Raw genomic sequence first — 246,269 nt, forward strand, 5'->3', positions numbered from 1 at the left:
AATTTTTGATTTAGGAATTGATTCAGCCGTATATCAGAGGGACATCTTTTTGGGACGCGCTGAACAGTGGTAGGCTATGTTTATCTGTAAATACCAGCGACCCATTTTGATCGTTTTACGTATCTTGAATTCTAAATGATTCCTAATGATTTACAAGGCTCCATGCATAATTTGCCATTTAATCATGTCATCAAGTGGCCGATTTCTTAAATAACACATCAATGATAATGTGGATTTTAGAGGTGGGTTATTCTTAGATTGTAGAAATAAAAAATAAACTGATACTTTGGTATCATTGTCAATTTGTTAATCAATAAAGTATATTACAATGAAAAGCTTCTCAAATCTCAAAGAAAGACAAACTAAGCCAATCTGGATTGTTAGGAATCGAGATGAAGTCCAGGTCTAGGGAACCACTGAATCCATACAACGGGACCGAAGGTAAAAACTGGTGCATTTAGTGACCAAAGAGAAAAGGATAAGGATAAAGAACTTATACTTTACATGAAATAGACAGCTCCATTGGTCTCAGGAGGTGTCCAATTGAATGAAATAGTAGCTGATTTGTCGTAATTATTAGCATGAGTTATAGCTGAATTAGCACCCTCACAGGCCAGATATTCAAAATTAGTGGCGTCCCCATGCGACCATGTACCAATGATTGGGTCTCGTTCGCTAGACGTTTCTCGACGAGCTTGGATCAGAATACCCTTCAAAGCTGCAGAAGCGTTGTCCTTCGAAATTGTGACTGAAGAGAGTGAGAGGGTAGGGTGGGAGAGAGAGGGGGAATAGATGGCCCAGACAGCGAAAGGGAAGAAGAAAGAGACCGAAATGTTAAAAAATATGCAAGTGAAGAACTTAGAACTTAGTCACTAACCGATAACATGAAATAAGAAAAAATGATATTGGTTTTTGTAGGCCCAATGATTTATTTTTCAAAGTTTTCCCCTCTACAGTTATCTCGTTAATTTCTCGAGGTAACAATAAGCCAACATTTTTTCAGTGAAGATTATTTTTTATAATATAACATACACCGCAATAGAAAATAACAGCAAGAAGAAATATATTTTGAACTATCAACTTTACATAGTAATGACTAACACATAAATATACAAATGTTAATGTAAGTTTCGTTAAGTTTTATTCAATACAAATGGTAAATTTACTTTCTGCAAAAAAAGACAAGCAACAAAAAAACAAAATTGATATAATATGAATATTTACGTAGATGCGGATGGATGACTCTTTTCAGAGCAATTGATGTAATGGCTTTATTCGTAGCATCTATTCGACTAGGCGCTAAAAGAATTGTAATTACGTTTAACAAATTTTCATAATCCCAAGTGCAGTTTTATTTAGCCCTACACAAGGAATAATCTATACATACTGACTGAAGTATTCAGTCTAATAGTTTTACATCTCGGTGTTATTCAGTTGAAACTTTCGATCCAATTGTCGATTGGTCCCTGACCACAATCTACGGAATTGATTTGATTTTATTTGATTTCAGCATTATTCCAACAGAAATTATTAACAAAAATAATGTAAAACATAAACAAAAATAGTGATACATTTCTTTTTACAAAAGTAAATACAAATAATAACTCATTGGCAAAAATGTATATAGATAGTATTAGTTTGCAATATTATATGTTGTACTTTGTTGAGTAGACAGCAAAAAAAAATGCTGGAGACCGCTACCATAAGCAGTGCTTGACTAGGGTAGCGGCCTCAAACGTAATAGCGAAATAACCAAAAAAGAAAACGAAGTCAATTACAAATCGGGCATTGACTTAAATAAATTATAAACAGATATTATTAATACGATATTTGAATGCAAGGACCTTGTATGCCTGATATTATGTGCACAATTTAAGGGTATTCTGTCTGTTTGCGCTATTTCAATAACATGCAAAATATTTAAATTGGCAAGAAAAGAACTGCTGCATTTTCATAATTATAGCAGGACCAAAGTTGATATAGTCCTGCATAGATGGATCGTGAAAACATGCAATATATGTACACTAGTTTTTATCATACCCCTATCTTTATGATTACATCCAGCTGTCTTCCTTATGTCACAAGCATGCAGCTATCACACAGCAAAAGCTGTGGTGTTAACCGATGTACATAGAGGACTACACCAGTTGTTTTACACCGGTGTTAAATTGGTGGTGTTAGTTTTACACCCATAGGTGTTATTACAACACATTTGGTTGTTACATTTACACTCTTTGGTGTTATGTTCAATCTCTAGGGTATTATTTTAACACCCCAGGGTGTGATCTTCTATTAACACCAATTAGTGTCAGTTTTAACACCACAGTTTTTACAGTGCATTATGAAAACAAATATGTAATCATAAAAGTGTGTACGTATTTAGCCATGTTACAATATTTAAATAAATCATAGTGCCCACTCGTTGACCGTATTTCTACTTTTTGTCATCAAAATTTGAACAGTCCCAGCACGTATTATGATATATCATTAGCTATGAAATGAGACTTCAAAATTTGAAACAGTTAACGCAAATAACAAGTATTACTTATCTATATCTTTCGTATGGATGTTTCATTGGCTAGACTAGTGATTGTTGTCATATGGCCACCGAATGACAAAGAGTTGCGACAATACAAACTGGCATTGAGATTTACAGTATATCGTAATCAAGTGCATTTACATGTAAATCAATAACTATTTTAATCTATTGCAACTCTTCGTAAATAACAACATGGTCCTGGTTTTAGATCACGTTAACTATCTGTTGGTATTATGTAGGATGGTGGTACGACCAATAAACCGTGGAGGAGCCGTGGTGTAGTGGTTCTGACTCTCGCCTTGTAAACAGAGGGTCGTGTGTTCGAATCCCACCGCGGTCTGGCGTCCTTTGGCAAGGCGTTAATCCACACTTTGCCACTCTCGACCCAGGTGCTAAATGGGTACCGGTAGGATGTGAAAGTCATTGTAGCTTGTCCAGTATTGTGTGCGCCTCACAGGCGACTGACTGGAATACTCCCCAGGGAGTGGAGGATGTGCACACATTGTGTGCGGGAATGACTGATTGAATCCGATGACCGGGGTAATAATATATCTGTAAAGCGCTTAGAAACGTCGTTCCGATGGATTAAGCGCTATATAAAAGCGGATTATTATTATTATTAAACCAGTCGCAAAGCAATAGCCTGTATAGCTGCAAAGAAAGATCATTGTCACAAAACACCACAAAACCTCATATTAAAACTATAGATATATATATATTATGATAATGGAGGGTTTTGTCTTACCAGTATTTCACAAAAATGTTAAAAAAATGCGGGTTTCCCTTTTGAATGAATGTTTTTTTTTCTTATTTCACAAAAAATTCAACACCAGGAGGATGGATGTGTACTTATTGGGTTATTGGTTCATTAAAAATTGGAGAGGAGAACGCATCTTTCTTCGCATAGATTACTTCCTCCCGACAGGTCATATGACCAGGTTAACCCTCCAAGATTTCACAGTCATGTTTTGAAACCTCTCCCCCTCCTGACACATGAGATTAGATGACAAATGTATAGGGAACGCACCCCAGGAAATACTTGCCATGGAGTCCCGGTAGCAAAATTATGTTTCCCACCGCATTTCCTGGCGCAAATATGAATATTCATGACTTGCTTATTTAGAATAAGTGTACGCATGCGCGTAGTGGCCACGTTAACGATGCCATGAATGAATCAGCGCAATTAAATTACCCGCGATTCCCTTACATCATGTACATAGGCCTCAGGCTTAGATCTATATCTAGATCCAATCCTTAAAGGGGAAGTTCACCCTGAAGAAAACTTTGTTGTAAAAATACCAGAAAAATTAGTAAAAAATATTGGTGAAGGTTTCAGGAAAATCCGTTAAAAAGTAAGAAAGTTATTAGAGTTCAAAGTTTTGGATTTGTGACGTCATAGACGAGCAGCTGCCCCATGTGTTATGTAATATAAAATGCATGAATTTTAAATTTTGTATGGTTCCTGATGACTTAATTTTGTTTTCTATTCACGATCGGGTATGAAATGATTTGTCTATTGATATACAAGGGTTCAGTGAAAACCATTTTCATATTTTCTGAGAAAATGACATTTATTTGATTTTTTACCATTCGTTATGTATGAATGCTGCTCGCATAAGACGTCACAAATCAAATACAGTAATTGAAATTCTAATAACTTTTTTATTATTTGATGAATTTTTCTCAAACCTTCGGCAATATTTTTTCTGCTATTTTTACAATAAACTTTTTGTCAGGGTGAACTTCCCCTTTAAACACTTATCGAATTACTAGACTAGGGCTAGCCTAAGCTAGTGCATTAACTTTATCTCAAATATGGACCTGTCTATTAAATGCTTAATGCCGACAAATGCCATGGTTATTGGGAATTGTTAATTCCGAACTTTACGTTTACTTAATATGTTTGACCAATGAGCTTAGTAGCATTGGTTTAATACCATGGGTTTAATAGGTCTAGTCCGTTTATAAAACTAGTCGGAGATCTAAATATATTTAGTTTAGATCTAGTCTATAGTCTCTAGATCTTGATAGACTAGACTCCGATCTACACTGTATCAGAATCGTCACGTCAGTGTACAGAACATGCACATAAAGTTTGTAAACTGCTTATGTAAACGCGCGGCTAGCATTTCAATCGCAGAGTAAATCTCTTAAGAAAATTTAGAACGATACATGCATTTTCTTTGCTAATCAAGTTTTTAATATCCCGTGCTCAAAATCGGCAATTGTTTGTGCTACTAGTTCTATACACTGCGTATAAAAAAAACGGGACAGTTTTGAAAAGACTATACAAAAATTGTTTCAAATTATTATATCTATATTTTGATGTTAATAGATGCCCTGAGATCTTATCCTTGAAATGCCATTTTAAAAAATAAATTTTTATCATGCTTGAACAAACACGGGACGTTTTTGTTGGGGGTTCAAAAAGAGGCTTGCGCCAAAATGGTAGAAATAAGAATTTTGATGATTCGACTTTTGGCTAATCAGCAGACTTCCTGTTAATGTTTTCATTATGTTTGCCATAATTTACGAATTATGCTTTGCCATAATTTACAAATTTATTTATTTACCTGAATTATTTTGTTTTTCATTTAAACTTCTTTTACCTTTGATTTTTTTTTTCATAAGAAAAGAAAACTGTTTGTCATCCCAAGTAAGAAGATTTGCATTATTAACTGGGAAATGTTGTAATTATTCAAATCTTTTTCTCATGTGAAACAAATTATGTTATGGTTCCTATAAAAGACATGAATCCTATTTTCAAGGGGTTATTGAATCCTTCACCAAGTTTAATTATGTGCTTGACAGGACAAACAGGAAATGATTCATGTCTTTCAATGGCAAGGGTGTATTGAGTCCTAATTAAGGAGCAAGATATGGCAGATAGGGTACAATGTATCAAAAAGTTGCGAAGCGAGCAAGCAAAAATTTTCACTTTTTTTATTAAAATATACAATTTTGTGATTTTGTCGTAATATTCAGAAAATGATATCATATTTCATTTTATATGTTTTCTGTTATTTTTCTTTCCACTTTTTTTCTTGGTCATGATTTTTTTTTTTTGGGGGGGGGGGGCACCGCGAGCCCCCACCCATCAGTATGCCACTGTTCAAAGGCACCATAACCTTTGTAGCACGCAATGAAAGGATGTGAAAAAACACGATCTCCCATACTTCGGTTAAAAAATAATTGTTCTTGCCTAAAGAAGGAATATTCAAATAGCCAAAAGAGAATATATTAAAAAGGAACAACAACAGAAATATTCAAGCAAATAAGTAAATTGGAAATCAATTTTGACCGCATAATTCGAAAATTATGGCAAAGATAATGAAAAGGTTAAGAGGAAGTCTGCTGATTAGCAAGAAGTCCGATTATCATATTTACCATTTTTTTGCCATTTTGGCGCAAGCCTCCTTTTAACCCCATACAAAATATTCCGTGTTCGCTCAAGCATGAACGAAACGAAATCATTTTAATGGCATTTGAATGATAAGACCTCAGAGCATCTATTGACACCAAAATATAGAGATCATGATTTGAAACAAAATTTTTGTAGACTTTTCAAATCTGTCCCGGTTTTTTTTTTGATACGCACTGTATACGAACTAGACCTATTAAATCAAGCCAGGCTACCAAGCTCATTGGTCTAACGTAAGCAAACGTAAAGTTCGGAATTTTAGCCAGTTAACTATGGTCCATGCATGAAATTAGACAGGTCCAGATTTGAGATAAAGTTAACGCAGTAGCCTAGGCTAGCCCTATAGTCTAGCCTAGCACTTTGTCTTGTCATTAATGGCAATTTGATAAGTGTTCACGAATTGAATCTAGATATAAATCTAAGCCTGAGGCTTATGTACATGATGTAAGGGTACTGATAATTTGAGGGTGCTGATTCATTCGTGGAAACGTTAACGTGAACGGCTAGACAATAAAATGAAATCAAGCCTGGATATAGCCCTCGGAGACTTTTGATGACTAGTATATGTTCTTTAGTTTGGGTGAAAATGACTCCATACAGTCCAATTTCTTCGAATAAAATATAAAGCACTTCACCCTATTGTTGTTATAATGTTGTGGTCTCGAACCTTGTTAGTCGAGCGGGCCAATAACTGAATTAAAATCACCACCCACAATTTAAAATTCAGCTACTTATTATTTTTTTTTAATTCATTCATTCAATTCTTTATTTCATTTCCATTCAAAACATAATACAAAGTAATATAAAGCAATACAAATCGAGTACAATTTTATAGGGCATTCTTACTTCGTAAAACAAAAAAAAAAACATATAATAATAGAGCATAAATGGAAATGAGGGGGGTCTAATAAAAAGCAAAGCTTGTAAAGTGTGGATCCCCTGATTCAACGAAAACTTTAAGAAAAATGTAGGGATCTTCCTCATTGGGGGCATAAATATTAACTAATGTACAATGTAAATCATTTTATGGCCTTTAAGATAATAAATCTACATTCGGGGTCACTTTAAACAGAAAGGGTTTGAAAAGAAATAAGATTTTCCAATGAAGGATCGCTACCCCCTACTTGCGGAGTTAAAAATGAAAAAAAAGGGCTTGTTCACCCCACTGAGTCTTCCACAATACCTCATATTCTTGGCTGAATGGGTTTCTTGTAAAAAAAATAATATCATTAATCCAATTTTCCATATAAAGAAATATCCTTTTTTTTCGTGGAAGTCTTGTAATCACTGGCAACTAAAAGTATGAAGCTTCATACCCATATTGGGAAAATACAAAATTTGTTTTTTTAAATACATTTCCCAGATTATTTGCTGTGCCCCATCAAAATACTCAATACGCATTGAATACGCAACGATGCAACATATATACATATATATATATATATATAATTACTTTGGCCCATAAAAAAGAAAGGAAAAATAATTTAAAAGAAGATTAAAACTAAGAATTAAAAAATAGAGACATGATTCCCATATATTTGAATAATAAAGAGAGAAAATAAAAGAGGAGCCAAACATATGCAAAATTGTTGTTAATAAGTCTGAGAGGTAGAAAAAAGGATATCCAAAATGCCATACAAAAACAAACAAAATATTACCAACACGGGCGAAACTAGTTTTTAAGCTATAACCTGTGATTTAAGGTAGAGTCCTGGAGATTTGTAACGAACGTCAAAGTTTATGGAACAAAGATAAATTTTCTATCCCTTCCATGATATGCCAGACGAGCAGGTTAATGGAAAATGGTCATTTGTTTTCTTCGCTCCTTGAACTTAGTCATTCTTTCCTTGCTTGACTGTAGAACCCTTTTGGAGAAATCGTTTGTTTTCTGCTTCTGGAATTCAGGTACCGTACACCATGGAATACCAACATGACAAAATTACATCTGCGGCTCCTGTCATTCTAAGTCATCTAGCTTCAATTGAAGGGTAGACTTCTCCTTTTTTTCGATTCTTGGATTTCCTTTTCCAAGCTATCCAATAGCATGCAGCAACAAACTCATCATGTTCTTTTATTTCAACGCCCACTTCATTCACCCTACACTTGATTTACTTATTAAGACGTTTTTCCAAGCCTTCGAAAAAGCGTAGGAAACCAACTAGGACAGGATCATTTTTTTTCCCGCACCCTGGTCTGTCTTCGTGAAATCGAGCGAGCGCGAGACATGAGACTCATCCGACCCGCGAGCGACACCAGCGCTCTCGATTGCCACACGTTTCGGGCTAGGTTTGGACGGGGTATTTACACTGTCCATAGAGCTTGAGTGCCTTTTATATCAATACTGTTCTTTCTCTCTCTCTCTCTCTCTCCCTCTCTGTGTGTATCTGTATATATATATATATATATATATATATATACATATATATGAAAAGTTCGGAATTTAACATGTCAAAGTTTTTTAGCCAAATAGACAAAACTAGCTCATCAGAAATCGTCAAGTGTGCCTTCCTTTATAAAAGTTGGATTTAATCTTATCTACATATAGATGTTTAAAATTTATTTCATAGTGAAAAAGATGGCAAGATGGGTGCTTACCGGTCATCTGCTGTCCTGGTGTATAGGATGCATGACTTATTGACATGGTATAGGGGCTACTTGATGTCTGGGGACTTGAAAGATTATGCTGAGGAGTCATATGGCTGCAGGCTTGTATCGGAGCTCCACCTGGGTAGGCTTCGCTGTTATGAACTTGGCACACGATCACGACAACAATTTTCAAAACGACAAGGAAGTTAGAAGGTTTCAAGCTTCCAGCCATTTTCCCGTCTCTTCCTATCCTCAAATTGCGAATTGATTTTATACCTGTCTCGTAAGCCCTGTTAACGTTTATTATGGTCTCTCCAAAATACTTCTCTGAATCACCCCCACCCCTGCAAAATCAACTCGATAAAGAATATATCACTACAGTCTCTATTTTATTGTACACACACAAAAAAAGACTCTGCAGGTATTGTTTGTACCTTGGTCACATTTGCTCAACGACGGCCGTACAGCGAGTCGAAAACAGCCGTTTTATTCGTATTTATTCAAACCCCACTATATGCAACTGGTAACAAACAAAAAATAACGGCTGTTTTCGACTCGCCGTACGGCCGCCGTAGAGCAAATGTAACCGGGTATTAGACAGTTTCTACGTGACTCGTCTCCCTAAGTCAAGCATTAACGTTCAAAGCCTTGATTTGTATAGAGAAGTGTGCGCAGGGTAAAGAACTCACTGTTGTACTTTTGTACCTTTGCGATTCTTATTCTGTGCATTAATCATCATGACACAGTGCCACTGTATTCACTGTACAAGTATGCCATACCTTATTAAAGTCTACAGAGAAAAAAGTGATCGTACACATTACTTAACAATTGTCAAAGTGTTAATAGACATTGAAACTCAGATCGACATTATTTCTTCATTCCATTGATGCAATTCATGAATTTCATTTTCTTAATGAAAAAAAATAAATGAAATAAATTACACAGAATTCATCCTCTTAATATCCCTTCCCCTCACCCCCCATCATGCAACCCTTTCCCCTCACGCTTCAAAAACGCACCAAGTTCCACACACCCACACCCATACACGCATCAGAACAAGGACTTGAGAGGGGCTAGTACATAGGCCTGCATATATCATTATTCATAGTTATTTATTTATTCGTATATACACGGAAATATTGACAGCAGCACAGGATGAAAGGATTATTCTTTAAGCATGTTATATAGAATTGCAGGGCCTAATGATTGAATTGTAGTGATTTTCGATGTAATGATATTAATAAAGTTTCTATCCTGCATGTTAATTCGAGAAGTCTTCTTAAGAATTATGAACATATTGTGGTATTCTTATCAAGTATAAATCACAAATTTTCAGTTATTGGTATTTCAGAAACCTGGTTCAAGCAAACAACAAATACATGTATGTTTGGCATTCCTGGTTACTCTCTTCTACAAGTATGTAGATCCAATAAACGAGGGGATGGGGTATTATCATACATCAGAGATGGTATTGATTACCAGTTGCGTACTGACTTATCAGGATAATTTTCTGGTTTTGAAAGTGTTTTTGTAGAAACAATAATGAATAACGTGAAATCCCTTGTTGGTTGTATATAGAGCTCCTGATAACAACATTCCATCCTTTATTCAATCATTTGATCATCATATGCAAATCAATGGACGAGAAAAGAAAGTTGTCTATCTTATGGGTGATTCTAAAACAAATTTGATAATTTTTTTAACCTGATGGCAAAGTAAAGGACTTTGTAGATTTCTTATCATCTTTTGGATTATTTGCTTTGATAACAAAACCGACTCGAATTACTTCTTTGACTTCAACACGAATAGATAACATTTTCACCAATTGTATCCGAGATGATTTTAATAATGGAATCTTTTGCTCAGATTTTTCTGATCATATGCCCATTTTCACGATCAATAAAGGTAAGTCTTTTTCAAAGGAAAAAGTAAATGATATATCATATAGACGTGTGATTACAAGTAGAAGACTTCAAAAATTTAAGCAAGATCTTCTTGTGACTGATTGGTCTTTACTTTATAATCCTGATATTGCAGATGATAGTTACAACCATTTCTTAAGCATATTCAGTAACCTGTATGAATTTCATTTTCCTCAAGTTGAATTGAATAGGAAAAGGAAATGCAAGAAACCATGGATCACCTAAGGTCTCCTAAAGTCTATAAATCATAAAAACTTTACTTCACATATATTCGACATGAAAAAGAGGAGAATAGAAGGACATATGTAGACTATAAAAACACTTTTAATCCGCAATAATTAAAAAAAATATGATGATGTCTTTAGAAATACACAGAGGGAAATTTAGGAAGACCTGGAATCATATTAATGATTTACTTGGTAGGGGTAAACATGATCCCATGCCAGATGAAATGTACCATGGAAATATACACTGATGAACCAAAAGATGAACAAGTATTGGTTCATCTTTAATTACCTCTCCGTTCCTGCTTTCGTATTGGCTCAAACTTAATTACTTCTTTATAGCCAACTTGGTTATAAACTCAAGTTTTTTCAAGTGGATCTTCATTCCTGATGACGACCAGAACACGCTGGTCGAAACGTCGATAACAGTTCTTTTCAGAGCTAACATACAATCAAGAAAGAATAACAGTCCTTTTCAGGACTACATACATGGTGTTTACCGTAAAACCTTCAATATTCTCTCAACCATGGCAACCTTCAGAGATCATCTTCTATGATGTTGTACTTTGTACCGATGGGTGTCGATCGGTATTCTTGGTTGGGGGGATGATTGACACAAATGTTCTTGTGGATGGGGATCTTTCAACATTACCCCCACTAAAATCACAAGTTAGGACATTTGGGAGTGGTTGATATGCATGGTGTTCTTGGAAATTCCTTCATTGTTGTAGTGTACTATACTTGTATAATTTTTTTGAAAATTCAATTTGTGTTACAAGTAAGCATATTCTAAACTCATACCGAGAAAAAAAATGACAAAAATTGACTGGACCATGTACATAGTGATCTGTTTATTGAGCATGATGTATACACAGGGGCGTCCGTCCATTTTTCAGATGGGGGGGTGGCAAAATTATGAATCAACGTTCCAAAGGCGCTCGATCACAAAAAAACGAACAAACTCACCCACACACCCCCACACACACATATATATATATATATATGAATGTGAATATATATATATATATATATATATATATATATATATATATATATATATATATATATATATATATATATATATATATATAAATCATGAGAAAGAGACACATATCTCACCTCCACCAACAATGCGAGCGCGAAGCGCGAGCTAAATTTCTTTAGTATGTCATGAAAACAGGAAAAATGTACCTGTTTAGGTTTGTTTGTAGTTACTCATGAGGAGGGTCGATACATGTATCTCACTAGAGAGCGAGCTGAAATTTCTTTATATTCTGACCTGAAAGCTTGATATTCTAAGCATTTTTGGTACCAATGATTAAGATGGGTATCTAGAAGAACAATAGATGCGAGCGCGAGCTGAAAATTTTGATCTGGAAAAAAAGACACTTTAATGGAAGATATATATCCAACAAAAGATTATTGCAAATCAAAGTTCTTTTGAGGTTTAGAATTGAAAACGGGCCATTCTATTCACCTATATAATCATGAAAAGTATGGGTTTTTGGTACATGATGCGAGCGCGAAGCGCGAGCTGAAAATTTTTATATTTTAATCTGAAAAGCAGACATTTTGAGCACGATTTTAAATCAAAATCGAGTTGGTATCTCAATCTCGCTTGCTGATTTCAGTGTAGCATTACAATCTTATTTTATTTTTAGTTGCACATGCGGAATTATTGGGGGGGGGGCAAAACGATATGTTTGCCCCCCAATATTTTCATTGATGGGGCGATCGCCCCTTCAATTCAATTCAATTTTATTTATTTCATTTTCAACAGAACAAAGTAAGGTCAAAATAATTACATAAAGACAAAATAAATTCAGGTATGTACAGTATATGATATGTATCTAAATTAGAAGTAAAACAAAACATAGTAATATAATATATATAAGCAAAATGTCATAACCATTATAAAATAAAATTCTGAGAAAATGGAGGGATCCTTGCCCCCCCCCAGGATCGACGCCTCTGTGTATACAACTTCTCTCTTAAATCTAACCTGACTGGCAATATCTTTATTCTTCTTAATGCATGATGATAAAATGCAGATTCGGACCAATTAAGACTAGCACAAATTACAACCTGTGTGGCTTCTCGTGCGCCATGCCATCGGGCTTACCGTCATTCCTTATAAGATTTATCTTGCCACCCTTTTACTCCCGTTTATTTTTCCACCCTTTTGAATTAATGATTTATTTAAATTAATTTATTCACCACTGGTGGGATGGAACACCCTATCAACAAAAGTTGATTTTCGTTGGGGTCCTTTTATGTCATGTGTTAAAAAATATCAGATACATAAACATTTCATTCTTTTTCATCTTGAACCTCCACCCATCTGTTTAATAGTTTTGAAAAAGAATGTTTTTATTTAATAACAATATACACAAATTGCGAGGGAAACAAACTGATTGATGGCAAACTATAATCATCATGATCAAACTTTTCATTTTTCATCATCATTATTATAATTTTTCTACCCTAAATTATTGGGGGGATGATAATACAGGCCATCCCCCCACTTGAAATATTGGGGGGGGGGGATATATCCCCCCCATCCCCCCCGTGATCGACACCCATGTTTGTACCGCTGTTTGTGTTTGATATGGTTTGAATAAATACTATACTATACTACTAATTGCATCTATAATAGACACCAACCTGCAATATAATGACAAAGAGCCGGGATACAGTGAGGGGGACGTGGGAGGGAGGGATAGATGAGAGAGAGAGGGGGGAGAAAGAGTGAGTGAATTTCATAATGCTGTTTAAGAAGTAAGAAGTTTTCTTTTTCATTTAAAAATTCACATGGATCGAAGATTTGAAGCGCCGAGTATGTATAAGTTTACAAATGGCTAACAACATGTAGTGTACAAAAATATGTCAAAAAGCCTGGGTTTATTGCCTACAAACATCAACAAAGCCTGCTATTCTTAAGCAAAAAGTCAATTTGGGTATGTAAAATGAGAAATTTGAATTTAGCAGTATAGCAATATAATACATTAACAGTGTAACAGTATTCACAATGTTTCATTGGATTTGATGATTTATTTCCCAATTACTTCTTTATATTCTTATTCTGTACTCTGCTAGAGGATTTAATTCCGATTCTAAGACATAACCGCACATAATCATTTGCTGATATGTTAATTCTCATGATTATAGAAAGAAACTAAATACTACTGTAACTGCATCAGTATACACTAAATACACAGAATACACTAAAATGGAAAACGCGATGATTAAGATTATTGTTATGATTTCTCTTCATATTCAACGGAAATGTAATATTTCGGAGTATATCGTGACAGTACCGAAATGATGACGTCACAATTCCCTTTTCCCCGCATTTCAGTGTTTTTATACCATATTTTGGTAGAGCATTATGGAATACCTTCATAACCCAAATATATTGGGAATCGGTCCATGGGGGCCTTCGATATGACTTTATGAATACAAATTTAGCCTCATTGAAGTCAAAGCAATATCGACCAGGGGGCCGTTTCATAAAGCTGTTCGTAAGATAAGAGCGACTTTAAGAACGACTGGTGAACCTTTCTTACGCACTAAATCATCGCCAATGAATATACCATTTCCTACAAGAAAGGATCACCAGTCGTTCTTAAAGTCGCTCTTAACTTACGAACAGATTTATGAAACACCCACCTGGTTCCTAAACCTTAGAACCAGTCCAATAATACATTGATTCAAGTGGGGTTAATAATGCATTCATGAGGTCATATCTAAGATCCTCATGGACCGGACCCCACTAAATATGAGTTGTGGAAGTATTTCACCATGCTCTACCAAAATATGGTATAAAAAACGCTGACATGCAAAAAGTGAAAATTGATGAAGTCACACGTCAGTACTCTATAGCATAAATTAATTGTGTTCTTTGTTACACATTTACTTTAAAAAAAAAACGTTTGATTCTGCAACAAAAATATCAACATGGTTATTCAACTTAAACGGCCGCTATAAGGAGATATTGCACAAATCTGAGACTTAAATGTACAATGTTCAGTGAAAGTTGAATAGATTTTGAAAATGCATTAGAAAATGCATAAGAAAATGAATTTGATAATATTAATGTATCAACAGATTGATCTTAAAAATTAACTGGTTTAATTGTACAATCACATTCAATCATTTCAACGTTTAGATTGATGTTTTGTTTTTTTTACTGGAAAACATGTTGGCCCATGCCCATGTTGAGTGTTACTGAAATTAAAGATCCCAATATAAGGAAAACATTTGAAGACATCTGTCTCCCTGTGCCCGTTGTATTTGTACCGACTGTCGATGATGATAACGTCACATTCATTGATTCTGTAGTGAGTGGAACATCTACACGTGGAAACGAGACGAGAATAATTAACCAGATACGTTTAGTGACTTCTAGCTCACACTTCAGCCCCCCCCCCCCCTCAAAAAAAAACCAACAGGGCATCATTGTAATTCCATTTTTATTTCGATACAGTATAGAACAGATTTAAACCAATTAGAACACACATGAAATGTGGCATATCGATTAATTGGTCAAAAAAGGTTTTGTGTTTCAAAATTCAAGTAGCCGAAGCGGATGTCCCAATTGGAAGAGTAAGACAACGGATGACATTTCGCCATATCTATGACAAGCAATTTTATCATTGAATCATATTTTTTATTGACAACTGCAAATCTATATATCAAGAAATATGATTTTATAATAAAACGACTTATCATACGTACGTCAACGTTACGTTAGCAAAATTGTAAAGATGTGACGCGAATGCTTACCTTTTTCATCTTCACATCGTATCCCTTTAAATCCAGACGCACATGCGCAGTAGAATTCTGTTCTTAAGTTGATATCATAGCATGTTCCTCCGTTGGTGCAAGGGTCAGGATGACACGGAGACACTGTAAAGTTATACGGAACTATTTAGAAATTATCATCTTTACTAGAGCATTTAATCTGAATATTCATGACAAGATTTTGAACTCAATACCTCCAAGTTTTTTTGGATGAAAGAAAACATGGAAAAGTTATACATTTATAATACAGTTATGGTAAGCCGCCAATTTTGAGAAATATGATCTTCATTCAAAATAGGCCATATATCGTATACTATATTCAATTGTAGGCCCTATGCCATGAAATAATCAAATATGAAAATAAATGGTAATTGCATACTAATTTTGATAGTATGTCTTTATGAAAATAAGAGTATTAGAAATTTAAGTTTTATTTATTTTTAGTCTATTTTAATCAAAACTTCCATTGAAATATAACGAAAAATGTTTACTAATAAAAATTTATGTATGTGTGTGTGAAGTTATACACGTACTACAGCTTTGTCAACTCTTTTTATTTTAAATATTGTGTGACAGAAATGGATGAAGAGAACAAAGGTAGGCGTAGCTTAAGTCAAGGTTCCCTAGCTCTGGGGAACCTTGATTTAAGCTACGCCTGCCTTTGTTCTCTTCATCCATTTCTGTCACACAATATATATATATATATATATATATATATGAGATATCTGGGGAGCGTTTCGTCAAAACTTTCCTCGATTATGATTGGCTGAGAGGCACTGTTGCCATAGTAACTGACAGATAAAACGTCTGACAAGTCCTTTCAATAAACACTCCCCTGAAATAACCCTGGTATATAACATCCAATTCTTGCCACTGTGAGTGGTACGGCTTTAATTAACTTCGGTATCTGACATTAACCAGATTTACATTATGTGAGTTTAACGGTGCAATATCACCACAAATTGTTCGTTACATATTTTGGTATAGGCGCCCTACATTGAGCATGTGCATTCTGAATAAAAACCAGGGGAGCGTTTCATCAACATTTTTTGTCCAACGAGTTGTCAGATCTGACAACTTTCCTTGATTTTGATTGGCTATGAACCACCATTACTATGGTAACTGTCAGATAAAACTGGACTTGTCGGACATTTGGTCCAACACGTCCTATCATGGAAAGCTCCCCCGGAATGACATCAAAGTGAAATCAATATGAACTCCATTTTACATTTCTAGTTTGCAAGGAACTGATGTCGCAGGTTTGTAGTTATCTTTTCTTGAAACATAATTATATGGTATTTAGCCTAACCTAAGTTGTCGCAGGTCTTGCCCCCATACGAAGGTGGACAATCACACACAAAGTCCCCTCCATTAGGCGTAGGTGAGCAAATCCCTTCTCGGAGGCATGGATTTGGATAACAGGGATCGTCTGAAATAGAGGTATGAATAGAAATAATGAAATAAGATATACGGAGATCAAAATTGTGTTTCATGCACAAGACATAATCATGCATTTAGCATCACTTCTTCTTTTACATTTGTCTAATCTTAGTAACCTAAGCAAGTCCTCCTCTTAAAGATCATTGATATGATTAAGAGTCTTTATGACTGATCGAAATTTTTTAAAACATAAATACTTCAATTATTCATCAACTGTTATATTCTGCTCATAAAAAGAATATTTTCTCAAAAGTGACGCACCTTGGTCCCGTAACACAAAGGTTAACGATCAATCGTATGCTTGATATTCACGACTGATTGTACATTGTAGTCTATGCAATCAACCGTAGAAATGTTCTACGATCATTGCTAAGTTTTTTGTTACGGGTCCCTGGTGGGAGTTTCATACAGCTGTTCTTAAGTTACGAGCGACTTAAGAAACGACTGGTGATCCTTTCTGGTATATTTTGCCAAACTAATTTTCATTGATTTAATGCCTAAAACGGATCACCAGTCGTTCGTAAAGTCACTCGTAACTTATAAACAGCTCTATGAAACACCCACCTGCTTGAAAGAAAAAGAGTGTATTGTATCCCAGAGTGTTTTCAGTGTGCTTATAGTTAAGAACTAAATTGAAATCATCCTCACACTGTTATATTCGAGCCCTCTAACAGGGTGAATCAAATCTTTCTTCACATAGTGTAAATTGTGAACACACTGCGAACACAATGTTTAACACTGTATTCCCAGCATGGATGTTTTGAATGGCAAACTGTTATCTACCTCTATGCTATTTAAAGTGTTGACGCCCTCTGCGTTCGTTGCCTCTTACCTATTTCACATACTGTTCCGGAGAATCCCATCTGACAAGCACAAACGAATTCTGTTTGCATGTTAACATCTTGGCATAAACCTCCATTTTGGCAAGGACTTGCGTCACAGGGTAGAACTAGTAGAGCGCCAAAGTTTCATCAACATTATTCCAGCACAATGAATAAAAAAGATACCAATAGCAAAAGAAATGTAGAAGTATTAACGACTGTGGTAATGATGATCAATAGGGGTGGTGGAATTTTAGTAACAATTAGATATATTTCGAATTCGATTTAAAGTCCTTTATCTTCAACGTAAAACCCTCATGACGCACCAAGTATTATTTCCTAACTACGGTAGTACAGACGTTTTCTTGGATGTTAGAATCTGAAAAGCTGAAATTACTATAACCGGGGTGAACGCCCATTTTAAAAGTTGATTTAACGTCATAATTTTTACTGAGGAAGTGGTTATACTGCAGCTGATGATAACAAAGTAATTTTGACTTCCAAAAAACTCTTATCCATATATACCTAACTACCTCATCATTCGTTCTGCCAATAGAAGAAGATGACAGACAAAAGAAGGCGTTCAAAGCAGTTCCTTGTTTTAAACAAGGATTGGGGATAAATGGATTGCTACGTAGTACTGGAATGTTAAAAAAGAACAACAACACGCAGGGATATAAACCAATTAAATGGTAAAGTGAGGTCAATTGATTCAACCCAGCTTAGATCAGATATTGAAGAGTCGAGTTTGCTTGCTGATGTATCCAGCTCTGCTGAAGAATAAGGTCACTAGTATGAGTTATTATAAGAGAATCACTGCATAAAAATGCTCCACATCGTATATGTTTCATTGTGGAACAGCCTGTGGTACCTTGGGACAACGAATGCCAAACGGAGACAACTTGAACGACGATGAAGGCGAGCAAAGCTAACAGTTAATAAACAATTGACCGGAGAAACGTGGACAAAACATTGTTTGAAGACGCGAAGGCTAAGTACTACAATGAACATTATAATCGATTGTGGAAATGATCATAAAGCACTCTATGGAATCGTCAACAAACTGATGCATCGTAAGACTAATTCAGTTGCTGGGCTTTCATTTCACTCTTCACTTGTTGAGTTAGCTAGTGACTTCTCAATTTAATTTACTGGAAAGATTGAATTTATTAGACATGTTAGATGTAACCTACAGCCGAACGCATCCACATCTGATAAAGAAGAGTCAGAAAGAGAGTTGGACAAAACTGTACCTTTCTCGTGTGATGATCATTTAACTTCATTTCATGCCATCATCTCCTTTAGAAATACAGAGAACCATAAGTCTGACTCCCTCAAAGTCATGCTCCCTAAATCCTATTCCAACTACAGTTGTGAAGGAAAACGATGACTTGATGGCTTTGCTGTTTTGTAGCTTCTGTTGCTTGTCAATGCTTCCCTGCAGGAGGTAAATAGGAAGGAAAGCTTACTGGACAATTGAAACTCGCACATGTTCCTCTTGTGCTGAAGAAGTTGATCAGAAGCTGATCAGTTACCGTCCCATATCGCACCTACCTTTTCTTGCCAAAGTTGTTGAGAAAGATGTTGCGAAGAGACTGACGACACATCTGCAGGACAATGACCTTCACGAGACCATGCAGTCCGCCTACAAACAGCTCCACAATGTCGAGAAAGATTTTCTTAGGATATCCGATGATATATTAAAATCAGTTGACAAGAAATGGATGGTAATGAATTTTGTGAAGCTAAATGATGACAAGACTGAATCTTTCGCCTTTTCTTCACCACTCGTGCGAAACAAGATTGTCCCACAAAATCTTTATATTGGCAGTGTGTCTGTCCCTCCTTCAGAGAATGCTCGTCATCCGGGTGTCTTCTTCGACCAGTGTATGAAGATGGACAAGCATATTTCCAAGGTATGCCAAAGCGACCTACTACCAGCTACGAAATATATCGCCTATAAGATCGCTAATAGTAATACTCATTCGTTTTGCAGCAGAAAGCCTAATTCATTCCTCATCACCTGTCGGACTGACATCTGTAACAGTCTGCTGGCTGGTCTTCTTTCCACTATGCTGAACAGACTTCAGAGCGTACAGAATGCTGCTGCTCGCCTGCTAACAGGTACGGAAAAATATGACCACATTAACCCTGTTCTCACGGAGTTCCACTGGCTACTAATTAAGTGCAGGATCGAATTCAAAATCCTTCTCCTGACTTTCAAGGCTGTCCATCGTTAAGCTCTAGGTTGTGACTTCCCTAGTAGAACAACGTCGTCTACAACCTGACTTGCGCTCATCTGGTTCTGGTGTCACCCTTCATGTACACATCACACACCTAAACGGATATAGAGACCGTGCTTATTCATCTATTGCTCCACGTCTCTGGAACTCCCTCTTTTCTTCTTTGCGTGAAATACACAACACAGAACTCTTGAAATCGTCTCTCAAAACTCACTTATTTCGCCAGATGTGCAATAATGAGCTTAACTGGATATGCCTGCGCCTATGAATGTTTTTAACAGAAATATTGCGCAGTATAAATGTTGTGGATCATCATAAGTACAAACAGTCATATATCATCGGCTCAATTCTTCATCTACACATACTGACTCACGGGATGCAAGGAAGAAAGACAATCACTCTACTGCCATATGATTGTATGAAATGGAATTTGTGGAAGAATTAGAGGGACATAATGCGATCGAACTTATAACATTATAACATATAACTTGTGAATTAGATACTGTCGGAAACATAATGACATCTCTGATCTTTGAATTTTGTAGCCCAAAACTATTTAGATCATGGTCACCATAATCCAAGTTTGATGTTGATCCAGTGAACGGTTCTTTCATTATCGCAAGAGCTGGTCCGACGGACGGATGACAGAGGTTAAAAACTGTTTCTCTCTGCCAACTTATGAATATCTTATTTCTATTATTGACATTTTATTTCAGGAAATATTCACCTGGCAGTGCACATCTTGTTCCACTGAAACCAGGAAGACAAGAACACATAAAAGCAGACTGTTGATTTACATTCACACAAGTTCCTCCGTTAAAACAGGGATTGGAATTGCACGGAGTGGCTAAAAGGAAAGAAAAAAAAAGATATCTATAGCGAAACAGAATCATTGTAAGATTTATTTTCTCCTAATTCAAATTACGAACTAGATCGATTTTCTACCGTAGACAGTAAAAATCAATGTCTCCATCATTCAAGGACCAAGAATATACTACACACGCCTAGCTTCCTTTTTTTATAATGCCCTTTTTGTGATTTTGGAATTTGTCACTCCAAATCTCTCCCACATACGCATGACCTAAGTTTGAAAATAATCCCGCAAAAGGTTCTTTTATCATTGCGTGTAAGATAATTATATCTAAAAGTATATACTGACATTGGGGACATTTGACATCATGAACCCCGATTCTGATAAGATTCTCATTGTCTCTCCGATATGCATACATGAACCAACATTAACGGTGATCCTCAGACGGTTTGTCAGTTATCTCGAGAACCATGTTATCAAATTTATTTCGTTAAAATTACATTAGGATATTCACCTGAGAGTTCACATCTTGTTCCAATGAAACCAGGAAGACAAGAACACATAAAAGCAGACTGTTGATTTACATTCACACAAATTCCTCCGTTAAAACAGGGATTGGAATTGCATGGACTGGCTAAAAGGAAAGAAAAAAAATATCTTCAGCGAAAGAGAATCATTGTAAGATTTCTTTTCTCCTAATTCAAATTACGAACTAGATCGATTTTCTACCGTAGACAGTAAAAATCAATGTCTCCATCATTCAAGGACCAAGAATATACTACACACGCCTAGCTTCCTTTCTTTTATAATGCCCTTTTGTGATCTTGGAATTTGTCACCCCAAATATCTCTCACATATGCATGAGCTAAGTTTGAAAATGATTCCCCAAAAGGTTCTATTATCATTGCGTGGAAGATAATTATATATAAAAGTATATACTGACATTGGGGACATTTGACATGAACGCCGAATCTGATTAGATTCTCATTGTCTCTCCGATATGCATACATGAACCAATATTAACGATGATCCTCAGACGGTTTGTCAGTTATCTCGAGAACCATGTTGTCATATGTATTTCGTTAAAATTATATTTGAATTTTCACCTGAGAGTTCACATCTTGTTCCAGTGAAACCAGGAAGACAAGAACACATAAAAGCAGACTGTTGATTTACATTCACACAAGTTCCTCCGTTAAAACAGGGATTGGAATTACATGGAGAGGCTAAAAGGAAAGGAAAAAAAAGATTTCTTCAGCGAAACAGAATCATTGTAAGATTTCTTTTCTCCTTATTCAAATTACGAACTAGATCGATTTTCTACCGTAGACAGTAAAAATCAATGTCTCCATCATTCAAGGACCAAGAATATACTACACACGCCTAGCTTCCTTTTTTTTCATAATGCCCTTTTTGTGATCTTGGAATTTGTCACCCCAAATATCTCTCACATATGCATGAGCTAAGTTTGAAAATGATCCCCCAAAAGGTTCGATTGTCATTGCGTGCAAGATAATTATATCTAAAAGTATATACTGACATTGGGGACATTTGACATCATGAACGCCGAATCTGATTAGATTCTCATTGTCTCTCCGATATGCATACATGAACCAATATTAACGATGATCCTCAGACGGTTTGTCAGTTATCTCGAGAACCATGTTGTCATATGTATTTCGTTAAAATTATATTTGAATTTTCACCTGAGAGTTCACATCTTGTTCCAATGAAACCAGGAAGACAAGAACACATAAAAGCAGACTGTTGATTTACATTCACACAAGTTCCTCCGTTAAAACAGGGATTGGAATTACATGGAGAGGCTAAAAGGAAAGAAAAAAAAGATTTCTTCAGCGAGACAAAATCATTCAAATTACGAACTAGATCGATTTTCTACCAAAGGCAGTAAAAATCAATGTCTCCATCATTCAAGTACCAAGAATATACTACAGACACCTAACTTCATTTTTTATGAGATCTTTGAATTTGTCACTCCAAATCTTACTCATATATGCACACATGATCTAAGCTTGAAAATGATCCCCAAAATGTTCTATTATCTTCGCGATCAAGATATATTTTCAAGTGTATATACTGACATTCATGACATTTGACATCATGAACCCCAAAGTCTTATCAGATCATCTAATCACTGTCTCTCCGATATGCATACATGAACCAAGATTAAAGATGATCTTCAAAACTGTTTGTCAGTTATCTCGAGAATCCGGTATTAAAATTTATTCTTTAATATCATATTTTAATAAATTTACCTGACGCTTCACATCTTGTTCCCATGAAGCCAGGAAGACAAGAACACATAAAAGCAGACTGTTGATTTAAATTCACACAAGTTCCTCCGTTAAAACAGGATTGGAATTACACGGAGAGGCTAAAAGGAAAGAAGAAAATAAAAGAATCATGGTAAGATATTTCTCCGAAAGTAAATTACGAACTAGATGGATTTTCCACCATAGGCAGTAAAAATCAATGTCTCCATCATTCCTAGAACAAAAATATAATACAGACATCTAGCTTCATTTTTTATAATGCCCTTTTGTGATTTGGAATTTGTCACCCCAAATCTCACTCATATATGCACACATTATCTAAGTTTGAAAATGATCCCCTAAATTTTCTATTATCATCGCGATCAAGATATATTTTCAAGTGTATATACTGACATTCGTGACATTTGACATCATGAACCCCAAAGTCTTATCAGATCATCTAATCACTGTCTCTCCGATATGCATACATGAACCAAGATTAAAGATGATCCTTAAAACGGTTTGTCAGTTATCTCGAGAACCAGGTATTTAAATCTATCCCTTTATTTTTATATTTGCATACTTACCTGACAGTTCACATCTTGTTCCAATAAATCCAGAAAGACAAGAACACATGAATGCAGGTTGCTGATTTATATTCTCACATGTTCCTCCATTCAAACAGGGATTGGAATTACATGGGGAGACTGAAAGGAAAACGAATATCATCATCATAATCATGTGCTGTCATGATGGCTATACATCAGGCACCATCAGACGCCATGGCAGAATTATAGATCTACTTAATTTGTAACTGAGTGATATATTGCTTTTTCATGATCAACACATCGACCAACCAAACATAAAACAGGCACTAAATTGTTTTAATTGCAATTCTATAAGTCACGGTGTAAATCAAATAATAATAAAGGCAATGTTGGAGAGTCTGACAGAGAACTTGATAGAAATTCAGTTTTACAACACGATGTAACAGTTCAGATTCATTTATTGGTCCATGCATATAATAAACAAAGACATCTGTCTTCCACATGCAGTATACATACAATACTAATATAAAGTATATAAATAATTATACTGTGTGAAGTACAATCCTATACACCTGAAATTGAAAATTTGTTTAAAGGTCATATTTCTATTTCTTAACGTGGGCGGGGAGTTTTATTCCTTTTTAATATGAAGTAAGTCATACTTACCGGTTGTAGTTTGACATGTTTGACCGGTGTACGGAGATGGGCAAGTACAGGTAAACGAGTTCCCATTCTGTTTGCACGATCCGCCGTTCTGGCATGGATTCGGGTTACATGGACCCGATACTTTTTAGAGGAAGGGGAAAAGATTAACCGACATCCAGTAGTTTTTATCCAATCTCAGACAAAAGTGGAGAAGACCCAATAGTAGCCAGGGACCACTCCCCAAATGTATGCAATCAAACATGCTTATGTTGAATGTTTATTCTCGTTCAATATCATAGCTTCTTGAATCTACTCAATGATTTAATCAATAAATTAATCAATCAATAAATCAAATCAAATAAATAATCAACATTAATCGATTAATTTAAATGGTTCATTGACTGATTAATTGTAGATTTACGGGTTTAGACAATAACAAATGCAGGTTATCTGTTTAATCATGTCATTGCAAATTCTGATTGGTTCCAAATGTTCAACATTGCTTTCAATATTCCGCTATGTCATGTTGGTTATGGATTCGAGATTCGTGATTATTATCCGACCTATCATTTTTTTAGCTCTGCCAAACAGGTCATCTGCATTATTCCCAGATAAAATTTGTCAGTGAACATCATGTCCCGACCAGATTCGGCTTTACATTTGCATGGTTACTTGAACATAACACCCCATTAATATATCTAATGACTATCTGATCAGGTTTAACGTAAATGACATTTGCAAAAAGTAACAATAGCTAGAAGACAAACAGTCATGCTTAATTCTATCAAGTTTTTATTTCAAGTATATATTGTTCATGGAATATCTTTTTTAAGACTCTTCGTTGTATAGTCATCAACGCGCATGATTGTTTTTTATGTTATTTTTTATAAATTCTATCGATTTCGCCTTTGGGACTGCTAGTTTTCGGCACGGGTTTGGATAACTGACTCGAAATCATTACCAACTTATAGGCACTCCTCCTAGGCTAACTAGACGGTCGAGGACAAGTTCAAGGTCACACTACTAACATCAAGACTATTCTCGGGAAGTACAATACTGCTTGAATAAATTAAAAATACCGATGTGGTAGGATGAGATTGGGTCACCGTGCCCGGTGTGGTCATGTTACACTGCTGTAAGGTGGATTAAATAGAAATTACTAAATGAAGATGAAGAAGTTCAGTAGAGGACAAATGACCCTGGAGGACAGTGAAGACATTCAGCGTTGATAACAGACTTTGTTTACGTACCTGAACTTGAGATGGTTAGGCCAATTTCTTTCACCCAAAATATGCTGGTTTGATCGACGTACGTCGCTCTACGAACATAAAATGATTTCAGTAAAACATGTATTGTTAGTTATCTTCGAGCACTTTGCCAAATGATGGCGCGATGTTGAATAACATCATTGGATAATCATTGTGTTTGCAATGACAAGTTTGCGGTACGAATCTCATTATGAGCAGGAACTTCATCTGCAAATTTTCCCTCCTTTTGTTTCAAAATGGGCTACATTGTGGTACTAGACGAAATAGTACTAAAAACTCGAAAAAGGTTTTCAAAATCATATTTGAATTTTAATTACGATCTAGGAATCAGGGAGGTTTAAGCTTGTAAATTCGAAATTCACGATGTAAGACGCCGAACATAATATAAATATGTGCAAACTAAAGACACAGTAAAATAGAAAGGAATTTTTCTTTCGAACTTTCATGTACACGCCCCGGCCAGCCACGCACACTGAAAATTCGGTTGATGTAGCTGACCGGAAGATTGTTTTTATGATTGTGGGTAGCCTAGCTGCTGATGGCGCAAAGTCAATTTGACAACGATCGGCTACATTCACAATGTCACATACGTCTTACGCAATATAAGCAATAAATCATTTTTTAAAAGATTTTATTTTCATTTTTTTCCATCAGCATCCTGGTGCTCGAAGAGATTTCAATAAGAACATTTTTTTTCCAAAAGGAAATTAGATGTTTAGCCAGCGGCGTAAACGTGTTCTTTAACTTCTGCGTCATTTTAAGAAAATAATACAACCTCCTGATCGACCTTAAAGAGTTGTGATCAAACGCAACTTCTAAAATCAAACATAGCCAGACTTTCTATCAATGAAATACGTGTAGTAAAGACTTATCCTTTAATATGTGAGTTGCATATCCCAATTTGAAACGGGCCTCATCTGAGCGCATGACCTATATTGTTAAAACAGTATGCAAGCGGTTAGATTTATACAAGGACAAAATGACCGAATTTGCCCTAGCCGTTAATAACTTCGCTGTTGGGCTTCATTTTCTATTTGTTGTTCAGTATACACAGGTTTGAAGAGTTTTGCTTTTGGAACTTTTTAATCCATTATAACTATGACGATTTAAAACATTTAATGTAGGTATATTTCACAATTAATTCTTTTGCGCCAAGAAAAGGGGTGTGGGAGTTATGATTCTTTTTCGCCCAGCAAAGGGGTGCGGGAGTTATACTCACACAACATTCACATCTGCAGACTCACTCAAGGGGGCGTTCCACGTGAACGTATTCAGGAAAACCTTTGGGGAGTTGTTCTGATGCGTCACAGCATTGTTGCTTCCCCCTGGGCAAGAGACAGTTTTGAAGTTTGTTTGATCGGTGACCGACCATGTACCGGTGATTTGTTCTGTTCCTGTCCTTCTCATCTGCATGAAGATACCTCTAAACCCTAAGGTGGATGGATCGAATGTACTCTTTGTAACGGTAACTGCAAAGGTGGAATTACATATTAGACCGTTCATCTCTATTTTTTCCACATGATTTAAATAATATTTCAAGGTGATTTTCATGAAGATATTTTAAATAATAGTGCTAAATTAGACACAATTAAATATCATCCCTTTCTTTTTATACAATAGGAGAGAATCTATTTATCCTATGAATCTAATCATACTTTGACAAACGAAGCATTCATACACTGTCTTGTAAACAACAGTTTGACCAACCAAAGATCAGATTTCTATTATGATTGATGTTATCAAAAATTGTTGAGAATATTATATGCATCCAAGAACTGGGCCCAGTTTCATAAAAGGTTGCGAAAATAGCAACTCTTGCGGGAGCGAATCAAAAATGAGAATCTCCACCGTTGCCATGGTAGTTGACATTCCAGCCAGACTTGCTGTCATAGCAAAGTTTTAAGAAATGGGACCCTATAGGATTCAGTCTTTTATAGCGTCATAACTAACTTACAAACGCCAATTTAGAACACCAACCAGGTTTTACTCCAGCTTCCTACTCCTCTTATGAATGATGAATTTTAAAGGCAGACGTGTCATTATATGTTTTAAATAGATCCCAAGTCAAAAAGGTAACCCAAAAGTGTTGTCATTCTTTTAATATCGTAATTGAATAACAAGTGTAACATTAATGAGTAACATGACCTAGACCCCTCTTTTGTGATGGCTCTTTTTCCCCTGTATACATCTTTAAAAGGTCATTGAGGTAGAGACCGCTCCTCACAAAACATATACTACTTACTGGTTAATGGTTGGCCAGGAGTGTACCGAATACTGCCTACCGATATGAAGTATGGACTTGAATCAGTTTGTGGCTCCACCTGATGGTTGGGTGTCATGGTATTGCATATATCGGGTTTTGACTGGTTGGTGCGCCACTAGGAAAGGCTTCGACGGTGAGGAAATACCATGACAACGAAGACAGTATATGTATTGCTGTCAACAACCTGCTCCTTGCCATCCTATTTGGAGTTATGTGGTAAGTTAAGTAAATGAAATGAAGAAAAAACAAGCTTATTCTACATACTCGAATTGAGCTAGAATTTAGTCAAAACAAGGAATTTTAACACTTCAATCTATTTTGCAATATTGTTTTTCTTCATTTTCCTAACTATTAGATAATTTCATATGAATATACAAGGTTCCTTGAAGGGTATGGATGGTTGTAATAGGGAAGTTAACAATTGTCATCAATAAGCAACAATAGGGTTATTGAAATACTGTAAAAATAAATACAATATACTCACAGATCATGTTCATTTCTTTTAGTTCAGACAACCATAAAGGTATTCTTTTTAATCGCACTGATAACTTATGAATACAGTAAAGACGACATGAAAATGTGTGACAATGCAATGACAACAAAATGATTGTTATTTTTTATTGTGGGATCCTGAGTTACAAATAAGTAAGATATATTTCAGAAATTTTCGACATATCACTTTAGATAATTGCTCATATGTTATGTAATTTATCGAATTAAACTATATTTGCAATTATGAAAAAAAATCGTACATACTGTACCTCTCAAGAGATGCTAGGTGCTCCTGGTGGAAAACAACAGATCCAGTCACATTTATTAGTAAATCTCCCACTTTCTTATTTAACAGATTTTAAGCAATCAATTCAAATGGGAGTGGTGGTACCCCTTTGCAGTTATACTAGATTAACAATCAATTGTTTTTATACCATGGATCATGACGGCTCGATCGTCGTACACGTCTCATGGACATGCATTTTTGTTCGCACTTGCAATTAGCATATTGTAGTCTGGATTCAACAAATAAAAAAAACATTTGTCGGGAATCTGAAATCACAAGTCCATCCTTGACCCTGTCAATGAGGGCAAGAGAGGGAGAAAGTGATGGGCAAACATTCGAAACTTAAATACGTTTGTGTAATATTAAAAGAAATGCATTTCTGAAATTTTATATTGTGTATCATATCCATCCTGTCTACTATTTATAAATGTCGCGTGGATGGAAGACTAGAGAATATTGATCGTCATAAAAACTTTTAACACGTGCGCGCCTCGCCTGTGAATATATATATTCTATGTATCTATTTTCTCATTAGGATAACAAGGGGAGATTCAATGACTAACGCAGAAAAGAGTCTTAAAACACACTGAGATACACATTTTATGGAGTATATGCTACTGGTGATAACATAGTGTTATTTGAACTTTAAATAAAATTTAACGTGAAATTATGGCGATATAAGCAAGAAAGAAAATGTATATAATATACTTGAGTGTATCCATGGATCTATTAAATCCACAACGAATAGATTTGTGACAAATTTAAATTACCGGTTTATTTATATTTAGAAAATAATTACGTCCAGATTTAGACCTGAGTTTACAACCACACTTTGATTACTGCTCTATAGTATGGTTCAATGCAGGGAAAGTTTTACTTAAAGAATTAAGTGTTCTTCAAAATCGAGCACTGCGTATGGTCTTAAGAGTTGATTATAGATACAGTTCCAATCTTTTGTATTCTACTCTGAACATTGATAAGTTAGAATTGCGATGGAAAAAACAGGCAGTTTCCTTTATATTTAAATTACTTCATGGACTACTTCCATCTTTCTTGTGCTCCAAAATAAGCATCAAGAAAAGTAATTATTCTCTTCGAAATTACCAGTGTAGGATTAATCTCGAAAAACCCAAAACTAATTTTATAAGGGACGGTGCTCTCTATGTAGGTATTCAATTATTTAATTCCTTACCAAATAATACCCGGCAACTGGATCAGTTCTCTTTATTTATGAAATCAGTTAATTCCATCGACTTCTAACTCATCTGCGGGGGGGGGGGGGGCTAGAGAATTTCTATGATTTCTCTTCGCACTGCGGTTTTATGTAGTTTTACTTATTGTTTTTCATTTTAATTATGTATGTCTTATATTATGTGTTACTGTAATATTTAAAATATTTTTCGTATTGTCTCACTTTTACATGTTTTTTAATGTTCACGGACTTGCTGAAAAGCAGTCTGTTATGACTGAATGTAAGTTTTACCGTGATTAAATAAATACAATACAATACAATACAATACATACATGCGTATATAGCGCATTTTCTTCGATATTTTGCGTTACATTGTGTTTTATTCACTTTCATGTTATTGTATTAATAAATGATTTCACAGTTTGTATATTTATGATTTTATTCATAATTGTAAAGCACATAGAGGGCTACAAAAAATTACGGTGTTGACTTACCGCCAACCTGTAATCATATATACATGTATGTCCACATCAGAGAAGTGCTAAACAGCACCTGTTTGGTTTCGGTCTAACACCAGATAGGTTTTATAAAACACCAATTAGTATCAAAACAGTATCGCTTTGATTCCAAACTAGTGCTAGTGTTGTTTCAATACTTCTCTGGTTTGGACAAAATTTAGGCCTATATATTCCGGGCTGGTGTTAAATTAACATTAATTACTGTGTGGATGTGTATTCAATTAGATAATTAAATTCTGTGTGACCCTGTGAAGAGTCACACAATCCTTTACATTTAATTTCCTTACTTTGTATTTTAAGGAGTATAAACGAGAATCTAACACAAATTAAGATTGAAATCGAATTATCATAGCTTAAAATTTCCTGATCATCATTTTTATATGTGTATTTGTCTTTCTTATTCTTTTGATATAATTCCTAATATTGGGAATTTAGAGCACATCAGAACAAAACGTATTTAAAAAAGGAGAAGAAAAAAAACATGAAAGGGAAATTAATTATCAAGTTGAAACAAAAGTTTCGGAAATTTCATTATAGATTTTTCTTTCCATACTTATTTGGCGTTCTGAAAAGACCATATCATGCAGCAGCCATATTGTTATCCAAGTCAGAAATCCAGCCGGCGATTTTTTAAAAATATTTAAGCCGCCCGAAGAGTGAGTTTAAATTATATAAGCTATTAATTTATGTGGTGTTGTGACCTTAATTCGCGCGTTACCTAATTTTGCACACGGTGGAATATCTCTTTATCTAATTAATATCTTGAAAAACTGATACCACCTGCAGGAAAAGTGACCCGGAATTACTCAGTATGGTAATTTTCTTGAAGGTAATGTCTAAAATTGTGAAAATATTGGCAAAACATCGGCGAATTTTGTTAACTTTGGCGTCCGCTCCGAGAAAATCTGATCTTCTCGACACGCACACTCGTCGATTGCCATAGAATTTTGAGATCGCGATCCGAGCAAAACCCTTGACCTACTTTATAATTTCGTTAAGCGAATTTGACTTTGGGATCTTGGCTTCGTCTGGTATTTATGATTTTGATTAATTTTGTGTGAACTGTGATTTTTTTTTTGATTGAGTATCAACTTCATGATAATTTTTAAAAATGTGCGCAAATTATGCTCACCCCTCATAGATATGGATATGAGTGCAAAACTTTGTGTCATGTGTGATAAGTGTTTTTGAATTGACCGCAATTTGATATATTACATAAAGCAACATAGAGGGAATTGCAAAGAATTTTTCTATCATGTTGCAAGTGTTGCATTGCAGGTAGCATTTTTAAGGAAAGAGAGGCCACAATTCCAGCTGAATTTGTAACGCATACTCGAAGATACATATTATTTCATTGATGTAAAACGAAATGATTAGCGATCAATCTAGTCTTCCCTTGTTATGCACATCTTTTACCCAAAAAGTTAGGGTTAGGGTTGGCTCTAGACCAAAAGCTTCGATCTATGTTATTTTAGTTGTTCCACTGAACTCAGATGATGTTTAAAAACTACTCGAAACAGACGGCTGTCAGCTCCATCGGATTGGCTGTCGCAAAAGGAAATCTTTCCCAAAACCGGACCACCGGTTTTACGGCCATGACAAATCAATCCGGCTTTATGCAAAATTCTACATGTATACATTCAGTATACAGTATATATTTATGTAGTTGAAGGAAGTGTTTTGTTATCAGAAAATGAATTATGTTGAGTTGAAATAAAAAGAAAACTATGTTTGGTTGGAACAGATAAAGCCATCCTTTTTCATATAAGTTCATAATAGACACAAAAATTGTCAGAATTAAAAACACCTATTAAAAAAAGCCGTGTCAGTTTTTGTCGATTTATCATTGAATATTGAAATACTGGCACAGTGTTTTGACTTAAATCTTGCAGCATTGAATTGCTTTAATTGGTGGAATATTAGTTGAAGTAGATCACTACAGTTGAAAACAAAGGAAACAGGAGGCTGGTTATTTTGATTTGATATAATCACTCAATATTTTAATGTTTGTTAACCTCATCTTCATCCATAGATCTCAAGATTGAATGTTTACACCTGTTTATTAGCATCGATGTTCATTAAGTTATCAACATCGACGCAAAATAAGTAACAAATCTCATATGGATTTTATAGTTCTGAAAATGACTGTTTATTAAATCGATAAACGACTGTCATCAATTTGAAAAGCCTTTCTGAGATTTTGTTTAGTTGTCTTTATTATGTAAATTCAAGTGAATACAATGATTATACAATATCATTATTTTACGAGTAATATGATGCAAATATAATAGGCACAATTTTCCAATATTAATAAATGACTTTATCAAAACACATACTTATATATATGTATAGTAAGTTAGTAAACTTACCATCACTATTAAATATTTTTATATTAAATCTTCTATTTTTTAAACTATGGAACCCATGTTAATTTTGTACTATTCTGTACTGGATAAATAAATGAGAAGTAAAGAAGACACACAGTAGTACGATACTAGAAGTAACATGGTACTCCTTCCAATGATTCTAACTCGTTGATCCGTTACAATGATAATGCAAGCAAGGTGTTTCAAGGGGAATGAAACCTTTGGAACAAGTAGGCGTGTGACGTAAAAGAAAACTCAAAGAATAAGAACAAAGTTTGAGAAAAATCGGACAAATAATGAAAAAGTTATGAGCATTTGAATATTGCAATCACTTATGCTATTGAGATCCATCAAAATATCTCTTTATGTTTTTTCGTTTTGCGATACAAATTCCGATCCATCATGTATCCTCTAAAAATCTGTATTACATGCCCTCCTCTAGAAAGAACCCATAATCTGCTGATAGATGTGATAAAAGAGGCAATTTTAGTGAAATATATTCTAAAGTAATGGGGAGGGTTGTTCACAAGTGACATCACACATCTTTGTCGCATTGTCAATTTGAGGATCTCCATAACATAGGTGATCTCAATATTCAGATGTTCATAACTTTCTCATTATTTTTCCCATTTTTCTCAATCTTTCGTTGATCTGTTTCTTTGATTTTTCTGTTTTCACACAAGCTATCTTGAATCAAATGTTTCATTCTCCTTTAATTAAAGCTAGCGGGCTACTTTGTGTTGTAGAATATAAATCACAACAATAAACAATGTATTCCTGATAAAGCTGACCTTTGAACGTAGCTAACCTTCTCAGGAACGGGAAAATTTAACAATTCAATTATTGAATATATATATGTCTTTTAAGATGGCGCTTTTCCTTTTTATAACACGTTCGGTTGAAGTAAATAACATCTAATAATGCCCTATAAAGAACATGCAAATATCAGCTAAGAAATAAAGCGATTCTGGACTTGGTTCATTTGCAGTTGAATGCCCTGTTTCCTTTTTAATACTACAGATAAATGTATTTTTATTGAATAGAATCATTTTAGCAATAAATAAACACATGTCAAGAGTCATTAGAAATTATGAACATAATCAGCATACAAATAGCATAAAAATCATGCGATGTTCTCCTCAACACACCAGCCAAACATGATTCTCATTTAAAAAGCAAGTTAAAAGTAAATGTTTCTAGTCTAATTCTTCTTTCCACACTGCTCCTGAAATACTGCCTGATTCAATTATTTTTTCTGCTTTATTACATAATCAAAGAACATAGAGGGGGATTGAAAGAGTGGCAACCAAGGTGCAGATGTTGTAGGTAATCTTGGTTCCATGTCCTGTCGTTGATGCTGAAGTAGAAGCTTGTGTAGTGGCAAGTGCTGTTTAAGAAATATTAAAACTGTAAAGGTAAGAAAATTGCGTATTCTGATGTGAAAAATCTCATATCAGCATAAGCATGTAAAACAATATTCGTGATTGGTTTTATTTCATTACACTCTGCAATCTTTGGCATCTCAAGTCTAGTAATAAACAAAATACATCTCATTTAAGCGTCACAAGTTCCTGACTAAGATTCAAGTAATAAATAAATGTAATCCACATGAATTTTATACGAGGTTGGCAAATAATTATAAGGAAGGAAGGGTCAAATCCTTTCCACATTTGATATTGAGCAACTGCTCTAATGACACTTCGATCAGAAAATTATGGATTTTTTTCAAACAAAAAGCCTCATGTTGTAATTTCGATTTAAATTGCATTGACATCTAATAAGAAAGTCTTCAATCATATTGAACTCGTCATGTTGTAACGATAGCTACATGTAGGTCTATTGACATGTAGATATTTCATCAAAAAATTACATGGCAGTGAATTATCATTCCAATGGAGTTGGGTCTTATGGAATAAAGATATCTTACATGTTTCACATAGGGTACCAGTGTATTCGGGAAGACAGGTGCAGGTGTACGCCTCACCACCAGTAATCCCATTGCAGGTTGCCCCGTTCTCGCAAGAGTTTTCCTCGCATGGACTGACAGCTACAGTTAAAATGTATAAAAATAAAAAGATATGTTCGAAATAACAGCGTCATGATAGTATTGATTGAATGTTGACAGCCTTACCGCTATTCGAAATTGAAATGAATAAAATGGTAAAGCAATGGTAATTGTATGCACCGCTTAGAAACACTGTATTCAGCGATATATGAATCATTATCATTATTCTCATCATCATTATTATTATCATTGTTATTATTATTATCAACATTATTATTATCAAGAGCCCAGACCTCACAGACATGCAAAAAAAAGTGCACGATCAATCAAGAATTGAAATGACGCGAAGGACCTAAGACGGGAAAATTTATTTTGGTGGTGTCATTTCGAAATGTCAGGACCCATCTTTTATCTCATCTGAAAAGCTAAAAACTTTACTCGAGCTCTGTGCAAGCTTCTAAAATCAAATTTATATTTTACTGACATTAGGAGTCAGGGATCATTTATTCGAATGCATCTTTTCCATTTGTGTTCAATTCATATTTTGTTAAACGGTTTATTCTTTAACCATGCGAACGCTTTAACGGGGATGCTATGCTAGAGATTGACTATAAACTTACCTGTTCCACATCGTGTGCCAGCATATCCCACGGGGCAGTTACATGTATACTCAGAATCCTGGTTACTGCCAATACAAGTTCCTCCGTTCATGCAGGGGTTAGAACTACAGGCAACGACTTTTCAGAAGTGAGGAGAAGAAAATACTTCTGATCAATATATATTTTGAATTATTTTCAAACGGACTATCTTTATTCGAGTGAATCGCTTGGTATATATTTCTTGTTGACTAACTAGCACTTACTATATTATTGCCAGAAAAAAAAAGTCCTATTACCACTTTGGCTATAAACTGAATATCACTCTGATTATTATTTTTATTTATTTATTTATTATTTTATTATTAACAATATTATTATTCATTCATTCATTTAATTCATCATTATTATTTTTTTTGTTGGGGGAGGCCTAATTTTCATTTTCAGTTATTCGATGTGACATTAGCCATATAAGCTCCACTCATATATTAGGTATTTTGTTATTTGGCTAGAGGAAACGAAATTAGATATTTTAGTCGCTTATTTGGTTATAGACGAACTAAAGTCAGATTATGAGGCTACAATAGACCAAGAGAGTATTCCTGTGTGTCGTAAAAAAAGACAGGCAAATTTAATTGATCATACTAATTGCATTCATAAATTTATTTCGTCATCTATAATCACAGAGTGAACTCTATTACGTTTTGGTTCAAAACATCGTTCTGTAGCCTTTTTCTAGAAAAATGATCGTGTCTGAAACTGAATAGACACTTTTAGCATTTTACTGGGTTACACGGCCAATTTGGCTTTTAAAAAAATCTTCTCCAACCCCCTGCATCCGCGTTTGATAAAAATAAAGTTATAAACGTCATTGATCATAAACTGCTGTCACATTACAGTACTATTCTACATTTTTTTTTATGAATATCAAAACGTTACATTTTTCTTCTTTTCTCCATTTCATATCCATCATTCAATAGTGATTTTCAATGAGGATAATTCATTTAAGCTTATTTTGAATCTGATTTTGCTGAAAAGTAATATGTATGATATATCAAAATTCAGTCAGGATTAAAAATATTAATGAAAAATTTATCGTATATAAGTATACTATCATAGTAGAAGTTTTTCTTGCTATTTTCGAATTATAAAAAAGGCAATAACTTGATTACGTTGACCTCAATCCATTGGCCCGTATTCTTAAGTCGGGTTTAATTTAAGCTCTGGTATAAAGTTAAGGTTTAACTATGGATAATCAATTGTGACATAAATCTCTAACATTAGAGGTTCATTATATCAGCTCATTTGACTCTCAAATCATCCTTAATTGCATGGAAATGATGAACAAGATAAATGTTTTCACCATTAAAGAATAAGGAAAGAGCACAGTAAACATTAGAAACATACCATGTGACCAGATTTTCACACATCTGGCTTCCCGTAATTTTAGCACAGAGTTAGACCACGGTCTAAGTTAAACCCGAGCTCATGATACGGGCCATAGACTTTTTTTCCAATTATATTTTATTTACCGTCTGCACATGTACGTCCCGTGTAGCCAGTTCCACTACATTCGCACAAGAACTCTGTGTTTTGATCTACATTCTGGCACACCCCTCCGTTTAAGCAAGGCGAGGAATCGCAGGGGAAAACTTCACATGCAAGGAAATAACATTTAGACGGGGTATAATAATTTGGAAAAGAATTTTGACATGCAAAGAAGAACTGTGGCAGAATAAATTGTTTGTATTATCCTACTGCAACCAGACAACTGCGATTCTTCCAACGACAATACTGCTACTGACCCCACCATGTTACTTTTACAAGTTTTACTGCTTTTCTACTACTACTACTACTACTTATGTGAAATAATGTTGAAATTTTATAACGGTAATGAATTGTACCATAATCTGTTTATTCAATATTAACCTAATCTTATTTGAATAAATATCATAACCACATGAAAACATAACACACCCACACATTAGTACATCTACCAATAAAATCCTTGTCATCAACTTTTCTGCAAAAAGCAGTGATGTTTTAATTGTAATTGTCATCATAGTCATCAGCACCAGCTACATTTTGTATTTACATTTGTTGAATTATCTTACCCCTTAGTTCACAAAACCTCCCAGCTTGCCAAGGAGGACAGATACAATAGAAATTAAGCGAGTCTAACGCACCGCATGTTCCTCCATTAAAGCAAGGGTTGGGGGTGCAAACATCCGCCTCTGTCATTTCTGTCGATATAAACCAAAATTGTTTTGGGAAATGCTAATTCTGCCGTGTTTTTTTCTAGTGCTAAAATAGCGTTAGGTATATTTTGTTGCTGGAGGCTGTGACATTTTGATTAACCCTATTGGGTCAATTGGATTTGACCACAGACATGTGTTCATATCATGACATTGTGTCGGAAATGAATGTCAACAATGGGCGCTCAGGTTTTGGTCCCTACTAGACCCCGTCAAAATACCCCCTTGTTCTATATAATATTTTTAACCCCAAGTATAGCCCATGACCAGAGTATGTTAATATGATAATCTGGGTGTAAATTACAGAAATAACTATAAAAGCTAACGGGCTAGGCGGTCGGAAAGGGGGCAACTGACAACCCGCCCACCCCTCGAAAATGCATCTGGTTCGTTATGATTAACCACATGGAGCCCCTGAAGTGAACTTGATATGAAATGTAAACTTGACATGAAATATAATAGGTATACGTAAAAAATTAGAAGCATAATAAGTTTGCGTATGATTTACAAATACTCTCCCTCTTTCCGTATTAAAGTTCCCTAAATGTTTGTTTCCAAGGCTTACAGCCTGTAACGAAACTCCTTATTGAATTCTTTAGCCCCTGCCAGACTGGAAAGATGAGCTCCCCCCGGGGGGGGGGGTCTACTGTGTATGTATTTTTGATGATTCTGTCGACAATAACTGCTGAAGAGATTTATCAATGATGAAAAAAGAAGTGTTATGACGATAAACAACTATATTCTTCATCATCACCAGCCCATTACCTTGAATGTCACATGTAGTACCGGCGTAGCCAGGCGCACAGGAACAGACAAATTCTGATTCTTGATTCACATCTTCACACGTCCCACCATTTTGACATGGATTGGAGTCACAAGGAAACTCTAAGATGAATATGTGAAGAAAAAAGAATGACAGTTTTGAAATTTACATTTCACTAAAACAATGGAAGCATGACATTTATTCGTGTAGACTAGAAGAACAAAAAAATCTAATAGTTTGCGAACGATAAACCTTTTTTTCAATTGAATTCCGATTTGTAGACTATTTTCGGCCAGTTTCTCAATATTTAAAATCTGTATTCATGACAACCTGAACTATCAAATCCAAAGGAGTCTACCCTTAACAGTCAATATCGAACACGAAATCTATTGTATTTTGTTTGTTAAATTACCATGTAAACGTCAAATTTGCCAAATATCTGTAGCTAAAATGACTGTATTATAAATGAATACGAGTATTATCATAATCACGGTCATCACATACGATTCAAAGTAATATGCAAAAATGGTCTAGAAATATTTTTCTAATCGTACTTAAAGAGCTATGACTACATAAGTCTCGACATTAACATAATGATTTAGATAACACCACATCATTATTTTTTTTAAAAAAGCCTGCCTACGCAACATAATCATAATCAAAATCAAATATCGTTATTATATCGGAAACTATTTTCCACTAAGATGATAACAGGTTGGTGGTATAAATCACCAAGATCAAAATAATAAATTGTCCTCAGCGTGATCATCACCTTTATCAATCTTCTTTACCACAGTCATTATTCTTACCAAGGTAATGACAAGTTGGTCCAGCGTATGGAGGTATGCAGTTACACATGAAGCTCCCACCTGATAGTTCGCATGTACCACCAGCTAGGCACGGATTCGGATTGCAGGCATTAGAAACTGATAAATAATATATGCATATTATTATCATTAATAGTAGTAGAAGTAGTAGTAGTAGTAGTAGTAGTAGTCGTAGTCGTAGCAACAGAAGTAGTTGTAAAAAAGTAGTAACAGTATATATTATACATGTAGTAATAGTAGTAGTAGTAGTAATAGTAGAAGTAGTAGTAGTAGTAGTAGTAGTAGCAGCAGCAGCAATAGTAGTAGTAGCAGTAGTATTAGTATTAGTAGTAGTAGCAGTAAAAGTAGTAGTGGGAGTAGTAGTAGTAGTAGTAGTAGTAATAGTAATAGTAGTAGGGTCACTGTAGAAGTCGAAGCAGCAGAAGAAGTAGTAAAAGAAGTAAATAGTACATGTAGTAAAAGAAGTAGAAGTAATAGTAGTAGTAGTAGTAGTAGTAGAAGTAGTAGTAGAAGTAGTAGAAGTAGTAGAAGTAGTAGTAGTAGTAGTAGTAGTAGTAGTAGTAGTAGTAGTAGTAGTAGTAGTAGTAGTAGTAATAGTATAAAACACAGTAGATCCCTCCAGGGGGAGGGGGGGAGTTTCCGTGTATGTAATTTTGATGATTTTGTTGACAATAACTGGTGAAGAGATTTATCAATGATGAAAAAAGAGGTGTTATGACGATAAACAACTACATTCTTTATAGTATAAATACATGGATATTAGCATTCACAAAATAGAGATACCCATTTTCTTCCTTACCTTGGACAAATGCTCACGACCATTTAAGGCATATAAGAAATTAACTATTAAATCAATTCTTTATTCTTTGTTGATCTTCTTGCGTATTTGAGGGTGGGTATGGGTGAGGGTATTCTGTGTGTGCGAAAAAAGATCATGCTCGTGACAAACACACTCTTAAAAGCATTGGTCAAAATCAACCAATGAATTGGTTAGAATCTATCAGAATTTTGTTTGATATTGATCATTTTTATCAGTCGGACATATATTCAGCAAAATATTCGTTACTTTGACCAATATTTTTTAAGAGTGTTAACTTTATCTGTAAATTGATTTCCATTGTAATGCGATGAGCAAGAAATTCTTATTTGACTAGCATGCATAAAAGGGAAACTAGTTCCTCCAGGGAAAGACTTCGAAAACACATCATCATCATCATCGTTTTCAACTTCATCATCACCAGCCCATTACCTTGATTGTCACATGTAATACCGGCGTAACCAGGCGCACATGAACAGACAAACTCTGATTCTTGATTTACATCTTCACACGTCCCACCATTTTGACATGGATTGGAGTCACAAGGAAACACTGAGATGAATATTAAAAGAAATAGAATGGCACTTTTGAAGTAACTTCTCATTTCAATAGAATAGTGTAAGTATGAAATTTATTCGTGTACACTAGAAGAAACCACGAATACATTAACCTTTTCACAAAAAATCTAATAGTTTGCAAACGATAAACCCTTTTTTCAATTGAATTCCGATTTGTAGACTATTTTCGGCCAGTTCTCATTATTTAAAATCTGTATTCATGACAACCTGAACTATCACATCCAAAGGAGTCTATCTTTAAGAGTAAATATCGAACACCAAGTCCATTGTATTTTGTTTGTTAAATTACCACGTAAACGTCAAATTTACTGTAGCAAATGACAAATATGTATTATTCAATTCAAATTTATTTTCATTCTTCAAAATAATACAAATAAGTACAAGATAGATTGATTCAATTTGAATAATAGCATGAGCAAAATTCAATATTGAAAAAAAAGATGATATACATATTCGACAGTGATTGAAATATAAATTAACATACATGTCAAGTTTAAAGTTTATAGTTGAATACGAGTATTATCATCATAATTGCGGTCATCTCATACGATTCAAAGTAATATGCAAGTTTGGTCTAGAAGTACTTTTCTAATCATAATTAAGAGCTACATCTGCAATGATTTAGATAACACCATTCATTACTTTGTAACAAAAGACTGCCTACACTGTTAAAACACACCTGATTTTTACAGAAAAAGAGAAGATTTTGCAGAAAGCAATAACAGAATCATTCTGTAAATTCATAAAACATGAATTTTTTCTGCAATTTAACAGAACAGGTCTGTTTAAAAAGGAAAAAAGTGTGTTTTTTTAAAGGAAATTCATAAGGTTCCATACACCAACTACAAATTTCCTGTAAGATTACGCAATCTGGTGAGATTATAGGTGTTCTCGAGACTCTGCTGCAGGAACTTCTTTTTATTTTAAGGATAAATTTTCTAACAGTGTACGAATCATAATCAAAATCAAATATCGTTATCATATCGCAAACTCTTTCCACTAAGATAATGACAGGTTGGTGGTATAAATCACCAAGATCAAAATAATCAATCGTCCTCAGCGTGATCATCACCTTTATCAATCTTCTTTACCACAGTCATTATTCTTACCAAGGTAATGACAAGTTGGTCCAGCGTATGGAGGTATGCAGTTACACATGAAGCTCCCACCTGATAGTTCGCATGTACCACCAGCTAAGCACGGATTCGGATTGCAGGCATTAGAAACTGATAAATAATATATGCATATTATTATTATTATTAGTAGTAGTAGTAGTAGTAGTAGTAGTAGAAGAAGTAGTAGTAGTTGTAGTAGTAGTAATATTATTAGTAGCAGTAGTAGTAATAGTAGTAGGGATCACTGTAGTAGTCGTAGCAGCAGAAGTAGTAGTAGTAGTAGTAAAAGAAGTAGAAGCAGTATATAGTACATGTAGTAAAAATAGTAGTAGTAGGAGTACCAGTAGTAGTAGTAGTACAATTGTAGTAGTTGTAGTAGTAGTAGTAGTAGTAGTAGTAGTAATAGTAGTAGTAGTAGTAGTAGTAGTAGTAGTAGTAGTAGTAGTAGTAGTAGTAGTAGTAGTAGAAGTAGTAGTAGTAGTCGTAAAGTAGTCGTAGTAGTAGTAGTATAATTATTATCACTGGAAAAAGATTGCAAATTGTTTGACAATTGACAATATCAAGGATAAAGATAATGCAACCCTTTCAACGCCCGGGATTGACAGAGTTAACTTAAAAACTATTACAAACTAAGTATAATATTGAGATCATATCAACGATAAGCAAGGAACCCACATATCGATGTTCAACTTAAACAATGAATACATGCAATTTAAACAGTTCTTGATCAGATCATATAATAACAATACTGCAAGCCGATGATCAATGATTACCCTAAAATTGTTTTATTATTATAGTTTTGGGAAGTAGGTCCAAATCCTTGCACTTTTGAAAAATAGGATGACATTTCAAAAATGTAACCATGTGGAAGGCCTATATACACACACACGCACACACCCATATACATCATACAAGGGCGCCGGAAGCGGGGGGGCAGGGGGGCACTTGCCCCCCCAAAGAAAATTTTTTGGGGGCAAAACGAGATTTTGCCCCCCAATTTTCCCCCTAAAAGTAGAAAAATGATATTATTTAAGGACAAAAGTAAACGATGAAGGCACTTTTCTGCCTAAGAATTGTCATTTCTTTTGTCAAAAATGAAAAAAAAAAATCGCCCCTGACGGGGCAATTACACATCATAGTAAGCCTTGCGTCTTTTGACGAACATGTCTCTCTGTGAAACATACCTTTGATAAGCCCTTTTCCATCTTATTACAGTGTGATAAACAAGACCGCTGAAAGACCTTTGAAAGACCATGAATTTTGGTTGATCTTTCAGAGGTCTCTCAATGAACCTACAATGGTCTTTGAGGTCTTACGCGACTCCTGACCAATCTTTCAGTGGTCTTCGTGGTCTTCATGGGCTCCAAAACTTCTTGAAACGGTTCAAAACAGTCTTACAACGGTCTTACAGGAAAATTGTCTTTCAGTGGTCTTTCAGCAGTCTCTCAAGATTTTTGCGGAGATCACTGTAAGACTCATGAGAGATCATTGAAAGATCATTGAAAGACCATTGAAAGACCAGGCAAAGTCCATGGAAAAAATTCTGAAAGATCACTTATTGCATAAAAAATCTCTGAAAGACCATTGAAAGATCTCGAGAGGACAAGTCTAAGACCAGTACGACAAGAAATATCCAACTAGTCTTTCAGAGTTCTTTGAGGGGTCTTTCTGAGCCATTCCACAGAGTCGACAAATTTCATTGATCTTGAAGACCGCTGTAAGACCTCACCAATCTTTCAATGGTCTCCGTTCTGTGGAATGGGGGCCTATTAGTATTAATGAATACATTTCAGACTAAAACCGAATGGCAAATTTGCATGCTGTGTCGGCTAACAAACGCGCGGTCGCCCAGAAACGCTCAGACCGGGGTGGTGTTTCATAAATATTTTCGTCCGACAAGTTGTAAGATCTGACAACTTTCCTGTATTCTGATTGGTTGAGAAGCATTGTTACCATAGTAACTGTCGGATAAAACGTCCTACAAGTCCTTTCATGAAACGCTCCCGGACCTGGGGAGTGTTTCATCCGACAAGTTGTCAGATCTGACATCTTTCTCTGATGTTGATTGGCTGAGAGGTACTGTTACTATGGTAACTGTCGGATGAAATGGGACTTTTCGGATAAAACGTCCGACAAGTCCTTTCATGAAACGCCCCCCCCCCCGATATCACCAACGCGCGTGAACGCTAGTTACTCGAGCAACATATGGAATCTGAAAATAGCTGTAAAACCGAAAAGTTTAAAGAGTTATAGAGGATTGAGTAGTTGCTTATTGGATAAATGAGAAGATGCTATGATTCGGCGAATGGAGTGCAGAGCAGGAGTACTCATCTATCAACTAATCAAGCCTCTTCTTCAACCTTTTCTGGTTTACTGTCTTTATCAGGATTACGCTCATTTGAACAAAACATTACTCGACTTTCACTGTCTACTTCCTCCTATCAATTTCAATTCTTCCTCTATCCACTTTTTCTCTTTTTTTTCGAAAACTCCACATGGTGTACCGTCAACCACATCCGCTGTTGGAATGTAATTGTTTTCTTCTAAATAATATTACATAATGTACAATATGAACTGCCGTAGTTTGTTAGTTCATGATTATTTACCAATGAATATTTCCAGGAATTCGATATTCATCATTTCCTAGTTATGGTCACATTTTCCCCAGAAAATATGTAAAGAAAAAAGAAGATTTTGAAGGGGTCATCCAAAAGTGCTTCCCAGCCATACAAAACATGCCAAAGGAAACACATAAATCGAGTAATGTTTTAAATTTTCAGAAAAAGTTTTAAATTGTTAGACAATAATTAAGCAGGTCATATTTCTTTTTCCTCCAGTTACAAAATATGAAACGTTTTGCCTATGTATGTATAATCAGGGACTCTCTCCAATGCTGAGGTCAGAAATGATTTAAATAGAATGGGTATTTAAGCGCTTATCGTCGTCTGCCACGTCAGAACACCCGCCATTTTGAATTTAAAAAGACATTCATTGGAATGTATTTTGTTTCTGTTGTTACGCTTCTTCTGCTTCTTCTTCTTCTCGCGTCGTCCGTGTATGTAAATGTACATAAATAAATATTTCTGAAAGGATATTGCATGAAAAATGTAATTTCTGGTATTTTGAGTCAATATAAGCGTGTTACGTAATTTAATTGATCAGACACGAAAACCACATTCCGAATTAAGCGATCGTTTTGCGCGTAGATTTCATAGGTTCTCATAAGCTCTGAGTATAGTCTTTCGTAGTGAATTCTATGTTTAGTTCTCAAGAAATTTATTTTTGAATTCTCTTAGAAACGTAACTTTTAAACTCCATTTTTACACAAAGTCCTTACCGTGGGGGGGGGGGGTCTGTTACACCCACAAATGTAATAATCGCCCACAAATGTAATAACGCCCACAAATGTAATAACACTTTACCCACAAATGTAATAATGCACTTTACCCACAAATGTAATAATGACTTTATTTACAAATGTAATAAATTTGAAGTGATTTTTGGTGAATTCGTTCTAAACTAATATCCTATAGTAATGCGTTCATATAGCACAAAAGTTCAAAGTCTTTTTTCCAGACCCGGTTAATGAAATATTACAGTACAAGTCCAAGTCTTTTTCCAGACCCGGTTTTTCAAAATTATAATATACGTCCAAAGTCTTTTTTCCAGACCCGGTTAATTCAAAAATTATAATGCAAGTCCAAAGTCTTTTTTTCAGACCCGGTCGTTTCAAAAGTTATAATATACGTCGGTGAGGGGTAAAGACAACACTCTAAGCCCAAGCATTTTAAGTGGGTTTAATTTTGAAGATTGGTCTCAGCTGTCATTTTTTTCAATATTTCTTTATCTTTTAAATAACCGGGTCCAGACGAAAGACTAAGCATAATACTCGTGTTATTCCACAAGAATAAGAATATGAGTCTTTTGTTTTTAGGATTGTTTAAATCATTTTTAAATCACCGGGTCTGGAATAAAGACAACGCTCTAAACTGGGCGTTGTGGCGTGCGCCTGTAATCCAAGCTGTGGGGAAGTTACAAATTGATGCAGAGGTTCGAGGTTCGAGCCCTGGTCACGTCTTTCGGATGGTGACGTTAAAGGTCGGTCCCAGACGTAAATAATCATATCTGATTGATACACGTCTGACAAAACTCAAATCACACACACACGCTTTTCTACATGCATGGTCTTAATTTGGAGGATTATTGGTTCTTAGATTCGTTGTTGGGGGTTGAGTTTTAGTGATTTTTTATTCCTGAAATAATTGTGTCTGGAGGAAAGTCGATCTTCGACAATCGGTCTTCATGTTGTTCCACAGTAATTAGATTATTGGGTATTCGTTTTAGAATATTTGTAAAAACTATTTTATTTTTCAAATAGTAACCAAGTCTGGAGAAAGGATGTCTGCTTTACCCACGCGTTATTACAATGTTTTGTAGGGGTAGTAGCCGGGGTAGTAGTATTATTAAAAAAAGACATTTTTACTGGGTGAAACTTTGGAAATTTGGTCTTAGATTCGAAGTTTTTCAGTTACTTTTTTTAATAGCGGGTCTGGAGGAAAGAGTACGTTTAAAATTTCGTGTTATTCCACGAGAATAAGAATATAAGATCTTATGTTAGAAGATTTTTTTCGTAACTGTTTTAGGTCTGGAATAAAGACAACACTCTAAACCTCTTTTAAAACAGGTTCTTAGGTTGAAGGTTTGTTTGGTCTTAAACTTTGATTTTTTAATTCTTACTATTAGCGTTTTTTTTAAGAAAAAATGGTCAGGCTGAAAGACTACGCTATATATCCCAGCATTAATAAGATTATGGGGTCTTTATACTGCTTTTAAACTGTTATTCATAATGTTTAAATAACAGGTAACCGGGTCTGGAGAAAAGACTACGCTTGATTCTCAATTTACTCTTAGTGCATATATTCACAATATACACCGTATAAGTTGAAACAACAACAAAGACATTGATTCCACCAGTTTTAATTAACTGGGTCTGGAGAAAAGACAAAGCTCGATTCCCATTTTTTCCACAGGAATATCATTATCGTATCTTAGTTTGGACTTATATTATAAATTTTGAAATAACTGGGTCAGGAAAAAGACTTTGGATTTATATTATAATTTTTGAAACAACCGGGTCTGGAAAAAAGACTTTGGATTTATATTATAATTTTTGAAACAACCGGGTCTGGAAAAAAAGACTGGACTTATATCACAATTTTTTAAACAACCGGGTCTGGAAAAAAAGACTTTGGACTTTTATTATATTTTTTTAAACAACCGGGTCTGGAAAAAAGACTTTGGATTTATATTATAATTTTTGAAACAACCGGGTCTGGAAGAAAGACTTTGGACTTGTACGTTGATGTTTTATTAACCCGGTCTGAAAAAAAGACTTTGCACTTTTGTGCTATATGAACGCATTACTATAGGATTTTAGTTTAGAACGGATTCGCCAAAAATCCCTTCAAATTTATTACATTTGTGGGTAAAGTCATTATTACATTTGTGGGCGATCAAAAATTATTACATTTGTGGGTAAAGTGTTATTACATTTGTGGGCGTTATTACATTTGTGGGTAAAGTGTTATAACATTTGTGGGTGCAACAGGGTCCCACGCCCTCTACCGCTCGATCGCTTCGGTATCTCACGCTGTCAAAAATATTGTGTCCCCTTCGGGATTTTGCCCCCCCAAAACTGAAAGTGTTCCGGCGCGCCTGACATCATATATATATATATATATATATATATATATATATATATTATATATATAATATATATATATATATATATATATATATATATATATATATATATAATATATATATATATATATGGTTACATGGTTACATTTTTTAATTGTCATCCTATTTTTCAAAAGTGCAAGGATTTGGACCTACTTCCCAAAACTATAATAATAAAACAATTTTAGGGTAATCATTGATCATCGGCTTGCCTTATTGCAAGTAAAAATGAAGTGCTAATTTAGCTCTTAAAGAGCGTGTATAGTGACTGCACTTGGGAGTGCTGATTTGTCTAGTTCAAATTTGAACTAGACAAATCAGCACTCCGAAATGCAGTCACTATACACGCTCTTTAAGAGCTAAATTAGCACTTCATTTTTTAGAGTGTATATATATATGTAACGATATGTAACGATATTACATTCTGCGTTACATAGATGATATTAATGAGACAAAGTGGTAATGCATTGTACTTAGTTCCAACAGTTTCAGTTCTTGTCACTGCGAGCTTTATTGTCTTTTATGATGGAAAGAAATGCAACATTCAAAATCGAAATAAAACATGCATTTTTGACGAGATTGTCTTACTGTTTGGGTGAAAACTTTTTTTTGTCAAATTTTCCAGCCCCTGGTCCCCCTACCTTCGGGGAGAGATTTCCGCCCTTGGAAAATTAAAGCTGGGATTGTGTTGGGTTTTTTTATCCCATATTAAAAAGAATCTTACTCCCTGTCACAGCTATGTGGAAAGAAAGTTACCGAACTCCCCCCTAGATTTAGGGTCGTTCGTTAATCAATTGCCCCTTCATAAAATATATCTGGGGAAATGCTAAAAGACCCCTATTTCAATAATTTCTAGGATTTTTTTTTTCTCAGAACTGTGCCCTCTGAATAGTGGCAGTGACCTTTATAAACCTTGAGCATTATCAGTTACGGATAATATGAAAATATTACCATGGCTCAAGCGACATTATCAACGATTTCACATTTTCTTAATAATAAAATTACTCACTTTGAACATGTTGAATCGTGGGTCCTTGAACCATAACCCAAAATTGTTGGTATTCTTGTACAAGTGTAGCGCTGTATTAGGGATGGAAAACACACCATGTTATCAATGTTTTGACATTGCAAAAAAAAAACACAATTTAATGACGATGCAATTTGACATTTATTTAACATGTGACAAAGATAATGGAATTCAAGGACTGAGCAACTTCAATGTACATGGAGCAGATGGAACAGCCATGCGTGACCCGACACGCAGAGCCGTTGGACTGACGTCTGTCGGCGCCGACAGTTTGTCGGGTTAGTCCAACAGCCCGGTGCTTGCGTAACAGACAATTTATATTTTTTCCCAACATCTCAGACTCCGCAACTTTATATACACCGACACACAGGTTTGCCTATTCATAACCTCTTCGACCCCGTCCCCTACTCTCTCCCTGACTTACTCGTTATATTTTTCTTTTTTTCGCTTCCTTCCTTGCTTCCTTCCTTCCCTCATTTCTTTCTTTCTTTTTTTCTCTATCTCTCTTTCTCTTTCTCTTCTTTCTATTTTCTTTCCTCTTTCTCCTTTTTTGAAAACCCTTTACTTCATTTTTCCCCCGACGGCAGCGCAGATTTACCGACGATATCCAAAGTAGTGAGGTGCGACACCCCCCCCCCCCCCCTATAGCGACGCTCCCGCTTCGACTGCGATCAATTGAAATGAAATGTGTTCACATTTCTATAAACATTAACCATGAATATTAAGTACGGAATTTATAAAACCACAGGAAAGTTTATATATAAAGATATTATAGGTAAACTATTTTTACAATGAATGTAGACCTGATCGTGTGATAGACCGAGCTTCATTCAATTTAATCAAATGAAACATTTATTTATGTTTATAAAAATTGTAAAAAATAATGATACATCACAAAACAATGAATACAGTATGTAAATTATGTACAGTATAATATGGAAGAAGGCGTACAACCCAGAGAGCAGGTGCTTGTGTAGGGATACGCGTGTAAAAATATTGACTAAACAACAACAGGAAGAGCTAGTATAAGAGAAGAGAGTAGAAAAAGAATATAGAGGCGAACTTATGCACATATCAGGTCTTGAAAACGGGTTTCATTTATGATTCGAAGCAAATTCGATAACAATTCTTATCTGTAGTCAGTAGCTAAAGTATAAATTCGATTTTAGTATTTCTTCATTTATTTCGAACTTGACATTATTTTGCTTTGCAGTAAGATCATGTACTCTCTCTTTCTCTCATTCACAGTAACATGGATTTTCTCTCTTTCTGTTTTTTTTTGTAAGTACTAGTACAAGTTAAATTATACATTTCTAACTCACACGACCTTGACATCAGACAGTTTGGTTGCAGGTGCATTCCACTTAAACGTGTTGGTCAGACCTTTGGGGTTAGAGTTTTTATGTGTAAGCGCATTGTTTGATGCCCCATCGCATGACACAGCCTGGAAGTTGGTGGTATCCTCCACGTTCCAAGTCCCCACAATAGCGTCGTCATCTACGTTCCTCATTTGCAAGAAGATTCCTTTAAAAGGATCCGACATAGCATCTGTGGAAATGGAAACTGCAAGAAGAAAAACCAGGAAACGAGGATTTATCATCAATCTTACAACGAGTTTACACCAAATTGCAACGCCGAAGTAGTTTCGGTCCTAATTGATTATATGTAGCTTTAAATAAAATAGACCTAGCTCTGATCTGAAATACGGAAAGGGAATTCTAATTTGTTGACCCCGGGTTGTAAAAAGAAATAGAAATATCTCAAATGAAGTCATTTTAGTGGAACCCGCTTATTTACTGTCTCAGCAAGAAACGGTATTCACCTCAGCCTTTTATAATTTTAGTAAACATATTAAGTCGTTACATTGTATTTTAATTTAATCATAATTGTGTAACGATGTCAGATTCCAAGTTTTCGATTTTGAATGAAAATGTTATTGCCATTGACCTGTTAATAAATGTACAAACTACTATACAAAATGTTTTTCAAATACAAGTTAATGTGATACCTGTGACTTGTTGACTGGCTGAGAAGGTGTTGACATCTGTCGTTATAGTATACGGAATAGGATCACTCGAAGAGCTGATATAATGACCAACAGGGATCATTGAGGAGCATATACCAGGGGACTCGGAGACAGGAGCGCCTGTTGACTTTGCCTCACAGACTCGCAGTGAAGAAGCTGTCAGTATCGCAATTACAACCAGGATATTCAAACCACTCTGCGCTAAATTAGCACTCTCCTTCATGGTTATGGTGGCCACTTTACTTCTTTCTTTATAGGGCAGAAAATAAGATCAATTTGGGGTTATTTCCTTAGAAAAACATCTCATTTGTTAAACCCACACCTGAAGCCGACCGAATACACGTCTTTGAACATGACGTAATAATTTTGATTGGTCTGGAACATTCTGTTGATGCGACCGCGGAATGCATTACACGATGTGTAACTGCAGAATTTAATATGCCGTTTGGAGGAAAGTCTTCTCTTAGCTTATAATATCATACAGGGGCTTTATTGGCCAACTAATTTTGAAAAGCACATCATGGTGCATGGCAAAATTTCTAAAATTTTGCGAGCAAACGATTTTATTCCCATTTCCCCCTCCCCTGTCCCCCCCCCCATCTGGACGCCAGTAATATAGTGCTCGTTAAATCATTTTTGTTGCTGTTTTCATATAATAAAATAGAAAGGAAAATGGGAGTGGATTACGTCATCGTTCCCCCAATTTGCATACCGACCAGGATGTGCATATATATATGTTTTTGTCAAATTAATGAAACTCTCAAAACAAAGTAACTTTGTTTTCTTAAATAAGATTTTGAAATTGTCAGTGTAACGTTTATTTGATTTTCCACCCTGTGGCTTGCCTTTGAGGGAAAATACTAGCTTTCTAAGGTTTATAAACTTCGCATCCCTTATATACCTGAGGCACAGATCATAAAATGCAATTGGAATCACGGGCGGATCCAGGATTTTCCATCAAAAGGGGTGGGGCACATTTCACATCTACCCTAACCCGAGAAAAAAAAATTGACCGGCCGGTTGCCCCCCCCCCCGGATCCGCCAGTGATTGGAATAATAAAGTGTAGCGAATATCAAAGACTTTCAAAAATCATTTTATAAATCGGTCACTTAGTGAAAGGTGCCAGAAATGTTTTTTTCATTGTTAATCAAGAATAGACAAAATTAATTTTGATTACTTGGGTAGATAATCTTCTAGGTTATCGTTGATTAAGTAATGTAAAAAAGCTTAACCACCTTATCGACAACTAACCTTTATTATGCGATTCCTTCCCGGTAATCACGGAAGTGAAGACTTATATGCCAATGGAGATATGAATTGTGCAGCAGAAAATTGATACATTTTATATAAATAACATATTCATAAATACCAAACCCAATATGCTGCAGATACTGCGATGAGTAATAGTGTTGAAGATATTTCTACGTACAAGACCATTTCATTATTTTTTCTTATTTATCAGATTCTGTATAAATGCGATCAAGATAAAATAAATGAGATGATTAATTTTTATTCCAGACTACTCAAACATTCTCTGTTTGACTAAAAATAACAACGCATTAATGCGAAAAGATGATAAATTTATGATATTTGATAATTCAAAATAAAAAAAATAAACACTAGTGGCTTGAAAAAGAGAGAATGACTAGCCGCGTCGTCTCCGAAACCTGTGAAATTTGTTACCTACTTTTTCTGGCTACCTCATCGTGCAAGGTCATTGTTTCTATGCTTTTTCTGTTATTTTACTGAATATATTGTTATTTCATTTCTGGGTCATTGGCTTGGAGATTTGTTATTCTCATTTAAATGGCCATTATAAGCTTCCACTTACAGACTTGGAGACTAGATTATATAGAGCGCCCAATTTACGAAATAACATTCGCAATGCATATTCTTAATAAATTCTAAACCTAATAAAGATATTTTTGACATAAAGAAAACTATTCACCATATTGAATAAAGAGAAGTGGTTTCTAACATGTCTAAGCTTTGATGAACAGATTATGCCTCAAGATTGTACACAATGTCAATGAATCAAACTTTTAACGAAATTTAATGTTTAAAGTTTTATGGACGGTTTTGGTTAATTCTGCTTCACACATGGCTCCAGAGTTACACAAAAAGTACAGGAAACACGCCAAAATAATCATAATATTAACACACGCCAAAACGATTAGAAGATTTTATAAAACGGGTTCATGGATGTAGCCAATGGTGAGTGCGTATTCAAGTCACGTGTTCATGCTTTAATTATGCGCAACCTTCCAGTCGTGCATTTTTCGTGCAGCACTGTGCATTTTTTGTGCAGCACTATGCAATTTTTGTGCAGCATTAGTTCCAATAGCACGTAAAAACTGATACGCGTTCAGTAAAAGAGGCTGGCTATAGCTAGGATTTTGATGCGCTTACTTAAGCGCGCATAATAGATACGCCTGTGATGTCATAATTGATAGTCTTGTGATCTCTTCGTCTGTGCGATCGTACACAAGTTGGAGGGATTTGAACAAGATTTCCATGAAAAATTCTTTTTGCCGACCCGTTTTATAAAACAATTAATGCACATTTTAAGATTCGTGATGTTAGTGACGATGCGAGCAACTCTCGGGCATTCACAATATTATGCAAAAGCACTCGGCGCAAGCGCCTCTTGCTTTCGCATAATTGTAAATACCCTCGAGTGTGCTGCATCGTCATAACACACTCATAAATGTGCATTAATTGTATAATATCAGCAAATTTTGCTTCGTGCTCATTTAACGGGAAATTTAAGCGAGGGTTGTTTCGCATTTTAGAAAGTTCATTTTCTAAGCCCTCTGAACGTGTCTCATATTTGAAAAATCTGAAATTCGTTCCTATATGTAAAATGGAACCAAAGTCTTGATTTTATGCTTGTGACTTTGCCTTCTGACTGTGCTCACTGTAGTTTCCCATGATATTCACATAGAAGGTAGCTTATAAATTACCTTCACGCACATGCAGCCAATTTCAGTACAAGATTCATTCATAAGAAAGATCTGAAAAAAAGTGAAGTTTAAAGCGAACGTGGTATAGGGATATGTTGGATTTGTTTCCATTTCTTCATTTTCTAATTCAATCATTAATTATTCATGTTTATTTTGTTTGTATGTATTTGTTCATGTCAATCTTCAATCTCGTGATTTGATGTATTTTTTAAAGAATTTCCATTTAAACATCCTTCCCTTAATCTTTAACAAAACGTTCATGAATAAACCTATAGTCGTGGTAATTGTGTACCATCCCCTAAAATATAGACTTTCGATGAAGCTTCGTGCTATCAACCGGTAAAAGGGGATTGCCAATTTAACGTACATGTAGGACGCAGGCATTTCCAGCTTAAAACGGCATAATTTACTCGTTATTAAAAAATTCCCATCAGAAAACATGATCATAAAAAGGCCTATAGTTGTGTACAATCTCCTATATTTTGGATGAAGCTTTGTGCTATATTAACCGATAAAAGGGAGTGCCAATTCAACCTAGGACGCAGGCATTTCTAGTTTTGTTACTGAACTTAAAACGGCATAATTCACTCGTTGATGAATAATTCTCATCAGAAAACATGCTCATGAAAAGGCCTATAGTTGTGTACAATCCCCTATTGTGCTATTAACAGGTAAATTGAGAGCGCCAATTCTTCGTTAAACACACACATTTCCATGCACCTTATGTAATTATAGGCCTACTTAAAACGGTATAAATCACTTTTTTTAATTACTTCTCATAAAAAAAAATTCTGAGATATATGACACATAGTCTTCACAAACGATATCCAGCCATTTGACATGGCGAACTCCAAAAGAGGGAGCGTAAATATACTTCTAAACGTAAAAAAAACTAATCTACTCCCTTATCATATATACGAGGGACCTTTGGGGTGAACTGTACATCCTTGCATTATAGCTCCTTCCGGAGTGAACTCTTCATTTTAAAGACATATCAACTCCCCAAAGGGCTACAAATATGAAGACAATTTGACACCCCCGGTTTTTTTTTTTTTTTTAATTCATTAAAAATAATGATATGCCATTATAACCGATTTCAGCTAACAACTTCTTATTTAAGCCTTTCTTAAAGTCGTATGTATAGGCTTAACTTTAACGAAAGTGTCTGTGAAACACCCTCCTCAATTTGGACCATTATATCTTTTCTGTGTCTCTTTGTTTTGGTTCCACACCTCGACTAGGAAGAAATGACATTGGTGGACGTGCACGAAGTGTCATCTTCCCATCGTTAGTTTAAATGTTGATAGCATATTTGAGAGCGATAACAATTGCAAAGAAAAACAAATTGGTCAGTCTACCCATTGTGACAATATCAACAATGATTTCTACAGAAAAGGTCATTATAACAAAGGAGTCTCTTTTGTATTATAGGCCTACGTCAGGTCGAGTTTCTTTTTTAGAGGCATAGTCTACGTATTGATTTTCATTTTCATTGACACGTGATCTATCTAAACACATAACGCACATACAAAGAAAACATGAGTCTATTTTTATTTGAAGGTGGGGGGGGGGGCGGGGCGTGATTGTATCGACGATAAATTCGTATTCCCTGTAATAGCCTGATAAACTGTTAATAAGAAAAGTTTTACTCTGGAAAATAGCGCTCTGGAATTGAATAGAAGTTGCTCGTAAAAACTTTGTGCTCACTCGCATGTGTGAACAGCTGAAATCGTCCAGGATAGAAGAGGCATAACCTTGTTTTTACATATATAAAAAAAATATTTATGGTTACTTGTCAATTCGAGGGTGCTGATTACTAATCTGAATGATGTCACTCGTGTAACCTTGAGCATTTTTCGCAAATTGGCAAAATCCAATATGGCCGCCAAAATATGCATATTACTCATGAAAGTAATAAATTCGCCAGTACATATTGGCTATAAAATGTATGTTGTTGTGCGCATACATTCGTAATTCCGAAGTTTCGTTTTTCTCAAGGTTCGGATGTTCCGAAGATTCGTTATTCCGAAGGTTCGTATGTCCGAAAACGAAATGAGGTTCGTAATTCCGAAGGTTCGTTAGTCCGAAAACAAAGTGAGGTTCGTAATTAATTTTTTACAAAAATGATCACTAAACTACAAGTAATTGTGATCTATGGACGAATTAATATATGAAAATCAGCAATGCTAACATGATATATCATTTATTATGTCATGTATGGGAATATTTTTGCATTTAATATTCAAAATAGCTGCCACTGGCCCAAATGGTATTATTTTCAATGGCAAAGGGGCCAACAAAAATAGCAAGAGTTAGCACTAAAATACATATTATCAAGAGAAATGAGTCGATACTGACTAAAACACAATTGCTAACGAAATATATTATTCAATATGCCATGTATGTGATGAATGCTGTATTTGATATTCAGAATGGCTGCCGAAGGCCCTAACAGTATTATATACAATGAGACAGAAGATCAAAGAAATCACAAGAGTGGGCACTGAAATGCATTTATTTGTGGTAAAAAACATAATTTTTAACGAAAAGTATCATTCAGTTTTAAAGTTTGTGTCTAATACTGTATCTTGACTTTCAAAATGGCCGACATAGACATTGATTGTATTATGTACAATGCGAACTGGGAAATACATTTTCACACGAGTGAGCACTATAAATGTACGTAATTGAGATCTATGATTAAAATATTGTCTGAAAGCATAATTTCTAACAAGATGTGTCAGTTCTCCTGCCAAGTAGGTGATAAATACTGTATTTTGAATGTAAAAATGGCCACTACAGTCCCCAAAAGTATTATGTACAATGTGAATGGTGGCAAATGATTTTAACAGATTTGGCTTTGCTTGACTAAATGGAGTTGTATGAGTGAAATATTGTATGAAAAAATGATTACTAGCGAGATATATCAAATCATCTAAAATTTAGGTGATAAATGTTATATTTCCAAAATCAAAATGGCCGCTATATGCCCTTTTGTGAAAATTACATGTCCTCATTCAAATTGTACATAATACAATAAGGGCACATGGCGGCCATTTTCCATTTCAGAATGCAGCATTTATCTCCTTAAATGCACCAAATATGATATACCTCGTTAGGAACCATGGTTGTAGACAATATTTCACTCTTACATCACAATTATATGCAATTTAGTCAAGCAAAGCCAAATTCTGTCAAAATTATATGTCCTAAAATACAATGTACATACTTCTTTTAGGACCTATGGCAGCCATTTTGAATTTCAAAGTACAGCATTTATTACCTTCATGACTAATATGTGATGTATTTATTCAGAAATCATGTTTAAAACAATATTTTTACTCATACATCACAGCTACATGCATTTTGTGATTCTCACTCTTGTGAAAAGGATCAGCTATTTTGAATGTCAAAATACAATATTTGTCACTTACATGGCAGGGGAAATCGCCATATTTCATACAAATCATGCTTTCAGATGATGTTTTATCATAGAACAGGATTATATGGACTCAAGTAAATCCAAATTCTTACAAAATGACATGTCCTCATTCACATTGTAGATAATATTGTTAGGACCTATAGGGGCCATTTTGAATTTCACAATACAGCATTTACCTCATGCATGACAAAAGAAATGATATGTTTTGCTAGAAAACATCTTTTCAGACATTGTTTTACTCGGTGATCACACATTATATGCATTTCATAGTTCTTACTCAATTCAATTTCTACAATCGCATCGTACATATAATGTATGTACAATGGCCTCCTATGGCGGCCAATTTGATTGTCAAAATGCAGCATTTATCACATAAATTGCATTTATATTTCGTAAAAAAATATGTTTTTAGCCAGTATTCCACTCGCTTATCTTAATACTAGTAATATGCATTCTGTACATAATACTGTCTGGGCATTTGGTGGCTTTTTGAATGTTAAAATGCTTCATTTATTGCATACATGACATAACAAATGATACATTTCGTTAGCAATCATGTTTTTCATTATTTTACTAAAAATCACAATTACTTGCATTTAGTGCTCACTTTTGTGAAATTTAGTATTCCCCATTCATATTGTACATAATATAGAATACAGGGGTCTATGGCGGCCATTTTCAATGTAAAGAATTTAATTTGTAAAAAAAACGTTTTCAGAGAGTATCTCACTCCTGCAGCACAAATACATACATTTTATAACAAATATGCGGGCTATGTTATGATTTTCATGGGTAATTTGCATATTTTTGCATCACTTTTGTTGGGGGCCTATACTAGACTAAAAAGCTGGGAAACAACACACATAATTGCTAAATTTGTTTCCCTCATTGCGAAACGAAATCGCAGGCCATGGCGGATATACATTTAGATGAAACAGTTTCTAAAATAAAAACTTGTCGGATATTCAGATAGTGTGCTTTATTTCCGCATGGATTCAAAGCTCTCTTGCATGTTTAAGCTATGCTTTCAGGGGGCAAGGGTCGGGAAGTCGAGCTGATATAATGTATACACCGTCCTCAGCTGCCTAGTGATTAGACTCCCATTTTCACGCTGCCCTCGATATGCCATTTCAGTGTATCGAATCTACCATCCTCACATATTTTTTCAGCCCAAAGAGGCCCCATTATATGCATGTAGGAGCCTTTTTGGGTTTGAAAAACTATGTGTATTTCAAAAGTGGCTGAAATATAGAAATATTATTAAAAGAAACATGAACACTAGTAATTCCCTTTCTTCCAAGAGGCCTTGTCATGTTGATGTTATTACTTCTGGGGAGCATTTCATGAAAGGACTTGTCAGACGTTTTATCCGACAAGTCCTGTTTATCGACAATTACCATAGTACCAGTGCTTCTCAGCCAATCAGAATCAAGGAAATTTGTCAAATCTGACAACTTGTCAGACAAAAATGTTGATGAAACACTCCCCAGAGTTCATGAGCATTACGTATTAAGATGGCGGGGAATCAGAGCTTTCTCGTGTATAATACATCTATGCCCACATTATCTGGTGGAACTAGCATTACATGCACTGCTGGAGTTAACAAGTATTATTTTTACAATCATACTGTTCAGCACGGATAATTATCTTTTTTCTATTCCACAAAAATATTCCAGGCGATTGTTCATCCTCTCGACTTCTAGTTCTGATTGAAAAGGTATATTTTTAGCTTTGTCCTTTTTCACGCAAGAATAATCCGTTTGAAACCGATTTTCTACGTCAGCGCTGGTAATTAATCAAGAAGTCATTACAAAATGATAAAAGGATGTTTTTGCTCCAAGACTCATCACGAATTCAGGAACATGGAAAATGTATTGTCAAATTCCCTTCATGACAATGAGCAACCAAGAAATCTTTGTCGAAAATTGGTAAATCAAATCAGCAGGATGATACTACTGTTCCGGTCCACCAGTTTTCGACAAAAACTTCCAAGCTGTTCTTTGTCATTTGACTGTCATTTTCAATGCATTTACTCTCCTCTTGAATCCGTTGTGCGTCGGTGCGAAAAGTACCTAATGCCCCGACTGACTTGGGCCAGCCATCCGATGTGCACAATATATGCAAAAGCTTTGCTTATTATGTACGGATATACTCCAAAATAACTAACTGTTGGGTGTGTCATTGAGCTGTTCGTACGTTAAGAGCGACTTGAAGAAAGGCAAGTGATCCTAATTACGCGCTAAACCATCTCCAATGAATATACCAGTTACCAAAAGAAAGGATCACCAGTCGTTCTTAAAGTCGCTCTTAACTTACGAACAGCTTTATGAAACACCCACCTGTTCTCTTTAATGCAATATATGTTTTTCTGTTACAGATGAGGAAATGATTGTGCACATGCACAGGTCCCGCCATCATATTCACGCTCCAATGGAGGAGAAACACATAAATACATGTAGGTTTTGTTGGCTCCAAAAGTCTCCGAGCAAAAATGCTGCAAAAACATTGGACATACCAGTACAAAATTCAATTATTTGATTCAATGTACAATGACTGCTTGATCTTCATCAGACTTCCTCCCTTTGAAAATATTCTTTAAACATACCTTTTCATTTTGAAGCATTTATCAAAGGTTTTACATCAAATTTTATGAGATTATTATTCATTTGCCTTTTAGAATTATAGTACATTAACAGTTCAACTCAAACAAAGCCATGCCATTTTTACTGTATTGCCTGAGGGTATGCGAGCTTCACTCTACCAAATTCGTAAACAATAGGCACAATGAGCGGTACCTGATGGTACAATTGTCTTCGTCGTCGATATTACTCTGACTTGTATACTTCTCAGATTGCCGTCAGCTATAGCTTGAATACTTCAGGGTGGTCCAGCAATATAATATTATGATAAAAAAAATTGATCTTCGACCCTCAACATTAGAGAGATATTTCATTCCCTCATTATCATAATCTTCATCGTCATCCACATCATCTTCATCATGATCATCGTAGTCGTCATCATAATCAGACTCGTAATGATCATCTTTATCGTGGAGCGTTGTGGCCCAGTGGATGAGTCTTCTGACTTTGAAAAAGAGGGTCGTGGGTTCGAATCCCAGCCATGGCGTGTTTTTCATCAGCAAGAACTTTATCCGCATTGAGCTGCACTCAATCCAGGTGAGGTGAATGGGTACCCGGCAGGATTAATTCCTTGAATGCATGGGCGCTGAAAGGCAGCTCGAGCTAAAGCAGGGGTGTTGTAATAATAAAAACGCGCCTCGGAATAGAATATTTCTAGATACATGGCGCTATATAGATACCTACTATTATTCTCATTATTATTATTATTATTGATATTATTACTATCATTATTATTATTATTATTGTCATTATTATTATTAATGTTATTATAATTATTACCACCCCGTCACGGTCGTCGCGACTACCACTATGCCATCATATTGAGAAAACAATATTCAAGGGGATGGGGAATTCGAATATCCTACTAATTATTCAATACATACAATGCTGAATGTAGACATCATTGCAATAATTTCTTCACCTCGTCATCAAAATAATCCCCATCATCATCATCATCACATTCATCATCATCATCTACATCATCATCATCTACATCATCATCATCTTCATCATCTACATCATCATCACCATCTTCATCATCTACATCATCATCATCATCTTTATCATCTACATCATCATCATCATCATCATCATCATCAATCTCATCATCATCATCTACATCATCATCTTCTTCTTCTTCATCATGTACATCATCATCAATCTCATCATCATCATCATCATCATAATCCCCATCATCATCATAATCCCCATTATAATCAATATAACATCATCATCATCCCCATCATCATCTACATCATCATCATCATCTACATCATCATCATCATTTACATCATCATCATCTTCATCATCTTCATCAGCTACATCATCATCATCATCTACATCATCAATCTCATCATCATTATCCCCATCATCATCATCTACATCATCATTTTCTTCTTCTTCATCATCATCGTCATCATCATCATCATCTACATCATCAATATCACCGTCATCATCATCATCGATGTCGTGACCTCGCCCACATCTTGTTTGTTCTCATATTTTCCTAGTTACCTGTATCAACTTATTCCTGAATCTTTCATTTCTTGTTAATTAATCTCTCCTCTTTCCCATCCATGGATCTATCTAATTTTGCTTTCCTTCACTCTAGTAACAACTCACTCAAATTGAGTAGATATGTTGAGAGCCCGGGGTTGAGAGATTATTTTTTACACTATTATTTATGACTGTAATTCTGTCCGATTATTTGGCTGGAAAAAATAACTTTTGATTAAACATATAAATGTTCACAAGCATCTTTCCTTTTTCAGATTCATATATTTCACATCTCTTTTAGAATACACAAATATGCATAAATAAAAATAAAATGCTTATACAAGAGAACAGGTATTGACAAGTTTATATTATAAGTAATCAGAAACAGATAAGATGGAACAATGATAATCGCTGTACGGCGGATGTGAAGGAAATGCAGAAAGCCATATAAACCTATCAATTTCCTTTTTAATTGTATTCAAAATTTAGTACATTTTTAAAAGTGCAAATACGAAATACGAAATCCATACTTTATTGTTGTTCGAAATAGAAAACTGGAAGAGAAATACTCACAATATTCGTTTTGCTCAATTGATCTCTATCTCTCTCTCGTTTGAGTTCCTCCGTTGTTCGGAGATTGGCAAGTATCACTTACATGACTTAAAAAGTTGATCGTGGGCCCGGCAGCCACTGTGCAGATCCAGATCTACGTAGGCCGATCTCTTGCACGCCAAACAGCGTACATTTCTGACATGGCTGGGGCTTGAACTCCCGACCTCCCGGCAGTGTTGTAGTGCCTTGATGCTCGGCCTTGGCATTACGTCGCCTTAAGGCCTACTTTTTCAAAGTCTTGGCCTTGAACATTCAAGCCTTTGCCTTGAGAGGGACTTGGCCATGGCCTTGAGGATTATGAGCCTTGAAATTTGAAGGCATTTTCAAGGCTTTTTGTATTTTGTACTTTTATTTGCTTTCATAAAAGTAATTATAAATATTTCCATTGTTCTGAATATCTAATGACACAAATGATCAATACTACCAATAAGCAGTAGTAGCAGCTATATAGTAGTAAATGTACTAGCAGAGTCATCAAAATGTGATTATCACCATTAAGAAGTATCATTATCATCACATAATTATGTAGCAAAGAGAAGTGATGAAAATAGCATTATTTATTAGTAATATCATGACAAATGATAATGACAATATCAATAATGAAAAGTGATTATGATAAAGATTATAGTGATTTTCTGACAGATCTGCATGACTGCAATTTTGACTTTTGATTTCTATTCCATATAGGGTTTTCCTTGTATTATTTTCTTTTACCAACAAGAATGTTTTAAATCTTAATGATATTCTGAAAAGATTTGGTAAACTTGAACACAATCTTCAATTTTGTCATTTCGAAATGGGCTATGTCAATGGCATGATTGAAGCGAGCACAATTTTAGAAAAGCTAATTTTATGATATATTGTGACAATTAGTTCAGAAAATGATATCACATTTAAATCATTTACTTTTATACGTATATTCTTGGTGATGGAACTTCTTGTCTCCCTCTTCTTTTTTCTGGGAGGGGGGGGTCCTGATATCTATTAAACAGGCGAGAAAGAGGAATGGGAAGAGAGATAGAGAGGAGAAGGGGGACTCGCTGGTTAGGCAGAAAATACTGCAAAATTAGTTAATATGTTGATTGGCAGTGCATCTAATTGCATTGTATATATTTTGCTTTGGGTTTAGTGTCTCAGATTGACAAAAAAAAAGCTACTTATTTTAATCATATGGTTTGACAGTGAATTTCATTTCACTAGTTTCAAGGAAATAAACAAACAAAAGTGACAAGAGTCATAAAATGACTCAGCATTTGAAAACTTCAACTTGTGCTTTGTGCTCTCTTGCCCCCCCCCCCCCAGAATAATTCTATATAGGAAAAAATGCCCTTTTTCCAAAAGAAATACCGTTTTCATAGTAAAACATAATACATTTTAGGTTCCAAAATCACCAAATTTTAGATCGCGCTCGCATAAATTATTGTTAAGTAAGGTTCTCATTCTGTTCCCATTCACACAAAAGAATTCTTAGAATGTCCAGTTTTCAGGTTGGAATTATCAATATCACAAATTTTGGAGCTCGCGCTTTGCGCTTGCATCATTTGATTAGTGAATTAAGTATCATGTTTATGAGTCACTGAATGCAGTCAAGAACAGCTTCCTTTCTGGTCAGGAAAAATTTCAGCTCGCGCTTAAATTTTTAGTAAGATGCACATCTTTTTCATGATTACAATAACAGCTCGGAATATTTAATTTTCATTTCTTATTACACGAAATGTCCAGAAGTTTGAGCTTGTGATTTGTGCTGGCAACATCTCGCAAGGCTGCCCTTTTGTGATTAGCGCCATAATTGACCAAAAATCAAGTTTTACAACTTCAGAATTGATTTTTTTTTTCAAAACCGCTTCTTCGCTATGCTTTCTTGCAGAAAAGTAAAACCTGTAAGTCAAATTTCTGTCCTATCAATTAGAAATCACTTAAAAAGGCTTTGCTGAACTGAAATTCGACAAAACACACAACTTCTTAATTCATGCAGTTGATAATCTCATTTGAAAATATCTTTTTGCACCAAAATGCTTATTTTTTGTAGCTTTGACCCCCTCCCCCCCCCGAACAAAAATATGTTCTGCCTCCCCTGTCTCAGGGAGTAGAGAAAGAAATTTGTTGAGATTGGGCATGCCAGGATCAGATCACCTTGGTAATACTAATTAGTGCAATGTAAATCGCCTAGAAAAATAATGTATTAAATGAGCAAAGGTAACTTTATCATTATTTTAATAATATGTCTAAATCTATCATGAAATTATTTTTTATTTATGTACAAGGGTCAAAATTTTCGCTCGCTCACACCTTTATACTTTTTGTCTCGTGTGTCATGTCTACTGCCTAAGAATTGTTGTCTCATTGTTCCATATATTGAAAGTTTGAAAATGCCTTGACCTTGGCCTTGAGGTTTTCAGGCCTTGGCCTTGGCCTTGGGTTTCCATGCCTTGGCCTCGGCCTTGGTTAATTAAGCCTTGGCCTTGGGTATTAAAGCCTTGGCCTTGGAGGTTTGAGCCTTGACTACAACACTGCCTCCCGGTAGTGAGATGTACCTTGTACGCTCTATCCAACACACCGGTTATACGTCACGTTAAGTTTTTAAGAGCTTTCTACTCTCCGAGATCTCCTTGTTCAATACTCGTATAATGCTATCCATACTAACTGAATCTTGAGAAAAGCTAGTGACTGAAGCAAAATGTGACCTTAAAGAACTATTTATTTCGATTTCTTTCCTGTTTTATCTGTTGAGTAAATCAGATTGAAGAGGCAGCCTACTTTTTTGAGTTGTATCTTTCCATTATCACAGTATAATATACCGTGAAAAATTATATCGTCATATTTCGCGAAAGCTGCTATTAAATAATTTAAACTCTGAGTTGAATTTCACGGTGAGTTTTTAATTTGAAATAATAAAAAAAAGTGTGAACTTTAATTTCATCAGTTGCTAATAAATGAAGATTCTAAGTTGAGGCATCATGAAATTACTCAGGTGTGATCAATTTAGTATTAATGCTTGAATTCCTTGACATATGTTTCTTTCAGATTATTTCTTTTTCTACATTACTCCGAAAATATTAGAAGAAATATATTGTTACAAAAACTTTTCTTATTCTCTCTGATCAAAATCAATATTTTGTTGCGCTTTCCTCCTTTCCGTTTTTTATATGTGAATGAGGGTGTGTTATGGTTAGTGTGGTGCGTGTCCTAGTGTGTGTGTGAGGATGAATGTGCGTGCTTGAAGACACTCCGACTTACGTTATTTATTCTTATTTTATGTCTATTTGTATTTAATATATGTGAATATTCAATATGTACCATAGAGTGGACCATTTTCCAAGGGCGTACTCCAACCGTTAATATTTACTTTGTGATATTCAGGTAAAAACATATTTCTATGTACTGCAATTTTCCTGTTTCATGGTCAACATTCGAAATAAATCGGTTTGAACTTTGAACTAGAACTTAAAAAAGTTTTAAAATCTCACCCTTGTTATTTCTATTGTAGTTATTTCCCGAGAATGAAAGATGTGGCATGATTTGATGGGATTTTTCATGTATGAGACATATCCTGACTAATGTCCAGGGGAGCATTTCCTGAGAAGACTTGATCCGACAAGTTCTCCAATAGTTACCATAGTAACAGTGCTTCTAAGCCAATCAGAATCGAGGAAAATTGTCAGATCTGACGTGTCAGATGAAAATGTTGATGAAACGCTCCCCAAGTTATTGAGAGGATGAACTAGATACATGTGCCTTGTTATGTTTTCTTCCCCTGGAAATAATCATTAAGGTTTTTTTCATTCCTGACGTTGCAGTAGTTGCACTATATTTATAAAATATTAATCTTTACAATTTTCTCGGTTGCCAATAAATCATAACAATCATGACAAACATAAAAACACTAACTATCTTTGTGGTGAATAAAAGACTATTTGTATAAACTTGTTTTGCTTTAAATCACATACATTTAAACCAAAATTAAGAAGAGGGTATATTCCAGAGCATTATATCGTACTCGCTATATAATACTCGTTTGTAAACCCAAAGTAAAAATTACCTTAATACATATCTTGGTTATGTTACTTACTTATGTTGGTTAAATGCAAGAAAACTGGTCTAAATGCTAATATCTGATCATGCTGATAGTGGCCTATGATATGGTAAAATGACAGTTTTAATGTTTACCATGCAAAGATGCATCTCTATCGGATCTACGAGGCGCAGTGGGTGACATCATGTTCGTAGGTGTCCCCCACAATTCATCCCAAAATGGTATCAGTCTAAATCAAATTGATTATTACACTTAATTGATCACTTGATGTTACACTTAATTTATCACCTGATGATCGTCTCCGCCGTTTTCATACTAATCGCGGCCAGACTGATGAATATAATGGGATATATTAACATAAAAGCTTTAAAAAAAGCTAAGAAGCAAACTTTTCTAGTACCAATATGGCGCACCCCTTCCCCTCCCTTCCCTCTCTATCTTTCTCTATGATTCGAGTTCTTCATATTCTGAATGAATGTTTGGTTATGTGCATAATCTCCCATTTCGTAACTCGTTGTTATGGCGGACATACTGACACGCCTCCCCTTTAGTAATCTGGGGGGTTTTTTTCTCCATTTTTATTTCCCTCTTTAAATCTAACCTTTTTATCACAGACTTGCAAGCAGTCGGTAGTGTGTGTTACTCGCACTTTTGACTTTGGTGGTGCGGTTGTTGACTGCATGTGTGTGTGTGTGTGTCTTTATCTTCTGCATGGCCCATTCGTACTATATGTTGATTCATATCTGAATAAATATGATCAATGCACAAAATATGAGGTAGACAATACAAAAGGGGTGAGAACGAAAAAAATAGTTCGATGCCAAGCCCATCCCATAGATCAAGGTTTCAGTTAGTAATGGTCGCTCAAGCATAAAGGCGTGTACACCCATGTATTTGCGAAAGCCACGGAATGAGCAAACAGTATTAGAAAGGCGGGTCACAAGATTTCCCGGTATCAGTGTTGTTGGAATCTTTCCTACTCATTTGGATTATTTAGTGGATTTTATAATATTAATCGCTATATATTGTTTCAAATATATCTCGGGTACAATTCGCAGCTTTATACTGGCGCATCTCTAAGAAGACTTGGATGTTTCTTCCAAATAACAGACGTTAGAACGTAAACCGGAGTTCAGGAGGAAGTGCTATTCCAGAAGCTGGCGTACCCGAATAGGAGGGTAGAGTGAAGGCGGTTTAAAGATGGAAAGACACATGAGGACCTCTGCTCTTTATATCACCAGCTTACTCTATTTCTTGACATGCCTGGTTAGAAACAGCGAAGGTTTACCCGGTGGAGCTCCAACATCGGCTTGCGAAAATTTGACACCAAATCATGGTGTATCCGCCCAAACATCAACCAGTCCCTATACCATATCAGTGAGTGCTAACGTTTATACACCGGGAGGGCAGATGAACGGTAAGCACTCCTCTTGTCACATATTGATATCAATAAATTGATAAGTCAACTTTGTCTCACGTGGTATACACCACACTCACAATTAATTAATCCAAACCTCTTTGCCAGATTTGATTACCCGGCGCAATTTTCATGGCTAAATCTGAGATGATTTGGCTGAATCCAATGTTTCTAATATAGAAATAAATCAGTGATCCAACGACCTGGTACGGTCCGACAAGATGGACTATCTTGTAACACAACGTGGATAAGAATTGTTTCCAATTAGGAGCAGTGGTGTTTAGGTTGGTAGGTTCACCAACGTTGATTTAACAAGTTACCAAACCCTTCTCCAGGCTGAAACCAGAAGTTAGATTGTATGACAGATTTTTATAAGCAGGTATTTCTGCATTTATTAATAATAATAAATCATAATTACAAATCTATAACAAAGATATAGCATCAAACATAGATAATGATCAAATTACAAAGGTGGAAATTGTATAGGTATAGACATAATTCATGTAAACAATATCAAAAAAATTAAAATGCAGAGGCCATCGTAAGCTGAAAGCTTGAAATGAAAGCAACCAGGGGAAAAGAGAAGGCTACATGAAAACCATAATAGAAATACCGGGTCTTTACTATTTAAAAGTGATGCCACTTAATGAAATGATGTCATTTTAATGAAAAAGCATATTTTGTTAGTGGTGATGGTAATGCTGACACTTATCATCATGATAATACAATAATTTTATTGCAATTCAACTGATTGCAAAAAAAGAAGAAATGTAAAGAGCGCCATAATGATTCAGCCCGATGTTAAATTGTTGATAAATTTGTAATGTATATTTCGACAAGCACCTTGGCATTTCTTGTAGTATTGTGCAAATCGATAAGAGCTAGCCACAATGGCCAAGGCAAAGCTTATTGCTCTATCCAACTCACCACTGTGCTTTATGTCTTAATGTAGATGTACAGTACATATATAGACGTCTTTTGGTTTAATGTAGTTAATGTTAATGGTATTCGTGTTGCATCCATGTGCAGTTTATACCTCGGTCACATTTGCTCTACGCCGCCGTACGTCGAGTCGAAAACAGTCGTTTTAACATGTTTTGCACCAGCTATTATAGGTGGCGTGAATGAAAATGAAAAAAAAAACCCGGCTGTTTTCGACTTACTGTACGGCCGCCGTAGAGCAAATGAGACTGAGGTATTACTCTTTTTAATGCTCATTTAATCTCTATATACTGGATATATTTTAACGTTGTATATTTCAAACGAGCGGGATAAATATTGCATTTTAAAAAATCTTAATATAATCTTATCGAGCTCATGGGAGAAGTGCAGTATACAATGCGTTTCAGGAAAAAGATAATCCAAATATAGCGGGCCGATATTTAAAGCACATTCAGTTCTGCAAATTATTTTGCTTGGGTATGAAAGAACAGCTCTTCAGCATTTCATTGATACCCTATTTGTACCAGTTGTGTCACATAATTATGACCGAAATAATTAATGTTGAAGACAACACTTGCAAGTACCACTTTTTCCAGGTTTTTTAAAAAACCTGAATCATGATGAAAGGGCAGGGGCTGATGTAAATACTTTCGTCCATGCCTGAGTTGGCAACAATCTTTTGATTGGACCCTTTTCCTTCCAAAGGAGTGTAAATGTGTAAATGTACTTGCAGATAAACGAGGAGATCGTACCACGGTTAGACCAAGATTTTGAGAGATAGTTTCGAGGAGTGTACATGCATCTTTGTTGGATTCTGGCCTTTGGGTGGCGCTCCTGCCAATCCTTCCAACATTATTTGAGATAAAATCAGAGAACTCTTTGGACATCGAGTTGTTGCCCTCAACTATGACGTAGAATGGCCATAAAGTTAGCATGACCTCATGCCCTGTGATTATTTCCTTTGGGGACACTTACAAACAATGTATCTGTAAATCCCCCCCGAGATCTTGATGATTTGCAGGGCCGAATTCAACATTGAGGTGGATGCTTTGCGCAATGATCCAGCAATGGTGAGACTAGCTGTGCAAGATATCTTTCCACGCTGCCGGCTTTGTGTGCAAAGGAGAGGAGGACATGTTGAAGGTGTGGGTGAACAAGACATTAACCTTCAGTCATCATTTCAAAGGAATGCCTTGACTCTTCATTCCAAAAATTACTTTGAACTACATCTTATTCTATCAAGCCCACATTTTACCCACTTTATCAAAACTTGGAAAAAGTGGTATCTGCATCTGTTGTCTTCAACATGAATAAATTCGATCATGAGTGACACAAACTGGTACAAATATGATATCAATGGAAAGCATATCCATGCAGTACAATTTAACAAAATTGAATTTGATTCGAATATCACTCCTTTAGATTTGGATTCCATTTTTTCTGAATCACAGTGTATGACTTTTCACGTTAACAATATTGTTGTTGTATAGCAAAGACATTTTGTCAAATGGTTGGTGATTTTTTTACTTGATTTGCTAAGAAAGCATGCGCGCTTTCCGAGGAGTGAAGACTTAAGTTCCTCTCCGAAGGACATGGTTAATGAGGATTAATGCCTTTATTTTAATACCAAAGGGCACTAGCGCACAAAATGGGAATTGAACCCAGGTCACCGGAATCTGGAACCCCTGCTCTACCGACTGAGCTATCGCGCCTTCGCCCGAACATTATGAAACATTTAAAAACTTATAACACAAAAAATTAAAATCATGCAAAAAAGTTAATTGTTTTCAAAGTTACATATAAAAAACGCTTGATTTCCATTATTGACCAAGGTTGTCCTTTCAGTGATAGAAATGACTTACTAAGGAGTCTTTCGTAACAAAAAGAACTAGAAACATTTCCATGTTAATGTGTATAAGTATCGAAAAGAGAATAATATAAAGCAATATATAAGAACATAATACAGCAAATTTCAAGGGTTTTTTTAATATATAGGCTCTATAAATAACAGGATTAAAAGGCTACGGATCTGGGATTGTATGATTGTTTTCATATATGCATATGTTCAAGGAACTGAAACTAAGTTCTCAGATTTTGATTTGGATATAATGAGGGAAGTTAGAGGCATATCCTAATGAGATTTGAGGGATTCTAACCAATACCGTGTTTTTATAAGTCAAACCATTGGATATTTTAACAGAAGCAATAATTTGATTCCAAATCCCTGAATGGAGGCATCAATTTAAAGATTACAAATCATGCAAACCAACATTTAATAGAATTATTTTGTATTTTCCTGTTTCAACATTGCCTCGAGACATCAAAAAGTTTTATTTTTAACAGAATTATAAGGAATAATTTTTGGAGGGCCAAGTAATTCCACTTTTTAATAGCAATTATAGTCAATACTCGTGAGAAACACGGTGAGATGACCTTTGAGCGATCAGTGTCACACCTATTTCTTCGATCGCACATTGCATACGACCACACACATTTGAGAACACACATGCATATAGGATCCCGTAGGTCAAAATCATTAACCCGAATTTATACAATGGTAGTGGTATTGTGATAGTGAGAAGTTAATCCTTAGCTTACAATGCTAATTAAGTAAGTGGGTTCGAATCCCAGTATGGGTAAGGACCTAATTTTCAAATATTCTCTCATAAAAGTGGTATGGAAAAAAGTCGGTCGGGGGGGGTATTACATTGCCCCTTTCCCAAGATCTAAATTTCACTTAATCTGTTTTACTTTTTTATATGAATCAAATATGCCAATTTAGGCATTCAAATAAAATGAATAATTGGACTTTATTGTTGTTTATTTTATTGTTTGTTTATTTAGTAGATATGTTTTGGCAATGATATATTTTTGCAATCATAAAAAGGCATGAAAGCAAAAGGAATTTAATCAGTAAAAAAAAAATAATGATGCATTTATGAATATTTTTTTTACCAAAATTTTTTAACCACTTGAACATTTCATGGACGAATTTTGGCATGTTGCAATAATTATACCTCAGTCACATTTGCTCTATGGCGACCATAAGGCGAGTCGAAAACAGCTGTTTTAACATTTTTTATACCAGGTACAGGTGGTTTGAATAAAAATGAATAAAACGGCTGTTTACGACTCGCCATACGGCCGTAGTATAGAGCAAATGTGAATGAGGTATTAGGGGACATACATTGTGCTGACATTATTTTCCATTCTCAGTAGATTGACGATAGGTTATCTGAGATATCATATACCGCCTTCATATTTCATATACATGTGATCTACCGTCTGAAAAACAAGGTAAACATGATTCACATATTAGAATCGAATATGTCAATTTACAAGAACAAAAAATGTAATTTTGATTACTTACGCGGTGGCACGTAATTAAAGTTAAAGGTCACCTTGAATATTTTTGCTTAACAAAAGGCATTGTTATTCAGTCATCTGAATACAAGCCTGTTGTATGCTTTCACGGTCTCTGCAGTCGTTCAATCGTTTGTTAATCATAAATTGAGCCGTTGAGAAATTTGTGAGATATTTATATTCCTTTCTAAAAGATCAAAAAAACTTGGTCCATTGCATTAAATCATGAGCCACATAAATTCCGTCTTTCATTCAATTATAATCCTTTCAAATCGATGATCTTTATAAGATAGTCACGCTTCACTCTCGTACTTGAATTGTACTTTAATTAGTAAAAAAATCTGCATTTGCATTTACTTATATAAGCTCAAAATAAACCCTTTCGTTCTTAAACATGGTAACTAACTTCAATGTGGTTATTTTCTTGGACATATTTTACCTTTGTTGGATTCAGAAAGTATTGAACACTGATAACAATTATGATGACAATGATAACGATCATAATGTTAGTAATAATGATGATGAGAAATCGATTATCTATTCCATTAGAGGTGCCGTGGCCGAGTGGTCTAAGGCGCCTTGCTATACATGGAAAGTCCGGAGTTCGATCCCGGCCGCGGCACCTATGCCCGTGAGCAAGGCATTCAATCTGCAATGCTCTTTTATCCTGCTTTCAAATAAATGAAAATGCTATATGCATTATTGGCAACTAGGTGTGCACTTGTTTTAAAAAAAAAAAAAAAAAAAAAAATATATCATTTTAAAAGCTCTTCCGAAATAATGATTTCAAAAATCAGACAAAAATGTGTTTAAATTACAAAACAAAACCCTCTTGGTTTTGATTTTTTTTTGCAAACACAAGTAAACAACCCACTGGCGCTTAAACTTATCTCATTAGCTATCTCCATTTCAAATTTCACATTTTGATTTTTGCCCAAACTTTCACCAGTCTCTTACTCTCATCAATTTCTTATATCAAACAAACGTGACGTCATTTTCTACTTATCTCCCTATGATTGTTCGTGATGAGCGTGCAAAATGAAATTAAAAAAATATCTTTCGTAATGCTGATTTTTTTCATATACGTTTTTAACCTTTTAAGGCCACCGCACACCTAGTAATTGTTCTGCGACCCGATTTTGAAATAAACGTAGTAACGAAAGACATAGCACACCTTACTGTGCAAAGTTCTAAATCATCTTACGAATATATGAACTTCTGTTCGAGTCCGTGAATATGCTACCATACTTATAAGAATTAAAAAGAAATCTGATCATGACGTCATAGCACTCGTACGATCGGCTATTTTCCTCTACTCCAAAATTAGGGCTTGCAATTATCCAAACTATTTATTGTTATAGTATTTGTATTCTTTACAAAACATTTATCGAGAAAAAATTACAAGAGATGATTGTAATAGGAATACATAAATATATCAATAAATTATTTATTCAATTATTCTAGAAATAGTACATGTATGTGGGGATGCATGCATTATAATTTGTGTTTGGTCTTTATATTGCACGTTTTTGAAATGTTTTCAAATCTACCTAAACAGCAATCGGAACAACTTTAACCATAATCTAAAGTTGTGGTTTAAATATGGGAAACCAATAGTGACATCAATTTCTATAATTAGATAGTCAATATATCATCACATTTGAATTCAAATCGTGAAGAAATTCTTGAAATGATAATTACAATACCCCTTTTCACCACGAAACAAAAGGAAGCAACCATTTTTTTTTACACTCATTGCTTTCCATAATTTTAGACCTGATTTAGACCATGGTTTTAAGTTAAACCGGAGTTTAAAAATACGGGCCAGTGAGTTTAATAAGACTGTGTAAATCGTTAAATATAATATCTAGGCCTTGGTGTCTGATCTGATTGTTAAGTGAATGTCTGAAGAGCGACGTGCAGGATATACGAATGGATATGAAACTAAATCCAAATAAATGCAATGTAATCAGAGTTACTTTTTCTAAAAATCCACCATTACCTAATCTTTTGCATATTGGTGACACTTCTCTGCAATATTCAGAAACTGTTAAAATACTTGGTGTTTATATTCAGTCAAACTTAAAATGGGATAAACAAATTTCAGATATTATAAAAAGGTGTGACAGAAAATTGTACATGTTCAGACTTGTCAAACAATATAAACTCCCTATGTCAGACCTTGTTCAAATTTACATTGGATATATTCGTCCAATTTTGGAGTATTGTGTACCGGTTTTTAATGGAGCACTAACTGCTAAACAGGTTAAAGACTTAGAAAAAATACAAAAAAGAGTTTGCAAAATAATTCTTGGCTCAGATTTATAGACTATGAAAATGCATTAACAAAATGTGGATTAGAATGTCTTGAAATAAGACGAAAAAGACTGTGTTTGGAGTTTGCTAATTCTCTTTTAAAAAACCCCTCGCTGTAATAACTGGCTACCAAAAAGGAAAAATGTCTCAATCTCATTAAGGAGTGTTCCAAACTTTGCTCAGTTAAAATGCAAAACAGATCGCTTTAGAAAAAGTGCAATACCATATTTCATTGACTTACTAAATTCTAAATATTATTTTCTTTTCATATCTTGAAACCAACTCAAATGTTTGCCATTGTTTTAGTCTCCATTTCAATCCAATTGATAATTTAATTTTTAATTGTCTAATATTCCTCACTTTTTAATATTGTATTTCCTTTTTCGTTCTATTTTATTATATTTAATGAATTTTTATGTACACTTGCTCTTTGAAATTTATTTATTATCTTTGTACATTGTAAATTTTAATTGTTTGCTTTTATCCGTGACCTTTGAACGTTTTATTGAAAGATGTTAATTTCAGCCTTCTGGCTTTGTAACATGTATTGTTTTTATACGAAATAAACCATGATTGAATTGAATTGAATTGGATGTCGTAATCGATTTGGAGGAGAATTTGTACATGAAAATGTCAGTTTGGAAATTATGAATCTCATCAATTTTCAATGCTTTAGTAAACATGGTTAAAGATGATAAATTGCAATTCAAGTATAACACAGAAAAATGTTTTGTTTAATAATGATTCATGGGGTACACTTTAGAAAATGGAAGAAAATCATGTATCGATTAAATAATAAACTTCTATCAATCTTTGATACTTCATTTGACAAAAGCAAGGCACTTCATAATTACCCACACGCCAATCCGACCATCCATCTACCACTATACACCGGACCATTCTTGATATATCAATTACTGCTTTCGAATGCCCTAGGTTGTTGGACACTCTTATAATACAACAAAGAATCCCCAACCCAAATTCGTTTAAGTCCTAGTTTAAAAGGGTTTTTCAGACATAATTATCAATTTATCAAACTCTTTATCAAAAACACACACCTATTTTGGATACAGCATTGATATCATTGCGTTATGCTGTTGATCAGCGAGATAATTCGTTGTGAGTGCCGCATCAAGATTCTGGAGACCTTTTTTTTATCTCCCTCTTTCTCATTCTCTCTTTCTTTTGTAAATGCTCAAGTTGTTATCTTGTGGTACGGTTTTTTTTTTTTTGGGGGGGGGGTTGTAAACTATTTTTAAGAACATTTTAAAAAACAGATGATGTACCTCTAATTTATTATAATAATCTTAACTATACATATTTTTGGAATGTAGAAATTTGTTATAGGCTTTTTTATGATTATCAAGATACACGAAAATAAATCATTGTGATCGTTGGAATTATGAATAAATGAAATTAAATGTGAATTTTTTTCAGTAGATACATTATCGACTAAAACATGAATTATTCATGCTGTTTACCAAAATAACATAAGGAGCAGTCAAAGCAAAAACCTCTATTTCCATATGGTATTTTTTTTTGGTTAAAACATTGTGATTTATATTCAAATTTCCTGGTTTCTTCGTCACTTTTTTGTTCCCTCCCTTTCGAGTTCATTTTCTCTCTACTCAATAAGTCACCCCTGTCACTTCCTTTTTTGTAGCGACACTCCGCACCCGTAATAAGTACACTGTGACGCATTTTAGGCAATGTGTTGACTAAAATGATACACCATGTACCCTGTAGACATATTGTGAGCACGGAACATATATATATAAGTTTTAAAGCTACGAGAGACAAAACTCTCATTAGGAAAAAACCCAACTTTGATGCATGTTGTATACAGTATTCTTCGTTATGGAAAAAAAAACACTAAGGAAAAAAGAAAACAAAATTGTGCAGAAACTTTCAAAATATCTGTGACTGAGAATCATCATTTAATTTGATCTCATGGGGAGACACTACACTTTAACATATATTTTAACGTAAACAATGAAATCAGCGTGGTGTTTCAAGTCACTTTCTATTTTACCTTTTGATGTACCACATAACGATTTCGGTGTGAATTTTTCTGGGTTTGATTTTGCCAAACATCCCAGACATAGGTGGCGAATGTGATCTTGCAACCAAGATTTTTTTTGAAGGCAAATAAAATGAATGTTAGTAACGATCTCTAATTTCGATCATTATCCTACTTAACTTTCTTTTGTTGGTTTATTTGCTTCGATCATTCGTGTACTTTGCCATATCGAAAAGATTAATATGAGCACATACCGAATTGGAATGTTTTCTTTATGTAAACGAATTATTTTACACGCATAATGGCATTTCACGAATTGATGCCATTCAGTTACGAGTTATATAAATACAAATTTCAATAGATCGTTGAAAAGAAGAAAGCAAATAGTTCTTTTGTGGAAAGGGTTGGGGAGTTATTGATATGTGCTTATGGTTAAACCAAATCAGGGCAAATATGTCTAAGCAATGGAGATTAATACGCTCTGATTGTCTGATACACGATAATAAAGCGTGATAGTACTGCTAGCGCATGTACAGTATACCGTACAAGTTACTATATATATATATATATATATATATATATATATATATATATATATATATATATATATATATATATATATATATATATATAGTAAACCCATGTAAAACAGGATTGGTTTAGTAAGACTTGATATTTTAAAATAAGAGTAGTCTATGTCACGTAGGTCCATGCCACATAATGGTACTGATCTGGTGTTCGTAAGCATCTATAATGGGTAAAGTAGCCATCCATTGACATCTTCCCTGAAATTCTTGAATCTGGTTACCTAGTACTTAGCATCATTATAACCTTGGTATCATACCAATGGATGACAAAGTATATTATTACTTGAACGCAACAGACCTAGGGGCCCGTTGCAGAAAGAATTGCGATCAAACACGCCTAAAAGAATCTTACGTAAGTTGACTTTCAGCCAATGAAGCACCCGCATTTGGGACCAGCGATTGGTATTTTGACTTGCGTTTAAACGCAACTCTTTCTGCAACAGGCCCCTGAACATGCTCTGGTAAATCATAATACTTTCATGGCTATAGGTGAGGTAAGTTTGTGGGTATGTTATTGTATACTTATCACTATAACTATCTGGGCCAACACGTGGTTTGATAGTCCAGCTTGCTTTTTGAATCATAACCTTTGAGGTTATTTTGTTGATAGAATTGGTTTACAGTTAATCTCGGCTTACGTGAATAATTACATATGACTGTCTATAAAGGATACAGTCAAATAACCCATTGTCTTCCATTGGAACTTCCCAGCCAAGCCGTTCACAAAATTACAAGGTGGTTTTAGGAAACCAACTGTATTGGTAATTTGTAATTATAAACACGTATACTATTTCTCGATTTTGATGATTAACTTTTATTTTGATACTGGATATTATGTTATTATGTTTTATATATGTCATGTTATGCTTGATAGTAGCGATATACATGTATGGTTAAATCTGTAGGTGGAAATACATGTAAATAATTCCATTTCTGATTCTAAAGAAAGCCGGGGGTCCCGTTTCATAAGACTTGTTATAATTACAAATTTGCAATAAAAGTTAAAAGTTACTGAAATCTTTCGTTCTGATAGTTTAATTGGAATATAAATTATGCATTTGTTATTATAAAAAGTCTTTATGAGACCGAACCTAGATCAGCACGATTGATATTTCTGGTATGCAAATTGAGTTGTAATACATAAATAAACATGTAGGTGTTTTTTTTTTTTTGGTTTTCTTTGACACGTGAAAATTGACAATGTCTTCATTGTGTACTGTACGAAAATAGGTCACCAGAATTGAATAAGCCCCCGCCCACCCTTCGATAATATAAAGCCATTCGTAATTTTGGTGATAGCAAATGGTCATTAGTCTGCCTTTTCATGTAGGCGGTGTCGTTTCGATGACACGACATTTGCTCCGACGACAATTACTCCGGCCTTTATTTCGTCTAAGATAAGGGTTAGGGTTGCTATAGAGTTTCATGTCAGGCTTAGGGTTAGGTTTAGGAGTATCTTGTCTTGTCTTTCTGTTAATGCCCACAATCATATTTATCATTATGGCATAATGAAATCGATTGACTTGACCTGAATTTTGCCGGGACCGGCAGGTGCAATAATACACCAGGTGAACACCCTACTCTTTGACGAATAGTGTATTGGTTTTAACGTGCATAGGTTGTGACTCTCCTATACACGGGACCAACATTTGCGTCCTTTCCGATGCACGGAGTGTTTTCCAACTGCATACACACCTGCACTGAATAAAGCGGTGATGCACGCTAACACACAACGTTATAGTGTAGGGCTGAAGTTGGTAATTCTGTTAGTGTGTGGAATTTACAGCGGAGCTATTGTTGCCGGAGCAAATGTCTGGAACCATTGTCTCATTATATCAGATGTATATCAATCTGTCTTTTCAGTACAATAATTTGAAATTAGAAAGAAAATCCTTAATAAAATGGGGGAATAAAAACAAACTATCCATATAGGAACAAGAGTTAAAATTCCCTTCACTTTGTTTAATCTATGTAAAATGAATGTTCCTTATTGACATAAATGCCATCAATTCAAAACGAAGCTTAAGAGATTAAACGACATTCTACGATTTTTTAACAATACAGTAGGTTCTGATTCCCCTGAAGCAGCTTGTATTTTAGGTAAGACTTGAGCATTATGACGGGCTAAATACAATTCTTTATGGTCAATTTAAACTTAAGTTTTATAATGTTACAAAGGATTTATTTGGAATCCTATTGTATTCTTTTGAATGTACTTCTGATTCATTTAAGTTTTCCCTTCTTTGTTGTACATACCGTAATTATGGTTGAACACATTGACATTTTCGATTGATTTAAAAAAGAAAATTATTTCCAAAACATATTGTGTATTTTTTTTTAACTAACTGTAGGATGTTCTTTTAAAAGGTATCATTTAATGCAATATCAAAAGCCTGCTCTTGACGAGAAATTGAAGTTCAATTTGCCAAAATCCAATTTTCAGAATGGTCATCAAATCTTATTTTCAAGATGTTTTCAATTTTAATCTAATAATGAGATTTCTCATCTTTTAATAAAGAGCCATTTTCCCCTGACCTTACACATGGGCCTGTAAGAAAATTAAAACGTTGAATTATTTTAGAAAAGAAAACATTTACTTTAAGTGCTAATTTCATTAGTTAAAAGGAGTGTGTTTGAACTGGTTAAATAATATTAAAGGTACAGAAAGCAGTATGTGGTGGTCGATAGTTTCATATTAAACTTAACAAGAACTAACGTGTGCAGTTCCTCAAGGTTTTGTTTTGGGGCCTCTCTTGTTCTTGATATCGTCAATGATATCACAAAATGCCCAAAAATATTTTGTATTTCCTCTTTACTATTTCCTCTGACGATACGATTGTTACATTATCACACAAAACCATTAATACACTTATATCATCAGCTAATATTGAATTACGTAAATTGATATCTCGGTTCCATAGCAATAAATTACTTATCAATTCTAAGTATATTCTATTTCATTCACGGAACAGAAGAGTCCCTGAAAATCTCGAAACTATATCTATTCTGTATACTACCCTTTACTATGTTCCACCGATATAATTTCTTGGTATTACTGTGGATGGGTTCCTGAACTGGAAGGCTCATATTAATAAGTTCTCTTTAAAAGTATAGAGTGTTGGCAACTTTGCATATTACAGTGCCGGCCGCGGGAAACGTCACAGTGCCCCCTAGGGCGGACGCGGTAGCCCGTAGCGGGCATTTGAGGGGAGCGGACGCGGGAAGACGCCCGCGTCTACTCCCCTAGAAAATTATTGCCCTAGGGAACCGCACGCGTCTATCCCCGGGGCACTGTGACGTTTCCCGCGGCCGGCACTGTAACACTAAAACTTTTCGAAAACTATCTTTCAAATCGGAAGCAAAATGTAATAAGAGGCTGATAAAAGAAATAGAAAACTGGGAGCCCGGACTGAGAGAAGGGGAAAGGGGAGAAAGAGAATAGAGGGGGGGGTGAAGAAGAGAAGGAGGGAAAAGGTAAAATGGAGAAGGGATAAGGAAGGGGAAATTAAAACAAAAAGAAGAACCTAGAGAGAAAGAAAACAGAGGTGATGAAAAAAGCGAAGGTGAGATAGAAAGAAAAGAGGGAAGGTGGAAGGCAAATAAAAGAAAGAAGGATAAAGAGAAGGAATAAGGGGTGAGAAATTAAAAAGGAAGGGAAAATTGAGAAAGATGAAATAGCAGGGATAAAAGTTACTGAAGGCGAGAAAGAGAGAGGGAAAGGGACTAAGAAAAGAAACAAGGAAAGGGAAAAAAAGGATACGACTATTCTTATCAAAATACTGGAACCCCTCTCTAATTTTCATAATTTTTTATCCCCTTCCTGATTTACCTTTATCTATCTCAACCACTAGCTCTCATCTTTTCCCGATGTTTATCTGTGGACATCATTTTCATATGCACCTCTCATCATCAAATTTATTTTCATTTACCGTTTAGTTATAAAACTACTCATTCTCTCTTCCCAACATATAATGCTATGTTAAATTAAGCTACTTATACATACTATAGAATACAAGAAACTGTTGTTTCGCAATATAACGGAGGGGGTATTACAAAAGAAGGGGAAGGGAAAGCAGTAGAAAATAAAGGGGAGAAACAAATCAAGGAGTGAAAGGGGGCACAGAAAAGGAAGGGGGAAGGGAACAGAAGGGATAAAGGAAAGGGAAAAAAGAAGGAAAGGGAAAAAAATATATACAGGGACAGCAGAAGGAGGGAAAAGGAGAAAAATATGAAGGGGAGCAAGAAGGAAAAGAGTGAATAAATGGGGGGGGGGGGGGGGGGTAAAAGGAGGGGAAAGGGAGAGAAAGAGAAAATATAGCGGGGGATATCGAGCGTGATGATTAAAGGGATTTTCGACTATATTGTATAGAGGTGAACCCGGACGGGCTTTTATTCTTCAACTTGGCTCGACTAACTCCTTTGTTCCCCGAAAAGAAGTTAGGTTTGATAGTTAGCGTTTGCGTGAGCACCCGCTAAAATTCTTAATAAAAGAAAAGAAGGGTTTGTATAGCTCCATTCTTGCTTTGTCGGCAAGTGATAATTAACTCGCTAAGTACCCATTCCATACAACACGTCAGTAGCTTTCAAAAACATACTTTTGCTTGGGTTTAAGCATTTAAGCTAAATGCGTTAGGAAAGTTTTTCATAGTTACATATATGCAAATAGTTTTGTTGTTCTGCTCTGGAGCACATTGAGCATCTAATCAAGATGGAAAGTGCGATTTACAAATCTCATGTATTATTATTATTTTTATCTTCCATATAACACTGAATTATGTATTGTACCAAGCTGTGGTTTGGTTTTGTGATTTCGTTTTATCATTTCCAATTCATATAACAAAATATATTCGAAGGAAAATATTGTTTTACTGAAATGAAATAATTGAAACAATGTCTAGACCATAAATGATATCCAACTAATCTATCAATATAAAACTGCAGTTCGTAAAAATGATAGGTTAATCTTTACTTCGACGATCATCATATAAGTGTATCAAGGATATTAATATTCGTTTTAAACCCATCTATGACTTTTTATAAAATTGCGCGTAATAAATGCGTTGGACAAGTAATCTTTACTTTGATTATGTTAATTATTATTATCTTCCCAATCCGAATATCTACCGATGTAACTAACACCGCAATCGAGAGCAGATAATGTAATCAGATGTTTTAGCAAAAGACAAACTTGTTAAATCTGCAACATTGGGGTAAATTTATACTTTTTTACAGGGTGGGGTTTTAAAGACCCGATTTGAACCGAATTGAAAAGAATATCCTTATTCATTGTTGTTGACGCATCAGATAATTAATACCCCCCCCCATTTCTAAGAACATCCTGTCATAAATTGGGAAGCGGATGTGATCAAAGGAGAGGGGTCGGCGTGGACGGGGAGCAAGACTCTCCCAGACTGCACAATAACAAAAGAACCACCCCAAAAAATCGATGAGCACAACCAGTTTTGCTGGGGTTCGCTTTTTGCGCGTCTACTTTTTATGATGTGAGAAAGAACAATTTTCCCCGATATGAGAGGGGTTTTTTTGCTCCCCCCCGGCCCCCTATATACCCCGCTTATTATGATAAAGGTTTATAAAATATCAATACCGAAATGAGATAAAATGACAATAAGTGGGGCTCTTGCCTTCCGTGCATGATGTGATGTCGAAAGAACACACCAACGTCGGATCGTAATCGACAACCCCCTTTAAAGAAATCAAAGAAAGATCGTGGCACAAAAAGGAGGCGGTGAAATATCATGAGTCGACCTCGCGCATGACCGATGTCATAAACACGTCGTAACGTTGTATCGTAATCAACGATCATTGTGACTATTCCAGCGAAAAGAAATGATAAATGAGCACTGAAAAATGTCAAGACTCGGAGAAGGCCTTCGTCCGAGAGTATATGCATGTATCTATTTGTCGAAAAGTTTAGATTCATTGCGATAATAGCTTCGACGTTCCAGCCGAGGTGAAAAGAAAGAAAAATAATTCCTTCATTATTTGAAAGAAACAAAGACAGAAGAAAAACGGAAAGGAAACAGGGAAGGAAAGAAGGGAAAGAAATAATAAGGGAAAAGAATTAAAAGGGAAACAGAAATTAAAGAATAAAAGAAAAGAAAACAAATAACATCTTAAATCAAAAATTCAACCTACAATAGATCCCGATCACGCTAGTTTAAAAACATAATGGTCTATCACAAGATAATCGAAGTACATGTACATGTAAACATAGTGCAATGTACGTACCCTCGGATTTCCGAGGGTAAGTGCGGGCACGGCCAATATTATATAGCACGCGGGAAACCGCGGGCCCGTCTAAACGCCCTAGACTGCTCCCCTTGAATACCCTCGGTTAGACGCGAAAGCCCCCTAGGCTGTTTGCGTGCTCGGGCGTGACGTTTCCCGCGGCCGGCACTGTATATGAATTTAATTGTTTTTTTTTCTACTCTTGTATATAAACTATTAATGTTGCTATATAACTCAATCATATTAAATTTATCGAACTCCAATGTCATTTGGCGTAATTCACATTCATTTCATTTCAGCAATTTATCAACGCTTCAAAGTGAAGCTATTCGAATGATAAATCATTCAGAATACAACGCTCAGAGTAATCCTTTATTTGCAGAAATGATAATACTTCCGGTTCAGGAGCTTGTAGTACTAAACGCGCCTATATTCATGTTTATTTTCATATTGGTTATATTCCTCAAATCTTAGAAAAATGTATTTGTAACCAATTCTTTCATCCTTTCATGAAAAAAAGGCAGAGCATTTTATTACATCAACCTCTGATACGCACCACCCAAAACATTAGTAGCAAATGGATGTTGTGTGAAATAGGATGTGTGGAGTTGTGAGGGTGCGTGTGTGTGTGTATTAAAAGATGGCAAGCCAAATTTAGTTTTCCCCTTATTTTGGTTTTTATTACTGTATATACACACTAAGAAATAAAGGTTCAAAATTGAACCCCGAAAGGCTGATGCAAAATCAGCACCCTATGGGTTCAAACATTGAACCCCTGATTTGGGGTTCATTTTTGCACCCTGTGGGTTCAAAACTGCACCCTAAATTTTAAATTGAACCCTTAAGGGTGCAGTTTTGAACTCGCAGGGTGCAAAAATGAACCCCAACAGCAGGGTTCAATTCAGGGGTTCAATCTTTTAATCCATGGGGTGCTGATTTTGCATCAACCTTTCGGAGTACATTATTACACTTGTATAAATAAACTGATGTAAAGATTGATTCATCCAGGAAAAGTCAAATTACGACGGAAAATCTGGACTTACTTTGATTGAAACAGAGAACAGTTTCACGTCCGATCCGGGACGCTTCTTCAGCTCTTGATATGTTACTGTTATTTTTTTTATTCACATTCATTACATTTTTATGATTGGTCAAATAAAATGTAACTTAAAACTTGAATGATTCGTTGTCAATGAATTTACTAAGCATAGACAGCTGGCATTTACTTTTATTGTAATAATTAAAATGAAGCCATACAGTCGGAAAGTTTGATGAACCTTTTTGGAACTCAATATTGGAATTGGCCTTTAGACAATTTTGGCATACACATGGAATTTAATAGATACCTAATAGCGTATCAAACTAAGCATCTTCAGTGTTTTAATTAAGTTTGGTATTTTCCAAAGTTCCGTTCTTCTAGTTCCATATATTTTCATTCATTTCATAAGTTTCATATATCCGATATTGTTTGAATGACAATATTAAAGTAGCTTCTGCGGGGTTTTTTAATGGTGAATGGGACGTGACTGTCTGAATGATTTGCTTTCATTTCTTTAGTATTATACGTCATGGGACCTCCCGAAGAAGAGACAATTCGCGAATTGGTTCCAAAATAGATGTCTGCATTAAAGGTATTGTTTAACTTTGTGACCAGCCGATTAAAAAAAATCTCAAACCAAGATGAAACGTGTGTACAAGTGCATGTATTAGAACTAATAAACCCTGAAAACAACCATTATTGAGAATGAAAAGCTAAAACTACAAGGCAAGCCCCGATTTTGTAAATAGGCGTCTTATAGACGCCTGAATAGTACACATAAGTGTATGGGATGAAATTAAGATGGTGTTTCCGGTCACTTTTTATTTCGATTTTTGAAGCACTAAATAATCATTTTCGAACGCAATTTTTTCTGGGCTTCATTTTTGTAACATATCACAGACACAGGTGACAAGTGTGACCTTCTAGCTCAGATTTTTTTAAAGTCAAACCAATGTTAACCAATCACTTTAAGTCCTCAATTTCTTTTCTTTTTAAAAAAAGATGTTTTATTGTTTTTTCTCTCAAATTAAATTCATACAATGCAGTTCACAAAGTAACAATTATAAACAATTCGAACAAATTACTTAAACTCTTATATATTATATAAATAATGCACATCGTGTAATATCATTCTAAGACACTGCATCGTACCAGATGAGTGTGACAAACAGAGAAAAAAGTCATAAAAGTATATGCGGTTGTACCTTGTGTTTGTGTTTGTGGTAACTCCCGCAGGAACTCGGCAGGACAGCATTTTTGCTGGTAAACGCAAAGCTGGTATTTAACCAATTACCTATGAAACATTTTCAGTCAAAGTGGCTGACGTTATAGACGACAGATATCACTCTCGGGCCTTTATATTAAAGTGGAGACAATGGCAGAGTTGGGATTCGAACTCACAACCTTGCGATTATGAGTCCAATGCTCCAACTACTGGAACACACGACCCGCCCCCTCCTTACGTACCCTGCCCCCTTCTCTCCACAAACGCCCACACTTCACACCCTCAAACACTCACACAATTCATACGCCCTTGCATACGGCGCCCGCGTTCCGTTTGAAACAAGAAAAACACCATAATTAACGAAGATAATCTCGTGAGCTCTGTCGCCTCTATACTCTTGTAGGAAATGTTCCCATTTCCTTATATGGTTTGATAATTTACCCCGCGTTACTGCTAAAAAATTTTAATATCTTTTCTCTAATTTCACTGGGACTTGGTGGTATTTTTTTAATCCTGCTGTAAGCAAAGATCAGATATTTTATTTAAAGAATAATGTTATTAATTACCTGCTCCTCCCCTATTTTTCCCCATGCTTAACACCAATGTGTATATCTACCCACCTGGCATTTTTTTTCATACATATTGAATAAGTTACCACAATCTATCCATAAGTCTCTCGTCTTTTCACATGTAAAGCAGATGCTTGTAAGTTTCTTCAGTATTCCCACAAAATGAACATTCACTATCTGAGGAAATCTTGAATAAATGTAGATGTTTCTTCGTGTATATAAATCCATAAATCATTTTAAAGTGAAACTCTCTAAGCCTACTGCTTAGAGTACATTTTCTGGGTCTTGAAAACATAGCACGGATATCTTTTTCGGAGTAATTATGTTTTCTCTATATTATTCAACGCATACGATTTGTCAAATTTAATACTTAAGAATGCCGTGTATTTTATCTTGGATGTCACGTTTGGTACATGTAAACTGTTAGTCTTACCATTAAATATAAATTCTAGATTTAGACCAGTGTCTTCACAGTTGTCTTTTTTCTTCAAAAGGTGTTTCCATGTTGCTGGAATATTTTCAAAAACTTTATAGGCCTAAACTTTATTTCATTTCCATCTCAATACGATTGCACAAAAAAATCAAATTCATTTTTGATAGTTTGGGAATGTCTGGCTAATTTCCACCAAGCTTTTGTGTTGAATTGGATAGACGTATGTTAATTAAATTGTCATTTTTTCTTGTTTATCTTTATTATATATTCAGTCGAGATTGTGACGAATAACAACGCTCCGGCATTGAAGGGTATTCTGTTGCAAGCTCGTCATGCACTTACCGGCGGTAGTCATCCAATCATCGGTACATGGTCGCTGGGGGACACCTCGAATTATCAGTATCTGGATTGTAATGGCGCTACTTCGGCTGTAACCCATTCTAATAATAACGACAAGCCAGCTTCCATTCAGTTTAGTTGGACAACTCCTAGCGATGTCGTCACAGGCAATATCTATTTCACGTGAGTATCACTGCTAATATAAGCTCCATGATTTTACAGCTTCAAATGTCAATGCAATACTTGGAAAATTATTAATTTAAAAAAAAGGCACTAAATCTAGCTTGGTGATAATGATCTATATATTAATGAAAGTCCTTTTCTATACCTCATTACCGTTTTTTTTTCGTTTCGATACCAAAATAATTATGAACCTTTTTAATGATTTTTCGTCAATGGTTACAATGTAACACCGTGAGCCCGTTGCAGGTGAAACTGTGTTCAAAAGCAACTCTTCTATTGTTGAAAACCAAAGTTATTTTTATTCATTTACACTCTAAACACTGAGTAAAATTTTACCCAATATTTGGTAGAAATGGAACATGCGTGTTTGCTGGGTAGTTTTTTTTTATCCCATATTGGGCTATTTCAACGCAACATTGCGTAACATTTACAAAATTTGGTATATATTTTACCCGACCAACATGCATGTTCCCATTTTACCCAATATTTGGTAAACCTTTTATTAGAGATTGTATTAATAAATTGCGTTCGATTTTTTTTCAGCAGTCCAATTTGATAAATCACTTCGCAAAATGCGCATGGCTTCGAACAAAAGGGGTATATGGTAGGCTTCATTATTCTTGTAGATTATTTCTGACCTCATCAGTTACTGTTCAAAAGGGGGTTAAAATGATAGAGTTGCTGAAACGTTGATAAACGATTAATTTGCATCGGCTCTCGGTGCAGAATCGGCAATTTTGCACCACCAAAAATTGATAGTAGGTTCTTTGTCTACGTGTAAACAGAAAGCCGATTCTGCATCGGCAATTGATGCGCATTTTCTTTTCCATTATGACGTACGGATCCAGCGTTGTCTTTTTAATGACCTATATTATTGGTGTGCGGATCATTTCAGGTTTTTCCACGCGAGCTTTGACACCGAGTAAACGAAGTGCAAGATAAACCGCGAGCCGAAGCACATGTAGACACGGTGCATATCGCATGCGCGCACGAGCTCCATCTGGCTTATGGATATACACACTAAGAAATAAAGGTTCAAAATTGAACCACGAAAGGTTGATGCAAAATCAGCACCCTATGGGTTCAAAAATTGAACCCTGCGGTTGGGGTTAATTTTTGCACCCTGCAAGTTCAAAACTGCACCCTAGGGGTTCAATTTGAAATTCAGGGGTGCAGTTTTGAACCCGCAGGGTGCAAAAATAAACCCCAACAATTTTGAACCCCATATCAGGGGTTCAATTTTTGAACCCATAGGGTGCTAATTTCGCATCAACCTATCGGGGTTCAATTTTGAACCTTTATTTCTTAGTGTGTAGGCCGGGGCAAACATCCGGGCATTTTTTTAATCTCGAGCCCCATCATCTGGCCGAGGTTGACGTCATAATGAATACACGAAGTCATTCTGAACCAAATCCGCCGAGGAACCAAATCTGCAAACATCAAACTGCGTCAAACCCGACGGATATGGTTCCAAGAATGAACGATATCTGCCGGAGGATACCGGATTCCATCGGTGGAACCAAAGCCGCCGCTACACCTGCCGGTAAAAATAATGCACTAGCGACCCGTACAGCAGTGTGGCGTTTTAGCATGCCTACAATGCATATTTCACAAACATCACATTGATACTTTGTGCTGAACTTAACGTCATAATAACCGAGTTTACCCATTTTGTTATCTGGAAGTTAACGAATCTTTCAAAAAATTTCAGTTCTCTTTCTCAATTTATTTTATTGTGTTTCTCATACTTTTTTTTATTGCACTATGGTCAGTGCGGTCGTCGTTAAGCGGATGTGACGTCACTCCCCCATCCCCCCCCCCCCCCCCCGCTATACATGATTTCATAAACCTAATCGCAACAGGAATGCACAAGTTATTCATTCGATCAATCCCATTCCGAAGATTTTTGATTTGATAAAGCTGATTTACAAAAAGTGTATGTGACCTTCCTTTCCCCAAATACGGACGAAGTATTAACTTTTGGAACTATTAGACTGGTGGGAGAATTAGGGCTATTTTACTGTTTCAAGTGATGAATTTGATCCAGTCATGATATTTCTTTTTACCCTTTTACGGTAAGATATGGAATGTCAGATTTATATATGAAAGAATAATAGATGCGAAGCTTCACTCAAGGTCTTCAGAGCTAGCTGTCATCCATTATCAATCAAAGGTTGAGAAAATGCCTCCGCTGGGAATTGAAGCCGGGTCCCTGGCTCAGAGCGCCAATGCCTTAACCACTAGACCAAGGAGGCGGGTCAGTAGTTAGTCGAGACCGAGTTCAATTAACCGACAGACAAATATCCAACTTTTTTATTGATTCTTTGTTCTTTGGTGCAGATGAAAAATGAACAGTGAGTAGCCGCGTGCCGAAGTTGAATCACAGCTAATACAAGCTTAAAGACAGGCATTCATCAGAAAAAGGACAATACATTGAAATAAATTAGATAAATGCAAACAACTTGTGGCAACGCTCTTATGAATAATAAACAGTGGAAGACATAAATATGAGAGAATAATAGATGCGTAGCTTCACTGAAGGTCCCTCAGAGCTGTCATCCATTCTGAATCAAAGGTTAAAAAAATGCCTCCGCCGGGAATCGAATTAGGGTCCCTGGCTCTGAACGCCAATGCCTTGACAACTAGACCACGGAGGCGGGCCAGCAGTTAGCCGAGACCGAGTTCAATTAACCGGCAGGCAGATTTCAAGGAAATAACATACATAGCAGATTACAAACAATAAATACTGAGGCTTATCAGAAACGATTTGCGCAGAAACTCACGTGTGTTTTAATCTGAATTCACTCTCATTTCAAGGATCAGTGTGATAATCTTAACCAGGAATAAAACAGAAATGCTAATGAGCCAACCGTCAAATAAGCGCTGTCGTCGTATCACGAATGAATCATGCAATTCAATTCAATTCTTTTTTATTTCATTTCCATTCAAAACATAATACAAAGTAATATAAAACAATACAAATCAAATACAATTTTACAGAAGGGCATTCTTACTTCGTAAAAAAAAAACAGTATAATATAGAGCATAAATGGATATGGAAATGAGGGGGATCCACTAAAAAGCAAAGCTTGTAAAATTGTGGATCCCCTTGGAAAAGAAGAAATTATAGTCGACTTACTATATGCGTACATGCATGTATTACAGGAAAGAAAAAGAGAAAAAGAAATCATATTGACGGAAACATAAAAACTGAACAAATGCAAAGCTATTCACACAAAGAGGTCTTCGTTGCAAAGGATATGTTGCGCAAGACAGGAAAAAAAACAGAGAGAGGTGATGACAAGACGTAGAAGACAAGACAAAACAAGAGACAGGACAGTACAAGACAACTAGTTTTTAAAAAGGAGTAAAACTAAGAATGGGAAAGGGCTGACCATGAACCAGCTTGATCTGGTGAAATAACAAAGGATATGACTGGACAATATAGATGAAAAAAGATAAAATAAAAGTGAAAAATGTAAGGATTATAATCAAGATAATGAAGTGTTAGTTCCGTTGAGAAGAATTATAGGAATTAAGCAGGATACGTTTGAGTTTACGTTTGAATGAATTCAAGGAGACACTGTCTTTAACATTATTAGCGAGTGAGTTCCAGAATTTAGGACCGTTGAATAGGAATGTATTTTTGGCCAGTAAAGTTCTGTAAAGTGGGATGTGAAGTTCGTCAGAGTGTCTCGTGGGGTATTTATGATAAAATTGATTTTTAGGGAACATGGCATCACAAAATATGGGGAAGTGCATTATTATTATAACTATACATGAAGTGCCCTAACTGTAGTAAATATAGGTCTTTGACTTTCAACAGTTTACTTTCTAGAAAAAGTGGGTCCGTATGAGAACGGAAACATGTACTATGAATAATACGAAGTGCTTTCTTTTGCAATAGCAACAATTTATCTAATAAATATTGATGGGTATCACCCCAAATAAGAATCCCATAGTTCAAATAAGGCAAGATTAAGGATGAGTAGAGCATGATTAATGATGTGGAGGGAATGCAAAATTTTAGCCTATTAATAATACCAATATTTCGTGAAATTATTTTGGATATATTTTCAATATGATTTTTCCAAGAAAGTTTACTGTCAACTGTTATTCCAAGAAATTTGGTGTAAGGTACCATTTCTAATGGGGTATTATCAAATATAATGTTCATCGGTAACTTGTCTATGGAATTACTAAATAACATGTTTTGTTAAGGTTCAAAGATAATCGATTGGCTCTTATCCACTCAGTAACATTAATAAGTTCAGAATTAATAACATCAACTAAAGTTTGTGGATTCTGATGAGAAAAAAATAAGGTCGAATCATCTGCAAACAAGATAAGGGATAATATTTTGGATGATCTACAGAAATCATTTATATAAATTGTGAAAAGAAGTGGGCCCAATAAGCTACCCTGGGGGACTCCACAGTTAACATATTTCAAATTGGAGTTATGATCTTTAACAAACACGTATTGTTGTCTGTTAAGTAGGTAGCTCCTGAACCACTCCAAGGCCTTCCCTCGCACACCATAGTGAGATATTTTTTTAAGTAGGATTTCATGATTAATGGTATCGAAGGCCTTGGAGTAGTCCAGGAAAATACCCACAAGGTGACTAGATTTGTCTAGAGCATTGACTACTTTGCTGACAAAATTCATCAGGGCATGAGTGGTGTTGTGCTTGTCGCGAAACCCAAATTGAACATCAGATAAAATATTATGCATTGACAAAAATTTTTCTGTTCTGACGTATACTATTCTTTCAAGGATCTTAGAAAATGTGGACAAAAGAGAAATAGGTCGGTAATTACCGACATCCAACTTATCACCTTTTTTTAAATAAAGGAATTACCTTGGCTATCTTCATTTGATTTGGTACTGTACCATTTTCTAAGGAAAGGTTGAATATATGCACCAGCGGGGAAACAATAGAATTTATTACGGATTTTAAAATAAAATTATTAATTTCATCAAAGCCAGGGTTTTTTTTTATTTTTCAAACCAGATACTATATCAATAACTTCTTGATTATATGTTGGAGCAAAAAATATTGAATTTGGATTAGGCGGGCCGAGAAAGTCCGAAAAACTTTTCGTCGCGGGAGGAATATCTTTAGCTAGATTTACGCCAATGGAAGAGAAATGGTTATTAAAAATATTTGAAAGGTTGTCACCATCATCAACAATGACATTATTAAATCTAATTTGGAAATACTTGATTTATTATTGGAGAGATTCATTGTCTGTTTTAGAACCTTCCATGTGTTTTGCATGTCGTGTTTATATAGAGCCAACTGCCTCGCAAAGTAATTTTTCTTTTCAATGCGTAATATTTTAGTAAGTGTATTCTTATAAGATGTGTATTTTATTTTTGATTGTTCTGTACCTTTCATTTTGAATTTATAAAATAAGTTATTTTTTCTATTAATCGAACGTAAGATAGATGGCGATATCCATGGTGACTTAGAAATCGTTTTGTATGTATTACGCTTATCTTTTTTAAGGGTATATGCAGGTCAAATTTCTCATTTATTATATTCATAAAAAGGTTAAAGGACGCATTAACATCTACAGAATTGTATACAACTGACCAGTCGACATTATCCAAAGAAGCACCTAGACTGGCTGTATTTTCGTGCGTAGGTCTACGTCTTCGTTGTTGGGAGTGTATCGGTCTAATTGGTCGTCTTAATGAAAAATGAGTAAAAATCGGGAAATGGTCCGTCATGTCAGAAAGTATTATAAAAAATCGGGAGGAGGGAGAATGTTGCAGAAAATATTGTCAATACGTGTAGCAGTTTCATTAACTACACGAGTTGGTTTAGAAATCAGAGGCAAGAAGGAGGCCGAAAAAAAAGTTTCAAGAAAATCTTGAGATATATTGTTGTGTTTCAATAAATCAATGTTAAAATCACCTATAAATATTACATCCTTATTAACGAGAGCTGGATTATTTGTTGTTTGGGAAAGGTAAGTTAGAAAGTCATTTGTATTTGAGTTTGGGGGTCTATAAACTACACCAATAATCATATTTTTACTACCAGGAATATTAATTTCAATAAATAGAGATTCTACAGTGGCGTTCATGGAGTTAAGATAATCACAAACCGTATACTCGTAGTCATGTGAAATATAGAACGCTACCCCACCCCCAGGTCTGTCTTCTCGGTTATTCATTACGAAATCATATCCGTTAAGAGAAAATTGATGGTTAGAATCACACGATATCCATGTCTCAGTAAGGCCAATTAAAGAAAAGGGGCATTTTTTAGAATTTGAAGTGTTATTCAAAAGTAACTGAAGTTCATCAAAATGTTTATTCAAACTTCTTATATTAGCATGCATTATGCTGAATGTATCGTCGTTAAAATTTTTTGTAAGATTATTTACCTGATGTTGCGTAATATACTCAGAAGAAGGATTTTGCAATATGTTATGATCCTGTTCAAAATCGAGATCTAATTCTTCCGAAGCTAAATTTATATTATTAGTAACAAAATTATCATAAAATGAAGGATTCATTGGGTTGTTAAGTACAGTATCCTGAGGTCTCAATTCGCTGAAGAGGTCATCATTATCCAATGATGTAAATGGAAACTGAGGTGTATTGTCTATGCTAAGAAGTCAGTACATATCCGAAAGTGTTGTGTTATGTCCAATAAAGTGTCGGTCAAGGTCATATAAGAGGCAGTAAAGCAAAGTAACAAAGTGAGGGGAGAAGGCAAAGAACACAAAACACATATAGAACATGAAGAAGGACGAGGAGGCGCAACACAAAGGATTCTTACGCAAAAACGAGAACGTAGGGCAAAGACCTCTAAGTGTGAACGATGCAAAGTCAGTGAGAACGGAACGATTACCGAAACAAACATTGGCGGAGGAGATAAAGTGAGAAGCTCCAAAATAAAATAAAATGTAGTGAGATACACCTATAAAATAGTACATTCAAATATCAAGATATAATTTCAAATATGTATAGTGAGTAAAGAATAAAGGAATACGACATACATGGCATGATAATTGAACATATTTGAGCACAAGTCTTCTAATAATCTTTGCATTCTAATAATTGAACAAGAGTACCAATCACCAAATACTCAGAAATTATTTCATAGTTGTGGCAAGAGCGAACAAAAACAAAGTCAATGAGTTGAAAGAAGGGGACATGCCCAACATGTTGAAATGTCAAATGGATAATAGAAAAGGAAGATTGTCATTTAATGTTAATAAAAGTAATTATTAACAAGAGGCAGACATTTCCTTTTCAAGTATTGTGTAAACAAAATGTGGATTATTCAACTTGTAATCCATAGTAAAACTGACAACAAAAAGTGATGCAAGCATGCCTGGCATGATCAAGAGCAAGTAAACACAGATTATTATTTTTTTTATATATATATAATTGGGTAATGCTAATGTTACAAAAATATAGAAGTCAAAATTGGCATTAATCGAGACTAAAGACATTGTAGTTCATGATTTGCATAACTCAGACGCTGTTTTATGATCTTGCAAGAGGGGGGGGGGGGGCGCTGAGACAATGCTAAGCAAAAACAGTCCAAAAAAAAAATCATGTCCAATTGTTCTGAGCAACCTGGTTTTGACATTAAAATTTCAAACTAGTCTTGCTCAGTAATGCGTGAAATGTTTGTCTCATATTAATATATGAGACGATAATAATATATTATTAAAATAAAATAAATAAATGAATTATATAAATTATGTAGATGAAACATTACAATTCAATTCCATTTGAACGAAAAATACATGGGAATCCCGGTTTCTTTTTTGGGGGGACGCACTGTATATATATCCTATATATAAGTATATTTATAAATATATCCTACCCACAGGTAGTTAACAACCTACCTTTTGATCTTTATTTCGTAATGATATTTATAATTGTCATGCTAACACACGAGTATATGGGGAAATGTTACACGCGCACGGCACCTTTGGGCATTATTGGAAGTAGGTCTGGGCCTGGTCGTAGCGGGCTCTTCGCGATTGTTTTCTTCGAATGCTAATGGACACAATCATCCTTCTTAACTTGCTTTATAAAAATGTTTTTTACATGTTATTACGAGCCAAGTAATATAAGCAATCAACGTCCGCTTAAAAAAATCGAATGAGATTTTTATGTTGAACACGTGATCTTTTTTTTTCTTTTTTTACTCTAATAGGGCAACCTTTGTTCAGTCAAGGAATGTATTTTGGGTCGGAGAGACATCAAGCAACATTCCAAACCGTAAGTTATTTTCTGTATCATTCAAGAATGTATCGCAGTAAAATAGAAAAAAAGTAGTTTGCAGTGTTTAGATTAACATTAGAATTTCAATTATGATCTAGGATTATAAGTCGCCAAGGTCTTTTTAAAATAATGTTAGGAACGTTTCTATCAAATGTGTAACTGCGAATAAAAGGCGTTGTTATATAACTTCTAATATGCGTCTGACTTTCTTCGAATTTTTTTTTTGAATAGTTGAGTATTCTTTGCTTTTTTATAACAATGCCTTGAGCATAAGTTCCTGGCATGCTTTTGCAAAATAATCAATATGCGTCCGTGAAACATGGTTTTAACATATGCACAAATTAATATTTAGTTTGTAGGAAACAATAAGATTGTTTTGAATGATTGCATGATTATGCAGTAGTTGAATTATTAGTTTATGGACGTAGTTCTGTTTCTGTATTAATATTGATATTAATATTGTCATCGTTGATTTATCTCCCCCCCCCCCTCCCCCTCTCTCCTTTTCTCTTTCCCTCTTTTCCTTTATCTATTTCTCTTACACTCCCTCTCTCCATTCATCTATTTCCCTCTCTCCCTTCCTCTTATCGTATCTCTCTCTTTCTTTTTGTCTGTCTTTATTTATCTCTTGTCTGTTGCATATTCTTGTCTTGATCTCTCTTTGTGCCTTTGATTATGCCCATCGTACAATTTCTAACTAATGGCTTTATATGAACAGAATGCAACAACGGAGATATATGTGGTGATAATGGCATTTGTTCGGTTGTCAATGGAGGTGTCAGGTGTACTTGCACAGACGGATACACAGGGACCCTTTGCACCAGTAATTCTTTATTTTGTTCTTTAAAATTCAATCCGTGGACCCCATAGCAGAAAAAATCACTAAAACTCAACTCTAAAAAAAAAGATATTCGACCAATCAGGAGTGTTCATTGCCACTGATCTTTTTTTAGTTGTGTTTAATCGCAAATCTTTCTGCAAAGGGCCCAAGGAATGATTCACCTCATCACCAAAGTTTTAAAATTTGTATCATTCAAAATAATGTTTTAATCTGTATCACTATTGATTGCCAAACGTGAACCAACGCATACACTTGTAATGGGATAGGCTTTTCCACGAGTTACATGATAACAAAACGCCGGAGTGACGTATAATGCATGTCAAAAAAATCAAACATTTTGAAAAAGAGTCCGTTTATAGAGTTTACCTCTTTATAATAATACGAGTCTTCTTTTAAGGAAATGAGAATGTGACAGTCAACAAAAGTTTGCATGAGGAGTAGGTTTTACATCGTCGACACTGCGTTTTATTTTTATTCGGTGATACGCTGTAAGGCTAGTTCTTTACCCAAATTAGTAAATCGACACGTTGTAAGACATTCACTTGTCATACACAAACATATCTTTGTAGTTATTCAAGACATTTAATTAAAATATCTGCATGATAATTTGAATATTCATTTCAGTAGGGAATCGGTAGAAACGATAAAAGTGATACATGTAAAGATGCAATTGCATCTCTGTACCGACCTTTTTAAATGTAATCAAACAAACTGAATATGATGGATATTTTACATACATTACTTGTGTCTTTTTCGCACCCCTTTACTAATTTGGTATTGCAGAATATGAAATAGGTATAATCCTAAACCTTATGTGATTATTTCAATGGAATGTTGTGTATGTTATAATTACTCAATATAATACCAACCAAGAATCTAAGTATTTAAAGAAACGGTCTACTAATCAATGGTAAAATTTTACTGATAGTCAACTGTCAAAAATTACTCAAACTTATTATTTGTTTTTAATCGGAAGCTCCGCCAGCGTCTGACCCCTGTAACCCTAATCCCTGTCTGTCTGGTGGGAATTGTACCCCAAATGGAAGCACGTTCACGTGCACCTGCCCAGACCTCACTACTGGATCAACATGTGAAATAACATGTAAGTGAGAAACAAAGTAATTTAACAAAATATTATTTCACTGCTTAGTTTCTTACACGCCAGAGTTCTATATGTTACAGAAAACACGAATTCCTTGAATAAATGAATTAATTAAAACGGAAGATATATAGATGAAATCAGGAAACACAATATGGAAATTTCCGGTCTGCAAATGAGCCTGGATATATATTCAGTCAGTATAATCAAAAGCTATTTTAACGTGAATTATCTTCGTATTCGATTATACAGTCAGTGGACCTCACCAGGACCTGTGACGTAATTCATTCGACTGAAGACGATTATTTATGTTCTCAATATCCAAAGGAGTCTTTATGTGCTAACCTCGCCTTTCAAAAATGTAGTTCATGAGCTTATTCAAATTGCACATCGGACAACACAATCTTTAAAGTTTTTAATGAGCGATGTTGAAGAGTCCGATATCACTTGAATTAGAGTCCTTATCCCTGTAAATACCATCTATTGTTTATTGTACATAACTGTCTGTGTAGTGACTCCTTGCGATTCGGATCCGTGTCTAAACGGAGCGACCTGTACGAACTCGGCGGATAATACAACGTTTATGTGCGACTGTCCTTCCGATTTTACTGGAACCACGTGTGAGACAGGTAAATTCATGACTGCCTGTACCATGTACATACCTCAGTAACATCAATTCAGTGGGCACCAAATCGAAGAGTAAAAACGTGATACCCGTATAGGTCGGTTTACTCTCGATATGGCGTCGGCTTAAATCAAAGCGTGACTGATGTATATTTTCCACCTGTCATTTGTTTTCATCCCCTAAATCCCATCATACATTAAAGTTCAGAAATGTGATAAAATTTCATGTAAAAGGAGCAACAAAAATCATCAAGCAAACAAACGCAAGTTTATGTGTAAGCAAAATAAAATAACAGTAAATAAGCAAAGAAGTGCGCGTAAAAACATTTGACTACATATTTACCAAAACAAATGTATAGACTGTCATAAAATTCCATCTACACCGCTGATTCATTTCACTTTAGTAACAAGTAAAATCCTATCTCACTTTGGATCCATACTATAGGTCAAATCATTTTCCTATAGATGTCATAGCAATAGCATAAAAGAAGTAAAGACCGGATGTGTACGCAGAGTACTATTAGATTCATGTATACCAGCGTCCAACGGTTTATTGAAATAATTAACATATCATATCTATCTGTGCTACCTCCTATGACCCTTTGAAATTTATGCATTTTTCTGAAATCTGTGCCATAGGCAAGATAGGTAAATAATCTGCTCATAGTTTACAAAGATGTGTCTGCAACCAATGTATCTCTTTGCTTTGCATATTCATAGAAATAAATCTGTGTGCAAATAATTCGTGTGCAAATGGAGCTACTTGTGTTCCTGATCCTAATTCTATGAGCTACACTTGTGATTGCGTGGATGGATTCACTGGGGAACGTTGTGAAACAGGTTGGTATTACCACAGAAACACAGGCATCATGTTACCTCATTCATCTAGCTTCCTTTTCAGTTATATGTGTAAAATCTTGTCAATCACATGAACGTATAGAAAGCATAACCTTTATTATTAATTACCATTATTATATCTATCCCCAATTCAGGTAAATATCATATGCTGATGCACATGTAGCCTATAATAAATGTATATGTCTATGGCGCTGAATGTTGGTCAAGCTGATATTATGAGATTAGTATAGAATGAGAACTAGCATATCTTTTAGTGGAATTTTGTGAATGAAAACAAAATCTAATCAAATAAATCCTTACTGAATTCAAACTACTCATGTACTTGACAGTGTTTAATAATGATTAATAATAAATTTGTTTTGCCTCATCATTTTTTTATCGTCTCATACACTTTCTGATGCATGATAATATAAATAGATTAGTTATCTTTCAACTATTGCAAAGTTCTTCGGTGGCAAATTTTCACAAATGTTTCTCATTCGACCTATCATTAAGTTTGCATTACTTTTGCTGATTTCTTCCCACTATCTTGTCTATCTAATAACCATAAAATGTAATTTCAAACTTTCTAGATAAAAACCCATGTGATAACAATAGCTGTCAAAACGGCGCTACTTGTAACCCTGTAGCCGGTTCTACTACTAACTACACGTGTCAATGTACCAATGGATATACTGGAGACTATTGCCAAACAGGTTTGTATATAGAATTTGTGATTATTTTTAAAATTAGTTATTTTGTTTAATAAAAAGGTTCTAGTTTCCATGTAGGCGACTCATTACTTAATGTGCTTCCCAAAAATGATTTTTCTTAACCTTTTGATTTGCCTTTTCCCGTCATCATTAAAGTGTTTATGTTGTGATAGTTAGAAGTCTTGCTTTTGGTATATATGTTGATATCCTTACTAACAAATATATCTAATCTACCCAGCAAATTAATAAATAGCATACGTAACTATTGATATGTAAACGGTTCTTATAATAACTACACATGTCAATGTCCTAATGGATTTACCGGAGAATATTGCCAAACAGGTTGGTATCTTTTTTGTGTGTTTTGGATTTATTTTTGTGTGTACATGTTTGTGTTGTCGCGCCATATCGTAGTTATTATAAGTCTTAACATTACAATATTTGACTTTGGCGGATTTTATGTTTAACCCATATGTAAACATTTTATTTTCAATGCATATATTGTGTTACAAACCTTCCATCTATCCTGACACACGTGGCTGGCATACGTAACTATTGATACCGTGGCTGGCCGTATTATCACTTTGTTGTACCTTTATGATCTATAAAAATAGATCCTTGTGATAGTAATAGCTGTCTAAATGGCGCTAAGTGTAACCATGTAAACGGTTCTTATACTAAATACACATGTCAATGTCCTAATGGATTTACCGGAGAATATTGCCAAACAGGTTGGTATCTTTTTTGTGTGTTTTGGATTTATTTATGTGTGTACATGTTTGTGTTGTCGTAGTTATTATAAGTCTTAACATTACAATATTTAACTTTGGCGGATTTTATGTTTAACCCATATGTATACATTTTATTTTCAATGCATATATTGTGGGGGGGGGGGGTGTTTCATGAAAGGACTTGTCGGACGTTTTATCCGACATCTATCCTGACACACAAATATTTGTATTTGAAATTACACTTTACTTTTGGTGGTCATTTTGCTTGTCTTGTAAAACTCATTTATGTTTACTTCGATCCTTTCAAACATACCCTATGTAGAAACTATTATACATTAGATTAGAAATATATATATATATATATATATATACATATGTATATCTTGCATGTGCATGTGTGTTATGTATTAATGCGGAATTAAATTTATGTGCCAATAACTTATGTGAGAACGGGGGCAGCATGCCTTCCAATGCCTAACTGTATCAACTACTCATGTGACTGTGTCGCTGCATTCGACGGAGAACATTGTTAAATAGGTGGGTATTTCAGAGTTGTTTTTTTTGTAAAACGATAAGATTGAAATATCAATAAAATTCTGCAGTTATATAATCTATTCAATCAATAATATCAATCACAGAATCTGATTTTCAATGAACGGTTAAAGCTAAAATTAGTTAAAGGTTATGACGATGTATTAATATGCATTATGTGCTACCATTATATTCACTTGAATAACGATTTCGTGTAAATACCTAGTGTAGTGGTTCGCTCCCCAGATCAGTTTATTCGGGAGGAGAAACCTGCTGGTCACAGTAATTCAGTTCCGAGGAATAGGTGACGCAAAACAAATTATGAATAAATAAATACTGAAAACGCTTATACTTTAAATGAATAAATGAGTAATACCCGTATAACTTCTCTTATAGATATCTATATCACTCATTAATGTAGAAATAGATTCATGTGCCAATAACACGTGAGAATGGAGCAACATGTGTTGCTATGCCTAACTAAACCCCTCAAAAAAAATTTTGCAACTCAATTTTTTGGGATGATATCTTTTTGGTTAATTAAGTATAAAATGTGAAACTGGTATCATTAGAAAGCTGAATTATTCCTCTTTACAATGACATGCCATTCGCTGTGATTATGTAATCATGGAATATGCAATCACCCTGAACATTGAGAAAAGTCAGAAGTGAAATGTTGCAAAATGCATTGATTTCTAACAAGAGTCTCAATTTCTATAGAATTTCCACCATGCAGGTGACAGTGAATGCACTCGGTCCATCCTCGAAACAATTGGAAATTCACTATTGGAAACGACGCATTTTGCAACATTTCATTTCTAACATTGCTGCGTATTATCATGTCTGTGTATTTCATGATAACACTAGCATTACAAATGACACATGATTGTAAAGAAGAATAATCATGCTTTCTAAAGATATCACTTTTACACATGATGATGGCACATTAAGAAATTTATTAGCACTCAAACTTGCAGTTTGAGTTGCAGAACTCAAACATGACATGGCAACGAATTTTGCAACATTTCATTTTTTACATTGCTGCATATTTATCATGTCTGTGTATTTCATGATAACACTAGCATTACAAATGACACATGATCGTAAAGAAGAATAATCATACTTTCCAATGATACCACTTTTACATATGATGATGGCACACTAAGAAATTTATTAGCACTCAAACTTGAGTTGCAGAACTTTTTTTGAGGGGTTTATATTATACAAATAATGAATGTTTATGAGTGCAATGGACAGAATACCTCATGAGGTGAAAGATGAAATGATCCATTCAACGAGGCGTGGCCGAGTTGAATGGATCATTCATTTCATCTTACACCCAATGAAAATAACATTCATTATTTGGCTTATACGACACCTAAAAATATTTCATATGAAATTAATCAACTTCTTTGCAAAATATGCTCATTCAGTGCGAGCTCGGTCTGCTGATTGTCGCGTAATACAACATACGCGCTGTAAACACGAGTGGTGCCTGCAGCATGCAGTCCAGCTGCGCGCGTGCAATGGACAAAATCGTATGGCTTGAAACTTGTACGATGTACAAATCCAAAATTGAACGGTTGATGACGTCATCGTACATAGGCTAAACGATTGATATCACACTAGCAATTAAATGACAAGGTTCTATCTAGTTGTCGTATAACAACTACTCGTGTATTTGCATGGATGGATTCGCTGGGGAACAATGTGAAATAAGTTGGTGTCTCAAGATTCAATTATTTTTAAAAATGTGTACAAAATCTCACTGTTTTTGTGTTATTAGATTTTGAATTCCATCACCACCGACCACTGATCATTTAATCGTAACGATATTTGGAAATACCCTCAATGTTTCATGAAATGATTGGGGAAAGTCATGTAAAATTTGTTTAAGTACTGTACTATAGTAGAAATAAGAATGCTTTAGTACTGGCTCATTCTATAGCAATCCTTCGATTTCAAGTTTATATCAGTCTCTGTGGATAACTCTTGTTATTTTTTCTGGTGATATTATAATTAAAGACTTATTACTCGATGGATGCTATAAACATACGGTAAATTATTACTCACTACCTTATTAACACATCCCTTCATCGGGTATTTTTATAACACCTGTTTTGATTATTGTAAATCTTATAAATATATATATACATTGATTTAGGGAAATAAGAGCATTTATTTCATTAGATATTTATGTCCGATCGTCACATTTTACATATTATTTCAAAATTTCTAGAATAGATCCTTGTGATACTATAGCTGTTAATATGGCGATACATGTAACCCTGTAAATGGTTCCCTATTAATTACACAATTATGTCAAAGTCACGTTCTTTGTCATTAACGAATGAATTCCAGTAAAATATAAATTTGCACCTCATAGACACCTCTGAAGAAGAAAAACTTGTTTTTCAGTGTTTAGATTTGGATTAAAATTTCAAATATGTCTAGGATTATACAGTGGACAATATCATTTGAAATAATATTAGTAAGGTTTCTATCAAATTTGTAACTGCGAATAAAAGATATTCTCATAATAATTCTAATATCCGTCTGACTTTCTTGACTTATTTTTTTTGTTTCAATAGTTACATATTCTTTGCTTTTTGATAGCAAAGCCTTAAGCGTAAGTTCCTGGCATGTTTTTGCAGAAAAATAATCAAAATGTGTCCTTGAAACATTGTCTTAACATATTTGCTTGCACAAATTAATATTCGATTTTTTTTAGAGCAAAGAGATTTATATTGAATCATAAGTTTTATAGACCTAGTTCTGTTTCTGTATTCATATTACTATTGATATTGTCATCGTTGATGTATTTCCCCTCTATCTCTCTCTCTCTCTCTCTTTCTTTCTCTCACTCATTCTCTCCATTTATCTATTTCTCTTACCCTGTCTCTCTCCCTCTCTCCTCATCTATCTCTTCTCTCTCTTTCCCTTTCTATCTTTATTTATCTATGTATGTTGTTATCGCTTTCTGTTTTATCTCATTAATATCCTTAATTACGACCACCATACAAATTCTAGCTAATTGCTCTATATGTACAGAGAACGAATGCAGCTCTGGAAATGTGTGTGGTGATTATGGCATTTGTTCGGTTGTCACTGGAGGTGTCAGGTGTACTTGCACAGACGGATACTCAGGCACCCTTTGCAACAGTAATTCTTTATTTTGTTCTTTAAAATTCAGTCCAGGGACCCCATTGCAGGAAAAAAACTCATCTCTAATATATATATATATACATATATTTATATTCGACCGATCAGAAGTGTTCATTGCCACTGATTTTTTTTTATTTGTGTTTAATCGCATATCTTTCTGCAAAGGGCCCACGGGAATGATTCAAGTCGTCACCAAAGTTTTAGAATTTGTATCATTCAACATAATGATCTAATCTGTATCACTATTGACTGCCAACGTGCACCACAGCATACACTTGTACTGTGATAGACTATTACATGTGTTACATGATAACAAAAGTCGGGAGTGGCGTACAAACACAATGTGTATCAAAGAAGCAAACACTTTGAAAAGTGTCCGTTTAAACTTTTCTCCTCTTTATAGTAATACAAGTTTTTTAAGGGAATGAGAATGTTACTTCATCGACACTTCGATTTATTTTTATTTGGTGATACTCTCTAAGGCTCTGTTCTTTACCCAACTTAGTAATTTGATGCGTCGTAAAACATTCCTTGTCATACACAAACATGTCTTGGTAGTTATTTAAGACATTTAATCAAAATATCTGCACGCTAATTTGAATATTTATTTAAGGGAATCAGTAGAGACGATAAAAGTAATACATGTAAAGATACAATTGCATCTCTGTACCGACCTTTCTGAATATAATTAAACACCCTGAATATGATGGATATTTTACATACATTACTTTGTCTCTTTTCGCACCCTCTTTACTAATTTGGTATTGTAGAATATGAAATGGGTATAATCCGAAATCTTGAATAATCATTTTAATGGTATGATGTTTGTGTTATAATTACACAGTGTAATACAAACCAAGAATCTGAGTACAGGGGCGTCGATCCATTTTTCAGATGGGGGGGGGGGGGCAAAATCATTAACGTTCCAACGGCGCTGGATCGTACAAGACACCCACACATACACACAAATATATATATATATATATATATGACTCATGAGACACAGACACGTATCTCACCAACAAATTAATGCGAGCGCGAAGCGCGAGCTGATTTTTTTTAAAGTATACTGACAGGAAAAGCGTGCCTGTTTAGAACTGTTTGTAGTAACTCATGAGGAGGATACATGTACATATCTCACTACACAGATAGTACGAGTGCCGAGAGTAAGCTAAAATTTCTTCATATTCTGACCTGAAAGCTTGATATTCTAAGCATTTTTGGTACCAATGATTAAGATTGGTATCTAAAAGAAGAATAGATGCGAGCGCGAAGCGCGAGATGAAAATTTTGATTTTTTGATCTGAAAAAATGACAGTTTTAATGGACGGTTTTTTATAAAGAATAAGATATATATCCAAGAAAAGATGATTGCAAATCGAAGCAGGAGTTCTTTTGAGGCTTTAAAGTGAAAACGGGACATTTGCATTCACCTATTTAATCATGAAAAGTATGGACTTTTGCTACAGAAATGATGAGAGCGCGAAGCGCGAGCTGAAAGTTTTTATATTCCAATCAGAAAAGCGGGCATTTTGAGCACGATTTTAAATAAAGAACGAGTTGTGTATCTCGTTCTCTCTTGCTGAACATTACAATCTTGTTTTTTTTTGCCATATCAGGAATTATTGGGGGGCAAAATGATATGTTCCCCCCCCCCATATTTTCATTGGTGGGGCGATCTCCCCTCCCCCTGCCCCCCCCCCCCAGGATCGACGCCTCTGTCTGAGTATTAAAAAAAAACAACTACTGCTTATTGTGAAAATATAACTTTATATTCTTCTGTCAAAAATCAATCAAACTTATTATTTGTTTTAGATCGGAAGTGCCGCCAGGGTCTGACCCCTGTAACCCTAATCCCTGTCTGTCCGGAGGGAATTGTACTTCAAATGGAAGCACGTTCACGTGTACCTGTCCAGACCTCACTTCTGGATCAACATGTGAAATAACATGTAAGTGAGAAAAAAATAACAAATTATCATTACTCTCCTTATTTTCTTCCACGCCACAGTTCTAAATGTTACAGAAAAACACAGTAATTAAAACGGCGGATATAGCTGAAATCAGGAAACCCAATTTTTTGGTCTGCAAATCAGCCAGGATATGTACTCAATCAGTGTTGTGAAAAGATATTAAAATTGCACTTCGGTAAACATGATCGATAAAGTTTATATTGAGTGATGTTGAAGTGTCTTATTTCACTTGAATCAGAGCCCCTATCCCTGTAAATGCCATAAATGCCATTCATTATTTATTATACTCAACTGTCTGTGTAGTGACTCCTTGTGATTCGGATCCGTGTCTTAACGGAGGGACCTGCACGAACTCCGCTGACAATACAACGTTTATGTGTGACTGTCCTTCCGATTATACTGGAACCACGTGCGAGACAGGTAAATTCATTACTGTCTCTACCATCAGTCACATCAATTCAGTTGGCACCAAATCGAAGAGTAAAGACGTGATACCCGTATAGGTCGGTTTACTCTCTATGGCGTCGGCTTAAATCACATTGGGATTGATGTATATTTTCCACCGGTCATTAATTTTCATCCCTAAAGTTCCATATGTTTTAGTTTTAAAAATGTGATGAAACTCCATCTAAAAGTAGCTAAAAACAATTATTGAGCAAACATCGCAAATTTATGCGTAAAAACTTAAAACAACGGCTTGAGAAGCAAATAGGCGCGCGCAAAAACATTTCAATATAAAATATTTACCAAAACAATCTTCACTGCTGATGCATTTTACTTTAGTATTAAACAAACTCATATCTCACTATCAATTTAAAAACTCATATTATTAATCAAACCATTTTGATATCGATGTCTTGGCAATCTTACAAAAGAAGTAAAGGCGACACAGCTTATATTTTTCTCCCTGCCGACGGATGTGTACACAGAGTAGTATATTCATTTTGTCCCTCTTATGAATATTTATCGGTATTCTAGATAAGCGATTGGTCGATTCACGATCATATGACTTTCAATAGGAAGGCACATCGATGCAAATAGCTCCGTATAGTTTTCTTCTAGCTCCGTATATATTTCGATATAATTTCATGGGGAGAACTGCGCATGCTATGCTCGATATGTTCTCTCAACATTGAAGTGTGCATGCTCCCTGAATTGAACAGATGCAGATCCTCACCGATATCTGCGAAATAAATAAATGAATAAAATAAAATACAAGCTCTTGCTCAAATACTTACCAACAATCTGAAAAAACACAGAAAACAGTGTAGAATTGGGTCTAGTTTGTCATGCAGAAAATATAATTCCATCACGGCCATTCACAGACGACACTTGAATTATGAGTTAGCATACCTAACAAGGTGAGTCGAGATCCGATACTCTCGAGTCATTTACGTTAGCCTGCGGCGCTTACAAAATTATCTTGTGTGCCACTGCACCGGCGAAGCACAGCGGACCTATCATTAACTGCAGTGGGCTAGAAGCCGCGCGCAGCCTACCCAGGAAGTGGTTAGCATTATCTCGAGAAGGGCTATTGAACTAGATCCGGCAAGGTTAGAATTGGTCCAGATTGGTTACACATCAGCAAGGACTAAGTTAGATCTGCAAATTAAAGAGGGATATAAAACAAATATTCCGGGCGTTTCCTTCGAAAGCACAGTGCGAATATTGATCCTCGGTTCGGGTTGGACTGGCAATATCAAAATATTTTCCCTCGGGGAAAATAGCAATTGCCAACCCAAATAAATTTTCCCAATATACTTTCTCAAAGCCTGATATATTTGTAAAATATACCAGCGTGCGATTGATTACAACAATTAACATATCAGTATCTATGGTACCTCATGTGACACTTTGAACTTCATTCATTTTTTTGACGTCTGTGACATAGGCAGGATAGGTAAATAATCTGCTCATAGTTTACAAAGATGTGTCTGCAGCCAATGTATCTCTTTGCTTTGCATGTTCATAGAAATAGATCTGTGTGCAAATAATTCGTGTGCAAATGGAGCTACTTGTGTACCTGATTCCATGAGCTACACTTGTGATTGCGTGGATGGATTCACATCAGGACGATGTGAAACAGGTTGGTATTGAAAGGGGTAGAATACCTGAACAAGAACCAGACTTCAGACAGGATAGTTTTAGAGTCACACAATAACATTAAAAGGCTTTATTCTACAGATAACTCCTAACCAAGACCATAGCTTTAGCAGCTTTCCCAAAAGTCGCACTCCCCTTCCTTACATGTATCAAGCAGTCCTCAGTAATATATATGAAAGCTTCTAGTGCAAACAATACTGTGTATGCCTGTAAACCCTTACACTATTACCATAGAAAATAGAAACATAGCCTCCATGTTACTTCGTTCATCCAGCTTCCTTTTCAGTTTTATGTGCACAATTTGTCAATCACATGAACTTATAGTAGCATAACCTATGACATTATATGCATCTTCCAATTCAGGTAAATATCATATGCTGATGTACATGTAGCCTATACTAAATGTATATGTCTATGGCGCTGAATGTTGGCCAAGTTATGAGATTAGTATAGAAGTAGGATTTGCATATCTTTTAGTGGGATTTACTAAATAAAAAAAAATCTAATCAAATAAAGCCTTACTGAATTCAAAATACTCATGTACGTGACAGTGTTTAATAATGGCATGTATGAGTAAATGATTGTGGTCTCATCATTTTTTCATCGTCTCATACACTTTCTGATGCATGATAGTATAAATAAATTAGTAATCTTTCATCTATTTCAAAGTTCTTTTGTGGCAAATTTTCACAAATGTCTCTCATTCGACCCATCTTTAAGTTTACATTACTTTTGCTGATTTCTTACCACTATCTTGTCTGTCTAATAACCATAAAATATAATTTCAAATTTTCTAGAAATAAACCCATGTGATAACAATAGCTGTCAAAACGGCGCTACTTGTAACCCTGTAGCCGGTTCTACTACTAACTACACGTGTCAGTGTCCCAATGGATATACTGGAGACTATTGCCAAACGGGTTTGTATATTCAATTCATTTTTGTTAATAAAGGTGATAGTTTCCATGTAGGCAACTCATTACTCAATGTGCTTTCCTAGTATGATTTCTCTAAAACCTTTTGTTGTATTCTTTGCCCGTCATGCTTTAAGTGTTTATTTCATGAAAGTTTGTAGTCATGATCGCAGTATAAATATCCTTACTATCAAACACATCTAATCTGAGCTTTGAGCAAATAAATAAATAGCTTACCTAACTACAGATATTTTTAAAATCATTTTTTTTTAATAAAGTGTAAATTCATACATAAAATGTAAACATCTAATCTGAGCTTTGAGCAAATAATCAAATAGCTTACCTAACTACAAATATTTTTAAAATCATTTTTATAATAAAGTGTAAATTCCATGTAGGCAACTCATTATTCAATGTGCTTTCATAGTATGATTTTTGTCCCTTTGATGTGTTCTTTGTCCGTCATGCTTTATTAAAGTGTTTATTTCATGATAGTTTGTAGTCATGATCGTAGTATAGATATCCTTACTATCAAACATATCTAATGTAACCTTTGAGCAAATCACTAAATAGCATACCAAACTATGGATGCCGTGTCCGTATAATAACTGCTTCTGTACCTTTTCTAGATCCTTGCGAAAGCAATAATTGTCAAAATGGCGCTACCTGTAACCCGGTAGCCGGCTCTACTACTAACTACACATGTCAATGTCCTGCTGGTTTCACCGGAGATTATTGCCAAATAGGTTTGATATATTCTTTGTTTATTTTCAAAATCATTTTTTCATATAAGTGTAAATATCCATGTAGGCAAGTCATTACTCAATGTGCTTTCATAGTATGATTTTTGCCCTTTTTGATGCGTTCTTTGTCCGTCATGCTTTAAGTGTTTTTTAATGAAAGTTTGTAGTCATGGTCGCAGCATAGATATCTTTACTATTAAACACATCTAATCTGAGCTTTGAGCAAATAATCAAATAGCTTACCTAACTACAGATATTTTTAAAATCATTTTTTTAATAAAGTGTAAATTCCATGTAGGCAACTCATTATTCAATGTGCTTTCATAGTATGATTTTTGTCCCTTTGATATGTTCTTTGTCCGTCATGCTTTAAGTGTTTATTTCATGATAGTTTGTAGTCATGATCGCACTATAAATATCCTTACTATCAAACATATCTAATGTAACATTTGAGCAAATCACTAAATAGCATACCTAACTATGGATGCCGTGTCCGTATAATAACTGCTTCTGTACCTTTTCTAGATCCTTGCGAAAGCAATAATTGTCAAAATGGCGCTACCTGTAACCCGGTAGCCGGCTCTACTACTAACTACACATGTCAATGTCCTGCTGGTTTCACCGGAGATTATTGCCAAATAGGTTTGATATATTCTTTGTTTATTTTCAAAATCATTTTTTCATATAAGTGTAAATATCCATGTAGGCAAGTCATTACTCAATGTGCTTTCATAGTATGATTTTTGCCCTTTTTGATATGTTCTTTGTCCGTCATGCTCTAAGTGTTCTTTCATGATAGTTTGTAGTCATGGTCGCAGTATAGATATCTTTACTATTAAACACATCTAATCTGAGCTTTGAGCAAATAATTAAATAGCTTACCTAACTACAGATATTTTTAAAATCATTTTTTAATAAAGTGTAAATTCCATGTAGGCAACTCATTATTCAATGTGCTTTCATAGTATGATTTTTGTCCCTTTGATGTGTTCTTTGTCCGTCATGCTTTATTAAAGTGTTTATTTCATGATAGTTTGTAGTCATGATCGTAGTATAGATATCCTTACTATCAAACATATCTAATGTAACCTTTGAGCAAATCACTAAATAGCATACCTAACTATGGATGCCGTGTCCGTATAATAACTGCTTCTGTACCTTTTTTAGATCCTTGCGAAAGCAATAATTGTCAAAATGGCGCTACCTGTAACCCGGTAGCCGACTCTACTACTAACTACACATGTCAATGTCCTGCTGGTTTCACCGGAGATTATTGCCAAATAGGTTTGATATATTCTTTGTTTATTTTTTTCATATAAGTGTAGATATCCATGTAGGCAAGTCATTACTCAATGTGCTTTCATAGTATGATTTTTGCCCTTTTTGATATGTTCTTTGTCCGTCATGCTCTAAGTGTTCTTTCATGATAGTTTGTAGTCATGGTCGCAGTATAGATATCTTTACTATTAAACACATCTAATCTGAGCTTTGAGCAAATAATTAAATAGCTTACCTAACTACAGATATTTTTAAAATCATTTTTTTTAATAAAGTGTAAATTCCATGTAGGCAACTCATTATTCAATGTGCTTTCATAGTATGATTTTTGTCCCTTTGATGTGTTCTTTGTCCGTCATGCTTTATTAAAGTGTTTATTTCATGATAGTTTGTAGTCATGATCGTAGTATAGATATCCTTACTATCAAACATATCTAATGTAACCTTTGAGCAAATCACTAAATAGCATACCTAACTATGGATGCCGTGTCCGTATAATAACTGCTTCTGTACCTTTTCTAGATCCTTGCGAAAGCAATAATTGTCAAAATGGCGCTACCTGTAACCCGGTAGCCGACTCTACTACTAACTACACATGTCAATGTCCTGCTGGTTTCACCGGAGATTATTGCCAAATAGGTTTGATATATTCTTTGTTTATTTTCAAAATCTTTTTTTTTTTATATAAGTGTAAATATCCATGTAGGCAAGTCATTACTCAATGTGCTTTCATAGTATGATTTTTCCCTTTTTGATATGTTCTTTGTCCGTCATGCTTTAAGTGTTTATTTTTTAATGAAAGTTTGTAGTGATGGTCGCACCATAGATACCTTACTATAAAACACATGTAATCTGAGCTTTGAGCAAATCATTAAATAGCATACCTAACTATGGATATTTTTAAAATCATTTTTTAATATAAGTGTAAATATCCATGTAGGCAACTCATTATTCAATGTGCTTTCATAGTATGATTTTCCCCCTTTTGATGTGTTCTTTGTCCGTCATGCTTTAAGTGTTTATTTCATGATAGTTTGTAGTCATGATCGCACTATAGATATCCTTACTATCAAACATATCTAATGTAACATTTGAGCAAATCACTAAATAGCATACCTAACTATGGATGCCGTGTCCGTATAATAACTGCTTCTGTACCTTTTTAGATCCTTGCGAAAGCAATAATTGTCAAAATGGCGCTACCTGTAACCCGGTATTCGGCTCTACTACTAACTACACGTGTCAATGTCCGATAGGATTCACCGGAGATTATTGCCAAATAGGTTTGATATACTGTTTCTGTTTATTTTTAAAATCGTTTTTTTAAATAGACGTGTAAATATTCATGTAGGCAACTCATTATTCAACGTGCTTTCATAATATGATTTTTCCCCTTTTGATGCGTTCTTTGTCCGTCATGCTTTAAGTGTTTATTTTTTAATGAAAGTTTGTAGTCATGATCGCATCATAGATATCCTTACTATCAAACACATCTAATCTGAGCTTTGAGCAAATCATTAAATAGCATACCTAACTATGGATATTTTTAAAATCATTTTTTAATACAAGTGTAAATATCCATGTAGGCAACTCATTATTCAATGTGCTTTCATAGTATGATTTTCCCCCTTTTGATATGTTCTTTGTCCGTCATGCTTTAAGTGTTTATTTCATGATAGTTTGTAGTCATGATCGCACTATAGATATCCTTACTATCAAACATATCTAATGTAACATTTGAGCAAATCACTAAATAGCATACCTAACTATGGATGCCGTGTCCGTATAATAACTGCTTCTGTACCTTTTTAGATCCTTGCGAAAGCAATAGCTGTCAAAATGACGCTACCTGTAACCCGGTATTCGGCTCTACTACTAACTACACGTGTCAATGTCCGATAGGATTCACCGGAGATTATTGCCAAATAGGTTTGATATACTGTTTCTGTTTATTTTTAAAATCGTTTTTTTTTAAATAGACGTGTAAATATTCATGTAGGCAACTCATTATTCAATGTGCTTTCATAATATGATTTTCCCCCTTTTGATGCCTTCTTTGTCCGTCATGCTTTAAGTGTTTATTTTTTAATGAAAGTTTGTAGTGATGGTCGCACCATAGATACCTTACTATAAAACACATGTAATCTGAGCTTTGAGCAAATCATTAAATAGCATACCTAACTATGGATATTTTTAAAATCATTTTTTTAATAGAAGTGTAAATATCCATGTAGGCAACTCATTATTCAATGTGCTTTCATAGTATGATTTTCCCCTTTTTGATGTGTTCTTTGTCCGTCATGCTTTAAGTGTTTATTTCATGATAGTTTGTAGTCATGATCGCACTATAGATATCCTTATCAAACATATCTAATGTAACCTTTGAGCAAATCACTAAATAGCATACCTAACTATGGATGCCGTGTCCGTATAATAACTGCTTCTGTACCTTTTTAGATCCTTGCGAAAGCAATAGCTGTCAAAATGGCGCTACCTGTAACCCGGTAGCCGGCTCTACTACTAACTACACGTGTCAATGTCCTGCTGGTTTCACCGGAGATTATTGCCAAATAGGTTTGATATACTGTTTCTGTTTATTTTTAAAATCGTTTTTTTTAAATAGACGTGTAAATATTCATGTAGGCAACTCATTATTCAACGTGCTTTCATAATATGATTTTTCCCCTTTTGATGCGTTCTTTGTCCGTCATGCTTTAAGTGTTTATTTTTTAATGAAAGTTTGTAGTCATGATCGCATCATAGATATCCTTACTATCAAACACATCTAATCTGAGCTTTGAGCAAATCATTAAATAGCATACCTATCTATGGATGCCGTGTCCGTATAATAACTGCTTCTCTGCCTTTTTATGACCTCTAGAAATAGATCCTTGCGAAAGCAATAGCTGTCAAAATGGCGCTACCTGTAACCCGGTAGCCAGTTCTACTACTAACTACACTTGTCAATGTCCTACTGGTTTCACCGGAGATAACTATAATGATTTCAGTAGCTTATAACTGTTACTGTAATTTGCTATTACAGGTTTTATGAAACAGGATCCAGATATGATGATGTCCTCGAAGTAACTGCCAGCTTATATATATAAATTTCCACTATTCTGGCAGCTTCTAGTATTGCATTTAAAAGAACACTCTCTTACAGGTCTAAAGTGCTATGATTCTCACTTTTTAGTTTGGTTGCGAGAGGATCCGGTTCGTTTCCCGTACAAGCCCCCCAAATTATTTGTTACGACACTGCAACAAATAACTAATTAAACTAATTCTAATTTTGAATCCTTTCTTTATTTACAGGAAATAGATAATACATTAAACAAAATTAAAAAAATATTCTCACATATCTTGAAGATTCAGTTCCGGATAATCCTCAAATAAGTCCTGTATTAAGTCCGAATAGTGTTCAACCTGGCTGGCAATTATTTCTTTGATTAAAGTCCACAATGCTGGTGATGATGGAAGCGATGCTGAAAGGCGATGGATAACTAAACTCACTTTATTTTGATATGTCCGTGAAGAAGAAGTGGATGATGATAAACAGTCGATTTCAGCAATCCATGGTTGACAAATGTTTTTTAGAGCAGGTTGATGATCTCGATGAGAACTGAGACTTCCTCTCTCAATATAACTACAAATATTGATGATGTGCAAATTATTCCACAGAAATTAATGTTGTATTCCAGGTGGAGATAAACTATGCTCTGACAAAGACTGACATGAAGTCTAGCCTGAAACTCTGAGTTCTGATTCTTTGAAGAAACTGCCAGCTTATACTGTATATATATATATAAATTTCCACTATTCTGGAAGCATCTACTATTGCATTTGAAAAGATCATTCTCCTTCTCTCTAGGGCAGTCCCACTCTAAAAGACTCTTGAATGACCTCAGTGAAATGAACAATGTAGACAACATAACTAATCATATTGTCCTTTTTTACTGCTGGCAGTCACTATTGTAAATTACAGAAATACCAGACATTGCAGTGCCTCATTAAATATGCGTGTACAAAACAATGCTAAACGGACATTCTGATATATTCTTATAAATGCAATGAACTTCCTTAGAGAAAAAACCTAAATTGATGAATGTAATTTCTCTTACGACCCTTCTTATACATAACACAGGTTTTTTAAACAATTTTTATTCATTTTTTAAATCCTTGATTTTTTTTAAACAAAGGTGCTAGTTTTCGTGTAGGCAACTCGTTCCTTAATTTGCTTCACAAGATTTTTTGTATAGCCTTTTGATGTGTTCTTTGCTCGTCATGCTTTAAGTGATTATTTCATAATAGTTGGAAGCCTTGCTTTTAGTATGTAATTATGTAGCTATCCTTACTAACAAATATATCTAATTTACCCAGCAAAATGATAAATAGCATAGATACCATGGCCATATTATCACTTTTTTGTACCTTTATGACCTTTAGAAATTGGCCCATGTAATAACAACAGCTGTCAAAATGGCGCTACATGTAACCCTATAAACGGTTCTACTACTAACTACACTTGTCAATGTCCTAATGGATTTACCGGAGAATATTGTCAAACAGGTTGGTATTTTTTGTGTGTTTTGAATTTATTTGTGTGTGCACATGTTTTTGTTGTCGCGCAATATCGTAGTTATTGTAATAGTCTTAACATCTCAATATTCTACTTTAGTGGATTTTATGTTTAACTCATTAAGTACATTTTATTTTCAACGAATATATTTTGTTACAAACCTTCCATCTGTCCTGACACACAAATATCTATATTTGTAACTACATTTTAGTTTTGGTGGTCATTTTGCTTGTCCTGTTAAACTCATTTATGTTCACTTGTGAGTTTATCATACCGAATCCTTTCAAACAAACCCTATGTAGAAACGATTATACATTAGATTAGAAAAAATGATATCATATCATTTTGCATATACAAGTGTGTTATGTAATAATGTGGAATTACATCTGTGTGCTAATAACCTATGTGAGAACGGGGCAGCATGCCTTCCAATGCCTATCTCTATGAACTACTCGTGTGAAAAAGTCGCTGGAGAACGTTGTGAAATCGGTGGGTATTTCATAATTTTTTTGTTTAAAAAAGATAAGATTGAAATATTGATTGGAATTGTGACTGGAGGGTCTATAACCTATTCAATCGATAGTATCAATTATAGAATCTGATTGTCAACGACAAGTTAAAGCTAGAATAAGTTACAATTTATGATGATGTATAGCTGCCAAGTATGATTAGAGATTTTCGGCATATGTAGATATCCTTACTAACAAATAAATCTAATCTACCCAGCGTAGCTATGGATATCGTGCCCGTATAATCACTTTTTGTACCTTTATCATGTTTATGACCTTTAGAAATATACCCATGTAATAACAACAGCTGTCAAAACGGTGCTACATGTATCCCCGTTAACGGTTCTACTACTAACTACACATGTCAATGTCCAACTGGATATACCGGAGAATATTGCCAAACGGGTCTGTATCATTTTCGTTCATGATTATTTACAATATATCCTAATTTTTGTTAGTTTTTAGTAAAATTGTACAATAGCATGATGAATGTATACGCTTAAAGGCCACCGTACACTTTTATTTAGAAATAGACCCCATCCCTTTTACAATAATACATGTATAACGTCTACAAGAGAGTTGGCAGAGTGGGCGATATGAGAAGGAGTATGTTGATAGAAAGTGAATATGTGGATAGTAAGAGGATGAAAGCAAAAAAAAAAAATATATATATATATATATATATAATCTTCATTCATCTTCGTTAGAGCTAAAAAGTGTATGACTTTGTATCTAAGTGTGTTTTGTTTTCTGTGTCAGAAACAACACCCAAAACTTCTAATGAATTTGGCGATATGGCCATGGAACACGAAGTTACAGCAGTTGAACCTAGATTTTTTTTTCAAGTGCACATTTAGCTACCCAAAAAAGCACATAGCATTTCCATTTATTTGAAAGCAGGATAAAAGAGCATTGTAGATATAATGCCTTGCTCACGGGCATAGGTGCCGCGGCCGGATCGAACCCTGGACTTTCCAAGTATAGCCAGGCGCCTTAGACCACGCGGCCACGGCTCCTCCGTGGCCGAATGGCCGAATTCATTGTTTAAAATAATTACATCTGTCACTATCTAATACATCAACGTTTTGTATGAATATTTGCCAACCTTTGTGTGAGAAGGTGCGCGGGAGTCTGGAATGAAATCTATCTTTATTTGCTCTCTCTACACCTAGCTGACTTACATACCTTATAAAATTATAACCATTATATTTCTTAACGTTATCACTAGTAAGGCTTATTTAATTTGGTTCCATATATGCGGATAAAGATTTGAGACTAAACAGTGGCAAGGGTTATGTAAAAAAAGAGGGGGAAATAAAAATGAAAATTGAAATGCCAAGGTGAAGGGAAAATAAGCAAAGAAACTGGTATAAAAGACAGCATAAAACAATAAAATGCAACCTAAACAAAAGAGAAAATAAAACTGGCTTGTGACATAGTGAAGCTTTCCCGTCAAACTAAAGATAGAAATTATTGATGATAATCATCACAATAAGCTTTGCTCTCCCCTTAATGCTCCAAGATTACCAGGTGAAGGAAATTCGTAACTTCAAATTTAATCAAAAGTGATAAAAAGCGACAGGATATGATCGCACTATTTTTGTAAAGTTCTTTGGAAAACACGATCACCGAGAAATTAGGGTCGGTGGTTAAATATTTCCCGGTCATATTATGATGTGAACGGGATTTATTACGATTCTGTGCGAGTTTAAGCGCGAAGCTTTTTACAGCAGTCGTGTGATAGGTAATCTTTTTTACAAAAAATGAGCGGAGACAGCATAACTTCTGAAAGTCACGAGCGAGCGAGATGAGAATCCAACTTTGTAATCGATTGTATATCATATTCAGAAAACAAAATAATATCTTAACCTTTTCCGATTCTTTTTTATTAGTTTTGTTCTTTGTTGTAGAATATTTTGAGGCCATGGTCATAAACCATTCCATCTGTTCGCCACACTGCAACAACTCTGGTGTTGATTTAACACCAGCCCGGAATCTATATTATGTCCACACCAGAGAAGTATAGAAACAACACCAGTTTGGAATCAAACCGATACTGTTTTAATACTGATTGGTGTTATATAGACACCTATCTGGTGTTAGACCAAAACAACTGGTGTTGTTTAACACTTCTCTGGTGTGGACATATATAGATTCCAGGCTGATGTTAAATCAACACCGGAGTTTTTGCAGTGATGTTGCATGCTGTTGGGGACGAGGGGAGCCCCTGGAACCTCTCGAGAATCAGCCATTTTAAACTCTAAAGATTGTCGCTATTTTTTACCAAATCGCGGGTATTGGTGAAAAACAGTGGTGTAATGAACCAAATATTTTGCGGGGATAAACATTGCGGAAGTGGGGAAAATTCTGAAAAGTCGCGAGCGAGAGAAATGTTTCTTATGTGAAAATGGGACTCTAATTATGTGATAGATGTTGACATTATAGTCCGCAAACAACATTGTATTTTACCTTTCATTTCGTTTCGTTGCCTCCTTTATTTTTTTTTCCGCTCGGCTGTGGAATCTCCCCCCCCTCCCCCTCCGCGCCAGTACTTCAACCTAAAACTTAATGAAGGAAGGGTCCAAACAGGGGCCCTGTAATAGAACCCATTGAAGCTTAGAGTCCTTATACTGCATACGGTCTGGGGCAGAGCCCCAGGTAGCTTTGGAGATCATGCCACCGCTCATTAAGATGATTTCCACAGTACCTCATCCCAGTGTTAAGCTTTCCGAAGTTAGGGTCATATTCCATACATGTAATTATAAAGAGGCATGTCTAAACCTTTGGATAGGAACAAAAGGGTGATTCCGTGCCAGAAAATGAGCAATTTTTACAACATTTTTCAACCTACTGTCCAAACAAACAAGGAACTTCAATGTATTTTTTGCTTATGAATTTTGCGCTATACAAAAACGTTTCATTATTATTATCATTATTTGGTAATACTGGTTAGTCATGTAAAAAAAATGACAACACACAAAAATATGTTGTCCATGAGTGAATTAGAGGTAAAAATGTTGCGTGTCGTACGGGACATTTCCGAGTCCCGTACGACACACAACATTTTCACCTGTAATTCACCCATAATCAAACATTTTTTGTTGGTAATCGGTTTTTCACTTGACTATATACTTTTATTTCTGACAAAACATAAATTGATAATGCTCAAGCAATCAGCTTAGAGATTAAATATTTTTGTTGAAATATCCCGTACGACACGTATGGAATCGCCCAAAAGCAATGCTCCTTTGGGGATCTGTGCAGTAACTCCGTAACCTCTCGTTTTTTTTTAAACTCATTCATTCTACCCACAATCCCCACTTCTTTTTACCTTTCCCCTTTCCAACCATCCTTTCCTGTTCCATTTTCCCATATTTTAATTTCCCCTACCTCGCCCATTAGTATTTTAAGATGATCTGTTCTTTGTCGCATATTCTGTTTTCCTTCCCCTTCGATCCGTTTTCCTTTCTCTTTCTTCATGTTCTATCGTTTTTCCTTTCTCCCCCCCTCCTCTCCACTTTTTTCCCTTTCTTTTTTAATAAAAATATATACACGCTCTCATGTCTCGTGGGTATTGAATATTAAACACTGCACGTATTATCAAAAAGAGAATTTCATGCTCGCTCGCAATCATGGAATGAATAATCTCATATATCATTTTATTACTCGGGAGAGACTGCAAAATGCTGTCACGACTATGATGATAATCCATGAATGCTCCATAAATTAAACCGCAGTATAGGTCTATTTACTTACTTTTTGTTTTCCTCCCGAACAAAAATCAAAATATTTATCAGCCATGTTAGTTTTTTCCTTCTGAATTTAGTAACGAGCGTAGACGTCTGTTTCTTCCGCAATGGCACGTGTAACTGCACTTCTTCTCCCCCTGCGTTACCAGATAAACCAGAATTTTGCAAGCCCAATGGTGAGTATAGCCTTTGGCCAATAATCAATCGATCCCTTGGAAATTTCAATTGCGACCATGCACGGTCCAGATAAATTGCAAAGTTGGATTTTCATTACCAAAATATTCAGTCAGAACTTGAACATCAAGACATTTCAAATTTAACACCTCTTGCCGCATGCACTTGTCCTTTAAATTTTGGTAACCTTGCTATCTAAATCTACTTCCAACTCAATTCAAATAAAACATTTATTTTCTTCCATTTCAGTACATTTTTTATAACATAAATTCATACATAAATCAATTTGTTTAAAAAAAATATAAATATGTACATATTAGGTTTAAGGAAGAAGGCGTATACCCTAAAAGCTGAGGCTTGTGGCGGGATACGCCTGTAACGTAGTATCCATTCTGAATCTAATTATTTAGGAGAGAGCACGGTGACCGAGGTGAAATATGTCATATTTTTCATGCAACATCATGACATCCCCTGCTTATGGTGTAACACGTTATTTAAGGAAATGCTTGGATTTATCGCAAACTTTAAAGATCGGGTTTCGTTCCTTTTTACCGATTAAGTTTTTATTGGAGTAATCGTGTCGCTATAATTATTCTCTCTTACCATCATTTCTTATTATTCTTACATCATTTTATTTCTCAACCTTCTAGAAATAGATCCTTGCAGTAACAATAGTTGTCAAAGTGGCCTACATGTAACCCTGCAAAAGGTTCTTCTACTAACTACACAGATGCACAGGCCGAAAACATTTCCCAAAGACTCTTGTGTTAAACTTAAAGTGGCATTTGAAAGAAAATCATGAAAAATAAGAATTCAAGGGTCGAATGTTTATTACCAGTGGATAGGAAAGATATCTGACATTCCATATCTGACAAGAAAAGGGTACCTCGACCGGCTCATTTAAAAAAAACGGCATTTTTTAAAGACTGCGATTGACATGATCAAATTTAACGCTTGAGACAGTAAAATGGCCCTTATTCTTCCGCCTGTCAATAGTTCCAAACTTGGTGATATATCTTCCCAATTTGGGAAAAGGAAGTTCAGTAGTTACCAAAAATAGAATCAGTGTTAGATGGACCATGCATGGAAGGAGAAACAAAAATGGACAATCATACTCAATCGCTTTTGTCAATCAGCAATATCAAATTTAAAAATTGAGAACACACCACTGGAAGGTTTAGAGTCGGTTTCACTGGACTGCCTAAAATAATGATTTGGTGCTACTAAACGCGCACGTTTTAATACGTCACCTCATTGATGACTACGTACGCAGTATATGCACGCTCATTTAGCTGAGCATGAGCCGGCAAGAGCCCCCCCCCAAAAAAAAAAAAAAAAAAAACATAGCGCATGTAACTTGGAGATTAAGAGCGATGTAACAGCTGAAATCGTCTGTCCGACGAAAAGGTGCTCCATTCCATGCTGCGCATCCAAAAATGATCGCCCTAATAATGAAGCAATGTGCAAATCTTTCGCTGCTCCACGGTGGTTGAGCTGTCTGCATGAGTCGCAATGACTATAGTAAGAGCGTGCAGCTTTTATTTTCTTTTAGTCTTTCTATATAGCGCAAGGAAGGGAGGAAGGGCAAGATGACTCCTGCCATAGGCTGCTGTGCAGTTGTTATATTTCGAGGGGTACGTCCCCGCCCCTCGCCGTCCATGAATCGACATGGGATCGACGCTCAGTGCCAGCTACACATGACTGTACCACCTCCGCACGATTTGGTACTGAGGCTCTTATTAGATCCACTCTGATGAAGCAACTTATGATAACTGCGCAAGTAGGACAAGAAGTTGATACCTACTGCTCCAGCGGCCGAAGTCGCACTTGGCGTTCTGGCGGAGGGACTACCTCCTCTGATTTTCCAAGAATGAAAAAAAAATTGAATAGGTATTTTTTCAATCCACTTATTATGAGCATAAGAGCATATGATGAGCATTATGGTTGGCATCATCTTTTAGATCGTCTTGCGCCACCCATTTATCAAATTGTCCTTGTGCTGCCCGTGATTACGCAATCAACACATATACTCACAGCCAACCATACCCAAATTTGTCGACGTGTTTTATCCGAGAATGATTATATTTTGTATACTAGATCTGTGTGCTAATAACACATGTGAGAATGGAGCAACATGTGTTCCAATGCCTAAGTCTATGAACTACTCGTGTGAATGTGCGATCGGATTCTTGGGAGAGAGATGTGAAGCAGGTTGGTAAATCATGTATATTTCGCTCCTAGAAAATCCTCAGTCGTTCAAAACACGGTCATGCTTGTAATCTTCACATATTAGTTATAGGATTTTGTAATTATCAGTAAAGCCATTTGAGATGGATTTAGTCGATAATAATGTGCAATAGATTGTGGTAGACCATACTATAACTGTAATAACATAAGATAATACTATATTGAACGTAAACATTGTACGTTGTCTTTCTGAATTTAATAACTCTTGTTGTCTTTAGCGTCTGTTTTTTTTTAAGAATTAAAAAAAAGTTTGAAATAGGATATAGATCTAGATTTTGGTGTCATCCTTTAGATCGTCTTGCCACCCGTTTGTCAACGTGTCCTTGCGCCACCCGTGATCAACAACACACGGACAACACACATTCCCAACCACACTTACATTTATTCTATGTAAATAGATTTATCTCAGAATAATGATCATTTTTTGTATACTTAAATATAGGAATAGATCTGTATGCTAATAGCACGCGTGAGAATGGAACAGCATGTGTTCTAATGCCTAACTCTATAAACTACTCGTGTGAGTGTGTGATCGAATTCTGGGTAGAGAGATGTGAAACATGTTGGCGTTTTAAGTAGTTATCCTTCTTAGAAAATCCTCATTAGTTTTCTACTTTTTTCTGAAATTTCTAACGCACGTTATTAGAAGTATATTTGCATTGACTTATATACTATAACTATAATAACATAAAAATAGATTAAACATAATACACACAATTGAATGTTATCTTACTAGATTTCATAACTCCTATTCCCTTTAACGCTTTGCCACGCATAATTATTTCTGCCTACATATAGATCAATGTGTTAACAACAACTGTGAAAACGGGGCTACCTGCATTCCCGTCCCAGACACGTTCAACTTCACCTGTGATTGCGCGGATGGATTTTCTGGAGAGAGATGTCGAATAGGTCTGTTTATAATGCCTCGTTTACATTTGTTACGGCCATCGTACGATGGAATATTTTACGATTTATTGAATGCATCGTAGGTGGCTACACTTGTGCTTACAATACGGACGAACATCGTACGATTTCATGTGTTGGATAATTAGAGAGCAAAAGACGAGTCATACGTGTCCCAATCATACAAGGAGTTCAGTTCAATATACCTTGTCCCCCTACTGTTAATAAGCTTGTTTGAAGTCATTGCTAATGTCTCGGTATGCTTTCTTACATTTGTTCTTACTTATTTTTATAACGTACTAGTAATAGACCCTTGTGATGGTAATACCTGTCAAAATGGCGCTACATGTAACCCTGTAAACGGTTCTACTACTAACTACACGTGTCAGTGTCCTACTGGTTTCACCGGAGATGATTGTGATACTATGGGTTTGTATAGTCGTTCTTATATTCACTTTCCACATTTATACAAATTGTTATGTCACTGACACACTGGTGAGACTGACTCCAGGCCGCGGACCAAATATAAGGTTCTTTTCAATGACACACCATCGGTAGTTTTGGAGTCGGTTTCACTGGACTGCGTACTAATTAAGGATTGATTTAGCCAAGTCGTTTAAGAATTCCAGGAATTAACACCTTTTGTTTCATTGCATTTGCTAGTCACATGCCTACATTTCATCACTCTCTATATTTAATTTCTAATACATTCTGTCCATTTGGCTTAGGTTATTTACTGCATATAGTGCATGTATTTAGAAGGAGTTAGGGCTTATTTGGATAACGACATGAATACTAAACGAATTTAATTTTGTACTGCTCTAGTATAATATGTACATTATTTTAACAGTTCCCATTGCATAACTTATCATGCTTCTACATTTTTGTCATATGCTCATGTAGAAATAGATCTGTGTGCTAATAACACATGTGAAAACGGAGCAACATGTGTTCCAATGCCTAACTCTATGAACTACTCGTGCGATTGTGTGCTGGGATTTTCTGGAGAGCGATGTGAAACAGGTTGGTATTTCTAATGCGAAACGTTTAGGCAATTGGGTTCTTTCAGGAGGTAGAGAGTTGGAGAGGATTATTTTGTGGATTAAAAAGCCTTGTACCTGGTACTAAATTTAGTTTATTCCCGACTCGGGGTTGATGAGAGTGGTGGTATTATTTTTAAATTTTGGCCTTTGGATTAAGGAGGCCTTTTGAATGTACTTTTGAAGACTTCAGTGCTGTTTAAATTGGCACTTTCCCTTGTGAGTTTGTTCCAGTGGGCAATTTTGTCAGTTAAGTACGAGTCTGCAAACTGCGTTGTGTAGATTAAGGTAGATTAAACCTGTATTGCTTGCCGTGAGAGTGTCACAATCTTGTTGCTTTCTTTGAGACGTATTCAGACAGGTAAATCATGGGTTGGTCATTTAATCACTGAATTATGATTTGCTTTTGGAATCAGGTACTCATGATCCTATGAACAAATATTTGAGGTATTCACAAGGTTGACGATTGAATATATTTACGTGCATTTAGCTCATGTGACCGTCCACGAATGCTAAGTGAACGTGGTGTTGTTTTTTTTATTCATCATAATTATATACTAATTAGTTAGCCTAAACAGTGGGTCAGATGCATAAAAAGTAGCAGTTGATTCAAGCACAAGCAATTGCTAGCCAAGCAACTGCTAGCGATTTGAACAATAGCAACGTCACACTGGTGCGAAAACGACTCACATGCCAAAGACGAGACTCGAATTGGAAAGGTGTCGCAGTGCAAAATACCGTTTCTCTTCTTTTCATTTAATATACGTGGTGTCAAACTTTTATTTCTAATTAATAACTTTATAATAGACATTCAGTTTTTCATTTACTAGGAAGAAAAAATGTACACGCAGGCTACTTCACACCTTGGGGTTCTCTCTCACAGTGGCGTAACTAGGGGGGTAGGGGCATGGGGGCACGTGCCCCTCCCCCCCCCCCATCGGCTGACAAAAAACGGGGAAAAGTTATTGTTCATTAATTAAATTCATATCATAATAACAATATTTTGTTACATTACATAAGAAACATTTTTTCATACCTTATGAAACGTAACTTGCTCCGCATACATTCGTAATTCCGAAGCTTCGTTATTCCGAGGGTTCGTATTTCCGAAGGTTCGTAATTCCGAAGGTTCGTTAGTCCGAAAACAAAGTGAGGTTCGTAATTCCGAAGGTTCGTTAGTCCGAAAACGTAATGATTAACAAACCTTATTTCGTTTTCGGACTAACGAACCTTTGGAACACCGAACCTTATTTCGTTTTCGGATTAACGAACCTTCTGAATAATGAACCTTTGGAATAGCGCCACAAATGTTCGGATTAACGAACCCTTTTACGTTTTCGGATTAACGAACATCGAGGTATAGGCAATTTACGTGTTTCGGAATTGCGAACCTTCCGAATTACAAAGTGTTACCATTTGCTCAGGGCCTATGTCTATATCGTTTCGGGTGCTCGCATTGCCTGTTTAACGAGATATATAATCCTGCTGTACGAAAACCTGTTTTTAAGTCAATATACACCAAAGATATTTACTCGCACTTCCAGTTATTGTTATATTAGATAGCCGAGAGCCTAGCCAAGGGCGATTGGTCCATAGCGCGTCACGTGATATGATCGAAATCAATATATTTTCCCAGCCGGTCCACCTTCGATGAATATATTGACCAGCCGGTCCATGAACATATTTTTCTACGTGTTTGGCACCCTCTTGTGGATTAGATGTTACAATTACACGGAAATAAACGTGGGACTAAAGTAGCGATCGTTTGCAATCGATCAACACTCTTCAAACGTACCAGACCAAGGAATTTAAGTGATATAATGTAGTGACGTATGCTTCTTTTTCATGACTACTTGAAGTGATTGCCCCATTTTAAGGTCTTACATTTCCCGTCCGTACTTACGTTCGCATTACTGGATTGGTGAGATATGTCTGCTCTTCATGAATCCCTAGAATCAGTCCTTAAAATGTCCTTTTTTCTGATCTGAATATGAAAAATGTTCAGCTCGCGGTCGCATCATTTGGTAAGTGAAATACGTATGGTCTTAGTGCATTCCTACAAACAAACCTTAGAATTTCCTAATCACATCTGAATGTCCAAATTTTCAGCTCGCGCTTCGCACTCGCAATATTTGATTAATTAGATGCGTATGATAATCATGATTAAAATGACTAAAAAAGTGCTTCATGTGTTTAGATGTAATTCTAACAGAATCAGCAAGCGCTTAGCACTTGCATTAGATGACTAGGGTAAGATATGTATACTCTTAATGGATTCCTAAAATATAGTCCTTAAAATATCCTTGTTTGGGATCAATGTATACACAAATTTCTGTTCGCGTTTCGCGCTCGCATTCTTTGTTTTGAGAAACAGGTACGTATCATGATTACAAAAATGTCCCTTTTAGGTCTGAATATCAACAATTTTCCACTCGCGCTTCGCGCTCGCATTATTTGATCAGTGAGATACATATTTGTTCAATGGCACTGTCCTTAAAATGTTTCTATTAGATCAGTATACCTGACAACTGAGCGCGCTCACTATGCCATGACCCACGGTACGCCACTGCTCTCTGCATAAACATTAAAAACGTGGAGGCCCTGATCGGGCAAACGCTCCTGAAAGTTGCTCTAACGGATTTTGAGAAAAAAGAGCATGAACGCACAAGCAAAAGTTACGCCTTATTTTTACGCTTTCTTTCGATAGATTAATCGTCAATCAAGTGCTAGCAGACAGTTATCAGCTTGAGCTTACTAGCAAAAGCACTTGCATACGTAATCAAGCTAAATCTAAGCAAAAGCCTAGCAAAAACAATTGCTACTTTTTATGCATTTGACCCAGTATCAGAAAGGAAGAATCACCTTAAAACTTATCGGCGCATTTCAGTTTTTAATGTTCACAAATGATGTTAATCATAGTAATATACTAAACATGTCAACATGACGAAGACGATGGTGATAATGATAACTATTACCACTATCATTATGAATAGGATTTTGCCGTCACCATTATCATCTTTGCCATAATAAAGACTTTAATGATTTTTTATTCTTCTTGATAGATATGTGTGTAAATCTTGCGGACCTTTGTAACAATGGAACCTGTGAAGTTATTCCGGATGGTTCCGGTTCAGTCCGATGTAACTGTTTCGAAGGTTTTTCTGGGACCTTATGCAACAGTAATTAGAATTCCTCTTATTTTCGACTTGATTAGATTTTATACGAATAGCGAATAGACATTAGTGCGATGGTGCGAGATTTCGCATGAGGTGAAAGAAAGATGCTATATTCAACGAGGCGTTAGCTGAGTTGAATAGACATGATAGAGCGTCTCTTTCACCGAATGCGAAATCTCGCACCATTGCACGAATAAGAATATTCGCTGTTTGTGCTGTACAACGCCTCGGAATCTAGCGAAAATATGAAAAACAAGAGTTTTTCCCTGCAGTAATCTATGAAAAGGGAGCAAAAAATATTAAAAGCGCAAAGCAAAATCCCATAAGCGCACATGACCTTGGGCAGTACTGCGCATTTAGCCAACAGGCGATACTCCCTGAATTGAATCGTATTGTGACGTCACCTCCTGTAGCCGTGCAACGGTACATTTTGGATGGTACGTCGTGAGTGCAACGGTACAAAGTCTCCCATTTGCTCGCGTACAAAGTAGGCGTTGTACAATTTTCCGCACAATAACGAAATACTTCACAATAATTTGTTGTTATTCTTGATGTTTATGTTGCTGTTTGAGCAAAACATTTTTAGGCTATGGTAATGTGAGAGAGAATAAAACCTAGTTTAATTTCACATTGCATATTTATAAAAGATATCAAAATAATAAACGTGCTTAAGGGAATAGTTCTAAATAATTGTTCGGCAATGGAAAAAATAAAATGATACACGTACTTGAGAGAACAGTTGTAAATGATTGTTCGGTAATGGAATAGTCCTATTCACATTATAAACGGAATAGGCCAAAATACGATCTAAATGGGCCGAAATAATAATTCGTTACATAATTCGCCATGATGGAGTTACAACAGTGAAATTCTTGACTGAATTCCGAGAATGTGTAAAACATTCCAGTCTATTTTTAGTTGTGAAACTGTTGTCACGATCGTGAATTATTAGTATAGGTGTATATTTTACAAGTGTAAAAGCTTGTGTATATTAGTTTTATGAATAACAATAAAAACAGTGTGAAAATACCATTCTCAGTTGCATTAGTGTTCTGCTGGACTCAAACCCATGTCTTTTCCGTCTCTCGACAAATGCTTAAGACCACTGATCACAACCACTTATCATTGCCGCTTGAAATACCATGTCGAAAAGGATTGAACAGTATTCGATCTGAGATGTATGACTTCTAAATACTTTTTGAGAATTACGGAAAATTCGAAATATTCTGTTTGTGTTTAAGGGAGAGTTGAAGCGACTTTTTCAACATAGCAAATCGTCCCAGTTCCATTGGTCAAGGCTATTACCTTAGTGATAATAAAGGCGGGATATGGTCAGAATGAATAAGCTTTGGCAATTACTGTACATATCCACGTGCATTCTATTCGCATGAAAGGTCCTTGCTAAAGTTCTACTCAGTTGTCTCACGGTGAACCTTGGGCAAGACCTTCTACCTGAGAGTCAGTGTAGTTTTTGGAAAGTACATTGGACTGTTGACTTGGTATTTGCTATTAGACATCTACAAGAGGAGTGTCAGGAACAGAATGCTGATCTCTACTCCTTAAACGTCGATCTCATCAAGGCTTTTGAGAGGTTATCCAGAGAACATGCATGGCGAAGTATTGATGCCCTAGAAAGTTCATCGCCATCTTACAACAACTTTATGATAGCATGATGGCATAACTTGAGGACAACGGCTATAAAGTTGTGTCCTTGCTCAGAACTTTTCAACATCATGTTCTTAGCCATGCTAACAGATGCATTCAGGAATGTAAACACAGGCATCGTCATCAGGAGTAGGACTAATTGCTCTGTCTTCAACCTTGGAAGGCTTCAAGAAAAAACCCAAGTCTCAATTGACACTATCAACGACTTCCTATGCCTCCAACTGACATGCATCATAGTGTTGACAAGTTGAGGCCTGCGGTATCTTTTGCCTTACCACAAGCACATAAAAGACCCAGGTATTGCATCAACCAGTTCTCGGAAGGCCATAATGTTGAACCCAACCGAACGTTAAATGGACAACACCAAAACGTGGTAGACAAGTCACCTACCTCGGCAGCACACTCTCCATACATTTCATTGACGATGAAGTCAACGCCAGACTTGCTAAGGCAAGTGCTTACTTCGACAGACTGAAGGACTTTTGGATCAGGAGAGGAATCACGACAGTGACAAGATGCAGTTATAGTATACTATACATGGCCATTGTTATCTCTACATTGTTTAATGGCTACTGTGAAACATTCCGTATTCCAGGAAGTAATATGTTCTCATCCAGCAATCATGATAATGATCTTATTCAGTTGGATTTTGCTCCATGCATTCCTATCCCTATCCAGTCCAATATTATAAAATTTATCCGACAAAGTATGCAGTATCCAACAGTTGCCATCATGACCATAGGAACTATGCTTCGGAGCTTATCGGAATCAGGGAAAATTTTCCAGCTAATCAGACCACTTGCTAGAAGACAAATATTGATGAAACTCTCTCCAGTTTTGAGTTTAATCAGCAAAGTCCAACAAGGTTTAGTCCTTTATTACAGATGGTGAGAAAAGGTATATTTAGGGGACTTACCGTTTGAACTGATAAACGTTCAAATCCCTCGCGAATTCGCGAGACGAATATTTGACCAGACCTCGTGCACCATTCATACCGGCATTGAAGAGACATTGTCAATGGTTTCTCACAGGCATGACAGGATCAAAGTCATATTTTGAATGTTCCCAAAATATGATTATATCGATGTGCATATAATGCTCAGAACTGATCTAACACATTATGAGTTCATGTGAAAACGAATATTTACGCTGTAAATGTCAATTCACACCAAACTATATAGATCTTCCGTTCGGCTCATTGTGATTGGTATAGGCTGATTCCGAATAAATATGAAAGGGCTATACATGTAGATATACCATTAAACACCTTACGTCAGAACATAGGCTATGATATGTCATAATTGGTAAATTAGAAGAGTGAATCAATACCTACTGAGTGAACATGCATCTTACAAACGAAAAGGAAACGTCACCTTCCTTAAACCTTGCAAATTACCCTTTTTCACATGATTATAAAACAATCGGTGACGTATGTTAATCTTCTCTTGCGAAATATAGTGTCAGCATCCTGTGAAGAGAATAATTGTTCAAATGGAGCAACATGTAACGCTGGTACATTCCCTGAGTACTCCTGTATTTGTCCACCTGGATTCATGGGAGATTTCTGTGATCGAGGTATGTTTCTTCTAAATAAAAACAAACAACATTTATTTTCGGCAAGCAAAACAGACTTATCAATTAGTTTGTGACTTTGAGTTTCTCGATGTACATTATCACTCAAAACATAAGCTACTATGTGCTTAAAGAAACAAATCTATGTGTAAATAGCACATGCGAGAATGGAGCAACATGCGTCCCAATTAATAATTTTATGAACTACTCGTGTGCTTGTTTGGATGGATTCGATGTGAGATGGGATGGTATTTTCGTTGAAAAGCTATTCTCTTGATATAATTTCTGATAGCGATGTTAATAGAGCCAAGTTCTTTTGAGGTCATCATAACTGTGAACATGTTATTTTTGACAATGCAGTGTTGGCCTGGTCACTTTATAACTTTTTGCAACGGTGCCCTGGCCTGCAGTATAATGAACATTCCATATGGAGATACAGAATATATAACAATAAGGAAACTTTATAAACAATCAACTACAATAATTTATTAACGATGTAGGGACTTCATCCAAATATGAAATCAGAAAGTTCAATGCAATCATTGACAGAATGTAATGACTATGGCGTCCTTTCTTATGTTGACTTTTCTTTTAAGTTATAGGCTATACCAATTACATCGCTTAATGCCATTGACTTCTGTTACATACAATAATTACAATTCAAATGGCTAGGTTGTTGATGACCTGCCATGATAACCTACATTACTATATTTTATTTGCATACTAAGAAAAATAAATTATAGAGACAGTTGCTAATGTGTGAGTGTAATTGTTTTTGGCCCGTTCCTGAATTACTTTGAGCATGGACCTATTACAATAGGTCCATGCTTTGAGAGATTCCGGTGTTGGTACTTCATTGAAAGAGACACATTGACAGATTCTCCAAGAGTGGAACAAATCTGCTTTAATAATGCATACCGTATAAAACATTTCAGCTCTTGAAGGAAATGCTTAAGAAAAAAATAAAACCGTTTTGTATTCATGTACTTCCATTTTAGTTTAAATTGGAAATATTGATCCAGATTTGAAATGGAGCCATTGGTAATTTTTAGAAAATGTCCGTTTTTTTCTTGGAATCGCCCATACACATTTTAACTGCAAGACATCATGCGGTGGTATTATTGTCGTATTGATTTTACCATCAGATACGTCAATCAGTATTTAAGCATAAATCTTGTCGATATCATTTAGATTGTACTCGCTCTCTTGCAGTATCAAGTCTCATTACTGTCATTTTTTTCTCAACGTCTTGTAAATAGACACACCTGCGCTGATAGTAAGATGTCCCTACGATTTGTTTAAGGGATAAACAATATAATATTCTTACATCATTTTATGTTTTAACCTTCTAGAAATAGGCCCATGTACTAACAATAGCTGTCAAAATGGCGCCACATGTAACCCTGTAAACGGTTCTACTACTAACTACACATGTCAATGTCCTAATGGATTCACCGGAGAATATTGTGAAACTGGTTTGTATAACTACTTCCCACACATTCACCTTTATGCATGGTATATTATTAACTTGAATATTTCATTTAGATGATCATGACGACAGGTGCTGTTTCCATTTTCCTCAACAATGAATTATCGCTAAATCTCTACATTGATATCAAATCATTAGATTTTGTTATTCACTCATCGATCGTTCAATATGGGTATGTTAAATATATGTTTGCTATTTTGTCATCTTAGTAGTAGGTTTAGTTAGGATAACAATATTTATCATGATTTTTTTAAAAGATAATTTTGCTATGCCTCTTGTATATGCAGCTATGGATTTGAAGAATTCTTACCCTCTGTTTTATTAGAAATAGACGTCCATGTATTTAATATCTTGGAGTAACGTAAGTTCTTACGCCTAGCTATATCTCAACTTATATATTAATACAAAAAGGTCAGCTATCATTTAAACCGAACCATTTCATCAACGAATAAATTGAATTGCTAACGTTGTCCTTTCAGTTCCCTTCTCTATAATATTTACATTAAATGAAACGACAATTAACAAGAATTTCTTAGATAAAATGAAAAGAAATACATGCACAAACATACACGTTAAAATGATTAATACTGTATTTGCGACAGCCTTAGATCCCTGTGACGGGAATAACTGTTCTAATGGTGCTACCTGTAACCCTGGTACTTTCCCAAACTACAACTGTACTTGTCCTCCTGGATACACGGGAGAGTTTTGTGACGAAGGTATGTCAAGTTTTGTTGAATTTTTTTTTGCTGAAAAATAATGTATTTGTGATTGTAAAATCATACATCTAAGAATTGATTTGGTATCGGTAACTAATCAGTTCCCTTCTTGTTTCCGATGTGTTTCACACGGATTTATCATTGTTAAAGAGGTATCCACATAATTATGGTCAACTGACCAAGACAGCACCACCAACCCATACAATTTTCGAAGAAAGTTGGGTCTTTCTTTCTCTGTTGTCAAAAGTGTTAGAACTCTGTTTATTTTGCTGTGCCCTCATTAATTTTACATAACATGTATATATATATATATATATATATATATATATATATATATATATATATATATAAATTATATCAAATCATATATATATACATATACATATCACTGTGTCTTTAACCTTGTAGAAATAGACCCTTGTGATAACAATACCTGTCAAAACGGCGCTACGTGTAACCCTGTAAACGGTTCTTCTACTAACTACACATGTCAATGTCCTACTGGATATTCGGGAGAATATTGTGAAACTGGTTTGTATAACTACTTCCCACACATTCCCTTTCATTTATATTATTACCATGAAAATTGCATGAAGACGATCATGTTAGGTATCATTTCCCCTCTCCTTCAAATACGAATTGTCACTAAATCTCTAAAAATTATATCAAATCATATATTACATTTTGGTGTTTTTTCAGTACAATATGGGTATGTCCACTAACGGTGTGCTATTTTTGTCGTATTAGTAGAAGTAGGTTAAGTTATGATTGGTTGTCATAAGTGTAGAAAATGATTTTCCTATGCCTCTAGTACGAAGTTTTAGAATTTCACAATCCTTGCCAAGGCTAATATTAGAATATTGCACTCTGTTTTAATATCTTGGAGTAATATAGGTTTCAATGCTTTAAACTGTATTTAAATTAATTTGGGATTATAAATTCATTACAGAAAATCCGTTATCCTTCAAAACGACTTAAATTGATCCTCGAATAAAGTCGGTTTTCCAACCTTGGCCTTTCAATTCCCTTTTTTCTATAATATTCACATCAATTGTGAAACAAAAATTGACCAGAAATTTTATTCCTTTTTTTTTCAATTTAGAAATTTTAAGAACTGCTGTTGTTATCGTTTCGGATTTTTTTCATGAAAAAAGTAAATAACTACACACTAAAAGATATACGTTAACATGGTTAATAATGTATTTGCGACAGCCTTAGATCCCTGTGACGGGAATAACTGTTCTAATGGTGCTACCTGTAACCCTGATACTTTTCCAAACTACAACTGTACTTGTCCTCCTGGATACACGGGGGAGTTATGTAATGAAGGTAGGTTTATCACATTGCTTTTCAAAGACCCATCCCATATGCACAAAGAAATGTTTTTCTTTAAATACTTGGTAATAACAGGGTAATTATCATGATAATATGAAGTGCATTCGCATTTTGTTCATGTTTTGAGATTGAATGAAGAAGTTGAAGGCCCATATTAAACGCTTTACTTTCCATGTACATTCACATTCAAACAAGTAATCCATATACATTTCCATTGCAAGACGTCACCTTGTCATGCGGTGGTATTATTATCATATTGATTTTACCATCAGATTCATTAATAAAAAATTAAGCATAAATCCTGTCGATATCTTTAAATTGTTCTTGCTCTCTTGTAGTATCAAGTCTCATTACTGTCATTTTTTTCTAAACGTCATATACATAGACCGACCTGCGCTGATAGTATGATGTCCCTACGATTCGTTTAAGTTTTATACAATATATAATATTCTTACATCATTATGATTTAACCTTCTAGAAATAGATCCATGTACTAACAATAGCTGTCAAAATGGCGCTACGTGTAACCCTGTAAACGGTTCTACTACTAACTACACATGCCAATGTCCTATTGGATACTCGGGAGCATATTGTGAAACTGGTTTGTATAACTACTTCCCACACATTTACCTTTATTCGTGGTATATAATTAACTTAAAGATATCATTTAGATGATCATGACGACAGGTGTTGTTTTCATTTCCTCAACAATGAATTATCACTAAATCTCTAAACATATCAAATCATTTAATTTTGTTGTTATTCAGTCATCGATCGTTCAATATGGGTATGTTAACTATATGTTAGACATTTTGTCATCCTAGTAGTAGGTTTAGTTAGGATAACAATCATTGTCAAAAATCTATTTAAAAAAAGGAAGAAGAAGATAATTTTGCAATGCCTCTAGAATATGGATTTTTAAAAAGTTCTTCTTGCCAGGGATTGTTTTGATCTTACCCTCTGTTTAAGTCGAAATAGATGTCCATGTATATATCTTGGAGTAACGTGAAAAATAAAAAAAATTCTTAGATATAATGAAAAGAAAAGAAATACACGCACAAACATATACGTAAAAATGATTAATACTGTATTTGCGATAGCCTTAAATCCCTGTGATGGGAATAACTGTTCTAATGGCGCTACCTGTATTCCTGATACTTTCCAAAATTACAACTGTTCTTGTCCTGGATACACGGGGGAGTTTTGTGATAAAGGTATGTCAAGTTTTGTTGATGATTTTTTACCCAAAAAAATCTGTATTTGTGATTGTAACATCATACATCTGAAGGACTGCTTTGGAATTAGTAACTAATCGTTTTCCTTCTTGTGTCAGATTTGAGAAATTTGTCACTCGGGATTCGTCATTGTTAAAGAGGTATCCACATAATTATGGTCAACTGACCAAGACAGCACCACCAACCAATACAATTTTCGAAGAAAGTAGGGTCTTTCTTTCTCTGTTGGCAAAAGTGTTAGAACTCCGTTTATTTTGCTGTGCCCTCATTATTTTTACACACATATATATCACTGTGTTTTTAACCTTGTAGAAATAAACCCTTGTGATAACAATAGCTGTCAAAATGGCGCTACATGTAACCCTGTACTTGGTTCTACTAACTACACATGTCAATGTCCTACTGGATACTCTGGAGAATATTGTGAAATTGGTTTGTATAACTACTTCCCACACATTTACATTTATTCAGGATGATCATGATAAATAAGTATTGTTTCCCCTTTCCTTACAGTACGAATTATTACTTAATCTCTAAAATTATATGAAATAATTTATCAGATGTGTTGTTTTTTCAATCACCGATCGTACAATATGGGTATGACCACTAATAGTTTGCTTTTTTTACATTAGTAGTAGAAGTAGGGTAAGTTATGATTGATTTTCATAAATTTAGAAAATGATTTTGCTATGTCTTTAGCCACGCAATTGTAGAATTTCACAATCCTTCTTCCCAAAGCTAATTTGAATATTGCACTCTGTTTGTTTTAATATCTTGGAGAAACATAAGTTTCAATGCTTAACTGTATTTCAACTCAATTTTAGATTATCAATACATAAAAAACATCCGCTATCCTTCTAACCGACTTGATTGATCCACGAATAAGTTCAGTTTTCCAACTTTGTCCTTTCTGTTCCTTTTTCTCAATAATATTCACATCAAAATAAAGTGATACAAAAATTGATTAGAAATTTTACAACTGTTGTTGTTATGAAACTTTTCGGATTTTTTCATGGAAAAAAAGGAATAACCACACACTAAAAGGTATACGTTAACATGGTTAATAATGTATTGGCGACAGCCTTAGATCCCTGTGACGGGAATTACTGTTCTAATGGTGCTACCTGAAACCTTTATACTTTCCCAAACCATGACTGTACTTGTCCTCCTGGATACACGGGGTAGTTTTGTGGCAAAGGTAGATTCATCTCGATTACTTTTCGAAGCCACCCCACCCAAAAAAAAACACACACACACACAAACAAAGATACACGTGTTATCAGCAGGACTATAATAAACACATTTTGGTATTCACACGTCATAATGGAAGTTTTAAAAAGCCGAAGGGAAACATAGATGCTACACCGGCCAGGTACATTCACTAAAAAAGTTACCCATTAGTATTTCCCTTTCAAATTGTCATTATTGCCATGTGGTTTTATTGTCGTTTGGATTTTACCATCAGATATACTTCAATCATTTACCATAAGTCTTTTCGATATCATTTAGATTGTACTTTCTGTCAATATCAGCCTTATTATTGTCATTACTTTATTTCTAACCTTCTAGAAATAGGCCCATGTCCATGTTGTAACAATAGCTGTCAAAATGGCGCTACGTGTAACCCTGTAAACGGTTCTTCTACTAACTACACATGTCAATGTCCTAATGGATACACGGGAGAATATTGTGAAACTGGTTTGTACACCTACTTCCCACAAATCTTGAAAATTATATCAAATAATTTATTAGATGCTTTTACTCAGTCATCGATCCTTCGGTATGGATATGTCCTCTCTCTGTTGGCTTTTTGTTATCTTTGTAGTACGATTAGTTATGATTGCTTTTAATAATTTTAAAAATATTTTTCTAATCCTTTAGTATGGAGTCACGGATTTCAAAATCTTGCCAAGCCTAATTTTGATATTGTACTCTATTTTAGTAGAAATATATGTCCTTGTATTAATATCTTGGAGAAACGGAAGTTCTTATGCCTAACTCTATTTTAACTAAATTTAGATTATTAATTATATAAAAAATTACCAGATATCCTTCAAATCGACTACAATTCATCCGACAATTTTTTTTCCAACCTTGCCCTTTCCGTTACGTTTTTCTCTGATATTCACAACAAATCATGTGAAACTAAGATGGGCAAGAAAGATTAAGATATAATTGTTCTTATCACACTTTTCGGACTCTTTCTTTCATGGAGAAAAAAAAAGATTAATACAAATTAAAGATACATGTATACGTTAACATGGTCGATAATATATTTACTACAGCCTTAGATCCCTGTGACGGGAATAACTGTTCTAATGGTGCTACCTGTAACCCTGATACTTTCCCAAACTACAACTGTACTTGTCCTCCTGGATACACGGGAGAGTTTTGTGACGAAGGTACGTCATGTTTTGTTTTTTGTTTGTTGTTGATAATCTTTACAAAAAATAAGTATTTGTGATTGTAACATCAGACATTTAAAAGATTGCTGTGGAATTGGTAACTAATCGCGTTCCTTCTTAAGTCAGATTGGAGAAAATTGTCACTCGGAATTTGCCATTGTTAAATAATTATCCAAATAGGTTCGTATGATTAACCTACCAAAGCGGGACCCCCAACCCATAACAATTTCGAAGAGAGCTGCATCTTTCTTTCTCTATTATCAAAACCGTTAGAACTCATTTTGCCGTGCCCTCATTAGTTTTGTAGTTTTTACATAATATAATATCACTGTGTTTTTAACCTTGTATAAATAAACCCTTGTGATAACAATAGCTGTCAAAATGGCGCTACATGTAACCCTGTACTTGGTTCTACTAACTACACATGTCAATGTCCTACTGGATACTCTGGAGAATATTGTGAAATTGGTTTGTATAACTACTTCCCACACATTTACATTTATTCAGGATGATCATGATAAATAAGTATTGTTTCCCCTTTCCTTACAGTACGAATTATTACTTAATCTCTAAAATTATATGAAATAATTTATTAGATGTGTTGTTTTTTCAATCACCGATCGTACAATATGGGTATGACCACTAATAGTTTGCTTTGTTTTACATTAGTAGTAGAAGTAGGGTAAGTTATGATTGATTTTCATAAATTTAGAAAATAATTTTGCTATGTCTGTAGCCACGCAATTGTAGAATTTCACAATCCTTCTTCCCAAAGCTAATTTGAATATTGCACTCTGTTTGTTTTAATATCTTGGAGAAACATAAGTTTCAATGCTTAACTGTATTTCAACTCAATTTTAGATTATCAATACATAAAAAACATCCGCTATCCTTCAAACCGACTTGATTGATCCACGAATAAGTTCAGTTTTCCAACTTTGTCCTTTCTGTTCCTTTTTCTCAATAATATTCACATCAAAATAAAGTGATACAAAAATTGATTAGAAATTTTACAACTGTTGTTGTTATGAAACTTTTCGGATTTTTTCATGGAAAAAAAGGAATAACCACACACTAAAAGGTATACGTTAACATGGTTAATAATGTATTGGCGACAGCCTTAGATCCCTGTGACGGGAATTACTGTTCTAATGGTGCTACCTGAAACCTTTATACTTTCCCAAACCATGACTGTACTTGTCCTCCTGGATACACGGGGTAGTTTTGTGGCAAAGGTAGATTCATCTCGATTACTTTTCGAAGCCACCCCACCCAAAAAAAAAAAAACACACACACACACACAAACAAAGATACACGTGTTATCAGCAGGACTATAATAAACACATTTTGGTATTCACACGTCATAATGGAAGTTTTAAAAAGCCGAAGGGAAACATAGATGCTACACCGGCCAGGTACATTCACTAAAAAAGTTACCCATTAGTATTTCCCTTTCAAATTGTCATTATTGCCATGTGGTTTTATTGTCGTTTGGATTTTACCATCAGATATACTTCAATCATTTACCATAAGTCTTTTCGATATCATTTAGATTGTACTTTCTGTCAATATCAGCCTTATTATTGTCATTACTTTATTTCTAACCTTCTAGAAATAGGCCCATGTCCATGTTGTAACAATAGCTGTCAAAACGGCGCTACGTGTAACCCTGTAAACGGTTCTTCTACTAACTACACATGTCAATGTCCTAATGGATACACGGGAGAATATTGTGAAACTGGTTTGTATACCTACTTCCCACAAATCTTGAAAATTATATCAAATAATTTATTAGATGCTTTTACTCAGTCATCGATCCTTCGGTATGGATATGTCCTCTCTCTGTTGGCTTTTTGTTATCTTTGTATTACGATTAGTTATGATTGCTTTTAATAATTTTAAAAATATTTTTCTAATCCTTTAGTTTGGAGTCACGGATTTCAAAATCTTGCCAAGCCTAATTTTGATATTGTACTCTATTTTAGTAGAAATATATGTCCTTGTATTAATATCTTGGAGAAATGGAAGTTCTTATGCCTAACTCTATTTTTACTAAATTTAGATTATTAATTATATAAAAAAATTACCAGATATCCTTCAAATCGACTACAATTCATCCGACAATTTTTTTCCAACCTTGCCCTTTCCGTTACGTTTTTCTCTGATATTCACAACAAATCATGTGAAACTAAGATGGGCAAGAAAGATTAAGATATAATTGTTCTTATCACACTTTTCGGACTATTTCTTTCATGGAGAAAAAAAAGATAAATAGAAATTAAAGATACATGTATACGTAAACATGGTCGATAATATATTTACTACAGCCTTAGATCCCTGTGACGGGAATAACTGTTCTAATGGTGCTACCTGTAACCCTGATACTTTCCCAAACTACAACTGTACTTGTCCTCCTGGATACACGGGAGAGTTTTGTGACGAAGGTACGTCATGTTTTGTTTTTTGTTTGTTGTTGATAATCTTTACAAAAAATAAGTATTTGTGATTGTAACATCAGACATTTAAAAGATTGCTGTGGAATTGGTAACTAATCGCGTTCCTTCTTAAGTCAGATTGGAGAAAATTGTCACTCGGAATTTGCCATTGTTAAATAATTATCCAAATAGGTTCGTATGATTAACCTACCAAAGCGGGACCCCCAACCCATAACAATTTCGAAGAGAGCTGCATCTTTCTTTCTCTATTATCAAAACCGTTAGAACTCATTTTGCCGTGCCCTCATTAGTTTTCTAGTTTTAACATAATATAATATCACTGTGTTTTTAACCTTGTAGAAATAAACCCTTGTGATAACAATAGCTGTCAAAATGGCGCTACATGTAACCCTGTACTTGGTTCTACTAACTACACATGTCAATGTCCTACTGGATACTCTGGAGAATATTGTGAAATTGGTTTGTATAACTACTTCCCACACATTCTCTATTATTTTCAATATATTATCAATATATTACCATGAATATTGCATTTATATTATTTTCATGTTACTTAGAAAACCAAACATCACTTAAAACTCTAAAACTATGTCAAATCATTTGTTAGATTTTGTTGTTTTCAGTCATCGGTCATTCAATATGGGTTGTTTTATTATCTTTTTTTCTTAGTTTGTTGGTTAAGTGAGCATGGTTGGGCTAATTTTCATAAATAAACAGAAATATTCGTATGCCTCTTGTGCGCAGTTATAGATTTTTAGAATCCTTCTTGCCAAAGGTAATGTGAATATTGCACTCTGTTTGAGTTGTAATCGTAGAGAAACACAAGTTCCAATGCCTCTTTCAAAACATGTAAACACAATTGTTGTTGATATCACGCTTTCCGGATTTTTTTTTTATGGATAAAATAAAATAACAACACATTGAATACTCGGGAGAGTTTTGTGATGACGGTATGTCGAGTTTTGTTTGGGTTTTTTTTTTGTTACAAAAAAATACGTATTTGTGATTGTAACATTATACGTTTAATGGATTGGTGTGGTATCGGTAACTAATCGCATTCCTTCTTGTGTCAGATTGGAGAACATTGTCACTCGGAATTCGTCATTGCTAAAAAATATTCATTTTTTCTTTACTTACCAAATCAGGACCCCCCCCCCCCTTAACATTTTCATAGAAAGCTTGATCTTTCTTTCTCTATTAGTGAAAAGTGCTACCTAGAACTGTCTTTATTCTTCTGTAACCACATTAGTTTTTATAGTTTTAACATAGTATAATATCACTGTGTCTCTAACCTTGTAGAAACAGACCCTTGTGATAACAATACCTGTCAAAATGGCGCTACATGTATCCCTGTAAACGGTTCTTCTACTTACTACACATGTCAATGTCCCACTGGATACACGGGAGAATATTGTGAAACCGGTTTGTATAACTACTTCCTATAAACATTCACTATTATTTTCAATATATTTTCAATATATTACCATGAATATTGCATTTGTATTATTTTCATGTTCCTTAAAAAACCAAACATCACTTAAAACTCTAAAACTATGTCAAATCATTTGTTAGATTTTGTTGTTTTCAGTCATCGGTCATTCAATATGGGTAGTTTTATTATCTTTTTTTCTTAGTTTGTTGGTTAAGTGAGCATGGTTGGGCTAATTTTCATAAATAAACAGAAATATTCGTATGCCTCTTGTGCGCAGTTATAGATTTTTAGAATCCTTCTTGCCAAAGGTGAATGTGAATATTGCACTCTGTTTGAGTTGTAATCGTAGAGAAACACAAGTTCCAATGCCTCTTTCAAAACATGTAAACACAATTGTTGGTGATATCACGCTTTCCGGATTTTTTTCATGGATAAAATAAAATAACAACACATTGAATACTCGGGAGAGTTTTGTGATGACGGTATGTCGAGTTTTGTTTGGGTTTTTTTTTTTTACAAAAAAATACGTATTTGTGATTGTAACATTATACGTTTAATGGATTGGTGTGGTATCGGTAACTAATCGCATTCCTTCTTGTGTCAGATTGGAGAACATTGTCACTCGGAATTCGTCCTTGCTAAAAAAATATTCATTTTTTTATTGACTTACCCAATCAGGATCCCCCCTTTAACAATTTCGAAGAAAGCTGGATCTTTCTTTCTCTACAGTGCGTACCAGAATAAACGAAACCGAGATTTAGCGATCATTTATCATAACTTAATCATAAATAGAATTGTCAAATGACCTACCAATTTAAAGCTTAGAATCCCCTCTTTCATCTGATATTACTTAGGTTATTTCCTATTCACGCATGGGTGAGCAAAAACAATTTGAAGAAAGGATACCAAAAACTCATTTGGCGGGGGGTATCTGGGTTTCAAAAAGAAAACCACATTTCTGAAAAGTTCAATATCTGTTCTTTAATTTGGTACCTCAATTACAGAAAATAAGGCTTGTATTTCCATAATTTTATGAGATAAACGTGTTTTCACCGGTCTCCCACAGAAGCTTTCGCATGGTGAACAAAATATTTAATGCATGGCTGATCGTCAACAAAACGGAGTGTCGAGTGAGTTTGAAAGCCAGCCTGGAGAACCTCTTCATTTTATGAAATTATTGAAATTCAACCCTTATTTCAAATGACCAGAACTTTGTTATTTCTTGACCATTTTCTGTAATTTAGGTATCAAATTAAAGAGGAGATATTAAACTGTTCAAAAATGTGGGTTTCCTTTTGAAACCCAGATACCACCCGCCAAATGAGTTTTTGATATCCTTTCTTCAAATTGTATTTGCTCACTCATGCGTGAATGAAAAATAATCTAAGTAATATCAGATGAAAGAGGAGATTCTAAGCTTGAAATTGGTAGGTCATTTGTCTATTTTATTTATGATTAAGTAATGATAAATGATCGCTAAATCTCGGTTTCGTTTTTTCTGGGACGCACTGTATAAGTGAAAAGTGTTACTTAGAACTGTGTTTATTCTTCTGTAACCTCATTAGTTTTCTAGTTTTAACATATATATCACTGTGTCTCTAATCTTGTAGAAATAGATCCTTGTGATAACAATACCTGTCAAAATGGCGCTACGTGTATCCCTGTAAACGGTTCTTCTACTAACTACACGTGTCAATGCCCAACTGGATACACGGGTGATTACTGCAATATAACGGGTTCGTACTTTATGACTTGTCTCATGTTCACTTACATTTGTTTATTTTTAAATATGTTTGTCGGAGTTTTATCGGCAATATCATCAATTTAATCGTCTCAGTCATGAAGCCTCAATATCGGATACCATCACCCTCGAGTTGTAGTTATTGTAGTCTACTAAAATACTACTCATTATTTACCATAAATAGTGTCCTACGTGTATAGGACAGAGGTCCACTTTTTTGCATTTATAGTGAACAAACTAAAATGCAGCTCTAACTTTTAAAGACAAAAGTAACAGTTGGTTAATCGACCTTTTCTTTTACTGATGCGAGATTTAGCGTGATCAGACAGGTTTGCATTGATTTTCTTACGATTTATTTCATTCATATTGCTTTATTTGAACAGGGATAAATTTTAATCTCCAGGTAGCCTACTCCTTATAATCACAAGACTATGATCAGATAAAGCACGTTTTTGCCCACTGTGTCATTATATTTATCTAGAAATAAATCCCAGTTACAATAATACATATGAGAATTGAGCTTTATGCATACACATGCCTAAATGTATGTACTGCTCCTGTGATTGCGTGCCCGGATTTTCTGGTGACTTATGTGAAAAAGGTCTTTATAACGTTAAAATGTGGTTTTAATTCAAAAGGATCTTCTTGATCAAATTCCAATTATGAAGGAAAATTCTATTCACGGCATACCGTGAGCATCATCGCTCTTCAAACCTTGATGAAAGAATTAAAAGAGTCCAAGACAATAGTCCATTTCAGACACAAAGAGGCCTTTACAATATTTTTTTTTCTTCCCCCTTTTCATTAAGACTAATTATAAGTATAATATTGGTTTTGAAAGTGCGTACCCTTTTAACAAGCTAACATTTCATAAGAAAAAAAATTACATCACACCCTCATTCCTATGATAACAAAACTGCTGGTCATCGTAGAAAATATGCAATCAGTTATCGGTATGATTTAGTATTGTACCTCTTTCAACCAAGTGCAGTAACAACTTTGATTTCCAAATTCACTATGTTCATGTAGAAATAGATCCCTGCGTTAATGACACATGTGAGAATGGAGCCACATGTGTTCCAATGCCTAACTCTATGAACTACTCGTGTCAGTGTGTGGTCGGATTCTCGGGAGAGAGATGTGAAACAGGTTGGTTATTTCGTATCAAAATAAGTTATTTTCTCAAACCATTTCAAATCAGTAATGCATGTATAATTTAATCAGGTCAACAGATCATGTCCCTCTTGCAACTTGCATGATGTAGAGACGCTATAATTCCCTACAATCACTTTAGATCTACTCAAATTTACATCTTTTCTTTTAATATTGTTTTCCTTTCTACACCAACAATAGTCGTTCCAATATGTCAAGTTTTATTTCAGTTTGACTATTGCTTGTTTTTTAATACTTTTTTGTTTCACCTTATACACGTTTCTCTTTGCATAACTGTATCATCGTAAACATTTTTAAAGTGAACAGGACTTCAGAAAGGGCTGCCACAACAGCTAATAAAACCAAATGATCCTTCTTATACAATTAACAATAAATATCAGATGTATCAGAAGTATGGTTGTACGGGCAAAAATTGAGCTTTTAGTTTAATAATCAAGATTAATTCAGTTACGCCTTTACTGATATGATAATATCAATATCAAAATTTCTTAGTAGGCCATGGAGGGAAATGAATAATTTTAAACCATAAAAAGTATTCCCATGCAAACAAACTTGGTGAAAGAAAATTCAAATATATATTTTTACATTGTCCTGGCACGTATAGCCATAGATCCATGTCAAGGGAATAATTGCTCTAATGGAGCTACGTGTAATCCCGGAACGTTCCCTGACTATAACTGCATTTGTCTTGCCGGATACGCTGGCGAGTTTTGTGATGAAGGTAGGTATACCTTTTAACATGTTGACAACAATTATAATCATTTAACGAAGAATGGCACTGATATATATAATTAAGTTCTTTGCATAAGGTTTTTTTTTATAGGATATTGCACTTATTTGAAGTTCTATTGCTTGACATCATAACGCTACTCATTTACATTACAGCTTAAATGCCACTTCTAATGTATGTATAATTCGTTGGAATGATCATTAAGGCCATACTAAAATCAGGGTTATATCATAATTTAATGACCTAACGTATTCGCATAGTTGATTGAAACGTACTTATGCTTTTAGATTATGCACCATACATGTATGGAAAATTTTACAAATTTACACGTTATGTCTTCGTCGCTGTTATAACAAATCTTATTTTATATCTTAACGCCTTTTTCTCTAACGTTCTAAAAATAGATCCTTGTGGTAACAATGTCTGTCAAAATGGCGCTACTTGTAACCCTGTAAACGGTTCTTCTACTAACTACACTTGTCAATGTTCTACTGGATACATCGGAGAATATTGTGAAACGGGTTTGTATATCTGATCCTACATAAATATGGATCTCAGATGTTTTCAGTAGTCATTAGGGTACATTGATTGAAATAGCTTATCACATCATGGGTCTATAATCACCCCGGATGTTATATACTAATCAGACTAATCAATGACCGTTTTATATAACTCTATATTTATGTATGTATCGATCTATCTATTTATTATTCATTTGTATCTCTTCATAATTTATTTTGCCATATAACCATAAACAGGTGTTTAGGTCTAATAAAGGCCGTCACATATCCAAAACGGAGCCCAATAAGACAGCGATTTTGCTCGATCAGTGCGTGTGGCGCCGGCTACGCTGCGATAGGGCCTTAGCGTTTAGCCGTAAAGCCTGTTACGATGGTGGCTATAGAAAACAGGTGGTGGTCGGTCTCGGCAGCTAAGTTGTGACCGTAAAGAACTGTTACTTCCGGTCTACCGTCCACCGCGCTCCGTTGTGGTGCTAGATGGGCATCTTTATCATCATTCCAGCCAGGTGCTTTGCTGGCAACCTTGCTTCTATATACTCCCCATGCCATCGATGCACACTTAAAAAAATGCCACTGGTTTGGGCGATGCTGATTCACGGGAGAACCAGGTAACTCAGGTCTGTATTTCAAGCTGGAAACTAATAACATTTAGTTTAGAAATGTATTATTCTGTTGATGTAGATCGTAGAATGTCTTATGTGCTCTTATCTGTTGCTTCCCTACAACAATTGTATTGCTCATGCATACAAATACAAGCAAAGCTAAACAAAAAATAATAATAAGGTATGGCTGATCTAAGTTGCAAATTGTTTGTTTTAGAGTGTTCAATTGATGTCGTCCAATGTGAAACATTTGTGTCTCGCTCTATGTATCTGTCTCTACCACCAATCATTATGAATGTATAACGTATTTTACGTGTTTTAACATTGTAACTTTCTAGAGATAGACGCTTGTGATAGCAATAGTTGTCAAAATGGCGCTACATGTATGCCCGTAGTCGGCTCATCTACTAACTACACATGTCAATGTTCTACTGGATATACTGGAGAATATTGCCAAATGGGTTTGTATATATATATATATCTTTTATATACTTTTCGTACTTATCTAAAATAATCTTAATACTTTAGAACTTTTATTCAACCAGTTATATATGTACATATTTATCAGAACAATTCAATTATTTTACATTTACCTGTATTATACTTGGCGTTTAATTGTTGCTTGCTTATATTGTCTCCTAACTTACCTAATGTCTGGTCTATCGTTATTTACCCGTTTACCATTTATGTCACCTATGTTTTGCTTTGTTGTATATATTTTTTTCGTAACCATGGTAATGCTCATCTCTTGCGTATAATTATCATAATTAATTATATTTCGTGTAATGCCGCCTGTGTTGGGCTCCATAACGTATCCTAATTAACTGATGAAAGATAGATATGTTTTCCACCATTCGCCTAAAACATGTATTTCATATCATCTCTAGTTTTGTGGTTTGTTGTTTCTTACATTCATTAATTTTGATCAATGCATCTCTTCCTTATTCACAGCTACTCAGATGTCAAATCTTTATTTTTTTCTAGCTGTTCTGTCTTGAACGGCAAGTGAGGGTTAAGCCTTTGATATAAACGTGGCCCCTGAAAACCTTCACATAAAAATCTTTGTATATCAAGATAGTGACTTTGATATGTATGATAAACAACAACAACTGAATATTTGATCAAGTTTACATGCTTATGAAGGCTTGGCTTTTTTTTCAAACCCAACCCTGACCAGAGAGCGTCGAGAAAGTAGATATACCATCCCTTTACATAAGTATTGCCAAAGGATAAATTATTATTCTATCGTGGGGAATTAGTGTTTTTGCCAGGGATCGTTATCTGTCTCAAATTATTCGTGAAAACTTGACATATTCATGAAAGTCCTTCAACAGTTGAGTTGTAATTGTTGCCGACATTTCTTCTTGTCGCAGAGAAATTTTTAAAATGTGCCCAATTTCTTTACGAACTTATTTTGACTCAAATAGTTGGCAGCGTTTGCGAAACTGTCGTAGGCCTTTCCAACGACTGTTAAGACGGTTTCGCTGAAGTTGAATTTGAATCGCTTGTGCTAGCAACCACATGGCTTCTATCTTTCCAAACGGTAAAAAGTTTTTGATGTTACAAACATTCTTAAGCGTTTGTAACACTGTCAGAAAAGATGGCGAATGTAGATAAGCATCACTTTAAAGTTAAGTAAAAAGTAATTTTCCCCGTTAAGAAAATTTTCCGAAGTGGCAATACTTGTGTCATGGGAGGGTATCGATTCCTTGTAACGCAGTCGCCACGGTGGAGATCGTATGATTTGACTTGATCAATGAACATGATTAACAAATCGTTTTATATTGTTTCTCTAATTTCAGTTGTAACAACTCCATGTAGCCCCAGCCCATGTCTGAATGGAGGTGTTTGTATCGTTACTGGAGCGTCTACCTATTCCTGCAACTGTCCTTCAACTCATACTGGAGTCAACTGCCAAAATCCTGGTTAGTCCATTGAATGTCTGAATGGCATTTTTTTGTTTACATCTATATTAAGAAACTCAATAATAATTTCGTGATTAAAAACTTCTTTGATTAAAGCACATTGAAAGCAATATATTTGGTTTAGCGATTGAAATTTTTCTAGTATTTTAAGAAGAATATATTAACCTTAGTTTGTTTAATTAGTACAGCGTGTCCCAGATATGATGTACCTTTCATAAACCATGTCCCAATTTACATATTAAATAAAAAATGAGGTTAATATATAAAACCCAATTGTTGGTAGTGTAAAAATCACAGGTACCGTTTTACTCGTTTTGGAATTCACAGGCCCTCAAAATAAAAGTCCACACCAAACAAACGGTGATTTGAATAGGAGGAGTACATTTCAATAAGCATAACGCCGAAATTTCATCAAAATTCGATTTAAAATTTAAAAAAAAGTTGTGACATTTTTAAGTTGCCGTTTGTCGTTTATAAATCTACATCCTGGTGCTTGTTTTATAAAGCTGTTCGTAGAGTTACTTTAAAAACGACTGGTGATCCTTTATTGTGGTAAATGATATTCAACATTAAATGTTCATTGGTGATAATTTAGCATGTAAGAAAGGTTCACCAGTCGCTATTAACTTACGAACAGCTTTATAAAACGGTCCCCTGGTCGGTATGCAATTGAGGAGACGGATGACGTCTCCCACTCATGTTTTATTTTGTATTTTATCATATGAAATATTTAATATACTTTAATTTTCTCATTGTCAAGTGAAACAAGTTTTGTTCCTCCTTAAAATGGGAAATTACATTTGTATTGGCATTCTATGGTTCAGTCAAGTTGGTCCTCATTTGCATGTAACTTAGTTAAAAAAAATAAGTGATTGCGAAGTGCAGGAGGGGGTGACATGATAGAGGCAAGTATACGGCATTGCTGCAAAATTAGAATGGCTTGAAGAAATCATCATAGTTTAGATTGTGTATTAAAAACTGCTGAAGCGAGACCAAAGATTTTCTGAGAAGTAAAACATGAAATAAGCTGTTAAGTTTTACATATGTAATTGGAATTAGTACATAATATGGGATTAATGTCTAAGGGACAATTCTGCAGGGGTACGCTGTATAACGCTTTGATAATGCATTACTGCAATAACAATTTCATTGCTGTTTAGTGATATTCTTTGAGAAATGACTTTAATACTTTGGCTTTTTAGCATCTGCATTGGCAAATTATAAAAATCCAGATATTTCTTCCTTGAACATTCTAAACTTTGATTTGTTTTTCTCTCTCTCGCTCGCATGGCAGTGAAGGAGATAACGGCTCCTCTTTTCGGGCAAATTTGAAAAATAATTGATGATGATTTTTAAATTATAAGCACTATTGCCATAAAATTCTCCTTGTTATAAAGTTTTTCCATAAACATGATTGCAATTTCAGGTCAGAAGGAAAGATCAAAGGTTTAGCAATTAATAAACTAGTATTAATTTTAAATTTTACAGAAGGTTGAAATTTTATTTTTCAATGATAATTGTAAATTTAACGTTGTAGTCTTTTTGCATTTGAATGTAATGGGTATAAGGTATCATGAATTGAATAAGTATTGTTGTAATAGGTCACCAGGTCAAGGTCGAAGGTCATTCTAAATTAATTGATTTTAATAAAAATTAACATGTAGTTTTTTTATTATGCAATCAGGGTAAATTTAATCTGTTTATTCGAGAAATCATGATGATATGAAATGTACAACTTGCTTCAAAGTCAAGGTAGAACATAAGTTTTGATCAATGAACATGGATTGACTAAAAAAAATCTTTAATGTTGTAAGATTATTCATGCAATTTGTTTTGATATTCAGTTAAACTTGAATATGCTGCAATTGTCAATCAATTATCAATCAATTAAGTGATTAAACTTTAAGATCATTGGACCAAGGTCAAAGGCCGTTTCAGGTCAAAAACTTGGATTTATTTAATATTTTATCTTAATTTCAAAATGAAATTGTGATATAAAATATTTTCATTCTTCTTTGAAGTTTGTATATTGAGAAAATATTTTTACCGTTGCACATACAGTGTACATGCATGTACATTTTTCTCATAAATATCAAATCTAGTGCGGGGCCTTAGATTTCAATAATTTTTAGGGTTTGGCCACTTTGCCATACTAGATGACATTTCTTCATTGCAGCACAAACGGCGAAAATTGATAGATCATCAAAAACTTTTAAGTCCATTGTGACTCAATAGCCTGTTATTATTAAGATGTTTTTATACAGTGCGTATCAAAAAAAAGGTTTACACTTTGAAAAAGCCTTGGAATTAAAAAATATACAACATGTGGGTAGTTTTTTCACATATAATCTTAGGTTTGGGTCTCATCTATCCAATGCAAGTAAAAGTTTTGACATGATGTTACACTTGAGTGAGCATTGTCAATTTTCGTAAAGCTCGCAGAAATCTGTTTGCGCAGAAATGCTCGTTTTCACGAAAAAGGGCGAAATCAAATTTACCCTGCGAAACATTTCTCACGCATTTTCTTTGCACTTTTAGTCAATTGAAATTAATAGATACATTCAAGCATTTCGGAACAATTTTGCCACCCAAATTGAAATTTCAACACTAAGTAAGGACAACCTTTGCCCTGTTTGTGCCATGTGGATCTGAGGACATAACTAAATCAGAACAAAAGTTTATATCAGACATCTCCAGTATTTTTTCACTAACTTTTTATCATTTAAAGTGGGTTCACATTTCATTTTTTATTTAATACTTTTTCTCCACACCATTTCCAAGCTTGACAATGATTTACAATCTAAAAATCAGGCCTTAGCCATTTCATGTAAATGACAGCTCAGTGTGATCGTCACGATTGCCTCGGTGTGTAGGGGAATGGGATGGGGCGCAATGCACTCTTCGAAGTGTTTTGGAAAGAGTTTAAAATGGTAAAAGATATCTTCAAATCAATTTTTACGAGCTAAATGCCACGTGTTCTTCATGATTTCTCACGCATTTTCTTTGCACTTTTAGTCAATTGAAATTAATAGATACATTCAAGCATTTCGGAACAATTTTGCCACCCAAATTGAAATTTCAACACTAAGTAAGGACAACCTTTGCCCTGTTTGTGCCATGTGGATCTGAGGACATAACTAAATCAGAACAAAAGTTTATATCAGACATCTCCAGTATTTTTTCACTAACTTTTTATCATTTAAAGTGGGTTCACATTTCATTTTTTATTTAATACTTTTTCTCCACACCATTTCCAAGCTTGACAATGATTTACAATCTAAAAATCAGGCCTTAGCCATTTCATGTAAATGACAGCTCAGTGTGATCGTCACGATTGCCTCGGTGTGTAGGGGAATGGGATGGGGCGCAATGCACTCTTCGAAGTGTTTTGGAAAGAGTTTAAAATGGTAAAAGATATCTTCAAATCAATTTTTACGAGCTAAATGCCACGTGTTCTTCATGATTAAGGTCTACTTTTATTCGCATAACTATTTCAAAGTCCTGCGCAAATCATTTTTCACTAACTTTTAAAAGGTAAGTGATACTAACTCAAGCGGAAATATTTTCGACAGATATCGTCATTTGCTTAAATGGATCTGTACCAATGTTAAAATGTGGAAAATCTTCAGGATATTACAGGATTTTTTCTAAGTGTAAACTTTTTTTTGATACGCACTGTATATTTGTCACAATTCCTACATTACTGCCTGAATTGAATTTCACACTGCACGCAGGCGAAATTGCCAAGGGCGTTCAACTTGTTTTGAAAATGAACAGTGGTGTTATTTGCTTATCATCGTTTTACGTATTCAAGTAACAATTAATTTAACCGTATTATGATTGCAGTCGCTGGAGATTTTTGTACCAATAATCTGTGTCAGAATGGTGCCAACTGTACATCAGCGCCGGGCTCGAATCCTCAATACACATGTCAGTGCCCACTAGGATTTGGTGGTGATTTCTGCGAATCAGGTAGCGAGGGAGATATTGGCAGTTACCCTATTCCATTCCTTTGACTTAAAAGTTGATCACCATCGTTTAACTTGATTTCAATCGGGGAAGTTAATGACACTTAATTCAAGGTGGTTAATCGAATGTACGTCCCTTGATATGTAATTTTTCTATTTTAAGAAGACTATTATCATTATACAAGTCATGTATTTGACATAGATTGAATACGCTGGCCAACTGTTTGCTTTTTCTTGCTCCTAAAGTTGGATTAAAAGAATAGAGCAGAGAGCTTCTTTGAGTGATATGTTCAGTTCATAGTTTTGTTGCACATTTACCTTGTCCTCTTATATAATTATATATACAAGCCTACTACTCGCATTAACCCTGCTGCCTGATTTTTTTTATATATTATATATTTTATATATATTTATATCATTAATTATATAGGCCTTAAATTGTTGTGTGGCTATAGTCAGATTTATCTCTTAATTGATATGAATTAAGCGATAGTCAATTGCAAATGTACATGTTATAGAATTTCGATTTTATGATGTTGAAAATCAAGTTAATAACATGCATCTAATCTAACCCTGAAATGCTTGCCAGATAACTGCGTAGACATAGATGAGAATACGCTATGTAACAGCGGCACCTGCGAAACAATTCCAGATGGGTCCGGAGCGGTTCGGTGTAACTGTTACGAAGGATTTACCGGGATTCTTTGTGACGAACAGAGTAAATACAGAAAAGAGCTACTACTTTTCTAGTTAATGAATATTATTATGTGCATAGAAAGTTTTGGACACGTTTATTAGTTGCCATTATGTTCAAGGAAACTACACAGAAGATAACAAAATAGAACATAATGTAAGCTTAGCTAGTAAACGTAGTTAGAGTTGAAACATAAACTCGTAAACTTAAGCCATAGTGTGAACATGACCAAGATAAGTGGTTTGATTATTGACACATTATTTTCTACATATGTTTGCGTTTGTACGATTGTAAATGTTTATGTTCAAATTTTTAGATCATTTCATTGTCTGGAACTCTTGAAGTCATTACTACAATAACCTTCTAAAAAGATTTAGCTCAAAGTTACCTGGACTCATGATATGGGCTTTTAGCAGCCAAACGCCTTCAAATTTGAATGCCAAATTTTCCTGGTATTAAAATAATGACCACTATCATGAAAATGGATTTAAACATTAGCTCTATACCTACAACACTGTTTACAACTTCAAACTTACAGTAGTTGTTAACCACTTTAAACATACATGCTTCAATAATTGAAAATAAAATATTGAAAATTGAACTTTTGTTATTAAAGAATTTCCACCTGTTTAGACTGTTTAAATAAGTACTGTAAGGTTCATATATGAGGCAGCGTTGGATAATAAAATTAAACAGCGTTTGTACTGTGCAGATTAAACCCTTAAAATCTATTCCCAACATGATAAAGTGTTTATAGAATGAATCAAGATTTGATGATTTTTTACTGGATACGAAATGAAACAGAGGAACCTGAAAAGATACTACCATTGTATCTTTTCCTTGCAATATGCATGTGTCTTATTAAAACAAACACAAATACTCTCAGAGGCACGCACACCACCACCTATACCCACACACGTACACTTTCCTTCCGTATGATAACAGGCAATATCCCAAAACAAAACTTTAACTACAAGGGGCTGATTGTATTGGTAGAGTTGACTTTATACTGTATATCTGACTCCTTAATTCCAGTTTCGACCGGTCTGTGCAGCCCCGACCCTTGTCGAAACGGAGGAACCTGTAATCTGAGAGGTGATAGTGGGTACTCGTGCGACTGTCCAGCTACACATACTGGAACCAACTGTGATATTGGTGAGTAGGATTATTGACCATACTGCTATTTTACTACTTCTACTACTACTACTACCACCACCACGACTAATACTACTAAACTTCTCAATGCACGAATTTTTTTTTTCATTTTACTCCTACTACTCTTCCTCCCTCTTCTACTACTACCGCTACTCCTCCTCCTTCTCCTACTACAATATCTGTTCCTAATAGACCAGTTCTTAGTTACTCATGGACAATTTTGGTCAAATGACCTTTAATTTCTTTGATTAAGATAGGCAATTTTCAAAGCAAGATATTACGTAAGCTTGCCTTACATAGCTGGTTTAAGAAATTGAATAGACGAGGTGACTAGAGTAGCACACCAATGAACGCCAATACAACACTTGCAGGCATATCATAGCATGTTGCACAATGTACCTGGTAAACTGTGAAATACCAGTCGTTCGTGGACGCATCGTTGTTTTTTGTGGATGTAAATGAAAACCACAATTCAAAAGAATATATGAATAATCAAGACATAATGTTGGTGCTTATCTCATTAGATTTTAAACCACCGTGTCACTTCAGTACAAATGACCTTCCTCTGATCATGCGTCGAATCTTTTGATCATGCGCAGAACGGAACTACGAACTGGCTTATACTCCTACCATTTCTTTTTCTACTATACAACTACTACTCATATCAGTGGCGTAATGAGCCAAAACTTTTGAGTGGCTAGATATGACGTATCGCTTAAATTCATAAAGGTAACTTGAGAGCGAAGCGAACGAGCAAGAATTCTGACATTTTTATCAAAGAAATTCAATATTGTAAGAGATTGCGTCATGATATTCACAAAATAATATCAAATTTCACCCTAATGTCCTTTTCGTTTTTTTTCATTTTTTTCTGAGTCCTGAAAAATTTGGAGGGCAAGAGCCCCACAAGCCCCATCTGTACGCCACTCATATTTCTACTTTTTCTAGTTTTACACATTCGATATAATCAATGCAATGTTACACCACATAACATGCAGTCGACCCCCCCTCAATGCATGGAATGCAGAACTGTGTTGTCGGGAGGTTGAGCACGCAGCGCCGGAACTCTTGAATAGTATCCCGCACAATTTTATTTATTTGATTGATAGTAATCATAGCATTATACCAGAAGTTTTCGATCATCTTGTCTTCCTTCATTTTCCTAACTCGCTTTGGTGCCTTTGTAAGGTGCAATGCGCTATGCACGAACAGTTCTATTATTATTTCTTTATGTACTTTTATATGATTACACCACACACATAGATTATGCTTGTTTTTCTCTTCCAGCTGTAACAACTCCATGTAACCCCAGCCCTTGTTTAAATGGAGGTGTTTGTACCGTTACTGGAGCATCTACCTATTCCTGTAACTGTCCTTCATCTCATACTGGAAACAACTGCCAAAATCCTGGTAAGTCCATTGAATATTTGGAATACATTTGATTTTTTAGGATATCAATTTTTGCTGTTTACCATAATCAAGTATAGTAACACCATAATGATAGCGGTCGCAAGTCTGAAACATTTTTGACGGAGATATCAAAAGACGCTCCTATTTTTGAATGTGTGTACTAATATCCCGAAAAAGAGTGTTGCCCGGTTATATGTTTTTGTGGTATTTGCAACGTGAGTAAAAGTATGTCCATTAACATGCGTAATAAGTATCGAATGATTTTCAGTGACAACCCAATGTAACTTAAACCCTTAAACGTTAGCTGTTTGACATGTCTTTCACACTAGGATGCCTGGTTCAACTTGAAACTTGATAAAATAATGATCTTGACATGGTGTGATTACAATTAAACAGCTTGTCAAGCAAATTCGCTATATTATTCACTTTTTTTAGTAATTGAAATCATATTAGACAGAAACCAAAGAACTATGTAATGTTAACTTAATTCATTGACAAACTTCATTCACGTAACATGATCATTTTGTTTTACAATAATATAATGATGACATAATAAAATAATTATAACAGTATATACATGGTAGATCAATAATCGATTAATACAATAATAGAATGTAATGTGAATGCGAAAAAAATGGAAGTGTTGTGACTGTTTAGTTGTTAGTGAATGGTAATGTATAAAAGCCAACTTTTAGAGGATGTGTACGTGTGTGTGTGTGTAGGGTGTGTGCGAGGAATGTTGGCTTCATTGTTCATGCCGAATGTGTGCCTTATACTGTGCGTATCAAAAAAAGTTTACACTTGGAAAAAAATCCTGCAAAATTATACATTTGTAGCATACTGAAGTTTTTTTCCACATTTTAACATTGGTACAGATCCATTTAAGCAAATGACGATATAAGTGTCGAAGAATATTTCCACTTGAGTGAGCACCACTTACTTTTGAAAAGGTAGTCAAAAAAAATTGCGCAGATTTTGATATAGTTATGCAAATAAAAGTAGACCTTAATCATGAAGGACACGTGGAATTTAGCTAGCAAATTTGATTTGAAGATATCTTTACCTAGTTTCCTTGCCCAAAACACTTCGAAGGATGCATTGCACCCCTCCCCACTCCCCCACACACCGAGGTCAGCGTGACGATATTCGCTTTACACTGAGCTGTGATTTACATGAAATGGCTTGGACTTGATTTTCATTTTGTTGATATTTCAAGCTTGGTAAAAGTGTGGAGAAACAAGTATTGAATGAAAAATGAAACGCTAACCCACTTTAAATGGTAAAAACTTACTGAAAAATTGCTGGAAATGTCTGACATAAACTTTTGTTCAGATTCAGTTATGTCTTCAGATCCAGCTGGCACAAAAAGGGTAAAGATTGTGCTTACTAAGTGTTGAAATTTTAATTTGGGTGGCAAAATTGTTACAAAATGCTTGAATGTATCTGTTTTATTTCAATTGACTAATGTGCAAGGGAAATGTGTGAGAAATGTTTCGCAGGGTAAGTTTGATTTCGCCCTCTCCCCTTGACATAGCGTAAAAACTAGCATTTCTGCGCAAGCAGATTTCTGCGAGTTTTTCAAAATGGACAATACTCACTTAAGAGTGACATTTTGACTAGACTTTTACTTTCATTGAATAGATGAGACCCAAATCAAGATTATATGTGAAAAAAATTACCCACATGTTGTATATTGTTTAATTCCCAGGGCTTTTTCAAAGTGTAAACGTTTTTTGATACGCACTGTATAATAAGAATTTGAAATAAAAAAAGAATGGCCTTTCCTTAAGGATAGCTTTTGGCTTACCTGCTACATTATGTTAACGTCAGTTTAGCATCGATATCGATGTCTCACTTTTCGAATCGACTTTTTAAAATAGGAGCTGTTGGTGCTATGTCTGAACTAGTTGTTAAAGCATCCTTTAACATCCATTCTCTTTACACTTGCGAAAATAGTTTTTATGAAAGATTGGATTGTTATTTTGCCATTCTTTTTAGGTAAAGCTTCTTTACTTTTGCTCAGAATTGTACCTTTTCTGTTCCTATTTTAAAGTGTATAAAATTAGCTTTTGTCTGCTCAGCCTTAGTTTAATATATCTGCCGTTAAAGCCCCTTTTGTTCCCCTTTAACGACAAATCTTCTAAATGGACATATTCATTTATTATAAGTAAGAGAAGTAACATTCAAAAGCAAGCTTTACGAAGCCAAAATTTGTTCTTGATCTGCATGTTGCAACCATGCTCTCTTTCCAAACATTTTTTGGGGGGTAACCATAGCCATCCTATATATTTCATTCGAAAACCATAGTAGTCGATTTGTGTGTAGGCAAGTCATAAAGTCGATAGGGCAGATGCAAACAGATCATGATCAAAATTACCTAACGAAAAATTGCCCCCGCCCATTATCCCGATAAGCCGGGTCTTCGCGTATTCGTTCAAACGCTTAAAAGGCTTAAAAGTGAGTCAACGGTCAGATGTCTTCCTGTAGCCTAACACTAGGAGCTTGATATTAACGGTACGTAAATTGCAGTTGTAGATTCTCTTTTGTATTGCATTTTCTGTATTTAGACCAATAACACCTCCTATCCTAGGCATTTAGTCGGTATGCAACTTTTTCTGTAAACCCACACGAGCTATAACACCACTTAGTTTTAAAGTTTGATGTCTAAGTAATCCACATTTTGCCTAGATCTATGGAAGACCGAGCTCTCGCTGCTCGATAGTGACCTTTCCAAGATCTTGGCATTTATCATCGTTCTTGATTTTTTTTTCTCGAATGATTCTTTTTAAATTTGATACACCACACACTAGTTCTAACAAGACATAATAGCTTTCATGCCTTTTTCCAAAGGCAGGTGATCCAAAACATTGAATTATTGATTTCTCAATTAAAAGAAAAATTGACGAGCTATTGCCCTTATTCGGAATATTTAATAGCCAGTGGACCATTTTGTATTCTGGAATGAAATATAGTTTGTCATCTATAATTATCTGATTCCTTATTTGTTTACCGTCACCCTCTCTAACCTTTATTGATTTATTGCAATATTAAATACAATTTAAAAAATCTAACATTTGTATTACAGTGGTCCTCAATAATTTTCTGTTCTCATGTAAATTCATTAGTCTTTTACTGTGAATAAAGACTATCATTAATAGATCAAAAGAATAACCAAGTCTGTTTTCTTCATTTCGGAATAGATATTAGATATAATACAACAAATTCCAAATAAAATCCGCATGAAAATAGTTATTTAATGCCGCCCACGTAATTACAACCTGTATGTGCATGATAATAAATTCGGCGCTTTTACTAATGTCGTTGAACTGCTTTTGATTTGACATTATGACAATTAAGATGTTAATTTCCGATGAAATTGGGAGACCTACTTAAAAGAAGTGACCCCCCGTCATTATTCGATCATCATAAATTGATAGAACGTATTTGTCAAATTCCTTGATCTAGCAACAGGGGACACGTCACCACCGCTTATCTTTAACTGCCCTGCGGATATCACTCGAACTACTTCAACTGGACTACCTCAGACAGTATTCTGGACAGAACCAACTGCTAGTGATCCTTCCGGGGTTCGTAGCCTCACATCAAACATCCAATCAAATACGCAGTTTCCAGTTGGATTCACGACAACAATTGTTTACACTGCAGTTGACAACCTTGGAAACTCTGACAGTTCTTCTTGCACATTCACGGTGACGATATTGTCAGGTATTGGTAACTTTAGATGGCAAACCTCCTCTGTATTATACAACTTTTTAATCTTAATCGCATCAGCCCTTATTCGATACAAACCAAATTATTTATTAGACTTGTTAATCGAAACAATGCCATGCTCTATTTGTGAAAATATTTATATAAATAGCATGATAGTGTAATTGAGGGACACGTCCCAAGGACCCAACTCGCATCCTTGTTTAGAATGCAGTATCATTTTCCTAGAAGGTTATGAACTTTTTATAATGATGTTGCGTGTATCATTCTATATTACCGTTTCACATTACATGTACTTAAACATTATATCAATCGCCTACACAACTGCAGAGATTTTAAAACCCCCACAATCCCCTCCTTTCTAGTTATTATTAAAATATACACGTGTTGTATGTCCATTATGAAAATGATTTTGCACTGAATCTACATGTATTTACAGACGACACTTCGCCTCCGACAATCAGGGACTGCCCTGTGGATATCACTGTAACGGTATTACCTGGACAACAACAAGCAGTGGTGACATGGGTAACACCTACTGCCAGCGATCCTTCCGGAGTCCAAAGTCTCACATCAAACATCCAACCCAATACGCAGTTTCCGTTGGGATTCACGACAACTGTTGTTTATACGGCAACAGACAATCTGGGAAACTCTGACAGCACATCGTGCACGTTCGATGTAACAGTGGTATCAGGTAGTCAAGGTAATTTATACAGGATGTAGTTACAGGTAAAAACTCCGGCTTTGAATTGGGATTGTTCCTGTGATTTCCAAAATTATAATCTCATGTGAAGATTGCATACCTGTCACTTCGAAACAAGGACTCATGACCCGTGGCCCGCAACACAAAGCTTAGCAATGAACGTAGAACATTTTTCTACGATTGATTGCATTGACCACAATGTACAATCAATCGTAAAAATCAGGCGTACGATTAATCGCTAACCTTTGTGTTACGGGATCCAGGCAATACTTGATCAGAACTACCAAGCTTTGTATCGTTAATGTGGTACTGTACTGTTCTTGGTCATACAGTATTGGTCCTATGCTGTGCGTATCTTCCCAGTGTACTCAATGTAACTGATGATGATATGCCAATCTATGATCCAATAATAATAATCAGAAGAGTGATGAAATATACTGTATTATGCTCTTGGCTTTCTGTCAAAATGTTACTTCTGAAACACGAATACTAAGATAAGCTTCTATTCTGTTTGAACCCCCTTCCAGAGAAAATTTTACCTGGTTGTAGTTTACTTTCGAACAGTTCTGTTTTCTCATTGTGATTTTATTTCTACAATCATGCAATAATTTCTTTTTAAATGGTAACTTATTACCATTCTTGTGTACGTCTTGTGTGGAAAAGGATAAAGTGAATCCCCGGAGTGAATCATATAACGATTTTCCACTACTAAGGAACCTTCCGTCACTCTGTCGCACGCTGGTCGTACTTAAAAAGACCGAAGAAGACCGAACTTTTTCTATCGTCAATTCTAGTTTCCTCCGTATACCTAATTCATGCACACAAACCGTGTCACAATGGAGGATCATGTGTGCTAAATTTCCTCTGGTTTCTCATGTAGGCATATGTCTTCCAGGTTAATCAATGATTACGATCGTGTTCATGGTACATTATATTCAATAATCATTTTCCACACTTTATTGGTGACTTTCAGTTCAGTTTTGAAATTATGCTACACTTTAAAACATGAAGTGTTAATTCAGCCCTTACATTGCTTGTATAGTGACTGCACTACAAGTGCTGATTTTCTGAACTAAACTAGAAAATCAGCACTCAGTAGTGCAGTCACTATACAAGCACTGTAAGTGCTGAATTAGCACTTCATTTTTTACAGAGTAGGTAACACAGCACTATAACTGGGAATGGGGCTCGTTCTGGGGTGAACTATTCCCTGATTGGTATTATTTTTTGTAAACGCATGTTCTGTATTCAAACAAGGTTCGTTTTGAATCTACATACATGACACAGATTTTTTTTCCCCTCAAGTATACAAATCAAGGCAGTATCCTCTAGGGATCATAACGGCATATACAATATTACATCAGATGAATTCAAATATAGTGAAATATTCTTCTTGGTAGCCTATTGTCTACTTTTTGCACCCTTTCATTTAATCGGATTTTTCCTGCTATCTCTCTTTTAAACACATGAATAAGACCATTTTCTCTTCTATCATATTGAGTTAAATTTCTTTCCAGAATAAACTTATAAATACACCATAGAGCTATTACTAAAACGATGTATGACACAGATATTTACCTCAACAAGGAAAAGGATGTTGTTATTCAACAAAAGCGAGTGAGGAAATTGGGACCGATGCCAACCAAGAAGTATGAAAATTGGACAGAACGCTTCAGTTTTTAATAGGTCTAGATATAGGCCTATAATTAGTATTTGGACTGATAGATGTAAATAAATATTGAGTAATTTGTTCCTTGTACCTTTTATTTTTCTTTACTTTGATCTATATTTGCGAGTGTGTGGGGTGTGGATGTGAAAAAGGTGAGGGCGTGCGAGTGTGTGCTTGTGTATAGTTTATCCATATTTTAATTTGCATTGGCGTGATTGTTAAGGAATTCATGACTGATATCTATGCATGCCATGTGTATAATTTACTTTTCACCTTCAAATGTCACAGAAACATAAACAGATTAACTTTCAATAAGCATTACAATGGTGATCACCCTTCTAACTAATAATCTTTCAATGGCCTGTTATCGGGCATCACACGTTATACAAAGTTAAGATATCGAGATAAAAAGTGTAAATATTAGTTTAAGTGATTGTTTTAATATTTCAAAGAAGATGATATTAAGATGATTCACAGGATTACTATTGAAATTATGCATTTCAGTAAAAGATACATTAAACATTGAAAAACGTGATTTCGTATTCAAAAGGAAACATATGACGATTGTATATTAGATTTGAAGAGATTTTTTCACTCTAATTGCCTAATCAGATGTCAAGATGTCTGTAATTTTAAGCAATTTTTAGACAACAGAATGTTGTAATAGAAAAGGTTTGATTTTAAACCAATCTAACGATCTATTAGGTATTTGATAGAGCGCGCATGCGCTTTAAAATTTGAAATTCGATAAACGTGTTGACCTTTCAATAGTGATGACATTTCAAAAGACCAATTGAGTAATAAACTTCATTTATCATTTCTCGCAGTGTTTTCATTGTTTTTGTTGTTGCACACCTGTAATAATTTGTCTAGTTAACAAAGTGTAGATAAGGGAAGGGATTGAAAAATATGATAGATTATGGGAGTGATTTAACAATTGCCAGTCAATAAATATAGCTTATCTCTCAAGTTTAAGTAATGAGGCGTTTTAAAGAAATCAAATAATGTAAGTGAATTATCGATACACTTTAGACCTCGATCGTATCCGAATATGATTTTATTCTTTATCTTACGAACGGTATTTATCTGCAGCAGTTGACACAACAGATCCAGTGATTACAAACTGTCCACAGGATATCGTAGTCAATGCCTCTCAAGCACAAAGTGTTTTCTGGAATGTGCCTAATGTCACGGACGATTCTCCGATAGCATCTTTCACTTCAAATTACAGTCCGGGTTCTTCGTTTCCTGTTGGTGAAACGACTACAGTTACGTACAGAGCAGAGGACGTCGCCGGTAACGATGCTACGTGTGTCTTTACAGTGACAGTCAGCCCAGCTCCAGGTGAGTATCATCAAAGAACCATCAGAAAGGCAGCTGGAGACAAAGATGGCAGTAGAGTCGAGGACCATTTGACTCTACCGATCTCTACGTCTTTTGTCGTGTTACGGTAGCTCCCTATTTAGTTATGATTGTGTTATGCACGGAACATATTGTATGGAGATATCCCCATGTAAGTAAGTTTCCTGTATACATGGGATGAGCATCCGCCCCACCCTTCACCGAAAAAAGGGGAAAATGCATGACGTTGTTATATATAAGTAAAATTGTAAAAACAAGCACCGTTATTAACGGAGCTGGGTCTTTTATACCTCTTGTTTAAAGATGGGGGGGGAGTTCCAAAGTCTTATCGAATCTGGGAAGAAGCTCTCTGGTGGACAAGTGTTCTGGCAAAGGGAACAAGGATCTTCTGAGAATGACCTCTATGCATAGATGTGGATGGAGTGAGGAAAGTAGGTGGGATGTCAATGAGTGAGTTGGTAATACAGTAGATTATCACCACCTTGGCCTGTGCCCTACGCTCTTGTAAAGTTGGCCATTTGAGCTGGTTCAACATGGCTGCAACACTGCTTGTCCTACGGTGACCATTACAGACGAAGCGTGCATAGCTTCGCTGCACCATTTAAAGCTTTTTTTATATTTGCTTGCGTGTGGGGGTCCCATATTATGCTGGCATACTCCATGATTGGTTGCAGGAGAGCTTTGTAGCACAGTTTCTTGACCTTTCTTGGACATGGCCGGATATTTTTTTATGACATGAAGTACTTGACACTTCTGTGGATTGAATTCCATTAGCCAATCTTGCTCCCATCGTTGCAAGGAGTCAAGGTCCTCTTGGAGACGAATGGCATCTTCCTCTGTCTTGATGTTGGCATAAACCATGCAATCATCAGCAAAGAGCCTTACTGTTGAGTTGTTGGAGAGATACTCTGGCAGGTCATTGATGGAGATGAGAAAGAGCATTGGCCCGAGGACACTTGCCTTGCGGAACGCCTGATGTTACTTGGCTGGTATTGGAGATGGATCCGTCCAGTACAACGCGTTAGGTCCTATTACCCAGAAACTCAGCTATCCAATGGTGAGTGTGATCTCGGATTCCATAAAATTGAAGCTTGTTAAACAGGCGTCCATGCGGTACTTTGTCAAATGTTCTTTTTAAAGACAATACCAGAAGCTTCCAGAATAGTGAATACTAGAAACTTCCAGAATAGTTGAAATTTGTATATATAAGCTGGCAGTTTCTTCAAGGACATCATCACGTCACTTCATAACAGATCAGAGTTTCACGCCAGACTTTATGTCAGAGAATATCTTATTTCCACCTGGAATACAACATTTATCTTCTGTGGAATTATTTGCACGCCATCAATGAACTGCTTTCAGTTACTTTGAGAGAGGAATTCTCAGTTCTCATCGAGATCATCAACCTGTTTTAATGAACGTTTTTCAACCCATGGATTGCTGAAATTGACTGTTAATCATCATCAACATCGTCTTCACAGACATTTCAACTCATTACAGTGATTATTGTTATTCATCGTGATTCAACATCAGTTTCATCATCGCCATCATTGTGAACTTTAATGTATGGAATTTTCGCCAGCCAACTGGGATGTTATCTGGATCATAACTTTGGAATAACAGCAGAACTGACACTTCAAGAGATGTACATGTAAGATCAATATTGATTTTTGTCTCACCTGCATAGCAGAGTGAGACTATAGGCGCCGCTTTTCCGACGGCGGCGGCGACGTCAACACCAAATCTTAACCTGAGGTCAAGTTTTTGAAATGACAGCATAACTTAGAAAGTATATGGACCTAGTTCATGAAACTTGGCCATAAGGATAATCAAGTATTACTAAACATCTTGCCTGGATTTCATGTCATATGACCAAGGTCAAAGGTCATTTAGGGTCAATGAACTTAGACCATGTTGGGGGAATCAACATCAAAATCTTAACCTAAGGTTAAGTGTTTGAAATAAAAGAAATAAAAATAAAAAGGCAGCCTTTTTATATCAAATTTTACATCAGCTCTAATCACTTATGGTTATCATGTAGGATTTTATAGATAAAAGAAATCAAACTTTTGAATTATCAAAATGGAGCCGTCACACCTGTCCCAATATTAAAAGTGTCATTGTAGAGAAGCTTGATATACTATAAAATAAATTAATCTGTGATATAACCATGCACTCTTCAAATGTTGATGACCTACATTTTTTAATGAATCTCCCTTTTTCGTGTCAAATGTACATCAGCACCCCCTGTTAAAAAATCGTTCCTTTACAGGGTTCTTGCACGGTGACATGAACGTTAGGGACAAGGTTCCAGATAAAAGATTAGGAAAGAAAACAAATATGGGATTTGATATAAAAAAATGATTGAAAATGTACAATTTTTAATCGATCTTAATTAGGATGGTTTCGAAAACTAAATGTAACCAGTAAGGTGAAAGTAAGTTATTCGGCATTGCATTCCAATTTCCGCTTATCATTTGTTTTAAGTAAAGAGCGAAAAATCAAGCAAGAATATCACAAAATTTTACTAAAGTTGGATGTAAGATAAGAAGGTAATAACATTTAAAATACATATTCAGGTGGAATGTAAATAAAGGAACTGGTAACATGCACCACCCACTCACTAATAAGTTTGTATTTCACGATCAAATATAAAATGGGTTTTTTTTCCTCGTTATAATTTGAAATGAAGTTTGATTGTTCTTTGAACATGAGGAATTTACATTGCTTTAAACCATTGTCATTCTTTGAAGAGCTTTTTTTATTTTCAGATTTGCAAAAAATGAATTATATTCTAAAATACGAAATAAAAAGTGATAACGTAATATATAGCTTTGTCTTATCTGCATACAGGCGCGCCGGAACTATTTCAGTTTTGGGGGGGGCAAAATCCCGAAGGGGGCACAATATTTTTGACAGCGTGAGATACCGAAGCGATCAAGGGGAGAGGGCGTGGGACCCCCCCCCCCCCCCGGTAAGGATTTTGTGTAAAAGTGGAGTTTAAAAGTTACGTTTGTAAGAGAATTCAAAAATAAATTTCTTGAGAATTAAACATAGAATTCACAACGAAAGAAGAAAACAATTACATTCCAACAGCGGATGTGGTTGACGGTACACCATGTGGAGTTTTCGAAAAAAGTGGATAAAGGAAGAAGTGAAATTGATAGGAGGAAGTAGACTGTTGATAGTCGAGTAATTTTTTGTTCAAACGAGCGTAGTCCTGATAAAGACAGTAAACCAGAAAAGGTTGAAGAAGAGGCTTGATTAGTTGATAGATGAGTACTCCTGCTCTGCAATCCATTCGCCGACTCAAGCTAGCATCTTCTCATTTATCCAATAAGTAACTACTCAATCCTCTATAACTCTTTAAACTTTTCGGTTTTACAGCTATTTCCAGATTCCATATGTTGCTCGAGTAACTAGCGTTCACGCGCGTTGGTGATATCGGGTCTGGGGAGCGTTTCATGAAAGGACTTGTCGGACGTTTTATCTGACAAGTCCCATTTTATCCGACAGTTACTATAGTAACAGTGCCTCTCAGCCAATCAGAATCACGAAAAGATGTCAGATCTGACAACTTGTCAGACAAAAATGTTGATGAAACGGTCCCCCGGTCTGAGCGTTTCTGGGCGACCGCGCGTTTGTTAGCCGACACAGCCAGCATGCAAATTGGTCTCTGAAATGTATTCATTAATAGGCCCCCATTCCACAGAACGGAGACCATTGAAAAACCACTGAAAGACTTAAAATTGGTGAGGTCTTACAGCGGTTTTCAAGATCAATGAAATTTGTCATCTCTGTGGAATGGCTCAGAAAGACCCCTCAAAGAACTCTGAAAGACTGATGGATATTTCTTGTCGTACTTAGACTAGTCCTCTCGAGATCTTTCAATGGTCTTTCAGAGATATTTTATGCAATAAGTGATCTTTCTTAATTCTTTCCATGGACTTTCAATGGTCTTTCAATGATCTTTCAATAATCTCTCATGAGTCTTACAGTGATCTCCGCAAAAATCTTGAGAGACTGCCGAAAGATCAATGAAAGACTATGAAGACCTTTAAAAGTTCATCGAAAGACCGCTGAAAGACTGCTGAAAGACCACTGAAAGACAATATTCCTGTAAGACCGTTGTAAGACTGTTTTCAACCGTTTCAAAAAGTTTTGGAGCCCATGAAGACCAAGAAGACCAATGAAAGATTGGTCAGGACTCGTGTAAGACCTCAAAGACCATTGTAGGTTCATTGAGAGACCTCTGAAAGATCAACCAAAATTCATGGTCTTTCAAAGGTCTTTCAGCGGTCTTGTTCTCTGTGGATTGGGGGGCTTAAAAGGTTAAACGTTATCACACTGTAATAAGATGAAAAAGGGGCTTATCAAAGGTATGTTTCACAGAGGGACATGTTCGTCAAAAGACGCAAGGCTTACTAAGATGTGTAATTGCCCCGTCACGGGCGAAATTTTTTCATTTTTGACAAAATAAATGACAATTCTTTGGCAAAATAAATGACAATTCTTTGGCACAAAATCTCGTTTTGCCCCAAAAAATTTTCTTTGGGGGGGGGGCAAGTCTGCCCCCCCCCCGCTTCCGGCGCCCTTGTCTGCATATCGCGCGTGTTATAAATACAATTTTTGGTGAAATCTAGCGTAAATTTTTAATGTCTTTACTTTTTTTATTTTGCATCAAATTTTGAAAGAATTTTCGCATTATGCTTAATTGATTTTCTTTATTCATTTCAAATCAACTTTTCGATGAGTAGATTTTACCCTCAAACTTGAAATGTGAAAAGTTCACATTTTTCACCGTTTCCTCTTTTTTATCAAAGTTCTATTTTAAATCCACTGCAAATAATACTGACGTTGAGTAAAGAGATAATACGCCAAGCGTATAGTTCTACAGTGCGTATCAAAAAAAAGTTTACACTTTGAAAAAATCCTGTAAAATTATACATTTGTAATATTCTGAAGATTTTTCCACATTTTAACATTAGTACAGATCCATTAAAGCAAATGACGATATAACTGTCAAAAAATATTTCCGCTTGAGTGAGCACCACTTACTTTTGAAAAGTTAGTGAAAAATGATTTGCGCAGAACTTTGAAATAGTTATGCAAATAAAAGTAGAACTTAAACATGAATAAAAAGTGGAATGTAGCTAGTAAAATTAATTTAAAGGTATCTTTTAACCTTTTTGACTTGTTTCCTTGCCCACAAACACTTCAAAGTGTGCGTTGCGCCCCACCCCACTCCCCCACACACCGAGGCCATCGTGACGATATTTGCTTTACACTGAGCTGTGATTTACATGGAATGGCTTAGGCTTTATTTTCATTTTGTTAATCAGTATCGAGCTTGAAAAATGTGTGGAGAAATAAGTATTAAATGAAAAATGAAACGTAAACCCACTTTCAATGATAAAAACTTCGTAAAAATGCTGGAGATGTCTGATATAAACTTTTGTTCAGATTCAGTTATGTCCTCAGATCCAGCTGGCACTAAAATGGTAAAGGTTGTGCTTACTAAGTGTTGAAATTTCAATTTGGGTGGCAAAATTGTTACAGAATGCTTGAATGTGTCCGTTTTATTTCAGTTGACTAAAATTGCAAGGGAAATGTATGAGAAATGTTTCGCAGGGCAAGTTTGATTTCGCCCTTCCCCCTTGACACAGCGTGAAAATGAGCATTTCTGCGCAAACAGATTTCTGCGAGCTTTACAAAAATGGACAGCGCTCACTCAAGTGTAGCATTCTGACAAAACTTTTACTTTCATTGGATAGATGAGACCCAAACCCAAAATTATATGTGAAAAATTTACCCACATGTATATTTTTTTCATTCCCAGGGCTTTTTCAAAGTGTAAACTTTTTTTGATACGCACTGTATATTGTCAGAGTGCAAGGTAGGGATTAGTAATTAGAACTAAAAACCAAAACATTAAAACTGAGTCGGTAACATGTCTTTCAACAGCTTGCAGTTCTTCGCCGTGCCTGAACGGTGGGACTTGTCAACCATCTGGGACTGGGTTCATTTGTGCTTGTCCGATTTCCCATACCGGTCAACTTTGTGACATCGCAGTCGGTATGTTCGCATGTTGAACATTATTCTCCAATTTATCATTTTGTGATATTCTTTTTCCACTTAACCTGTCTAACGAAGGGCATCATTTTTCGATGTTTTCCCATTACTTTAATTGGGTTCATCATGCCATTCCTTGCCGTAAAGGTCTGTTTGGTTATTTCGTGTGTGATCTTCACCGGTCATGTGCATGGATTATCGGGGCTTGAGACTCGGGCTATCTGATCCCCCCCACCCCTCTCTCTCTCGCTTTCTCTGTCTCCATATACATATATCTTTCTATTGCCCGTAACTATCACTCTCTGCATCGCCTTCTTTTGATGGTACTGATATAGAATGCTCTGCGGCTGCTAGAAACCTAGGGGTCATGTTTGATAATAATATGTCTCTAAAGACCCATGTGAACTACTTGTGCAGATATGCCTCGTTTGCATTGCATAAAATTGGTAGCATCCGTCAATTTCTTACAAAAAAGACCACCCAGAGGCTTGTTCAGGCACTAGTCATGTCTCGCATTGACTTTTGCAACAGTCTTCTGTATGGTCTACCTGATTCACAGATTAACAAACTGCAGAGAATACAAAATTCAGCAGCTATGCTTATTGCTAAACGTCGTTCACGTGAGTCTGTCACTCCACTGCTAAGGGAGCTTCATATGCTAAGGGTTCGTGAACGAGTTGATTTTAAGATCCTCTTGCTTACTTTCCAATGTTTGATAAAATCAGCTCCAGTCTATCTTCAACAATTAATATCAGAATACTCGCCCTCCCGCAACTTGCGCTCATGCAAAAAATCACTCTTAGCAGTTCCTGCCATCAACACCCAGTCTTATGGTTCCCGATCTTTTTGTTCAGCATCCCCTCAACTTTGGAACAACCTACCTCAGAGCATAAAACAAGCAGACTCAACTGACAAATTCAAATCTATGTTAAAAACTCACCTTTTTGTTAAATAGATCGTCCTTAGCATATGCCGCTTGAACTGTCTACTTTCAACTGTCAACATGTATAATTTAATTTTAGCTGAAATTTCTTGTCTTCCTATTTATTTTCCTTAAGCGCTTAGAGACATTCTTTGTGATAAGCGCTATATAAATGTTGTCAATTATTATTATTATTATTATCTCTTCTTCAGACGCCACTTTGTATTTGATATAATACCACTCTTTCATTTCTAGATGCAATAATATCATGCAACACTTATATTATCTTTTCTTACATTAATAAGAGCTAATTTCATTAATATCTCTCATTAATATATGATTTATTACCTACTTATTAATTGATACAACCACATCAACGAAACAGATTCCATACAAGCACACCAATTGGTAATGACGTAATAGATGGGTCAGTCTGGAGTCTGTTCCTCTTGTGTTGGGTATTCATTGCCCCTCCTTGTATTCACAGTGGTTTTCTTCATTTCCAGTCCCTTTGTGATAGTGTTCCCTGCAAACGTTCAGATGATTTATTCATTTGTGGCTAAGTGTATGCATGGTATAGGGGGATTTGTGTAATATTGCCGACTTCTCGTAAAATTTTGGTTTTTATATCTTCATTTTGCATTGCACGCATTCGTGATTTTGTTTTTCTATTCACAATTTTTTTCCTATTTCATTTCATGTTCAATTTCCTATTACATTAAATGTTCAAGTGTCGGTGCGTACGCGAAATTGAGTCGGGTTTAGTTAAAGATTGGAACTGTCATCTTCTGACGCTGCAGAACGGGAGCTTGCAATAATAAATTGAGGTTTAATGATGATGGTGATAGCAATGAAAAGGAAAAGAAAAGAAGGGAGAACTGAAGGGGAAAATAAATAACATTTCAGGAGGAAAACAGTTTTAGTAAGAGAGGCATGCATCCAGTAACCGTATCATACCCCTTTTAAGTGAGAAAAATTCGTCGCATTCTGTTGTTCTGGCCCCCACCAACAAAGTACTCTAGCGCCGCCGCAGGTAGAAGTGGTTGTATTATAACTTCATCTCTTTAGAAGTAGGAGGAGGAGTGGTGGTGAACTACGTGCTAAAAGGGCATTTTACAATCACTTCGCAGACGCTTTCTATAACACAGAGAACGTTTGTCAAAAACCCTTCATAACAAAGCATCCTTTGTCGAAAATCGGTGATTCAAAATAGCAATGTCGTCGTAGACGCCGGAAAAACGACATAATTACAATTTGTTACCCAATCCCAATCTCAAAACGATGTGTTGTCCCGGTCGGCCAACTTTCGACAATGACCTCTAATCTGTCCATTGTGATTTGACGGGTATTTTTAATAGATTCTGAATGTTTTTGCACAAAGCCTCTGCGAAGTGGGTGCTAAAATACGCTAGTGGTGGTGGTGGCGTCTGCGGGAGTAAATAGGGAGTTTTCGAACGGCGACGTACGGAGGATCCGAGAGCAAAAAATATATATTGTCAAACGCCCGTCATGACAAAGACCATCAAAGAAGTCTAGGTCGAAAATTGGAGGATCAAAGCCGCAATTTTGTCGTTTATTCTGTACAAATGACATATTTGCAATTGTTCGTCAGCTCTGAAACTTAAGACGAAACTGCCGCTCTTGTTCGCCAATTTTTGGGAAAGATCTCCCAGCTGTCATTTTTTATTTGAAGGTCATTTACAATACATTTACTTTGTACTAGAATGCTTCATACGTCACCAAGCGAAAACTCCCTATTGTGGCAGTAATAACAAACTAATTGCAGCAATAATCATGACAGTGTTAATTTTATCATGAAAATGATAATGTTAATTATAATGATAAAAAAGTGATCATTTTTATCGATTATGATCAAAGTATAACAACCGTGATGATTATCATAAATATAACTCATAATGATGATGGTAATAATAATCATCATCTTCATCTTTATTTTAGTTATTATAACAATAAAAATGATGATAATTGTTGGCATTACAGTAATAGTACCAGTAATAACAATAATTGAAATAATATTTTTTTATCAGTAAGAGATACCTACTGCAGATGCCAAATTATATGGTCTTATTGCTAGCATGATTATAAAACAGGTGCAGCATATATATCTCTCAATAAATAAAAGGCCTAACAGTGATTTTTGTCTCACCTGCGAAGCAAAGTGAGACTATAGGCGCCGCTTTTCCGACGGCGGCGGCGGCGGCGTCAACATCAAATCTTAACCTGAGGTTAAGTTTTTGAAATGTCATCATAACTTAGAAAATATATGGACCTAGTTCATGAAACTTGGACATAAGATTAATCAAGTATCACTGAACATCCTGCATGAGTTTCACGTCACATGACCAAGGTCAAAGGTCATTTAGGGTCAATGAACTTTGGCCGAATTGGGGATATCTGTTGAATTCCCATCATAACTTTGAAAGTTTATGGATCTGATTCATGAAACTTGGAAATAATAGTAATCAAGCATCACTGAACATTTTGTGCAAGTTTCAGGTCTCATGATTAAGGTCAAAGGTCATTTAGGGTCAATGAACTTTGGCCGAAGTAATCAAGTATCACTGAACATCCTGTGCGCGTTTCAGGTCACATACCAAGGTCAAAGGTCAATGAACTTTGGCCGAATTGGGTATATCTGTTGAATTACCATCCTAACTTTGAAAGTTTATGGATCTGATTCATGAAACTTGTACATAAGAGTAATCAAGTATCACTGAACATCCTGTTCAAGTTTCAGGTCACATGATCAAGGTCAAAGGTCATGTAAGGTCAATGAACTTTGGCCATGTTGGGGTTTTTTGTCGAATAACCATCATATCTCTGTAAGTTTATTGGTCTAGTTCATAAAAAGTGGACATAAGAGTAGCCATGTATCACTGAACATCTTGTGCGAGTTAGAGTAGTATTCAAAGTCAGCACTGCTGCTATATTGAACCGCGTGATGCAGGTGAGACGGCCAGAGGCATTCCACTTGTTTCTATAAATATATGACGTTTGTTTGAGACTGACAGGGACTGATCGTTCTTTTCGATGTCAAAACGCTCCTATCTAGACTCAGTCTTGTTAATGGTGTCTTCTCTTTGTTATATTGCGTTCCATAGATTTTTGTCTGCAGGCAAATGCCTGTTTAAACGGTGGAACCTGCGTATCTCTTTCGAATGGTTTCCAATGCAACTGTCCTGCTACACACGCTGGAACAAACTGCCAGAACGGTATTCTCATCCCACACATTCCATTCTCTTTATATAGATATAATAACAATTGATAATATTGATCAAGCTACTCGGGAAGGGTTCCAGCAACAGCTAAATCTTTGGAGCAATGTATTAGGATTGTGAGGTCGAGAGAGAGAGAAAAAAAATAGGTATTTTTCGCATGTACTCCGTGGAAATTCTCTACGACGCTTCAGTTCCATTGAAACTGCAATTTAAATCACAAAGGAATGCTGAGAGGCTTTTGTCGAAAGTTGGTGGACTGGGACTGCAGATCATTCGAAGATTTTCACCGGACGAACAATGCGACTACGTCGTTGTCCAGAGTCAAGAGATTCCACTTTCGACAAATGTCTCTCAGCTGTCCATTGTAATTTGACTTGCATTTTCAAAGGAATTGGTGCGTTGTAGAGATTCCTCGTAGTAAATGCGAGATGTGGAGCGTTGTGGCCCAGTGGATTAGTCTTCTGACTTTGAAACAGAGAGCTGTTGCTTCGAATCCCAGCCATGGCGTAATTTCCTTCAGCAAGAAATTTATTCACATTGTGCTGCACTCAACCCAGGTGAGGTGAATGGGTACCCGGTAGGAAGAAATTCTTTGAATGATTGAGCGCCTAGGCAGCCCAGCTAAAGCCGGGGTAATAATAATAGCAGGGCCCGCAGGGCGAACAGTTTTCAGAACTGAAGTAACTTCCCTGGGTAAATATTATTATTATTATTATCATTATTATTATTATTATAGTCCGGAATAAAGACTTAGAGAAAGTGAGAACAAAATGGGGAAAGATATATGTTGATCGCACCTGTCTGCAACACAGGTTTCTCATGTCCTCCACCCCCTTCCCCGCCCTGTAAAAGGGTTCAAAGCTACAGGTTCAGATTTAAAGCCTATTAATTGAATTCCACAAAACTTGATGATTTTCAGTTTAAATACAATGACAATAACATTGTCATAGTAAGGACTGACTTTTTGCGGCATAACTTCTCACGGGCCAAGACCACACCAAGAAGTTAAATGAATAAAAATGGAAAATGAAAGAAACATTACATTGAATTTTTAAGTTTTTCATTAAGAAAGCACACGCACAAAACGAGCCGTATGAAAATGATTGAATTGATAATGTCATACACACACTCACACTATTTATTTCCTTTGTGTTTATGATACGATGTCACGATGAATTTTTTCCTATAATTAAAAATGTGGTTTGCCTGCTCAATGAGCTTGTGAGGAAAATATCTTTGGCATCTTCGTAGGTGTTCCGGTAATATATTAATATCACCTTGCCTCGCTACTCCTTCAACCTCCACCGCCCTGATAAGTGTATCAACGTCATCAGCAAAAACACCATAATCTTACATTGTATGAGATATCAGTATTTTCATGCCATCCAAAACCATTCTATTTCTACCTGTGAGTGGATCGAACAGAGCGACGCAGAATGACACTCCTTAAAAAATAAATGTTTGTTTTTTGAATAAAACTGACGATATTTTCGTTCAAATAGTCAAAATTATACACCAAAAATGTAAATTAAAAATTTAGGGATCTTCATGCTATACTATACTGAGAAAAGACTCCAAAAACTAAGTAGCACCTACTTAAAACCTAATCTACGTGTAAATAAGAGTCCAGGCTCCAATGATGAGGCCACCTTTTGCTCCCAACTTTTTTTCTGAACCTCGGGTCAATACCGAGTATGACAAAAATGTGGATTTTATGTAATATACGTATATGGACAGACTTTGTCTTCTGCCAGAGAAAAAAATCAAATTCTATCTATTTTTCCCCCTCTATACTTTATTGCAAAAGATATCTATATATAATTTGCTTTTCCTGTTTAGTCAGTGCCATCTATCATGCGGAGCGAGTGATTTCTTTTTTTGTCAAGGTGTTATGTCGTCCAGGCGTTATTTGTTCGATATATTTTACTGGGTTTTTGCCAAATTGGAGATTACACTTTACCTGTTTTCCAGGTTGAACACATTCTACCATTTATTATGAGTTGACGCTTTTTAAATGCGGACATATTTTATGGTTCACCCCAGCCTACATCTTCTTGAGTTTTTTTCGTGTTTTTTTCCAATTTCCTTTCATTTGGCTTCGTTCATTTTTCAAACCTTTTTTTTCGCTTCTGACTCACTTTTCAGCAAAGTCCTCTTCCTTTCTTCTTGTTTTTTTTCAAAGGGTCGGGGCCCGGTCGATAAGCTCCAATGGATCCAGCAATATATACAAGACGATGGTCATTTAATATCTTTCTTGCAACGTCGAAATATAAATCCATACCCTCAACATTTTACTTAGAAAAATGTTACTGCCTGTGTATAGCTACCTCAGTCCTAATGTATTTTGTTATACGAATCAAAACTGATATATTCAGTAATATAATTTGTCTCCGTTTCTCCTTTGTGTTTTATTGGTAAATTGATATAATCGATTGAACGGTGTGTATTCAATAAATTGTTTTATACATAAGTATCTTTTAGTCTATGTTAGTAACACGTCTTTTATGATATAAAGCATCAAGATTTTTTTTTATGTATGTATATATATATATATATATATATATATATATTAAATGAAAGACGTTTGGGGTTGAAATTTGCTGCTATTCTATGTGACTTTGGAGTTATTGATTGCTCTTCATTCTTGAACTTTCCTGTTTTATTGTGTATCCAGCGAACCCCTGTAACCCGAATCCATGTCAGTCGGGAGGGCAGTGCAATCCATCGGCAGATTTCTCTTCCTTTACATGTCAGTGTGTGTCACCCTACACAGGAACAACGTGCAACCAAAGCAAGTATCTTGCATTAAGAATATTATTAATAATCCCGACTTAATAATGGTGTAATAGAAAATTATTAAAACGCATATAATCATGATGATATAAAAAATTCGCTTGACAGTAAATCCAAAGAATGTTTTATTATAATCATGATGACATTAACAATCGCTTTACAATAAATACAAAAAAACTCTTTCCATACAAAATGAATATATGAATAGCTTTACGAAATAGTTTCAGATACGTCAGAACAAGAGGTCAAATTCGAGCGTATCCTTGATCAACATGGTATACCCAGTAAGTTGTCTTATTTTATATAAGAAATAATTGTTTACCAAAAGCTAATTGTTTACCGAAAGCTTGTTCTTAGACATTTTACGGGATGACCCCTCTTTCTATTATGTAGCAAAATGTTTAAGCATTTATTGATGATAATGTTTTACATTCCTTGGCCTATATAGGTCCATGTGACTCTAATCCGTGCATCAATGGAGGAACGTGTGGAGTGCTTTCTACAGGATTCACATGCAACTGTCCCTCAACTTACACCGGTGACAGATGTCAAACACAAATTGGTAAAACCGAGACTCATAATCTACACTCTAAAATATAAAAATTGCTATTCCGTTAGTCACAACCACATGTCATGCAGAGCGATTAAAAACAAAATCATATAGGTGTTATTTTTTATATCTTATGCTGGATACTTGCCAAATTGGGGGTTACATTCTTAGCTATTATACCCTTTTATTCCAAGTTGAACACTATCTACCGGTTATAGTTTTAAAAACAATACGGGCATGATTTATTTTGTGTCTCCCACCCAAAATCTTATCTGGGAGAACTTTTTTTTCGTCATCTTTTAAATTTATTTTTTGGCAATTTCCTGTCATTTTGCGTCGTTTCTTCGTATTTCAAACTTTTTATTTTATTTCTCACTCTCTATTCAGCAAAGTCTTTTTTTCCTTTCTTATTCCTGGTCTTATTTCCATGGGGCAGTGACATGGTCGATTCATTTTAATGGATTCAACAATGTAAACAAGACGATGGTCATTTCATCGCTTTTTTGATCTGCAAAATAAAAATCCATACTATCATCATGTTGCTTAGCAACATGTTTCTGCCTGTGTATGGCTACCTCAGTCCTAATTATTTTTTTTATACAAATTAAAACTGATATCTTAAGGAACTGATTTACCTCTGTTCCTCCATTAATTGTGTTTGTTTTTTTCTCAATAGGTAAATTACTAAATCAATCAAACGGCTTGTATTAATTTCATTTCCTTGTATACAGTGCGTCCCAGAAAAAACGAAACCGAGATTAAGCGATGATTTATCATAACTTAATCATAAATAAAATAGACAAATGACCTACCAATGTAAAGCTTAGGATCTCCTCTTTCATCTGGTATTATTTAGATTATTCCTCATTCACGCATGAGTTGGCAAAAATAATTCGAAGAAAGGATGACCAAAAACTCATTTGGCGGGGGTATCTGAATTTCAAAAAGAAAATCACATGACTAAAAAGATCAATATCTGCTCTTTTATTTGATAACTTAATCATAGAGAATGATCATAAAGTAAAGTTATGAACCCTCGAAACATTTCTTGCATTTCCATAATTTTATTTAATAAACGTGTTTTCAACGGTTTCCCACAGAAGCCATCGCATGGTTAACAAAAGTCTTAATGCTTGGCTGATCGTCAACAAAACGGAGCGTCGAGTGAGTTTGAACGCTAGCCTGTAAAACCTCTTCATTTTATGAAATTATTGAAATTCAAGCCTTCTTTCAAATTGCCAAAACTTTTTCATTCCTTAAGCATTTTCTGTAATTGAGGTATCAAATTAAAGAGCAGATATTGAACTTTTTAAAACCCAGATACGGCCCGCCAGGTGTCTTTTTGGAATCCCCTTTTTTAATTGTTTTTGCTCACTCATGCATGAATGAGAAATAATTTAAGTAATTCCAGATGAAAGAGGAGATCTAAGCTTTAAAATGGTAGGTCATTTGTCTATTGTATTTGTGATTGAGTGATAAATCATCGATAAATCTCGGTTTCGTTTTTTGTTAGACGCACTGTATATATATATTTATCTCAACCCAGACAAAATACACGAGAGGAGAGTAAATGCAGTTTCCGTGGAGTTTAATAAATTGTTTCTGAAAAGCATCTTCCAAATGATGTATACCGAAATGTAAAATGATGTGGCATCAAATAAAGCCAAAATAATATAATGCAAGAATTAAAACATAATAATACATGTATAAACGTAAAGCCTCCTGAGATGTGTCATATGCGAAAAAAATATGTTATTAAACCAATCTCCTCAATTGAAAATTAAAACAGTCCATCCACATTCATGACAAAGACACCAGTTTGTCATGTTGGCCAAATGTGGGAAACGTAAAAATCCATCTGCAAAGCTACGAAGCAAAGATTCCCGTTTGCAACACGAGCTTATGCAGGAAAACTTTTAAAACAGAAACTAGTGCTCAGAAGCCCCACCAACGGCCCCGAACTAGAATGTGAACGAGGCAACGTTAATGTTCGGTCCTAAATGGAATTCGCTGGTGGCCTCATCCAAATCGGGTGACGAACCAAGCCCCGTTCACATTATAACCTGAGGAGTGGAATATACGAAATTGGTCTAAATAACTGAAAATTATTATCTCAGGAAGCCCATAATAAGTGAAGAATCATGTGTTGGGAAAAGGCCGAGCTCCAGCAAGGGCGAAAACACCCCTCTGAACACCTGATGATAATTGAACTAAACTAACTGGTAGACCAAAGTAAAAATCCAAAGTTATCTAAAAGTAGGTGAACAGGTTGGATGGAATTACCTTGCGGCCCACTTTGGGTGTGCGACCAGGCTTAAGGCCCGAAGCTCACATGCAGGTTAGAATGAATAACATGAAACAAAACATCTTGATGTTGAAAAATTAGTGGGGGTGACAAGGGGGTGGAGGAGGGAAAAATACAGGAAGTATGTGGCACAAAACAGGTGAATTGAGATAAAGATGCTTTCCACTCGACTCCACGAAGAAGAATGCTAACTTGTTAGAAATTGGATTTTGCCCCCTCCCGAAATTACCACGTCAGCTAACGCGACGTAGCATCTTTAGCCACGCCTCCTTGTGATGTCCGAACTACCAAAATTCGCAATGCAACATTTTTTGGGCCACGCCTCCTCGTGAAGTCCGAAAAATACCATATTTGGCATCGCAACATATCTCCACCAGGACAAAGGAATTCGCCTGACCAGGCCCCTTCCTTGTAAACACCTGTTACGTACCGCTGGCGAGATATGTTGTTGTCCAGCTAGTCTGACCTGAGATAACCTCTCATTAACTCGCTTTGCGCGTTAAGAGGTAATATATATATATATATATATATATATATATATATACAAAACCCACCTTCACCCGACAAAGGAAATTATAATTGGTATAGTGTCAAAAATTTGTCTTTCCGACGGTCAATCAGAACGGGGTCGCCTTAGCCACTAACCCGTCTATGTAGTCTAGTGGTTAATGCACCAGCGTTCAAAGCTTGGGGTCCGGTTTCGATTCCCGGCAGAGACATTTTTCGGCATCGCTAATTTTTCCAAAGGGTAGAGAGCTCTGGGGAACCTTGATTTAAGCTACGCCTACCATTGTTCACTTCATCCATTCCTTTCACAAAATATTTAAATGAAAGTGTTGCCAAAGCTGTTGTACATGTATTACTTCAATTACTTCACACATTACATATATATATATATATATATATATATATATACATATACATGTATATACGGTGTCTTTTAGTCTGCGTTAGTAAAACTTCTTTCATGACATACATCATCAAATTATTTACAAGTATATTTGTATGTAATATATGAAAGACGTTTGGGGTTGAAATCTGCTATTCTATGTGACTTAAGCGTTCTTCTTCTTGAACTTTCCTGTTTTATTGTGTATCCAGCGAACCCCTGTATCCCGAATCCATGTCAGTCGGGAGGGCAGTGCAATCCGTCGGCAGATTTCTCTTCCTTTACATGTCAGTGTGTGCCACCCTATACAGGAACAACGTGCAACCAAAGCAAGTATCTTACATTCAGAATAATAATAATGCATATTGAATAATGGTGTAATAGAAAGTTATTAAAACGCATATAATCATGATGACATTAACAATCGCTTTACAATAAATACAAAAATAAAATATTTTATTATAATCATGATTACATTAACAATCGCTTTACAATAAATACAAAAAAACTTTTTCCATACAAAATGAATAAATGAATAGCTTTACGAAATAGTTTCAGATATGTCAGAACAAGAGGTCAAATTCGAGCGTATCCTTGATCAACATGGTATACCCAGTAAGTTGTCTTCTTTTATATAAGAAATGATTGCTTAAAGCTAATATGAACAGCTCTCTAGACATGCTCGTCCTTAGACATTTTATGGGATGACCCCTTTTTCTATTATGTAGAAAAGGGTTTAAGCATTTATTGATGATAATGTTTTACATTCCTTGGCCTATATAGGTCCATGTGACTCTAATCCGTGCATCAATGGAGGAACGTGTGGATTGCTTTCTACAGGATTCACATGCAACTGTCCCTCAACTTACTCCGGTGACAGATGTCAAACACAAACTGGTAAAGCCTAGAATCAGAATCTATGCTTTAAAATATCAAACTTGCTGTGAATAATTATAAAGTATGTTTCTGCGTTGAACTTTGCTGTTGATATATCAATTATCTTTTTTGCTTTTGCTTACCGCTGTTACAACATGTACCAGGTGTTATAAGACAAAATTAATTTGCTTACCATTCTGCTAAGTCAAAAAACTGCAATTACGCGTTTCAAAGGGCAATATCCTTATTTTTTGCTCATTATATAGTAAATTTCATATTTCTTAATTTTATTTTCAACGGATATTTATGCAAAGTGTGTATATTGTTTGTCTTAATTGCGTTTGTAAAGCGTAAAGTGTTTACAACTAACGGCAGAAATATCAAAAAGTATTTTATGCATCTCTAGAAATATATTAACAATACGTTTAAAGTTTTATTAAATTTTAGTTTGATCTCAACTACTTTAAGTTTATTAGCTGAATAACAAACTGCATATTTTGCCAAAACAATCGTCGCTTATGTTTAGCTATCTCCAGAAGGTCTATAGCCAATCGCAAGAGAGACGCCACTTAACCCCGAAGATAATTAAGTCCAAGCAAGAATTATAATTTAACGCTAGCATCTTTATATTTAGAGGTGTGGTCTTACTAGATTATATGATTTCAATGTAGGGGTTGAGGGCTCAATTCCCTTTGTCATATTAGAATTCATTGTCAAACAACATAATGTAGCAGTCTGAATGCAACTATCTTGTATTGATAGGCTATCAACATTTGGGCTTTAATGGGGGTTTTCGATTTGGGCCTGATGATAAATTAGAATTCGTTGGTTAGCATTCTTTAATATTTGGAAATGCCACCGAATTCGGATTTGTCCTTGAGCTTATTGACCTCAATACAGATGCTGCATTTGAATACTTCATTTATGAGAAAATTAGCTGTTATTATATTTATTTTTCATATTCCATGATTTTTTTATCAGGAATTATAAACAATCGATTTTTTATGAAAGAATTATGGAATATGTCTTATTATACAAACATATTTTTTAGGCATTAAAGTTTTTAAAAGACAACCATCGGATAGAGCTTTCAATATTATGACAAATCTTAATGTTATGCATTTCAATTGTCGATGCACATGGATGGATTCCTTCCAACCACATTTAATTTCATTTGTTGTTATAGTCCAGCAACCATGTGATCTAGACCCATGTAAAAATGGTGGTAGTTGTAACAATACTGGTTCTACTTTCAAATGTTCGTGCCCGGACCCGTTTGAAGGACCAACTTGTGAAGACAGTAAGTTCTCGGAGAAAATCTGGAAAAGTACTAAATATGACGGGTAGAAATAAGTAATAAATCACAGTACCCAAGTATTACAGTCTAAAATAAGATGCCCTTGGAAATGTTATTTAAACATGTATTCAGTAAACATGTGGTAGGATAATCAATACCCTACAACTAATTGTTGCTGAATCAACTTTTTTCAGTTTCGCTAGGTGCCTCCCAACCTACTGTCTTTGCCTTTTCTTCTTTTCTATTCCCCTTATCCTCTCTGCATAATTTCACTTTTTATATTTCAAAAATTTCGGAATATTTCAAAATCATTATTTCTACGATTACTTATACTGCCCAATTAGCAGGCTTCTCATAAAGCTGTTTTAGGTTTTGCACAAATTCACGCACGACCAGTGACATAGCGATATACCAAAACAATAGATCATTTTTATTACCATTTTCGGATTTTCTTTTTGTGTGTTAATCGATCTTTGATGAGTACAGTTGTATATTATGTGAATGTAAAGTTTATTAGGTGCCAAAATTTGCTTAGGGTCATATGAACTCGGTCCCACTTTTAGAACTTCCTGGAAAATAGAGGATAATATCATTGAGCACAATAGTATGACACCATTCGTGGGTAAAGACACGTGTAACTTTAGAACAGCTTTATGAAACACCCCCGAGATGCTTATTCCTAGCAACCAACAAAGATGATGAATAACTTCAGGATTTTCCCCTTTTGACAGACGTTTTTGTATGAAACATTTTGATTGAATTGCAATCAGGACATTGTTAAACTTGGACCTCACATCCCTTTAAACTTATACCCACATGTATGAAAAAAACTTTTTCATTATCGATGATTGTATGAAAGTTTGATATATAGGTATAAAAATCTGAGTGTAGGCCTATTCACAAACCTTATGAGTAACAAAGAGTGTCAGAAATTTGCCTCATATTATCCTACTCAGACAGCGGACCCTGTATATATTTGTCATGTTGCCATGTAAATAAGATAGTTAAAGGCTTTATGATTGAAAATGTTTATGTCATAAAAAACATGTTACTAACACTTATTACTAACAAATTAATACCCTCTGTTCTAGTAAAACAAGATTGTAGGACTGCTATCCCCTGCCAAAATGGTGGTGCGTGTCTTAACCAAGGCGATGTCTACCAATGCGTGTGTACTGCTAGTTATATTGGCGACTATTGTGACATACGTACGTATATTACTAACCGAGGTTTTGGGGGAAATCTGTCATGTAAATTTTATCTTGTGTTGTATACAAGCTTTTGAGAAAGGTTGCACTTTTAATAATTAATGAGTGTCCTTTGGTGTTAAAACACACAGACCCTGAGCCCCCACACATACACACACACGTATACACCCTCACCCACGCACACATACCCACACTGTTCATCTCTCTCTTGTCACTCACAACATATCTATTAAGATAGCAGTCGGCAAATTGATTTGGGAGTGCCCAAACATTGGAAATCTCAGTGAAGTCTTAAATCCCTGCTCGAACACCACTGATTTATATTAACACTGTTGCGTTTCCTTCTGCAATTCAAACCTGCTAACATAGTTTATGTTGTGCACCTTGTTCTTTTACTGCTTAAAACAATAATAAACCAATGCATGCTGGCCTATAGTGCCAATAAAAACATGTAGTAGTAATAGTAGTAGAAGAAATAGTAGTAACAGTAGTTGTAGTAGTAGTAGTAGTAGTAAAAGTAGTAGTAACAGTAGTTGTAGTAGTAGTAGTAGTAAAAGTAGTAGTAGCAGTAGTAGTCGTAGTAGTAGTAGAAGTGGTAGTAATAGTAGTAGAAGTAGTAGTAGTAATAGTAGTAGTAGTAATAGTAGTAGTAGTAGTAGTAGTAGAAGTAGTAGTAGTAGTAGTAGTAATAGTAGTAGTATTTAAGCAGTAGAAATAAATATTTTATGTAAAAGTTAAGTGATCACAAGGGATTTTATAAATACTGAAATAAAATTGAATGCTGTATTAACGGAACTTAAATGGACCCATCCCATGACAGGCAGTTTGCGTTTGATTCGTCATGTAAGCCTCTGGCAGACTTCGATATTGTCCACAACTTTTTTTATTTAAATTGTATGCATGAAAAACGAATGTCAGTAATCATTTAAGTGGATGATCTAAATGAGTCGAGCAAAGAAGCTGGTAAAAGTCAACTTACATTGCTCACGATTCACTTTTACGGAGTATGTCAATAAAAACTAAACGAATTCGTAAGAGCATAAGGTAAAATTTCACTTGGTCTACACTCGCCTAGTCATTATACATTATATGGAATCCAACTATAATGTATTCCAATCCCACCTCAGTGTATATACATGGTCTAATCCAATTTGTCTCCGACATGTTTGTTCACACTACCTACGTCTACTAACTGTTTGGTCAAATTGCCAAATATCCCATTTTTTGTCTTAAGCTGTAAAGCTTAATCCATTTCCTATATTATCCCTTTGAGCTATCTCCGACATATTCATTTCAAAAAGTGCAAAATAATAAGCAATAAATAATAAATTGGACCATCTGGACATTACACTAAATGACAGACCAAGGTACATGTAATGGTTAAAACAAACGGTAATTAGACGACGGTCCCATGACACCAACGTCGGCGATTATCTGAATCGTACACTTCATTTTCAAGAGTAATTGTACATTGTATTCAAATGGAATAAATCTTTTAAAAAGATCTACGATGATTGTATTGTATTTATTTAATTATGGCTAAAAAAATGATAACAAACACAATACAACAAAATATGAAAATAATACAGGATAAGCTATGCTTTACATTTCTGGCCCCTGATTAATGTAGACGATCTTAGAATTAGATCAAATATTAATTTGCAAAGTGTATACAAACTTAAAAAAAATCGATTTTATCTCATAATAGAATTAATTTTGACTGGTAGTGCTTTATTAAAGCAAGGATCAAACTAACCTGGCATAATAGACTAACATTCGCTTTTCTCTCCTATTTAGTTGCAGACTGTACCAATATTTTACCCTGTGTTAATGGTGGAACCTGTGCCCAGTCAGCACAGCAAAGCTCAAACGAATGCTTATGTACTTCTGACTTTGAAGGCGACCAATGTGAAATACGTAGGTAACAGTTTATAAGCTTGACTTAACAAAACTGAATAAGATAGAAAGTGAGCATAATGTTATTGCGTTTGTGATTATAAATTTGAACACGCATGAAACAATAAAAAAAATATAGGGTATTTGGTAAACTTTTGAACGAATGTAAATCTGCAATTTGTGCGCAAAATAGAAGAGCAATACCGTAGAAATAGCTGGCCTGCTAATTATTTCGAGTGATAGGCTCTGGCAAATTCAGATCTCGGACGCAATCCTGTATCCTGAAAGCAAAAATTAAACAGAAATTCAGCGTGCTACGTGTAGACCTGTTAACTTAGTGATTCAAATTTATTGATGCTTCTTTTTAATCAAGTGACGAGGCATACCTTCTTTTTCATTATAATGAAATCACTGCAGTATAGGCTTAATTTTTAATCCTGTGTGTTTACCCTAGACATGGATATGTCTTCCAAGAATATTGCAACCATTCAGTTGTGAATAAAGTATACTTCGTTTGCAAAGTATGATTGAAATTGGATACTGTTGGTAAACATGTCTATTCGTACGATGTCATACTTACGGCCGCTTGGAACATGTTGGAGTTGAGTAAACGGTCTGGACGAGAGGGTTCTTGAATTGACAGACGGAGCTCTCTATCGCCACTGCATTCTTTACATTTCGCGCAATGAAAACACGATAGTGTCAGTCCTAATGATGTCACAACCTTCTTTCGATTTCTCTAGACCGAAGGGATCGCTCCACATTTAGCAATCACCTTATTTTTGTTCATTAGTTAGAACACTTTTTTGGAAACTGCACACGTTTAAATTCCCCATGAAATTAATTTTTGATCCAGTTTAATTTCAATTTACTTCACCTAAATTTAAATTGATTTCATATCAGTCAACTTCCCATTAAACACATCCCATGTAAGCTATTATTCTCGTAATGTACCTTTATATAATTTCAGCAATAACTGACTGTCGTGCACCTGCGACCTCGTGTTATAATGGTGGTATATGTCAGCTGCAAGCGGGGGGCTCTTATGAGTGTGCTTGCCCGGAATTTTTCGAGGGATCTCAATGTGAATTTAGTAAGTTTTATATGTTCAATTTCCTTTAGTAATAAGTTTTTCACATTTCCTTCATGTTTTACTGTCTTGATTCATTTTGGTGACATATATCATCATGATCATCATCAACATTTTCTTTCACCTTTTAATTTATTATTTATTATGTCCATGCATTTTCCATCAGCGTCGGGTTTTTTAATCAAAATAATCTTTATTTTTCATTCACTTCAAATCATTATATATTCATGCTACGTGATCAGTAATTTATTTCCATTTTCTTCCATTACATATACCTTTAATTTCGTTATTTTCATTAATTTTATCATCCTGTTTTGATGTGGTATCAATTGTCTCTGTAAGCGATCACTTTCACATAACATTATTCTGAAAGGTTTATGAGGCGTTAAGATTGATGTTTGTTTCTTGACGCCTTCTTTTCTCACGATTCACAATTTTTGAATTCACCACTCACCAATTTATGAGTTCTCTTCATGCCATAAATCTTCATTTTCAGCCTGGATGATACCTTGTCTGCTGTCAAACACACAGTCGTGTCAGTTGATATTAGGTGAAAATGTTAATTTCGAGATTTCGAGAAAATGAAAAGAACTTGTCGTATTTTAAATCTTACCAAAACCAAAGTGATATTTTAAGTTTCAGACATATGGCAACAATACCCAAAGACATGCAGATTTTCGTATAAAAAATACGACCGTCCATTTCCCCAAGCCACCTATTTCAAGTGTATTAAATAAAAAACAAGCCCAAAAAATAGTAAAACATAATAACTTAATAGATATGAATACATGCATCAACGCAGTCAGCATTCAGGGAGCTACATGGCGTTATATGCAAAAGAATTTAGACAGCTCTAACCAAAAAATATGCGGTATTTCCTAAAATCATTTTTTATCTAAATGAAGGGGGGAAATAATGATAGTAATCACATGAATAACAATCTTAGATGGCTGTGGAAAATAATATTGTCAATGTTTTCAATATTTCCTAAGAAATGCGTACCATCGCGTCGTATGGCGATGCGACGGTTTGTGCGACTGCAGACATGTTTGGCCATTTGGTTTTGTTTACTATTTTCATATTCATTGGGCTTATATAAATACTTCGTTAAAGCAGGCGGGAAAACCAAACCATCTTTATCAGCTCCATATCGTCATTATCATTCCTTCCCCTTCTTTGTTTTATTTTTCCTATTCTATTTTCTTCTTATTCTTCTCTTAATTCTTCTTCGTATTTTTTCGATTGCTCTTCTTCTTTTTCATTTCTTCTCCTTCTTCGTGTCTTTTTCTTCTTCATGTCTTCTTCTTATCTCCATATTCTCCTTCCTCCTCATCATCATCATCTTCTCCTTCTTCTTCATCTTCATTTTAATCCTCATCTTAATCATCATGAATCATTTAGCATTGACGGGTTGTTTTCGTGACCCGTGCCAAAATGGAGGAACCTGTGCGTATGTCAATTCGCTGCCGGAATGTATCTGCCCTACGGGTTTCTCAGGAGGTAGCTGTGAAAAGTGTACGTACCAGGTTTCCGAAAAGGTGTGGGGGTAATTAGCAGGCTCACCTATAGTGCTGTAGAGTATCTACTCCACTTTCTTACCACGCAGGCAAAAGTTTTGCTTCCATTCCACTCTTGCATATATGAATACAAGAATAAAATATATAGGAACAAACGAGTAGCCCCATATTCTACCAAAAAATAAAATAAATGCTTAAAAACATTTTCTCTTTACCATGTTTGCTATACTTATTGCGGTGTTGGTGTGTTCACCACTCCATGACCTTGGGGCAGTTTCATAAAGCTGTTAGTAAGCTAACAACGACTTTAAGAACGACAGGTGATCTTTTTTACGCGCTTAACCATTGCCAATGAATATACCACAAGAAAGGATCACCAGTCGTTCTTAAAGTCGCTCTTAACTTACGAACAGCTTTATGAAACACCCGCCAGTACATGCCTTGTTCCCTTATCTACATATATTTCATTTATCAAGAGCAAACGGAACAGAAGACTTTCAACAACAAATGTAAAGATTCTTTTAAATGTAGGTGGCGTCAAAATATCCCTCCAAAATATCCTTTTGATTGTTGAGGGATTGTTTGGATATCGTAACACTTTACCTGTAAATTCTGCCTGATCATCTTATTTGACATCTTAGACCTTTGGCCTTAGTAGTACTAATCTATACAACACATACATAAAGAAATATGAAAGCATCATGGTGTAATGGTTCTGGTTCACGTCTTTAAATTAGAGGGTCTGAGGTTCAATTCCTACCTCGGGCGTTCATTCCCTTGAATAAGAAAGTCATCCATACTATCGATATTGTGTTGTACTCAGCTTAAGTGAAATGTTACCGGGGAACAGATAGGAATTTGTGGATTTGATTTTGTATAACGGCTGCTTCGATGAAGTCAATATCATTTATGCAGTATTATTGTATATGTTTTATGATTCTCGTAAAAATATATTTCATTGGTTTTACATATGTGGCAATAACGTGTTTACAGCATGCACAATTTCCTTAAGATGTAATTATCAATCACTGCATATACACCTAATATATCCATTCACAGAAGTGAGAAAAATTCTAATCATGAATAACTACATTAATTTTGCACTGCACTCAAATGTCTATAAATTATGGTAAATTTCGAAAGAAAAAAATGTTTAGTAATATCAAGCGTACAAGAGCAATTGCTATAAACAATAGCAGCAGTAATAGCAGTCCATTATAGACTCTGAAATTAGTCTAAAAATAGTTCATCAAGATAACACATTCTCTTATTGTATTGGTTATAAAGGCAAGCTGAAGACTATATTTATGTAATCACCTACTTTTATTTTGATCTGTAAAATTAATTTTGAATACATAACTTTTGAAAACGAGAATTTGATTTAGCCCATACTTGCTAGCACTTTTCTCATCCGCCGCTTGAAAATAGAAATATCATTTTTACCATTAGTACCGAATTCAAAGAGGACCAAATAATAAGTTTTCATTTCACACATTTGTTTCCTTGATTATTAACCAGACGTTACGTGTCAAAGTTCACCGTGTCAAAATGGCGGAACGTGTTTTGAAATAGGAAGCGGAACAGGATACACGTGTCAATGTGCTGATGGATACTCCGGGGACAACTGCCAAACTGAGAGTAAGACTAGTCATCTTTCCCATAAGGCGCTTACAGTGGGTGATGTCATGTTCGATTTTTCCTAGAAATGATGAAGGAGAATAAAATGATTTCATGTTTTTTTTTACAAATTCTGTTTGAATAGTCAGACTTTAGGCAAATATCTTGAGCACCGCAGGTATATATTATTTGACTTTTCTTAAGTCAGCGACTGAGTCTCAATTCGCAATTCATGTTTTACCACTAACATTCAATTTTAATTTCTTTTCTCCGAATGTGGCTTCTATCTTATGGCAGAAATATGGAGCGAAGGAGCCTTGACAAAAAAAATCACATAAAATTTGTCTGAGAATGAATAACGAAAATTCACAAGACGAATTAACCGTAATCTGGCCTTATTACATTTTCCTAAAATGAACAAATGAGAAAATGTTTGATAGATTGAATTGAATTTATTTCTGTTAGAAACAAATAACAATACGTATATACATATACATATACACATACATATAGACCTACGTATTGTGGAGCGTCGTGGCCCAGTGGATTAGTCTCCGGACTTTGAAACAGAGGGTCGTGGGTTCAAATCCCTGCCATGGCGTAGTTTCCTTCAGCAAGAAATTTATCCACATTGTACTGCATCAACCCAGGTGAGGTAAATGGGCTCCTGCATGGCATTAATTCATTCCTTGAAATGCCACAGCGCTGTAAAGGCTGAGGGGCTAAACCCAGGGTAATAATATCCAAGTCATTTGGAAGCGCATAGAGACGTTATTTATAATGTGTCATGCGCTATACAAAATTGAAAAAATGAAAACGGGAGGACGGCCCTACTCAGCATCATCAATCGTGGTGCTGCTGGTCTACCAAGAGGGGAGGTTGGAACTCAGGATTACTAGCTTGGCTCCTAGCTGACCAGGCTCCCAATGTGGATGACAACCATAGCTGAAGGGGGAATCCATGTTTCAGTCCCAGTAGCAAATGGCTTCGGCCCCTGCTTATATTTGGTTCGGGTTGACTAATTACTAAGGCCACATTATTTAAATATGGTTTAATATGTGGCAGTCATGGACCATTTTTTTTCATCATTTTATTATGGCAACATGCAGACTCAAAGAACGATCTAAAAAAATGTATGTCCACAGACCTAAAATCATGCAAATTCCTAGAAGCTACAAAACACAATGATGCGAGTTTTCTGCATATATATTCACTTGTTGCCATATGAGAACTGACCTCAAGAAAATTTTGAACCAGTGGGTTTGAAAAATAGGTTGTATTGTGCTTCTTACCAGCCTGAATTTTGTGAAGCTGTACTCTGCCTGGTAGGTTGTTAAGTACATAGAAAATTTAGATTACTTTCTTTATTTCCAGATTAGGATTTTTCAGTTTGCAGAGGAGAATATCACTGACAATATTTAATGCTTATACAGATATATGGACATAATGGCAGCCCTTTACCTTCCTTTCGGGATTGCTTGTCCACGGCTCTTGTCAGGAAAATCTGTTACGCATAATCTGAATGCAGATACAGATGGAAAGCTCGCCAAATAAGCGGGAAATCAAACATGGCAACATGGTTGTATGTTGCATCAATCTATTGGAAAAACTATCCGTGATAACTCCATGTTTAATACTGAAGTAAATATTTTTCAATAATAAAGGGGAAACGGCCTTCGATTGGCTTGGTTGTGGCTTGTGTATATACACAATTTGTCAGTGCCGCTTTTTTTCCTTCGGTCGAGGGTCTTTGATTTAATTCCTCGAAAATATATTTTATTGTTGCTTTCACGATAGTTCTCACAGCTTTAACGTATTGTTCAACCATGCTCATTGGCAATTTTTATAGATGTAAATCATAAATTTATTCACATTGTATTTTTTTAGTATGTACCAGTTTAACTTGTCAAAATGGTGCTACCTGCCTTGATGAAATCACTGGATTCAGGTGTCAATGTGCTTCTGGATTTAGTGGAGAGAGATGTGAAGGTAAAGCTAGAAACTAAATCATTTTGTGTTGGGGGGAGGGTGGGTGCGAGCGTGTGTGTCTGTGTATAGATCACATGTTAGATATGCCTGGGGTGTGGATTTTCGTTGTTGGTAACAAATGAGCTATATATCTGATTTCATTCTCGTATAACTGGATAAGCAGTTTGTTCCGATTGGTTAACGCGTGTTTTTTTTAGGAATGAACAACTTGTCTATGTTTCACTGGGATATCTGCTTATAGTTGAAATTATTAATTACCAAATCTCTTGATGACGTACATTTGTTTGGGCTCATAATACTTATAGATTAAATAAAAGGCGTGTTGGGTATTAGTTAGCCTATTGGGTATGTATTTTAACTGAAAATATGCAGACGTAGATTATGATACAATGTAAAATTGCCAAAAATCAAATTATTGTGAATAGGGCAGACGAAATGCCACATTTTACCTGTTTTAGTTAAGACCGAAATTGCTGACTTGCATTATGTAACTTGTTCTGGTCTCCTCAAATGGTGTCCTTCATTGCACGAAAATAACCAATGCCCCAAAGCAAATATGGGGATTTTTTTCTGCTCTGTTGTTTAGTCCTGTTTATTTTGTTTATTCCCATTTTGAAGGGACTTTCTCAATAAGACCATTTCTGATATTAGGGCCAAAATAGGCATGTCACTATTAAAGAGAAATTCCAGTAGTTGCAGTTAACAGTGATTTCATGAGAAAAAACAAGGCTTAATTGCAAGTATATCATCGAGGATCTAGATCTGGTACAGTTACTTTAACTTGACTTTGTGATATCTTGAAATCTACGCTGAAAAATGTTCACACCGAAAATCCCCAACACAGATAAGCACACGTGGGGCAATGTTTAATTATTGCTCAGGGCGTCGGGCCCGACGCCCTACCCGAATCCTGTGCTTATTTGCTGATTTCTCAGCAATTACACAATTTCTTCCAGAATCCTTTGGCACATGCGTTTTATTTATACAAACGGACACTTTAGTGGTCATTTCATTGGATTCTGTACGAACTCATTTTGATATCGTTACCAAAACTAGCATTTACCTTTAAAGTGGGTCTTTCATTTCTTGAAATACCCATATATAATATTTCCCAGTAAGTATGATATAGGGGGCATGGAGCCTGTGGTATTTGACGTCATTTTTATTATGACAGGAATATCAAATTGACCTTTGCACGTCCTACGTTATAATCGTTTACAGGTACCGCAGAACCGTGCAACAGCTCCCCCTGTGGAAATGGTGCAACCTGTGTGCAAAGTGGAGACGGATCATCGTATAGTTGCGTTTGCTCTCCGGGTGGCGGTCTTCAACAAAACTGTGACGGTAGGCGTGGGAAAGCCATGTCAATAATGCAGATATCTTCTCTCTGAGCTCAAACATTTTATCGGCAATCACTGCTTCCGAGGTCGCAATTATTTTTTTTGGGGGGGGTAGTGAGGAGAGTCGACATATGTCCGAAAGGCACCCAAACCTTTTCTGATAAAGCGATTTCCCTAAAGCTACTTATAACATAAAGTTCAAACGCGAGACAACATATTAAAAAAGCACGCAATCGTAAATAACCGAGCAGCGAACTAACAACCTCGCCCGACTACATTCCGCTGAAGAAGACTCCGTATAGTTTTATTACTGGCTGATCAAGGGCAGATTCCAAGCCCCTTTCGATTCATGGCTTGGTGTAGGTTTGGCCATAGTCTTGTCGTATGTAAGCTTTGGATATGTGACGCTCGCCTTAGTCATATCAGATCTTTTCACCTGTATCTTTAAATGTATTCTTAACGTTTTAGTCTATCTAATCATAAGAGTCATCTTAGATCTACCTCTATGAACTGAACGTTAATTACCAAATAATATCAAAGTACATTTGATACAAGGTAAATTGTCATATAAACTTCATTGGTAAAAGGACTCCACAGAAATAGCAAGTACTGCACATGGATCCCCTATCCTACAATATCCATAATCATAATTAATAGTATGAAATAAAGTTTAAAAAGTAAGTTTACAAATTATGCTATGCAGCAAATAACATATCTAGTGTAAATCAAATGAAAATGTATGAATAGGTCTAGCACAATGTAGAAACCATGTCGTCACCTTCCCAGAGAAAGGATGTTATCGACATTTTCTATTTTTAAAGACATAATTATTTGATTGCTGAAATGGAAAAAAGCATGTCATAAGCTTGCTTTTGCTTCTTCTTTCCCAATGTAATGTAATAAACAAAAAACATTCCAAAGTGCTTTACGCACGTAGCTTTATCGATGCGTCCTTTATCTTGGAACTGGATCGCGCATTTAGTTCCCGTAAAAAAATTATTCGCTCAACTTGCTTACGCGCATAGACCGATTCGCTTGCAGCCTTTCTACGGGTACTGGATTGCACATTCGCGTTAGCGTCTTTCCTCCTTGAACTTTATCAGTGGATTGCGCATTTTTGTTCCGGGGGAAAGGGCATACGGGACTCGTGCTTAAGATTAGAAAGCGTTCAGAACGTTTGAAATAAAATGAAAATATAAATGAAAAATAAATTTACTCTGTCAGAAAATTTGAGTGTTGGGTCGGAAAATAATACACTAGCTTCTAAAAGTACAAAAGTAAGGTAAAAACAGTATTTATTTGTCTATAGTCGAAACTTCGTCTGCGTTTTCTCGAAAATGTACATTTCGCGCATTTACGCGTTAGTGGCCTTTCTGCGGGAAGACGACGATATATACCGTGTTTACACTTAATCGGCATTTGGTTCAGAACCAAAAGCCGATTCCATGTAAACACGGTAATTATGTCACACTAAATTAAGAATAATATTTTTAGTATATTCAAGTGATTTACGATTTATACTGTTATCTATGTTTACAAGATCTTTAATGGTTTGTTTTGATTCATTCCGTTTAGAATTAGGTTGCAATTCTTCACCTTGTCAAAATGGTGGGACTTGTTCAGACGTTGCCAATGGTTACTCTTGTCAGTGCCCAAGTGGATATGGAGGAACCGACTGTGGAGGTATTTTCTGTTAAGTAACTTTCTAAATTTCGAAGATTTTAGATAATCCAGCAGTTGTGAATAGTGGCCAGCCGAATATTGAAATGAGATTAAACCCTATACAAGTTAAAATTCAACGATAAAATATTTGAAATTAAATCTTTTGTAATTTTATTTCGAAAGCAATTCTTAAAAACCTAGAACGACTCCACATCGCATGCATCCTCGACCGCTCTGGATATATTTCACATCCTTGGTACTTAAATCCAACATGTCCAAACCTGCGTCAAACACATTTTGAATCACTTGGGATCGTTTTGGGGGTGCAAACATCATGTAATTATGAAATAGTGTTAAGTGGATCGAAATAAATCAGTGTATCAGATACATTTATTTGTGATGTATAATCACTGAATTGATTAATAAAAATGTTCAGATTAGCTAGAATATCTACAATACAATTAACGATATAAACAAATGATTTGTAGTTTAAAACACCAATATGAAGTCTCATACTGAAATAACATGTTGGATGAAAATTCATAGCTAGTATTAGGAAACTACTTGGCCAAGTTTTAACTTTTTGTTGTTTTAACTACCGTTTAATTCAATTTTCTTGTCAAATATTCTCAAGAACCTGATTTTTTCAAAATTATTTAAACATGAGTTATATCTATGTTTATATAAGTCATTGAAGGAAAACAAATAATATTTTAAAGTTAAAAAATGAGTCGCTGTTTGAAAATGATAATGATCGATTCTTCCGTCTTTCAAATTATCATCATTTCACAAAATCTCTATTTGAAACCTAACTTACATATTACATTTTCATTTGGAGATTTTTGATTGTATGCTTATCAGGTCCAAATATATTGGCACTTTTGTATATAAACATGTATTTTAATGTCACCCCACTCCTGTAAAATTACCTCTGCTCATTCTATTCCAGAAACACCTTGTAGTTCTTTCCCATGCTTAAATGGAGGAACGTGTTTAAATGAGGCCAGTGGATACTCATGCCAATGTCCCAATGGATATTTTGGAACAGACTGTGGCCAGACAGGTATGACCTTGAAATAGAACATGTTCATTAAAGCCTCCTGTTATATTCCCGTTGACTTTATGTTCGTGCACGTGTCATCGTCAAGTTTCATTTTATTCCATTCTGAACAGGATGATTTACCACCATATTAACCATCTTCCTTGTGTTAATGAATGAAACGTTAAGACGCAAAAAAGTAAGGACGTGGTCTGCTTTCTAATGTTCCATCTAATATGCATAATGAAATCCTATATTATTCACCGGCCGTTCTGGTGGACTTTGATGAAAAACATATACCTTATAACTGAGAAACGTATTCATTTTAAGTTCGTTTGTTGATCAATAAGACCTTTTTAACTCTATCGTTTATAAATTCATTTCCCATTGCTTCATGATTCGTTTGTCGAATTCGTTTGTAACTTGATGTATGATATCATCCCCACGAGTACATATTCATGTTCCTTTCATTGCGAAAAACATACAGTAACCATCATGGTTTTTATATCAATATACAGTGCGTACCAAAAAAGTTTACACTTTGAAAAAGCCCTGGGAATTTAAAAAGATATAACATTTGGGTAATTTTTTCACATACAATCCTGGGTTTGGGTCTCATCTATCCAATGAAAGTAAAAGTTTTGACAGAATATTACACTTGAGTGAGCACTGTCCATTTTTGTAAAGCTCGCAGAAATCTGTTTGCGCAGATATGCTCGTTTTCACGCTGTGTTAAGGGAGGAAAAGGCGAAATCACATTTACCCTGTGAAACATTTCTCATACATTTCCCTTGCACTTTTAGTCAATTGACATAAAACGGATACATTCAAGCATTTTGTAACATTTTGCAACCCAAATTAAAATTTCAACATTTAGTAAACACAACCTCAACCCTTTTTGTGCCTGCTGGATCTGAGGACATAACTGAATCTGAACCAAAGTTTATATCAGACATCTCTAGCACTTTTTCACTAAGTTTTTATCATTTAAAGTGGGTTTACATTTCATTTTTTATTTAATACTTGTTTCTCCACACTTTCCGAGCTTGACAATGATTAGCAAAATGAAAATTAAGCCTAAGCCATTTCATGTAAATCATAGCTCAGTGAAAAGCAAATATCGTCCCGATGGCCTCGGTGTGTGGGGTGTGGCGCATTTCTCGAAATGGTTTGGGCAAATAAACAAGTTAAATAGGTAAACGATATCTTCAAATCAATTTACTAGCTAAATTCCACGTGTTATTCATGATTAAGGTCTTCTTTTATTCGCATAACTATTTCAAAGTTCTGTGCAAATCATTTTTCACTAACTTTTCAAAAGTAAGTGGTGCTCACTCAAGCGGAAATATTTTTCGACAGTTTTATCGTCATTTGCTTAAATGGACCTGTACCAATGTTAAAATGTGGAAAGATCTTCAGGATATCACAAATGTATAATTTTACAGGATTTTTTCTAAAAGTGTAAACTTTTTTTTGATACGCACTTTTTTCTAAAAGTGTAAACTTTTTTTTGATACGCACTGTAGAACAGTTAGCAAAGGGGTTGGACCTACGCATGTTGAGTTCGTTATTTGCGTTTTGATTTATCCTCCCTTACGTTAAGTTCACACATATTGCAAATAATTGATACGCCTCCCAAAAATGTAAAATTGTATTTTTTTTAAAAAAAGGACGTCAATGATCAAGAGAAGTTTTCAAATAGCCCTATCTTCAAGTATTCAGTTTGAAGCACATATACCGAAATGATGAAAAGGTCTATTCGCGTTAGACTAAGTCCATTTTGGTACTGAAATGAAAAGACAGTGTGTGAGAGACTTGCGCATCAGGTCCCATTTGACATGGGTATATTGGTGTTGACGTTAATGGTAAACTTGAAGTTACTGTTCTTGTAAACTTTACTCTGATATATTTGAGTACTTTTTTGGAAATTCAAAGTGCCTCAACTCTAAATCTATTAATCAATGTATTCCATAAATTTTTTTTTCTCCTTTGTTTCCACCTTAATTGTTTTGTATTGTACTATGTTTTTTTTTCATGTATAATGTATATACATGTATTGTCTATGTCACGGCGCACACACATCACAAGCTGTGCTTTCTGAGTTGCTACCTTCATTGTCTTGTTCAAGTTCTTAAAAATGTATTAATGCTTTTATCGTTGGAATATATGTACATTCATTCATTCATTCATTATTTTTTTAATTCCAGCTTGCTTTTCATCACCTTGTCAGAATGGAGGAACTTGTTCCGGTGGACCTGGAGGTTATACATGTCAATGTCCTATAGGGTATACAGGAACAAACTGTGCAACCACAGGTATGGCATTCGTACAATTCCAACCACTTAATATTGTATTGGTCTCATGCACTCGGCTTGTCATGTATTATGTTAAGGGCTCCGTAATCATTCGCTAAATGAACTGACCAATCAAGATTAATGTTACCCGCGCATTCAGCGCAAAATACCGACCAGGAACCAATCAGAAATGTTATTTCATACTTGCTATCCATCGATAAACTTTGTGTTTAGGGGCCCTGTTTTATAATATCTTATCATTCCTCCTGTAAATTTGATATGCAGCCATTTTACTAATCATTTTATCCTAAATTATATTTTTTTGGTGAAAGTGAATTTGGTCCACGAAATCTTGCACTGCAAAAACTCCGTTGTTGATTTAACGCCAGCCCGGAAACTATGTATGTTCACACCAGAGAAGTATTGAAGCAACACCGATTTGGAATCAAACCGACGCTGTTTTAATACTAATTGGTGTTGTATAATCACCTATCTGGTGTTAGACCAAAACGAAACTGGTGTTGTTTAACATGAAACAAAATGGAAATGAAATCAGTCATGAATCAAGACGTCGTGCCTCATGATCATTTTTAAGTTTTCATTTCTTCCATGCGAATATCCATCCTACCTTAATGTCGAATCTGTTTCCATCCATATACAGGCCAACATGAACACATTGACACGCAAAGTACTCATTCGGCTCATTGTTTTCACGTTATTAATATTGAGGTTGAAAACATTGAGTCACCTGATATATGAAATACATTTACATTGTTGATTATACAGTGCGTATCAAAAAAAAGTTTACACTTTGAAAAAATCCTGTAAAATCATACATGTGTAATATCCTGAAGATTTTTCCTCATTTTAACATTGGTACACAGTTCCATTTAAGAAAAGGACGATATAATTGTCGAAAAATATTTCCCCTTGAATGAGCACCACTTACCTTTGAAAAATTTGTGAAAAATGATATTTGCGCAGAAACTTTGAAATAGTTATGCGAATAAAAGTACACCTTAGTCGTAAAGAACACATGGAATTTAGGTAGTAAAATTGATTTGAAGATATCTTTCACCTTTTTTAACTTGTTTCCTTGCCCAAAACACTTCGAAGAGTACCATTGCGCCCCACCCCACTGCCCACATACCGAGGCAATCGTGACGATATTTGCTTTGCATTGAGCTTTGATTTACATGAAATGACTTAGGATTGATTTTCATTTTTTAATCATTGTCAAGCTTTGGAAAAGTATGGAAAACAAGTATTAAATGAAAAATGAAATGTAATCCCACTTTAAATGATAAAACGTAGTGAAAAAATGTTGGAGATTTCTGATATAAACCTTTGTTTAGATTTAGTTATGTCCTCAGGACCAGCTGGCAAAAAAAGGGTTGAGGTTGTGTTTACTAAATGTTGAAATTTTAATTTGGGTTGCAAAATGTTACAAAATGCTTGAATGTATCCGTTTTATGTCAATTGACTAAAAATGCAAGGGAAATGTATGAGAAATGTTTCACAGGGTAAATGTGATTTCGCCTTTTCCTCCCTTAACACAGCGTGAAAACGAGCATATCTGCGCAAACAGATTTCTGCGAGCTTTACAAAAATGGACAGTGCTCACTCAAGTGTAACATTCTGTCAAAACTTTTACTTTCATTGAATAGATGAGACCCAAACCCTATAATATATGTGGAAAAAAATTACCCACATGTTGTATATTTTGTAATCCCAGGGCTTCTTCAAAGTTTAAACTTTTTTTTGATACGCACTGTACAAGCAATGAAGATAAAATTGCTGATTGCTGCTACTATATTGTTTATCTTTTACATGTTATGTAGTGTTATGTTTAATAGATTGGCTGCATCAAAATGTACATTGTAATCGGGCGTACATGCTCATTATTTTCTCTCTGAATTGTTCATTGAGATCTGTTATGAAAGTAACATAACATATTACTTTCACGAAGAACTTTCCTACATTCTTATAGCTGACGATTACTGCAGTTTTTATAAAGTGTAATAGTTTAAAGGTTCTAGATGTTTAATGTAAACTTGAAATTCAAGAAAGCGTTGATCTAATTTGATTTTATTTTCTTTAGATAAGACATACTTAACAATGTAGATTTTGTTCACTTTAGTGTGTGATTCAGCCCCCTGTCTGAATGGAGCAACTTGCAGTAACATCCCAGACATAGCAAACAGTCTTCCCTACACTTGCAATTGTGCGCCTGGATTCATTGGTGCCAATTGCTCGTATGATTAGTTGCACAGTCTTTATGATATCAGAGATCTTTCACCCGAATTTCAGGGCACCGTTTCACATAGATTAGCACTGACAGGTTGTCTTTTTCTGACAGTTATCAAAGTAATAGCCATAGGCCAGTGCTTCTCATCTTTATTCAAAAACTAAAGATTTTACTTTGAAAAATGTCAGGGAATGAAGACCTCCACGAAACGATTCCCAGGAATAATGATTGACATATTTTGCTGTTTATTTGTGCATTATATTTTAATATGCATGATGGATCCAGCAAGTCTACATGGTTATGGTTACCTTGCTCTTGTTGTCCAAGTTATTATTATATGCATTTATGGTAGCAGTAACACTGGTGGTGTCAGTAATAGGTCGTGTTGTTTGGTGGCGGTATTTGTTAACGTTGGTGTATTTTGTTTTCGTTGGGACGATGATGGTATCATTAAGTTTAACCTTATGGGTTTTAGTGGCATCAGTTCGGTTTTTAATTGGTTTTCCACCTGCTTGGTGTGTATATTTAACATTCGAGACTCCGAGATTCCTATATTTGCCGCTGAATGCCTGTAACGAGGAAGCTTAAAAGTACCACCCAGAGGTACATATAGTCATCTCATTGTGTCATCATGTAGAAAATATGGACAAAATAACAAGACCATTCCTACAGAATTCGGACATGACGAGATGATTATCAGGACATCTCGTTGTCACTTTAAGACTTGCATATTTCAGCCAGGGTTAAGGGTAAATGTGTATTACACAATACTACAAAGAAACTGCATGGATACACAGCAAAAACTCCGGAGTTGAATTACCAACAGCCCGAAATATATACATATGTCCATACCAGAGAAGTTTTAATAGCACCTGTTTGGTTTTGGTCTAACACCAGATAGGTGTTTATACAACACCAATTAGTATGATTTGATTCCAAACTGGTGTTCAATATATCTCTGGTGTGGACTTAATAGATTCCGGGCTGGTGGTATATCAACACCGAAGTTTTTGCAGTGTGAATGTAGACGGTACTACAGGAGGCAAAGATTGTCAATATGGTTTTCGAATTAGTTTGAAACTAGAAATGTAGGATAAGGAAATTGATTAAGAATACAAAGAAAATATTAGAATCAAGACCCACGAATAATGGGATTGGAGACAGATGATTTGTCGTCTTAATATGCGATATCCTTAATGTGAGAAAGATCAAGTCCTATTTGGATCATCTCACGCCTTTTCCAAAATACCCCAACCATGAATTCTCCATCTTTATAGAAGGGGACGTGCATGTCTAATAATGTGGAGTTTTCGCCAAAAAAAAATCGGTGAAGCAAAACAGTAGTGTCTTCCTAGACTCTGGACAAACGACATGTCTGCAATATTTTGTCAGCTCCAAATCTTAGGACGATCTGCTGATCCGATTCTCAAATTGTGATTTTGAATAGATTTACTTAGTTGTAGGCGACTAATGGCTTTGAGGGTGATGATGGTTAGGTAATAAAGTTATTGGCGTTTGTGCTTTGTGAAATAATTAACCTAATGGCTAAGAAAGCCTGAATGTTACTTGACGATGTTAGCTATTAATCAGGCCGATGAAACGGTATCACTCCTATGGGTATGAAGATCTCCTAAAGATTCGGTGAAATCACTGTATCAGAACGAATTGAATCCATATTTCAGGTGAACAACTTTACGCCTGTTGAGCAAAATGAACATCATACAAAATGGCAACGACAGAATTTTAGTAAGATCAGAGGTATACCTGGCCGATGCATTATTCTTGCATCTACTCTGGACGCAACGGAAATAATCTCTAAAAAAATATTTGATATTCAATTTCCCGTTGATATTGGAAGGGTCACTCGGAAGTTGTATTATGAGGGTAGCACGAACTAACGCAGAGTCCACCTCCATGATATTATTCAATGAAGAAAAAAAAGGAGGTGAAAATTAGAAAAAGTAAGAAGTATATCCAAAAAGAGGCGTGAGATGAGTAACTTGACTTTCTAAAAATTACGGTTTTACCCCCCCCCCCCCTTATCAAAATACCCTGGCGCAGTCCCTACGCAGAATACTTGGTATATTTGGAGAGTGATTATAATAGGGGTGGTGGATATTATAATGAAACTTTTGTTGTAGGTGGTGGTAATATGTATAATGATATAATTGTGGCGATGGTGATCATTAGGATTATGAGGGCTTTGTATAAACTGCTTTTAAACTATATATATATATTTGCACATTACAGTGACAGCATTGCTTATACGAATTTCATTAAGAAAGCCTCCATCTTATTCCTCAAAAAAATGTATGTATTATTTGTCTTTTTCCTCGTGTGGTCTCCGTATTATTTCTTATTTGTACTACTCCCTTCTTCTTCTTCAAATCTTCCTCTTCTTCTTCTTCAAATTTTCACTGTTTCTATTGCTGATGGTGACATCTAATGATTTCTAGACTGATGTCAACGTTCATTAAGTTGAAATGCTGTACGGATGTGAATTGTTATTAAAATAGAAATTGAATTCATTTCGGCTCTGGTATACCAGAAGAAAATGGTAGCATATATCCCAAGCAAATCATTCGACAATACCTTTGAATCATTTTTAATTAATTAAGTAAGTAAATGTTTGACATGCCCTGTGTATATATGCGCAGATCATGCATAATTTTCCATGTGCTAATTTGTTTTATTTTTTACCCCGTTTTTTTACCCACGACAATCTTCAAGTACCATGCAGTTCAAGCCCCTGTCAAAATGGAGCAACTTGTAGAAACGTCCCAGATGGTGTGAACAATCTTGAATACACTTGTGATTGTATCTCTGGATTCACTGGTCCCAATTGCGAGAATGGTTAGTTGTTCTTTGATCGTCTATCGTGACTGTGTAATGTATGGTGCATTATAACATTATTTGTTGAATATGGTGGTGGTTGCAGCAGTGTTGAGTGTGACGAGAACGACTACATCCTGGTCATCCAAGCCCCAATGACTGGTTTTTACATCTAAGGCATACACTGCAAGAAAATTTCTACTTCAAAAAAAAAAATCCTGCAGCAGTCTCGAGATCATATGTAATCTTACTGCACTGTGTAATCTTACATGCATGTTTTTTTTTCTTCTGTAAAATCTTCTGGGTTTTTTTCTAACAGTGTGCGTGAAAGTAAATGTGACAAAGCGCCAATGTATATTGCCTTACTATGTGTGAAGCCCCCCCCCCCCCCCCCCTCCCCTCCCAATCTGCTTGAAATGAAGGGTTAATGGAAAAAAATAATGACCGGAATATAAAAGAAAAATAGCTGGAAAAGATGTTATGTAGAAGCATAAAGAAAAAGTATTTTTGTGCGAATTTGGGAATGCGTCAGTTCGACATTTCCTTTCTGCATGTTCTTTCAAATGTTCCTTCTGTCATTATAAATGGATATTATAAACAATTTTACTTCGATATCCCACCTTTCCTGCTCTCACGAGAATAACTCCGCTTTGAGTCCTTATTATGGTGGCACACTTTTTCATAGGGGTCATGGTGCTGACCACTGCCGTAAATCGAGGACGCTGTGGGATAAGTCTCCTACACACATTAGAAGAAAGACGTGATAATTTAATAACGCAAAAAACTTATATCATGGTTAACATGGCAACAGTCGAACAGATTAATTTTTTTAATGTCATCAATAACCTATAATTGACTCTTTATGCTAAATATATGGTGAAGTGATATTGTTGTATCTGATACATAAAGTGCCCCGTGGTTTGATTAATAGATGTATCATTATTCTTGGTGATGAGATCTGTCTTCTCCTTAATAGTTAAATAAATTACACCCATCCATTTTATCTCACCTCTGGTCAGAATGATCATCAATACTTTTTTTCTGATATTTGAAATCGAATTAGACTGAGAGCATTTTTTTATTTAAAATATCGCTTCCTTTTCTCTCTCGCAATAATATTAAATAAAGTTACATTAATTAAATTGTTATTATGGTGGTAAGGACTGTGGTGGTGCTATATTTTATAAGAATAAGAGAAGAAGTCAAGAATTATTTGTTAAAGACCGTGAATGAATAGGTAATTAATTTTTTTTTCTCCATGTTGTCGATAAGCTATTTTTTTTTCTTTGACAATAAAATATGCTCGAGTTTCATAAATTATTTGAAAAACTGATATTGTGATTTGATTGAAGCTCGTATATGTAAAAGAGTAAGGTACCAATAATCGAATGCGAACATATATGTTAATTTGAATAGAGTTTTCTAATCAAAATAACCTCGTTAGTGATGTCATTAGTTAATAATATTGTTGACTAAAGTTCTATATATTTGATGTTTTTGCCCTTTTGTGCGTTTTCTGATGAACATGAAGAACCATGCGATTCGATTTCATGCCAGAATGGCGGCACTTGCGAAAACATCCCTGACGTGTTGAATAATCTCCCATATTCATGTATTTGTCAGTCTGGTTTCACCGGAGCGCTTTGTGAGACAGGTAATTAGTGTTTACTATAATATGCACACTGTATGCATGGCAAGTTTCGGAACTATCCATAATTTGGGTTGTTTGTCATAATGATGGTGGCATTCTTTTTTTGTATTTATTCAAGTCAATGCATAACATATTAATACCCAATATATTAACAAATCTCCAATGTTTTGGTATAAAAAAGATCAATGAAAATTAAGATATATACACGCGATTGAAATTATTTGAAGAGAGGAAAAAATGATTATAACAATAATAAAAAAGCAGAGTAAACGACATAAAATAGACAACAGTATATTTCAAAGGAATAGATCTATGAAGCAAGAACCTCGAGAACGAGTTACTTCAAAATCTTAAAAGTTTGTTGGGCTCCCAGGAAACATGAGAAAAGCAATGACGTTTTGTGGCATTCTTTGGATTTTAATTGGATTCTAGTGGTAATGTAGCTTAGAATCTTAATGAGTATAGACACTTCATAAAATCATTGATTGAATAGAGGATCCCAAAACGATATCAAAATGAATCAAGTTTTACATTATACCATACCAGAATATCAATAATGCTATAGATAGACTAGACTATGTATATGAAATGCACAAATTGTGTTTAACTTTATGTCACAGCACAATTTGGAGAAAAAAACGTAGGCTTCATTATGAATTGAAGTATTAATAATAAAAAAGATGCAAATTCCTAGATCGGATTGGATTCAACAGTTTGGACGTCTTTATGTTTTGTGATGAGGTAGTTAACGGTGAATGAAAAGTAGTTTGCGCGGCGGTTTCATGAACGATGCAACCTTTTCCAATAGGCTGCTGTACAAAATGATTCCAGGACAATAAACCATTTATTTGAAATGTTATTTTATGAATGAAATTTATATTGAACAAATTTTATTGCTGATGCCCTTGACGATGGGGATGGTGGTGGTTGTAGCCTGCTAGGTTTGATTATAATGCTGCTGACGATTAGGATAATGGTGGTGGATTTGATTATAATAGTGAGGGCAGCGAGGATGATGATGGTAGGTTTGATTATAATGGTGTTGACAGCGGGGTGGTGGTGGTAGGTTTCATTACAATGGTGTTGACAGCGGGGTGGTGTGGTAGGTTTTATTTCAATGGTGTTGACAGCGGGGTGGTGGTGGTAGGTTTTATTACAATGGTGTTGACAACGGGTGGTTGTGGTAGGTTTTATTATAATGGTGTTGACAGCGGGGTGGTGGTGGTAGGTTTTATTACAATAGTGTTGACAACGGGTAGTGGTGGTAGGTTTTATTAAAATGGTGTTAGCAGCAGGGTGGTGGTGGTAGGTTCGATTATAATGGTGTTGGCAGCGGGGTGGTGGTGGTAGGTTTCATTACAATGGTGTTGACAGCGGGGTGGTGGTGGTGGTGGTAGGTTTGATTATAATGGTGTTAGCAGCAGGGTGGTGGTGGTAGGTTTTATTGCAATTGTGTTGACAACGGGTGGTTGTGGTAGGTTTGATTATAATGGTGTTGACAGCGGGGTGGTGGTGGTGGTAGGTTTGATTATAATGGTGTTGACAGCGGGGTGGTTGTGGTAGGTTTGATTATAATGGTGTTGACAGCGAGGTGGTGGTGGTAGGTTTTATTACAATAGTGTTGACAACGGGTAGTGGTGGTAGGTTTTATTATAATGGTGTTAGCAGCAGGGTGGTGGTGGTAGGTTCGATTATAATGGTGTTGGCAGCGGGGTGGTGGTGGTAGGTTTCATTACAATGGTGTTGACAGCGGGGTGGTGGTAGTGGTAGGTTTGATTATAATGGTGTTAGCAGCAGGGTGGTGGTGGTAGGTTTTATTACAATTGTGTTGACAACGGGTGGTTGTGGTAGGTTTGATTATAATGGTGTTGACAGCGGGGTGGTGGTGGTGGTAGGTTTGATTATAATGGTGTTAGCAGCAGGGTGGTGGTGGTAGGTTTTATTACAATTGTGTTGACAACGGGTGGTTGTGGTAGGTTTGATTATCATGGTGTTGATGGTGGCGATAATGGTTGTAGGTTTGATTATAACGGTGTTGGCAGCGGGATGGCGGTGGTAGGTTTGATTATAATGGTGTTGGCAGCGGGGTGGTGGTGGTAGGTTTTATTACATTGGTGTTGACAGCGGGGTGGTTGTGGTACGTTTTATTACAATGGTGTTGACAACGGGTGGTGCTGATGGAAGGTTTTATTACAATGGTGTTGACAGCGGGTGGTGGTGGTAGGTTTGATTATAATGGTGTTGACAGCGGGATGGTGCTGGTAGGTTTTATTACAATGGTGTTAGCAGCGGGTTGGTGGTGGTAGGTTTTATTACAATGGTGTTGACAGCGGTGACGTGGTGGGAGATCCGATTATGATAATAATGACGCTGGGGGTGGTACGTTCCGTTATAATGATGTTGACGATTAAGATAGTATGGTAGGTTCGATTTCAACGTTGATAACGGGATGATGGTGGGAGGTTTGATTATCATAGTGTTGACAGCGGAGTGGTGGTGGTATGTATGATTATAATGTTGCTGACGGTATGGATAATGGTGGTAGGTTTGATTATAATGGTGTTGACAGCTGGATGGTGGTGGTACGTTCCATTATAATGATGTTGACGATTGAGACAGTATGATAGGTTCGATTATAACGTTGATAACGGGATGATGGTGGGAGGTTTGATTATCATGGTGTTGACAGCGGAGTGGTGGTGGTATGTATGATTATTATATTGTTGACGGTATGGATAATGGTGGTAGGTTTGATTACAACGTTGATAACGGGATGGTGGTGGTAGGTTTGATTATAACGGTGTTGACAGCGGGACGATGGTGGTAGGTTTGATTATAACGGTGTTGACGATTGAGATAGTATGGTAAGTTCGATTATAACGTTGATAACGGGATGATGGTGGGAGGTTTGATAATCATGGTGTTGACAGCCGAGTAGTGGTGGTGTGTATGATTATTATGTTGTTGAAGGTATGGATAATGGTGGTAGGTTTAATTATAATGGTGTTGACAGCGGTGTTGTAGTGGGAGTTTTGATTGTAATAATAATGACGGTGGGGATGGTTGTGGTACGTTCCATTATAATGTTGCTGACGATTGAGATAGTATGGTAGGTTCGATTATAACGTTGATAACGGGATGATGGTGGGAGGTTTGATTATCATGGTGTTGACAGCGGGGTGGTGGTGGTATGTATGATTATAATGTTGCTGACGGTATGGATAATGGTGTTGACAGTGGTGTGGTGGTGGAAGATTTGATTGTAATAATAATGACGGTGGGGTGGTGGTGGTACGTAAATACAAAATATTGGTGGTAGGTTTGATAAAAGTGTTGACGGTTGGGATCATAGTGATATGATACCTTTTTTACGGTTGAAATGATGATGGTAATGGCAGGGTGATAAAACTGATGGAGTTGGCACGTTCCATTATGATGATGTTAACGATTGAGATAGTATGGTAGGTTCGATTATAACGATGTTGACGGTGGTGAATCTGGTGGTAGGTTTGATTATAATGATGTTGATAATATTTTTTATCAAGAATGAGATGAAGTCAACTGTCAGCACATTAATGAGCAATGTTTTTGCACCAGAAAAAATATATTTATAGGCTATTGTATTTATATATTTATAGTCTAATATTTTTAGGTATTTCCACGAATTGTCCAGAAAATAAACACTACCTTGTAATATCTTTCATATGATGAATTCTAGAACCATGTGATTCGAATCCATGTCTGAACGGAGGAGACTGCTTTAACTTCGAAGACATTATCTATGGTCTTCCTTACTCTTGTCTTTGCCCTTCTGGATTCGAAGCACCTAATTGTACGAATGGTTAGTTGTACACTATTAGAGAGTTTTCGCAACCACTACGCAAGCGCTATTTGGAAAGTTGAGATTCTATTGAAAATGCTCGTCAGATCACAATGACCAGATAAGAGGTCATTGTCGAACATTGGGGAACCAGAACAGCAGATCGAGCTAAGATTCTCAGCTGACGAAAAATATGAAAATATGTCGTTTTCCAGCGGAGTCCCGTCCCGTACGTCGACAACTCTGCTGTTTAGATTCACCGATTTTCGTACAAAAGCATCTAAGTCGTGAATGACTTTTGACAATAGATTCCCTATGTTCCAGAAAGCGTCCGCGTAGTTTGGCGAAACTCCCTAATATTGGCTTCTGGGGTGGCAGTTCATGTGGTTAATTGGTTATTATGGTTGTGATGGCGACAATTGGCTTAAATTGGTGACGGTATATGCCTATAATCGTGGCGCAGTGATGGCTTGCAATGTATATATGGTTGCATGATTGTAATCCATCTCTTCATTTCTCTAATATATTCAAATCATTGTCCTGAGTGTGTGCAACCGGTTTCACTCGGCCGAGTAGCGAGAATTGTGACTTAAAAATATGATTTTCTGGATGTCAAGGCATTAATATCTCTGCATTCATTTGGTTGTTGTTGTTGTTGTTGTGACACGGGATCAATGCCATCACTTTTCATGTACGGAACTTGTAGCAGTGGTGGTGGTGATGATGGTTGTGGTGGATCATGCTTTAGTGTCGATAATTGCACGAATATGTAATCAATTAATTTCCTCTTCCTTTTACAGGTGCAAGATATTAACATTTTCATACTTCATAACATTTCTGCTATCATTTACGAGCGGATATTTCATGATGGCCTAATCTTTGTTAGTTTCTCTTGAAATCTTACTCATTTAAAAGGAAACCATGGAAATTAATTGTTTTGTATGCAGGCCCAGTTTGTCATGCCTTCCATACAACTATTTAATATTCTTTCGCAACCATGCATATATTTCCGGTCGTGATATCAGTAAATATATCGTAGTCCAGAATTAAACTTCAGTTTTATTTTTGTTTTCGATTAACTGTGAAGGGGTGGGGATGACGTGTATATTTTTGACATTCGATAATTATCACAATGTGCTAAGATATTATGCTCACGACATACAAACCAGTATGATAGTAGGTCCATGGTATAATAAACAACCGCGTATATCACGTAACCCCCAAAACTACGATATAATTGGCTGGTCCACGTCACATTATCATTTCCATTTGTTCTCACGTTTCTTCATTGACGCTGATCCAACTATATTTTGTTGGGTTGTAGAGTTTTTGGTAACTTTGTTTCTTATAATTATTATCAAAATGTCAACATGAAACCCCCCCCCCCCGGCCCACCAGTATTATGAGTTTACGCTTTTAAAAATGTTGGTATTATCATGTGTATTTGCGTTTCCATTATTTTTTTCATGCTTTTATTTTATATAAATTTTGTATATAAGTCATGTTTTATGCTTTCTTCGTACTTTAGTGGTATCAATTAATAGTTCATCGGGTTATCATTACCCTTTGTCATCTTCATAAAGTCATCATTTAGAATACCAATCACAGTTTTCTACGCTTTCATACATACCTTCGAAATTTTTGTGTTTTTTACTGTATAGCCTTTGCATCGCTCCTTTTGTGTCGATTTCATCCTTTCGTGCAAAATTGTTTATTCTTTCTTAATCGTTTTACTGTGATCATGATCATATGTAGAGAAAAAATCATACACGTAGATGTACATTTACATTCCGAATGTACCCCATGCAAACAAGATCATAATTTCAAAATAAACTGATTGATTATGCCCGTTTCACGTTCTGGAAAGGGAAAGGGGGTCATGATTGTTTTTTTTTTTAGTTAGATCCAGCAAAATTCAAAACCAATCATTCTACTTGTGAAAGTGTTGGCGTAACAATTAGGGGCCCAGTGTTTGTATATTTTTGCATCATTCTATCATGAATGCCAATGCAAAGATATGAAAATAAATTTTGACCATTTTTGCATGCGAAATCTGCTCTAAAGACCAACCTTAATTATTATTTGGAATTGATCCGCAAATTATTTTAGGGTTCAGAGTCGCGTTTCTTAAATTATAAAAACGGTCTGTTATGATAATATTGTCATGGCATTTGTGGGAACCTCAGCTGAGATCGGTAGCTGAGTCGTTTTTAAAATCGCATTTACCATTATGACAAGGATACCATGGGTAAGTATTTGTGCCAATCTACCTCTATGGTCAGATATTACAAATAAAATTATTTTTACGCCATCAAAAAAAAATAGATAAATAAGTTCGTGCGACTTTTGCCCATGCTCATAATTACGTTGCCAATAACAGCAGTCTTTGTTTTATTTGAAGAAAACGTCAATCTTTCTCAGATGTTTTGCCTTAAAAGATATGATAAATTATGGGGTATTTGGAAATTAAAATTTACACAGTATTTCAACGTTATGATCACATCGATATTTTCCGCTCGCGCTTCGCGCTCACAAACTAGGCCTACTTCAGGCTTGCTGCATTGCCTTACACATTCTAAGATTCTAGACAATACCACTAAATTCGGGATATTTTGGTTTCAGTTTCTTAACAGTGGAATAAAATGCCGTAGCAGTTACTGTTTAAATAATTATAAAGCAACGTTGTGCAGTTCAGTAGGCGTTGATCGGGGGAGGGGTTAAACAGAAGCACCCTCTTTAAAAAGATCATAGAAAGTCTCGCGAGATGATTTACTAAATGATCGTTATTGTTCAAAGAAGAAATTTCTTCTCTTAGACCAGGGGTGGCTCATGTAGTTTGGAAATAATCGTCAATGTACACACATTTCAAAATTAAGAGAAAACAAGAAAAAAATCCCAACTTTGATCTTGGTTTAAAACAGTGATAGTGACGTGTGATGACGAGCCTTGCGGGCCTGATGGCTCCTGTATTACTTTGGATGTATTAAATGAGTTTGGTGTGTACTACATATGCTTTTGCTCTGATGGTAGCAGTGGTCCCGATTGTACAGGTAAGTGTGGGTTAATAAATGAAATCAACGTTACAACATACTTATTCACACATAATTCCCACACACTGTCTTTCGCCATTTCTTGTCCTCCCCACCCGTCTTTCTCGCCCTTTCCCTCTCTCTCATCATATACACACCACACACGCGCGCGCGCCACCCCCCCCCCCCCCCCTCACATCCACACCGGCCTACAAAGCCGTTTCCTCAGTGCTTATCATGATTCTGTATAGATCCCGAGTCTATAGAATATATCACATGTAAATATTTTCCTCACAAACATATTTCTTGATTCCAGAAGAATGTTCTTTCTTTTCTATATTTCCCTGCATTCGATCCATGCAATCAATATTTATTCCAGCCTTTGCATATTCTCTAAGCTAATCAAGAAAACATCCCATGAATTTCATGAAATCAATATTTTTCCTCAAGGGATAATCTTATTTGATATGAGAAGCATTTTCTTTCTTTTTTTGCCCTGCAATCCATGCAACCAATGTTTGTTTTTCAATCTTTGCATATAGTCTAAGCTAAACCATATTAAGTTTGTGTTGCGGTGTACCTCCGCTTTCTGCCCCTTTCCAGTATAATCGCGATTCAGCCCACGTTGCATTATAATCATTTGCTGTATTTTTTTTTATATATATTTACCTTGTGAGTGATGATAATTCTTTTCGGAAGTCAATTTTTTTAAGTGCCCCCCCCCCTCTCTGGTCAGCATTGAATCCACACGCTAAGTAGAAGTTCAAATTTGAACCCTAAGGGTTAGTAAAATAGCAGCACCCAAAAGGATGCTAATCATTATGCACCTTTAAGGGTGCAACTGGCTATATTAAACACCCTTTAGGGTGCAGAAATGAACCATGTATACATGGTTATTATTATAATAAGGGTTCAAATTTGAACCTTTTTTAATGCACCTCAAAAGGTTCAAATTTGCACCTTTTTGGAAGCAAACGTGCATTTCTTGGTGCAAATAAAAATAAAAAGGTTCATTTTTGGACTTTTTCCACTTAGGATGGAAGATTGCACCCCAACAGGTTGGTGCAAATGTTCATTTAGTGTTACAAAATATCTTAGTGTGCACCCCTGTGAACGTATAATAATCTGATAAGATTTTGTGGCATGGAAGTTATATAAAGAGCACATATTGAGTTTCTTTAAACTCATTCCTTGGAACAGACTAAAATACATATAAAGCACTTTGTCTATCCAATTGTATTACTCCTTATCATGTACACCTCTTTAATTAAGATTATACTATTATCAAACAATTCTTACTAAGTAAGAAATTTGACATGTGCATTCAAATCGACAGTCTTTAATTTTGGTTCAACTTTTATTTTGAATATGATCAGAATTTTATTCTGTATTTTATCTTACCTATCACCCCATAGTTGTTACAACTTTCCAATGTGGCATCAAGTATTAATATTTCCAATTTCAATTTTCAATTCTATAAGTGTGTTTCCATTTCATTTCATCGATGTAAATACTATTTTAGAACCGACAACACCAGAAGCAACCACTCCAACAACGCAGCAGACTACCCCATCACCGCAGCCCACGACCCCATCACCGTCGACAGAGCCATCAACACCATCAACTCAGCCAACAACACCGTCAATCCAGCCAACGACGCCATCAACACCAGCTTCATCAACTCCGGCAACTTCTCCCACTCAGGAGCCTACCACAAATTCTAGTGCTACGGACTCAAGTATGTGGCATTATGTTACTATATTGGTATTCACTGAACCCCGGGAGGCCAGGGCCACTTCCATTGATGAGTGGATACCATGCACGACCATGGGGTCTCGAAAAGCACCCTAAGCACGTATTTTCAATTTTCTGAAAATGCACTCCTTAACAAGTACTGGAGTGTGAAACCCCCGGTGAAACCCTACCCTTAACAAGTATTGGAAACAAAACGATACTCTTGGTAATTAAGTTCCCTGAATTGACCCCCTAAACAAGTACAGCAATATTTTTGTTATGTCACCGTCGTAGGTTTTACCTTCACCTACATCATTGGGTTTAGTACAGCCCCACCTCTCACTTCTCGCGCAAATCGTACTCTAAACACGTAGTGTTGAATCTTGGGGAAAAAGTACATCCTTTATAAAACATTTTAGTCTTAATTTTTCAACCCTCTTAAATTTGACCCTAAGCACGTAGCTTTCATAGCAAAAATAGATATCCTTTTTTCAATATTTTAGTGTTTTTGACACCCTTATCATGTTACGTATGTAACGTGCCCTATCTTAAAAAAAATCCTTTTTATGAGTTTTTTGGTCGCACATGGTATCCACTCGTCAATGTAAGTGCCCCCCCCCCCCCCCCCGGGACTGAACCTAGAAAAATCTGGGATATCTACTTTAATTAATCTTTAGTGTGGTGAGAAATTTATGGATAACCCACAAATATTGCATTGAAACTTTGCCATGACTGCCACTCTTACGTATCTCGTCAAACAATGAAAATCAATGTTACCCAGGCAAAGTTGCATAATGAGAATTTTTTTTGCGAATTGACGAAGATAGAAAAAAGAGAAAAATATGCCCTCGGTCACCTTTAGCTGTTATGCATTTATATAAAAGAATTGAATTGATTTCTGCACTAAGACACTAAAATTGTTAACCATAAGTTGTCACTTTTTTAAAAGTCAAAAGAGTTTTCTAAATCCCTCAAGACCACTGAATAAGAATTATTATAGCATTACAAGTGAGTGGGTGCACATATAGAAATAACAAGAAATGCTCAATTCCACTCGTTATGTGGCAAAAAAAGGCCCCTATGAATTTGCCTTTAATGTGTGCTCATTCAAGCAAGACTAAATGTAATAATTTGATATTTACACGGAATGTATAAGGTTAATTAGGGTTTCTACCAGATCTTAGCTCATAAAACTATCTGTAATGCCATTTTGCTGAAAGGGAAACAACATTTGTATGTTATGTTTACTTAGTGTTTAGCGCGATAAAAAGATCTGCCTTCTTTCCTCCTTTTTTTACTTTGATTTGGCATGTATATTCCAAAATATCTTCATGCATGGTTTATAGAAGTTTTGGGTATAAATATCTCTAAAGCACTAAGACACGCTGTTTCGATGTACCAAACGCTACATGAAAGTAAAACATTATTCTATTCTCTGTTTCTCTAGCTTGCCTTAATGGAATGAACTGCGACCATGGAAGGTGCATGGACAATATGTGTGTCTGTGATGATGGCTACGAAGGAGATTATTGTGAATCAGGTAGGCCCAGCACCACCAGGCTGAATACTCAAGGAGTTAAAGGGTGTACCCCTTCCCCCTCCTAAAAAAAAGATCAAAAAAGGGTCAGAACCAACTGGATATCCTTTTATTCTGTTGTTATTCCTCATTTTCCTAGAAGGACAAATATATCTAAATCACCTACTGAATCTATTTGTACATATATTTTTAATGTTGACATTTAGCTTGGTCTTCCCACCTACCTCTATATATCCTTCAAAAGTCATGTCCATAGTACCTTATTAAAAATTGGAGGTCTCATTTTCTTGGGTCCGTAGGCCAATAGACAGAACAAGTGAATCATTCACATACTGTGTTTTGACATAATAAAAATCAAAATTTTGGATGAGAGTTCTGGATTAAAAGATGTTAAAAAAAGAAAACACCATAATTGACATGAGAATGATTTATATTAAACATAAAAAGTCAATTAAAAAAAACAAGAACAGAGTACATTATCATAATTTTTTTAAGTTTTCATAAATTATGATGGATTTTTGTAAAATTTATTGTGTATTGCATTTGATTCCCTAAATGTGAATTACCTTTATTTCATGTCATATTCAAAGATCAGATATTTTCATGCTTTAAAGGGAAAAAAATATTATGGCCATAATTAAAACCTGATTATTATTCATTTTGATTGGCTGTGCAGTCATAGATTACTGGACAATAGTTTGAAGATAATTATCAAGTGGAATACCTTGGTAAACTATCCATTCCTCAATTAGTTACTTTTTTTAACCCCCGATATGTTGGAGAAATTTCAACCCTCCTTGCAGTTGGGTATATTTTGGTTACTAGTAGTGGAAAACAAAACATAAAAAATGCATCCGGGAATGTATTAGAACACCAGCAAATATCCATTTGAATTGTACAATTGGCAAAATAATACCTCACTACGTGCACCATGGGGGCTATTCCACGGTTACTCACGTTACATTTGGAGACACCTTGACTCATACTTGGAGCTGTAACTCCATTATTATTGATAGGAACTAAACATCTCCTTATCACAACAAAGTACACAGTCTGACTATCCTTTGTATAAAAACAAAACTTGGGAAATTTTATTATGCTCCTGGCAAATCTTTGGAATGTGTCGGTTACTCACGTTACATGATTTGGACATGCATAAAATGAAAAGTCGACATAAGTGAAAAGTCTCCTCATACAAGGGTTTTATGAAAGTTGATTATATCCATTTCAAAGAACACATGTTTTTTACTTGGGGTGCAGGTAATATGGTTACTCATGTTACATTTTGTCCATGTATGGTTAACAGCACACATGTCATTAAAAATTAAATGTGTGTAAAATTCAGCATAATCGCTTAATACCAATTTGCATGAAATAAATTACTGTATAGTATTGTAGATTATGTCTAAGACAACCTGCGCGCAAATTTTCGGTGTGATCGTGCGGCCAATGGCTGAGATCTCAAGGGGGGCCTGGGAGGCCCCAAACGCCCCCCCCCCCCGGGCCATATCAACTCCCACAATACCCTAGCCTAGATAGGGTTACAGGTAAGGGCATTCAATGTGTTGTTCGAACACTCTTTAAAGTTTGGTTATCGAAACCAAGTCTTACTAATGCACTCTCGCATTGTGAATACTTCTAGTAATATTCAATTTTTTGTGTGATTGTATGACCACTGATATTTTGATGAACAAAGAGTCACATCAAAGAGGTGTACCCTCATTTTGCTTTTAATTAATCAAAAATAACTTCACAACTCACCATGAGACTTAAAACTTGACATCCCACAGAAAATGTTACCTAACTGAATAATTTTTACTGGTTACTCACATTACAAAGTTACTCACGTTACAGTTTTTCTTCATCATTGTTATAAAAAATTGTACTTTTTAGTGATTTTGATAGTCATGACTGTGTCAAAGTTTGTTTGAAGGAAGAGAATTTAAAATCCCACCAATTAATTGTGAAGAATTTTTCTCTCAGAAAACAGTCAGTTTTTTCGGTTACTCACATGACATCACCTGAGCAGGTTGCAATATTCATTTTTGAATGAGTAGAACAAATTTACTTGAAAAGCTGTTGGTATTTTAAGTAATATGACTCTTCTAAACTTCAGAAATATATAAAGTGGTATGTTTTTGCAATAACAAAATGGTAATAAGGCATATTTCATTTTTCACTATTTTTCTTGTATTTTGGTACAGAATGGAAGACACTACTTTTGACCATTTTTTCCAAAGTATACATATGAAAATAAACTTTTTATTTCTTGTTCCTGAAACTATCATGTATGAAGGACTTAAAGTATTAAAAAATTCTAGAAAATATTGAATTTGAATTTTTAAGCTCATGTCCAGCAACCTGTGGAATTGCCCATATGATGATCACAAACTGATTGTAAACCGTGCTCATCTATATGTGACCTATAGCTGTTGATATTCTCTACATTATCCTATTGTTCTGTGCCCTAGACATTGACGAATGCAGAGATAATCCTTGTTTAAATGGTGGTGTCTGTGTCAATCTCGAGGCCCGCTTTGCCTGCAATTGCAAGGATGGATTTACCGGAGAGAGGTGTACTGAAGGTAATAAAGTTAATATACATACATATAGGTGAAAGAAGTGAAAGCTAAATGATATTTCTTTCACCTTTATTCATCCAAATATCAAACATCAGTAAACATCATGCAAAGATTTACATTCTTCCAGTGAAACAGTCTTCATGAATATTCATTACGTTGGCTGTCACACCCCCACTATCCTTTTTCTTATGTTATTACATGAAATCATACTAGTTTTTTCATAAGTGTGTAAATGGAGTATCTGCATTATGATGAAATAAGTTGCACCAAGAAATAACTAATGCACTTAATCAGTTGTCAATCCAATTGTTTTAGTTCTTGGTAGAAAAAAATTGAATGAACCTAATTTCGTGTAATGAAATACAAAAGAACAAGTGGGGATATGACATCATCAGCCCATCAAATGAATATTCATGAAGACATGCCTAGAACTGTTTCACCGGAATAATTCAAATCTTAAAAATTCAATAACTTTATTCGTTACCCGATTTTGCTCTGTGAATTTTACTCTATTTAGTGAGATATTTCAGCCCGGAGCATCCCTGTAAGTGCACATAGCAAAGGTCATGAACATTGCTCATGATGAAGACGTGGACTTCCTTCCAATAAAATGAAATCAAACTCATATTAGGCTTGTGACTTTTAAGAAGTGACAGTTTTGCCTTCTAGTAGAGCTCCCTGAAGCATGAAATAAAATATGTCAGTAACATTCACTCAGAGGGTTCCTTATGAAACGACCTACATGCCCATGTAAAAAAAAAATTCAAAAACTCCTGGTTACAAAATTATGAATGTTTGTTTAAGGGGGACATTCTTTTTTGTGTGTGTATTAATGCAGTTCCCCTTGGCATCATCTGACCTATTGCTTTAATATGGAACAAATCCTTATTTGCAGTTACCCTGGATTAATGATGATGATAATTTAAGAAGAAAGATGCCCAAACAAGATCCTGTAGTATTTGTCAGTCTCCTTTACTTATGCCAATTTTATTTTCTCAGGATCAGGATCTAATCTTCCAACCACAAATGGCCCTCTTATACCAGTGTGGTGGATTGTCATCATCGCTGTCATCGCTCTCCTCATCGTCATCCTTCTCTTCATCGTGGCCTGTACATGTAACCTCAGCAGTAAACCAGCAGACAAAGAGCCACTGGCATAGACATTGTCCCTGCCAATTCGATTCCAAAAAAGCTTGCAAAAATCATTTACAACAGCAGCAACAACAAAGAGAAATATGAAAATTATAACATCTTATTACGACCAGTTTGTTAAGGCTAAATCATGGTTAATCCAAAAACAAACATGCAGATTTAAATTTGTGGGTATTCCATTCCTACATCTGATTTTCATTTCATTATGACACATTTTTTTCCTTCCTTAACGAATTGAAGAACTAAATTTAATATTTTTAAAATCTTCAATCAGGATTTAACATTGCATCCAAGAAAGAAATCTAACTTGTAGTGATAACATTTCATGTTAATGTATGATGCAAATATGTTGACAAATTACATTTCATGTAATCTAGAAAATGGTCTCATCAAACTGTCTCATCCAAAATCTTTTGCTGTTTTAAATATTGTATTTTTATAAGCACACTTTTTGCTGAAATTTTTATCAAATTTTATGTAAATTATAAAAAAAAGGAGTTATGTATGGAGTAGATGTTTATCTTATTTTACTGTTAAATATTATTATGATGCAGAATCAGAAAGTATGTGACTATTTGTGTAATTGCAATGCTTTCTTCTTTTTACTTTTAAAATCATGGGTACTTTCTTCAAATATAGCTGTCTGGCATTTTTAGGGATCATTCATTTTCATGAGCATTTTGACCTTAACATGATATCAACAAAAAAATATATAATTTTCTGTGAAAAATTATGTATCAACCAATCAAATGTGAAGATTTCAAACACATTTTTACAATCATGAATATTTGTTCCTACAATGAGTTTGCAATTCATCCTTTTATCAGAGAACTCTTGAATGTCAGAATGGAGTTCTATTTATTCGTTCTAAAAGTTGTATATTCATTATAATAATGAATAATACATGAGATTTATATAACGCACTTTCCATCTTAATTAGATGCTCAAGGCGCTTCAGAGCAGAACAACAAAAACTATAATACATACAATACTTGTCTGAACAATAAGTCAATATCTATTAAGTTCAATAATTCATGAATACTGAAGCCTCCAAAATTTGCTAATTCTTTACTCTTCAAAATGTATTCCATTCGCTTGATTTTAGTGAAACTCTGGTAGTATCACAACTAAATGCAAAATGTTAACTTTAGGAAAAGCATAGTTACAGATTTTCTCTGTGTGTGTGGGTGTGTGTAATTATGTTATGTTCAATATGATGTTGGTGACTTTTTTTTTCTTTATTAGCCATTCACAATTTATATCTTTCAATTTGAAATAGGTAGGTCTTGGTAAAAAGGCACATTTTGGCAATGCTGTAGTTTAATTGTCTTGAAGTAAAATTCTCTACTTTAATTATGTCTGTAGAGCGCTTAGAGACGTCATTCTGGGGAGCGTTTCATGAAAGGATTTGTCAGACGTTTTATCCGACAAGCCCCATTTCATCCGACAGTTACCATAGTAACATTGCTTATCAGCCAATCAAAATCAAGGAAAGATGTCAGATCTGACAACATGTCGGACAAAAATGTTGATGAAACACTCCCCTTATGTATTAAGCGCTATATAAATGCGGATTATTTCAATGTGCAAAATGTTAAGTATAGATACATGTACATTATGTCAAGAAATGTAGTTTGTCATCTTATTTGCAATTCTCATTCAAACTTTCAAATTACTGCCAAATTATAATACTCTTCTACAATGGATGATACCATCAACAGCGATCTGATAATCAAATTAGTAAACATGTTTGATGTAGTCCATACTGTTTTAAACTGCAGATTTGTTTCCAAGTAACTGCATAACATTATGCTTTATTCATTACTTAGTCTGATACTGTTAGTGTGGACAAGCAACATTTATTGTAACATTGTTAAAAATGATATGAAAAACATAGGTTCTTCCATATTAAAAAGATATAAGTTTATCACATGAAGATACATATATGTAGCTGTAAAGTAAACCAAGAAGAGATGGTAGTTCAAATTTTTGTTTCTGATATTATTCCAAGCCTGAAATCAGTTTCATGAGAATCTTATGGAGTCGTAGAATAATATGAAGGGAGGGGGCCATATTCGTTTGTTCAACATTGTGACATCATTGATCTACATCTATTCCAAGAATGTAAGTGATTTAACATATTCTGTTCAAATGTCGGTGAAGCAGGTGAGGAATCAGAAATCTCTCATCAGTACGGTTATACAAAATATAAAAACTTAAAGATGGGCCGTTATGGGAAGGGAAGGTGTACGATCTGATGATCTGGAATATAGAAACAGTTTAATCAAAGGAGATGCAATTTGATAGCCTACATTGTAATGTAAGAAAAATATGATCATAGCCTTACTTGGTTGACGATATTAGTATTCAAAAGTGTTGAGTCAAATGAAAATCACAAGATTGTTTGTTTGGCCTTTGTCCAATCTATTTTATTTATTTTTTATTTCTCACTCCCTTCTCTCTCTGTAAAAAAAAGAATAGACATTATGACCAGTAGTCTCTTGATTCTACCTACAAATGTATCTGCTTGGTCACACATTAAAATCTTGACAAATGCATCCTTTTCAAAGTTTGGTTTAAGAATGAATGATGAATGTGGGATACAAATATAGAACTATGCAAATAATCTTCATTTTATTTCTATGAATTTGTATATAAATATGCATGTAGTCTAGATTTGCTTTAACAGAGGAATAATGCTTCCATTCAAATGATGTACAATTACAAAACTGATATTAAAATGCATGATGTTTTCTGGTACCTTATGTACTCAAACACTCAGAAAAAGGAATTATATGCGGAATTTATGAGAATATACATTGAAATTTGTATGCTGATAATTTCATGAAGCATCAGAAAGATATATGAATAAATAATTTACTTTGGGTTTACATGAACTGTGTCACTTGTCTTTTCTTCAAATTGTACTGAGAAGATTTTAGTAGAAAGTAGATCAAGTAATAAGTAAATAGAAAGTTTTTAATATGCAGCATTCTGAAAAGTAATCAAACTCTAATCTAATTTTCAAGAGTATGAATATTATTAACAGTCAACATGTAAGTATCAAAAGCAGGTGAATGGAAAAGTATTTCCTTAATTGTCCAATACAATTGAAATCCTTGTAGCAATTCAATGATACATGGTTCGACCTGCACAAAACATTTAAATGCTATTAATAAACAGGCATTTACAGTTAACTGACAGGGGTTTAAAAAATCACCCTTCTTGCTAAAATTTCATATTTTGCATCTTTAAATCCAAGAAATGGCCATTTATTGTTCATATTTCCTTGAAATTGTGTTGAGGTAGTTGGAAACAATCATGAAAATTATGAATATTCACCTCTTTCTTGATCCTGAAAGATCAGCAGTTTCCAACTGAATAAAAAAAAAATTCAAAGAGATATAAAAATTAGATGGCCTTTTCATGAATATAAAGATGTGAAATTTCAGCAAATTTTGAGGAAGGCTTTTCCCCCTGAAGGCCATAGATCTACATATGGTTAGACAGTTTTTTAAAATAGATAAACGCTTATGCTTTTAATGATTGTTTGAAAAGCGTTTAAACGTTTTGACTCGGCCCTTATTTAAAAAAAAACATGAAAAAAAGATGAATTAAACTAGTTGTCATTATACCATGGTAATATTGATTGGCTGATAAGCTTCACTACCAAGGTATGGTAATACCATAAATATTAGTAAGATTATTTGGATAGGGACTTGGGACCTCTACAATTTGAATATGGGAGCAGGCTGAAGTAAATGTAATGGGTAAACCACCATAGAGTGACACTAAAAAGAAGCTTGAACACAAATGCTTGCACAGATGCTTATATTAGATATTAGATTTTACTTTCTGGAAGACCTATACACTACCGTATGAGATGGTGAATCATTCAGTCAAGATTAAAGTCTGACAATACAAGAAAGCCTTCACTAACTGGTTATGGCTTCAAACGGAAGTACCCTGATGACCTTCCTGATCTTACAAGATTGATTCTATGTCTACAGGTCATACCCTCCCAGAATCTTGCATCAAATATATCCTATCCTCCACCTAGCAGACCTTTTGGCAGGTTTGGAATGGATCAAACTGCCCTGAATCTTGCATCATATATATATCCTGTCCTCCATCTAGCATATCTTCAGAAGGATCAAACTGGATCAAACCGCAAAGAACCTGACACAAACATGTCCTGTCCTCCATGTTGCAGACCTATTTAACAGGTTAAAACTAGACCAAACCTCCAAGAATGTTGCATCAAACATGTCCTCTTCCACAGACATTTAAGCAGGTTCAAACTGGATCAGAACCTTCCACCAAACATGCCCTGTCCTCCTCCTCCTAAGATACCTTTGGTGAGATCAAACAGGATCAAACCTCCCAGAACCTTGCATCAAACATGTCCTGTCCTCCTCCAAGCAGACCTTTAGCCGGTTCAAACTCAAGAGGCATGGTCTTCATTTTCTTTTTGGTTTCCTTAGCGACCATCTGAAGGCAAAAACAAGTATCGTTATTGAATGAATACTCCATTGGTAAAAATCTTGTAAGGGAATGAAGGCATAATACACTGGAGATAATTCCAAATGTGTACTTGAAAGAAATGCTGGACAATGACAAGCAAAAAATGAGACATGACTCAGATTACAGAAATGTGCCAACACCAGCATTTGCTGCTGACTAATTGAGATTCAGACAGTATTCTACTAAATGCCAAAAATACGAAGTCATGTTGTTTAGGGCAAAATTGTATCTCTGTATTCTCTTCCGTGCAACATATTTTACAGGATTATATCAGAAATGACAAATTACAGGGTAGATTTTGGAATAATATTTGAATATTATACTGGCCGAATGCACTTTAAGAGTGTATAAATTTAGATTTCACAACAAAGTTGAACTGTAATTGATAAAAAACATCCAAAGCTCAACATTTTCATCGACATTTTTGTTTTCATCAATTTTGCTAGTCCAACATACAAAATATCCAATTCTGTACATGTACATTACCATTCAGGAGTATTGAAATGCAATTGTTTAAAAACTCAAATTCCACAAAGCTACTGACAATCGTTTTACATAAACGTAAACTGGATTCAACTCAAATTGTGAATATACAGAATAATAAAAAGCAGCAACAACATGAACACAATATCAGTCAAAATATTTTTGCCTATTCTGTTGGTGGCCTACAGAACATTGAAAACTTCTCACCTCTGGTATGGTCAGTTCCAAGTACTCATCCAGGTCCCACTCCATCTTGGGAAAGGGTTTCTCGATGTTTGCGGCACACCTTGACACGCCCGGGTCATAGTGAGATTTCAATGTCTGGATCTCCCATAGAGAACTCTCAAGGGCGTTACACTTGGCTGGATCGGGCTCATCCATGTTGTAGGGGTCATTGGAGAGCTCTGGTGGAAAGGGGAAAAAGTGTTGGTTCATATTATGAAGATGGCTGGCAGTATCTTCATGAAGAGAGTGTGATATCAATACCTACATCTCATGTTTGTTTATGGATATTTTCTTGAGTGAAACAGACGTTTGTAAAATTGTGAAAGGTCCAGTTTTGTGGGGAATCACATGATGACACTCCCACTGCCACTACTACGACGATGACCACTGTTTGCAGGTGCTTCGACTAACTTTCTATTTTGAATAGTTCACTGCAGATAAAAAGCTCTCCAAAGAACACAAAAACGGAAGGCTAACCTCGAACTGCAGCTCACAGAGCTCTAACAAACACTAACTCATCACCATTTCCATCATTCACACAATGATATATAAGTAGAAGCTGTGTTGATAATAGGGAGTTTCACTCAGCGGTGTGCGGATGATTTAAGAACACAGAAAATATATCATCAAATGCCAGTCATGACAATGACTTCAATTCAATTCTTCAATTGCCCCTTCCCTTTGGAATAAGCTACCATCTTACATTCATAATGCCAAGTCTGTGAATCAGTTCAAAACCCTACTCAAAAGCTACCTGTTTAATAGATGATTCACAGTTGTGGGTCGGTCAATTGGAGGTGCACACCAGTTTTGAGTTTTGATTATTACGATAGTTGTATTACCTGTTTCATTATCCCCTGCCACTTTTTTTTTTTTTAACCCAAGTACAAACCATAAACAGAACACAGTGTGCTTAGAAGTAGTAAGCGCATTATAAATGTTACGTATTATTATCATTATTCATGAACAAAGAAGTCTTTGTCAAATTAGTAAATCAAATCAACAGTTTAGTCCTTCATTCTGGACGAACAACATGTTTGTAATTTTTCGTCAGCTCGGAAACTGAGCATAAAATTGCTGTTCCGGCTTACCAACCTCCCAGCTGTTTTGTGTCATTTGATGGGCAATTTCATACATTAACTTGAATCCTCAATACGTTGCTCAGTGAAAACTTCCTCATGAATGACTTACCCCTCGGTCCATGTGGTCTATGAACCAACACCTTGCAGTTGGGATGCCTCATGAGAAGATTACAAACGAATGGAATGAGCATCATGAGGGCATGTGGGGGCGCTGTCAATGATATCCTTGATAACCGCTTGGCAAATGCCGCAACAACATATGACGGTAAGTGCCTGGAGAGATCAATTAAAGAAAGAGATTTAGTACAATATCAGCCCAAACTATCATGAAAGATAATTCAATTCTGATATTTCCTCAATTGTAAATTTCTAAATGTTAATGTTGAAAATGTGATTAAAAGGAAACATAACATCAATTACTTTTTCAAGATGCATTAATTCATGAAGCCAGTTTATATAGATAGTACAGGTAGGTAGTAAAAGTATATTTACAGAATTTCCAAAAACCAGCTATAAAACAAGGAAAACGATTTACACCAAAATACAATGAGTGTAATCAGCATCAAGATCTTTTAATATTGGGTAGTGGACACTTCCTTATCTAAAGTATGATTCTAAATTTTCTCTCAAACTACAAAATCATCTTTGTCACTTACGTTGATGATAGGAAGAGGTCGGCAAGATGGAAGAACCTGGCTTTATACTTCACATGGAAGATCGAAGGCTCAAACATGGCATACAGCTTAGAATAGAATTCTGGATATTCCCTGAGAGATTAAACCAATTAATATATTCCTTAAGTTTTTGTGTTTAAAATAAACTGTTACAGCATGTACTTGTACATGCAAATATAATCATCAACAAATTCATCCACAATTAACTCTTGGAAACCGAGTGTAAACTAAAAAGCAGATGGTGGTATAGGAGTCTGGCCAATTTCTGTAGTATGACACCAAATATAGCATCCACATCAATTAATGGGTGATTGTTGTCTGGTCTTATAAAGGAATACAATTAACTAAGTCGATTTCAATAATAGCCTACAACATGATCGACCTTGCGAGAATGTATCTGTTCTTTTTTTCTCTCAATATGATGAAAACGTGTGCAAGTGCCACTGTTGTGACATAGCAGTATGTCTGGTTTCATCATAATAGGTATGATGCACTTAGATCGACTTAAAGGGGAAGTTCACCCCAAAGAAAAGTTTGTTGTAAAAATAGCAGAAAAAATATTGGTGAAGGTTTGAGGAGAATCCATTTAGGATTTCCAGTTTTGCATGTAGATTAGTGACTTCATAAACGAGCAGCTGCCCCATGCATTATGTAATATAAAATGCATGAATTAATTTTTTTAATGGTTCCTGATGACTTATTTTTGTTTTCTATTCATAATCAGGTGTGAAATGATTTGTTTATAGATATACAAAAGGTACAGTAAAAAAACATTTTCACTTTTCTAAGAAAATGACATTTCATTGACTTTTACCATTCACTATGTACATGTAGGAATGCTGCTCGCATTTGACGTCACAAATCAAATGATTGAAATTCTAATAAATCTTTAATTCCTTGATGGATTTTTCTCAAACCTTCAGCAATATTTGTTATTATCTTTTCTGTGATTTTTTATGTACAATAAACTCTTTGTCAGGGTGAACTTCCCCTTTAAAGATATGCTAGTTGTGGTAATGAATCAAAATGAGTTTGTGCAGAAATCAATAAAATGACCACCAGAGTGTCAATATATATGAATTAAGAATATGTGCTGAAGAATAGTGGAAGATATTGAGTTTGAGTTTATTTACTTAACAAAAATAAAAATAACGATAACAATGTGTTAACATCACAGCACAAACATAATTATTCTAGTACACAGATGTAACTTCTAACATAAGAAGGATAAAATGGGAGTACAAACGATAAATTTGAATACATAAATTGTGACGTGCATGTATAAACCTAAAACAAATGTTTTAACATTTTTTTAAGATCCTAATAACAGTTTCCAATATTGACAATCTAACAAAAAGATACGTATATGGTTGAATGTTGCTGTTGTTAAGAAGGAACCAGAAGGTAGCACAAGTGCTAGTCAAGACTGATTCCTTCAAATCTTTGGTATTTTTACATAAAAGAAATATGTGTGAACAGTGAATAATACTATAAATGTTTAAAATTAAAGGGGGGGGCAAAAAAAAATATGACACATGTTTGAAAAATCACCATGTTATATAATACATATTTATAACTAGAGATTTATCTAGAATACTCTTAAATTCTATATTGCTATTAAAGAAATAAGAATGAAACACATGTATCACTGAATTGTCTGGTCTTTTTCCAAGCAATAACAATACACTATCTCAAATGTGCCTATCTGGGTTGGCAATCAATGTGATTGTTTTTCAGCTTTAGGGGTAAATACTTACAAGTTATATTGATTGATGAGGATGAATATTCCATTTAAAGCAAGCAAACTAATCGCACCACCTACAAACAAGAAATATATATACAGATTGACATTCCTGTAAGCTTTTATAATTGCCCAGTTATGTACACATGCAGTTTGGGTAAATCTAATGATTTTTCTCTTTCTAAGTTTGAATTCATTGTCTGATAAATTAACGATATAAATTAACGATTATTTCATATCAAATATTGCTTGAAGGATGGAAAGTATGTTTACAAAAAAATAGTTAAGTTGCCAGAGGTAAACTATTCTTATCCCAATTTTTCTTATGGTATGAAACCATTACTCAATCATGAAACAAGATGAGAATTTCATGATAAAATCTTTATCTTGAGATGTTTTTTTTTTTAATAACTAAATCTATAATGGGGCTGTAAAAAATGAACATTTTTGTAAGCATATGCTGACATACAGAGTCTATGACAAATTGTTATCTTAAAGACCCAGACCGGACCCAAAAATGAAATTGACAAATTATATACCAATCGAAAGCTTATAAGGTACTAAATACAGCATTGTGAGCTTGATTCATTTTCACCCTTCCCAGCTGAGTATTTTGCTTAAGAATATTCCAATTATCGGGCTTCGAACCCGGCTTAGAAAATAGGCTTTATTGTGCTTTTCAAATGCCTCGAGACCGTGACGTCACGTTGTGTAAGAAGCGTCGCGATTCCATAGGTTTGTACACAGAAAAACTGGGTTATTTTTTTGCTTTCCAGATTACGCATTTCATTTTCTTCACTTCCATCACAGAGTGATATCACATATATTTTTTCCTACATGCTTAAATTATGAAATCTACAGTTTTGAACTAGTTTTTGCCATTTTTTATTTCCTGCTTATTTGGCGTAGATTTCAAATCTATCTGCATTCAGATTATGTATCACAACTTTTCCTGACATAGCAATTTAGGCCCAATAAGAGCCAAACAAAGAAGTCACAAAAAAGGCAGTGAATAGTTGTAGGTTTCCATCAATTTCAACAGTGAATAATTGTGAGTGCCATTTTCATCTGAAAACGGAAAAAAAAATTGGATTCATAATATAGAAATGGAAGAAAATACCCCATGCTTTTGTACACAAACCTATGGAATCGCAACCCTCCAGACACAACATGACGTCATCCTTTCCAGGCGACGTGGGGTGCTCAATCGAAGCGTACTTTGGAAGAGCAGTTTCTTTGATTTTTATCTAATATTTCTTAAAAATGGAAGATGTATAGAATATTTTTGGTATATTTGTATTGTATGAATCATTGCCTTTCTTTTAATATATGATTGTTTTTACACCGGTCAGGATCTTTAATACCATATCTTGATAGTATTAGTCTACATGTAGGAAAAACTTCATATCCACATTTTCAAATTCATAGGAACACTAAATGGTATGTTTCCTTCAATTTGTCAGATTATAATGAAGTCCATTCCTACTCCATCATGGAATCTTATACAAAGCTTTATAAAAGCTTTCATTTAACTAAGCTAACAATATCTTTACTTAATCAAACACACTCTGGAACTCTCATGGAGTGCATGTTGCAAACTCTTTCACCAAAATGAAATAACTTTAATCCTGCAGTAAAAAGCAGACAAAAGCTATTGATTTTGCATTGAAAATTCTTGTGTAGCCCACAAAGTCTGGAATAGCTTATCTCGAGAGTCAGGATGCACCATCAGTGAACAATTTAAAATCAAACTTGAGACATAACTACTTAATTAATAAACAAAACATTAGCATATAGCACAGGATAACCTTGTTGGATAGTTTCTGCACTCATTATTCTTACAATTACAGCAACAATATACCAACCTATATCATATGAAGCTGTGAGGAAGTCAGTAAGGAGAAGGGGCGTGGTCATATGAGGCATCACAGACTCATGAATATTCACAAGTATCTGTTTGTAGACAGAGGTAGGAAGGGGAAACCTCAGAAAAGCCAACCAAGCATTGGTAAAGACCTTGTGATGTTCCTGCGGGGTTCACAAACACATGGAATGATACAGTAGGTTGAAGACTATACAATACAAATTTTCTACGCAGCAATAAATGGTTATGGATCAATACCTGTACCTATACAGGCTTGAAAATGTAGCCATACATTGTTTCATTGCCCCCCCCCCCAAAAAAAAAAAAAAAAATCAGTCACATCACTCCCTCCTTAAAGTGTCTACACTGGTTGCCCATAAAGAACACAAAATCTTCAAAAATCATTATTTTTCAATCTCTTGCAACTTTAATGAAACTGCCCCAAATAGAAGCAAGTCTTTGGTCCATCATTACTGACCCACAAATTTCTTTGAAACTGTTTTTCTAAAAGGTCGCATCTGTACAAAATAATGTGGAGGAGAAAAATGCTTAGCACATACTGGACCTACTCTGTGAGACTTGCTTCCAAAAAATGAATACTAGTTACCCAAACACTATGGCCCAAATTCACAAAGGTGGTTTTAAAAACCATCGGTTGAACCCTTATTTACCGCGTATATTAACAAGATGTCCAATGCTGATGCACACTTTTGTCACAGTGTGGCAAATTGACGCCTGTTGCCATGGTTAAGTACAATATTTTATTCATGAGTCCATTGTTTGAAGAGTGGACTCATTAATTCAAAACAGTGGACTCATGAATAAATTAGCATGGATAACCAAGACAACAGGCGTCAATTTGGCGCACTGGGACAAAAGCGCACATCAGCACTGGACATCTTTTTAGTATAAGCATAAATAGGCGTATTTTGTACAGGAAGTCTGCATAAACCATGGGTTCAACCGATGGTTTTCAAAACCAGCTTTGTGAATTTGGGCCTATGACTTAGAATTAGTTAGAAATCCCATTTGTTTGAAATTGCAATTTGAATGGCAGACATTAATATATATTTAACTTCTGAAACTCTAAAAAAAAACATCTCCAAATTTTCTGTTCAATTCTTCTAAATTTCCTTAAGTTTATTGAAAAACGCCTTGATCACTATACAGCATGGCCCAAGAAAAGTTCAATTTTTTCTTGTTATTCTTATTTATATATCTGATCATAAATGGAAAATGAAGCAATGAATATTCCATGTATCGTTAGTAACATTCAGGCAAAGATAAAAACAGCGATGTCAGAGGTTTTAACCTCTTGGTATCAATCAGCGGATCATAAATGGAAAATGAAGCAATGAATATTCCATGTATCGTTAGTAACATTCAGGCAAAGATAAAAACAGCGATGTCAGAGGTTTTAACCTCTTGGTATAAATCAGCGGATCATAAATGGAAAATGAAGCAATGAATGTTCCATGTATCATTAGTAACATTCAGGCAAAGATAAAAACAGTGATGTCAGAGGTTTTAACCTCTTGGTATCAATCAGCGGATACCAAGGTTCTCAAGAAACCACTGGGATTGATCTTGCAAGGATTGTAGGAAGGGTTAAAGGCACTGCACAGCCTTAACCCTGCTGGAATCACCTTGCAATCCTTTTTTACAATTACATTCACAATTACAATCAATTTATGGGTTTTATGATAAACTGCCCACCAACGCTCATTATCATTACCAAGAGAGGATAGAATGTCCCACCAGTTCAACATATATTTTTCCTACATGTAGAACATGCAGAGAGAATTAACAATTAAATAAATAGAAAACTGAATTTTCAATTTTAATCCAAAGCACAGAGAATAATAAGGACAAATCAGTAAAGATAGCAGGAAAACTAGTCTTAAATGAGATTTGTAATAATTTATGAGACAATGCTTATGCATGTTGTTGAGTACACTGTTGTCACGTTGTCTACCAGATCTCTTAGACTGATGTGATTTAACAATAAGGGCATAACTTGTGCATAATTATGTAATATCATATGCACAGATTTTAATATCGATTGTATAATAAATGTTACATGACCATTATTGATTTGATTTTCAAAAGACATCAACTATTCTTGAATAGAATTTCTAAAATAGTATTTCATGAGATCATTTCAACAACAGGGTTCCCTTATACATGTCCTAGATTCTTCTTTGTTTACAGCTTCAGAGTAGATTCAGTCAGGGGTGGAACTTACTCTGCTGTGCAAACCCGTAACTCCAGTTACGGGCCTGAATGAGTAGCCTATAAATGCCTTGCTTTACTGAAGGCCCTCCTGAATTGAAACAGCAAATTTTGTATGTGCTATTCTTTGCATGTAGACCCACTTGTCATTAAAAGTTTCAATCAGGGTCTGTGCCTGCAGACTAGGTGGCACTAGAGAATTTCTATGGGGGCACAAGATGACCTTCGGGGGACATCCTTTTTCTGAAATTTAATAACGAGTAATGAAGAGTTACACCCAGGCCTCTCTTTGTTATACTCTACTTTCTTCCTTTTTTCCCCCCTTTCCTTTTTTTTTTTGCCTCATCTCTTTTTTTTTCTTTCTCTTTTTTGTCACGACTTGAAAAATCATCGTGAGGTCACATAATTTCTTACTTTAAGAATAGTTATCCTTGCTCCTTCGTCTGGATCAGGAGTTATTCCAAGGAAGTTGTTGATACTCTCCTCATCAGTTGGCATGGTAACAGTATGCAGGAGGTTCACAGTATTGTTACACAAGGTTGTCATCTCCATCTGATATTCATGTTATGTTCATGAGATAGAAACGTACAAGAGAAGAAATTATATTATCAATTATTTATCATCGTAACAAGTATGTGCATTGATTCTTTCAAATGATCATTATATACAGAAACTCTTTTACACAAATTAATAAGTGCACTGCCTGAATCAATTATTTTCTTAAAATGTAATCCGTTTTAGCACAATTTTTTCTGATCAATCATGTTTTCTTTCGAATCAAACTTCTTTAAGACAGTGTGTTTAAACAAGGAAAGACTAATACTTCTGTATGTACATGTGCGTACTGAATAAGACAGTATATGACCAATTCTGGCAAGACAACCCATAATTTATAATTCTAATAAGTAACTTACATTCCCCAAAATCAATATTTCAGAGTTAAGAAAGGGAATATTCCCCATTTCCTTGATAGTTTCCAACTAAATCAAATTGTTAAGATGTGAAATTTCAGCAACTTCAGGGAAGGTCTGTTTTTTGTTTTTTTTGTGTTTTTTTTTGCTTGTTCTCCATTTCTGCCAGTTAAACATAACCACCCCCCCAAAAAAAAAATGTGAAAAATTACTGGACACAAGTGGAATGCCTCTGGCCGTCTCACCTGCATCACGCGGTTCAATATAGCAGCAGTGCTGACTTTGAATACTACTCTAACTCGCACAAGATGTTCAGTGATACATGGTTACTCTTATGTCCACTTTTTATGAACTAGACGAATAAACTTACAGAGATATGATGGTTATTCAACAAAAAACCCCAACATGGCCAAAGTTCATTGACCTTACATGACCTTTGACCTTGATCATGTGACCTGAAACTCGCACAGGATGTTCAGTGATACTTGATTACTCTTATGTACAAGTTTCATGAATCAGATCCATAAACTTTCAAAGTTTTGATGGTAATTCTACAGATACACCCAATTCGGCCAAAGTTCATTGACCTTTGACCTTGGTCATGTGACCTGAAACGCGCACAGGATGTTCAGTGATATTTGATTACTCATATGTCCAAGTTTAATGAACTAGACTAATAAACTTTCAAAGTTATGATGGTAATTCAACAGATACCCCCGATTTGGCCAAAGTTCATTGACCCTAAATGACCTTTGACCTTAATCATGAGACCTGAAACTTGCACAAAATATTCAGTGATGCTTGATTACTATTATGTCCAAGTTTCATGAATCAGATCCATAAACTTTCAAAGTTATGATGGGAATTCAACAGATATCCCCAATTCGGCCAAAGTTCATTGACCCTAAATGACCTTTGACCTTGGTCATGTGACGTGAAACTCATGCAGGATGTTCAGTGATACTTGATTAACCTTATGTCCAAGTTTCATGAACTAGGTCCATATATTTTCTAAGTTATGATGACATTTCAAAAACTTAACCTCAGGTTAAGATTTCAATGTTGATTCCTCCAACATGGTCTAAGTTCATTGACCCTAAATGACCTTTGACCTTGGTCATGTGACATGAAACTTTAATAGGATGTTCAGTAATACTTGATTAACCTTATGGCCAAGTTTCATGAACTACATGTAGGTCCATATACTTTCTAAGTTATGATGTCATTTCAAAAACTTAACCTCAGGTTAAGATTTGATGTTGACGCCGCCGCCGCCGCCGGAAAAGCGGCGCCTATAGTCTCACTCTGCTTCGCAGGTGAGACAAAAATGATAGGACAATTTTCTCAATGGAAGAATAGTTGATAGACGAAATGCTAATGTACAACGATGCTAGGTAATACTGGCAAACAATGTTAGACGATATGGGCCTTGGAACAGATGGCTCAGACAATACAGCAATATATCGGAATTTCATGTAAAAGTTATTTAGAAGCAGATTTGGCACAAGAAAAGATCATGGCTCGTGCATAAAACTGTGCATAACAAATGAACAGCCTTATGAAATACCACTACTACACTGATAAGAAAGGGAAAGAACATTGTACACACCTGGTTCAATTTTTCTTTGGACTGCTTTGATATATGATGCTGAATGTGCTGTAATACATGGTATCTGACGTCATCAAACTCCATGTACTCCTTAAATCGTCCAATCAACTCACTGGAAACTACACTCTTCGAAAGAAGCTGAGGTACCAAAAGCTGTAAAATATTATATATATTTGTTTTAATATAATATCTGAATTCTGGTTTATACTATAAATCAGAGTTTAAAATTTAAGACAAATAGTGAATAGAATATTAAATCAAGCAAACGCAGAAATGTATCATTGGAGAAACATTTTGTTTATGTACAATAGGAAACCAGTACAATAGCAAGAATTTTGCACAGGAAAATAACCCACTAAATACATGATACAACTAAGAAATTGCTGATAATTCAGAAATAATTCTATGTGTGAACAACACATTGTTATAGTCATATCATGTTTTATTATAAATAACATATAAGCAACATTAATTACTCACTTAAGACATTATTCATTGTAATCTGTAGATGACAACACCATTACTGTATAAGCCACTTCAATTATCAAAAGGCAGCTATTAAAATTTGGCACAACTCATTTTTGCATGGTGTTAAAATGTCTCCCCAATGTATTTGTTCAAGAATCAACTTATGCAAATTTGATTCAATGTGATTTATAATTTCACTTACACTTAGAACTCCTTTATGTAATTAGATCCGACATAATGAACATCTTTGTGTAATTCAATCTACAATATATTGAATGATTGTTTTTTTTTTTATTATGCACTATTTGTAAAATATCTTTGTATGTTCTCATATTTTGTAAACATGTATATTTCAGCCACTGGCTGCCAATCATGTATATATTGTCAATAAACCATTAATATACTATACTATACTATACTATACTATACTATACTATACTGTACTATACTACACATTATACTAACGATTAAGGGATAAAACATTTGTTCAAATAATGTAGGCCTCCATTTATACTTCTTTGCAAACCACTTTCTGATAAACTTTTTACTCACTCTGTATGTATATTTGAAATATCAAATATGCTTATTATACAGTGCGTCCCAGAATAAACGAAACCGAGATTTAGCGATCATTTATCATAACTTAATCATAAATCGAATAGACAAATGACCTACCAATTTAAAGCTTATAATCTCCTCTTTCATATGATATTACTTAGGTTATTTCTTATTCACGCATGAGTGAGCAAAAACAATTTGAAGAAAGGATACCAAAAACTCATTTGGCGGGGGTTATCTGGGTTTCAAAATGAAAACCACATTTCTGAAAAGTTCAATATCTGCTCTTTAATTTGTTACCAAAATTACAAGAAATGGTCAAGAAATAAAAAGTTCTGGTCATTTGAAATAAGGCTTGTATTTCCATAATTTCATGAGATAAACGTGTTTTCACCGGTTTCCCACAGAAGCTTTCGCATGGTGAACAAAAGATTTAATGCATGGCTGATCGTCAGCAAAACAGAGTGTCGAGAGAGTTTGAAAGCCATCCTGGAGAACCTCTTCATTTTATGAAATTATTGGAATTCAAGCCTTATTTCAAATGACCAGAACTTTGTTATTTCGTGATCATTTTTCTGTAATTTAGGTATCAAATTAAAGAGGAGATATTGAACTTTTCAAAAATGTGGTTTTCTTTTTGAAACCCAGATACCCACCGCCAAATGAGTTTTTGATATCCTTTCTTCAAATTGCATTTGCTCACTCATGCGTGAATGAGAAATAATCTAAGTAATATCAGATGAAAGAGGAGATTCTAAGCTTTAAATTGGTAGGTCTTTTGTCTATTTTATTTATGATTAAGTAATGATAAATGATTGCTAAATCTCGGTTTCGTTTTTTCTGGGACATACTGTATGATTCAGCTTAGATGTTAATGATGTAATATAAAATCAGAAATGAACTCACTGCGATAATGTGAATGGGAAAGAAGAAGTTTGAGCCTTCCTTCTTAAAAGGATGTTTCGATTCTTCTGCTAAAAACTTCATCAGTGTCCTCATAGCAAGTTCCTTGAATACAGAAATAAAGAAAACAAATCCCTGATGAATCTGAACAATTATTAAATCATGAGAAAATTTATAAAACATCGACTACGCAAGCTACACAGCTAGAGTGGATAGATAATAAAGAGGGAAAGTGATGTTCAATTTCATAATACAAAATTAAACTTTTCTGTTGTATTTCTTTGTAACAAATATGTTCTGAGTTTGGATAAGCATGCCTGGATGAAAAACAAGACACCTACCTGCAAGATGGGTACTGTCACAAAGGTCCCGACCACGTTGCAGAGACACCTGATGGCGTTGTTGTACCTGGCCTGTAACCAAAGCCGATACTTCTCCTTGGCACCTGATATACCAGAGGTACAGACCATTCCATCCTCAGCCAAAACGTGACAGAAGATCTTCGATGTAGCCTGGATGGCAGCATTGACAATGTCCTTTTCATCGTGCTAAAGAATTGAACATGGACAAAAGAAAGGCATTTTTCATCATCAGAACAAATGCAAAAAACCTCTCTACACTGTACATGTACGCAACTACCACATGGCGGCACAGACAGGCAAATTTATGAGAATTTTTTAGCAAAAGAGATGATTGTTGTCCTTTTGTCTACATTTTGGGATGGAAATATTTAAGTCAGTTAGTTTACTTGATCCCTCATGTAAAATGTACGTTTCAAGGAGAGTACAGCTTACATCAAAGTTTATTATTCTCCAGAATTGAGGAATACAATCCCCCTAAACAAATGTCAATATTCTGATTCATTTCTAGAATTATAGGAATGTTAGAGGAGCACTACTACTTGTGGTCCCTTCCAAAATTAAAACGAAATGGCAACTGACCCGCTGATATCCATCTATCCCTTGTTTCCCTCCGTTTCAAAATCACTGCCACTTTTAGACAGTTTGATAGAGATTTGAATATTTTCAATGAATATGAAACTTCAAAATCAAAAGAATCATATTAAGAACCACTATAAAACTGTCTTATTAAATCCTCATGAAGTGAGTCCCATTCCTGAGTTCAGACCGTTCAATATCCTACAACGTATAGGAGGGGATTCAGATAATGAGGAGTATTCTTCAAGGTTGCGATTTAAAGTCTTCTTCTAGTTCTATGGGAAACTGGATTAATATGAAAGAGGACTCGCACCATGAGGAATAATAAGAAAGCTTTATAGAGATTTACAGGCCGTTCAGACTGTCCCCCGTCACCTGGGGGAAGGGGGAGAGAAATCTTATCTCTTTACGACCAACCATCCATACATCCCCCGGTGTCAGGGAGATTGGCACCGGGGGATGAGTGGGCTAGGTCATCTACATGGCTATGTAAGGCGCGCCCGCACATGATAACACAGGAAATGCAGAAGCAGTTCTCTTGACACTACATTTCGCGCATGCGCACTTATGATTAAAACAGGTGCGTGATCTCGTATTACGAGTCAAGGTCGCTCTTCCTTTGAAAAAACCCTGGGAATAGCTCATAAATATTTATTGGCTAATGCAAGTATTTTACAATTCACGATATTCATCAGCCGATTTTATTTTTTTTTTTTTTTAATTGGCACTGCTCATGATATCGTCGCCCTCTCTTATACGCGTCTTGTAACTAGGCTACGAACAAAGAAGAAAAATGGCGACAAGATCATTGGTGAGTATCTGTAGCCAGGCGGCTTCTAGAGAGTAAAAATCATTTACTGACGTAAGGTTACTCTCAATGAAGCCAGGTATTCTTATATATTCACGTGCGTGTAGGCCGCCAAAACCTGACACTTTCGCCGAGATTTTTACTTTCCTTCTAAAAGATCTAGCCCTATTGGCTAAAGCATGTACATCACATGGGATAAAACTTCATTTCCGACATTTCTGCGCCATCGATTTTATTTTTAAACAAGAATTCATCAAAAAATTAGAAAAATATCATGACAAGACGGAAGAGACTTGACCAATGTTTGGGTTTTTTGATGAATTTTTGTTTAAAAATAACGAGGGTGTAGAAATGTCAGGAATGAAGCTTTATCCCATGACCATGTAGGGCTAGAAGGAAAGAAAAAATCTCGGGGGCGAAAGTTTCAGGTTTTGGCGGCTTACACGCACAGAGCTACCAAGTCTCACGCATTATGCGTGAGACTCAAGCATTTTGGACTCTTGTTCATCCCCTCAAATCTCTGTCTCACGCAACTATCACAGCCTATCCCCATATACATTGTACACAATGTCTGTGATCTCACTCAGATTCACAGAAAATCTCACGCATAGCTGGTCTTTGAACTTGGCATCTCTGCAGGCACGTGAATATATAAGAATACCTGGCTTCATTGAGAGTAATCGGCATTATCGTGATATTGGGAACCACCGTTTACTTCATACGCAGCGCTTTATTCAGTCACACACACGGTTCCCCATTTCAACCTCCATTCACTCTGTATGATGGGGTGTCCAAACTTCGCGCACTTTTCAAAAATATTCATCAGGCTTAATTTTGTCCACAAATTATTCATAATTTATACAAAACCAATTCAAGAAATAGTTACCACATTGACGGCAAGATCGTAAACTATAAAATCATGGACGAAAATGTAAAGTAGGTCACGGGGTTTCGCCAGTATCGCGATCTCAAAATTCTATTCCGATCGGCGAATGCGGGCTGTGCTTGAAAACCGTTCAGAAAAAGTGTGACCTAACTTCGCGCACCAAAGCTTTTGTGGAGATTTAAACAAAAACTCAAGCTCAAAAAGTGAAATATTTATATCAGATTGATGGCAAAATGCTATGGAATAGGTTAGTACCAAATTTAACTCACATTTTTTATGATTTCTGCTTGTAAAATGGTGATATCGTGATGCTTGTTGCTTTCTTCAAAACGGGCGCTAACGGTGACAAATTTGCCGATCTTTTGCCTATATTTTCATGAATACTGGACTAATCCTAAAGAAACTTTCAGCGAAGGGTAATTGTAGGTCGCTTTTCACATTGACGATGTCAGATTTTAAGGATATTGGCTAGTTTTTGAGATAATGACCGTCCGCGAAGTTTGGACACGCGCGAAGTTTGGACTCACTGCCATTCACTTTGTACACAAGTGCGCGTATACAAACAGTAGAGGCACACGGCCAATATTGGAGACTGTCTCCCATGAGAGAGATTATCTCCAATATCAGAGACTTTTGTAAAGAATTTGGGTAGGCCCTATCCAATTTCAGAGTCTCCAGTTTGGGAGACCAATTTCCTTTGTTTACATTTGCTTCAAAAGGATTACCTTGGCGGCAAATAAAATTGTGATAAGCAGATTCCTCATGAAAAATTACCCCTTTTCACCGTCTACTTTAAAAATTCACCGTCTACTTTTGTCTTGATAAGGATTTTTGTTGTTATCCACACAAAACAAATGGGCTTCTGACCTGAGTGAGACATAATTTCGGGTGGAAAAAGTTATGCTTTTGTTGGTGTTGTTTCTTTTGTTCTTTTGCAAGCTAATATGGGAGATTATCTCCCACATTGGAGAGAGTCTCCCATATATTGGCCGTGCGCCTCTACTGACAAATCGACGAGTGGAGTGGTTCCCAAAACCACGATTTGGCCGAGTAACATTACGTCAGTAAATGATTTTTACTCTCTAGAAGAAGCCGCCTGGCTAAGTTAATCATCTGCTCATCTTCTTACATTATATTTTTTTAGATTAACATAATAACAAGGTTTTTATTTTAATGAATTATAACCAGCCGAGCCTAGGTTACTGGTTAGGATTAGGTCTTAGGATCTCTACTCCCTCATGTCCCTCATTCCCTATTTCTCTTAAATCACTTAATTAAGAAAATATGAAACCTCTTACCTGCAGGTACTCTAGAATCTCAACAATTCTATTAGCATTCTCCTTGCTGTTCAAAACATCTTTTGCTTTCTGTTTGATGCTTGATACCAGTTCCTTCCTCGCTGCGCGGTTGGCAACTAGTCCCACACGTGTTTGTTCCGTGAGGGCTGCCATCTTGGTTTCATGATCGTGAGGACAAGGAGGGCTAGCGCCATCTAACGTTACATGTACTATAACGCAGAGCTAGTGCTCAGATAGTTCAATTCAAGTTTAATTCAATTTTATTTATTTCATTTTCAACAGAACAAAGTTAGAGGTCAAAATAGTTACATAAAGACAAAATAAATTCAGGTATGTACAGTATATGATATGTATCTAAATTAGAAGTAAAACAAAACATAGTAATATATATATATAAGCAAAATGTCATAACCATTATAAAATAAAATTCTGAGAAAATGGAGGGATCCACTAAAAAAGCAGTGCTTGTATTGTGTGGACCCCTCTAGGTAGTCATGAATCATAACAAAAATTCATGGAATTTATTTAATATTGGCATTTCCCGGACATTTCAAGAAGTCCTCATTTGATCAACAATGGTGGCAAAAACTGATGGAGCGTTGTGGCCCAGTGATTATTCTCTGAACTTTGAAACAGAGGGTCGTGGGTTCAAATCCCAGCCATGGCATGGCATAATTTCCTTCGGGCAAGAAATTTATCCACATTGTGTTGCACTCAACCCAGGTGAGGTGAATGGGTACCTGGCAGGAATTTATTCCTTGAAATGAGTGTGCGCTGTAATCTCAGTAATTACGGCTGCCAAGCTACAGCTTTGGAAGCGATACATTTTTCATAATTGTGATATGCACTAAGATCTGTGTGTTATATTATTAATATTTGAAAATTATATAGCAAACCATTAATGCCTTTTGATCAGACATCAAAAGACCTTTCTTTCTGAATGATTATCATAAGAAAGAACTCTCAAAAACTGAAAGTAATAGAAGGCTAAATTTTCCCCACACTGATGAAAATAAAACTGTAAAAAAGCACCAATTATTCCTGGCAGGTGGGCTGGGACTAATAAACATTATATGATTTGTTAAATTATGATGGGCTGTAAAATGCAAAAATACTGGATAACTAAAAAAATAAACACCATTTTGGCCTACAAATGCGAATTTATACAATAGATGCATTGCATGCAATCAACGTAAATAGTTCGTTGGTATTTTTACAAAGATTATTATATATATTTTACTTTGTTTTACATTAAACTTTTAATTCTACGCATACATATCACTGCTTAAATACGTTTGGTTGTAATAATTATACTGTCAGTGTTTTTAAAAGGTAAACATTCTGTAACTATTTACGATTTTTCTTTGTAAAATCACTATACAGTATACGTGCAGCCTTATTTACTTACCCTTTATTCAGGTGAGCAGTGTTCACTCAAGCATAAACAGTTTCTATCTTTTTTTTTAATTTCATTTGAAAGTTGAGTCAAGGATACTTGGTCGAGTGTGTAGATTTTTTTATATAAGCTTCGCCTTATCCATTTCAAAAGCGTTTAGTTTATTTTTGTTGTTTGAGACGCAATGTACAACTTAATTGAGCTCTATAATGGGCCAGTTTTTATTTATTTATTTTTACAGTGCCACATATTGATAGGAATCAATTCAGGGTGCACTCGGGCCCATCATAACAATCCATATTTTCCAGCTATATATAAGAAAGTGAAAAGGCTTATCTACAATAACAATTTTTATAGCGTCGGTATTCCCTTCAAGTTGTCATTAGCGCGAATCACTAATTTTACAATCGCTTATTATTCATTATAAGGGCAACAAAATAAAATATATATATATATATATTTTTATAACGGTTCTGACCTGGTTTTTTTTTGGGGGGGGTGCTGTTCATCCGATGGGGTCATGGGAACCTCTAATCATAATGCGAAATGAATTCTAGAACCATCGGAATCATTCAACGGCATCATCTATTTTCTCCCGCACTATTTCACACGTTAAATTCTATTAATTATCGTTTCCACCTCGGTCGATTCATGTAAAAAAGCAAGTTCCCGCAATATCATTGTCAGTATATTTCCGCAACACTTGAATGCATGATGCGCCAAAGGGATACTATTGGCCAACGGGACAACGAATTTAATTTGAATCCCGGGATTTGAATGCAGAGACTACTCTAAAAAAATTATCGGGTAAAAGTGATCAATGAGGGTAATTATGTGTCCAACCAACATTGGACATTTCTTTTGGGCATTTTTATTTATCCAGTGTGATGAAAATTTTGCCCATTCTTAAGTAATTGCTGCTTATTTTTTAACCTTACTGATGGACTGCTTCCCGCATTGGGTAAAATACTGCCCAAAATTGGTTGGACACATAATTACCCCCGTGGTTGTAAAACTTGTACCCAATATTTTTTTTACAGTGTAGAGGCATGTTCCCTTTGCCCTTTTAGTTAATGCCAAAATGGTCGGCACGGTGGATACTTTTGCTAAATAAGTGATTTTTTACGAAAGAATCAGTATTTCATACCTATTGCTTATAGTCCAAAATATAAAGCCTCCATCGTCAATACACTTATTCAAGTACTCCACCCAAACAAAAAGTTGATTTGAATAAAATGATAAACATTAAGCTAGCATAACACTCAAAATCGGATGTAATACAAAAGTTAATACATATTAAAGCCTATTTCACGAAATAGTTCACATCTGTATGATTGAAAATGAGAATGATGACATTATCCACTTACTATTTCTTTTGTATTTCATTACATGGAATATAAATTATTTTCTCCTCATTGTCATGTGAAACAAAGTTTTATTCCTCCCTGAACATAATTATGAACATATACACTCTTAAAAATGTTGGGCAACATAACATATACTTTCTAATCGGTTAAAACTTTATCCAATTCTAAACCGATGATGTGTGCTTTGGGTGAACACTATACTATAGTCTTGAAAACTACACAGAATTTGATAAATTTTTAACCAATTGTTGTGTGGACCATGGGCGGAAATCCTAGGGGGGACAGGTGGTCGCGTCCCCCTACCCAAAATAGTAGGGGGAACACAATATCAATTGTCCCCCTACTATTTTTTGGTATTTTATGATGGAAAGAAATACATCAATAAAAGTCGAAATCATACATGTATTTTGGAGGATAAAAATGGAAAAAGAGGGGGAAAGAAAGAAAAAAGAAGGGAAAAGGAGGAAAAATAAGAGAAGGGAGACGACTGAATAAAATAAGGCCAAGGGAAGACTTGGAAAATGATTTGAAAATAATTATTTCATGCTCGCATAGCCTGTTTAACAAAATACATATCGTGCTTAATAGGCTGATATGTAGCATAAAATATTAAATTTTTGCTCCCGCTTCGCGCTCGCATAACCTGTTCAACGAAATACATATCGTGTTTAATAGGCTGATATGTAGCATAAAATATTAAGTTTTGAAATATACAATGCATATTTCAGCTCGAACATCGAGCTTTTATTATTTTGTTTGATTTACAAATTGATTTTTTTAAGTGTTCTGTAAATTGTCCGTTTTATTGTGTGAATATCATTTGCATCTTTTTGCGCTGTGCGCTCGCTTTGATTTGCCAAGTAGGCCTACATATTGTTTCTGTTTATTCCATAAGATTTTTTTATAAGCAATTCTATAACAAATTACTTAAAATCCCCCTTTTATGACAGTTTATCAAAAATTTCGCGCGATTTTGCGCTGGCATTATTGTTGAAAATATATCAACTCATAAATCCTATTCATGATTACAAAAGTGCTTAAAATTTCAATTTTTCATGCCTCAATGTCAACAAATTTTACTCACTCATTATGCTTATAACATTAATAATTACGATAGATAAAATTTTATGAATTCCTCATAACAAAATTGTCGCTTTTTCAGAATAGGATAGTTATCATTTTTATATGATGACAAAATGTCCTTAGGGCCAAGAATGTCCAGGTCTCAGGTCAAAATAGTAATAAAAATATCAGCTCGCTTCTCACTCGCACCATTTATTAAGTGCTATCCATATCCACTTCACAATATCCCTACACAGTGCTTTAGATAGTGCTTAAATTCACCCTTTTCATACCGGAATATCAAGTATTTTCCGCTCGCGCTTGCATTATCAATTTTCATGGTAAAAATGAAATATATTCAGAATGCCCAGATTCTGCCTATCTCTAAAAAACGCGCACACATTTTTTATGTAGGAAAAGACCAAATTTCCCATCTTTTTTCATGATTCACAAATTAAACATGAATAGAGTGTCCCATTTTTAGGTCTGAAATCTCAATTTTCTGCTCGCGCTTCGCGCTCGCGTTAATTATTTGATTTTATACCTATACCGATAATGATTACAAATAACGTCAACTTTTTAGGTCAGAATGTAAAAAAAAAATCAGCTCGCGCTCGCATTATTTAATACTTTTAATGGCTAACTGCAAAACGTCGATCCTTAACAGGTCCCTTACAGATCAAGTCAGAACCGCTCGCATTAATTATTTAGCTACATTAACATCTTGTTCAAGTTCACACACACATTGCCCAGAATATTCAATTTTCAGGACAAAATTCATGAAATTCCAAAAAAAAAATCCGGGCTCGCGCTTCGCGCTCGCACTATTCAAATATGGCTTATGAGCATAGGCGCCGGAAGCGGGGGGGCACTTGCCCCCCAAATAAAAATTTGGGGGGGCAAAACGAGATTTTGCCCCCCCAAAGTGCCCCTAAAGTAGAAAAATTATAAATTATTTAAGGACAAAAGTAAACGATGGAAGCACTTTTCTGCCTAAAAAGTGTCATTTCCATTGTCAGAAATGAAAAAATTTCGCCCCTGACGGGGCAATTACATATCATAATCATAGTAAGCCTCGCGTCTTTTGACGAACATGTCCCTCTATGAAACATACCTTTGATAAGCCCCTTTACCATCTTATTACAGTGTTATAACGTTTAACCTTTTAATGAATACATTTCAGACTAAAACTGAATGGCAAATTGAAAGTGTACCACATCCGCTTTTGGAATGTAATTGTTTTCTTCTAGATAATGTTACATAATGTACGTTATGAACTGCGGTAGTTTGTCAATCAGTTCATGATTATTTACAAATGAAATTTCCTGGAATTTGATATTCATCATTTTCTGGTTATGGTCACATTTTCCCCAGAAAATATGTAAAGAAAAAAGAAGATTTTGAAGTCATCCAAAAGTGCTTCCGAGCCATACAAAACATGCAAAAGGAAACACATAAATCGAGTAATGTATTAAACTTTAATGATTTTCAGAAAAGTTTTAAATTGTTAGATTTCTTTTTCCTCGATCCAGTTACAAAATATGAAACGTATTGCCCACGCATGAATGAGTATCTCCAATGCTGATGTCAGAAATAATTTGTAAGAATGGGTATTTAAGTGCTTATCGACGTCTGCCACGTCAGAACAGTATAACATTTTAAATTTGAAAATACATTCATTAGAATTTCTTTTGTTTCTGTTTAATACACTCCTTGTTCTGACAGGAATTTCTTGAAACTTATGATTGTGCTCTCTCGCGTCGTCGGTGTGTATGTAAATGTACATAAATAAATATTTCTGAAAGGATATTGCTTGAAAATTTTAATTTCTGGTATTTTGAGTCAATATAAGCGTGATTTACGTAATTTAAAGGGATGGTCCGGACTGAAAATATTTATATCTTAATACATAGAGTAGAATTCACTGAGCAAAATGCTGAAAATCTCATCAAATCGGATAACAAATAACAAAGTTGGTGAATTTCAAAGTTTAGCAATATTTTGTGAAAACAGTCGTCATGAATATTCATTAGCTGGGCTGATGATGTCACATTTCCACTTGTTCTTTTGTATTTTATAATATGTAATTAGGTTTATTCAAATTTTTTCCTCCAAGAACTAGAAAAATTGGATTGACAACTGATTTAGTGCATTAGATATTTATTGCTGCAACTTTTTCATTATAAGGGGGACATATTCACACAAGTATGAAATAATGAAAAAATTATGATTTTACGTAATAACATAAGAAAACGGGAAGTGGAGATGTGACATCATCAGCCCACCTAATGAATAATCATGACGACTGTTTTTACAAAATATTGCTAAACTTTAAACTTCAATAACTTTATTATTTGTTGTCCAATTTTGATGAAATTTTCGGCATTTTGCTCAGTGGATTATACTCTATGTATTAAGATATTAATATTTTCAGCCCGGAACATCCCTTTAATTGATCAGACATGAAAACCACATACCGGTTCGACCGTTTTGCGCATAGATTTCATATAGGTTCTCATAAATTATGAGTATAGTTTTCGTATTGAATTCTATGTTCAATTCGCAAGAAATTTATTTTTGAATGCTCTTAAAAACGCAACTTTTATACTCAATTTTTACACAAAGTCCTTAGCGTGGGGGCGCCACACCCTCTCCAGCTCGATCGCTTCGGTCACTCACGCTGTCAAAAATATTGTGCCCCCTTCGGGATTTTGCCCCCCCAAAAAAAAAAACTGAAAGTGTTCCGGCGCGCCTGCTTATGAGATTACTACACACTTATTATTGTTTTTTATAAGAATAAAGTTAGAAATTACTGTTAGGACATCGGCGTTTGCCCCCATCCCCAATTTTTCACGACCGAGAAACAAAAAGAGAAAATAAAAGGGATATTAAAAAGGGTGAAATCTAAAACCTATTATTTTCCAAATGTCATGTCAAAATCTATCACAAACTTTGATTTTCGTAATGAACATTTTGAAATTTTTGCTCGCTCGCAACTTTGAATTAATTTTATGTGATACGCCGTGTCAAGCCCCCTCAAAATTTTTGGCTCATTACGCCACTGGGACAATCCCTTCGAACAAACAAAGACACAAAAATCAACTTTGAGCGGCCGATCGAGGAGCATATGGGTGAAAAAATTCGCTCCTCCCCCTATATACTGGCGGGAGATGGATCCGCCCCTGGTCCCCCTACCTTCGGGAAGAGATTTCCGCCCATGGTGTGGACACTATGTTGCCCAACATTTTAAGAGTGCATAGGCCTAATTATTATTGTTTCCACACTTTGTGCTTCAATCTAAAGGGTCCTTTTTCAAATCTGTAAATATTGATTGTACAATTCAAAATAAAAAACCCCGAAAGAAATGGTGAGGGACATCATCAACTCTCACTGAATGTATTACTGATAGTTGAACATAACTGTTTTGTAAATAAGCGAAACTGAAATTAGCGAAACTTTGAAATGCCATGATGTTCTTATTTCACATCCGATTTATTTTTTCAGTATTATATGTTTCTTTGATTTTTCACTTTATATTCGAATCAACTTTTTTCTGGGGTAGACATGACAGACCTTTAAACAAAATAACAAATCAAATATAATATTCAGGGACACGTAGGAGCCTATGCAGTTGAGCTCATTTAATCATTTAATTATTGCGGTCTGTTGATTAGCTTGTCCACATAATACTTGTATAATATTTTGTTATGATGATCATTGCAAATATGAAAAAAGTAAAAAAAAAAGTAAAAAAAAAGGGGGGGGGGGAATGATTTTTGAATTGGGGAAAAATAATTGTTTTGAAATGGATGTGGGATACCAATGTCACGGAAGGACAAAATGCTTGCTATCTCCATATAGAGATAGTTTCTCTTCTTTATCCATGCCATCAGGGGCCCGT

General features: G+C 35.3%; 5 protein-coding genes across 13 annotated transcripts; 1 reads left to right on the forward strand and 4 right to left on the reverse strand.

Annotated features, from left to right (window-relative positions):
* Nucleotides 1-14,390: 14,390 nt before the first annotated feature.
* On the reverse strand, nt 14,391-17,877 carry LOC121409513 (protein jagged-1b-like). Its single transcript, XM_041601430.1, has 4 exons — nt 17,768-17,877; nt 16,805-16,924; nt 15,478-15,600; nt 14,391-15,045 (listed from the first exon to the last, which is right to left on the reverse strand). The coding sequence occupies exons 1-4, from the start codon at nt 17,826-17,828 to the stop codon at nt 14,879-14,881; spliced, it is 471 nt and encodes a 156-aa protein (XP_041457364.1). The 5' UTR covers nt 17,829-17,877; the 3' UTR covers nt 14,391-14,878.
* A 5,391-nt stretch (nt 17,878-23,268) lies between these two features.
* LOC121406860 (putative defense protein 1) lies at nt 23,269-28,002 on the reverse strand. The gene is made up of 6 exons (XM_041597730.1): nt 27,787-28,002; nt 26,764-27,013; nt 25,527-25,594; nt 24,298-24,417; nt 23,671-23,790; nt 23,269-23,318 (listed from the first exon to the last, which is right to left on the reverse strand). The coding sequence occupies exons 1-6, from the start codon at nt 27,881-27,883 to the stop codon at nt 23,269-23,271; spliced, it is 705 nt and encodes a 234-aa protein (XP_041453664.1). The 5' UTR covers nt 27,884-28,002.
* A 5,303-nt stretch (nt 28,003-33,305) lies between these two features.
* LOC121409514 (fibropellin-1-like) lies at nt 33,306-51,754 on the reverse strand. 5 transcript variants are annotated; one of them, XM_041601432.1, is made up of 13 exons: nt 51,665-51,754; nt 50,395-50,657; nt 49,709-49,949; nt 48,369-48,439; nt 41,612-41,728; nt 40,357-40,476; nt 39,090-39,206; nt 38,283-38,402; nt 37,377-37,505; nt 36,795-36,914; nt 35,287-35,403; nt 34,589-34,708; nt 33,306-34,048 (listed from the first exon to the last, which is right to left on the reverse strand). In XM_041601432.1, the coding sequence occupies exons 2-13, from the start codon at nt 50,633-50,635 to the stop codon at nt 33,933-33,935; spliced, it is 1,629 nt and encodes a 542-aa protein (XP_041457366.1). In that variant the 5' UTR covers nt 50,636-50,657; nt 51,665-51,754; the 3' UTR covers nt 33,306-33,932. The 5 variants fall into 5 exon arrangements, with proteins under 5 accessions (XP_041457366.1, XP_041457365.1, XP_041457367.1 ...); XM_041601431.1 differs by having other exon boundaries at nt 50,395-50,661; nt 51,665-51,749; XM_041601433.1 differs by lacking the exon at nt 37,377-37,505 and having other exon boundaries at nt 50,395-50,661; nt 51,665-51,749.
* Nucleotides 51,755-66,456: 14,702 nt separating this feature from the next.
* LOC121408365 (neurogenic locus notch homolog protein 1-like) lies at nt 66,457-220,230 on the forward strand. 5 transcript variants are annotated; one of them, XM_041599815.1, is made up of 76 exons: nt 66,457-67,016; nt 86,032-86,281; nt 94,473-94,537; nt 95,259-95,363; nt 96,358-96,483; nt 96,993-97,109; nt 97,825-97,944; nt 98,535-98,657; nt 102,968-103,078; nt 104,905-105,030; nt 105,355-105,471; nt 107,024-107,137; nt 107,952-108,074; nt 108,698-108,814; nt 109,337-109,453; nt 109,979-110,095; nt 110,612-110,728; nt 111,902-112,018; nt 112,547-112,663; nt 114,533-114,655; nt 115,457-115,579; nt 119,001-119,099; nt 121,195-121,308; nt 122,143-122,256; nt 122,554-122,679; nt 123,154-123,273; nt 126,353-126,469; nt 129,590-129,706; nt 131,056-131,178; nt 131,795-131,911; nt 132,320-132,442; nt 133,124-133,240; nt 133,725-133,847; nt 134,794-134,913; nt 136,051-136,179; nt 136,767-136,883; nt 137,235-137,354; nt 138,499-138,627; nt 139,214-139,330; nt 139,682-139,801; nt 140,642-140,764; nt 142,385-142,510; nt 143,545-143,664; nt 144,293-144,409; nt 144,823-144,939; nt 147,344-147,466; nt 151,313-151,438; nt 152,024-152,152; nt 153,164-153,283; nt 154,571-154,693; nt 158,159-158,419; nt 158,862-159,128; nt 168,124-168,234; nt 172,276-172,386; nt 175,067-175,183; nt 175,634-175,747; nt 179,142-179,258; nt 179,713-179,826; nt 180,992-181,105; nt 182,194-182,310; nt 184,108-184,227; nt 185,177-185,299; nt 186,698-186,811; nt 188,332-188,451; nt 190,318-190,419; nt 191,641-191,763; nt 193,335-193,442; nt 194,371-194,484; nt 196,668-196,775; nt 198,895-199,014; nt 201,733-201,855; nt 210,227-210,355; nt 211,857-212,072; nt 213,516-213,608; nt 216,077-216,190; nt 217,187-220,230. In XM_041599815.1, exons 1-76 carry the CDS (start codon nt 66,800-66,802, stop codon nt 217,345-217,347), a joined length of 9,579 nt encoding a protein of 3,192 aa, XP_041455749.1. In that variant the 5' UTR covers nt 66,457-66,799; the 3' UTR covers nt 217,348-220,230. The 5 variants fall into 5 exon arrangements, with proteins under 5 accessions (XP_041455749.1, XP_041455750.1, XP_041455752.1 ...); XM_041599816.1 differs by lacking the exon at nt 139,682-139,801; XM_041599818.1 differs by lacking the exons at nt 139,682-139,801; nt 140,642-140,764.
* On the reverse strand, nt 219,949-238,726 carry LOC121408366 (nucleolar complex protein 4 homolog). Its single transcript, XM_041599820.1, has 11 exons — nt 238,544-238,726; nt 234,955-235,161; nt 234,617-234,718; nt 232,685-232,837; nt 230,579-230,716; nt 227,934-228,096; nt 226,085-226,145; nt 224,310-224,420; nt 223,763-223,926; nt 222,554-222,750; nt 219,949-221,830 (listed from the first exon to the last, which is right to left on the reverse strand). The coding sequence occupies exons 1-11, from the start codon at nt 238,694-238,696 to the stop codon at nt 221,714-221,716; spliced, it is 1,566 nt and encodes a 521-aa protein (XP_041455754.1). The 5' UTR covers nt 238,697-238,726; the 3' UTR covers nt 219,949-221,713.
* Nucleotides 238,727-246,269: the final 7,543 nt, after the last annotated feature.

This window comes from Lytechinus variegatus, chromosome 2 (assembly GCF_018143015.1).
Source record: "Lytechinus variegatus isolate NC3 chromosome 2, Lvar_3.0, whole genome shotgun sequence".
Classification (NCBI taxonomy): Eukaryota; Metazoa; Echinodermata; class Echinoidea; order Temnopleuroida; family Toxopneustidae; genus Lytechinus; species Lytechinus variegatus.

Coding starts and splice junctions, on each gene's coding strand:
- LOC121409513 (XM_041601430.1), bottom strand. CDS start 17,828: ATGCAAACAGAATTCGTTTGTGCTTGTCAGATGGGATTCTCCGGAACA. Junction 16,925..17,767: donor CGGAACAGTATGTGAAATAG/GTAAGAGGCAAC, acceptor CCTCTATTTCAG/ACGATCCCTGTTATCCAAAT. Junction 15,046..15,477: donor ACGATGTGAAGATGAAAAAG/GTAAGCATTCGC, acceptor TTCCACGTGTAG/ATGTTCCACTCACTACAGAA.
- LOC121406860 (XM_041597730.1), bottom strand. CDS start 27,883: ATGACACCCAACCATCAGGTGGAGCCACAAACTGATTCAAGTCCATAC. Junction 25,595..26,763: donor TCTGCAGATGTGAATGTTGT/GTGAGTATAACT, acceptor TTATGTTCGTAG/AGCGACGTACGTCGATCAAA. Junction 23,791..24,297: donor AACATGTCAAACTACAACCG/GTAAGTATGACT, acceptor TTTTCCTTTCAG/TCTCCCCATGTAATTCCAAT.
- LOC121409514 (XM_041601432.1), bottom strand. CDS start 50,635: ATGAAGGAGAGTGCTAATTTAGCGCAGAGTGGTTTGAATATCCTGGTT. Junction 37,506..38,282: donor TACTACATGTGACATTCAAG/GTAATGGGCTGG, acceptor TTATATCGACAG/AAATGACAGAGGCGGATGTT. Junction 34,049..34,588: donor TGGTACCCTATGTGAAACAT/GTAAGATATCTT, acceptor TTTCTTAAACAG/CACTTGCCACTACACAAGCT.
- LOC121408365 (XM_041599815.1), top strand. CDS start 66,800: ATGGAAAGACACATGAGGACCTCTGCTCTTTATATCACCAGCTTACTC. Junction 67,017..86,031: donor ACCGGGAGGGCAGATGAACG/GTAAGCACTCCT, acceptor TTATATATTCAG/TCGAGATTGTGACGAATAAC. Junction 175,748..179,141: donor CAGATGTCAAACACAAATTG/GTAAAACCGAGA, acceptor TTGTGTATCCAG/CGAACCCCTGTATCCCGAAT.
- LOC121408366 (XM_041599820.1), bottom strand. CDS start 238,696: ATGGCAGCCCTCACGGAACAAACACGTGTGGGACTAGTTGCCAACCGC. Junction 234,719..234,954: donor TGACAGTACCCATCTTGCAG/GTAGGTGTCTTG, acceptor TCTGTATTCAAG/GAACTTGCTATGAGGACACT. Junction 223,927..224,309: donor GACCTCTTCCTATCATCAAC/GTAAGTGACAAA, acceptor TGATCTCTCCAG/GCACTTACCGTCATATGTTG.